The 288,358-nt window shown below is 38.0% G+C and overlaps 6 protein-coding genes and 1 pseudogene across 13 annotated transcripts; 4 read left to right on the top strand and 3 right to left on the bottom strand.

Moving 5' to 3' along the window:
* Positions 1–14,256: 14,256 nt before the first annotated feature.
* LOC109446488 (chromobox protein homolog 1 pseudogene) lies at positions 14,257–14,869 on the top strand (annotated as a pseudogene).
* Positions 14,870–35,872: 21,003 nt separating this feature from the next.
* Positions 35,873–47,694, top strand: HEMK2 (HemK methyltransferase 2, ETF1 glutamine and histone H4 lysine). 2 transcript variants are annotated; one of them, XM_019729874.3, is made up of 6 exons: positions 35,927–36,268; positions 38,243–38,329; positions 39,037–39,127; positions 42,413–42,496; positions 45,679–45,820; positions 46,844–47,694. In XM_019729874.3, the coding sequence occupies exons 1-6, from the start codon at positions 36,120–36,122 to the stop codon at positions 46,948–46,950; spliced, it is 660 nt and encodes a 219-aa protein (XP_019585433.2). In that variant the 5' UTR covers positions 35,927–36,119; the 3' UTR covers positions 46,951–47,694. The 2 variants fall into 2 exon arrangements, with proteins under 2 accessions (XP_019585435.2, XP_019585433.2); XM_019729876.3 differs by lacking the exon at positions 42,413–42,496 and having other exon boundaries at positions 35,873–36,268.
* Positions 47,695–60,005: 12,311 nt separating this feature from the next.
* On the bottom strand, positions 60,006–107,966 carry LTN1 (listerin E3 ubiquitin protein ligase 1). Its single transcript, XM_019729877.3, has 30 exons — positions 107,828–107,966; positions 103,513–103,716; positions 102,905–103,003; positions 102,193–102,423; positions 99,826–99,878; positions 98,272–98,452; positions 95,076–95,249; positions 93,930–94,120; positions 93,043–93,178; positions 91,449–92,255; positions 91,033–91,074; positions 88,335–88,524; positions 87,608–87,847; positions 86,626–86,782; positions 85,686–85,830; positions 85,009–85,198; positions 83,355–83,514; positions 82,306–82,410; positions 78,682–78,824; positions 75,707–75,842; positions 75,359–75,503; positions 74,258–74,474; positions 73,533–73,770; positions 73,133–73,207; positions 71,034–71,220; positions 67,390–67,558; positions 66,285–66,505; positions 63,993–64,187; positions 62,972–63,139; positions 60,006–62,376 (listed from the first exon to the last, which is right to left on the bottom strand). Exons 1-30 carry the CDS (start codon positions 107,867–107,869, stop codon positions 62,314–62,316), a joined length of 5,304 nt encoding a protein of 1,767 aa, XP_019585436.3. The 5' UTR covers positions 107,870–107,966; the 3' UTR covers positions 60,006–62,313.
* Positions 107,967–110,068: 2,102 nt separating this feature from the next.
* RWDD2B (RWD domain containing 2B) lies at positions 110,069–118,791 on the bottom strand. Its single transcript, XM_019729878.3, has 6 exons — positions 118,654–118,791; positions 114,521–114,704; positions 111,788–112,014; positions 111,636–111,703; positions 111,151–111,513; positions 110,069–110,561 (listed from the first exon to the last, which is right to left on the bottom strand). Exons 3-6 carry the CDS (start codon positions 111,992–111,994, stop codon positions 110,327–110,329), a joined length of 873 nt encoding a protein of 290 aa, XP_019585437.3. The 5' UTR covers positions 111,995–112,014; positions 114,521–114,704; positions 118,654–118,791; the 3' UTR covers positions 110,069–110,326.
* A 3,441-nt stretch (positions 118,792–122,232) lies between these two features.
* Positions 122,233–147,419, top strand: USP16 (ubiquitin specific peptidase 16). Of its 5 annotated transcripts, none has more exons than XM_074326259.2 (19): positions 122,272–122,370; positions 123,145–123,329; positions 125,257–125,358; positions 127,074–127,252; positions 130,379–130,482; positions 131,247–131,350; positions 132,301–132,488; positions 133,277–133,372; positions 133,979–134,109; positions 134,416–134,503; positions 135,743–135,821; positions 137,244–137,335; positions 137,690–137,746; positions 138,648–138,824; positions 141,931–142,591; positions 143,647–143,741; positions 144,377–144,463; positions 146,858–147,014; positions 147,122–147,419. In XM_074326259.2, the coding sequence occupies exons 3-19, from the start codon at positions 125,298–125,300 to the stop codon at positions 147,244–147,246; spliced, it is 2,481 nt and encodes an 826-aa protein (XP_074182360.2). In that variant the 5' UTR covers positions 122,272–122,370; positions 123,145–123,329; positions 125,257–125,297; the 3' UTR covers positions 147,247–147,419. The 5 variants fall into 5 exon arrangements, with proteins under 5 accessions (XP_019585445.3, XP_019585441.3, XP_074182360.2 ...); XM_074326269.2 differs by having other exon boundaries at positions 122,302–122,370; positions 123,145–123,289; XM_019729882.3 differs by lacking the exon at positions 123,145–123,329 and having other exon boundaries at positions 122,235–122,370.
* Positions 147,420–148,685: 1,266 nt separating this feature from the next.
* Positions 148,686–162,885, bottom strand: CCT8 (chaperonin containing TCP1 subunit 8). Its single transcript, XM_019729891.3, has 15 exons — positions 162,721–162,885; positions 160,158–160,248; positions 159,191–159,270; positions 157,511–157,660; positions 156,887–157,067; positions 156,710–156,771; positions 155,600–155,737; positions 154,132–154,310; positions 153,342–153,408; positions 153,180–153,267; positions 152,978–153,093; positions 152,381–152,452; positions 152,138–152,302; positions 151,706–151,825; positions 148,686–148,906 (listed from the first exon to the last, which is right to left on the bottom strand). The coding sequence occupies exons 1-15, from the start codon at positions 162,778–162,780 to the stop codon at positions 148,829–148,831; spliced, it is 1,647 nt and encodes a 548-aa protein (XP_019585450.1). The 5' UTR covers positions 162,781–162,885; the 3' UTR covers positions 148,686–148,828.
* Positions 162,886–163,038: 153 nt separating this feature from the next.
* Positions 163,039–240,342, top strand: MAP3K7CL (MAP3K7 C-terminal like). Of its 3 annotated transcripts, none has more exons than XM_019729894.3 (9): positions 163,039–163,163; positions 179,853–179,983; positions 193,834–194,181; positions 198,560–198,755; positions 200,291–200,471; positions 205,885–205,993; positions 219,073–219,134; positions 228,829–228,944; positions 239,173–240,342. In XM_019729894.3, exons 5-9 carry the CDS (start codon positions 200,448–200,450, stop codon positions 239,351–239,353), a joined length of 492 nt encoding a protein of 163 aa, XP_019585453.2. In that variant the 5' UTR covers positions 163,039–163,163; positions 179,853–179,983; positions 193,834–194,181; positions 198,560–198,755; positions 200,291–200,447; the 3' UTR covers positions 239,354–240,342. The 3 variants fall into 3 exon arrangements, with proteins under 3 accessions (XP_019585453.2, XP_074182428.1, XP_019585462.2); XM_074326327.2 differs by having other exon boundaries at positions 163,044–163,163; positions 193,834–193,963; XM_019729903.3 differs by lacking the exons at positions 163,039–163,163; positions 179,853–179,983; positions 193,834–194,181; positions 198,560–198,755; positions 200,291–200,471 and adding an exon at positions 203,567–203,816.
* Positions 240,343–288,358: the final 48,016 nt, after the last annotated feature.

Raw genomic sequence — 288,358 nt, 5'->3', positions numbered from 1 at the left:
CTGTTTCTGCTGAACCATCTCAGAAACGGTAACACAAACTAATCCGCAGTGTGGGCTTATCTCCCTGTTGGGGCATTTTCCAGCCAGGTAAGTTTCGAACACTATGGAGATGTACATTAAGCTCTTATATTACCTCATCAGTGTCAAGCTTAACTGAGACACAGATCATTTTAAAAGGGCTGCCAAATCCTAAAACTTGGTGCCCTACAATCTAAGAGCTGAAATCACCATCACTTGGTGGTCACAAATCAGCAGACCTCATTCATCACATATTTATTAAATGCCATTGCTAATCATGTGCTATGTAATGTGCAAAAAACTTAAATGTCAGAGTTGAGGATTTCTAAAAGTCACCAGATCTCCAACCAGCTGCATCAGAACCCTCAGGTAAGCTTGTGTACTAAGCACATGCCTGAATCCCTCCCCAGATCTACTTAACCAGACTGAAGGAAAGCCTAATTTTGTATTTCTAAGACGCACCCCCACCCCCCATTGTTTCTTATGACTAATGATTGACAACTCTTCTAGACCCATGACTCTCAAATCTGGCTGCACATTTGAATCTGGTGAATTTAAAACCACCAGTGACCTAGCACTACAGCAGATCAATTCAATCAGGCCCTCAGGGGGCAAAAGGGGCCTTGGCATCAGTTTGTTTTTGTTTTTATTTATGTTTTTAAGACCTCTCTAGGTGATGCTTATGTGTACGCAAGGTTGAGAACCAGCCTGGACAGCAAGCCCTACAGGAATTTGCAAGAGGGAGAAAAGACTCCCATCCGGGAAGGTCAGATGCCACCTTATTTTCTCATATCTTGCAAAAAAAAGTTTTGATCTCTTCGGAAAGCATCTGTGTATGGGTTTATTATTGTTAATAAAATGACATGTTTATACAGCATCCACCCAAGAAATAGAGTATTTTTATAGATAGCACTTAATCTCCTTTATCTTCAATTCATTCCTTGTAATGTAACTTGAAGGAAAATTTATTACTGTCCCAATTACAGATAAAGCAGATCAGTACTTTGCCTGAGGTCACACAGCAAGTTCATTCTAAAAACCTGACTCCACTGGATATGCTTCCCAAAAATGGAAGAAAAAAAAAAGATTATTTAAACAGTCCTGGTTGAAATGTAACCTATTCAATTCTGAAAATTATTCAAATATACAATTAGCACACCCGCAGCACATAAGAGACTGCTTTCCTTTTGGCTTTTCTTTCTTTTGACTATACATGAGAGGATATCCTGAAGGATCAATAATCCTCCTGCTATTTCCCTCTTTCTACTGTCTCTGTGAGTCAACAAATATTGAATACATTAATGGGCTTGCTCAGTTAGGGTTTTCATCTATACAGTTTCCCCAGAACTTTCCCAGTTTTAGTACTCAAGTCCCCTGTCCAATAAACCTCTCCGTCCTGGGCAAACTTAGACAGTTCCTATCAGAAGTAGAAGTAAACTTTAATGATTAAGGATCAATGTACAAATGGGAGCTTGAGGCTGGTCGGGAAGGAGATAGACCATGCCAGCAACGGGTGGGAGTGAGACAATAAATATCCATCAAGGTGGGTACACTTGGCTTTAGGCTTCGAGGTCTAGCCAGCAAGGCAGAGTGCACAATCTGGGACAGTGGCTCTCAAATTTGAGGGTACATTAGAATCACCCGGAGGACCAGTTCAAACACATCACTGGGCTCCAGCCCCAGAGTTCCTGATTCAGTAGGTCTGGGGCGGGGCCTGAGAATTTGTATATCTAACGCATTCCCATGTGACACTGATGTGGGTGGATCCAGGACTACACTTGCAGAACCACTAGTGCTAGGTAGACTTCCAATTGAGCAGAGGTTACAGCTGATGCAAGTTGTTTTTTGGCACCAAAGAGCTGGAAGCAGACCACAATAGGCAGAGATATCAGCTGGAGACCAAGCTCTAGACAGATCTGAGCTAACATGGCAGGACCCTAACTACAAAGAACTAGACTATCAGGCAGATAATCAGAACAGGGCATCCATCACAAAGAAGTGTGACCAGACCTTTCTATCAGATGTGGGTGCAAACTGGGCCCTTGACCTTAGATCAAAGTAAAATTCAGTGTTGAGGCAACAATGCAAGGTCACAGACTTCATGTTCAGTCACTGGAGGTACTGAATCAAGAATTCTTAAATATCCTCTGACAAGAATAAAAGTAGCATGACTGACCATCCTGGTTTGCCAGGGCTTTCCTGATTTAACACCGAAAGTCCAGGGCCTGGGAAACTCCTCAGTCCCAGGAAGGTCAGTCATGTAAACGTGATCTCAGGAAACTGGAGCTTAGATCCACCTGCATCTCCTGGTCAGGTGGCTGCAGCTAGAAGAAAGGAAGGCACAAGTGGAAGAGGAGGGGCCACTTGGAGAGATGGGCACCATGCCAGAATAGTCATTTCAGCCTCTGGCCTTCAAGAGAGAAGAAAAAGGCACCCAGAAAAGTACACTACCAATGCTGAAATGCATTTGCTTTAAATGGTCAAAAAACGTTAAACGACTCCACGGGCCTGCAGTTTTTCTAAACTCACAAAAGTGGAAAAGTTCAAGACAAACAGAGTAGTCCAGACACCCCCTAGATGGAAGTCACCCTCACTGCCTTCTGACAATCATCACACACACTTAAGATCCCATTGGAAGTACAGCCTTAAAGGGCCTGGATATGTGCACACACACACACCCTGATAGGAAAATAATTTTCGTAATTGTTGGCAGAGTAACACATCTTATTTGGGTCCCCCCCGCATAAAATAAGCTAAGTGGAATAAGCACACAGTTCAAGATGATTTAAACACTAAGGAACGCTTAAATCTAGGGAATCTCTCCAGCTGGAACGTGGATTCCACATACGATTCTTTAGTGCTATCAGCTAGCATGCCAGAGCCATTCAAATCTTTTCCAGGATCCAATATTAAGTAACATTCCACCATGATGGACAATATGAGGCCATTAGTGACAACAGCAAACAGCCTATGAATAATTATAACTGTTTAAGGTATTCCTCATGAAGGTCATCCACATACCATATAAAAATAAATTAATAACAGAAAACTTTCCAACAGTAACAAGGATCCTCACCGAGGAAAGCACCCAAACTGACATAGTCCGCAGGCAGACACTGAACTAACCCATCCTCACAGCACCCAAGTAAATCTGCTAAATGCTGCTTACCTGGAAAGAATCTCCTCAGCCACACTTGAAATATCCACTCTGGTGATGAACGTCAGCCTACGTGGGTTAGAAAAACAGCGCTCCAATGTGCGGAGTCTTCATGGTCGAGAAGAACTCAGCACGATCAGGCTCTTCTAAATGCAAATACGTCCTTTCTGAATAAACCATGTCATCTAAGAAGCTGACACTGAACAATCCAGCAAGGACACCTTCTCAGAACCTAAGGGAGAGTTGAGCAGAGAAAAAGATGGACAGTTTCTCAGAAATTTTGAGAGAGAATGCCGGGAAAAACATGAGCTTGCTCACTCAGGCACTCATTCATTCTACAGCTAGTTATTAAGTGCCGACAAAAGGCCAGATCCAACTCTGTGGGCACTCATGTCCGTGTCTCCCCAGAATTCATATGTTGAACCCCCAAGCCTCAGTATGATGGTATTTGGATGTGAGGCCTTCAGGAGGTAATTAGATTTTGACGTTAGATGATGGGATTAGTGCACTTATAAGGAGAAACATGAGAGAGCATGCACTTTCTCTCTCTGCGCGTGAGGATACAGCGAGAAGGCAGCCATCTGCAAACCAAGGAGAGGGGCCTCACCAGACACTGAATCTGCCATTTTAATGCTTAATGTATGTCATGCGGGAGACCCGGCGGGGTCTCTGCTCCTGCTCCCCACAAGAGAACGCAGGACATGGTGAGGCCAAAAAGGAACACCCACGGAGCTATAAGTAGGGGAGTCATACTAGTATATTCTCGCTGGCGGCATCCGCCTCTCTGCAATCCGCTCTTGTTAGCTCAGCCACCATCTTCTTGCTAGCCCCCATTTTTTCTTCTCTTTTTGTTAGCGTAGCCACAGCAGTTATATTAGTGGCCAATGGCTCACTGGTTACAGCTGACGGCCAACTAGCCACAGCTGATGGCCATCCAATCACATTGATGGCCATTTACTACCTGAGCCAGCACCTGTCTATGTGAGGCCGAGAGCCTGGAAACTGCTTTCTGGGGCTTTGTCCCCACAATGTACCACTAAGAAGCAGAGCGTGTAGATGGCTCCAATACCTACTAGGTTCTACGACCTACTAGGTGAACACTCACAATAGCAGTGTCAGTTCTGGACAACATATGGGGGGTGGGGTGGCGGGTGAGAAGTTGAAGTTTCAGCCCTTTTTTCCAAATTGAGAAGCTACTAGACACTAAGCAGATAAAACAGACCACAGACAGATTCTAAGCCCCTGAGTTTCTGGAGCCCCTGGACTGTCAATCCTCCCTAACTCAGAAGCAGTGGAGAAAAGTTCACCACTGACCAACCACTGTCAGAAAATATTCTCTTTCCTTCCAGAAACTTCATGCCTGTTCACCTTCTAAGAGTTGCCATTGGGCTCATTGACCTTTTACCCGAATAGTTGACTAGCATTTGACAAATATCCACTTTCCTATAAAGAGATGCAAACACCTTTTCTGGATTTTTATACCCATTAAGATTTAGAATAGCATTTTTCTATGTAAAGTATAAATATAATATTTAATAAAAATACATACAGTGTTTAGCATGCCTGGGGAGAGGAGAGGCTGAAATGAGTAATTGTATCAAGAACTTGAATAATTTTTTAATGGACCTACATTCCTTTACATTACTACTGTTTCTCAAACTTTAGTGGGCTCAAAATTCATCTAGGGGATTGTAAAAATTGCCAATTTCTAGGACTACTCCCAGAGTTTCCAATTTTGTAAGCCTGGCTGATACATTTTTAACAGTGATTAAGAACCTCCATTTTTAACAGTGATTTTGATGAAGGTGGTCTGGCTGCCTCTTGAGAAATCCTTCTTTAGAACAAGTGAAACTTCTAATTATATAATAAGTTCTTAGGCCTCTCCCATTACCCAATTCTTGTTAGTTGTGATTTACTCCTTGGTATTCACAGCTGCAGCAATTTATTTTAAAATACAAAGTTCTGTGGATGTTAAGTAGTCTGGACAGGGAGAGTTACGTGTCCTCTCAAGGAGATATTTTCCTTAGACCAATTAGCCTACAAAACCTGTGCTCTCAACTTATTCCTAGAACTTTCGAAAACAGAGCTGTGATTCCCATCAAAGCAAAAGTTTCATGTGACACCCATTGTAACAGACATGTTTCATTTGTGCCAACTGGCATGGAATGTTCTCTTCATTTGGAGGAAATCTCTAGAAAGGTAGCAAACAGAGGTCCAACCTCCCAATATGGAAGCCTAAGAGACAGAAGATCTGCCAACTCCTCGTCAGATTGGGGGTCTTAGGCAGGCTTTGACTCCCTAAATTCTTGCCAGAGTCTGATCCTCCAAGCTGTGAATTATCCCATACAGATCCATTAAATTCTTTTTTTGAAGAAAAAAAAAAACTAAGTTAACCAGTGTCAAATCCTATTATTTACAACCAAGAATCCTGGGTATGATACACCCATATACTTACAACAGAAAATAGCTTCAATATATATATATATATATATATATATATATATATATATATATATATATATATATATATATATATATATTTTTTTTTTTTTAAAGATGGTGGACAGAAGAAAGAAAGGGATGAGGCAGGACAGCAGAATGGAAGAAGAAAACTAATGTTCTGTCCATCAATGGGGAAAAAAATCTTTTAAAAATGTATATTGTCTTCCATTCTGATTTCTTTTGGACTCAACTTTATGGGTCTATGTGCCAATGACCACTGGTGTTCACTAATGAGTAGAATCAATTTGTGGGAGCAGGAGGGAATGCAACATGTCATGATTACACAAATAGTGGCAGCTTGGTAATTTTTAAGTTACAAAAAAATAACCTTTCAAACAGTGATTTGTCCCTGACATCTATATGCTAAGTATTGTCAGACTCGTGTCCAATCGCTATCTGTATCCTATGTCATTTTCACTATCTATGCACAAGTTAATGGAAAACAGAAACACTGTTTAGTTCACATTCATTTATTTTTTAAATGCAATGTATATAGTATAATTGTTTACTAAAAAAATTGCAAGCCTTAGTTTATTAAAAAATTGCTAAGAGGACTTTACTAACTAAATTATTCCTTGTTAAGAAGATTCATATATTTAGGTAGCACTTCCAGACTTTAAAAAGCACAATTATTGTGCTTTAGGCTTTTGATTTTCAGTTTTCAACATAGCAGGACCCAGACACTGGGCATTTCTCCCTGGAGTCACTCTACCTTATTATCAAGGCTAGACTTAAGTATCCTTCCCTGGAAGGGGCACAAGATCTCACGTTGTAAGACAAACATTCTTGAGCCAGTACAAAGAGGCACAGTCATGTTTCAGGATGTGGTCTCGGCCAAAGGTGATACGATCACAAGGCCACGCTGAGAGAGGAAATGACAATCAGGACTTGTCTTGAGTGTGTCCCCACTACCTGGAGTCTTCCTGTTCTTTTCCCTCTCTAACTCTCCAAGGGCTTCAGTTACCATTGATGTAAATAATTAGTAATAATAGCCAGAAGCAAAACTTTGGAACACTTGAGCTCTTTGAACACAAATATAATAATAGTATTAAAGTCACAAATGCATCACTGAATTGAAGGCAGTTTCTGCTGCACCAGTCGACCTGTATACTATGATATTAATAGAAAAGAGTGTTCTAAACTACATGCTATATATATAGAGAGAGAGTTGAAACTACATGCTATATATATACATAGTCAGAGTTGAAATGCTCTCAAAACATCATGCTCTACCTAAGAACCATTCACTCTCCCATTCTCACACCTGGGTGACAAATATTCACATTCTGGGTCTTTAGCCTGGCTCACTTATCCATCATTAGAAGATTCAACATACTGGTGTTGCACTACATACAAATGACTGTGTGAATCACAGTCACTCATTCATTGATTCATACATTCAAGCAACAACTATGAATTGAGGGCCTGCTCTCAAAGAACTCGATTCATATTCAGCTCCTATATTTTGAGTGACAACTATGCACTAAGTATTGAGCTGAATACTTTAATTTGTGTAGGCACATATCATGTGCTAGATTTGAGCTCGTTACTTTAACATATTATCTCGTTTGATTGTCATAACAACATCTGTGGTAGGCATTAGAGTTTTTATTTTACCGATAGGAAACTGAAACTCAGAAATGTTGGGTGACTTATCCAAAGTCAGATAATCAGCCAAGATTTAAAATTGGTCTTGTCCTCTGGCTAAGTCCTCTGGCTCTTTCCAATTGGTAACATTTTCTGTCTATGTTTGTGACTGAACTTCCCTGCTGTATGTAAAAAAGAGTTTGATTAGAAACAAAACCACTTACAGTTTGATCAGGACAAAATGAAACCACATACAATTCCAGTCAGTTGTCAATGATTTGACAGATTAGTCACACCAGGCCAAGTGAACACAAGCCCCAGGCATGGCATTAAACATCAAATCTTTTCAGTGCCTGGAAGAATCGTGCTCAAAGGTGACTACTTATAACTTTACAACAGACACAGATGGATGTGACATAGTCCAGCAATGGCAGTTACACAATTTCAAGATTTTTCTAGGTGATTCTTACAGCATGTGCAAGATTGAGAACAATTTATGAGGTGCATCCCAGAGATTTAACCAAAAAGAAACCATTTACCAACAAAACAACCATGAATTAACTTATACCTCTTTCTTGCCTCCACAGTTTTGAAGTTCTATCATGGGGAGGTTGTTTTTAACTTAAAATTTTCTTTTTCTTAATTTGTGGAAAGAGACCATATAAACACGTATATGGAAGCCTTATGCATACATGTGAGATTACCTGTAAAAAATTCCAGAAGAGGGAATTCTGGGTTGAGGATTCTGTTTATTTTAAATTATTATGGATATTTCCAAGTACTTTCCCAAAAAGTTGAACGAGTTTATGTTCCCACCAGCAAAGCATGAGAGTCCTTGTTTTACTATATCTTTGTCAAGATGCTTTTTTGATGCCAAACTAGTAGAAGAATAATGATATCTTATTGTAATTTGAATTTGCATTTGTCCTATCAATGTTCTCTTCATTATTAAAGTTCTAGGACCTTATCATTTTATGCCTAAGTACTCGTATGTGTCTTTTCTCATCAATAAAGCCTGTAATTTGGGTAGCCCTTATACTCTACAGTCTCAGGACTTTATTTACTTCAGATAAATGTTTCTGTGATATTGATTTAATTATGCTTATCTTCCATCAGAACTTTTTATACCTTTATTTCCATGGTAGGAGTCCTCAAATCCAATCTCCAAGTTGCCTACATTCTCAGTGAGGGTTTCCATCTGTGCTTTGAGATACTCGTTGCAGCTGATGATCCAAGCAACAAATTCAAGCACCACCAACAACCATTCTTATCTTTAATCCATTGACTGAGTTGTTTAATTCAAAAATCCTGTTGTCAAATTCAAAGACGCTTTTCATCTGCTGCACGTTAAGTGCAGGTTGTTGTTGGTTTTTTTTAATTCAATTATTCTTGTGCTCTAGTTTTTCTGCCTGATATTTTTTTCTCTCAACTATGAGAGCCTTAGGCTTGTTGTTATTTATCCCATTGGGACCCTGATCATGGGGTAGAGAACTGTGAATGGCTAGACTCTCATGGGGTCTGGAAGGAGAAGCAGCATATCTTCCCCTAGACCTGAGTGTGGAAGTTTCAGGCTGTTAACCTCCACAGACTCTCCCTATAGAGAGAAAAGGAACCAAATTGAGGTAACGAGGTTCCCAAAAGCCCTACTGGTATCCATCTTTATTTTTTTCAATGTTTGTTTGTGTGTAATGAATTCAAAAATGAACTGTTTAAGCTTTATCGTTTGAAATGTGATATACTGAGTTTCCACTTTATGCTATTGCATTACCAGGCTTTAGGGAAGGAAGTGGTTCTTAACTTCTGCAGGATAACAGACATTGGTGAGAAACTGAACAAAGCTAGACTCTCTTTCTCTAGAAGGAAAATGTCCATGTGTATGTTCATTCAGAGGGTTGGCAGATCTCTAAAAGCTTATCAACTTCAGGTTAAGAGAACTTCAAAGAGGGACAATGGTGCCGTTTCTCTACTTTTCAGAGTAAAAATAGCAGGTTCATTGAAACTACTCTTGATCCTTGATCTTACTGAACATTGCTGCTCTGTCCCCAGAAACAGTCTTAACCATTCTGGTGGGCAGAATCCTCCCTTCGGCTGGATGAGGGGTCATAGCCTATGACAACAAAAGTGCTGGCACTCTGAAGGTTGGACCTTACCCACCCCACCCCCTTCTTGGAAATTTGGGGAGAACGCTAAAACCAAACCTTCTATGGTGAAGGACACCTTTGGTAGATGACTAAAGAAGGCAGGGGAGCTCTGTGAGACGTCTTTTTTAGGGACAGATTCATCCCAATTATTAGAGGACCTCAACACCTCCCAGAGGACCCACTTCCTGGTACTTTTAGCCTGGGGGTTAGGATTTTAACACATGAATTGAAAACTCAATTCATATTCATAACTCAATGAATTATGAATTAAATTCATAACTCAATTTATATGGTCTACTGACACCATAAAACTCGGGATGAAGGGAGAAAATTAAAAATATATATATAAAAGGAGTGAGCCTGTCATGTCAGTTACAATGATAAGGAATGAACTCATTTTAAGTTCTTCCTAAGGTATTTCTTTAACCATGAAGATTATGCTAGGTGATCCATAAGACATCTTCCAGTTATAAAACTTTCTCTATTCATTTCATACTCTAAAGTTCTGTAATTTCTGTATCAAATATTGCTTGACAAATCAAATTATGAAGTCTTTGGAAATAGCTGAGTGTGACATGTGTTTCTATCACCCACATAGTCTTTGGAAATGTCATACACAGAACAGACATTAGCACATTGATTGGTCATTCAACGTTTTAGTCTCTGGTTTTCTCCATATTCACTTAAGTATTTCAATCATTGACATTACCCACAACCACCAAAGGTGATATTTCTGGCAGTGTACTACTTTCTACTGACATTCATTTCGTTTTTTACATATAAACCATTCATTTATCCTCTTCATGTTTTGAACACTGGCAGCTCCATCTATTTCATGGGACTCTATGGAGTTATTCTACCTATTCACAATTATTACTATTTTTAAAGAATTATTTTGGCTATAAGACTTGGCCTAGGGAAATTTCTGGGGAATAATAATCAACTACTAGGAACTGGTGACTGCAAAAAATAGGTTGGTCACTAATTTTGTTGAAATGCCAAAGCTCATATCTGAAAATGGTGAGCAAACTAAGCAAATAGGTAACTTTTTAATAGGTAGTGCATTTTTATTGCTGTTCACATAGAGACTTAATAAATTTTCACAATTCAACCAAAATAGTTTCTTAACATGCCATCTGATAGAAAAAATGACCTTTATTAGTTTCTGAGAAGCTCTCATATCCAGAGACTATTTAAAGGGTTTACATCTGATTTAGAACTTACTATAGTTTTTTTGGTCTTGCGTAAATATTTTAATTTTATACACCAATGTTATAGACTGGAAAGAGAATTTGTAATAGACAATTTAGGTTATGGTCTTGGTCACACCAGAGGGAAGCTACTGGTGTTAATGATTCCCTTGTATTCTCTGGCAAAACAGGAATAATACCCTCCCACTCCAGAGTAAAGTATAAACCCTGATGACATGAAGAATTTTACAGATTTGTCTTCCTTGGAAGACATCGTGTAAAAACATAATGTTATTTCTAGAATGTTGTATTTTTGGGGACAGAAAAGTCTTGCATGTGCTTTACCAATTACACTTATTAAAATAATTAAGTTTATTGTAAATACTCCTGTAGAAACAAAGGTCACTGATATTCTAGTGAAGTCACAGATTCAAGTCAGAAATTACGGAGAGTGACTAAGGATTATAGTGCTGCTTTGTACGTTTTATGGCTTAGTGGGTAAATGTAATTCCTACAACAAACATATCCCGACAAATATAATTTACTTTAACCAACATACAATAAGCCAAGGCAACTTCATATAGCAAACAATGATGGAAAGCACACAGGTTATATTCCACAACTACATTTAAAGTTGGAAGGTGTCAGAGTTAGAAATCAATGGCCCTTAAAATGATTGAGTAAAACTTCTTTCTATTATAGAAAATCTCTCTTCCTTTCTTAGCAAACAGACTTGGGGAAAAAATACTCAATTTTATTATAAAAAGAAACGAGACACAGATAGATATAATTTCAAGTTAATGACAAATTGTTCTTCATTAAAGTTCTGACACTTGTAGCTACTAGATTGAGTTATAATTTGTAGATTGCCTGAGTTAAATATGAGGTCTATAACTTTCTATTACAGGGCTACTATGCCAATAATAATAGTTATAACAATAATGATAATATAGAAAGTAGGTGACACTTATTGGGTATTTAAAATGTGCCAGGATTTTAACTATGCATATTTTAATTAATCCCCAGGACTACCCTATGAGGTGGTTACTATTATGACAAGAAATCATTTTGCAGATGAGGAAATGACAGTTTAAAGAAGTTCAGGTTACAGAGCCAGGAATAAGTAAATTCTCATCCAACCCATGTCCTTCAGAGTTAAACCATTTACCGCTCATGATTCAACAGCCTGATACTCTTGAAATGCCATTTTTCATAACAATTCAATATGATGGTGCTGTTTATAATGGGGTAATCTGCATACCTGAGATGAGGTTATCACATGCTTCTTTCCACAAAATGCTAGTTTCCAGTCTCTTTCTCCTCACCATACTGCCTTCCTTTATTTCTCTCTCTCCTTGATATCTCTTATCTATTATGCCTTCCCTTAATCCATTGCCATTTCCCCAAACTTTTCTCCCATTATCCTTGTCTGCACTTGCCAGGAGCATCCAGGAATACAAAAGAAAACAACTCTTAAAATGTGACTAGAGGCTGATGGTTCTTGAGCCAGAAATTGGAGACCAGAAACAGAATCTGGGAAAACAGAACTGTTTTTCCTGCTACATGATAATGGAATTGCAAATGGCTGGGAAAGAAGGAGAGAATCATGTTAGAAAGGGTTGTGCATTGTATTCATTTCCTGCTGTGCTCCAAAAACAAATTGCCAAAAACAGAAATTTATTCTCTCACAATTTCAGAGGCTGGAAGTCCAAAATCAAGGTGTCAGCAGAGCCACGCTCCCTCTACGGCCTCCAGGGGAGAATCCTTCCTTGCCTCTTTCAGCTTCTGTTGGCTTCAAACATTCCTGGGCTTGTGGCTGTATCACTCCAATCTCTGCTGCTGTGGCCACTTTGCCTTCTCCTCTGTGTTTATGTGTAATCTTCTGCTGCCTCACTCTTATAAAAACACTTGTCATTAGATTAAAGACCTACATGGCTGGCCTGTTGAAACCGAGAAGGGGGCCCAACCCTTTGAAACCAAGAAGGAAGCAGCTTTGACCCTTGGGAGTGGCAGCTCTGACAGTCTCGGAATCATCTTCAGGTTAAGCTTCCTTTTCTTGGAGAATAAACCATGTTTTCAGCTGAATAACTCTATCATCAAGTCCTGTAGAATCCTAGAAGTCTGAGAGCCTTCCTTCATTCCATCCACTCTCTCTGTCCCGTTCAGTTCAAACTGGTGGTCTCTCTGTTGGTGTAATCCCATCTCTATTCCTGGCTTCTGCTGAGATGGTTGATTAAATCCATGAGTCACCCATGTTCTTTTTATCAAATGGTTGTCCAGCCATATACTTATTGTTCTTTTCAGAACACAGTTTCTCATTTTTTGCAATATAGATAGGCTGAGAACTTTCCAAATCTTCAGTTCTGCTTCTTTTTTACTTAATAAACCCTTCTATTTATCTCCCTCCCCTCAAATTTTACTATAAACAGTAAGACCATTCAAGCTGCTCCTTCAACACTTTACTTAGAAATGTCAGTGAAATATCCAATTTCATTGCTCATAAGTTCTACCTTCCACAAAACACTGGAACATAATTCAACCAAGTTCTTTGCGATTGTATAAGAAGACTTGCCTTGCCTCCAGTTTCTTAACCTGGTCCTCATTTTCGTCTGAGACCTCACCAAAATTGCCTAGAATATCCATATTTCTAGCAACACTCCCTTCAAGGTCCTTAAGACTTTTTCTAGTATGCACCTCAAAACTCTTCCAGCCTCTGCCTATTACCCAGTTCCAAAGCCACTTCCACATGTTGAAGTTCTGTTACAGCAATACCCCACTTCTCAGTACCAAAATCTGTATTAGTCAGCTTCAGCTGCCATAACAAAATACCACTGACTGGGTGGCTTAAACAACAGAGATTTATTCTCTTTGGAGGTTGGAAGGCCAAGATCAAGGTTCCTAATCATAGCTCTCTTCCTGGCTTGTAGACAGTCACCTTCTTGTTATGTCCTCACATGGCCTTTTCTCTGCGTGAGTGCGGAGAAAGAGACAACAATCTCTCTGATATCTCTTCTTATATCTCTTCTAATCCATTTGGATGAGGGGCTCACCCTAATGACTTCATTTAACCTTAATTACTTCCTTAGAGGTTCCATCTCCAAATATAGCCATGTTGGGGGTCAGGACTTCATTATATGTATTTGGGTGGAATGGAAACATTCAGTCCACAACACTTACCTTAACTAAAGAAAAAAAAATACAAGATTGAAAGCAAAATGATGGACAAAGCTAAAATATGTGAAACACCAATCTAACAAAGCCTATTATAGCTATTCTAATATCACACAAAGTAGACTTTCAGGTACGAAGCTTTACTGATGATTAAGAGGAACATTTCACAATAACAGACTCAATTCCACAAGAATACTTATTCTTGGCCCCACATACTCATTAGAATAATTATTCTACATTGGGTCATCTACGAACATAGGTTCCAAATCTACAATGCAGAAATGGAAAAATCCCAAAGAAAAAACGGAATATCCACAATCATAGTGGGAGATTTTTACACAACTCTGCTTGTAACTGATGAAACAAGCAGGCAAAAACAAATCAGTAAGGCATACAAGACTTAAACAACAAGAAAGTCATCTTCAGGAAACCTGGCTGCCCTTGCTTCCTGACAGGTCCTTACACGGTGGGGCGGCTGTAAGAATAATGTGTGAACAACATCATCCTTTATACCAGAAAACTGGCAGGAGCTTTGGGGGGGGGAAACAAAACAAGAAAAAAGGGGAGGAGGTGCTAGAAGAGGAGAAAGAGGAATATGTGGTGGAAAAAGTCCTCGACCGTCGAGTGGTAAAGGGCAAAGTGTAGCACCTCCTAAAGCAAAGGGGTTCTCAGACAAGGGCAAGTGGGAGCCAGGAAAGAACCTGAATTGCCCTGACCTCGAGGCTGAGTTTCTACAGTCACAGAAAACAGCACATGAGATGGATAAATCAGAGGGAGGCAAGTGCAAAGCTCACTCTTATTTTGAAGATAAGGGAGAGGAGAGCAAACCAAAGAAGAAGAAAGAAGAATCAGAAAAGCCAGGAGGCTTTGCTGGGGGTTTGGAGCCAGAGCAGCTTATTGGAGCTACAGATTCCAGTGGAGAACTCATGTTCCTGATGAAATGGCAAAACTCTGATGAGGCTGACCTGGTCCCTGCCAAGGAAGCCAATGTCAAGTGCCCCCAGGTTGTCATATCCGTCTAAGAGGAAAGGCTGCCGTGGCAGTCCTAACCCACAGAGGATGACGACAAAACCATGACAAAAATGAACTCTCTTGAGTACTAGCCCCTGTCACATCTGACTGTGGGTTTCAGGTGGAAAGGGGAAGGAGTTCTACTTGTCTTGACACCATAGAGGTGGCTTGAGAAGATGTCCTCTGAAGAGCCAGTGCGGTTTCTGGGCCCTCCAGCCTCTCCATGCTGTATAGTTTGCACACTCATCCCAGTGGAGGGGAAGGAGGATAAGTGTTTCAAGGCAACCATTCTGCATTTTGCTGAGAAAAGCTGAGGGCCTTCTATGAAGGACAAACCTTACAATGGGTGTGTAGGAGAGCAAAAAGACACTGTAGCTCTTCAAAGAGCTTCTCCATACCCACAGTCTTCTTTCCAATAATGTTAACACTGCCTTTTTACAGCACATGTGTGTAGTTTTTGGCTATTGCTGGTGTTTTATTTGGGGGTGGGAGAGATGGGGTGGGAAGGAAGGGGTAGGATCATTTTTGTTAAAGTTTGGGGCCTGATTCGGGAAATGGTGAAACAATGGAAAGAACAAACAACCAATAATGAAAAAAAAAAGAGAGAAAAGAAAAGAAAAGGAAGTCATCTTTAAAAGGAAAGAACCAAAACAAAGAAAAAGATAATACATGCCCTTAGTGACCCCAAGTTATTCTAGAAAAGATCAGCATAACATATGGGGTAATGATGGTGGAAGACAACAAAATAACATGAGAGCATCCTAAATGGCTTGTCTGGTTCAGGGGAAATACGGACATTGAAAAGTTTCAGCACTCAATAGGAGAAAATAAGTATGACAATGGGTGTAAGCGAGGAATAACCACCCTAAGAATATAGAACGTATAGTTTTTAAACCCAGAAAAGAAAACTCAACCTGTCCAATAAAAAGCGGGAAACTGAAATGATAGTCAAAAACTTCTCCTCTTAAAAAACACACTCAAATGGTGAGTTCTGCTAAACTTTAAGGAAAAATGCATTTCTCCACTCTATTAGTGGGACCCTGTAAGGTTTGGGACAAGTTATGTCACCTCTCTGAGCTTTGGGTTCTTCTGTGAAAGGAAGATGTTATTGCACATAAAGTGCTTAGCACAATGCCTGGGTAGAAGGCAATCGGCAAATATTAACTACAGTTTTTACCGATCTTATTACTTTTACTACTATTGGTACTGCTGCTTCTATTATTTATTATTCTTGTTTCTCTGAGTCCCTGACATAAAGGACTCGTGGTAAGCCTATAACTTTTTTAGTTTGACACATGCAAATAGATAGAATTGGATTTTGCAGGTGTGGGGAATGTTTCTTAGCAAGATGAGATCCAGAGAAAGAAAAGTTTGTGTTCACTCCAAAGTAAGCCAGAAGTAATATTAGACGGTGGCACTGCTATGGAGCAGAATGCATTAGGAAGTGTCGGTTACAAAGACTGACTGATTTGGATGTGAAAGTCCAATTCTTGCCCAGTTAGAGTGAGTTAGAAAGAACAACAAGCTGGGAAGAGCTTATTCTTGTATGTAATTTGCTGGCAGCAGCCGAGAAAGCACATCCCTCACTTGGTCGGTACTCCAAACCCCCACAGTCTCGTTTAATAGGTGGCTAATCTCAATTTGAAATTGGCTTTGTGTACAGTCAGGGCCCAGGAAACAGTTATCAATTGATCAACTTTGGACATTTTGTCAATTTAGCAATTTCAATCACTTTATCAACTTATCGATTAGGTCCATGCACGGTTTGCCACTTTTCTTCAGATACCAAGCATTTCCAATACTGACTTGCTTACTATATAGGATCCTCAGACTATGGAGACCCTCCTTAATAGAGTGAAATGCAAGCCAGAAGTTCGTGTTGTTTATTATGGATGAACTAGAGAACATTTGCTTTTATTATCAATCTCTACAAAGATATGGTGACCTGTTCTACCATTCAAGTTTGACTTGAAAATTTAGTAGAATATTTGTTGGGAACAAGAAAAATCAACACCTGAAAAGGATGGAAAACGTATCAAGGGTAAATGCCTAAGCTCATAGCAAAATATCTGGCAAGAAAAAGAATGTTAATTTTAGTGTGAAATACACAGTGGATTCAGTTATTAATTTTCCCATCAGTGTTTCACTTCAAAAAACAAACAGTGCAGACTTGTCAGTGTTTCCTAATGGAAATAGAGCATACCTGGAATTAGGAACTAATTCCAGGAGATATTTTAGTTCCCTCATTTTGTTTTTCAATTAATCATTTGACTATTTTGTGTACTTCCTTTCCTTAGGGATATATTCTGATTCTGATCTGACTGTTTTTTTAAACCTATTTTGTTCTGTGCAAAATACTTTTGGTATTTGCAAATTTACAAAATGTTCTTAACCTCAAGACAAAGTAAATGTTAGAGAAAATTAAAACAAGTCCAAATAATTAAGTACGTTTTTTGAAATCCCTCAAGTGTAAGAAGAATGTAAGTAAAAGAAAACAACAGTTAAGCTTGGGCCAGAACCTAGAGAAATCTCTGAAGCTGTCAAAAATGATTTCATATGAATAGTTGGGTTTTTTTCTTTAAAAGAAGGGGAGGAGTTGGAGAAAAAAGTGAAAGGCAAGCTTATCAGAATTCATATTTAGTAAGGACATTTTGGTGTAGTGAGATTTCCCTAGCCCATCAAGCTTACCATCCTACTGATAAGTCAATTCCTTTCAAATCAGTGTGAAGATGCCATACTAGAAATGTTAATGAAACTGGATTCTTGCTCACACAACCGATTTAAGATGATGAAACTGGATTAAAGAGGAAAGATAATATTATAATGGTGTTTAAGATTATTGCATAAGCATATTATAAAAAGGATTTTCAAAATCATCTTCTAGAAATCCAAAGGAAATGAACCCTATTTCTCACCTTTTAAATCCTTTCTGTACCTCAAAAGGGTGGTTTTGGTTCCCACATCTGCTTCAGACTCTATAAAACTTTCCAGCATGCTTGTTGTTTATACCACAAATGTGATTCCATTATAAAGAATCTTGATTTGAGTTCTAAAAACATGGAATGAGTGTTTTTTGCCTCAAGAAAGAAGACAGCATAACATGCAGGGGCAACAAAGCATGGAGTCAGATGACTTTGGTATGAAGCCCTGGATCACAACTGAGAAAGTTACTTAATCTCTCTAAGCCTCAGTTTCCCCATCTTCAAAATGGGAATATTAATAATTCCTACCTCATAGAATTGTAAAGAACAAATGAGGTAGCAACTGTACTTAAAAAACTAGTTGCCATAAATGTTAGCTATGATTCATGTTTGATGTACATATACTCATTTATGCATTCCACAAGTATTTCCTGAGTGCCTATATTGTGCCAAATATTCTTCTAGACACGGAGCCCCAACAATGAATAAGAGAGACAGGGTCCCAGACCTCATGGAGCCTCTATTCTCATCTCAACAAGAAAATAAGCTCCATTAGGAAAGAGAGCATAAAATACCGTTTTGTATCTCCCATCGTGCTTTGCAATATAGACAATAAGTGTTTGTGAGGGTGTTATACTAAATGGAAGAAGGAAGACATGCTTCAAAAACCTTGCATTCCTAAGCAAAAAATAAAAATAATACTTATGTGGACAAACCAATTGTATTCTGCTAAGATCTGGAATCTAGTCCTACATTTCTTAAAAGTCAGTTCCTTGGTAATTGGAAATATAATGGATGGCACGAAGTTTCCGCTGCACCTGCCATGTTTTGCTCCTGAGGCAGAGGAATGCATGGCATGGAGCACACTTCTGGATTGTGATGTTCAGCCAGGTGAGCCCAGATCACCTTGGGTTTCATGGCTGTTCAGTCTGGATCATCTGACTGCCATTTAGAAGGCTTGGCTTTGCTGTCAGCCTTAGCGCCCCAGGAGGTAACCATGTGGCCAGAATGATTGCAAGAGACCCAGGAGGCCCAGGGATGCCTTGCTAAGGAGTTTCACTCCTTTAAGACTTGAGTGACTATTAAAACACATGGTCCTCAAGGACAGTTAGTAATTGAGACTATTTAATTTTTATTCACTCTTCACAGTAAATAAGAATTGATATTTTCTTTTTTTTTAAAGAACTTCAGGAATTTTTAGTCTAATTATAAAAATGTTTTGTTCATTGAAAGAAACTGGATGCTATGACTTTACACACATACACACAGTCTTTCTGAAAGAGCAAGATTTGAGAACTGTACGTAGAGGAATCTTGCAAGACCTTTGGCCTGGGAAGTCAGGAGACCTGGGTTCTAGTTTTGACTGCAATTAAATAGTTGGTTGAACTTAAACAAGTGAAATACCATCTCTGGATTCCGGTTTCCACATCTGTAAAACAAGAGCAGTTAGGTGTCTCTCCTACTTCTTATTTTTGAAAAGTATTTATTTATTAAATAACCATCCACTATATGCTCATGTATTTCATACAGTATTAAAACAAATTGGTAGTTACCAAGTAGTCACTGGCATGTAAAGTACAGCATAGAGAATATAGTCAATAATATTGCAACAACTATGTATGGTGCCAGGTGGGTGCTAGACCAATTAGGGGCATCACTGCATAAATTTTATAAATGTCTCACCATTATGCTATACACCAGAAACTAAAATGTTGAATGTCAACTGCCACTGAAAAACATAAATAAATAATTTTAAAAACACAACCTTGTATGATAGTTACATTTTACAATGAGAAAAGTAAGGCTCAGATAAGCTCATTTATTTACTCACACCTACAGGACATGGGACAAAGGTGTGACTTAAGGGTATCTCCCCACTCTAAGTCACATCCTCTTCCTACCAAACTATAAAGCCTTTAATTTACTAAGGTATAAAATGGCTCTGGGTTTGAGAAGAAAGAATGACCCCCAACAACAAAACCTTGTTACCTACTTGACCCTTTGCCTATAATTAGCTCTGTTCTGTCACTCACCTGTAGGAAACCCTCTGTGTTTTACATTTATGAGGTAAATAGGTTAAAAGATTGAGTCTCACTTATAATAGGTAATTGAGTTTCACTGACATTCACTAACATTCAGAAGATATGCTCTCACACAGAGAGGATCTTTGTCTTCTTTCCACTTGTGCCCCAGTGACTGTAGAGAAATGTAATCAGAAAATAAGGTGGTACATAGATCAAATCCAACCATAACCAACTCCCAAAGACTATCAGACATTTCAGTCATTATTTCAGCCATACCAACAACCTGGCAAAATTAAGCTATCCACCTGTTCTCCCTACTGAAGGGGTAGCTTCCTTAATGACCATCCCTGTTTGGGTTAGAGGCAAAAACCTGTCCCATGGCCAGCCAATCTATAGACTGGCCATTGGGCTAAGATACAGCCTGGCCAATAAATGCTCACTCAAACAGATGAGAATGTCCATTCCAGGAATCTGAATAGTGAAATACAGAAAAAAGCAGACCATTTTGTAGCCAGGGGAGAATAGACAAGACACAAGATGCATAGTGTCTTCATATTAAAGTTGGGCACCCAGAGTGAAATGAATAGACTCCTGCTTCGGATGATTTCAGACTTCTTTTAGATTCCCAATCATTTACCAGCTCCCGTCCCATTTTCCACAGGGTTGTTCTGTGAACCTTTGTCTTGGGTTTCTTAGAGACTATCTTCCTAAACAATATGTGTCTACTGCTACATTTATTGTTTTACAATTATTGGAATAGGTGACTCTCTAGTCTTTACAACAAAAAGAGCTGAATAAAACTCTGCACAATTATTTTGCTATACAATATACTACTAAATTCTAGTTAGTAGAATATAATTCTATTTGGTAAAGTAAGTAAATTCTATTTAGCAGAACAGTGAACTATTTTGTTTTGCTATACACTACTAAATTCTACTATGTCAAATAAGGCTGAAATGCAGAGGGCTTTGGCACACGGTCTGTTGATTCCAGGGCCTCCTTCATGATTGCTACACTATACTGCCTTTAAATCTTTTGGCTACACCAACTGGCTCAATTATAATCATTGAGAATTTTAAGAATTTAGTAGGACCTACCAAGAAGAGATATCTAGTACCATGATTTACTTATCAGCCCAATAGATCACTTTTTCCCAAGACCAATTCTTTATTCTCTGGGAGTCCATTTTAAGCATTTGATTTTAATCCATCTATAACTTCTATAGCACTAAGAAGTTGGATTTTTTAAAATGAGGTGGAACTATATGTAGCAATATGTGTATCAATTATTTGTGAAAGTAATGAATGGTCTTACAGCAGGGCAAGCAAGCTTCTCTTTAGAGAAACTCTCTGGCCAATAAAGTTGAGCCAAAGGGTTCCAACCTCTGACTTATTCATGGCACTCAGCCCGCTGGATTTAATTTTCATCAACAATAATGAGTTCTGCGTGCCTTAGCAAAGAACACAACACTTGGTTCTTTCCCTGAATTCTGACTCAATACATCTAGCTCATCTGATACTAGCAGGAATCCTTCTTCACATATTTTAATTTAATGTTCACATTTTCTTCATTGGCTCATTAACTGCCCTCCAGTGCAGATGAACCAATGAACCCTGCAAAAGGTCTCCAGTTTCTCTGCAAGGGTGATGAGCAATTCTCACCTTGCACTTCAGCCAACAAAAATGTGCCATTTTACAAGCCCCAGAAGGCCACACGGTTCCATGGCATAATATGTGCAGAAAAATAATAAAAAGTTTTATGGTTCTGGGAGAGCCAACCAGCCTCAGCAGTGCCCCAAGGCAGGTAAAGACGGTGTGTCCTCACTCAGCCTAGCGGCTTTAACCAAGACCACTTAGGTGTTAAGTACCTGGTCTGCACACATCAAAACAGTCCTGGATTTGGGATAACCCCTTGCACTAGATTCTGCCTACGTACATTTATGTCTAATTGGTATCTTATCTAAGAAATCAGGTAAACTATTTATTTGAACCTTGAAAGCTAAGTTATTTTAATGAATGGGGTGTTTTTATACCCTTGGCAAGCCAGGAAATTTACATTCCACTGCCCACTGGGAAAGAAACAGGACACTTGCTGATGGACGTCCAGTTGGATATTAGCCTCTGGTAGCTGACTTCCATCCAAACAAAATGTTCCTTGAAAATGTTCCTTTCCCTACTCCCTGATAACTTCCCTGCACGCACCCCACAATGATAAACGTACACAGGGATATCATCAGGAAGTCGGTAAACCTTTTCAAAGATTACCATTTGATTACAGACCACTGTAGATGGTCAATACTTACACCAAACAGGAGATGCCGGGTGTAGCAACCCCTACAAAATAAAGTGAAGAAATGGGGGTGGGAGATGAGGATCCAAGTAATTGAAGGGAAAATTCTTCCACCAAAATCATTTATGACATTTATTCATTTATTAAAATTTTAAAGTTTGTATAAATTTCCTTCATATATAGATTTGCTTGTGCTGAGGATCGAACCATGAACCTCATGTCTTAGACGACATTTGGCATTCCCAAAATAGCATGGAACGCCCAGCAGGCAACGTCTTTTATCAAACATTTATCACTTTGCTTTTGCATTTATATAATTCTGCATGTGTATATTTGAAATAGACATATCTGTATATATACACATATGTGTACGGGTATGTATATACATTCCTAATACACACATATATATATTCTATATACACAAACACAAACATATATATATTCCTAACAACACATATATACTTTTTTATTCACTCAACTCCAAGATAATCACCACCCAAAATATAATTGCTTACAGATTCTGTTTAGTTTCCTAAGATTTCTTGATCCTACAAACATTAAACTGGTCCAGGAAATTACACTGGCTAGATGCCTTCATGAAACATTTACTGGACTTCAAAAGAAATTCTATTTTTTTCAGAGACAGAAAGATGTGATGACCATGAGGTCTTTGGGAGAAGACAAAAAAATCTAAAAGACTTTAAACTATCTCTACTGATTGCAGGTAAAAAAGCATATGTATCCCAAATATTAAAGCTGTCATATAAGTTCTATCCATATTCCTAAACAATATAGAAGCTCGGCAATGGTCTAGGCAGCTCTAACCTAATGTATTTGATAGCATGTTCCATTCTCATCCAGATACATTTGTGTTAGTGAATCCAGAAATTTTGGATTTTCCCTAATGGCTTCAATGGGATGATTTCATTCAGGCAAGCTGCCTCTTCTTTTTAATTCTAAGCCTTCACTGTGATTATTCCTACACCAGGGGAAAAATATGTTTTTGATTTTACAATGAACTGTTACCTAAAATTAAGATTTTCATAGTAACAATGTCTCATATTTATAGGCCACCTTCCTTTCTTGAAAAGAAAAAAAAGGGAAAAAAAGTGCAAAGATCACTTTTGTCTACTACAGAAAACACTATCTTTCTCCATGGAAAAAAATGCCACCTTTGAGCTGTCAACAGTATTTCCCACAATTCTTTAGACTTTCCCACCAGATCTTTTTTTTTTCAAATCCTGACTTAACTTATTACAATTTAACTTGAGATTGTGGACACCAGACTCTAGGAGGATATGACTATAAAAAAAATGGAGATATTAATTTCAAAATGCATAAAATATATATCCATAAACCTACTAATGCTCTCAACTGGATTGGTATATTTATTACTGAGTAACATTAATTGACATGGTAAACAATCTGTATTATGTTAATTACATACAATTTATCTGTTTAGAGCAGCACTGCCCAATAGAAACATAATATAACACACATGTAATTTAAATTTTCTCATTTTACATTCAAAAAGTAAAAAGAAATTGAAATTTAATGTAATAATATATTTTATTTAACCCAGTATAGCCATAATAGTATCATTTCAACATGAGGTCAATATTAAAAAACTACTAATGAGATATTTTACATTCTCCTTTGAAACTGCGTGATGTTGTTTATACTTGCAATACGTCTCATTTCACACTGGCCACATCTCCAGTGTTTAGCAGCTCCAGGAAGGTGCGGCTCTAAGGGTGCTGGTTATTAAAGGACTGGACAAGCGCTGCATGCTCACAACCAGCTCCCCACCTTTGGATGTGCCAGTGCATGTCAGAAGTTTAAATGAGCCAGTCTTTCACAGCCACCATGATTGTTTCTTTAGAGATTTGAAAACCAGAATCTAAAGTTTAAATTGCTTTTCATTGGTATTAGTTGTAACTTGCTAAGAAAATCAAATCAGTGGGGATCAATGTATTATTTTCCTGCTGTAACAAACGTCGTGGCTTAAAACAATACAAATTTATTATTTTACAATTTGGGAGATCGGAAATTTAAAATAAATTTAAAATAAAATACAGGGCTGTATTCCTTCTGGAGTCTCTAGAGGAGGATGTGTTTCCTTGACTTTTGCAGCTTGTAGATGCCATCTGATTATCTGGCTGTCCCCTTCCTCCATCTTCAAAACCAGCAGCATAGTATCTTCAAATATCTATCTATCTATCTATCTATCTATCTATCTATCTATCTATCTATCTATCTATCTATCTATCCTCTGCTTCCAGTACCACATCTCCCACCCTTATTCTGACTCAGTTCCCTCCCACTTAGAAGGAGCCGTATGATCATACAGGGCCCACCTTGATAACCCAGGATAATCTCCCCAGATCATGATTATTATTTTAATCCCATGTGTGGAGTCCCTTTTGCCATGTAAAGTAACATAGTCACAGGTTCTGGGGATTAGGCTGTGGCTATCATTAGGGCACCATTATTCCATCTACCACAATTGAATTATGTCCAGTTTAGGTTACAACACCTTTAGTTATGACATAGATTTCCATATGACAAAAACTAGCTATGTCTTAGGTAAATCCTTATTTGTTTCAAGCAATATTTTGTAAGAATAAAAAAGGTAGTACAATAAATATAAAACGTAAGCTTGGCATTTGTTTTTAATAAGTAGGATTTGGCAGTTTCTAAAAGTAATTTAAACTGGACGTTTGTACCTCTTGACCATCTTTATCCATTTCAAAAGGTACAAACTTCCAGGTAAAAGATAAATAAGTCCTGTGGATGTAATGTACATCATACTGCCTATAGCTAATATAGCTAATGATACTATATTGTATATTGGAAAGTTGCTAAGAATACATCTTAAAACTTCTCATCACAAAGAAAAAAATTGTGACTATGTGAGGTGATGAATATTAACTAAACTGATTGTGACAATCATTCACAATATATACATATCAAATCACTAAGCTGTACACCTTAAACTTATACAATGGTATATGTCAATTATATCTCAATAAAACTGGAAAAAATAATTTAAATATATGTTCTGATGAGTTAGTGAAAGTCAAGCTAATAGGTACCTGAGCAGAGGTTAGAGAGAAAAATGCTTCAGGTGTGTATTGTCTATTATTAAGCTGTTTTTCCAAATTTTCCGGAGCAAATCTTCACCCTCACTCACAAATAACTAGTGCCACCCCTAGCAAGAGTAGGCACAAAGGTAAACTTTCTCGCAAAAACGGAAAAAAGCCTTTGATAGGAATCCTACTCTTTGCTACATTTATGCTATAAAGTAGAAAATATTTAAATGCAATCAACAAATATTTAATAAGAATATTATGAGGAAGGCATAGTGCCCAGCTCAGAATATTCCATAACTTAAACTATAAATTCAACTTTCTTAAGAATAACAACTATTTAAAAAATTTTCCCTCATTAGCAAATCGGTACAGGCGAAATGGGAATTTGAGTTGCAAATTATTAAACAATCCCACTGGAATGCTGTCCTTTAAATGTTGTCTCTTCAACTTAACCTTCTTCTGAGGTTCTTCTGTTTATACCCTCCAAAAAACGTATCGAGGCAATAACTGAAATTTGGAAACATGTTCCTGAGTCACCTGGACCACATCAGAATTCCCCACTGCACCCTTTGAATGTGCTCAGGCTCTAAGCCTCTTGTATTTGGGGGATGCATTAGTCAGCACAGGCCGCCATAACAAAATATCACAGACTGAGTGGCCTAAACAACATCAGACATTTATTTCTTCCAGTTCTGGAGGCCAGCAGTCTCAGATAAGGGTACCAGCATGGTTGAGTTCTGGTGAGAGCTCTCTTTCTGGCTAGCATATGGCTGCCTTCTCACTGTGTTCTCACATAGTGGGGCGGGGGTAGGGGGGGAGAAAGAGAGGGAGAAACAGACAGAAAGATCTTTGCTGTCTCTTCTCATAAGGACACTAATCCTATCATGAGGGCCTGCTCTCTCATGACCTCATCTAAACCTAATTATCTCCTGAAGGCCCCATCACACTGGGGGTTATGGCTTCAACATAAAAAATTGGGAGGTGGGTGAAGGCGGGACAAAATTCAGTCCATAGGAAGTGCTATGCAAGATCCTGGCAAAGGAGAATCTCAGAGGAGGTACATGCTGTGGCAGACCTAATCAAGTGAGCCCTTTAGTCAACCTCCAGCTCTCCTGGGGGTTTCCTCCAGGCTGGAGACAAACAGTAAATGTGATTATGGCTGAAAGCTTATTTCTCAGGATCTCTAAATATGGCTTCTATGTGCAACCCCCAAAGGGCATTTGCTACCAAAAAGTGTAGTTTTGCAGTTAAACAATTATATTTTTGAAATGAAGTTTATGAAGTTTGAGTTTTCTTGAATTGCCATCTCTAAGGAGAGACCAAATGATTAGGCAGGAATATGATTTTCTTTTTAACCTAATCTCACTTTTTAAAATATTTTTATTTTTCTTGAAACAAATTGATAGGGTAAAGTTTCATAAGCCAGGAGAAACATTCAGCTTTTTCAGCTTATGATTTCTAAACCAAAATATCACTGTGCTGAAAAGAGAACTGAATGAGTATTCATAATTAGCATTTTAGTGAAAACTCAGTTTCAGAAAGACAGTGAATTTCATTCACAATTTGTTAAAAAAAACAACAGCAAAGTATAGTCATTAAACATAGAGGTTAACTGGAAAGTCTGTCTATTCTGAACTTTATTCTGTATAAACACAATGTAATTATGACTTCTGTTGTGAGTTTCAATAAAACACAATAAAATACTACAGCAAGGGTGGCATTAAAATGTGAATATTAACTTTCCAGTAATTTCTAGAAATTGTAATGAAATCTGTTTGGCAATAACATGACATTTTGACAACAATAAAAATATTTTATGTAGTTATGTAAGTGATAAAAAGAAATGTTTTATAAAAATTTATCCAGAAGGACTTTTAACTAGGAAAAACAATCATAATTAATAAGATTTCGTAAAGTATGCAGGAGCCAAAGATAACTTTTAGACCAGCTGAAGGTGATGAGGTCATTGCTGGTTCTAAGTACATAAGAACTGACCACCTGTGGAGATATTTTTTAAAGCACTTAGAAGAATTAATTTTCCAACTAGTGACAGGCTAAGAGAGTCTCCCCCTTTTATGTGACTTTCTATTGAGCCAAGGTAATGGATTTGAATGTGCAATTCAGCTCTTTAAGCAGCTGTTCCCAAGGATGCTGAAGTAAATGTGTAAACCATACAAATACCAGCTGGGGGGAAAAAAAAAAAAAACATGCATCCCTTATTTCTGGTTGGATTATGGAGCCTAGATTTCATTTCCAGGATAGAATGTGTCCAAAGCAATCAAATTTAAGAAGGGGATTGTGAAATTATCCAGTGGATGAGTAACCATCTTGACAATAAAATTGGCTGATACAAACAAAGCTGTGCTGGCAGGTAAGCGTACCATTTATTGCACTGGCCATTCAGTATTGGAGGGATTTTTTTTAACATGTTTAATTGAGGTCTTTATAGCAGGAGAATATTAACAACAGCAACACCAGAAGAACAGTAAGATACACACACACACACACACACACACACACACACACACACACACCCCTCACCTCATTCAGGGCATAAAAGATCAAGTAGAATGAATATCACCTCATCCAGGGCATAAAAGATCAAGTAGATATAAAATAAGATTCTAGAAGACCTAAAGAACTAATAAGGTAGATCCAGTTACTTTAGTGATTTTGTACTTTGAAATCAGAAAATAAATTTTCTTTTCAAGAACAGAGACTAGGAAAGACATTTTAAAACACACTACAAGAATCAGAAAAGACTCTTTGGAGATCCAAGATGCAGAGTAGATAAACACTGTGCCTGCATACTTCTGGGAATACATTAAAATTAAAACTAAATTATAGAACACTCAACCTGCAGAATCACCTGAAGTCTAGCTGAACAGAAGTCATATAACTAAAAATACAAAGAAGAAACCATGTCCAGACTGGTGGGAGATATGGAGACACGAAACTGGCTGGCTCCAAACCTCCGTGTGGTGGTTGAAAACTGGGAGGGATATCTCAGCCATGGAGATTCCCCAAGAGGAGTGAGGGACCATAGCCCCACACCAGCTTCCCCAGCCTAGAGTATAGGTGCCGGGAAGAGGAGCTGCACAACATCTGGCTGTGAAAAACTGGGGATGGAATGCGGTGGGAAAACCAGACATCCTTTTAAAGGACCTGCGCACAGTCTCACTCGCTCTCAAGTACTCACCTTGGGTTCCAGCACAGGCACAGTAACTCAGGCGGTGTCGGAGACATACAGGGGACAGACTGAGTTGTGTTGCTTCAGGTTGAGGACTAGAAGACAGTTGTCATTTCCCTGGGAGGAGGTCCTCCTTCCATGCAGCCGGCAGGGGCTGCCATCTTTAATGTGTTGAGCCCACCTTCCATATGCTTACAGAGAAATCTGAATCTGATTTATCTGGTAAGCTCTGCAGCTCCGCTCTACTTACTCACTGGGGGCCCGCCCCACCCAATTCCCCCATCGCTGGAGGTACTTTCTCCAAGAGCACCTAGCCCCACCCACATTGCACTCTTTCTTGGAAAACTATCAGAGTCCGACAGATCCCAGGAGGTGTGGCAACTGTCCTGGGTGTGCTCTGAGACTTTTGATGAGTAGCTTCAGACTCAGCACTGGCACCAAACCAGAATGCACATTAACTTGTTACCACAACTCTTCCCACTGTAGTGACTCCCTGAGACCCTGCCTCACCCAACATGTGTACCACATAAGGCTTTATCAGTGGCTGAACCTTAAGGGAACTGGTAGGTGGCAGCAGGCCTCGGGGTGTCCTGGCATTTTGCAGAGCTACCCCAGACCCACTGCTACTGGCAGCCATCCTCAGTTCACAGTGTGGCCTCTCTCATGCACCTCCAGGTTTAGAAGAGGCAGCAAACAATGGCAGATTACTTTATAGCTCTTACCAGGTAGTCCCAGCTGGTCACATGCAGTGGTGACCTGGGCCTGCACCACAGCCCTTCACAAAAGGCCCCAGAACCAATATACTTGGAGGTTGGCTTCAGATCACAGCAGAGCACCGCCCAATTTACCCCAAAAGTAGCACATACAAAGGGCAGTCTCAACAAGCAGCAGAGCCTACTGGGGCAAATCTCATTCAGTGGGGTAAGCTCCCTGCACAGCAGCCTGTAAGCTGTGGACATGGTCAAACCACAGCCAATCAGCCTGAGGGTCAATCCCACTCACAGATGTGCCAATAACAACCAAGGTTCAACTATAACAGGAGGGCACACACAGCCCAAACAAGTGACACTCCTGGAACGCCTAGTGTAGGTGACCAGGGAGACTGTGCCAAAGTCCTATAGGGTACCTACTACATATGGCCACCTGGCCAAGACTGGGGGACATAACAGGTCTACCTAATGCATAGGAACAAATAGATAGGCAGCCAAAATAAGGAAACAAAGAAATACATCCCAAATGAAACAACAGGAGAAAACTCCAGAAAAAGAACTAAACAAAATGGAAGCAAGCAACCTACCAGAGACAGAGTTCAAACCAATGATTTATAAGGATGCTCAAGGAACTTAGTGAGAACTTCAACAGAGAGATAACAAGCATAAAATAGGACATAAAAACCATAAAAAACAACCAGTCGGAAGTGAAGAATACAATAACTGAAATGAAGAATGCACTAGAAGGAACCACCAGCAGAATAGATGAAGCAGAGGATCAAATCAGTGATTTAGAAGAAGGTAGCAGAAAACACCCAATCAGAATAGCAAAAACAAAAAAAGAATCCAAAATAAAAAATAAAAATAAAAATGAGGATAGTTTAAGAGACCGCTGGGACAACATCAAGTGTAACAACATTCACATCATAGGGGTACCAGAAGGAGAAGAAAGCAAGCAAGGGATTGAGAACCTATTTGAAGAAATAATGTCTGAAAACTTTCCTAACCTGGTGAAGAAAATAGACATACAAGTCCAGGAAAAGCAGAGAGTCCCAAACAAGATGAACCCACACAGGCCCACAACAAGGCACATTACAATTAGAATGGCAAAGGTTGAAGACAAAGAGAGAATCCTAAAAGCAGCAAGAGAAAGGCAACTAGTAACTTATGAGGGAGCTCCCATAAGATTGTCAGCTGATTTCTCAAGAGAAACATGGCAAGCCAGAAAGGATTGGCACAAAATGTTCAATGTGGTGAAAAGCAAGGACCTACAAGCAAGATTACTCATCCCAGCAAGGTTATCATTTAGAACTGATGGACAGATAAAGAGCTTTCTAGACAAGAAAAAGCTAAAGGAGTTCCATCATCACCAAAACAGTATTACAAGGAATCTTAGAGGAACTTCTTTAAGATGAAAAAAAGAAAAAGTCAAAATAAAACTTATGAATAATAAAATGGCAATAGCTACATATCGACAATTACTTTCAATGTAAATGGATTAAATGCTCCACTCAAAAGACATTGGAGGGCTGAATGGACAAGAAAACAAGACACTTACTTATGCTGCCTACAAGAGACTCACTTCAGATTGAAAGACACACACAGACTGAAAGTAATGGGATGGGAAAAGATATTTCATGCAAATAGAAATGAAACAAACAAACAAACAAAAAAGCTGGGATAGCAACACTATACCAGACAAAATAGACTTTAAAACAAAGGCTATAAAAAGAGACAAAGAAGGGCCTAGTAATCCCAATCCAGGGATTTACCTGAAGAAATTTAAACACTAATTTGAGGAGATGTGTGCATCCATATGTTCATTGCAGCATTGTTTACAATGGCCAAGATGTAGAGGCAACATGGGTTTCCATCAGTGGAAGAATGGATAAAGAGTAGGTGGTACATATATACAATGGAAAATTGCTTGGCCACGGAAGGGAATGGATTCATGCCATCTGTGGTACCATGGATGGACCTGGAGGGTGTTGTGCTGAGTGGAGTGTCAGAGAAAGATAGATGCATTGTGATTTCACTTATATGTGGAATCTAAAGAACAAAACAAACAAACAAAACAGAAACAAACTCATAGATAAAGAGAACATATTGATGGTTGTCAGATGGGAAGGGGGTTCGGAGTAAGTGAAAAAGGGGAAGGGATTAAGAAGTACAAATTGGTTATTACACAGTAGTCATGGGAATGTAGGTTATAGCATAACGAATATAGTCAATAATATTGTAATAACTAGGTATGGTGTCAGAGGGGTTCTAGATTTGTTGGGGTGATAGAGGGGGGGAGTTTGGGGTGCAAGGTGAAAAAGGTGAAGGGATTAAGAAGTACAAACTGATAGGTACAAAATAGTCATGGGGATATAAAGTAAAGCATAGGGAATATAGTCAATGATATGGTAATAACTATGTAAGGTGCCAGGTGGGTAGTAGACTAGTCAGGGGGATCATTTCTTAACTTATACAAATGTCTAACCACTATGCTGTACACCTGAAAATAATATAAAATAATATTTAATATCAACTGTAATTGAAAAACATAAGAGGGGGGAAAGGTGAAGGGGAATAAGAGGTCCAAATTTCCAGGTATAAAACAAATAAGTCCTGGGGATGTAATGTACAGCATGGGGAGTATAGTCAATAATATTGTGATAGCATAGTACGGTGTCAGATTGTTGCTGGATGTATCATGGTCATCACTTCTTTAGGTATATAAATGTTGAATAACTGTGGTGTACCCCTGAAACTAATATAATATTATATGTTAGTTATATATATATTTCTTTTAAACTTTTTTTTTTATTTAAGTGTGTTTTTCCAGAACCCATCAGCTCCAAGTCAGGTAGTTGTTTCAATCTAGTTGTGGAGGGTACAGCTCACAGTGGACCATGTGGGGATCGAACCAGCAACCTTGTTGTTAAGAGCATGGCAGTTAGCTATATTTTTAATAAAAATATTTTAAATTATCAGAAACAAAAAAAAAATAGATTTAATAGTTTTTAAATATCTGCATAGCAAAAAATGTTGTAAACAAAAGTAAAGACAATAACAAACTGGAGGAAAATAATTACCAACCATATATGAGAAATTTCCATGTAGTAGACATTTTGTGTTTTTTGACCAGCACTCATATTAGCACCATAGTTTTGCTCTGGGGGTACCCTTCTGGCTGTCTAGTTGTGGTGAGGCCCCGTCCCAGACCTCAAGATCATTTTAGCTGTCTGGCTATAGGATGGATTTAAATATGAGCACATGATCCATTTGAGGCTAATAAGAAAGAGTGACTGATAGGACTTTTGTGCAAGCAACTGAAAAAGACTATTCCACAGAATTTGGTGGTGTGAAGCTATAATAATGCAGCCATCTTGGTAGCAGAAGGAGGGCTAGGCTAAGGACGGAGCTGAAGAGGGAAAACCAAGGGATGAACCCCACAGACATATACTGGTCCCTAAATAGATTAAATAGAAATAATCAGAATGTTCAGTGTCTTTTAATGTTCAGTGTATTGGACTAGTGGGTGGGCAAGGGGTAAACAATTAGAAGAAATTTGGGGAATTCCAAATTGTGATATACAGAAAACTATGCAAATGAAAAAGTAGTTATTAATAGGTTTTGTGGGTTAAATTGTGTTCCTCAAAAAGATATGCTGAAATCCTAAAATCCCCATCCCTATACATATGTGTCTTCTTTGTAATTAGGGTCTTTGCAGATGTAATCAAGTTAAAATGATCTCATACTGAATTAGGGTGGGCCCTAAATTCAATGACTAGTGTGCTTGTAAGAGAGATTTGGAGATACACAGACATAAAGGAAAGAAGGCCATAGGTGGACTAAGGCAGAGACTGGAGTTATGCTGCAGCAGGCCAATGAAGGCCAACGATTGCTGGTAACCACCAGATGCGAGAAGAGGCAAGAAAAGATTCTTCCCTAGAGCCTTTATAAGGAGCATAGCCTTTCTGTCACCTTGATTCCAGACTTCTAGCCTCCAGAACTATGAGAGAATAAATTTCTGTTGTTTTAAGGCAACCAATTTGTGGTAATTTGTTATGGCAGGCCTAAGAAACTAATACACTAGGTAATTATTAACTACGAGGTGATGAAAGTGAACTGGCATCTTAAGATGCTTAACCATAGAGCTGGGAGGACTATGGGTGGAGCTGGGCCCCGTGTTAACTCTCTAGTTCTAACTTCCTGTTAAAACTTTGTAACTTTTGGGGGAGGGATGCTAATAAATAAAATAGCCATCTTGGAATTGGGGCTTTTCTTTTTCACATGGGGGCAGCCGGTTGGAGTGCAGGTCGGAAGTGTGCATTTGCACACTCCTGGGGTGACTTCGTTTTCTTTTTTCTTTTCCCAAATAAACCGTTCTTTGGTGGATTTTCTGGAGTTATTTTTTGCCAGCCAACAAAGGAAAAGCAAAAAGTTGTATAAGAAAGCAAATGTAACTGGCATAATACGCAGCTCAGTTTTGAATAGCATTTATATAGACTGAGTAATGTAAAAAAACATATTGGGAAGATGAGGCGAGGGGGACTGGCAATTACACTTATTTATTGGAAGCAGGAGAATTAAATTCTTGCCTTCTCTCATGAGAACGTTATCTCCTATCATGGGAACTCAACAGATAATGCTAAAGTTGAGAAATCAAGTAATATAATAACCTTGGTATACAGAGATAATAGAAAAAATGGCTGGAGAAACAGCTGAAAATTGAAAATGATCATCTCTGGAGAATGAGACATAAGAAATAGAGTGGACTGTTTTTCCAAAACAAATCATCTATTACTGTTTGGCCTATTAAACTGAAATGATATCGACTTTGATGAAAATAAAAACAAAATTTCAAAGGAAAAATAAGCAAAAATGAACAGACAATTCACAAAGGAAGAAACTCAAATGATGAACATACGAACACATGCCTAATCTCAATTAGCAATTAAACAGTAAAATTGAAATTGTGTAACACTACAGTCCTGCTGATCTATTCTGGGTTGAATCCCAGAAAAATTTTGTACAAGATTAGATAAAAACACATTTAAGAAAGTTAATTACAGTGTTGTGCATGATAGTGAAAATGGATATTTATCTATTTCAGATAGAAAAATATTTCATATTTTCAAAGAATAAAATACTATATGGCAATTAAAATAAGTAAACTAACTTCATATATATATAAATAAACATAAATCTCATATAATGTTGAATGAAAAAGTTTAAAGAACAGTATGTCCAACCAGGTACCAGTTATACAAATTTGAAAACACATAAACTACATGTTATTTATGAATATATGATTGTAAAAGCATAAAAACATGGATTAGATGGATACACCCCAAATCTATGAAAGAAGTTACTTTGGAGTGAGGGTTACAAAATGGAACTGAAGGTGAGTACAGAAAGAATGTCCATTTCATTTGTAATATTATAGTTCTGATATTTAAAAACTGTTTTAAGGGACTATGAGAATACTAATAATTGTCAATTCTAGATGGTGGGTACTAAGGACTTTAAAAAATGTAATCCAAATACTTTCTGTATTTTTATTTCTCAAATTAAAAAAAAAAAAAAAAAAACTAGACGTAAACATGTGTCATGCGGGAGACCCTGCTCGCTGCGCCATTTGTCATGCGCGGAGGCCTTCTCGCCGCGCCATCTTTCAGGCGGGGCGGCCTGCGGGGTCTCTGCTCCCGCTCCCCACACAAGAATGCAGGATATGGTGAGGCCGAAAAGGAACACCCACGGAGCCATAGGTAGGGGAGCCATACCACCACGGTCTCACTGGAGGCTGGGCCCACCGGACGCCGACCTGCCGTCCGCTTTTCTGCCAACCGACCGACCGACGACTCTCCTCCACTCTCTCGACTCTTCTCCACTCTCTCGACTCTTCTCTTCCGCTCTCCTCGGCCCTCCTCTTCCGCTCTCTTCAGCTCTGCTCGGCTCCTCGGCAATCCTTCGTAGCCGCAGCAGTTATACCAGCGGCCAATCGGCTAACCGGCCACAGCCGACGGCCAATCAGCCACAGCCGACTGCCATTCACCACCCGAGCCAGCACCCTTCCACATGAGGCCGAGAGCCTGTAAACTACTTTCTGGGGCTCTGTCCCCACAACATGTTTTACTGGGAAAGAAATTTCAGAAATTGACTAAAAAAGAATGCAAATACCTGAATAGCCTAAAAACTTATAGACAATAACCCAAAACATCTGAGGACCACCCACTAACAATGGTACCAAGCCCAGCCAGTTTTATGGCTGAATTCTACCAAATGTCCTAGACACACTGTCCTAACTCATCCTCTGAAGATAGCATAATCCTGATACAAAATAGAGCTAGATTATTAGTATTTGAAATTCAGCAGTGTATTAAAAGAAAAATGCATCATCTTGCTTGAGTGAGGTTTCTAAAAAAAGTGCACATTCATGCTAAAATCAGACTGGAATGGTAGTTTGCAGGGGCTGAGGGGGAGGCGGTGTGGGGAGTTATTCATCTGAATGAGATGAATAAGCTCTAGAGACCTGCTGTACAACACTGTACCTATAGTCAACAATAATGTCTTGTACAGTTCATATTAAAAGGCTAGATTCCATGTTAAGTGTTTTTATCGCAAAAAAAAAATTGTTAAAATAATAAAAAATAAAAAGTGCATTCATGCTTCAACATTTGGAAGGCAATGTTTTTTGTAATATACTAAACTAAAAAATTAAATGAGAAAAAAATTTTAATCTTAAACCTCAAAGTATAACGTTTAATGATGTAAAAAATAAATAAAAAGTAAAATTTAGTAACCATTATATATTTTTTCAATTCGTTGCAAGTAGGAACAGAAGAAAACTTCTAAATGTACAATAAACATTCCCCTTAGTCAAAAAAAATTGACGCATTCTGTCAGGTACTGACCCACAAACTGAATTTAAAGTCTAAAGAAGAAAGCAAATGTCAGTCGTGTAACAGTTTATACAGGTGTTTACTTAGAAATTCCAAGAGCATCAACTGACAAACCGCTAGAAGACAGCAGGCCAGAGGCCACCCTCCCCCGGGCGCCCCGCCCCTACTGCCAAGCAAGCGTCCGAACGCTTGCGCATGCGCGGTGTTGACGCATGTGCGTCGGATGGAGAGAAGAAAGATGGCGGCGCCCAGCATCCCCACGCCATTGTACGGGCACGTAGGCCATGGCGCCTTCAGCGACGTGTACGAGCCTGCGGAGGATACGTTCCTGCTTCTGGACGCTCTCGAGGCGGCGATGGCCGAGCTCAAGGGGTGCGAGGAGGGCGAGCGTCCCCGCGGGGGAAGGCTTGAGCGTCCCTGAGAGGCAGCGGCAGCAGGGCCATGGAAAGGGCTGTCGCTTTCCGCCCGGAGAGGGGGCGGTGTCAGCCCACTTAGCAAAGATTGACACGAGCATGCCGTCACTGAGGATTTCCCTGTAGACACACGTAATGAGTGTGCCAGGGCTCCATCTGCTTTTTCCGAAGTCTTGTTTTGGTCTCAGGAGCTTCATACCTCCTTATCGTGGCAGGATGCACATACTTCTAAGAGCAGCAATATAATACATTTTAAAACAACATTTCAGAAATATTGCATATTAGTGTAATCAAGAAATATTAAAAGCATTGTGACGTTATTTAATTGACTCAGTACATAAAAGCACCCTCTAGCAACGGAAGGGCGCAAAAATGAAGCGAGGTTGTGAGATACTGGAATGGGGAAGTATTTTTTAAAGGCACCGAGTAGCCCCTTATTCAAGTCTGTAGCAACAGCCATTAGCCACAAATGGGTGCTGGGCACTTGAAATGGGGATAATGCGACAGCAGGACCGAGTTTTTCATTTAATTGTAAAAAATGTAAATAGATGCAGCAAGTAGCCTAGACAATTTTCCCTAGCACCCTATAAATAATAAAACTGATGTGTGGAATTCTTGCTATAAATTTTAATAACATAAAAAGAATGAATACCTACATTGTAATTTTTTTTGATGAAAGGAATTTGGGTAATTAGATGTACTTAAAGATCAAGACTTGAAATGGGTTTTCTCAGGATGAAAAAAAAAAAAAGCTGTCAGACGCCAAAGATCTATCTTGTGTTAATTTATCCCTTTTAAACTCGCTCAGATTTTTCCATGTATAAAATGTCCCAACTCTTACTAGTTTTTCATTGTAAATGATGGAACCTTTGGATTTACTGGAATATAGGATGGGACAGCACTGTTTTATTTGTCTTTTATTCTCAAGCTATCCCAGAACGATTTACAAGCACAAATTGCATTGCAAAGTATGCTGTAAAAGGAGCTGCTTTTGTTAACAAGTTTGGGATATTTCTGGTCTAGGAATTTTAATTATTTCTGAGACTATGATAAGTTATTTTCAAGTAGAAGCCACCCGGTAAAGATTCAGCAGACCTTTGTACAACATAATAAAAGCTTGTCAGATGTGTGAACTGGTCCCAAAAGTTAGAAACCCAAATAGTTTGTTGTTGGATAGTTTGGGGAGTTAGGTGTTAAGAGACCCCTAAATCCCATCAAACTTTGTAATGGAGATAATTGGTGCTTTTGATGTATATGTAAGATTATAAGCAAGGAAATTAATTGAAGGACAAAAATACAGTGGAATGAAGAATATATTCAGTAGCATTCTTAAAATTATTAATATTCTGAGATCAGATACTTCAGTATTTTCCAAATTCAGTGCATACATAGCTGTACAAATATGAAATTTCTTTGATGCTCTAAATCTATTATCCATAGAATGGGGGAACTTTCTTTCCCTCAGATATAATGATGGGTTGTTATACTTTTAAATGATAGAGAAATGTCTTTCGTAAATAAGTATTGTAATAATACTAACCCTATCATTTTAAGAGATACTAAACTAGGATCTCTTTGTGGAAAGGGGTGATGGCTTTCATATTAAAATTTCCAACCCTAAATTAACATAATTCCATAGTTTTTATGTAATGTTTTGTAGAAATTAATTGAAAGCCATTTATTATATTACTATTTTATGGACTTAAATTACCCCAAATTTTAACAATTTTGAATGAATGCAATATTAAATGAACATAAAGTAGTTGTGGGACATTAGTTTATTTATACATTTATATTTCCATAGATTGCAGGTGATTGATAGGTGAGTGATAGTGCTGGAGAAACATAGATTACAAGTAGCATGAGAGTTATTTTCTGTGATGTGTATTTTAATCCTACTGTACTAATATTATTTTGTTTTGTTTTGTTTTAGAGTGGAAATATGCCTGGAAGTAGGTTCAGGGTCTGGAGTGGTATCTGCATTCCTGGCCTCCATGATAGGTCCTCAGGCTTTGTACATGTAAGTGTAAGAATATCAAACACATTCACCTCTTCCAGAGATACAAGTACTATAAATATTGCTTGAATGAAATCATTTTTGTAAGTAGATACTATGTATCTGATAGTGTTGAAGTATAGTAAGGACTCAGATTGCAAATGAGCTTCCCTAAAAATTATAACTGCCTGTTCAGAAGTGTTATCAGACTATGTAATTATAGAAGCAGCATAAGAATTTTAGGTCAATCTCTAAGTTTGAATTCTTTTATGTAAATAATTTATCAGAAAAAATTGAAAGTTACTAAAATTATTTTTTAGAAAATTTGAGAATATAGAAATTATAAAGATAAAAATCCCTATAAATTTTACCACACATGATCCAACTAGTTGCCTTAAGTTTTATTTTTCATTTCCTGTTTTTCATTTAATAGTACCATGAATATTTTCCTTTCAAAAATTCCTTTTAAATTTCATTGTTGGTGGCTGCATAGTATTCCTTCATTAGATTCATAATTTAATAAATTTTTTCAGATGTGTGTGCAGTTATACGTATTCTACTCTTGCACATCATATCAGTATAACAGTCTTTTTCATCAATATAACAAATCTTTTTTATTTGCCATTAAAACATTCAATTTTTTTTTCTAAATCTTTTTTATGTAAAAGGAATGGAACATTCCTTGAATTTTTCAGTAACAGATTTGTCTCTTCTTTCTTTTCTGTTTATAGTTGCACTGACATCAACCCTAAGGCAGCGGCTTGTACCCTGGAGACAGCACGTTGTAACAAAGTTCACATTGAACCCATAGTTACAGATTTGGTGAGCCATGAATCTTTCCCTAATAATAATTAATTTCCTTTTCAAATAAGGTCAAAATGATTTAGGTCAAAGAAACTTGAGTGGTTACTTAACTTTTAACCCACTAAACAGTATACCCCATAGTTTATAAAGTAAATTCTTGACTGATGTAATCCTTCTTGTTTACAATTCACAGGGAATGTCTATTGGCTTGTATAGATCAGACATCTTTCTGTCAGAAATGACAGAGAATCCAGTTCAAACTGGCTTAAATAAAAAGAGTGGGTGGCTTCAGGCACAGCTGGCTCTAGGAACTCAAATGATGTTATAGCCATCTTTTTCTTAGGTCTGAATTTCTCTCTAGTGGCTCTATTCCTAGGCAGTCTTTCCTTTCCTGGTAACAAGATACTTGCGTGTCTATATCTTACTCCTCAGCACCCCCTCTCCCCCACCCCATGGAAAGAAACTTTCTACTCAGTTAATCTAGCAGAAGCCCCAGAATGTGTATAGTTTGGATCAATTTGGGTAATGTGCCTATGTCTCTCAGTCTCCCACTTTGGCCAGGGGGGTTGGAATGTGGAAAAGATTGACTTAGGCCTGTGTTTTCGTGTCCCCCCCCCCTCCCGCCCCTAGGTTGGGATAAATCTTCTCCAAACCACTTGGCTTGAGAATGAGAGAGGTAGAGCTTCCCCAAAGAAAAAGTGAAGGAGAAGTAATCAGAAGAAATGGGGAGTGGGCCCTGGGCTGGTGACAGCAACAAATGACTACAAAATCGTCATTTTATTTTAAGTTATATATCATACATTTTTCAGTTGCATATAAAATGTCTTCAGTATTTCTTGACCTGTAGTCTTATACTGATAAATGTTTTTGTTTAGCTTTTCTGCTTTATTAAATTCACAAATGGTTTTGCAGCTTAAAAGAAATTAGGCCAAAGGTGTAAGAAATTCTTTACATATTACTAGAAGTTGCTACTACTGTTAAAAACTAGATTATCAAGAAAGGTATTCAAGTGACTGACATGAGATCAATTTGGTGATTTTGCTCTTTAAATTTTTTAACTGGTTTCTTTAATATAGCTGTAATTAGTATTAACTGTTTTTGATAGAACAGTAAAACTTTAAAGATAGAAGAAATTCAGAATTTTTTTAACAGAGGTGGAAGCTTAGGTGAGGTACATTTTTGAAAGACACATAATTAAATGAGAAATCCAGAATTTAAGTCGAGACCATATGAATCCAAATCTAGAGGTCCAAATTTAGATTTGTATTTAAACTAAGAGTTAAGGGGCTGAATAAGTGCCTCTCAGATGAGTCAAGTATATGCGTTTTGCTGTGTGGATTTTAAACTTTCTTGTCAGAGGCCTGTTTTGCTTACTTCTCAATTCGTGGATATGTTCCAATGCTCTGAGGCTATCCAAAATCTGAATATGGATGATTCAATATTCGGGTGAAGGATGCCTGTAATCAGACTTTATATCCAGTCCACTATGACTTTCTTCTTTAAATCCATTTTCTTTATAATGCCAAAATTTTCTATTTGTTGAACGTCAATTTTTTCTGTATGTAAAATCCAATGCCACAATGATTATCAGTATATAGTACCTCAGGGCCATCACAAAGTTACAAAGCAAATTATTTTCTAGTTTGCTGTCAAGATTTCTGCAAAATTACATTTTGGATTTCTTTTTATAATTTGAGAAACTTAGTATCTTTACGGAATTAAAAACAAAGCTTTCCTTTTTTTTCAAATATATTTCCTCACTTTCCAATGTCATTACTAGCAGATTACCTAGTCACCTTTCTACTTACATACATCTGAATTACTTCTCCCCCAAATGGTATTCTTTTCTCTTTTTAAATGAGAAAGAAAATTTATCTTTGTAAACATCTCTTCAGTAGTAGTACAGTAGTACTCCTGTGTTCTCTTTGAACTGCATAGTTAGCAGGCTTCTGAAGATAATAAAAATGGAATTGCTTTTAGAAAACTAGGTAAAATGGAAATTCAAAGGCAGTTTCACAATATTTGTAAGTGGCCCCATGATATGCCCAATACTTAGATGGTATGGCTGAGTATTAAATAACTTTGAATCACATAATGTTAAAGCTATTCCCTCTTTAATTTTGTTTTGTCCAGTCTGATTGCATCAATGAGGTCTGTTTGGTGTTGTTCTTTAACATCTTTTATAAGCTTAGAAACGCCCTTTTGACAAAGAGAAAACGAGTCTGGGTCACTCTCAGATTGGCAACAGTAACTATAACAGTATCATTTTTTCATTTATATTGCATTTATTCTTGTAGTCCAGAATGTAATAGTGATTTTCCATAGTAAGTCTCCCTTTAAAGCAAATTCATTTAGCAAATAAAGGTCCATTTAAAGAAAAATATCCAGCAAATAATGGTATGTAACTGTGCAGATGGCGAAGAATTATGAAAATGTTAACAGAATAGTTTTGGACACTGCCTGCCTTGAGATATGTCAATATTCCATCTCAAGATACAGGCTCAAAATTCATGGGTAAGAGTCAGTATCAAGAGGTAACTGAAGGAAATGTCTTTACGGTGAGAACTCATCCTGACACAGTATTTTCACTTTATAGTGCTTGTGAAGGTATAGGATAATAATCAAACATGGTTTTTAAAATATTTATTTAACTCAATCAAAGGAATACTTTAAGTGGCATTTTACCCTAAATATACTTTAAGACATTTTTCTTCTTGTTCAGTAGAAAATTGTACTCAGTTTAAAGATTTATAAAATGACAAAAAAAATAATAACTGATGTTTTCAGTGTCTCTTCTCAGTATTTCCAATTCTTTCTTTGATATCTCATTGTTTTCAGTCAATACAATTTGCAAATAGTTAAATAGAAATTTTAAAAAAATCCATCTCCTGATGTTTTCTGTCACCTCATGAAACATTTCTCTTGGTTAAAGAAAATAAATGTTTAAGTTAGAGGCTGTAGCTTTCAAGTTGTACACAGGTTTGTGTAGAACATGTGTTACAAAATGAGAGCTGGCCTCCTTATTTCATCTTCTACAAGTGAACCCAGAGTGTAAACATATGAGCTGTTGGAGAGAGGAGACTTCCCTGAGCATTTTATTTTCATTCTGATAGTTTATTTTTAGGTAAATTCATATCATCTTTAACTGCATAAAAATGTAAGAATATTTATCTCTATTTCCGTTTATTAGTGTGGCCTTTTGACACTTTTTTTTTTTTTTTTTTTGTAAAAACGAGACATATTTTTAAAGATTGATTGAATGTGTACTCTGGCTTAAAAGTCTGACTGTGGTTGAACATTTAGGTCAAAGGCTTGCTGCCAAGATTGAAGGAAAAAGTCGATCTGCTGGTGTTTAATCCCCCCTATGTGGTGACTCCACCTGAAGAGGTACATAGAACTAAACTTAATTGTTAATATTTTCTGTTTTCTTTCTGAAGTCAAATGAATTTCATCGTATGACACATCAGTCAGCTGCTGATTAAGACAAATTGCTCTGATTTTACTCCAAATTGTGATTGGGTACTACTGGCAGACGTAGGAAAGGAACCTAAAATGGATATCCAAGCTGACCCAAATCTTTCCTTAAAAACCCCATCCAAATCAGGCCATGGTATTTAAATCTGTGTGTGTGTGCGGGCACACGTATCCTTCATTATAAATGACAAATTTGCAAAACAAAATATTTTTAATCGAACTTAAACCTTAAATTGACAAAGGAATTCTTTCGGAAAGTCTCAGGTTCCCTCTTTCATGGGTTTTATCAGGAGTGGGGGTGGGGAACCAATTCCCATTTCAGGTGGGGGAAAGATTCACCTTGAAATGTATGATTTTAAAAATCTCGTATTAAAGCGGTAAAGCATATGAACCATTTCCCAATTTAAAGAGAGAATGGTCAAGGCAGACATTTTAATAATGGACTAAGGCTAACTTTCCTTTGAATTGTACCTATTTTATTCTTCGATGATCATTCTCTGGCAAGGCTGATAAGCATTGTATTCATGTCTATCAAGATGGGGCAGGCCTGTTTAGCTGCTGTTGCTACTAATGGCTGTTAAGCAGCTAAGAAGCTGTTACTCTGCTGACTCGTGAAGTCATATGAGAAGGAAAGTCATTGTCATAATGTGAACAGCAGTTGAGGGAAGTGGAACTTAATACAACTCTCTACAAGCACCATGGGAATAAGTCTCAAGAATGATAAAAATGTTGCAGTCCAGTAATCTCAGTACTTGAGATCTGATTTAAGGAAATCATTCAACAATAGAATATTGAAATTCACAAAATTGTTTATTGCTTCTTTATTGAAGGTGGCATATAATATGAACCTATATATGCAACAGAAGAGAAACAGTTAAGTAAATCATGGCCTATCAGTTCTACAAACTACTGGGAAGACTAGTGGGTGAAGAGGAGCCTCTGGGGACATGGGAACACGGGTGGGCTTCCCTTCTCCCATATGCCGGGTACTAAGCTCTGTGCCTGCGTCTCCTGAGCCTTACCGGGGCCAGGGCTCCGGAGATGACTGAGTGTGGGCGGCCTGGGCTCTGTCACTGTCCCAACAGGGACAGCGAGTGTCACAATTCCTGTGAGCCAAGAAGTTAGCTGTAGAGCAGGGTCCAAGTGCAGCACAACAGAGATTTCCTGGAGCATAAAAACATGTTTTACAAAGTAAAACCTAAGGAAATGAATGAGAAAAGAATGTGGTCTCTCTCAAGACTTGAATCAGTGGTCTGAAAACCAAATGCAAAAAAATATTTCAGTGTATAGGGCATGAAGAAAATCAGAAGGAAATCATAAAGGTAAAAGAAGAGACTCAGAGGATAGATGCAGGAGTCACAAAATATCGTAGGAGTTTGTACACAGAGTTGTGGCTGTACTCACGAGAATATCCAGAAACAGGTTAGGTGCTCATGGTTTGTGCCTGTGACCTACGAAGGGTCAGGAGCTGACATAGCAGTCAACCAACACGACCCCTCCCTCATGAGGATAGAAACCTCCCTTTTGTGGCCTGTGAGAATGTGGCTGGTGCCAGCCCATCTTCCTGGAAGGGCATCTCTGGTGCCAGCACATACACCTGGCTGAGCCTCGCTGGGGCGGCGTGTAAACAGGGTCCAGCACACGGGTCCTGGTCCATACTGGAGCAGAATGCGAGACAGGCTTTCAGAAGCTGCCATCGCCATACGCTGTCTCCACAGACCACTTTCCCTGATGAAACATCCAGAGAATGGGGGAGTAAACCAAGGAAGAGGAAGACAAGTACCCCAGAAAAAGAAGGAATTATAAGAATGCCAGAAATGGGAAGTCTGCTAGAGGAAAGTTTTGACAAAAACAGGAACTGATACATTTCCTAATATGACTAATTTTGTGGAAAGTTGTATTAAGAAACCTATGATAAGTATGGGAATAACTTAAATACATACAAAAATGTAAGCAAATGACACATTGAATGCCCATCAATAGCTAACTAAGATTTGATAATTTTGCACCATAAAATATTATAGTTATTAAAAGAGCAAATTAGAACTATGCTAGATGAAGAGATTTCCATAAAGTACTGTGTGAGAAAAGCAAAATATAGGTAGGAAAGTACAATATAATCCTATCTTTGTAAAACATGAACAAAAAAGAAAAATGTGTGTGAGTGTGTGTGTACATGGGGGAGGAGCTCAAAAGCAAAACAGTAAAAGGGAAAAGTGCAGTTTTTTTTAAAGCTAGTCTATAAACATTTCTCTTATTTGTAAAATTTATATGGTTATAAGTATAGCAAGGAAGCATATGCCACGTTAAATGAATAAAAGCAGAAGTCATGATTGTATATAAATAATTTAAAATACGGACAAAAACCACTGAAGGAAATAAAGAAAATACTTGTGTTAGGGTTAGTTATTTTTGAGTGATTTCTTCAAAATACTCTTTAGTTTTGAAAACAATATACAATGGTAAGGATCTAAAGATTTTTTAATGCTGTATAAACTCTCATGGGTTTGTGTCTACAAAATAATTAGATTGTTATCGGAAAAAATGTGATAAATGGATTCCTAAAAATGGTCTATGTGATTCATACTTTAAGTAATCTAGAGACATCCAGGTGCAGTGAGATGTTTTGAAACTTTGTTTCTGCAAAGTAAATCTCTTACAATACAAGCTTCCCATTTTCTTCCAGTTGTTCTATGTTAAGAATTACCTGTCTCTCAATATACGCATTGTATTAATAGTAACTATTATTAAGCCTTTAATAATATGTATAGGGCACTGTTTTAGAACTATATTTCGTCACTTTTTTCTAATAGTGGACAAAGTAATTTTTTATCATTTTTCTAATTTTACAGTTGGAAACTATTGTTTTTCTAATTTTACAGATAAGGGAGAGTTAATTCACAAAGATAAAGTTACGCAGAGTCACAAAGCTAAGAAATGGTGGGGCTCAGATGAAACTTCACTGCCTCCTGGACAGTAGTAATACAAAATATATACTTGTTCGGTGAACGTTATGGTGAACGTTACTTGTCAAAAAGATTCAGTTTCTCATTCTAAACGTAATGAGTCAAAACATTCTTTCTTACTGGTCACAGGTAGGAAGTCACGGAATTGAGGCAGCTTGGGCTGGTGGCAGAAAAGGTCGTGAGGTCATGGACAGATTCTTCCCACTGGTTCCAGATCTCCTCTCACAAAGAGGGTTATTCTATTTAGTTACCATTAAAGAAAACAATCCAGGTAATACAGGCCAGTTTATCTTTTAATAATTTACTTTGCTAAAATCAGAAGTTAATAATGTCAAAGATCGTAATTTATAAAGTAACCTAGGATGTTATGACTATAATCACTGACAACTAATATAGACCAACACATGTTGAGAGAGGGATTTTTTTTAGATTTGGGTTTTTTGTAAAGTATTCTCTTTGGGGGGGGGGCAGTTTTCCCAATTCATAAACTAATATTCAAATGCAAAATATACAATTTCTTCTTCCAGCACCTCACCCTCAATATTGTTAATTTTTTTTCCATCTCTAGTCTTCATGCCCTTGACAATTCTGCTACATCCTCTTTAGTCCATCTGAAGTTTTATCATGAAAGCTATCTCATGGTATAGACTGTTGTATCTTAGTTTCCAGATTCCTTTGTAACTAAATTGACCATAGTCTTTCTTCTCTTTTTCTATATACCTCAGTTTAATTTTTATCTTACACCATGATTACATCAATCAATTACATCATGATTACTAGGTTTTGGGGTTTTTTTGCAACTCCATTTTCTTAGTTCAGTCATTTTAGTGTTGTTTATAAAAAGTAAGGTTTTGCCTTTTTCAGTACTCCTGAAATAAGCTACTTTATATTTACTACTACTGTGCAGTGTTACTGTACAATTCGCCCATACCTTCACTGATACTTTTATCCAAAAAGGAGGATATAAAGCAGAGGTTGGAGCCAAGCAACTAAAATACTAATTATCTGCTGTAATAATAAGTATAATTGATGTTTCTATTGAGTCCAGAGTGGGCTACCAGTACAAAGCAGGCCATTCTGATTAGAGTTCTCAGCAACACCTTGAAAATACAAAGTGCTCCCGTCTGACACCCAAGTTCATGTTAGTAGAAACTTAACTTGGTATTCATTGTTTTCTCAGATGAACAGAATTTGTACACTCTATGTTTATCATTTATTAAATTGTTTAGTGATTATACACACTTCACCAAATTATTTAATTGGATTTTACCTTTTGCTGTAATTTTCATTTTAGAAGAAATTTTGAAAACAATGAAGATGGAAGGTCTACATGGGACTACAGTACTTTCCAGGCAAGCAGGACAAGAAATCCTTTCAGTCCTAAAATTCACCAAGTCCTAATATTCAGTATGTGCTCTATATTATATGGAATGTCTACATAATGAATATATTATATTGAATATACATATGAATACATATTATATTGAGTACATGTGAACAATATAGATATATAGATATATATAGGTATTGATATAGAAACTGAATGTATTCCGCATATTTCAAAACTAAAGTCATTTCTTGTTAACAAGTAAAATTGTCAGAAATAATGTTACATAGAAAATGGTGGAAGGGTTGGGCATTCTTTTCCTCAAGAATTAAACCTACAGAAATATTTGCATAAATGCTAGTAAATACATATATTTTATATATATAATTTCATTTTATATATGAAAGGATTTATATATGAAAGGATATTCATTTCAGCATTGTCTGTTATAGCAAAACAAGGAAGTCAACCTAACCATCTATCAGTAAAGGGACTGGTAAAACAGATTACAGTATATCCATGTCACTGAATTGAGTGACATCCAGCTATTAAATATGAGTAGGATTTGTGTATACTGAACCATAAGGGGGCCATGATGTACTTTGAGACAGACACACAAAAAAAAACAAGTTGCAAAACAGTAGTATCCTATATGTATATTTTTGAAGGTAGGTTTGTATGTGTATATAAGAAGTCTCAGAAGATACCAGGTGGGAATGGAGGAATTTTCACTCTTTTGTGGTAGCATTTGCTACCACAAAATGTTATTACTTGTATAATTTTTTTAACTTTTTTATTAAAAAAAATTTTTAATTTACTTTCACTTGCTTATTGTCTTAATTCTATTACTTAGCATGCCTTCTGCGTCCATTCTTCTCCCAGGTGAGATTTTTTTCCTACATTTTATCCTTTAGCGTGTATTTCTGTTTTCTTCTTGCATATATGTTGTAAACTGCTGTACATTTTTCTTAGATCAAGAATTGTATATAAACTCACCACTTTTAAGTTAATCACCTTTTTAAAAAGTTTGCATGTGTCTTTCAAGACATGTCAAATTACCTTTACTAAATTTAGAAACCTCTTCTTCCATAACTTCTGCACCATTCAAAATCAATGAGCAGGACTGTGTAGGACCAGAGTGAGAGGAATCCAAAATTTACTTTGTATTTGGCTACCTGAGAATCAGAATCACTTGTGGAAGCTTTTGAGGATTATAAACTCCTAAACCCCACCGTAGACACATGGAGTCTTCTGCTGAACAGATACAAAAACTGTATTTTTAAAAACATTCTTTCCAGTATTTCTTAAGCCTGCCAAATTTTAGAACTATTGCTTTTACTAGCGCTGTCATTTAACCCTTTGGACAATCTACAGAAAGAGTGGAATTATCTTTCTTTGATGTTCAGAAAGGTTAAATAACTTGTTGAAAGCAGCACAGTAATACAAGGTAAAGCCAGTATGGCAGCATTCATACACAGATCTGACTTCAAAAGCTTTCTATCCATTTGCTTATGCTTCTTTCAGCAGCAAAAGTGTCAAAATTAGTATTTACTTGAATGTGATACCTGTAAATGGATTCCCTTTCCCAGAAATAGTACCATCTGAAATCTTCAATAACCTCTTATATCCCAGGACGGGAAAAAAAAGATAAAAAAAACCTTAGAATGTTATTATGGGCTTTTAGTCATAATTTGGAATTGGGTCTTGAATACTTTTCAGTAACTGTTTGAAACACTTTACGATTAGCATAGAGGACTTCTAGCGACATAGGAGACTAAAAAACAGAGAAATGCTACATAAAAGACACCCAAAAACTTCACGTATTACAACTGTTATGGACTGAATTGTGAACCCCCCCGATTCCTATGTTGAAGCCCTAACCCCCAGTAGCTCAGATTGTGACTGTACAGGAGACAGAGACTTTAAAGAGATAATTAAGTTCCAATGAGGTTACTAAGGTGGGCCTTGATCCAGTCTGACTGGTGTCTTTATAAGAAAAGGAGATAGGACGGAAAGGGACACACGAGGGCTGCTTGCACACAGGAAAGACCATATGAGACAGGAAGCTATCTGCAAGCCAAGGAGAGGCCTCGGGAGAAGATGGACTTGGCAACACCTTGATCTTGGACTTGCAGCCTCCAGCGCTGTAAGAAAGTAAGTGTCTTGTTTAAGCCACCCAGCCTGTGGTATTTTGTCATGGTAGCACTAGCAAACTAAAACAGTGGCCAAAGACAGGGAAGTAGCATATTATTACAAACCAAGGAAAGAATACTAGTGTGAAAAGTGGATGCTAATGCCCTGGTGATCAATAAGAACTGTGGCCAGGAGCCTTATGCAAGACAGCAGCAAATATAGCTCCTTCAGTGTTAAAAAAAGCTGTTAAATATTTTAAAAAGAGGGCCTGTAAAACATCATTTCACCCAAGGAAAGCAGCAAAAAATTAACTTTGGACCTTGAATAGAAAGAAAAAGTAACAATCTATGAGAAATAAAATCCCTCTTCTATGCTACACACTCTGTTGTAGGATTTATATTATCTGTGTGGAGTAACAACATTAACACGAAAAAATTAACATTAAAAGTATCTAGACACATTGATCACCAAGAAGTAAAACTACAATCAGTAAGAACAGAAAACAACAGAATTGGACACCTAAGGAATATAAATAGAACTGTTGTATTCAGATTACAGATTGTTGGAAATGTTTGAACAATTAACAATCATAAAGCACACAAGAAGATACTATCTGGAAAGAACAAATTCAAGGCAATTTTTAAAAATGAGAACTAGAATTCCCCAAATCAAAAACCACCAAGGACAGAGTAAACAGATCTAAAGAGACTTAATGATTATGAAGGATAGAATGACAAGGTGTAGCAAAACAAGAGTCCCAGAAAGAATATAAGAGGAAATATTTTGAAACATAATGGCTAATAATTTTTCCTGAATTGACTTTACAGAGAAGCTACTCATAGATTCTGGAAGCATAAACAGGATAAAGGGAAATCCACCCCTGGACATACAGTAAAACCACAAAACACCAAAAGCAGAGATCTTAAAAGGCAAAGGGAAATCACTGCTAAGCAGGGGCTGGCAAACTTTCTGTAACTAAAATGTCAGAACACAGCCCTCCCCACTCACTGACTAGATCGCCTAGGGCTTCTTGGCTTACACTGGCAGAGCTGAGTAGTTGCACCAGAGACCACAGAAACCAGGTGGCCCACAAACCACAAAATACCATTTGTCCCTTTAATATAAAAGAATGATACTTAAAATAACAACAGATTCTCAAACCGCAACAATGGAAGCTAGAAGCCAGTGGAAAAACATCTTGAAAATGTTGAGAATAATGGGTCGACCTGTTTGTTCCCAGAAAAACTCACAAATGAGGTTTTAAAAAGTAACATTCATAGATACAAATGAGGAAGTTTACCAACAAGAGATCTTCAATAAAGAAAATTTTAAAAGATGTATTTCAGGAAAAACATCTCAGGAGGTAAAGATATTACTTAATTTAAATTAAATATGTGCATGTGGTAGGCTGAGCAATAGCTCCTAAAGACAGCCACGTTCTAATCCTCTCAACCCTGTGAAACTTGACGAAGCAAAAGGAACTTGGCAGAGGTGACTAAATTAAGGATCTTGAAATGGGGAGAATATCGTGGATTATTCAAGTGGTCCTAGATGTAATCACAAATGTTGTATGAGAGGGAGGCAGAGGGAGATTGTAGTATTATTAGTAAGGGTAAGATAACTGCTGTAACAACCCCAAGAGGTCTCCATTGCTTAAGAAAATAAATTTATTGTTTGCTGAGGTCACGGTCCAGAATGGTTGTGGGGAGGGGGTTGACAGGAGGGGCTGTATTCCATGGAGTTGGGCAGGAACCCAGAATCCTGCCATCTTGCGATGCTGCCATCTCCAACATTAACTTCCGAGGATGGGAGATTTTTAGGGGCTGGTTTTATGAATGGCTTCCCTCACTTCCTCCTTTATTACATTGACCAGAACTCTGACATAAGACCCCAACCTAATTGCCAACGTCTGCACAATTAATTCAGCCATTTCAGGAAGAAGAGGAAATAAAAGGACGCTGTAGAGCACTAGCAGCTTGTGGTCTCTGGGAACAATTCTCAATCATTGTTCTCTGGGATTCAGCTCTGCCTTGTCTACTTTTCCCCTTGGCCACGTTTGAGATGGGTGTTATCTGGTGCCAACAGGACATACAGCATCGAACCTCTAAGTAAGCAAGGAACGGAAAAGAGAATGGAGGCTCGTGCATGGGAAAGTTTTATGGCCCAGTCTTGGAAGTAGCAAACATCACTTCTGTCCACATTCCAATGGCTAGAGCATCTTGGGGACTGGAAAATTTTTGCTGTCGGTTTCCTGCCCAAGGGTTGTTTTAAGGTACATTCAAGAGTCACAAGGTCTGTTTTGGGGGGGTTAGGCTCTGGGTTCCTTTGACAATAGATTTCCTTAAAAATTTAGTAGGCTTCTGATACATTTGCTGACAGTCTCATATGCCAATCACTACATCGAGTTTATTTTATCCTAGACATAGGTCTCAAAAGTGCTTTGTATCTTTACTTTTTCATACTCATGCCTTTCTTTCAAAAAAAAAAGGGGGGGGAGGGAATTGGATGGGAAGATAACATTCTTAATTTGATTTTAATAAGTCTATTTATTCTACATTTGGGATCTAGAAGCTGTCAGATTTTTCATTCATTCGTCATCTTGCATTTTTATACTCTGACTTCCCATGATTTTTATAAACTGGTCTATTTTTTCCTATAACACCTTGCCAAATACAGTCAATAATACTCAACATCCACTATAACCTCTTTCCTTAAAGCTCAGCTGGTACTTAAATATTACTGGTTACAGTTTTACTAGTTGTTTTGTCAATGTTTAACATAGGTTATCATGTTTCCAGTTTCTGGTATCAGTTTCCTCACTTCTCCTCATTACCCAAAAGACTAAACCAAAACCATGTATTTTATCAAAAAACTTCAATATGCTAAGTTCTTTATTAGTGAGACACAGTTCAAGGTTGTTTTTTTTTTTTTTTTATTGCTTACTCATTTTATAGTCTAATGTGTTTCTCTAGTGGGTGAAGAGTACTCTGTGCCACTCAATCCTTTAGAGTCAGGCAAGATTCTTCTATTTTATACACCATCACATTCAGCTTCTAAGCCAACACGGTTATGGGGGGGGGGGGGGGAGGACAAATGAATGGTGGATCATGCATGGGAGATTTTTATGAGCCAGTCCTGGAAGTAGCATAAATCATTTCACATTCCATTGGCCAGATTTCAGTCAGATGTTACCAATATAGTTGAACTGTATGCCCAAGAAGAGACAATTCTTCCCCAACTAATTGTATGAGGCAAGTATAACCTCAATAACAGAACCAGGTAAGAATTGTATAAGAAAGAAAAATTGCAAGCCAATCACATCAACATAGAGGGAAAAAATAAAAGCTTCAACAAACTAAATCTAGCAGTCTGTATAAATCATGATACACCATGACCAAGTTGAATTTATCTCAGGAATGTAAGCATGATTTAATACAAAAATCTATAAATTCTATTTATCATTCTAATAGATTAAAGTAGAAAAACACATTATCACCTCAACAGAATTGGAAAAAACATTTGTGAAAATTCAATATATTTAGAAAAGTTGGATGAGGAAGAACTTCCTTAACCTGATGGTGGCCTATGTACCAAAAACTATGGCAAATATACTTAAAGGAGAAACTCTGGAAGCAGTCTCTTTACAAATCAGAAACAAGACCAAGATACCACGTATCACCACTCCTTTTTAACCTTTTCAGTGGAAGATCTGGCCAGCAATTAAGAAAAATAAAAGGATAGGAAGGATGAACAAAATTGAGATTAATAAATGATATGATCATTTACTAGGAACACACAAAAGACGCTATAGTGAGAGCTATAAGATCAATATTCAAAAATTATTATTTCTATGCCCCAGTCCCCCAAAATGAGAAAAATGTACTTTAATACCATTTACAATAATAACAAGCAATAAGTCACTGGAATGATTCTAACATATGAAGAAGACTGGCATGCTTCAAGTTTTAGAATTTGATTAAAAATATTTTAAAGACCTAAATAAATGCAGAGTTACTTCATGTTCAAGAAAAGGAAGACTTGTTATTATAAAGATAACAATTCTCCCTATGCAGTATAATTCCAGTCAAAATCCCAGTATTTTTTAATGAAACTTGAACAAATGGCCAAGAACAGCCAACACACACCCAAATAATTAGAGGAGCTTACAGGAGATTGAACTACCCAGATGTCAAATATTTATCATTAAACAACAAAGACAGTTTTGTATTGACCCAAAGATAGACAAATTGACACAGAACACCCATAAAGAAACGTGTACATATATAGAAACTTATGTATGATGGAGATGACACTGCAGATCAAATGGCATATTCTGTCACTAGTACTGTTATAAGTGACTATATACGAACATGAATATATATATATATATATATATATATATATATATATATATATATATATGTGTGTGTGTGTGTATATGTATATTTATATATATATAAATTTGGATCCCTAACCTCACACCATATATAAAAGTCCACTAAACAGATTAAGGAATAAACGTGAAAGGCTCAATTTTTTTAAGTTTTAGGAAAACATAGATGAATATCTTTATGACACCAGGGCAGAAAAAGTATTTCCATAAAATGATTAGAACACATATCCTAAAGGAAAAGATTGATAAATTCAGCTACATTAAAGAGTGCTGTTCATTAAAAAGCACAAAGTAGAGGTTTTCAACATGTGGCGAGATTAATAGCCAGAACAAATAAAGAATTCTTGTAAATTACCAAGTACAAAAACAAACACTAGAAATCCAATATAAAAATGCTTAAATGACAAGAAAGAAATATGAATGTCTAATAAATACATGGAAATCCCAACCTTATTGTTAATTAGGAAAATGCAAATCAAGACTAAATGAGATAGCATTTTAGATCCACTACATTGGCAAAAATGAAGCCTGACAATCCCAAGCACTGGTGAAGATATGCTGCTGAGCATCTCAGTACAGTTCACAGCAGTCAGAGAGCTGAGGGGTGGCGCCAGCCTCTACTTGTAGGAGGTATGACCGGTGTTGATGGGCCGAGTCAGTCCTTGAGCACCCGCTGGACCTATTTACTTAAGGTGCAAGTGATCAGAGTGACATACGCCCACAAAAGGTGCAAGATGCAGCGACTGGCTATAACATGGCACTGGTGCAGAGTGGGGGCTAAACCTGCCACAGCTAGGAGTGCTAACAATACAGAACTCAAAAGTGATGATGTACTTTTGAGAGAGGGTCATAAAAGGAATTAGAGCTGTCTTAATGTCTTGAATCACTCACTGGAGGAATCCAGATGCCACGTCTAAGGACACTTAAGCAGGTCCACGGGCACATCCACGTCGTGAGGGACAACAGTCTCCTGCCCAAAGCCGTGCACAAGAACCATCTGGAAGAGGATTCTCTAGCCCCCATCAAGCCTACAAGGAGAGCAGGCACCGCCAGCATCCTGACCTCACCTTCACGACAGACCCCAGTACAGAACCACCAGATAAGCCCTCCTCAAACCTTTCCAAAAGGTTTATTTAGTTCCTTGAATATTAAAAATTTTGTATCAATTGTGGCATTGATTTCACTGATTTCTTTTGAAGTATCTGATGACACTGATATAAAACTGGCATCATTTAACTGTAACGTTCTGCTAATGAAATGAATCAGTAATTATTTCTTTGCTTTCTACATGTGAAATAAAATATTCAAGCAGGAAATGAATGAAATTATTTCACAATAATCACTGATTTAAAGTCAAACTTCAGAGTGATACATAAATGCACTCTTTGCAGTGGCATGTGGTAAAACCACTGTCTTTGAGCACAGATATCTAAAATAATTACGAATTCTGGAAGCAGACGGGACTGCTTGTTTAGCAGACCTGGCTAAGAGGTTTGACAATTAAGTTCACGAACTTGTTGCAACAATGTTGCTTGTTAACCTTTTCTGATATCAGAGGAATTATTCATTATGAATTTGTACCAATTGGACAGTTAACCAAGTTTATTATTTGAAGTGCTGAAAAGGCTGCATAAAAGTTAGACAACCTGAACTTTTTGCCAACAATTCACAGCTCTTGCATCATGGAAATGCACCAGCTCACACGGCACTGTCCGTGAGGGCGTTTTTAGTAAACAAATAACTGTATTGGAACACCCTCCCTACTCACCTGATCTGGCCCCCAATGACGTCTTTCTTTACCTGAAGATAAAGGAAATATCGAAAGGAAGACATTTTGATGACATTCAGGACATCAAGGGTAATACGACGGCAGCTCTGATGGCCATTCCAGAAGAAGAGTTCCAAAATTGCTTTGAAGGGTGGACTAGGCCCTGGCGTCAGAACATAGCTTCCCAAGGGGAGGACTTGGAAGGTGCCCATAGTGATATTCAGTGATGAGGTATGGAGCACTTTTTCAGGATGAGTTTGCAAACTTAATTGTTTAACCTTGTATGTGCTGACCCCTCACTGTTCCTATGGTGTAGAGTAAATGTTACCTTTTTTCATTACATTTTTCAGACTGAGTTTAAGCAGAATACAACCAAAAGGTAGAGGACTTGTTGGAAAAGGTTTGATGCTGTTGCAGGACACTGTTAAATTACACAATAGGCTCCAAAGGCTCAGTGTAGCTGAACTCCATTTATGATAGGCAGCAAGAGTAGAAGAATGCATTGCTTTGCTGACGTGTAATTTTGTTTTAATATCAGCTTAAGTATATCAGTTAGTAAAAAGTGGGTGTGTGTAAATGAACTACAGGACTATTTGGTAGAGTATCACAGTTACAGTTTCAAATCCATGTGCACTTCATACTCTTCTTATATTAGAAAGAACATTGTTTTTAGCACAACACTACGCTGCACTAAAACCTGTCTGTGCATTATCTCTATTGTGGGAATTTGAAGTGTGTCTACAAATTCTCTCACGCTCTCCTTTCAAAGGTAGAGCCTCCTTCTCCACCTGACTATGAGCTGGACTAAGGGTTTCACGTCTGAGGATTAGGGTATGCAAGGGGAAAAGCAACCACAGTGAAGCAGAAATCATACCCACAGTGCCATACAGGTAGAAAAGTATTTCCGAAAGTGAAAATAAAAATGATAGCCAAAATGCTTCGTGTATTTTGTGAAACAAACGATAAAAAAAAAACCCTCACTTTTAGATAACTGGGTCAAACTGACAATCATATTAAAAATTAGGATATGAAAAAGCACCACATATCAACACTTGTGGAATATGGTTCAAGAAGTATAGAGAAATACATTCCTCAAAGGCATCTATTAGATGCCTAGAAAACAAAAAGGAAAATTAATTAGTAAACATTCAACTCAAGAAGTTGTAATAAGAATAATAAACTATCAGAAAGTATAAAGAAATAATATAAGAAATTAATGAAACATAAAGCTGAAGAATCTGAGTGGTTAATGAAATAAAAACCTGTTATCTGAAAAGATTAATTAGATAAACCTCTATCAAGGTTGATAAAAAGAGAAATATCACACAAACAATATTAGAGACGAAAAGATCATATTCACAAATGGAGTATAAGTATTAAAAATCATAAGAAAATACCATGAATCACTTTATACCAATGAATTTGAAAAAAAATGAAATGGATAATTGCCTGAGAAAATAAAACTTGCCCACTCATGAAAAAAGTAGAACTTAAAAGAGTCTATGACCATTAAAGAAACTGAAGGGCCGGCCGGTGGCTCAGGCGGTTGGAGCACCGTGCTCCTAAGTCTGAAGGCTGCCGGTTCGATTCCCACATGGACCAGTGGGCTCTCAACCACAAGGTTGCCAGTTCAATTCCTCAATTCCCCCAGGGGATGGTGGGCGGCGCCCCCTGCAACTAAGATTGAACACAGCACCTTGAGCTGAGCTGTCGCTGAGCTCCCGGATGGCTTGGTTGGTTGGAGAGTGTCCCCTCAACCACAAGGTTGCCAGTTCGACTCCCGCAAGGGATGGTGGGCTGTGCCCCTGCAACTAGCATTGGTGACTTGACCTGGAGCTGGGCTGTGCCCTCCACAATTAGGACTGAAGGGACAACAACTTGACATGGAAAAAAGTCCTGGAAGTACACACTATTCCCCAATAAAGTCCTGTTCCCCTTACGCAATAAAAAACAAAAGAAATCTTAAAAAAAAAAAATAATAAAAAAATAAAAAATGTTAAAAAAAAAAAAAAAAAGAAACTGAATTAGCTGGGTATCTGCCCATTCCATCTTCACCCCACAAAATAAAAGCACCAGGTCCAGGTGATTTTACAGTTGAGTTTTACCAAATATTCAAGAACCCTAACTCACTTTATGATACTAGCATATCATTGATACCAAAACCAAACAGAAACAATACAAAAAAATTATAGGTTAATCTCATTTATGAATATACCATACAATATTATCATAGGTTGATTTCAGTTGTGAACAAAGATGCAAAACTTGAAAAAATATTTTTGAAATCCCTAAATACATTATTAGTAATAATAGTATTGATCATGACCAAGTAGGGTTTATCACAAGAATGCAAGAATGATTAAACATTAGAAAAATCTATGTAAGCCACCATGAGGATAAAGAGAGGGGAAAATACTTGTCATTTAAATAGATGGAGAGAAGCATTTGACTTTAAAATATAAGCAAATAATAGAAAGCAACTTCTTAATACAGAGTATATACCCAAATCTACAAATACATATCACATTTAGCACTTAAAATATTCCATTTCAAAGTCAATCAAAAAACAAGCAAGACTGCTTATTGAGAAGTCTTGTCAGCGTGGTAAGCTGAGAAAACAAAACATGAAATTCCATGGGCACTGTCCTCAGAACTATTGTCCAGCAGGCTATGACCAAGTTCGCATCGGAAGGTATTAAATTAAGAAAGTGCTTTCCAAAAAAAGGTAACTACTTTAATTGTAATCTTGTGACAATTAACTACAAAACCATTTCTAGTAAGATGTCAAAGTATATATTCATTTGTTGATAGAAAATGTAACCCTTCCACTTTGTAAAAGCTGTCAGTTCTATTATGAGGGAAGAATCAGGCTTTGACTACATAGAGTTTTGTTTGATTTCTCTTTTCCGGAAATGGCTAGAGTCCGAATCACAGCCTTTGGAAGATCTGACCTAAGGAGTGAAGCAGTTTCTTCAACATCTGTAGCACCATGACTTGGCTGGTTCACTGGAAGAGAGTGTGTGACATACTATTCACGACAGACCCTCTACCACCAAATCTAAAGTTAAGCAATACTTTTAAATCTCTATAAAACTATCAGTAAAGATCTGTCTGTGTGGGTCTATTTAACTCTGGTCTGGAAACCTAAACCTGCCAGCCACCTTTTCACTTACCATCTGCCAGAACAGTATCTTCAAACTTTATTGTTTGCATACCTCCTAAACAAATTTTGGGAAAGTACTCATATGTAACACTTCACACATTTTTAAATTGATAACTGACATTTATCATGATAAATTTAAGTAAATGTAAATAAGATAATTTCCACTGGCATACTATAAATAAATATATTTTAAAAAAGAAAACAACAGAAACTGTTCTTTTAATGTACCCAACAGAATCTAAATAGTATAGCAATTTGATTTCCATGATCATCAGTGTAATAAACTGAGGATAACTGGGTTGTAACAACCTAAGAATAAGATCTGGCAAAGCCAGAAGAGGCCCTGGTCACACGAGATAAAATCTAAGATGGACACTGGCCAAATTCTTCGATAAGACAACTCATTCCAGGAAGGATAAATTGGCTGTGCCAGTGAACAAGCAGGGGAAAGGGAGTTGCTGGGTAGCAGAGGATGTGCTACCAAGGAAAGTTTTGAGAAGAACAAGAGAGGAGGACTAGTCATCTACTCTTCAAGATTAATTATAAAGCTATTTTTTTAAAGAAAAACAAACAAAAAAAGAACTGTGTAGAATTAACACAGATAAATAGATCAACGGAATAGAATGAAAGCCCCGAAACCAATCCACACATACGGGAGGCACTACAAAGTCAACGGGGAATGGGCGTACTATTTAAGCAACGATGCTATGAGAACTGGCTATCAATGTGATTTTTACCTTACAACAGTCACAAAATTTAATTTCAGATGAATTAGGCATATTTTGAAATTTATAACTTCAGACAAAATTAATTACACAATTTTTTAAACCTCAGGGAAGGAAAAAAATTAGAAGGAAAAAAAATTTGAAGGAAAATGATGAATTTGACTGAATTTAATTAACTGGAAAATTCTGTATAATTAAAGACAGCCACAGATCACATTAAAGTCAAGCCACATACCAGAAGCCCTGTAACAGATAAAGCATTATGATCAGTAAGAATTTAAGTAATCCAAGAGAAAAATAGGCATACAGGAAATAAATTCACAAAATAATGACCAATAAATATATGAAATGAAGTGAAGATTCTTGGTAGCCAGGTAAATATAAATTAAAACAAAGACCTACTATCTCACAGCTCTGACTGGAAAACTTAAAAAGTCTGATATGACTAAGTGTTGGTGATGAGACAGGAAACCCAGATTCTCTTACTCTGCTGCCACAGGGAGTGCAAACTTGCACACCACTTTGGAGAGCAATTTGACACCATCTAAAGTCACGGAGTATAGCTATCTATTACCTGAAATTCCATCTTAGGGCATATGTCCAGAATATCTAGCACATTTGCATGAGAAAGCATTATCAAGAACAATCATTTGAGCACTGTTCAAAATAGCAAAAAATAACAATTGAAATGACCATTAGTGGGGGAATTGGTAAGTAAACGGATATAAAGTGATATTACACAGCAATTATGTTGAGTGAAAAAGCAAGTTACAAAAGCTTACATACAATAGGATATCAGAAATATAAATTAAAAAAAAAAACCGCTATATATTATTCATGGATACAAACATGGGGTAAAGTATAAAATCTTAAATAGAAAGAAGTCACACCAACTTCAGAATAGATTAGTTCTAGGAAGGGAAAGAGGAAATGGCGTCAGGGAGGAGTACAAAAGAGTAACCTTTTATTTTATTTTTTAAATCAGAAGCAAATATGGCAAAATAGATTGTGAAGAGTACAAGGGCATTTATATTATTCTGTATATTTGAAATATTTTGTAATTAAAACAAATTTAATGGGCACATATGGTATAACAATCAAATAATAACAATATTCACAACACAAAAACTTACCTAGGAATAACATTAATTATTTAAGTCACAGAAACTTATGTACATACATTAGAGCATGTGATAAATTAGAGCTAAAAATAAATTCTAAAATTTGCAATGTACATTAGGGTTTTAAGTTAATAATTTTGCTAATAGGCTTTGAATTTCATGCACTTTTAAAATGTCCTTATGCTAAAATTTTAAGGAATGCTCTCTAGAATTGTCAAAGCTATATCAATAAAACTTCAATTAATGTGGTATTCTGAATTTTAGTCTTATTTTGGAAAGCTTTTTCTTTAGCATGTAAACAGTACATTTATATTTACAAGTCTCAAAGAAATGTGTTAAGAGTCCTAAGTATGAAGAGCTGGTATCCTACTTAATTATAGTGTTTCACCAAGAACCTGATGCCTAAATACTACTGTGGAAAAACAATGCTCCATTATTCCCTTTTCTTTTCTACTTGGGGTTTGGGTCAGAAGCCAAGAAGTACCAATACTGGAAAAGTTATACACAAACTCTTATTATAAAACAGTTTTTAAAGAAAAAGTATGTAACTTTCACAGAGGAGTAACACAATCCTTTGGGATTATAATGTCAGAGAGAGACATAGAAAGAGAGACTATTTTAAGAAAGGGGTTAAGAAGAGGTAGTAGAATTTTGCTATCTGCACTTCACTTACTGACTCTGAGTTTCAAGGCTGTAAGGTAATACTACAGAAATAAATTCAGGAGACAGACAGAACTGGGTATGACACTGCATCTACAAATATAACTCAAGAGATTTGTAAGTCACACGTAATACTTCACTCTCAACTATAATACTCTGGCCACATTCATACTATTTCAATAATAACCATTTTACCCATTTGATGGTAAGCAGTCATTTTATTCAACATGAGTTGCTTTTTGCCAATTAAACATTTGCAACAGAGATGATTAGCTAATCTTTCAAGTAACCTTGCTGTTGGATATGCTAATATTTTGCATGTAATATAAGACGACAATAAAATTACTCCAAGTTCCAAATTTTCACATTTATGTTTCGGGCACAATTTTTAAGGGTAAGAATGCTGTGGCAAAAGGCAGGTTTCACCTACTCCACTTCAGCCTGTTAGTCTACCTTTTACTTAGTACTAAAATTCTTTACTTGGCTGGAAAAATTAGCTCCCCCAAATCTCTAATTCACTGTAACTTTGGACAGTAAGAATAGCAAATTTCGCTTACAAAATTGAAAGCCACCTACAGCATTTACATTTTTTTCCCCCACCAATCTTAAGTTTCAGAAATACCCGTTTTATTTCTTCCCTCTCCATAGAGGGGTCAGTATCACTCTGCTTCGTGAATGAAATAATCTAATTTCTGTTTCTCTCAAATTCTCATCCTCTGGAGACTCACTCAAACTGACTAATAAATTCACTGACAAGTATGGTCTGCAATTCAGTTTCACTAACAGGTGGAAATTCTCCTTCTACAACAAAGGTCAGTGTCATGAATTTAATTCTCTGAATTTCATAATCCTTGATAAATGGAGGCACCTTAAAGTTCAGTTTACACTCTCTTATATAGGATTTCACAGCACACTTCAAATAGCTTAAAGTAAGCTATCTTAATAGCTTTAGTGTCATTTTTATCATTAAAATAATATATAAATATGAGAATACTAATTTTGTTGTCATAATTAATAAGTAAGTCTTAAAATACCTGGAGATATAAATCAACCCTGTCAATTCATTTGCCTCACTTGGACTGTTCTAGAACATAGATCAATAAACTGAATGGGTTTATCAATATAATACAGTTGTACAACACTTTCACAAATTCCAAATCTGTAATTTAGGGTTATTCCATATTTATTTTTAACTATACAAAGAGATTGAACTATTAATATAAATATTTTCTCTCAAATATGTTAATAGTCTTATGCAAAAGAAAAGGCTTCCAAACATTTACAAAGCATAAATCTAAAGATACGTAAACCTGATTTTAGGATCATTACATTAACCAAAATAATTTTCCAGAGAAGGTCCTATTTAAACGTAAAGCTCACTGGCCTCCTCATATCAACACTTAAAGATGGATTCAAGTCCATTGCCTTTGCGTGACTTACTTCAGGGATTACTTCCAATGGGACAAAAAAAATCTCAGAAAAAGGTCTCACGACAGAGTGGACAAGTGGATTTGTTGCTGGATGTAAACCATTTGTACTGAAAAAGAAAAGGTTTTAAACGTTAAAAGAACTTTTTAAAGCTGTCATTTTACATATACATCTAAAGTAACCTTAAAATGATAAAGTGAAAAAGGGAGAATACTGAAATTTGTGCTCCCTCCATTCATTTCCAAAACCAACACAACTCGGTATTACTTCCAAAGGCTACAGTCTGATCCTTTCCACCTTGGCTCAGGCACACCACCACTAAGATATATAAGGAAGATCTCCTACAAAGCAACTACACAGAGGGTGACTTTCTTTTCAGTATGATGTTTTAAAAAGAGCCAAGAGCTCTGACGCCAGATGGCCCCCAGTTCCAAATTTCTCAGTCTCCTTTATGGTCTAAATCTTATAAGACCATCTATTTTTTGAGGGCTGAGAAATATATTAGCAACGTCCAATTGTTAAAGTGCTTTAATGCTACCATTTTCAGTAAATTACTAATTATCATTTACAGATTGTGAAAAATCATTTTTAATGTTTTCCATTAACTACAATTAAGAGTTTAACATTGTTTTCTTTTCCAAAGTTAGATATCATTCAGATAATATACATAAAACATAAGAAAGTTAATTTCTCTTTAGACTTACCAAGCAGGCTGAATGGAACTTTTTCTTGCATGTTCTACAGGCTTTTTTGGGAAGAGAATAGTTGAAACCATGAATGACCGAGAAACAGATCATGCAATCTTCAACACCCTCAAAACGTTTGTCTACATTATTTTTCCACAAGGCTAAGCCTTCCATAATGCTGCCATTCTGTTAACAAGGAAAAAACATATATATTGAAGACCACCAATTAGCTATTTTCACTCAACTTCACAAATTTTAAAGTTGAGTTATACTTTGGAGCAAAGACAATCTGCTTCGCTGTATTCACATCTTTTAAGTGTTCTGAATGTTGGTTTTTTAAATGACCACAAGTTTTAGGAACCAGATACGGTTCTCTCCAGTAAAAACAGACTTGAGAGAAAGACTTCTGCATCAATGCTTCAAGGTTTATAGTCTCAGCCTGTTGCTTGATGAAACTCTTTCAATAATTAAATCATTTAGGTTAGTTCTCCCAATTTTCAACTAAAAATTATTAAATTAGTCATTGCACCTTCTCAATTGTTAAATTTGTTCCAGCTCTACAAACTGGTGAATACATTTGTTTTAAAATAATTTTCCCTCGCTGTGCAATGTTCACAATGTGCAAACAAAACTAAAGACTTGTGAGCGGTTTAAAAGCCAGTCTTTGAAAGTACTGGGATTTCTGTAACCACAGAAGGAGAGTTGAAATGTAAAAGTAGCTCAGAAGACAGTCTCCTGCCCAGTATCTTACAAAAAGATTCCCTCTCAAACAATGTCCTTAGTTCCGTGTATTGTTCTGTACCGTCTATGTCAATGAAGTCAATTTCTCTCAAACATCAGAAAAAAAAAATTGTAGAGCCTTAAAACTTAAAACAGCTTGGCAGGTTCAAGACATTTAGGCTTACATCTGTGTTCATCCAGGCAACTATAACCTCTATTTCAACCTTAAGCAGAAGAGACTCCTTTTACGCTTTACTGCCCTTCAAACAGCAGGTGGCAGGACCCCCGGTGTGGAAGCCCTGTGCATGCAGACCCTTACCTGGTGGGTGAGGTAAGTGCTTAGCTGCAGCATCCAGTTCCGCCACTGCTGAACAGCCACCCCGACTCTTTTCCCACTTTCCACTGTTATGGAACCCAATGGGTAGTTTGAAGGCAGTTGTATTATAAGTTCAATAACAATGTCCTCAATACTATAGGTAGCCATTACTTCTCGAGTAGTAGCTCGAGCTTTGACCTGCAACACATGAAAACGTAATTTTTATTGCTAAAGTTTTCCTTTCTTTCCTTCAAAGAACATCGCAATAGGGTGACTACGACAGCCAAAGTTTTCATTCAAAGAAAATGCAGGTAAACACATTCATTTATTTGATATATTTAATAAATATCTGACGTACAGTTATCTCTCCGTATCCACAGGGGACTGATTCCAGGACCCCCTCGGGTATCAAAATCTGTGGCTGCTCAAGTCTGCTACCTGTGGGTTCTACATCCCTGCATCCAACCGTGATGTTCAATCTGAGGTTGGTTGTATCCATGGATGTAGAACCCACAGACAGGGAGGGCCGGCTATATATTATAGTGATTTTATGACATAAAAGTTTGTCTTAAAAGAAACACACTGTTCATACAAAAGTATGTTTTATTATATGAGGCTTACTACATAAGTTACAGTTTTTAATAGACAAATGACAGAATGGGTTATTAGTTATTCCTTGTTTTCCATGCCCAGAGTATCAAAATCACTTCTATTTGGATGTCTCCCAAGTCTTTCTCTACCACAGAATTCTCCTGAGCTTTAGAGCCAACCATCAACAGCCAGAATATTTAAACCTGGTTGTGGTTTTCATACTTGCATTGCAAACTCAATATAAAACACAAATTACCATCCTTTACAAATTTATTGTTCTGGCTTTCCTATTTCCAGGCTGAAAACCAGAGCGTCATCTACAGTTTCTCCTTCTGCCTTATCCCAGATATTCACCAGCAGCAAGTTGGATAAATCTCCACAAAATTTCTTACACACACCCCCTTTTACATCTCCCCTAATGCGGCCCCATCCGGGCCCTCCCCAGTGCTCATAATTCTATTCCAAAGTCTTGCCTAACTATTCCTCTGAACCCAAGCTCCACGCTACTTATTGCAGCCAGAGCAATTTCACAGATTATAATTCCTATCGTGCCACTACCTCAAAGGAAAATTTTCAGTGGCTAAATAGGACCAAATATTTCAGACTGTTATTTGAGACCTTTTCCGGTATGGCCTTAATTCATCATAGAAGCTGCTTGTTCTCTGACTATGCACCTTCAGGAATCCTATTCTATACGAATACTGGGTTATTCATCATTTCTTGGGCAATCACAGAAATTCTTATTCCATGCCTTTTGCTTTTACCATATTGTTTTCTCTGTAGCAAATACCTTTTCCCACAACAAAATCCTGCCCACCTCAAAGTAATCTTCCTCCCTGAAGTCTCACCTAATCCCCTCAGCCAGATGAACCCTTCCCACTCTGATGACAGAGCACTCTGCCTCTTCAGATGCCAGTTTCGAATGCAAAAAACATTGCCGGGGCGGCTGGATGGCTCAGTTGGTTAGAGTGCAAGCTCTTAACAGGGTTGCCGGTTCAATTCCCACATGGGCCAGTGAGCTGTACCCTCCACAACTAGATTGAAGACAACGAGCTGCCGCTGAGCTTCTGGAGGGGCGGCCGGATGGTTCAGCTCATGAGAGCGTGAGCTCTCGTGAGCTGAACAAAAAGCAAAAAGCAAAAGGCCAGTTCAATTACCACATGGGACGGTGGGCTGTGCCTCCTGCAACTAAAAACTGAAAACGGCGACTGGACTTGGAGCTGAGCTGAGCCCTCCAAAACTAGAATAAAGGACAGCTGATGGGCCCTTGAGAAACACACTGTTCCCCGATATTCCCCAATAAAATAAAATTAAAAAGTGCCATTATAAAACAAAAAACAAAAAACAAATATTGCCAGTATCGTTCTCTTCCCTTTATTAGATTGTATGTTATATAGTACAGGAATCTGCCCTGTTCATTTCCTAGGTGATTGGCACACAGAGCCTGGCATCAGGAGGTATTCCAATATATACTTGAAATGAATTAATGAATGTTGAAAAACTATTTGGTGAGGGTAAATGAAATTATACCACTGTTTCAATCTATGCATGAATATTGAGAGTTGATACACAAGAATCATAAAATACAGTAGGTAATTTCTGTAAATTTTGAACCAAGGGCCACAAGTGGGATGACACATGCAAATGTCAGACATAACCAATATTTAAACCACTTTTCTAGAAAAAATTCAAGGTTATACTAACCGTCATGCCATTAAATAGTTGTGTACTTGTTTGCACAGAAGATATTTCTTGAAAAGAAAGAACATTGCTGACGTACTTGCTTGTAAATCTATCTACAATATTGAAAACACGTTTCTCACTACTGTTCCACCACAGCCTAACCATGGCAGGCAAGTCTTTTAATGTCATATGATAGACGGAACAAGCCAAGTGGGGGACATGGTATGGAAGAGTTGTTGTTTCTGAGGAAAAAGCAAATTCTTAGTTAGTAACATGTATTTCGTACATAGAATAACAGACTAATATTAGTATTTTCCTTAGAAAATGAATTTTAATTCCTCAACATTAGTGCTAGAGCTCATAAAACAAGCATACCAAAGAAACCAGAATTCTGGAGTATTGGCTTTTTCCCACATATTCAAAAGGAAACATTAAAATGGCAAAAAGAAGTAAAAAGATCTCAGTTGACACTGAAAAATCTGCCTAGAAATAGCATTCTACCTATACTTCACATTAAAGATCACAAATAAAATGGAACACACGTATTTTTAAAAGGAGGGAAAATTAAAGATTCTCTTTCACATAAATAATTAAAAAGGGTTTGGCTTCCTTTGCTTTCCCCAGTGTTCACTGACGTATTACGCAGAAGTCATACCCACCTCAGTACTCACAAGACAGTCCCATCCCCACAGCTCTAAGGCGCTTAAAGAGTTATTCTTAGGAAATCACTTTCAACACTGTAGTACAGCCAGATGTCTATCCCCTCAGCTAAAATCTGAGCTCCCGCAGTGAAGGAAAGAAATTTTACTATTTTTGTTTCCCCAACTGAAAGCTACTTAATTCATAGCCCTACAAAACATTATCACATAACAAATATTTGTTTACAAAGTAAAAGAAACAGTCTCAGCAAACTAGGCTTCAAAAATATATTAAATTCTTAACATCCTTATCCACAAGATCTCATTCTATATCCTAGTTAGAGAAATGCGGAAAATCCTGCACTTCAGCATTCTCAAAGCTGGGGGCCCCCGTTAGGGCTGTTCTCCACACCCTCGGGGGGAAAGCATAACACAACCTATTCTGAACCTCGCCTCCAAGAGGGAACATAAACGCACATCTCACTGACCTCTAATACTCAACTGCAGCTCTTCCGTAAAGAAGGTTTTAGGTTCCTTATTTGAGAGCTCAATCGTCTCTGCATAGGTCGGATTTTCTGGCATAAGCCTGAACAGGTGATATAGCAATTTATTCAAACTCTTTGTTTTCCGAAGGTACATCGAATACAGAGCCCGAAGCTGGTGGAAAGCAAACAAAATTGTTAGTAGACCCAATTAAACCTAGAGAATCAATAGACTGCACAAGAACACAAAAAATTGCATAAATTAGAACACTTAGAATTACGTGAGAGTCCTACAAAATAGATGCCACATTTTTACTTCCCAAATGTGCCATTTGATGGCACTGCTCCCTTTCTTCATAAACTAGCAGATGTTTTCACTCCCCCTCATTATTTGGCATGTGCTTCTAACATCTTTTGGAAACTGTCTCCCTGTTTAAGTTCACCTCCACTTGGAGTCTCTGAACCATGGAAATCTATTCATTCCCCATGGACGATGCACACACTCTCCTCCCAAGTCTTCCACACGTTCCTTCCACAGCATAGTCCTTAATCTTTCAAAATCTTGCTTAAAATGAATTCGATTTTCATGGCTGACACCACCTATATAAAACACTCCAGCATCCCGTTAGGAGAGAGAGCACAAACCAGTACTCCAAAATGTCTTGGGGTCTTCTCACAGTTGTTTTATAAATCAGGATATTTCACATAAAAATTTGGATTTCTGGTTTCTTTTGTTGAAAAAACAGGAAACTCTGGCGCAGCTGGGTGCACTACAGGCATCTGTGTGGGACCTGTACTTTAGAACTCCTTGACCCTAAATGACAGAGTAGTTTCCATTTATTCACACTTACTTTGCAGCTCTTTGGTAGTTGTACCTGTTTTAAAATGATTTGTTCCACTATACTATACACCTCCACATAGTCCAAAGACACCATTTTGCAAATACTATGAATACTCAATACATGGATCAAGCCATAGGATTTGGAATTGATTCTTAAAATATGTTGATCAAAGTACCTTTACAATGGAGACATCTGGAGAACACTACCTTTACTAAGTAACCAGACTTAACATCGCCAATAAAGGGACACAGGGACATTGTGTGCCTCGTGTGGTAATACAGTGAGGATACATCACCACAGTGCAGTAAGTACTCTTGCTGAAAATTAACCAGAATCTAATCATGAGGAAGCAGTAAGACACAACCAAATTGTAAGACTGTCTACAAAGTAATAAATGACCTGGTGAGTGACAAGAAAGAAAAGTAGGGTAGGGAAATTATAGGTACCGACACATAACAGGCAAATGCAAACATGATCCTTGATTAAATCCTCAACTGAAAGGAAATAAAACTATAAAGGGCATTACTGGGACAACTGGAGAAAAATGAATACAAATTAGATAATATTATTGCATCAACATTAAATTTGAGTCTAATAATTACATTACACTAATGTATAAACATGTCTTTGTTCTTAGGAGATATATTTTGAAAAATTTTTGGAAAAGCATCATGATGTCTGCAACTTACTTTCAAATAGATCAGTAGGAAAAAAAGTAAATATAGACGAAACATGTACAAATGTAGCAACATGTTAAAAATTTGTGATTCTAGGAAAAGGATATATGACTTTTCATTGAATTAGTCTTCTAACTTCTCTGTCAAATTTGGATTTTTTTTTTAAAAGCAGGAAGAAAAGTAGAAAAAGTAACCATACATATAAATAGACTTTTAAAAACACATACATATTACCCAGTAATCCCACTCTTAGGTATCCAATACAAGAGAAATGAAAATGTACGTCCACATAAAAATTTATACATGAATGTTCAAAGCAGATTTACTTACAATATCTAAAAAGAGGAAATAACCTAAATATCCATCAACAAATGAATGGGTAAACACAGTGTGGTATGTTCATAAAATGGAATATTATTCAGCCATAGAAAGGAATACAGCACTGATACATGGTACGGCATGGATGAAACCTGAAAACATTATACTAAGTGAAATAAGACAGACACAAAAGACCACATATATAATGTCTACAATAGGCAAATCTACAGAGACAGAACATAGATTAGTGATTGTCAGGGGCTGTAGGGTTTGAGAGGAAATGGGAAGTGATTACAAATCGAGAAGGGTTTCTTTCCGAAGTGCTGGAAATGTTCTAAAATTAGATAGTGGCCAACAGTTTAATACACACACGGTTTGGTTTTAGTCCAATCTGATTCACTAGTATTGTTGTGTTGTTGTTGTTTTTGAGAAGAATGTTAAAAACAACCCAGATTTTGGACTGATTAAGGTTTTTTTCAAAAATTCTGTTTCAGGATTCATCTAATCAGCGTTATTTAGTGGATTATTCTGGTTTATCTGTCCTCAATTCAGTTCAAGTTTCTGGCTCAACAAATACTACTGCATAGTTTTTGCACTCCGTCCCCCACTCTGGCTTAATGAAAAAGATGACGCATAGCCATTTTCCAAATTTCTAAATATAAGAGAACAAAAACAGAATTCTTACATATAGAGGCCTTAATTTGCTACAATTTTTCTAGAGATCAACAATAGTTTAAGAATGAATGCAAAAGCCCAACAATGAGCTCTTGAAGTATATCAGCAGCAAATGAAACCAGCTCAAGTCACACAGGTTGCAGACCTGAAGAGAAATAAAATGATTTAAACATCTAGATTAATGCTGCCTCTATGACTTGATTTTCCCTTGGCATATACAAATGCAAAGATGCATGTTGGTATATTTGACCAAGATATGGGTAATGTGCAACAACGTAACTGTAATGTAAGCGTTCTGAAAAATCAAATTGGAAATGAATGCCATGATATTAAGTCACACTTTAAATATGAAGTGATAAACTAAATCTTTTTGTGTTGACCTGTCAAAGAAGCCATACTTTATTAATAAACTGATTAAAAGTCCGACAGAAATTTTTAGAGGGGACCTGCCTAAAAGAACTAAAAAAAAAATTTAAAAAAAAAAAAACCACTGGAGTAGATTTTTCCAGCTTCCTTCCGGGACAGTGAGGTCTTCCTAAACATGAGACAACAGAGACATCTAGTGGTTGCAGAATAACTTGGGCAAAATTATTACTACAAGGTATTTTCACCATTTAGAGATAGTAATAGTTTGAATTACATAGGTAATGTTTCATAGATCTTTTTCTAAACACTAATTTTCAAATAAGGTAAATTTGCAAAAATAATTGAAATCTACACAAGAGTCATCAGAAATTGACCAAAGAAAAAAAATAGCAAGATAACAATTCTTTTGAAATTATTACTGTGGTACTACAAAATTAAATCATACACATCTTATGTACTGCAATAAAAGGATTTGGTGGCTACATTCAGTTAGAAAGAAATTGATTCAGGAACATTCCTGAATCAAATTACATTTGCAAAAACTGTGTGTGTGTGTGTGTGTGTGTGTGTGTGTGTGTGTAAAAACTGTGGGAAAGTGAGGAAGGACAGAAATCAATTTAGCAGAATGGTCGACGTTAACCTAATAACATTATATTAAAACGTGAGTCATTCCCCCTTTTTTGTCAAAAGGAGGGGAAAAAAGCGGTTTAGGATACTAACAGAAAAACACATACAGGGCAGAACTGTCAAAAGTTGTCACGTATTTATTTACCTGAGATGAAGAAGCTTTGAAGAAAGTAAGTATTAATTTCCAAGTGAGGAGGTATCCCAGAACATAACAGAAGTCTTCACTCAGTGGCTTAATAGTAACTATCTGTCCAACAGGAACACACCCCAACACATTTTCTAGTAAGTCCTCTTGAGTGCTAAGAAGAGACATCAGCGCGGCTGGCGGTGACCTAAGAATCAATGATGAAACACCACAATTTTCTTCATAACTCATCCCCTTAACAAATTGACAGTATGTATAAACCTCAAGCATTTTAGAAGTATCTTTCTCTATTTTCCAAAAACCATTTTAAAAGTCCCCCTTTATGTATTCAACTTGGACTCCTAATTTCACATAATGGCAATGATAGAATCTGAAAGACATAAAAATATATAAATATATATGATCTGATATATGTGAAAATATGTATTATATATTTTTACGTTTATAAATATGTAAATATATAATACATAATAAATATAACATGTTACAAATAATATATTTTTAAATATAAATTTTATGTAGACTCTAGAAGTTAGCACTTAAAGACCCTTTTATAAAACATGTATTTCAACTTTCTGTTTTATAGATGGGAAAAAATCACACATCCAGAGAAGTTTAAAATGATTCAAGTCCCTCAGCTAATCAGGGGAATGATGAGGGATACCAGGCCCTTTATCATCCTGTAATGGGTACAGAGATCACAAGACTGTATGTCTTTTCAGGAAAGTAAATTTAACATTCACATTAAGTCATGACAACGTTAGTGAAATTTCTTCTTTACTGCACTTACTAACACTTACAGGTGAACTTAAGAGATTCTCAAAAAGTGAAATACTTGAGTAAATCCTGTCAAATTCTGTTCTCTATGATATTTTAGCTTGGTTTTTTACTTTCACCTCTGTGATCTTTTTTCCACTGCGGTTTCCTTCTCCCAGCCCATAAACATGGGTCTACAAGTTTCTGCCCCTAGGTTTTTACCTTCAACACCACCATCTCATGTGCCAACCCTTCTCTATTCCACACCAGTAGTCACTAGGTCTTACAAACACCAGCTCAGATGTCTCTCCACTTTCCTCCACTGCCTCCAAGTTTATGATTTCTGGAATGGTTTCTACTTCTGCTTGTACAACTTATGCTTCACACTATTGCCAGAATCAGCTAGTAATATCCCATCTTCTACCAAATAATGGCCCAAATCCTACACCATGTCATTTGTAAGGCCTCCATTAATATAAGTACCCTTCCAGCTTTATCTTCTACTATGCCCTCCGTTTACTCCATACATATTCGTTCATTTATTCTTCCATTCAACTATTCATAAGTCTGTTTTAGGCCGGGGATTGATTCTGGGTGCTATGGACATAGTCGGGAACCAGAAACAAAAAAAATCCCTGCCTGCACAGAGCTTATGTTGTAGTGAAAGAAGACACAGACAATAAAAAGAAATATGTTAAGTGGTGACTGCTTCCCATTGCCCAAGCACATCCGGAAAGGCTGTGCCTCCATGCCTCTGTACAAGGTGTTCCCATAACTTACATTGTCTTTCCCGCCTGCCGAAATGCTACCTAACCTGGAAGGTCTGCATAAATGTCTCTTCCACAAGAGAGTCTTCCCTTCCTGGCATACAGCAGTGGTGGCCCCATAATATGTCATCTATCCTTTTTCCTAGCACTTGTCTTCTATTATAGGATACTATTGTCTGTTAGACAGCAGCTGCTTAAGAAAAAGAACACTTACTAACACTGTATTCTTCCCTCAGCGTTTAATTAATACTTTTCACAAAATGGGTGCTCAACAGATATTTGAATTAATCTACTCTTTCCACAAAAACTACCATGTGGCCAAAGAAAGTTTTACTAAATAGTAGCAAACTGAAAATATGATTTAGGAACAATGAAAATGGGCAAGAAACAATCTTTTTTAGGTGAACTCTAGATTTCATTGATATCTTACAGATAACTTTAAAAGATCTTTTGAATGAATATACACTCTGTATTTAAAGCTTTTGTGCTGCCTCAGTCTTCTAAAGTCATTATAAGTGAAATGGGTTATGAAAAGTGAATAAAACAAATTATTGAGAGGAAAAAAAAGAAACTTACAGGGCTGGTTCTTCTTCTTCATCTCCGTATGACTTTAGATTATCCTGATCATATTGTGGTAATTCAGGCATCAACCTGGAAATTAGAACATTATTTTATATTACCTTGTCCAGTGTTAAAAATCATGCTTCAGAGCAGAAAGACCAATACTTATTTTGTAATGAGTATATTTTTATTTTTTTTCTGAAATAACTACCTATGGCCAAGACTCTCTAAATGTAAATTGTATATGGAGAACCAAAAGATCAAAAACTTGGCATCCCTGTCATTAAAATATATGGTCAAGTTTACTTTGTTTTTTTGCTTTTTCAACTTTGACCTCTTTTAATGACTAAGAGTTAAAACTAAATATATATTCTATTTTTTTTAAGACCATCATAACCCGATTCAGAATTCTTACTTGTATAGCATATGATAAACAGCAATTTGCACAGGCCGAGCTCTAAAGAGGAGTAACGGGGCCAAAGTATTCAGCAAAGTCTGGAGATGTTCCGGCAAGTTTGTTTTTTGGCCAGCAACCAATCTTGCAGGGAGTTTGTAACTCAAGAGCTGATCCTTTGGGATATACGTTAATGTTTCACACATGGGCTTCAGCATTGCATTCTGAAAGGATGTTTCAGATGTATCTTTGCTTTCTCCTGATGACAAAAAGGAGAAAAAAGTGCACATCCCAAAACAAAGTGAGTAAATACAGCTTGACTGATTAACAGATAATCAAATGTTACAAATGTTATTTTTTAAAAAATTAAATAAAAACTTGACAAACATTACACTAGTCCTAACTAGAAACATGTTTTGAGTATGTATTTCAGATAATCTCAACTGTACAATGACTTCTATTATCTCATCCTTAAAAAGGAAAGGTTCAAGTTACAAATGACCTATTCACGTTGTCTAAAACCCTATTACTTCACTTTGCAATGATGGTCTTTTGATACCTTGCCATTTTTCAATTCTTGTCATGAACTGAGTATATATGATGCTCCTGAGATACCTAGCTTTCTCTCTCTGGCTTTTTTCTTTTACTATTCTGTACTTTTTGACTTACACATCCAAAGATTTTGTTTGGAATTTTTCAACAAGTCATTTTTAATGAATCTCACTATTATTCCCTTTTTCACTTGCCTGCTGTAACAGTCACCAAAAGAGGTAAAAGCAAACTGTGGATGCCCTGGGAGAAAAATTCTTTCCATTCACTGATTAGATTTACAGGTAGAGCACCAATGGTATCCCGAGTTGTGGAATCAAAGAAAGCACTGAGTTCGCAGGCCAAATCACAGCTGACACAGGCAAACAATTGTACGAGTGGAACAGAATACAAGGCATGATTCTCACTTGTTGTCTGAAGAAACAAAAATTAAATAGGTAAGCAGACTTCTACAAGAACATCACAAATCAAGGCAGTAAAGTCCCTTTCATTTCTCTAAATTTTAAAATAAAAAGCAGTTGAAATGTATTGTTTCAAGAGACATTTACATATTTCACATCAAAGTAACTTTTTTCAAAATTAAATTCTGGAATTACAATCAATGCATTTATTCTGAAATGTTCTGTTTTATTTCTAAAACTACAAAAGAAAAATATCAATTACCATTTACCAAGTGAAATACATGATAGACACACTTATCATCTTCTCCGGAGCCCTACTAATTGGTGATTAAGTTATTTTAAAATAAGGAAACTGAGGGTCAACTAAATTTAAAATCCCAAGCCACACAGCCACTAGCAGGCAAAGCAGAGACTCAGACCAATTCAACCCTGACTGCCTTGCTGCGCTGGAACCCACAACTATTCTACATCTGGTCGCTTTGGGTCAGAAAAAGAACACTAATTCCCTTTGAATCTGCTTACTCTCTAATGCATTACTCTAGCAATACTGACACAGCACATTTTACGAGTAATTTAATTAGAACCAAAACATCCAAAAAACGTGTCATGAAAAGACAAAACCCAAAAGGGCTGGGTGGTGAATATATGAAAATGAGCTAATGGAGAGAACACTTTAATAGCAGTTAGATTTGGTCACTGAATGATACTGGCAAATGTGAAATCTATCATTTGACTAGTCTGTGAAATAGTTGGTACGGAGTACATCTATAAAGTGTTTAAATGTTTGCAAAGGCGCTAATTACCATCTTTACTTAAACAATGAGATTAGTAAATAGTTCTGGTGCACAGATACGCCTGAAGACCCATCACAGGGCATGACACATCAGGGTCATTTACCTCCAGCCAAGCCAGCATGGAGCACATGATGAAGTCCCACTCGCTCTCCGCCAAAGGAGATGAGCAGTTTTTGAGAAACAGGGAAAGGAACCGGATTATTTCTATATTTACTCCCAGTATCTCTGGACTTACTTCTGATAAATTACTGTGATAGAGACAAAACAAAAGCAAAACAAAACAAAAGCATTAAAGAATTACAGACATTTAGTTAGAAAATATTCTATTTTAAATCTTATATACTTATAAAAGATTGACCTAAACGTCTACCACGTTGTTCCTCTACAAAATACATAATCTGGGTCCACACTGTATATAGGGGGGAAAAACAGAGTATAAAGTATCACCTACCAACTGAAAAGAAAAATGTCTTCATGATCTTTCTTCCAGCATATTAGAATTTTTAATATACCATGTAACAGCTCTCCATCATCTATGCTTCCGGTTTGCAGACAAGAATTGAAAATGGCAAGATGCCCAAAACCTCCTAAAGTAAAATTCAAAATGAAAATTAAAAAATTTTAATTGATTTGCTACTATGAAAAAGTCTACTTTGAGATAGAGCAAAACTTTCTTGAGATGTGCCAGGGGTGGGGAGTGTTAGGGGCACCGACCACGCAGTTGAAAATCCGCATGTAACTTTTGACTCTACCAAAACTTCAGCTGTCTCTCTGTATCTGTGTGGAACTGGTTCCAGGACATTCCCAACCCATGGACACCCAAGTCCCTTATATAAAACGGCAATTCCCAACTGCGCGGGTCAAAGATACTGATGAGAAACCCAGGGATACAGAGGGGAAGCCATATATTTATTGAAAAAAATCCGTGTATAAGTAGACCTACGTAGCTCAAACCCGTGTTGTTCACGGGTTAACTGTATAATGCATTTAATCTTCCTTTAAAGGCAGGGGAAGATTTGTTTTTTAAATCTTCCCGGCCAAATAGAAGAGACTCAAGTGTAATCAGAAAAAACGGATTTTCTATCAGTTAAAGTGTATTTGTTAGCTAACTGTGCTTCATCACTTTGGCTGAAAAGAGTAGCACTGGTTGACAAATCTCAGAATTTGTCTTCCTTCAGGTGCCCTCCTGTCGGGCGTCGGCACAGCTGTGCCCCTTCCGGTCTGTGACCAGCACACAGCTGTGTGACACAGCAGCCCTGTGTCTCCCACTTCCTCTCTGCCATGCTCGGTTACAGCCTGTGCTGGAGAAACCACCTCCAGTACTCCTCTCCTCTATGCAGTCAGTTCAGCTGATCCCCTTTCCGGAATTGCAAATCCCAACCTAATCCACAGTCTAACTCCGTAAGTGAATTCAACAGGAAAGTTTAATACCAGAAAAATTGATTTTTGACATCTGCCAGTCCTTGGTGCCATTATGGCAATTCTTTTACTGTGTGTTTAGGCATATTCTTCCATTATTTCAGACTTTCACTATGCTTCTTCAAGTCTTCAATGCAGTTTCCACTCATCAGAGACATGAAGCTTATTAGTCAGGAACATGTGACGTTCCCAACCCCCCCTGTCTGCATCTGTGTTTATCCCATGCCTCTCATAACGTGTCTCAGAAGAAAGTCACTCCACCTACACAAGGCGGATGTCTCCCAACTATTGTCCAGATCCCATCCTACTTGCCCTCCCCTCTCATCTTCTCAGTGGGAACTTTCAACAATCATCTGGTCTCTATTTTCTATTCCTCCTTCTCCCTACAACATGCATTTTCCCTTTGACTTCATAATTCATCTCCAGCCTTCACCTTTTTTCTACATCCCTGTTCGCCACTTAAAAGACTATCTGCCTGCCCTTTCTCACCACTAGTCATTCCAACAACGACAAAGCCAATGGACAACTTTCAGTCCCTAACTTCATTTGATGTTCTGTGGTACTTAACAAAGGTGAGGAATATCACCTACAAGTTTTCCTTTGCTTCTTCAGTCCTTATTCTCAAGTCTCCCTCCACCCATGTATCCCTTAAATTAAGTACTCGTGTCCCTTGGTATTCTTTTCACTCTTCACGCTACCTGAAGCTCATCCTTATGTACAGATTGATATACTACCACCTACATGACGTGGGCTTCAAAAGCAGCATCTCTGTCCAGTGAATAGGTACTGCTTACTGAAAATCTCCATTTGAATATTTATTCCATAGGCATCTTAATCTGCTACGTTTAAAACTAAACATCAGCTCCCTGTATACGCCCTTCCCCATGCTCCCCCTAACCCTCAAGTCCCCTATAGGATTTTCTATAAGGGTAATGGTACTTCCATCTACCAAATTCAGAGAGATAATCAATTCTATTTCCCGAATCCCTGTCATTCCCATTTCCTCTCTTCCGTCTACGCCTTGACTTAAGCTCTCTTTATCTCTCACTAAGACTATTCTAATAGCTCCCTATCTGGTCTTCTACTTCCTTCCAACCTCTCTTCTCTCACATGTATCCTTCATATGTTGTCAAAATAAGCTTTCTAATGTAGATGTGACAGTCGACTATTCTCCTACGTAATTTGGCCCAATAGCTATTTACTGTCTATAGCTTATAGTCCATACTCCTTAACCCACAACACTAGGCCTTTATGATCTATTCCCTTCCATTTCTCAAAATCTATCTTCCTGAGCATCCTAACATCCTTTGTCCCAAACCTTCTACCTTAAATGCCAGCTAAACTGAACTATCTATACTCTTTTATGTTTTTGTTTAACTGGAATGAACTTCCCAAACTGTGGCTATTGAAAACCATCCTTCAACTCTCAGTTGAAATATTTCTCTTTGTGAAACTGCCACTGACAACTCATAACAGAATGGAAAACTCCTTCTCTGCCACTTCACACATAGGAAATCTTTTTGCTATATCAGTTATCACATGATATAACTTTATATATATAGTCTCTACAAAAACTGACACAAAACTAGTGCTCAATAAGTGTTTATTACATAAACAAACAAATGAACTAATAGATGTCAGTGTCTAAAAACATTTAGAATACAACAAAAGCTATTTCCTCTTTTGCTTTTATATGTTCAATCACTGGTTGACTATGGAGAAATGAGGCATAGCTAAAAAAGCTACAGATGAAAAGAAATGATTAGAGGGTATTTACAGTTGTAAATCTTCCCTTAAGGCTGTAGCATTTTTATACCACAGAATGGTAACAGTCACTCTCCAATGACACTCATCCTCTGACTGTCAATTCGTTAGGTAGCAAAGTACAAACTAGGAATAAATCAGCTACAATTCATCTTTGCTAGATTTGGGTTTAGACATTAAGAACACATCTTTCATCTCAAGCAATAATTAAATTAATAAAATATTTATTATCAAGAAACTAACCGTTAGTACTGCAAAGATCTTCCTTAGTCCAGGCCAAAAGCGCAGGTATACACTGAGCAATGAATTCTTTCTTGTCTTCTTTTGACAAAAATGGACAGAGACTTTGAATGGTATGCATATTACCTTCTGTTAGTGGGAAAAAACTGTAAAGAAAAGAAAAAGTGTGAATTCTATTTATCCTAAATATGCTATTATTTCAGAAAATTCCTCTTATTCAGATTATTCAAAAGGACTAATAATTCCATTCCAAAAATAATTGTATAGAAAAAAATAATAAAAGAAACTATGAAAAGAGATTGACAATTGCTGATTCTGGATGATGAAATTGTAAATAACTTTTTTGCTGCTTCTTTCTCTTTTTTACATGTTTCTAATTTTTAAAATGAGCATATATAACTTTTCCCCATGTATGATTTTTTTGGAATTACAACCAATACAATTATGATCTCTTTAAGAGTCAAAGAATTCAATTTAAACAGTACCATCTGCATGTCCTTTCTATGAACTGATATTCACATATGTGTATGTATATAGTTGGATTTACATAATGAGATCGCACGAAACACATTGCTTTATATTTTAACACAATGTATGTAAGTTGTGTTACCTGTCACTTACATACTTTGCAGAGTCTTCTACATCAGAACATATAGGTATAAACTACTCTATTTTAAAGCTATATAACACATCAAAAACAAAAGTATTCCATACAATGTATGCATCATAATTTAACTATTCCCGTGTTAGTGAACGTTTAGGTTTATTCCCCTAATTTTTGCCTGTATGAATAATGATGCAATAAACATCCTTGAGCAGATATTATTTGGCATATGTGCAAATACCCCTATATGCTAGATTCCTAGATTAGAATTTAAGATTAAAGGACTTGAAGTATTATCTTTTGGTCATTTCACATTGTTTCCAAAAAAGCGTAATCAATTTATACACTTTCACCAGAAATGTATATGTGACTGTTTTGTTACACACGTAATGAATCTTTTAAATTCCTGGCAATATAGTAGATAAAACATGCTTCTTTTAATTTGTACTACTGTCATTATAATAAGGTAAATTCTTTCATATTTCACATTTCATAAATGAATTACCTTTGACTATTTCGTTTGCGAATTACTTGTTCAGGTCTTTGGCACATTTGTCAATTTGGATTGTTTCACTGATTAATAGAAGCTATTTATATACTATGGACATTAACTCTGTTAATTTGCAAATGTTTTCACCTATTTTGTCACTTGTCCTTTAACCTTTGTTTACTATATTTTTGTCATACAGAAGTTTTCTTTTTAAGAAAATTGTAGTAAAATATACATAAAATTCATATTAACTATTTTTAAGTGTACACTTCAGTAGTGTTACATATATTCACATTGTTGAGCAACGAAACTTCAGAACTCTTTTTGTTTCACCAAACAGAAACTCTACCCCCAACCCCTGGCACCCACCCTTCTACTTTTTGTCCCTATGAATGTTAACTGTGCTAGGTAGCTCAAGTAAGTGGAATCATATAGTATTTGTCTCTTTGTGACTGGTTTATTTCACTTAGCATAATGTCCGACAAGGTTCATGTTGTAGCATATGTTAGAATTTCCTTCCTTTTTAAGGCAAAATAATATTCCCTTGTATGTATATACCATATTTTAGTTTGCCCATTCATCTGTTGATGCATATAGGTTGCTAGTTTTCATTTTTGCAAAATCAAACATCTATTATTTCTTTTTCAGACTTAGGGTTTTGCTCTTTGCTTAAGAAGATCTTCTCCATGCCAAGATTATCCGGTCTCTTATTTCCCCCTAATACTTTTATCAATCTGTCCTTTATACTAGCTTTCATCTGGACTTTACTTTTATGTATAATGTAAGGGAGGAGTCTTACTATGTTTTTCAAACACATACATGTCCAATTTTCCTAACAACACTATTATTGATTCTGCTCACTGACTTGAAAGGCCACCTGTATCCAAAACTAAATTCTCATGTATGTGTGGATTGGTTTCTGGACTCTGTATTTTGATTCACTGATTTGTCTATTCACCAATTTCATACAGCTTAATTACTATATTTAGTAGGTCAAACCCTTTTCACTTTTCTCTATCAGAAATTTCCTAGCTATTCTTGAGCACGTTTCCTTCAAACGTATACTACATTTAGAAGTTTTTCAAGATTTTCAGAAAAATGTTGCTGAAAATTTTGATTGAGATAGCATTGAAATTGTAGATTGAGAGGACCATTTTTACGATTTATCTTCCCACCTTTTTTTATGATGCTTACTAGAGTTTTATAATTGTAATATTTTGTTAAATTTAATTGTAGGTATTTATATTTGTTAACATTGTGAATGCAATCTTTTTTCCTATGCCATTTTTAATTGATTAGCACTGGTGAATAAGAAAGTTACTGATTTTTGAATGTCAAGTATATGGCAAGCCATCTCAGCAGTAGTTAGTTCTACTAGCTCCTTAGTTAATTATCCATTATTTTTATAATCAGAAAAAATTGAAAGATTATGCTGATTAAAACAACCAATATCAAAAGATCACATACTGTATAATTCCATGTATGTAACATTCCTATGTGATATAATTATAAAGAGGGAGAACAGACTATTGGTTGCCAGAGATGAGGAAATAAGACAAAGAGAGGTGACTGTGGCTATAAAAGGTTATCACAAGGGATCTTTATGATTAAAACTTCTCTGTATCTTAAATTTTGGTGGTAGCCACACATGTGATCTACACAGAACACACACACAAACAGATGAGTGCATGTAAACCTGGTCAATTGTATCAATTTTCTTGGTTGTGAAATTATATTAAAGTTATACAAAATGGGACTGATGCGGGAACTGAATAAAAGGTATAGGGAATTTCTTCGTATTATTTCTTACAATTGCATGTGGATCTACAGTTATCTCAAAATAACAAATCTATAATTAACTCAAAATAATGTTTTACACATTTTAAAATAAGATTTAAAAAAATTAAAATTTAGTTTACAATTCTACTGTAGCAGAACCTATATGTATCATTCCAGAATTCTTCTTGGTAAATCAGTAAATTCAAAATGCCTGTTGATAAATTTCAGCTAAGTGTTTAATCTGAATGCTCAGCTTCTCTAGTCTGATCAACTCTAGTAGAGCTCTAGTATGTTCAACCACAAAATGTATTTCTTTGTCTTAAGAACACATTTATTGCATTTGCAGAGAATATTAGATGATCCTTATTTAAGAGGAGTAAGTAACTTTCCTCATCACTTCCATATGGCAAATAAAGTGATGGAAGAAAGATATTAGGGAGGGGAAAAAGAAAGATTTCTACCAGAAAGATTTTTTGGGAAAAAGAGAACAAGTTTATAAAATGCTAGTTGTTTGAAACAAGTATAAAATTCCACATCAAAATGTTACAAAGTTAAAAATACTTATTACAAAAAGGTGTGTCCTGAACCTAAAACAACTGAAATTCTTTTGAAGTCTTTAATTCTCATTTCCTTTAATTTCTTCATCTCCTGTATCTTGTTTTCTTGATTCATTAGAGATTGTTCATTAGTTGGGGGTTGCCAAGGTGACCAATCACAATAAATTACAAAGTAAAAACATTTTAAATAAGAATACCCTTCTTTTCTCCTATAATGCCGTTTTACTTCTTCAGATGAAACACTTCGGGAAAGGATCAATTTCGCAATAATAAGAGACCACAGAGTGCCATGTTCCCTGGATCTAAAAAGGGGAAAAAAAACAAAGAAACCCATTTTGAAAATGTACTTAAGATTTGTAAACACTGTTTACCTGGATTCCTGTTACAGAATTAAACAAGTCACCGTGAGGATATCAATTCACGCAGGACTTTTGCACACAAACAGCTGCCATTACTGACAGGCCTGGGAGCCTGAGCTTCACACTGGTACCAAGCTCCCATCCAAGGCAACCCCGAAGCCCCTCAAGTCCCAATAGAGGAGAAGACCTTCAAGATTAGGCCTGAGGTTGCCAGAGGCTGCAGCTGGGAAAAGGACACATCCCGGAGGACACCTCGGCTAACTGAAGTTACGGAATTAAGGAGGTATTATTATCCACTGAGGAAAGTTCTGGGGGTCAAGTATGCGGAGTGGGGCTGGAGAGGAAGACCTGCTCGGCCTGAGGCCTCCGACACGGGAAAGCAAACTCCAAACACTACAGGCAAGTGAAAAACTCTTAAAGAGAAAGCCGTTCAACAGAGTAATTTCAACAAGCTAAACAGCTAACTGCTACAACCTCTACAATGACGTGTTTTCATACCTACTTCCTCGTCTAGGGGAGAATGTTTGTAGTTGCAATATTAAGACACACCTGTAACAACATGCAAGATAAAAGACTGAATTTGAGAGCAGTGAGAGGATGGGTCACAGATGACAAGTTAAAACAACTCCAGAGGCTTCTATTTTTTCCATCATCTGTCCCTTGAACATGTTTCTGGATCTAGTAACACAGGCAAAGTCCAAATACCTCCCCAGAAAAGTAAATCAACTACTTAGTATCCACAAAGTATTTATCACTAAGACTTGGGATTAATTTAGATCAACCCTCTGACTGAAAATTTAGCATAAAGAGGGCTTACATTTCACAGAAACAAAATCATACACTAGTAAAATAGTCATTAAAAAATGGGAATTGAAAGGGATTTTTACCTGTTAAATAGCAGCTGCAAAAGGCCAGAAGTATTACCAAGGCCACATAAGTTATCATATGTAATATTCATCTTTTGAAGCATTTCACAAAATCCAGTTAGAAAAATAGGTGGATTGTCTAATTCTTCACACCAGTGCAATGAATAGAGCAGTTCTGCAACTAACAGAATAGATGACACATTATTAAGTGTACTTTGTGAATAGACCTCTCAATAATTTTCACTTCTCTGCCCTATTTTCTAACACTGCAATGTCCACTAATCTCAAAATATCTATGAACTGATTTTCAAATCTGCTCTGAGATATTCAAGATAATGAAAACTGAGAACATTTGTCAGATACAAAATGCCATTCTTCTCCCACATCTTACTTGGTCCCTTTTCTGATTAGTTAAGAATATGACAGGGACCTTAGTTACCAGAGATACTGAAAGAATCTTCCTATTACTTTTGCAACAAGTGGTGAAAAGTTGCATTCAAAATAAACTAAGGAATCCGAAATCTGAAGTGAGAAGTTCAAGCCGGTGTGATAAATGGGAGCCAGCATGATCCAGTAAACGGCATGAGCCATCCTCACAGAGTGGTCTGTATTCAAATGAGCTGTATACATTGTTACGATGCGGATACTACAATCTACCTCCTGGGACTACTGTGAGAATTAAATGAGCAAATATCTATCACAAAACGTGGTATGTCGTAGGTGTTTAATATATAATTAGTCACTACTCTCTTTTAAGAAGCCATGTATGGTATTAATTTGGGAGTCCGAAGACTTGAGACCTGGTTTAAAAACATAATCCTATCCCTTACAACATAAGTAATTCTAATCAAGTCAAGACAATAATATCTAACAGAGAAGATTGATGAGAAGATTAAATACACAGTGTTGTCAGTTTGTAACTAGTAATACAATTAACAAAAATAAATTATTACCAAACTGATTACTCTAATTTCCAGTTTTGTTTCTGGACAGAGTCCCTCTGTGAGCAAAGCCCATGTCCTTGCACTCAGTTGCCTGTGCAGCTGGCTAATCAACAAAGGTGTCCCAGCTTCCTCCCCTAGGACACACATTCTCCTCTGCAGGAACTGTGTCACAGCTGACGGCCTTACAAACAAGACTGAGGCAGAACCGTGCAAATCCTGTATTTCTCATACCATCACGCACAGGTGACACTGCTGCCTAGAATTCTATACCATTTCCTAAATCCTTCTAGATTTCAACATTTGAATCTCCAATTGCCCAGAAAAAAATTATAGCCTAATAAATACAAAGGAATAGTAGTTCAAAAATTAACTAAAAGTTCAGAATCCTTGATGAAACACCAGAGTCCCTTGACCATTTTCTTTAGGGCTGTGTGCCACAGGATCTGCTTATACCAATGTCATGCCAGCTTGAGTAACTCCTCTTACGCCAAACTCTGCTCTACGGCTAACAAGGCTGCATCAAAATTTTAGTATATTTCCATCCAATTTGCAATTTAACATTCATTACTTAAGTAACCTCAAGTTTCTCATCAGTAAGATAGTTATAGGAGCTGAAGATTCTTGATTCTTTAAGAATTTAAATTGCAGTATAATCAAAATTATTTCAAAATTATATTACAATTATTTCAAAATTCTATTTATATTATACCTGAATGCTCACATATACTTACTTATTTTTTCAAGCTCATTGTTTTCTAGGACTATTTCCTTTTTCAGTGCAATTAGTATCATTTTACTCAATAATGCTGAAGTGCACAGATGGCTGGGAAGTTTCTTTGTATCTTCTTCTTCTTTAAAATCTGTTTTGAAACACTCATAATTCAAACTCAGTCTCCCTTCTAAAAGAGGTCTATGCAACCACTGTAGAAAGAATAAATTATATACAAAATCATTAGATATTCTATTTGCTACCTAAACAATTAAGACAAGGAACAAAAGTAATTAGAGTATCTTTGAAACGTCATGAAATAACTTCAAAACTGAATTCATCACTAGTTTTATTAGTAAAACCATGGAAGTCTAGAAGTCTGGTTTCTTCTACAGAAAATTACAGACACATATATTTAAGACTCCTCAGGACAGAACTAGGTCTTATTCACCTTGTACAATGGCTACTGCCAATGTCAACTGGAGTCTTGCGAATAGCAGACATACAATATCTGAGCATTCAGAGGCATACATGCAAAGAAGATACTCACTTCATTTACTTTTTTTCTTCCCCAGAATAAAACAAAAGACAGTCATTTCATTTACTTATTTTTCTTCACCAGACATAAATAGTAATATTTAAGCTTGCATGGAATCCAAACTTCAGAATGAGATATGTGCTCTCCGATTTCAAACATACCTGTATAGGAAGAGACTGTCTCATCTTTTCCCATTCATTGTTGTTCGGCATTACACTTCCTATATAAACTCCCAGAAGGGAAGTATCTTCACTTTCTAGAAGTTTATTTAGCAAATCGTCAACAGCAGACAAGAGGCATTGAAGACTGAAAATAATGTAAAGAACTTAATTGTTGTAGTTGTGCTGTGACTGATTTGAACACCCCGGTACGCATGAAACACCCTATGGCAGAAAACAGCTCACCTGAACAAAAAAACAAAAATAAATGTAAGCCACCCCTCTCAACACACACACACACACACACACACACACACACACACACACACACACAGTCAAATCGGTGGTTAATACACCATTTATGATTTGAAATCGAGTGCTGCTTCTATCTCAGAATAAAGGGGACCTGACCTACTTCAGAGATTTCTGAAACACAGCTCCCTTATGCCATGAACAGAGAGCATGATGATCAGAGAAAGATCTCACTCAACCCCAGTAGCCTCTGAATGCATTCTCCTACTTTTCACTTTTATATATGGATTTAGGTATGAGGTGTGAAATATATTTACAACTCAACACCTTGAAGCAGTGGCTGCCAGACCCCCAAAAAATAAACAACAAAGAATAATCACCATGTGTGCTGGCCAGGAGAGGTTATGGTCACAATCCATACCAGCCTAAGACACAGAGTAGCACCACCAGCATTCTATCACGGACCATAAATTAGGACTTAAGCAGATATTGTTCAATTAAGTGAGTTTAAATGGATGAGCATTAAAACAAATCCTTTTGGAAAAATCTGGATCTTCTCTAAAGAATCCTATAGATTTCTTAAATAGCAAGTCATTTTTCATAGGCTGTCACACTAATTACAGACTCTTATTTAAGGACAGTGATCAAGTGTTAAGAGATACTGTGCAACTGGGCACAAAAAAATGGTTACCTTTTGATGTCCAAAGATGAGGACTGAACTTGGTTCTTCAGCCACAGAGCAGACAGATGTAGGAAGGTACTCTGCTTATCTGTTGTACTGCCAGTTTGATGGACCAGTAAATTCACACCAGAGAGCCAAGTATTTTTCAGTTTACAGATAAGAAAGTCTAAAATCAAGATGTCAATAGTAATTTTTAATCCCACTGCAGTAACTATAATCAGTACAAAAGAATTCACTGCAGGACTCAGATTTTTAAGGTACCATTTTAAAAAGAAAACAAAAATTACTATTCAATTGTCAAAATAACTATGTCATAAATATGCAATAATACAACCTAGCTCGTGTCATATAAATATAAAAATGGTAAGATTTTTAAAGTTAGCTTTTTTCTGCTCTGAATGTATTTACAAGAGACTTATCCTTTCGGAGATGTAAAAAAAATAGTACAGCTTTTCCAAATAGTGAAGTTAGTACTCAAGAAAGGGTGGGAGAGGACAGCTCTCTCTCAACAGTATTTTGTGATATTCCTTTCATAAATAAGTCTGAATTAACAAACACACAAGGAGAGAATATAGTCCTTAAAAAGGCAATCTCAATTTCATTTTGATATACACCAAGACTGAATGTTTTCAACTATAAGAAAAGGAAAAAGATATTAATATCCTCCTTTATGAATGCAGAACTGAGGCATGAAGAAATTAAGTAACTTGCCAGAGCTGAGTAAAGAGGCTAAGATGCTATTCTAATTCATTTATCATGGCCTCTTCAAAAACTGTTTCCTTGATATCAAGTAAGAACTTTAGACATAATATCTACATATGTCTTTAACTCAGTTTCTAAAGCTGAAAGTGTTTACGATCTGTAGTCCTTTACTCAGAATGGTTTCAAGTTTCAAACACATTACTATTCAATTGGCAAAGCCCGGGCACTTACACACTGAAGGTCAGAGCCAGCGATTCCCCAACCAAACATCTGAGCAGTAGGCTCTTACCTGGCAAGTGTGTTTTCTCTTTGCTCTGAGCACATAACTGAAAGACAGTTAATAATAAATCTTCAGATGATGGCAACAGCAAGCATCCTTTGGCTGAGCTGAAATAGTGAAAGGCCACGTCACAGATAAAAGACACTGAAGAGTCATTATTTTCAGCTTCTGACAATTTGGTTGCTTTGGATAAAGTTTCATGAAGTTTAACAATAATTCTTTCAACATATACTTCTCCAATCAAGTAATCTAGAGAAAAAAAATACAGAGAAAAAATAAAAAATATTAACAGTATAATTCTGAATACCTTATTTTGGGTTAACTATTACTGGATTTTTTCCATGTATTTTTTAAAAAAGTGTTTGTGTAGTCACAAAGAAAATCACATCAACCAATCAATGTTCTCACACACAAAAACCCTCTCATAAAAAAAAAAAAAAAAAAAAAGCAGTTTTAAGTTAAATTTAAAAAGCAATGCTCTCTAAAAAATTAGGGTGAAGAGCTGTGCTGTGCTAAATTCAAAAACCTTTAGAATGTAAAATTAAAATTTTAAATGTCTCCCAAGTCATGCTACAAAGATTAATAAACATTTAGGGTACTTACAAATTAATATGTGAATGAATTACGTCTCATCATTCTCAACAAATACTAGCAAACTTAGCAGCATGAAATGCCCTCCCCCCAAAAATGAAAGGATTATTCCCTACTGAAAAACAGAAGCCTGATTTTTGCCTACCATTTTTAACATGTTGGGATAACACCAAGCTTAAAAGAGTCCATCCTTCTGAGAAGTGAGATTCAGAAGACACTGCAGATTCCAAGTCCTTATTGCAAAGATGGTCTGCCAAGGTTACCAATTTCTCTCCAAGGACATCTCCTTTTAGCCAAGGAATTACTAAAGCATGTTTATCTGAACTAGAACATGCCTAAAACCATAAAATTAAAGCAAAGATTAGAAGCAAGATCAGTAAGTGTATCTGCCTACAATATTACTTGTACCATACAACCTTCCTTCATGATAAGGCCCCAACCCTACCCCCTCTACTTGCCCTCAAGTTCTCAGGCGGGTATCGGCCCAGCGCCCCACTAAGCCTTGCTTATGTACACTTCCATGCTTTGCTCATGCTGTCTTCCAGGCAGTAACTATTTCCCCTCTTCTTCACTTAATAAAATCTCATACATTCTTTGAGAATCAGTACAAATCCCACCTGCTTTAATGAAGTCTCCCCCATCCTCTCCGGCCCATACTCATCACTGATTTTCTCTGAATTCCTAAAGCACTTACGGGATTGCATTATTATTTATAATGTTTCATCTGTGTATGTCTTGTTTCCAATGAGACTGCAAGTTCCTTGAGAGCAGAGACTGTCTTATACTTCTTTGATACCTTCTATCAGCATTGCAGGTATGTTCAAAGAATAATAAATAGCTGAACTTTGAGGACAGATTTTTTAAAATGCTCTATAGATATTAAATTTTTGTTCATTAATTTTGCTAAAATTAAAGAACAATTAATATTTAATGATGATAAATTACTTCAATATGAACAATGGCACTTATTTCCACAAATTCTCTGAAATAGTTACTGGAGCCAGATATCTGATAGCAACTGATTTATTTTCATGGGGTGGGGAAGCAAGGAAAAGATACTGTAAATCCACCCCCAAAAGCATGCTGATCCGTGTTCCCAGAGCTTCTTTTCCTTTAAGGGCTAAGAAGAAAGGAATTTGCAACTTGGTTCATTTCAAAGCAATCTGGAAAAAAAAAAATCCAAGTGTGGATTGGGTAGTGCCTAAAAAACTGTTTATCCTTTTATTTAAAAAATTGTAGGTAACCAGAGCTTTTATGTTAGCTCAGGCTCTACCAGTATTCTGGCTTTATGACCTTGGACAAATCTCTTAACCACCCTGGGCCTATTTCCTAATTTGAAAAATAAAGATTAACCTAGAAAATCTCTAAGGTCCTTTTATGGACCTTAAAATTCAGGTTTGTTTTTTAAAGGTGACCTCAGACTCTGCTCATGAAGTATGAGGTGGCATAAAAACAAGAAAAACTAGAGTTTAGATGGCTATAAAATTGCCTTTTCTAATATAGTTTACCAAACAAAACCAATCTATTTTATAGACTCCTACAGAATCCAGATAATCACCTTCTGAATAAAATGTCTCTCGGGTTAGTTAGCAAGACATGAAGTTCAACTTCTCAATGTTTTAACACATTTACGGAGAGAATCTGACCAGCGTTAAGATAGGAAGTGAGTCAGTCATGGAAGTATAGGAGGTAACTACCGGCTATGAACTTCCAAACACTACCCAGGAAGACGACAGACTTCCAAACACAGGTATCTAACCGACACAGCAGGTATATTTCTCACCTGGAAACAGATGTATCTGTCTTCTCTTATCAAATTTTTACTTCCCTTACTCTAATTCTATACCTATCAAGCACCTGTCTGATAATTTGGCTTTTCAGGTAGTCTGTGTACAGGGAGAGAAGGTACTGGATACACTAATGCAAATCATGTGCCTGATAAGTTGTATTTCTCATTGAAAAATAGTAAGTTAATATTCTATATTCATTTTTAAAAACAAACTATTGGGAGAAATGGGGAATTATTGTTTGATTGGTATAGAGTTTCAGTTTTGCAAGATGTAAATTTTCTGGAGACTGCATAACAATGTGAATAGACCTAACACTACTGATCTGTACACTTAGAAATGGTTTAAATGGTAAATTTTACGTTATGTTTATACCATTTTAAAAGATAGAAGAAAAAAAACTTGTAAATTAAAGACTTATCTGTGTAAAAGTTTTAAATAATACAAAAATGCTAAAAAGGAAAGAATTTTAGGTAGCTAGTCATAACATTTCTTTGATTGAAAGTGTGGTTAGTTATATCATTTACATCTTCACTCGGAAAGAATACTTAAACCATTTATTAAAATTTCCAAATTGTTTATGCTCTTTGATTTATTTTCATTATTCTTACCACTAATTTTCTTATCTAGTCAAGGGGCCATCAGACAAAGGCCAGGAGATTTTAATTTGCCAACACAGCATTCCAGAGTAGGGCGATGTGTTCTAGCCAAAGCTAAAACTCCTCAATCCACTTCTACAGTAGGACAAGAGACTAGGATAGTAGAAACCGTGTAGCCTTAGTTTAAAAGACAGTAAGATGTTTAACTCTCCCTTTGTTACCTGCTAGGGAAGAAACACTGGCTTTTCCATGGGCTGTTCTTTCTTCCCTGATATTCCTAACCAGAAAAATAATACTACAGAAAGGCAAACACCAAATGTCTTCCCAAATTATGGGACATAATAATAATAAGGAAGTTCTGTAACATACACACCTGACCACATCCCACTGTGTGACTATGACTGTGGTTTTAATCTTTCTTACCCATAAACACAAAAAGAAAAAATCCCTAAGATACCTTTTCAATGATCTGAACAACAGAATTCCATTTCAGATCCACCTGAAAGAGGAAAAAGAGTTAGAAACAATCTGCTAGAAGGAATAGTAAAACATTTTACAAGTAGATGAAGTAACCATGCAACCACTATAAAACTAAAACTTGTATAGCTAGTCCAACTTTAAATAATGCATGGACTGAAAGAACTTACCCTTCAATTACCAAACTTTAGTCATCCTAACATATTTACTGAACACCTACCCGGAAGTCTCCCACACTTCCCAGACTGTAATCAAGAAATATTGTTGGGCTTTAAATTGACATTCCCAGTCAAGAAACAATCCCAAAAAGCATCCCATGCAGGTCTCACTCTACTCATCCATAATTAGCGTGCCAGTATAAACCCTCATAGTTTAAAAGATACACAATAGTAATACCTCAGTTAGGTTATCCAAGACATCTTTTCTTTCCTTATTATTGTCACAGCAACACAGGGCACTGTACAAAATGTCCACCAAGAAACTAGCCTCCTTTCTTTGCTCTTCATTTAGCCAACCTATTAGTTTCTGGTATAAAAACTGCACTGCGGGATTTCTTTGTATCAGTGTGGCTATTTCAAGAGGTTTGGATTTGATGATGCTCTCTTTTTCATCACCTAGTAGCACTTTAAATACTTGGGTTGAAGAGAAGGAGATGAGCAGAGTGGAAAGAAACCTTAGATGCTGCTCTGAGTTTTGGTCATTGACATAATTAATACTCATTTCTGCTAGTCTGCAGACTAAGTCTTCCAAAGGCTTTTTCCGGAGAGGAGATATAACGTCTGAACAAGGATGGGAGGCAGGAGGTTCAGCCATTAGTTCAGAGCCTTCACTGTTCTCTCCTTCTGAGGAGACACATTTTTCATTCTCTTTATTACTTTCAGGCATCTCATCAGCAAATCTAACCCTAACAAATTTTTTGCTTGACTTCAGTGAGCTCTTTGGCTTCTGAAGGACTTGTAATAGGCTAGATACACCCAAAACAGACTTAACATCAGCTTCTGGCTCATCAATTTTCTCGGTACAAATCTCTGATAATCTTTCCCAGAAATTTAGTAGCACTTTCTCCAAGTTAGGAGCTATTTTATCATCTTTTTCCATATCTGCTTTGGTTTCCCAAGAACTTAAAGTTTCTGCTAAATGGTCAAACAGCTGCCCATCTTGCAATCTTGGGTCTTTGAGAACTTCATCAATAAAAGGAATCAACTGAAAAAGAAGGTGAAATACAAAAGTTCAGTTTTCAGGAGAAATAAGCGTTAAACAAGGTATTTGTAAAACATTACAGACTTTCATATTTAATAAATGAAAAACATGGATTTTTTTCCCAACTCTGAAAAGAGTTAACTTGAAAATCATTTTCATATCATATAAAGAGCTTAATGATTTCACTGTATTCTCCCTGACATACATCCTTTTCATGATAAAATTGACCAAGATTATTGGTCATCAACAAATAATATAGTTTTCTCTACATCAGCTGAACTTATTCAAGTTGTGTTCCTTTTTTCCTAAGCCAATATGAAAGACATATAGGACTCACAATTCAGAAACCTTGTACTTAAATTACAAAGATAACAGAAGTTAATTATCTGAGACATCAAGTAGGATCTGGGCTTATATAATTTCATTAATTAATTTTCTACCATAGGAGCCATAGTCTAGAACCTGCTCTCATTACAGGTTTTAAAAGCCAAGTACAACTATTCAAAAAGGATACACGTACTTGAGTATTTTAGAAGTAATAAGATAATTATTGCATGATTTAACTTTAATACAAAAGATCACAAATAGCACCTTCTAAATTCTATCTTGCATTGAACTCTCTAAAACAATCAGGGATTATACGTCTAAGACTGACTAGTACTCAGGCATTATACTAGGAACCATGAAAATCTTTACAAGGAAGGCTAATTAAAATGGCAGCAACACGCAATGAGTTTGATTCTTTGTAGTCAGTGTGGAAAGGCACTGATGACTTTTACATTATAAATACCTGATCATTGATGAGCATCTCTTCAATTTCTTTCTCACCTAAATTCTGTTGCATTATAAAACGTAGGCATTCAAAAAAAGCACACACTACTGCTGAGCACTCTGAGAAGCTGGTTTTGATTCTCTCTGTTGATAGCCTACGAAATAATAAATAACTGTGGCTTACTCTTTCATGAAAAAGAAAATAAACAACTCAGAAACACCAAAATAAAGAGATGGAAAAGACATCATACTAAAAGAACAGGCTTTTCAAAAAATAAAATTCTTAAACTAAAAACTTAAGAACAACCAACCAAAATACAGCCCGATTAGAATATGAACCTGAACACAGAAAAAAAAGCATATTTTCAAAAATGTGTCAAAACAAAAGATAACATATATTTATTTTCTATTCATGAACCAATCCACCTACAAATTTAAAAGCAAGGACTTAATCAAATAAAAAATTGTGTGAAAAATGTTTTTACATCATTAATAAAATTGGGTATCTTTTGTTAAGTTCAACAAATACACTGAAATAATTTTTTAAGTATGATTTTAAACAGCTATTATACAAGTTTATGGAACTTTTAAAAACTTCACTGGTTCACTTTCTGCATTTGTATTTATCAACATACAAAAAAATGGCTCATTTGAAAACTGGCCTACTGCCCTCTAAGGGCCTTACCAGATTTAACTCACTTTCTGCTGTATACTGGTGTTGAAGCCTCGAAAGTACCCAAGGAAAAAATTCCAATTTCATTCTCTGAAAACTTTAAAAGTGTTTAATGAAAAGAAAAACAACATGGGGAAATTTAAATTAAACAATAATGTATGTGTCATTTTACCCATTTGTGAAAACAAGAAAAATCTCTTTTGCTTTAAAGATCAAGAATTTAAATTCCTTACCCTGCAATTAGAGAGGTGAGGAAATTTTTGAAGAAGTCCAACTTTGGAGCTGTAATGGACTGAGGGAGTTTACTGATAAATGGCAGAAGATAAGGATATATGACAGTAGCCAGACCCCGACCACCTTCACGAACCACAGCTGACAGCTTGGGAAACACACTTTTTTTTGCATTTACATGAAGCCAACAGTCCTAATCAAAGAAAATATTACAATAATAATTAGAGATCATAAACATACTTTCCCCAATTAAGACAGAAGACATATAGGCCTCAGAAACACAAATAAGTACCGTATTTCCCTGAAAAAAAGACCTAACTGGAAAATAAGCCCTAGCATGATTTTTCAGGATGACATTCCCTGAACATTAAGCCCTAATGTGTCTTTTGGAGCAAAAATTAATATAAGACCCGGTCTTATTTTAGGGGAAATACGGTATTCTACCTAAAGTGGCTAACATCTCTCACTGCCATTAAAAACTAAAACTCTGAAATTGTAAGAAATTTATTACATTAAGTAATCATGTATCCTACATGCTTCCAGGATAATATTTATCAGAAATAATTATTTAACTATAAATACAGAGGGTGCCAAAAAAATGTATACACATTTTAAGAAAGGAAAAAACTGTATTAATATATACCGATAACAAAAGATGAAAACAAGTCACGTTTCACTTCTGCAATTACAAGAGGTGCTCAAAGTGGTTACCATCAGGGTCCAGACACTTCTGATGACGGTGAACTACTACTGAGTAACATTGACCAAAGTGTTAACATCTCTTAAAATGTGTATACATTTTTTTGGCAGCCCAGGTATATCTATAAAAACTGCTTTATAAAAGGGACAGCAATATTTAATCTTAAATATAAGATTCAAATATGCTTACTTCAATGGGACACATAAGGTTTAAAGAATAATTGATACTGGCTAAATTAAAAGTAAAATGGAAACTCTATGACATTTTATAGTCAGTTTGAGATTTATACTAAGTTTTGGATTAAGCATTTTATTTCTAAGAAACCATTTTTTCCAGTAAATTTTAGGTATTATAATCCAGTAGGCTCCCTCTCACACACTCTCTAAGGTTTCTAAAATACAACTAAGACAAGTACTCCGGATGTACTAAATGCATCTCTCTCACATACCTTAATAGTTGTAAGTGTATAAAGCACAGCTTCCCAGAGAGCTGGGCACACAATGGGGTCACTGTCATCAATGCTAAGTAGAACAGATGAGCTCACTTTTGACGCTTCATCTTTCATCAAACGCGGAATACGCTGGCACAAAGCGGAAACTAATTCAAAATAGGCTGAACGGATCTAAAAGGAAAAATGAAAAGCTGAATTAAATTAAAGCATAGTAAAACTATGATAAGCTTTAATTTATGGTAATGGCAGATAAGTTATTGATACGAACCCTCCCTTTAATAAACTAAAAGGGCTACAAAAATACTTTTTAAAATCTTCTTAAAAGTATCAAATGGCTGCAAAGACATTAGGAATTACCGAGCCACAAGTGAAGGCAGAAAGAATTTGACTTTCTATTTCTTTGGCTGAAGCAAATACAAAGCCTCTCTAGTGGCAGCATTCGGGGCCTCTAATTATCCCTATGAATATACTAGGCAGCACAGAGTCAAATACCCCCAAACAAAAAATAAGGCACTATGAGCCACTATCAGCAGCAACCAGAAATAACACAGAAATCTGTGACATGAAATCTTACAATTATCGATTACAAACTCTGCATCAACAATGCTTATTATATTTAACAAAAGTTTAAAGAAATTTGAAGGGAAAAGGATCCTAGAAAAAAAAGCATAGCAGATGGGAAAAAGAATCAAGCAAAATTCCTAATCTAAAAATAAGAGCTCAATTCATTGTTTAAAAGCAGATTAGCTACAGACAAAGAGAAAAATCAGTGAACTGAAGATAGAGCAAAAATATTACCCACCAAGGAGCATGAAAAGACAAAAAGATGAAATAACACCAAGTAGAGCATAAGAGACATAGACAAACAGAGTGTGCAGATTAACATATATGTAATCAGAATCTCAAAGGGAGAGAAAAGAGAGAATAAGGCAAAGGAAGTATCTAAAGAGATAAAACTGAGTGTTTTGTACAACCAATGAAATACACCAATCTACAGATTCAAAAATTCCAACAAATCCCAAGCAGGATACATAAAAATAAATCTACACCAAGACACATGGTGCAAGGCTGCAAGTGCAAGAGAGGGAGGGAGAGAGAGTGGGAGAGAGGGAGAGAGGGTACGAGGGAGAGGGAGAGAGAGAGAGAACTCTTAAAAGTAGCCAGAGGAAAAAGCAAACTACCTTCAAAAAAAGGACACTAAGACCGACAGCTGATAGAAATAATGCAAATCAGAATACAGTGAATGTCTTCAATACAAAAATAACTGCTGATATTTAATCCTGTACCTAGTAAACATGGCTTTCAAGAACAAGAGTCAAATAAAAACATCTTCTGATAGAGGAAAAAAGTCTATATCACCAACAAACCAGCACAAACAGAAATCCTAATGGTGCACTCTATGCAGAAGGAAAATGATCCCATATGGAAAGTAAGAGATGAAGAAAGGAATAAAGTGCACACAAAGCAACAAATATGTAGGTAATTCTAAATAAAGATTAAGAGTATAACAACATTTCTAGGACTAAAACAAATAGACAATAAATATATTTAACACCACAAGGTATTTTATTCCTTCATATTTTATATAAAATATTACCACATAAAAGGCAGTGGAATATTTAAAAAGATAAACATACAGCAGGACTATGTATGTGTATCTCTTAAACGCTAGGCTGGAAAATCATGATTATATAAAACATCAAATAAAAGCAATAAAAAATAAAAAATATTTAAGCATTCAGTTATGACAGAAATACTCAGCAAACTGAGACTAAAAAGGAAATCTTGAATCTTATGAAATACAGCAAGCATCATACTTAACATTCAGAGTCTACAAGTATTTCCATTTAAGTCAGGAACAAGAAAAGGATGCCTGCTATCACCTCTTCTACTCAACATGGTACTGGATGACCTAATTAATACAAAGAGACAGGGGGGAAAAAAAGGAATTGGAAAGTACCCAAATAACTACCTATAATTGTAGCAAAATAGCAGACTATAAAAAAATATTCAAAAAGATCGAAAGACAAACTATTAAAACTAACAGGAGTTTGGAAGAGTTGGTGGATATAAAATTAACATATAAAAGCAGAACACTTCAATAAAAAAAATAGAAACAAAATAGAAAATGTAATTGAAAGAAAACCCACTTTATAGTGACAAAAACCATAAAGACATGTTCAGTATGGAACATATTACACAATGTTATTCTATGATGCAAAGCGCCTACAATAGCCCTAACAATTTTTAAAATGAACAAAGTTGGAGAGCTTTAAGTCCTACTACAAGACAACAATAATCGAGAGTGTGGCACTGCTGTAGGGATAGATAAATGGAACAGAATAGAGTCCAAAATTAAAAACCCACATGTATGGTCAACTGAATTTTGACAAAGGTGCCAGAGTAAGAAAAGGATAGTCTTTCAACAAATGGACAGATTTAAAGTATTTTAGTAGCTTAAAAAAAAGTACTGAAAAAAAGCAATAAATGAAATATAACACAGTATCACTTATTGAATTAAAAACATACGCAAGAAAGCTGTGACGTGCCTAACAGAGAAAATACGAGTTAGATAAGCTTCATTCAGACATGACTTCTAGTGGTATTGTCCATGAGTTCAATGTTAATGAATCAACAATATATATTTTGGGTCTTTAAACAGACCCAAAAAAACAAGGTTATGTATTAATCAAGTGACAAAAACGCTATGACCAGACTTGCAGGAACCTAAGCCCATGTTTTCCCTCTCCGGAGAGCAATGCTTCAGTGTTCACTGATTCAGTGTTTGTGGGACTCTATGGAACATAATTATCAGGAGTAACGAGAATCGACCATACATACAAAAGGACATGCGTTAAGCACATTTAGAATAATCAGCTGGTGGAGGTGGAGAGTGGAGAGGGAATAAGAAAAAAAGGGAAAAAATAAATACATCAAATGAGAAGAGCCTTGTCCACGCCAACATTTTAAGGTGCCATGAATGGAGGAGTATGATAATCCAACTCTAAAGTCCAAAGAACTAAATAAAAAAGTGAAAACACAGTAACATGGTAAGAGAGGCAATTCAGTCCTATGGCAAAGATGTACGTATTTGTAGTTTTAAACATAAACAATAAACATAAAGCACAAACTAACAGGACTGAAGGGAAAAAGGAATCAGAGAAATGTCTTAAAATAAAAAAGATAAAGATACCTGAGGTATACTGTGTTTTCCATACTTCCAAAATTTATTCTGTGATAAAAGAGACTTAAATTTCTCCTCCAGAGAATCAAGCTCATTATCAGGTAAGAGGCAAAGCAATTTCTTTAATGCCAATAAGGAACAAGTCACAACCCGAAAAAATTTAGCTTCTCTCTCTTCCTCTGGAACAGTTCTTGATGTGAAAAGAAAATAAATATGCATAAGGATTGAGTTCAAGCCAAACTACGTTATTTGGCACTTTTATTTTAAATGTTTACCATTAAATACCTACCCAAGTTGCTTTATTTCTATATTCTATTCTTCCTGTGCCAATCCCCCCTTCAAAGTACAAACATTCTCAGAATTTTAATCACATATGTTTCACATAATACAAGGTGAAAGTAGACAAAAAGCCAAATTTGAAATAAGTGCCAGTGCACTGCTCTCAATAGCAGTTAGTAGGGAACAGCATCTATGCATCTAAGATAACTGTCCCTCATGGACTCTCAAGAGTTTGATTAGAGCATGAGAATAAAAGTCAATGGAACGTTTTACTACTCTTTCAATAGAAATAATCATGGTTTTTCAACTATGTTTTTTTTTTTTTTACATGAAAAGAAATCACAGCTGGCAGAAACATCCTCCATAGAAACATCAGCAGATCCCTGATGTAGAATTTGCACAGGCAACGTTTTATTCAAGGGCTTTGTGGGTCACAGAGTTTCTACTGGGCTTTCATCCCAGTGTTCAGGACTTTATTTCCTTTGGGTTTGCTTGCCTACCAAGTAAAGAGCCCAGTTAGAAAACTTGCTTTATAACGTAAGGCTCTATGAATCCTTGAGAACCTATATCTGTATTATAAATAAATAGAAATACAAAATTTTATATATCTATGGGGACATTGCCATTTTACAGTCTTAACTGAGTAGAGTTCTTAATTGCATAGACTACCCTGTTACCTAAATTATAAGACTTTGTTATCTTAATTATCTGTAATTATCTCTTAGTTCTGTCAAAGTTTTAAAGACTGGGGAAAAGTCTGGATATTGTCAAAGGTTAGGGGTGTGTGTGTGTGTGTGTGTGTGTCTTTTTCTGTAGACTAACTGCATATGTTTGCGTGGGTAGGTTTTTTCCTAAAATACTCATTTAGCCCCGGCATTTTTACACATTTGTTGTACACTTGCTATGTTCCGAGCCCTGTGCGAGACATTAGAATAATACAGAGATGCCTGTGACATTTTTCAACTATTTTCAATCAGACCTTAACACGGTTCCTGCTATGACTGTCAACAGGTAAATGTGGGGAAAATCTAAAAACATCTTTTTTTTTTTTAAGAAGAACCAAATATGTAGCTCGCAGATAATTCAACATAAATAGCAGGACAGCTCGCAAGCAGAAGCAGATAAAACAGCACCAGGCATACAGCACCATATAAAATATTTTCATCTCTACATTTAGAATCCCCTTTTTGAAAATGTCTCATTGAATTTATTATCTTATTACCTATGAGTGAAACAAATCCTTAACATGAGTTACATAGATACAATAGATACAATACAACTTACTGTGGGTCACTGAGTGTATCAGGTGTTTCTCTTATAAGATGATCCTGCAGCACCTACGGAGACGGAAAAACCCCATAGCCTTGAGATTTTATTGAATTGTCAGTGGTGATCAAACAGAGCACAAATGTCATCTTACCTAAAAGATTTTACCCCTTCTCCACAAAAGTAGCAAAACTAAAAAGTTTGAACTTTACCTATTTTTCTTGTCCTATCAATCCCCAAGGTTGGCTGCTGTTAGGGTAAAAAGGATAGGGCACTTCTTCAAAACACCTCTAGCTGCCATCAAGAGGAATTTCCCCCTAAATACTCCTGGCCTCTTGCTTCTCCATTCTCTTGCAACCAGCAGCAGCAGATGGGATACCGGATTAGTAACTTTGGGAGAGAAAGAGGCTCTGCTTTCCGCTCCCCTCTTTTTGAGCACCTCCCTTTTCACACAGAACACAAACTACATTCAGCTCTACCTCAGGAACATCTAAGAGTCCATTTGAAATGTCGGGTAAGTCTGCCCACTTCTGGAGTACAGTACTTGGGAACCCAGTGTTCTAGTATCAACATTTCCAGCAATAACTAACGTTTTTGAACTTTTCCACATGCCAGATAACGCTTTGAGCACATTTCATGCATTAAATTAACCCTCACAACTACTCAGTGAGGTACTTTATTGAGTACTTTATCATTCCCACTTTAATAGATGAGGAAATGGAGGCACGGAAACTGCCAAGGTCACACACCTAACTAATGGAAGAGTGGGACTGGAACTCCATGGTATGACCCAGAGCCCATGTTCTTACACACAAGTATAATATACTGTCAATAATTTTGATATTTTGATCTTCATTTGCCTAACTCCTCTCTAGTAAATTGATTTTGTACTTGGAAAAGCTCAAACCCAGTATCTGTAATGAACTGTGACATAGAAAACTAAAGAAAAAATATCACGGAGGAGATAATCTACATGTTCAATGATCAGTTATCCATCCATAACAAAGCCAAGAACAAGAACATCAAACAAACAAAAACCATGACCAGCCAAATTAGTCGTCTCAAAATCCATTTTCTAAAACTCTTAGTGTCCAAACTGTTTGAGAATATGATTAAAGCAACAAATCCTCTCCCTAGAACAATAAGCTTGGTACACCTGAGATGGGAAGAATGGAGAAACTTAGAACCTAAATAGGGACCTGGAATGCATATGTGTGGGGGTGTGGGAAAGGTACTGGGTGAAGAGGTCAGATAGGTAAGCAGGAACCATATCATGGAGATCCCTGCTGTCCAAGATTAAAAATCTGGACTTGTAAGTAAAATGGGAAACCACAGGAAGGTTGACTGGTTGACAAGAGGTAAGGAAGGAGAGGGGCGGATGGAAGGAGGGAGGATGCTTAAATAGGATTATACACAGGGTGCTATGGAAACACAGGAGTACTAGATAAGGGAATGAATGCAAGCATAAAGTTTTTTAAATCCTCAATTCCCCCCTCACTCACAGTCCATCTACTTTTACTTCTTCATATAACACTAAGAAGCTTGGTCATCTGGTTTTTCCAGTCCATACATTAGGAATAGCAAAAAGGAAGGAAGAAATGAGGAAGACAGTATTAGATACAAATAAAAATGAAAGCCACAAAAGTTATGGCTGATATCAGTCTGGCAAAAGTGTTGACCAAGTGTTGAAGAAATTTTCATATCTCTTAAGGGAAGTATAGAATCATATGGCTTGGAAGGGCCATTTATCAATATCTACAAAATTTTTAAATGTTCTTATCCTTTGATCCAACATATGGCTACTATTAGTTCTGGTAACTGTCACCCCCCACAAGGTATGAAGAGATCTATTCAAGAATGTTCACTAAAGCAGTGGTTGTGATAAAAAAAATAAATAAAAAGTAGGAAAAAAAAAAATTGCGGCAAAATTCCAAATGTATATTTTAAAAAGAAAAATAAACTGTTGTACAACCATATAAAGGAATAACAGAGAACAAAAAAGTGAAGTAGATCTGTATACATGGAAATACACGGCAGGGGGAGAATAAGTTTAGACTTAATTTGTAGATTTATTTTTTTTAGATTGTATATTATAAAGCATATATCTAAAATTTTGATATGATAAATTAACATTTATAAATTAAAGATGGAAAACTTAAATAATCCAGAAAGCTCCAATCCAACATGTTAATTATACTAAAAATCCAAAATAAGCAATTGGGTTAAACACTTATCTTAAAAAGACAAACTTCCATTGGAAATATTTCACATACTCATTCCCTCACAATGCCAGGTAAAATAGCTGTCGCTGTAATATGCCTTATTCACTTAAATACTTAAGAAAGAAAAACGAACAATAGATGCAGAACAGTGCCAAGAACTTACACTTATAACTTCGTCCTTACAAAATGCTATGGCTTCGGGCTGCTTGCTGGGAGGGAATGCTGCTTCAAACGCATCTTTTGCTGCCGATGCAGCTGGTGCATAAGCATCACACTGAGCCATTAACCAATAGCCCATTACGGTTTTTAAATAAGGAGCCAAGTGTTTCTTCACTTTAAGGATAAGTTTTTCAAAAGCTTGCTGTGTGGCTTCTCGAACCCTGCGGTCGTGATCCTATTGAAAGTATAATATGGTTTAAAATAGATCTAGCCCATAAAAACAAATACAGACATTTCTATGATGACCTATTAATAAGAGTTCAGCTATGTGCAGAGCTAAACTGAAATCAATAACTATGTGAAATAATTATTTTTTCCTTTTTCCCTTCTCCCTATGAGAACAATTCTTTTCCAGATAGAGTCAATGCTAGGCCTTCAACAATTAAGCAATTCGTTAGTATTCTTCTGCAGCAAATATACAAAGAAATTAAACTGCCGAAATGTATTATGACTGGAAAGCATCTGGGTGATTCTGACCTAATTTTAGAAAATACAGACTCCCTCTATACTTTATGCAACCCAACATGATCCAATCTGTGTAGCAATACTGACATAACATTTTATAACCTTCACCAAAACATATAAATATGACAGCCCTCATGACTTCAACCAAAAAATACATAACAGAAATAAGTTAGAAAAGTCTTAATACTTACAAGTGAAATTTTGCAGAAAATTCTTGGCCAGTATGGAAGCACTCCTTTTACAATTTCTGTGTCTCTCTCTGTACACATGGTTCCAAACTCCTGCATGGCCTAAAAGTAAATTAACATTGTTAAGGATCAACAGCCATGACATTGGCTATTGATTATATTTACTCTGTTCTAGAAGCTTAGTCTATTTTATGGAATGAGAGAATACATTGTTTCTGTTTGTGCCCCATGGGACTAACTTGGTAGAATTAGTCCCATGGGGCACATGGGACTTTCTTTACAGGTTAGTATGGTAGAAGCTTTTCAGATGTTATTTAAAAAATAAAATATATACAAACAAAAAGTCCCATTTAAAATTATAGGGTCAAATTACACTCCCTAAAGGGAAAAAACTATATAGCCAGAAATCCAAAGTGGTTCAAAAACATGCACAGCAACAAACTAATTTCTAACAGAAGATAAAGTAAGCTTAAGTCTGTGTTAGAAAAATGTACAATTATAAAAGAAATCATTAGCGATGATTCATTTTTCTTTACATAAAATATGCCAATGACATTTTGTCTTAAAAAAAGGATTATGTTGACCATTTTTGTGAAAACAATAAAACTTGCTTTTAATTTTGTTGTGACATCTTTCTTAGAAAGCTTCCGTAGCACCATTCGGAAATCAGAATCTACAAGACTGTCTATTTCTTCAGCTCCTTGAATAGCAGGAACATAGCCCAGGTCACTCTGAAATGTTCCAAAACCAATAAATCCAGGCACGGTTCCCTGTTCTTTGGCAAGAAGTTCTGCAGCTCGACCACTGTTTGAAGGCTGATAAGAAAGTAGAGAAAAAAATGTCAGAGTCCTGGAAAAGCTCAAAATTTAACTTTGAGATCTTTAGAGGAATTCCTTAATAATTCCCACAGTGGAACAAGCTCTTATTTGAGGAATTTTTCTTCTTAGCCTAAGATGTCATATACTGCAATGTTCCCCAAAGATGAATGTTTCTGTCACCAAGAATTTATCAATGATCCTAGGAGTTATTTCCTGAAGATCAGAAAAACGTTTTTATAAACTGGATACAATCCATTAGTGGCTCATGATATCAATTTAATAAGTCGTGACAGTACTTCAAAAAAATAAAATATTTAAGATCAGAGAATGCATCATGTATGAAAAGCCTAAGCACTGTTTGATAGATATTGTTATTTCAAAATTTATATAAATAGTATGTATTCACTCATATGTGTGCTGTATGATATATAATTAACTCATAAATGGATTATATCTTTTCATTCATCCATCCATTAAATAAACATTTATTATGCAACTAGGATAAGTCTAATGAGAGCTTCTTCTAGACACGGAGTTAAGTTCCTTGAGGGCAGACACACTCATTGCCACACACTCAAAGCCTAGGCTAACCTCTTTGGGCTAAAATGGTTACAAATTACATTATTACGGACATAAAAACTGATACAATATTATGGACATAAAAATTGATACAAGATACATTTTTTTATTTTGAACCATAGTCAGTGGTTTGTTTGACTGATACACAATATAGTAGTAGCCTCCTAGTACTAAAAGTTAAAAGATTAGTTGTGACCAGAAAGAAAATATTTGAACTGTTAAATAAATTAACATATCATCATCTAATAGGAAAACACCTCAGTTCGATATCCAAGGTAACATAACAACCCATCTCAACTCATCAGTTTCTTATATCTCTATGTTATGAACGACCAGAAATGAAAATGATAGCCTGAATTACATTTTTTCAAAACAGTAGCATTTAAGACTAATTTCAAAAAAGTTTCTCTATTTAAAAACTTTATTAAAATAAACATTATTCAGTTTGTCTTTTTCAATAGTGTCACATGAACAAAGAGCTACAAAGACAGTTGGTGAATTACAATGTAATTCTGAAAACTACATAGGATGACATTAGGACATCAGAATTTTATCTATAATTCCATTTGTAAACAACTTTATTATTAAATAGAATAATGAAATAGTATAAAAACCTAATTATTGCTAAAAGCTAAAGGAGTCAAGGCTGAATTCTGAACTGATCTGAATTACCAGTTTCCAACTTAAAAGTAACAAATTATTTTTAAATATACTAATTGCACCTTATTCAATGTCTACTTCGAATTTAAAATATAGTTACTGTTGCTCATTACTTACTCTACTGTATGTTAAATGTTTATACCCACAGATCAAAAATTAAGAACCTTGATTCTATTTCTGGCAGTTAATTTTCTTATACTACACTTACTTCATTCTTTTGTGCCTGTCTTATAGAGGTATTTGAGGTGGCAATCTTGTGTCGACAGTTTAAATACCTGGAACCCTTAAAGATCTTTCACCATCTGTCCTTAACCTTTTCCAGTCTTCTGCCACTCTTTTCTTCCCTTGTCCCACTCTTCCTCCTCCCCCTCCCAATTTTGCTGCCACTATTTGTTTCAATGCCAAATTGAATTCAAGGTTCCCCGAAAATGCTGTGCCCTTCCACAATTTGGTCTTTGCTTATCTTTTCTCTCCACCTGAAAACACTTCCTTCCTTTTCATTGCCTGACAAACTCCTACTCATCCTTCAAACCACACTCATGTTTTCAACATTTGCTTCCCTCAGGTCAGTCTCTGTTCTTCACTGTTCTCCCACTTTCTTTCTACTCATACCTCTATCAGACTTCATTAACATATTATAATTATTTGCTTGCTTATCTGTTTCTATCATCAAGATAAACATTTGTCTATCACCTTTGAATACATGGCATTCAAGATGCAATGGCATTCTGTTAATCAGTGACTACCACTCAAATACCAACTCTGCAACTTCCTGGCTACATGAGCTTAGGCAAGTTCATTTCTCTAAGCCTCAGTACCATCATCTTTAAAATGAGATAATTGTAGTTGAATGATTACTTGGGTTGTTGTCAAGATTAAACATAAGTTTTTAAACCACCATAGTAAAAACTGATTCCAGCAAGAATCATCAAAGGATGCTAAAACCATTAGGTGAAAATCTGTGGGAGAGAACAGGATATTCCCAGACTCGACATATTATTTGTCAATAGTCAATGTAAAAGGATACCTTAACCAAGTGATTAAACAAATGCCACCAATAATGGGACAAACAGGTATCATGTGCCCCTGGTGATGCACTAAGACACATCACCTATAAGGCATTCCTGTCAAAAACTGGTAACCTGAATCTAATCATACAGAACAATTAGACAAATCTAAATTAAGCAAAACAATTGGCCTAGACTCTTCTGAACTATCCATGTCATAAAAGCAACGCCCCCATTTCGGGGGACGGGAAACCCACTGTGAAAGTCTCAGGATCTAAATAACTGAATGGAATGAGTGATCCCTGACAGGATTGTGGATGTTTTTCTAAAATGTTCTATCTAAAGAAAAAACACAAAAAATGTTATAGAGAACATTGAGATGATTATAGAAATCTGAATACAATGCTGTATATTACTAGCTACTAGTATTATACTGAAGTTAAATATTTTGTGTGTTATAATTGCTCATGGTTATGTAGAAGAATGCCATTCTTTTTTGAATATACATGCTGAAGTATTTAGGAGTTAAGTGTTATAACTTATGCAACTAATTCTCATAGGGTTCAACAAAATACATATATTTACAGAGAGAAAAGACAAATGTGACCAAATATTAACAATTGGTGAATCCAGAATACATGGGTTGTCGCTCTACTATTCTTGCAATTTTTCCTTAGGTTTGGACTATATCAAAAATGAAATGTTGAGAAAATTTTTTAAATAAAAATTTAAATGAGAATGCAAGTCAAGCACTTAGCATAATACTGGCAAAAGGTAAGCTACTATTATTGTTGTTGATATTATCTTCCAAAACAGACTGACAGATCTAAAAAAAAATGTGGGCTGATATCACTAGAACTGGATCAGAAACAGGAAAAAGAATCCTCATTAAGTTGGGTTGTGCCATAACAAACCTAGTACCATACAAAATACTATTATAGCATCCCTAATCATGTAGGTTTAATCCACTTTTGGGTCTTTTAAAATGTAGAGAGCTTCTATTATATGCCAGTTCTTGATCTAGGCTCTGAGGCTACCAGTAGCAGATAAAAACATCTGTCTTCATAACATCTGCCTTCATAACAATCACATCCTAGTGAAACAAGACAGTAAATGAAGCGAGACAGTCAATTACACAGCATGTTAGGAGTCACAAGTGCGATGGAGTAAAACAAAGCAGAACAGGAGAATAGAGAGTAGGGGACGATTGCAATTTAAAAGAGGGTGATCATGAGGGACCTCACTGAGGTGTCTCGGCAAAACTTGGAGACACCTAACGAAGAGCCTGGGGGCGCCTGACAGGCCAGGTCAAGGCTCAGTGAAGAGGCAGTGTGGTTGGACGAAGTGACCCAGGAGGCAGTTGAAGATGGGGTCGGAGATGAAAAGAGGCGAGGGGCAGATCACACATCATGTATTCCCGCATCCTAAGGGCTTTGGTCTTTACCCCAAGGGATGCGGGGAGCCACCGTGGGTTTGTGAGCAAAGGAGACACGATCCGAGAGGCCACGCACACCAGGCTCCCTCTGCTTCCCACCCACTCCCTGTACCCAATGCCGCCTTCTCTACCCCGGTCGCGTAACCTTCCAGTTGAAACTGACACTTAACCATTTCTTAATGAAAAGAGTGTGTGGGGGGGGGTGAGAGTCGGGGGGTAAGACAGGGGAACAGCTCCGGCATGAAACACCTTCTCTTACAACTGCCCGATCTGCTCAGAGACAACCCACCCGCCGGGGTACGCACACAACAGAGAGGTCACACTCAGCGCGCAGACACGCGCCTCCCCACGGCCGCGCTGCACACGGGGCCGAGGGGGCCGCGGGGAGGCCAGGATTCCCGGGTCGGCGAGGCCACCGCGCACTCACCCGCAGGTTCCCCTTGGTCCGCTGCTTGTTCTTCCCGCCCATGGTCGCGATCTCAGCCGAACTGTGCCCGCAGTCCCGGTTGACACGGCCGGGCCACAACTTCCGGCCCTTCTCGCCGGAAGTGGGCTCACAGGAACAATTTCCCCGGCCCTCCCCTTCCGCCACCCACCCCACCTGCCCGCAGCCCCACTTCTGCTCCCGCCTCCTGCCGCGGCCTTAACTATGTAAGGGCGTTGACGTCACAATTAGAGCCGCGCCTGAGTGACGTCATTCCTTCCAATAGGCAGCCAAGCACCGGATCGTAGCGCCAAATCCTTCCTTCCTCGCTTTCCCGGAGCGAGATTTGTTCCCATCTTAGCGAGTAGGAGATTGGCACGTGTGTGGAAGTGACATTTTCACACAGGCGTGGCAATATAATGATATGGTAGTGGCTGTAAGGAGTTAGCAAAATGTTAGACCTTTTAAAATGCAATCAGCATCATTTAGGCAGTTGTTAGAAACGCAGGCTGTCAGGCTCACTTCCGGACAAATCAGATTATGCTTTAACATTCCCAGGTCTTGTTAAAATTTGAGAAGTAGTGCTTTAGGTACTATTCTCTCTAAATCCTCTCCCCACCCCTCCTTTTTTCCCAGATCATTCATGTGTTCCGTGCAGGTTTTAGGAAAGAGGGTAATATGGCAGTCTTAAAATTTGAAACACAGTTCTCTACTTATTTTCCTTCTCAGAATCAGATAGAGAACATAAGCATATCTTGCTGGTTGTCTCACCCTTTTATACTCAACTCCATGGTACTGAGGCGCTGCTGACTATTTCTCCTTTGTTCAATTGATTTCATGTTTGGTTCCATCAACAGGGGTGAGTAGTGCTGCTAAAAGTAATATGTGTATCATCTGGCCTCTGGTGGGGGATATCATCCAAATCTAGAAGTAACTGGGGGAGTCAGAAACTCTAGATAAACAGCTGGTTGTGTGGTGGCAACAGAGGAGGCACTGGCATTTCCAGGGCAAACTACATGCAATGGGGGAGTGGACAGTAGGGTGGGAATCGGAGGAGGTATATAAGATTTGGATCCAATAGTCACTGCTGTAAATACCATTCTGATTCTTGTGTTCAACTGCCTTTATATTAGGGCGGTGCAAAAGTAATTGTGGTTCTTGCAATTATTTTTAACTTTTTAAACCACAATTACTTTTGCACCACCTAATATTTAAGACCTATCCACATTGCCTTGTGAGTTCTACTTTACTGAATAATATGTGCCATAGTGTACTTACTGATTCATTTATTGATAGGCACATAGGTTGCCTCCAACTTTTTTACTAAGAGAAGCAATGCACTGTGTCCCTCCCCACCCTCAACCTCATTCCTCTGACCAAGTCTGACTCTTCATGGAATACCCAACACACAGTACCTGTGTGCTAGCAATTAGTTATTTAATAAGCACTTTTGAAACTGGCTTATGAAGGACCTCAAAAACTAGGTAGTGTGTATTGACTCTAGGTCAATTTGCTGAAACTAAATTTATAGAAAGCCATTTCCAGAATTTAAAAAAAAAGTGTCAAAATCCAATTTGCCAAAAATGAATTATCTAAATTACAAATTTGATGAACTGTTGAGGCCTGTTAAAATGTCTGAGCTGTGCTCATGCCTCAGCCCAGGGGCAGAGGCAGAGCATAGGTATACAAAAGTAGAAATGAACCACAAACTCCATTTACGAAAAACTTCACCTATTTGTATCAAATGGCTGGAGTAGATGTAAATTCAAACTTTGAAAAAATCTGTTTGACAAACTAGCTTTCACCTGCTGATAACAGGGACAGAAATATAAATAAAACTCATTTTATTTCATGTCATAATAAGCTGTGTAGGGATAGGCAGGGGCTGGTGTTGGATCAGAAACTCAACAACATAGGGGCCTGGCATCTCTGTGGTTCTCTTGGCCCTTCCTTCCTTCATAGTTGAAAGGACTGCTGCAGCTCCAGCCATCACCTTGGTGTTGTGGCACAAAGAGGGGGAAGAGGTGCCCTAGCTGCATCTATCATTTTAATCAAGAAAGCAAACATTTTCCCAAACATTCCCTAGCCAAAGCAGTGTCCTAAGGCCACCTTAGTTGCAAGAGAGATTCGGAGAATGAGTATTTAGCTTTTCCAGGTTCTTTAGTGAAGGCAGGTAAAGGGGAAGGGGGTTGGGAATGGATGGCAAGTTGTACCACCAACATTATCTAACTCAAGGCAAATTAATTCGTTTCAAAATGGGTAGTTTATATGTCAAGAAATTTCTGTCAACAATTTTAAGATTATAATTTAAAATTCAGTTGTTTTCAATCATGACATATTTTGAACAGATGCATTTCAGCTATACCACCTTTTCTCCCCCCCCCCCCCCAATATTCTAGCATGGGACTAAAGTAAAATTAATTAATGTTTCAAGAAAGAGTGGGGGAGAAAAAAATCAAAGGCCAACAGTGACAAAATACTTTCAACTACGCCACTGCTCAGTCATTGTCCTTCTACACCGAAGAGCATCTGGAAAACATCCCCACATCCCTTGGCATTTAAAAACTGATACAGCTGACCAAAGTCCATGTGGTTTCCTCTGGTTCCATTAACGCTGAACACTTTTTCTTCAAAAACTGAAAATTTTCTTTGTCTTCCCATTTCATCATTTGTACCATCAAAGGGAATATCTTCTCGATGGCGAATCAAAATTCTCTTCCAGTTTAATTTTCTGAGTCTGAAAAAAATTTTTCAAAGTAGAAATTTCGAAACTGTGTTGTGCATTCTAGAGCACTGAAAATAGAAGTTATAAAACTGGTTTATCAATGCCTTTTCCTAGAAGTGAAGAAATCTACTTTTATCTCACAGGGATTCATTTTAATTAAATATGATTCTGGTCGTAATCCCATCTACTCATGCATTGCCATTACCATTGCCTCCTATCAGCTTTTTCAAAATGTGGAAATTGCTGAACCTCAAACTCCCAAAGGGACTTCTCAAAAATTCATTTAGGATATCAGTAGAGAAATGAGATTAGAAATTCCCTTGTTTCACAGGGTATGCACAGCTTACAGCATCACTGATGAGGGAAAAATTAGTTCCATGGAAACGGAGGGGCTTGATTCAATATCTATTTACAGAACGTCTCCTGTGTGCACTATCAGATGAGGAAAGTGATGCTGACCACATGTGAGTTCTACTCTGCCCACTGATTTGACACTGAATCCTCATAAGATACAACCCCAGGGAGATACTATTGTACAGCTCTAGTATCTGGTTTAGCACTAAAATTATTGATACAGCATACAAAATTCATGAAAGCAAACCTTGACCAGAATTCTTCACAAGCACTTTGCGGGCCTTCCACACAAACAACACCAGGTTTCCCAGGCATGCTGAACCCAGACAGGGAAAGCTCCTTCGCCCACTCTAGAATATCCTTTCTTTTGTATTTGTTGTAGATGTGATGGCTATAGATCCAGAGTCTCGTGAGAATGAGATCGATAGGCTGGACTGTACTTCCTGGAGCAAGGGAAGGGGTGGTGTCTCTGCTGACATAGCCAGAGGCACGTTCTTTAACCCAGTCTGTGGCATTCAATATACAGACATCTCCAAGACAATTGTTTTGCAGGTATGTGGTCAGATCTGTGTTCAGCTGAGTCTGCTGGGATCTACTTAATACTACTGATCTGGTGGAAAAGATAGAGGATAACAAAATTAAATCAATTTTCTTGGAACAGAAAACAAACTCAATTGCTTTTCTTCTCAGATAAATTTTGACTTCTAAAGTTGGCCAGTTTCTATAACATACCTGACAGTAATTTCAGGCAGAACTGCAGGGTATTTAAAGGGAAGAATACAGGCCAGAGAAAACATCGCCTGATCAAAAAAGAAGAAAAATGCCCTAAGTGCTGTTTTACAACTTGACATGTTTTAATTCTTCCAAAAGCAAAACTGAATTACCATTGCTTCCTCAGATATGTGCAGGTTCATATTGATAGTAAAGTAAACTTTTGAAGATCGCCCCTCCATTGTGCTCTTTTCAACACAATCTTTCAGTTCTGCTAGAGCCAGCTGGTCATTCACTATGAACTCACTCTCACCAGGGAACATACTGGCTAGCAGGTCTAACTCGGAGAGCTGGGCCTCAGCCTGTTGAATCTCAAGCATTTTTGGATACCTGTAAGTTTCTAAGGAGGTAAGAATAAGAAAGACAATTTACATATGCACTGTTGGGAAAACTAAGTATATTAATATGGGTACTTATTGAAAATGTATATGATTTCTTCATAAAATGTGAAATTTAATAAGAGTATCTTTCCCCGTTATTCCACTTTGTAATATATTGTAATACCATGTTTCCCCAAAAAGAAGACCTAGCCAGACCATCAGCTCTAATGCATCTTTTGGAGCAAAAATTAACCCAAGACCCAGTCTTATTTTACTATAAGACCATGTATAATATAATATAATATAATATAATATAATATAATATAATATAATATAATATAATATAATATAATGTAACATAATATAATAAATATAATATAATATAGGGTCTTATATTAATTTTTGCTCCAAAAGATGCATTAGAGCTGATGGTTCGCCTAGGTCTTATTTTCGGAGAAACACAGCATATATGTAAAAGATGTTATATGTTAAGGATCCAAAATGTGGGACAATCCAGTGACAGCAATAAAACTCTAATAATGACAAGGCACCAAATTCCTATCTATCTCGATAGTTGATCTGGCATCTTGACCTACCACTATGAGCAAATTCACTGAAATACTCTAAGTATGTAGTCAAAAGCCCTATCAGTGATATTACCAGGAGAGGCTTTCACTGGTTACCTTGAAAACCTAGAATGAACAGAATAAGAGAACTTAGTTATATGATAGTTAATTTTTTTTCCTAACTTAATATTAAGTTTATTAATTTTTAAACACCAGAATGTGAAGAGAGAAAATAAAGGCTGCTAATTATTCCACAGCTCAAGTATCTCCTATTAACAGGTTTTTTTAAGTACAAGGTTAGAAAATTCAAATAGTAGAAGAAAATTTTTAAATATAGTTTCCTGCTGATACTCTCTTCTCCTATCTACCTAGGTCCCCAATCCAAGGCAAAGAGTTTTTCATGTTTCATAATCAGACAAAAATTTAAGCACTGTACATAAACACATGTGGAAAATATATGCTGGTATAATGCATACATATATGTAGAGAGTGAGGTATATAAACATAATTAAAATATATCCATATCCACATGTATCACATATACATATCTTTTTTTCCCCTACTTCCACTCTTCTTCCCAACTATATTTTGGAGATGTACTCACTGTCAGCACATGGTGATCTATCTCATTCTTTCTAGTGGTTGACTGTCATACTTAATCATGTAGATATCTCATAATTTATTTCATTTTTTACCTTGGACATTTGGGTTGCTTCTACATTTTTACTATCTGAACAATTCTATAACAGAGGTTACTTTTATATATACCGTTTGATAAATACTGTATATTCATGAATAAGTCTGTAGAGGTGGCTTGTTAGAAAAACAGGTACAACATATGAAATTTTGGTAGATATTGCCAAGTTGCCTTCCAGAAAGTTGCCATACAGTAGTTGAAAATTTTTACAAAGTTCCCTTCTTTAAAAAAAACAAAAAACAAAAAACTCTTTTTTCCCCCTTTATTTATTTATTTATTTATTTATTTATTTATTTATTTATTTTTTATTGGGGAAGGGGAACAGGACTTTATTATTGGGGAAATTTTTTCCAAGTCAAGTCGTCCTTTCAATCTTAGTTGCGGAGGGTGCCGTTCAACTCCCTTGCGGGAGTCGAGGAATCAAACTGGCAACCTGTGGTTGAGCGCCCACTGGCCCATGTGGGAATCGAATTGGCAGCCTTTGGAGTTAGGAGCATGGAGCTCTAACTGCCTGAGCCACTGGGCCGACCCCCCAAAAAATCTTAATGCATTGTCTTTTTATGGTGTTTTATGTCTATGTGTGCCATTCAAAAAAGGTTTTAGGGACCTATAGGGTTTAGGGACATATAGGAACTATAACAAAAGATCTAACATTCATGTCATCAGAATCCTAGAGGAGAAGAGAAAGAAGAGAGCTTAAAAAGTACTTGAAAAAATAATGGCTGAAAACTTCCCAAATTTTTCAAAAAGCATAAACAGATTCAAGAAGCTGAACATATCTCAAGCAGGATGAATCCAAAGAAATCCATATCAAGACACATCATAGTCAAACTTCTGACAACTAAATACAAAGAAAAAAATCAGCAAGAGAGACATGAACCTTAGCTATAAGGGACAACAATTCAAATAAGAGGATATTTCTCATCAGATACTATGGAGGCCGGAAGGAAGAGGTATACTGTTTTTCAAGTGCTGAAAGTAAAGAACTATTGACCCAGAATACTATAGTCAGTGAAAATATCCTTCAGGAAAGAAGGGACAATTAAAACATTCTATGATAAACGAAACAACTATTAACAGTTGGTGAAATGTGGGTAGAAAGAAGGGAAGGACTTTTACTTTTCAATTTGTACGCTTCTGTGTCATCTGAAGTTTTGTGATTAGCCTGCAGTACTAAATTCATCAGAAAAAAAAGATGGGTTACACTTCTAAAAAGAAACAGTAGAGCTCAATCCCATCGCTATAAAAGAAAATATGGCTTACCTTCCCAAAGAGAATTTACTCTGTGCAATCAAACGCCATTATCTGGGTTAACGGTGTCTTCATGGAATTCTTTCTCATCTTGGGTACGGTTTATCTATCAGTTACTATACGTAGAGTTTCATCCATCATTCCTTCCTGGAGCTTTCTACTTAGTTTGAGGGTCAGGACATATATTTGATAAGATCTAGAACAATGAAGACAAAAAGACTAGGTGTTAAATAATCAGACTAGGTATTATCACAGGGATTAGCTGACGGCATAATCAATGAAATGGGCCGTTAGGTATGATCTGACGAAGGCGGCAGGATCTGAGTTGAGCCTTGAAGGAAGAGTAAGACTTAGACAAGTGGAATAGGGGACATAGCAGGGAGAGAGAGGAAAGGTCTGTGAGGCAGGAGAGCACAGACAAATAGCATAGGCCTGAACATGTCCCTTTGTCCCAACCCCAACTACCAAGGCCTAATTCAGGGGCTCATGATTTGGACCATTTTCTCGTGTGCTAGTTACTTTCTGTTTGTCCCCTAAACCCATTCTTGGCCCTTCTTTGCCCCGCCTTGGATTCTGGCCAGCTGAACCCCATAGCCTATAGCACCTGACTCCTCTGCCTTTCCTGTGCTTGGGTTCGGCCACTGCTCTGGCAGGAAGTGGGAGGATGGAAGAAGAAAGAATCCACAGTATTTCTTCACTACTCTCCTCTGCTTTGGTGGGATTCAGACAATGGCTGTGACCCGCTAAAGACCACATCTTCTGCAGCCAGTCCTTCTTCCTCAGCTCCCGCAGGCCTTGCAGGCCTAGGAGTAGTCATAGTTCCTTTCAACCTGGCTACACCTCTGTAAATAGTCCCTTTATTAAACAGTCTCTTCAAAGTTTCAAAGTTGAGTGTGTATGAGTGTGTGTGTGTGTATGTGTATTTCCTTCCGGGACCTTGCCTCCTCCTACCTGGACTCTGCCTCTAATGTTTATCCATCAACTCACACACCACACTTTCAGTAAACTGACTGTATGCAGTAGCTAACAGATGTATACTGAGACAAGCAAGAGAGACATCTATTAGAAAAAAGTTCCCATATTCTGTGACCGGGCAACAGTGTTGCAATGTGAAAGGAAGGAGTCCTGCCATGCTAGATTCCCACAGGGGAAGGCAAGCTAGCTGATGACGCTGACAGCTACCCAGTGGGGTGAGTTTTCCCCAATTCACCACCTGGCTGTTAGTTTCACAGACTCAGAAGCATGAAATGCCAACACATTGAGAGTACATTCCCTTCCTAAAAGCTGCCTTGGATGATCCATTATCAAGCCCTCTAGGAACATGTCTACTTTATTCAAGTTTTCTTTGTTTCATCCAATATGGTTGGATCATTTCTTTACCATCAAAAAATGGTATTTGGCCAACAATTTAGCTAGTTCATTGTATGGTTCTTTTAAAGGGCAAAAGGAGTTCTGCTGCTGAAAAAGAAATGTGAATTACTCACAGGTGACAGACAAATCAGTAGCTACAATGGACCCTGTCAAAAACACATCAAAGATTATAGAAATGACTAAATGTGGTGAGGTGTTGACTTCATTAAGATAAATGACATGAATCAGGAAAATAAGAAGCACTGTCGCACACACTGGGCTGTCCCTACTGATCAGAGCATAAATCAATGCCAAAAGCACATCATTCCTAATTCCAGTGTGTTTTCAACTGATGTCCTTAAAACACTTTACCAGGGTGTCAATGCCACACTGGGAAAACAAAATTGCACAAAACATTTTGTGTTTCAATAAGTTCTTGAAATGCTGAATGACACAAAGTTCAACAGGCTTCTTTAGGGTGACCATGGGTCATCCTATTATTCTGACTGACTTAGTGCTTATCCTAGATTTAATCTATTGTCCTCTTTTGGACAATAAATTATACAGGCACACTTTTTGTGGGTGGCTTTTCAGTCTTTATTGTTAGATCCCAATATACACCATGAATTTCTAAGAAGAGGGTTTGGTATGTGTAGCATCCCAAACCTATCTGACCCCGGAACACTTTTTGTTTTTTCCAGACCTAATGATACTAGCTCTTCTCTACACAGAACAGATCAGGAATCCCTGTTTTGTCATCTAGCCACCCCAACTTAAGTAGTTTAAATATTACCAAGGCTACCTATCATCTTCACTTTGAATCTTTTTCAAATAACTGTTAAAGCTACCCACTTCTCTCTCCTTTAAACACAATGTTTACTAGTGATTTCATGTCCTACTATTTTCAATTGGCATGTTAAGCATTTGCTGTTATTAAAAAAAATCTTCATATAAACATTTAAAATTCCTGGACTTATTAAAATTCCAAAAATATCTTTTCTACTCTGTTTTGGAGTTGAGGAATCTAGGAAACAACTCATTGGATGGTTATTAGAGGAAATGAATTTACTTTTTTTTTATCATAGCAGTTTAAGTATATACTCTGTTGCCAGACTGCCCAAGTGCCATTTACCAACTGTGTGACCTTAGACATGTGGCTTAATTTCTCAGTCTTGCAATCTCTAAAATGGGAATGACAGGGTTGCTGTGAGGATTACATGAGGATGTGTGGAAAGTGGATAAAACAGTGCTTGGCAACAGAGTAAGTGCTATAAAAGTGCTTGCTATTATTATTATTGGTCATTCATTCAGCCAATGTTTCTTGAGCACCTATTGTATGTCAAGCATTGTCTTCGGCACTAAGATTATAACAACGAACAAAAGTACAAAAAAACTCTGCTGTCATAGAGATTTAATCTAGTGGGAGGAGACCATGACAACACAAAACAAATATATATGGTCCGTGGGTAACTGTTATGGAGAAGACTGAAGAAGTTAAAGGGGATAGGGAGCAAGTGTGTGTGCGGGAATAGTTCAATTTTACACAAGGTGATCAAGGAAGGCCTATCCACTAGGGTGACTGTAAGGAAGAGACTTGAAGGCAGTGAAGAAGAAAGCATGTGTTTATCTGGACAGTTTCCAGGCGAAAGGAACAGCTCATTCAAAGGCCCTGAAGTAAGAGGATGCTAGACCAGGTGGCTGGTGCACACCGAGCCCAGGACAGGGTTTTAGGAGAGAGGTTAGAGAGGAAATGCACAACAATTTATGTTGGAACTCATAGGGCATCGCCAGAACTTTGGATATGGAAGGCCACTGGCAGGGTTTGACTTACTTATGAAGAGGCCCACCCTCACTGCTGTGAACAGTGCCGGGGAACAAGGATGAAAGCAGGAAGACCAAGTAGGCACTACAGTGACTCCAGCAGCGATGAAGGTGTCTTGGATTAGGGCATGGTGGTGGCCGTGGTGAACAACGGTCACGTTCCAGACATACAGAAAGCGAAGAACCAACAGGATTCACCAATGAATTATATGTGATATGTAAAAATGATTCCAAGGCTTTAAGAATGTGGAAGGATGGATTTGCCCTTTATTTACATGAAGATGGTAGAAATCTGAAGCTTGGTTTTAGACATACTAATGCAGTGCCTAGAAAGACAGCTAAGTGAGTAGAGATTTCCATTAGGCAGTTGGATGTAGTTATGGGTTTATGAGAGATCCCGATGGAGATGCAATTTTGGGGGTAATCAACATTTATTTAAAGGCATGTCTGTTTAATCACCCAGGTAGTGAGTGAGGTTGGGAGAAGACACCATAGAGTTTGGAGGTCTGGAAGACAAAACGAAACAAGCAGTGAAATTTGGGACCAAGTCACCATGGGGGGGGGGGCGACAACTATGGGAGTGTTGTCACAAGTAAACCATTTATTTGTCCAATTATTTCTGTAGATGAGATTTCAGTCTAAGAAAAAACCCTGTAAGAGAATTTTCTGATTCAAGATTTCCGCGAATGCTGTAAGACCATAGAATCAAACAAGTCTCCTGAGCCGAATTGTTCTTTCTCCTGCCTCGCCGGGCACAGGAGCCCTCGCACCTAACAATGGCCGAGGCCTTGGAGGGGGAAGGGTGTTGGTGGTGATGGTGGGGGCAGGAAATGCGAAGCCCGTTCTAACCAATGAGCGGTGTGCAGCGCGTGGGAAGGCGGTACCACTACGTCGCCGAGTTCCGGGGACGAGGAACGGGCTGCTGCAGCGACCCTCGGTCCCTCCCACTGGGATCTAGTGGGCAGAAGACTCACCTCGAGCCATGGAGCGCCTCGGTGCTGTAACCCCGGGTCTCCTGGCGGCGTGGACAGTTCACTTCTCAGCCGGAGGACGACCGGAAGCGTGCAGAGCGCTCCGGCGGGGCGGCCTAGGGAAGTGAGACGGCGCCTGCCCTGCGGGGCGCGTGCGCGCTCGTCCCGGAAACGCGAGCCGCGCGCGGCTACCTGTCAGTCGCGGGTTGCGGTGGACGACTGGGATTCCTTAGCCCCATCGCGTTCCTGTTTTACCCTATTGGCACTTGCCAGCTGCTGCCACTGTCAGGGATAAGTGTAGCCAACACTGGTTCCTGGGTCAAGGAATGGTCCCTTAAAGGAACGCTCCTCAAATTCAAACTTGGCGGAGGAAACATTTACGGATCTTTGTATAGCGCAGATCGGGATCGGTAGGTAGCGGTGGGGTCCTATATTCCACATTCCTAAAATCTTCCTGCGCTGTAGCGATCCTGACGGTCCTGAACAACACTGAGTAGCAAGGCAGTAGGGAGAGGGTGAGCGTGGGTGGTGGCTGTGGCGACTTTAGGAAGGACCCTGGGCATACACAGAAGTTTGTCCCGGCTAGTAAAAGGGCAGTTTGAAGGCGACTGCACACGAGAGTAATTAGAAATGTTTTTCTTCACAATCGAAATATACCCAATGCACTTTTTTGTGTGTGTTACGTATTCATTTTAGAAATCCCGAATAAGATATTTTGTAAACACTGATATTCATTGGTGTTGGTTATTGTTGCTAACCTCTGCGATTTTTTTTAAATAAAAATTAAATTAGTACATAGGTCTTTATAGCTGCATCTTCTACATGGTATTTTGTAGGTATTTTTCAATGTCATTAAATCATTGCTTTTTTCCTCCAACTTTTAGGAAAAATTTCAAGCACACAGCAAAGTTGAGAGAATTTTACAGTGAAGCAGTAGAGCAACTCTCAAGAGAAGGGGAGCGATTTTGCTCCCCAGGGGACATTTAGTAATGTCTGAAGACATTTTGGGTTGCCACAGCTGGAGGGATGCTTCTGATATCTAATGGGATGCTGCTCAACTTCCTACAAAGCACAGCATATCCCCCTACAACAAGGAATTCGCTGGTCCAAAATGTCCATAGTGCTGAGGTTAAGAAACTGACCTGAACACTATCATAACATTTTACTCTACCAGCTTTGTCATACATCTATGCAGACATTAGCATACATTTCCCTCAGTACTTCAGCACGCATACCACTAGTATTCAAATTTAGTTTCTGTAATGATGAGTGGAGGGGGGGAAGGGAGGGGCTAATTAATTTATTTAGCAATACCTAATCAGTTTATTTAGCAATATGCAATAACAAAAGACAAAGGCAATTCAAACAAGCTGCTAATGACAGAAAGTACAGGCAGCTAAGCTTGTCACGTCTGTGGTTGGGAAAGCTGAGGCGTCTCTCAGGGCTGCTTGCTAGTTCCCAGAAATGCTAGAATGATGAAGAATCACCAAGGATGGATGACAAAATTACACTGCCAACTGAGGTCTGTCTTATATATTTTTTCAGATGTACCTTAGAGCCAAGCTCCCTATTCCGGCCTCATGCTCCGGGAATGGCCAGTTCCGGGAGGGTTCAGCAGTTACTGTGATAAGAATATTGCTTATCCGGCCGAAGGGCCAGTTCATTCGGACCAACAACACTTAACTGTTCTTGCCTGGGACTATCGGCCCAATACCTTCCAAAGCTTAGCAACATGCCTGTCACGTCATTCCGATATAACTTAGTTACTTCTCTACCTCATCTACTGATGCAGGAAAATAGACAAAAATCCAACTCAGAGTTAGTCTACGACAAACCTCACATGCAGTCCTTCACATGTGAGGGAACAAAAAGCTAACCAGTGCCTCACGTGCAGTCTCTCACGTGAGGGAACCCCACATGCAGTCTCTCGTGGGGTAACAAAAAGCTAGCAGACAAAAGATAACATCAGCCAAGGAAGGCAAATTTTCCGAACATCATTCCCAGTTTCTTTTGAGGCAAAAATGTGTATTTGCTGAGTTTTGACACATGCATACACCTGTGTAACTTAAACCCTATTAAGACATAGAATATACCAGAACCCCAGGAAGTATCTTCACGCTCCTTCCCAGTCAGTTCCTACCCAACTCCCAAGAAGCAACCACTGTTCTGATTTTTCTCCCAAAGTAATTAGATTTGCCTGCTCCAGAATTTCGTATGAATGGACTTATACAGTATTTTTGCTTAAGACTTCTTTCAGAACATTTTAGAGATTCATCCAAGTTCTTGTACTTTTTATTGCTTAGTAGTATTCCATTGTGTGACGAGACCAATTTTTCCATTCTTTTGATGAAAATGTGGCTATTTCCAGTTTTTTGGCTATTTTGAGTAAGGCTGCTATGAACACTCTTGTGCAGCATTTCATTTCCAATGACTGTTTCTTCAGTAAGTATTCCCTAAGCACTTACTATGTTCCAGACACTTCTCAATACCAGAGATACAGCAATGAACAAGACAAAGATATCCCATCTCTCAAGGAGCTTACATTTGCATGTTTCTGTGTATGTAGGAGGTGGGGACAGGAGATAAATAAATATATAGGTAAATATGAAAGAAAATGACCAGATCGTGGTAATTGTTAGGCAGAGAAGCAAAATGAGGTGAGTGATTGGGTAGCTGTTATTTAGGTTGCCCAGCCAATTTCAAACCAGAAAGTGACTTTCAAGGTGTGAACATTATTACAAGAAGATACAAAAGAGAGAAGATTAAAGGGAACAGCGTTCCAGGCAGAGGAAGCAGGTGGTACAACAGATACGGCTGTGTTCTAGAATAGAAACAAACAAAAAACGCCTGTGCGCTGAGTGAAGACAGCTTAAAAGAATAATATCAGCAAAAAGGGCAGGAGAACCAGTTTCCCCCCAAATTTAGCCATCGTTACTCTGACCAATTCAACAGGTTAGGAGGCAACGTTGTTAACCTACTTTTATCCGATTACTAATAAGGATGAACATTTCTTCCTATCTTTTATGACCAATTGCTCTTTTATTGTGAATTATCTTGTTTATATCACTTGCCTATTTTTCTGTTGGCACCTGCACCTTTTTCTCCCTAGCGATTATTGTGTTTTCTGTCTAAGACTAAACTCCGGGGCAGTGAGGCCTATGTTTAATTCACTTCATAGAGGGTTTGGCACAAACACATTCTGGACGAAGAAACAGTAAATGTTTGAACATCTTACCCTGTATCGGCAAGGTCAGCCCAAGACAATTTACATACTCAATTTTAGAAGTCGATTGGATAGAATTAGGGGAACTGCATGAAATTTAACTGTTTCCCTCTTAGCCAGACTTCAGATGTAATGTGAGTAATGTAACCCCCACGAGACCCCAAACCTCTGACTACCACCAGGTACCCACAGTTGGAAGCATTTAGAAGCATGTACATCCCACTAAGGAGAACTCATGGCAGCCACAGTCCTGTGCGCCGCTGCGTCTGCGCTTCCGGGGCCAGCCGCGCGCAGGCGCCGATTAACTGGCGTCAGCGCCTCTAGACCCTGTGGCCAAAGCCACTTCCCATAATGCCCCGCACCGGAAGTTGTTGCTTTCTAGTGGTCGCTGTGGCTTTGGCTCTGTCGCTTTTTATTCGTCACCAGGAGGAAGACAGTGCTGGCTGCCCAGCCCAAAGGCCTATTAGGGGATGCAGTTATGGGCGCTGTCGCCGTGGGTGAGTTCTGATCTCAATGAGTCGCAGTCACAGCTCGCATGACTTCCTGTGCTCAGAGAGCCCGAATTTTCTGTCCTGAACGCATTCTCTTATCTAAGGCCCCTCTTCCTTAAGCACGTTACCCCTCGGCCCGGTACCGCGTTCTCATTGGCTTTATGTCCTGTCAGTTCCAGGAGCTGGCCAATGAGTTGTCGGTGGTGGCGCCTTTCTCGACCTGGTGGACCCCGAGGTTCTCCCAGGGGTGCGGAGCAGTTGAACTGGAAGGGGCGGTGTGGCGGGCGCCGCGCGACTGGGGCACCCTACGGGTTACCGCTGGGTGTGCTGCCGCGGCCCAGTGGTGGGTCGTAGGAAAAGCAGGACCTAGCCGATTCAATGACCCTGGGTTAGGATACATCTGCACAAAACCTGAAAGCCCTGTTTAAGACCTGCTGACAAAGTTTTCCAAACGCTTCCATTTTTAATGGAACCGAGCAGGCATGGGAAGACTGGGAGGGCATAGATGGTAGGGAACTGGGTTAATATGAGAACCGGCAAGACCAGCTTTGGTTGGAATTTTGTATGGAGTCCTGCAAAGAGTAATTTGGCTAAAGCTAATTTTCATCTGAAGAATCGCCTGAAAAACTTAATATGGTTCATTGATGTTTTATAGCTGATGGTACCCACAGTACTCTCTTCTCATGACTCATTAGACGTCCTTCATACTTGTCAAAAATTTATTGGAACTCTATCCACAGCATTAAAATGACTCCCCTACTGTCTGTCCTCTGCCTGCAGCAGTTACAATTCGTCTTTCAAGTTTACCTTTGGAGTCTGGGCTACTGCAGTCCTCAAACCAGATTCGCTAGTGCTGTCTTCACTGCTGCAGACTTCATCCTTTCCCCTTTTCTTTCTCACGGGAACGTGGTTGCTTCGTTCTTATGTACATACCTTTGCACCTTGTAATCATCCTTTTGCATCAGGTACTATTCTTTTTTCCTATTTCCATGCAAGAATTATTTCTTGAGGACCTACTAGGTACTAACACTATGTTAGGTGTTGTAGCCAAATCAGAAGTAATGCCTAAAACCATTTCTTTCTCCCAGAACTTTAGATTCCAGATAGAGAAATAAATAATACATGTCCAGATTTAAAATGTCCCAGCTAGAGATCAGAGGCATAGAGGTGGGGCCGAGGTGGTTGAGAGTGGGGAATACCCAAGAGACCGACTTGATAGGCATGGAAAGAGTGGTGATTTTGGGGGGGGGGGAGGGGACAATACCCCCGTTTTAGTTCTGTCTCTGACTCCAGTGATCTTTCATCATTTTGCTTTTGAGTTTCCTCCTTTAGTGAAATGCTCTATTTAAAGGGTTGTTGTGAAAAGCAAATGAGAGAATGTTTATGAAAGGGCTTTGGAGGTGAAAAGCATCATATAAAACTTTAGTGGTTCTTTTTGAGAAGTAGTGAGAGTCAGAATTGCCAGAGCATAGGGGACAATTTATAAAGGACCATGAGCACAAGGCTGAGGAGTGTGGACTGGAAAACTGTTAAATACTTTCAATCAAGAGAGTGAAGTGATGGAAATGGCATTATTGGAAGGTATATCTGGTATTAAAACGCAGCACAGATTAAAGGGAGTTTGATTGGAAGGAAGAATGTGGGTGCTGTTTTTCCCCTAAGATCTACAATTCTGGGTAAGATAAATTAAATTAAATGTTTTGTCCTTGGGAAGAGAAAAAGCATATAAAATATACCTCGTTTTATATGTACCTATATACTTTGTATTCTTTTGTTGTTTATTCATTTACTTTGTAAACATGGAAACTTGTTACATTTTAGATTATCTTTGTAATGGTTAGCAGTTACTTGATGTGGCACTTATTTTTCATGCAAACCTTTTTGAATTACCTTTAGTTACACTACCCCATTAGGAGCTAAAAGAGGAATACTCCTAAGACTAAGACAGAGCAGGATGACAGCTAAGTTTCAGAATTAATCGCTAAGTGTTTCAAAACATATGTTCCAAGTCTTTCCACTTATGTAATAAGAATTTTAATAAGCATCCCAGATCAGATAACATTGTAGAAATTTAAGTGGTTTTGACACTAAGTTACTGTAATGTATGTTAAATACAATTTTTCAAAATTATTGCTATTATTTAAAGTTAGGTAGACCTGTATGTACTTTCAGCACTATTCACATTTGCTGGTTTTGAATTGTTGACTAAAGAGGTGAAGAGTTGATGTGCAGCTAGATTTGTCATAGTATTCCAACTGATTTTGGCAGTAATGTAATATAAATAGTTGAGAATGCAGTTATAGTCATTTCTCGGTCAATATCCATAGGGAATTGTGGTGTGGAAAATGCAGAACAGCGTATCACTTTTTGTATTTGGCCTTGAAATTATTTTGAAAAATTTTCTAACTCCTGTTAGGAGTTTGTTTTCAGAATTTTAAATTTTTCTTAGAGAAATTATCAATTTCATTTGCATAGACCACAGAACTAAGAAAGGTAGTTTAGAGGGAAAGGAAGTCAGCTGAGGTTTAAACATGCCACCAGCATTCCATTCATTTATGTAGTGAGTTGAATTCCAAATAGTGTAAAGTGCTGAGACTTTTCAAGATCTGTATAAGAATACCTAGGTTCTCACCTGACCTTTACATTTATTGAAAACCTATTAATCTTACTAAGAATCAGTTTCCTGAGCTATGAATCACAGGAGTAATACTATCTATTCTATCTACTTCAGAGTTTTTCTTGAAAACCAGATGATGTATGTGAATGGCCTTTATAAATTACAAAGTATGATAGGCATGCAAAATATATGTGGCTGAGTTATATTCCTTAGAGAAATATAAAACAAACTTTTTTTTTTTTTTTTTGTCAAGCTAACTTTATCTTGTTTTCTAGATTGTTATTTTGTGTCAGTAAGTAATCCATAAAGTGCCAACATGGGAAAGAAACGGACAAAGGGAAAAACTGTTCCAATTGATGATTCTTCTGAATCTTTAGGTATATTTCCCCAATTGAACCTTTAAAGCAATGTTTATATACCCAAGTGGACATATATTTAATATGTGAAACTGGGATCAAAGTGTATATTATTGTTCTGTAATTTGCATTTCAATTTATTGTTTATATCTGTCATTTAATAGTCTTCAGCATTTTAATGGCATGATTATTCCATTGATATAAAAGACCATGGGTGCGTATTTCATGATTTATTTAGGTAATAAATCTATTGTTATAAATATAGGTAACCTTTAATTTTTCAGTGTTAATGAATGGAGCGATAGTAAACATTTTTACAGCTAAATCTCTGCGCGTATCCGCTTATCTTCTTAGTATAGATCCTAGAATTAGAATTATTAAATAATATAAATATTTTCAAGGCTCTTTTGGTTCTATTGCCAAATTGCCTTCCAGAAATGTTTTACTAACTTGCAGGCCCCCTAGCAGCATAATAAAGGGCCTAGTTCCTTGAACTTTTTTAATACTAATTATAATATCATTTGTAAAAATCTTTGCTGATTTCTAGTTGAAAAGGAGTATCTTCTTTTTTAGTTTGTGTTTCTTTGACCACTTACTGGGATTTAGTAGTTTTTTACATGATCTTATTTGCATTTACATTCTCTTGGTGCAAGTTCATTGGACATAAAGCTAATTATGCCCCTTGACTAGTTTCTTAACATCCAGGGTTCCGGAAACAACTGAAGCCCTTTACAGTGGCTTACAAAGCACTTTACCGATCTGGTCCCAAAAGCCTTTTCAGTCTCAGGTCCAGCTGTTTGTTTTTACACATGCGTGACTGCCATTCTGAGGAGATAGCCTGCATTTTTACATTTTATACCTACATGCCTTTGTTCCTGGGATATGTCCTTTTCAGATTGTTTTTGCTCCTTGAGTAAAAAACACTTTAAACTGTGAGCTTTGAAGTGAAAAAGACTTGAGTCCAAATTCTGGCTTAGCCACTTAGTGGTTTTGTGACCTTGGGCACTAAAACTTAGTTTTCTCATCTGTCATGGAGGATGTCATGCAGTGACTTTCTTCTAGGATGGTTGTGAGGATGAAGTGAGATAATGTATGTAAATCATTTAGCACACTCTCAGGCTCATGGTAAGTTCTTCTACCAGTAATTTTTATTACTGTTAATATCTTATAAGACTGTACAGACGTTCAACTTTTGTTGACTGTACTATCTATAGTTGTGAAAGTTCCATTGACCTTTGCCTTCTCTTGTACTGCTATAAGATGTTTTGGAGATTCATATGCAATTATTTATTTATCTGCCTCTCCTGCCAGAATGTGAGCTACTCTAAGAGAAGAGCTCTGTAGCTTGGTCATTTTTAATTTCCTTGGCATCTCCCACAGTCCCAGGCCTTCGGTAGTCGTATTGCTGACTAAACAAAAGACTTTCTCTACAAACCTTTTAAAATAAAGAGAATAATAAATATGATGAAAGACCTTAATTAAAAGAAAGAGTGGAAGTGAATTTGGGGTGGTGGTGGTGATGTCTAGGATGTCAAAACAAAGCAAAATTTCGATTTTGTATAAAATCTTTCTCACCTCATCTTATTATATTCAAGTATGAAGCAAAAATTTTAAGTTTTCAGATTAACAATTTGTGTATAAATTCATTCTTGAAGTTCAAATGAAGAGCAAGTTTTAAGATTATCTGAAGAAAGCCATATTTTATTTACCTCTGTACTCGTTTATTGTTTTAATAGAACCTATGTGCAGACACCTTAGAAAAGGATTGGAACAAAGTAATTTGAAAAAGGCTTTAGTGAATGTGGAATGGAATATTTGCCAAGATTGTAAGACGGACAATAAAGTAAAAGATAAAGCTGAAGACGAAACGGAAGAAAACCCTTCAGTTTGGCTATGTCTTAAATGTGGCCATCAGGTATGCTTAGATTTTGACCTACATGGGATTTTATAAAACTCTGAACTTCTTTAGAAGCATTACCTAAGTACAGTATGATTATGGGTAAGTAGGATGCCAGCTGGCATAGGTCATGTTTCCTGGGGAACAGATTCTGAGACTGAGGTTTGTGAGATTTAGGTGGTTTACAGGGGTGTGTTCTCACTGCATTTTTACCAGGAAAACTGGGAGGGAAGTAGGACTAGGCAGAGAGAGAAGCTGAACAAAGAGGCAGGACTACAGGGCCTCAGCTGATGCCACAATGAACTCTGTCCTTCAGGGATGTCCTGCATTGAGGCAAGGGGGGTAGGCCTTTGTACTTGTGCGTAGACCCATCACTGGATCTGGGCTGCCCGTGGGGAGTGGGGTAGGCCACTGACCTTGGCCAAGGCAGCTCCCTTCCACTGACCTTAATTCCTGGGGATGGACAGACTGAGCTGTGAGCTGTCAGGAGGCCACATTCTTGGCAGCTGCGGGAAGAAATGCCTTGGACTTAGGGGTGGGAGGTATCTGGGTGGCAGAGCAGCTCACAAGTATGCCATGGTACTAAAGGTCAGGACCTCTTTGTCACCCTAGTGGTGGCAAGTCAGGTTTATATGTTAGGAAACTGGGCTATGAGCCAGTCCTGTCATGAAGCTTGAAGATGAGGCAGAGCCATTTTTTTTTTTCATTTTCTTTTAAATTGAAATTTTATTGAGGTAATTATAGATTTATATGCAGTATAAAAAATAATACAGAGATGTCTCTGTACACTTTGCCCACTTTTACCAATTTACCAGTGGTAATATTTTATTAAACTACAGTGTATCACAGCCAGTATATTAACATTGATACAATCTATCAATCTTCATCTGACCTCGCAAGTTTTACTTTTCTTCGATTGTGTGTGCATGTGTGTTGTGTGTGTGTGTGCATGTGTATATGTGTGTATTAAGTTCCATACAATTTTGTCAACTCTGTATTCACCATAGTTGAGATACTGAAGAATTCCAACATGACATGAATCTCTCATGTTCCCCTTTTCTGATCATACCCACTTCCCCACTGCCATCCCCCAGCCCCTGGCAACCACAACTCTGTTCTCTAGTTCTAAAATTCTGTTATTTAAAACATGTTATATAAATAGAACCGTACAATATACAGCCTTTTGGGATTGGCTTTTTTTCACTTAGCATAATCACCAAAGATTCATCCAAATTGTGTGTATCAATAGTTTCTTTTTTTTTATTTTTGAGTAGTATTCCATGATATAGATGTACCACTATTTATTTACCTTTTGCAGGATATCAGGGCTGATCCATTTTTTGGCAATTGTGAATAAAGCTGCTATGAACATCTGTTCTCAAGTTTTTTAATTTCAAATTTAATTTCTCTGGGGAAAATGTCCAAGTGCACAATTGCTGGGTCATATGATAATTAAATGTTTAGTTTTTTAAGAAACTATCAAACTGTTTTCTAAAATGGCTGTACTATTGTATATTCTGACTAGCAGTGTATGAGTGATCCACTTTCTATGCATCCTTGCCAGCATTTAGTTTTGTCACAGTTGTTTATTTCAGCCATTCTGATAGGTGAATAGTGAGATGATGGTCAGGCAGTTAAATTTATATGTTAGCAAAGAACATATTTATTTGTATTTAAAAGGTTTCCGTTGAACCTCTTTAATACACCTGGGGAGCATGAATTTATTTTGCTGTTTCAAATTTTCCAGAATACATTTCCTATTATAAATTTTATTTATTTTGCTACCTACTTAATTCCTAGAATCAATCAATATTAACTGTTAACTTTTATTCCACTATAGTTATTTTTTGCACTGTTAGCAAGTTAACCTCAACGGCTGTCTTAAGACAGCTCATCTCATTCTGTTTCAAATGGTCTCAGATGGCGTCATAGTTTTCAAAATTAATATCAAATTTAATTCCTTAATTTTAGAATCAAATGTTGAATGGGATAAATTAAATGAGTAGTATTTGATAGCATAGTTAAGGAATTAGGAGACATTGATAAATATTTTCCCTCCAAAGTATATTTTTAGCTACAATAGAAACAAGACCACTTAATGTACTATAGTCTAAGGTAGTTGGTGGCCTGGTTCAGATAGATACACAGTGAAGATGTATTTCTTAGCAGTGATTTAATTAGCTAGAGGCAGGAAATCTGGTCATGTTCTTTTATGAATAAGCCTATACATCTTGTAGGTAAAAAATCTCTCATTTACTTGTTCAATTAATCCTTACCGACCTCCATCCATTTGCTAGATTATTTTGATAATAGATTAATTTGGTTTTTGTGCCTTCAGGATTTATAGTCCAAGGGAGAAATGATGTAAACGATAACAACTTTAAGGAAGAAAATAAGGAATGCCACCAGGAATTTACATCATGTTTGATAGGAGTGTGTTTATAGGAAGAATGTGTTTTGTCATCTAGGAGGATAAGCGTAGTTCTTCTGAGAGGAGATAGCCTTTGAGCAATATCCTGAAGACTGGGTGGGAGTCCATCAGTGGCAGGAACGGTAAAGGATCCCAACACAAGTGGCATAACGGGGACAAAACTATTGGGAAGGTGCTGAGTGTGTTTAGCTGGTAGATGGTCTGTGAATATGTGAATTACGGGAGCTAACCCTGTAAAGGTAGATTGGGGTCAGAGGGTATCAGGGTTGTTGATTAGGAGTTTAAGAGCAATTTATAATTTTTGAATTGAGTATATGAACAGTGCTTTGTTTTAGGAACAGTAAACTGAAAAAATATGCATGTGAAGAACGAGGTTGAAGTTAGGAAAATATATAGGAAGCTGCTAAAGAGTCCAAACTGGACCTAGCGAGTCTGAATTAGCATGGTTTAACGGACTGGAAAGGACAGGTGGGAGACGAAGAGCACTTTGCGTGCATGGTTCTCTAAGGACCTTCCTCAGGTGGCTTCAGTTGCCTATTCATATTTAAGTTTTAACAAAAATCTAGACTCTCTTTAGAGTCGAACATTTTATTTTCAAAATTGTGAGAATGGCAGAATTTCTTGAGCCACTTTCTTGTTTATTATAGATTATGAGTTCTTTCCTCTTTGGGTGAATTTGTGTGGCTTTGAGATTGATGGTTGTGATTCTCTAGGGCTGCGGCAGAACTTCGCAGGAGCAGCACGCTCTGAAGCACTATTTGACACCAAGATCTGAACCTCACTGTCTGGTTCTTAGTTTGGATACGTGGAGCGTATGGTGAGTTTCAACTCCTGTGCCCATTGACTGAAAATTATTTGAAATATTGGAGAGTGGAGGTATTTGAAATGTTTAAGGAGCAAGAAAGTTTAAATTTTTGTGTTTGTTTAAATCCCATCACTATCAGAAGGCTAGAGAATGTGGTGTTATAAAAAGCTTTTGCTTAGTATTGTACAAACACAACCATTGTGTCATGTAGAAAACTTAGGAATCTTCACCCTTTTTTCTTGCTTGTGATACTATAAAGCATATGGTAGGTTTTTAGTTTAAAAGTTGGGACACTGAGAACAAATTCCAGAAAAACTGAGAATATAGGAAAATTTTGGCAATGAATTTGCTTATAAATAAATGTCAGGCTGGTATGTGTATTTCTTACATTTTAACACCATTCAGCACAAATTTTCACATCTTTAAAAACCACTTACAGAGAAGTGTTCACTGAACATCATCGGTCAGTTATAAAATTTGTTAATTTTTATGATGCAGGGTCTGTGTTTTGTATAGAAAAAACTTTTCACTTTAATGTTATAAATAGCCATTTCAGTAAAATGTTTGGGATCTTTTCACAGTATTTAAATGTAGCCATAATTTGGGCTAATCTTATTAACAGTAAACCAGAGTTAATATGGAAAATAGTTTTATTTTCAGTTTCTCTGGTAGAATAATGTAATGGTTACACACTTTGGGTTCCAGGAATAATAATTTGTCCCCTTTTTTGGTTGTCACTTTGTCACTTTTCTCCTCTGTGGTCTTTTGGGACACAGGTGTTACCTATGTGATGATGAGGTCCAGTATTGTAGCTCAAACAGACTGGGTCAGGTGGTTGATTATGTCAGAAAACAAGCTGGCATTGCAACTCCAAAAGCAGGTAAGAAATACCAGTTATTTCCTAATATCTACTGTAATGTTGATTTATATATATCTGCTGATATTTACATTAATTTACTGTACTGCCTAGCATTACATGTAGCTGAATAACATTAATTATGATTGGTTTCAAACTATGAAACTATTTTTTTGGTTAAGAATGTAGAACAGAGAGAATATAGATAATTCTAAGGTGTTAGAATTAGAAGGGTATCTGAGAAATTATCTAATCAGATGTGATGAAGAGTCTGGAATAAGTAATAGGCAAGGCAATAACGTCCTGTTCCCATACCCTGGCACAGGGGCTTAAGATGGACTTTTTTTACTTAATTTACTTTTCTTGCTTTTATTTGGATCATATAAAAGTAAAGTACTTGTAACTCCTTCAAAAGGCCGGATACTTCTCAGGTATGTTTCATGCATAATTAAATTAATTGGGTCAGCACGCCTCATGAGCATTAAGCTTGCTTAGACTATCCTGGTTATAGAAGTATCTTTGGCAGAGCCAGAATTGTTTGTTCTTAACCTCAGGATTTGTTTTTGACCCACAGAATTCATTAAAAATTTTTTCATGTCCATATTCTTTCCTTGCTTGCTTTATATTCCAATTTCACAAGGTAAGGTATGCTCATTTGTAAAAAAAAAAACCACACAAAAAAACAAAAACTTATGCATAAAACAGGGGTTTATACTAAAGCATATCCTGCTTGGTTTCATTTGTCAAATGAATGCTTACATCAGTTCTGAATATTTTTCATTTATTAGCTATTCTCTCTTGATGGTAATTTACTTATATTTATTGGAAAACATTTAAAAATCAAACAGGTGGCAAATAATATTAGGTAAAATTCACAAATTCTAGTACTTTGTCCCAAGAATAACTTTGCATTTGGCATGGCTGTATTACATGTTTTGCTAAATCTTTTCTCCTTCCTTTTTTTCCCCCTAAAGCAGCAAAAGATAATGGCAACATTGAACTTGAAAATAAAAAATTAGAAAAGGAGAGTAAAAATGAACAAGAGAGAGAGAAAAAGGAAAACATGGCTAAAGAAAATGCTCCTGCGAATTCTACTTCCCAAATAACTGTGAAAGGACTCAGTAATTTGGGAAATACATGTTTCTTCAATGCAGTTATGCAGGTGCCAGTGTTAATTTTTTCACCCTTTAAAAAGTCTAGTGTTGGGCAGCCGTTTAGCTCAGCTGGTTAAAGCGCGGTGCTCTTAACACCAAGGTTGCCGGTTCGATCCCCACATGGGCCACTGTGAGCTGCGCCCTCCACAACTAGATTGAAACAACTACTTGGAGCCGATGGGGCTTAGAAAAATACACTTAAAATAAATAAAAAGTTAAAAAATAATTTAGTGTTTTCCTAATATTATAGGATGTTTTTGCATATTTGTTACTTACAGTATTGAGTTTTTTTCCCTGTAAGTAATTTATTTCTGTGTTTTCAAAGAAAACTTAAGGAAATGTTTACATTGCATGCCAGTAAAACACTGTGCTATACACTAGGGTATAGTGGGGTTCAAAACAAAACGACCCCTGCTCTCATAGAATGTGCTCTGGGGTGGGGGAAGCACAGGAGAAGCTCTTGAAGAAACAATTATGTACCTAGTTACAGGTGGTGGTAAGTGGTGGTGCAAGAACCATGGTAGTGGTGGTAGGGTAGCTACTTCATGTGGGGTGGTGAGAGAATGCCCTTCTGAGTGATGAATAAGCTCAGAACTGAAATATTTATGACCAAATAAAGTGGGGGCCACAGCATGCCATTACTTTTTCTTTCCCAAGATACATACAATAAAGATTGCAGTGTTGATAGTGATTTTCTGTTTTGGTAGACTAGACACTTGAAAAATATCTGAATGAACTGATTTACCTATATATTAACTGATATAATTTTCCTTTTCTTTTCCATCCTATCTTCCAGAATTTGTCACAGACACCAGTGCTTAGAGAACTACTAAAAGAAGTAAAAATGTCTGGAACAATTGTAAAAATCGAACCACCTGATTTGGCACTAACAGTATGTACTTTAAAACTTTATAATCTGTAATTTTCCTCTCTGAATATTAAGGAAAATATTCATTTTCCTCTCTCGACATTTTAAATTATTTTAAAGCATTGATGCTCATTTTCATCTTTTTTGTTTGTTTTAGGCTACCCAGTTAAAGATTTTCAGACCAGTAGAAATTAGAAAGCGTCTTTAAATTTATTTGCTATGTGTATGCCATGTTCTGCTGTGCTCTAGTAGCTTCTTTCTTCTGAATATTGTTGATATTTGTGATGCCCTGGACGTGCATTATTATTTTTAGCATCTTTTCAGGAGACTTAGATGCTGGGTAGCCAAATTAATTTTATCCATTTTTGTTAATAACATTTTGCTTTGGCTCTTTTACTTTTTAGATAGTAAGTTCCTAATAATCCAAATTTAAAACAGTAGAACTGAAGTCTTCATAAAACAGTTCATGACCAGAAACTTAACATCTTTTGACGTGCATTTTGAACTTTTAAATGGACAGCTCTGTTAGGAACATTGGCAGTATAGATCGACTAGTTATATTTTGCTGAAATAAACGATTCCAAAATTGGACTGAAGAAGATTTCTTTTTTTTTCAATTCCCATATTCAGGAACCCTTAGAAATAAACCTCGAGCCTCCAGGCCCTCTTACTTTAGCCATGAGCCAGTTTCTTAATGAGATGCAAGAGACCAAAAAGGGAGTCGTGACACCTAGAGAACTCTTTTCTCAGGTCTGTAAAAAGTGAGTATCCACTTTGATTGTGCTTTCAGTGCATCCGTAAGATGCCGAGAAATTATGTGAAAAAAATTAATAGCATTAGAGTCGACCCAGGACATATACTAAAGCATTGTTTATTTCATTTGGATTAAAAAACCACACTTTATGTGAAAATGAAATCTGCCAAGGGCGTTGTTGGACTGACCAGAAATTCTGAGAAACTAGGACACTCCAAGGTTTGGGATGTGATCCTAAGATTTTGTAAAAATAGTTTCATATTTTAGTCGACTCATCACTGCTTTTGTTTTTTCCTTTCTTTTTTTTCTGTAGAGCAGTACGGTTTAAAGGCTATCAGCAGCAAGACAGCCAGGAGCTGCTTCGTTATTTATTGGATGGGATGAGAGCAGAAGAACACCAAGTTAGCATATTTTGACCAGTGTATTTTATAATTCCATCTTCAGTAGCTTGTCTTCCATTTGATTTATTAAGCGTTATTAAAGTAATGAAAACTAGTTATTGAGGCTGTTGTATTTAAGATTCTTTTCTACACCAGCTTTTTCAACCAGTATGTTTTAATCATTGGAATGAATGAAAAGAATTAGAAACGATTCTCCTTTTCCTGTTGTTTCATATTTCCAGCATCATTGTCTAAGGATTCTGTTGTATAGGCTTCTACCAGGAGGGCCACCCAGTACTGGGAAATGCCTCTCCCAGAACAGGTCCCAGTTGTAACGCCCCTTTACTCTTACTCTGAGGTGATTTAGAACAGCTATTTGAATCTAGGAAGTACAGCAAGTCCTCGAATAATGAATAACGTCGTTTCATTTAATGTTGTTTCATTATAACATTGGTGAGCTGCCTTAGGAACTTAACTCTTGTTTATATCAATTAGCCTACAGCAAAATTGGTTTCTTTATACGTTATTTTGCTTAAAGTCACAGGACCTATTGACAACATTAAGTGAGGACTTACTGTATATTCATTTTGTAAGAGTCGGAACATTTGTTGTATTTTTAAATGTTTATTAATTGCCAGGATATAAAGTAATATATTTGGGGATATGAATATAATTAATAGTAATAATACAGTGATAACTAATACTTATTTTTCTCCTATTTAATGTCAACCACTGTTCTTAGTATTTTATATGAATTACCTTACTCAGTCCTCAAAGATAGGACAACCGTTCTATAAGGTAGATGATATTATCTTTTTCTCCCTCCATAAATTCTGAAGCTAGGATGTAGAAAAGTTTAGCAACTAGTTCAAGGTCACCCACTAATGATGGCGCTGGGCTTTAAGTGCTGGAGTCTGTCCCTACAGCTCTCATTTAACTATTCTGCTTCTTGGACATGATATTTCAGTGATCTTTCCAAAGGAGATAAGCATGTTTTGTAAAGCATTGGTTTGAATAGGTTAAAATCTTGAAGTGATAAGACAGTGCTTTTATTCACAATTTAGTGATTGTTTTATAATTATTTTTTGCTCCTTGAATTAATTTTTTAAAATGCGATTTTTGAATTATTAAGTTTTATTCAGTAAGTTTGCAGAGCTAATTCTTGATCACTTTCTTGACTTGAGTACATATTTTCTAAGGAAAATAACTATAAAATTTTAAGTTTAATAGTTATACATATATCCATTTTATTACTTTTAGAGAGTGAGTAAAGGAATTCTTAAAGCATTTGGTAATTCTACTGAAAAATTGGATGAAGAACTAAAAAATAAAGTTAAAGGTAATGTCTGACTTTTTTAATTAAACCACTATAATTGAATTCCTTTATACTTTAGGAGAAAGTTACTGGCACATGTATTTTGAAACCTTAATTATTAACGTACAGTTTCTCCTTATCACCAATGATTTAAAAAAAAATTATTCAATATTCCAACGGGGAATATTTTAGGAAAAATTTGACTTTTGGTATATTCTTGTTATGCAATATTACAGTAAAATTTGTAAAGATAGAGCTATGATGACACCACAATTTTATTTTTTTCATTAGACTTCTCAATAGTGGTGATAGGTGAATTATACTTTCTTGAGTTATCAGTGGCTGGTTTATTATCACGAGCCCACTTCTTTCTTATTATTGTGTGACATTTAAAAAAAAAAAGTATAGATCTGGCCAGTAGAACTTTCTGTGATGATGGAACTCTTCTATACGGACTCTGTCTGATACATACAGTAGCTATTAGTCACCCGTTGGCTATCGAGCCCTTGAAATGTGATTGATGCGACTGAGGAGCTAACTTTTTATTTAATTTTTATTAATTTAAATTTAAGTGACCACAAGTGACTAGTGGCTACTGTATTATAAAGCACAATTTAGAATCAACACATAGTAACTCTATCTCTTTGGTGCCCCTTAGGGCCTGGCCAGTAATGGAGAGATCATTCCTGCTCACACTGTCTGTCATAAAATGTGTTTCTGTATAAATAGACTTCTATCATTTGAATAAGGCTTATAAATTTCATGTATTTAGAAAATGGAGTGACCAGGTAGTAAAATTATGTCACCTTATACTAAATTTATCAAGGTTATTTCTGGGAACACAGGAAAATAAAAAGAGAATTTTGTCTGAAACATTATCCTGAAACACTTTTTTTGTTTTGTTTTTTGTTTTGATTTTAAATGGAGTTCAGCCTCAGAGTTCACAAAGCAAGTTACATGCATTCTTTCCTAAGTTTGCTGCCGAATGTTATAATGTTAGAGCTGGATGTGAGCAAAAATATCCTCCATCCTAGCCCGATCTGCTCATTTTACTAGTGGAAATAGTGATACACAGAAAGTCTCACAGCACCTGAAATCTATGTAATTTTACTAACAATTGTCACCCCAATAAATTTAATAAAATAAATTTAAAAAAAAAAAAAAGAAAGTCTCACTGACTTGCGCAGTTTATTTTCCACTGACTAGATCTTGAATAAGAACTTTTTTCATTTTCCTGAGATGTGATTGTGTTATATTTTGTTACGCTCAAAAGTGGAGAATATATGCTACTGACTATAGCATAAAAATAAAATTATGGGAATGAATAGAGGAAAACAAGTCTGAGATAGAAAATTAAAAAGTTTTAGGGTTAGATAGGTAAGCAAGTAGTTTTAGCTTATTGAGTTAATTATATAAGGGTAATTGATAAACTTTTTCCCCTTATAGATTATGAAAAGAAAAAATCAGTACCAAGTTTTGTGGACCGCATCTTTGGTGGTGAACTAACTAGTACAATCATGTGTGATGAATGCAGAACTGTAAGTGGATGTAGTGCTGATTTTATTCATTAAATAGAGTGCAGTCTATAAGTTGATTTCTTTTAAAAACAGAAACCTCTAGTTTCATAAGATCATCTTTTTTGAACTACCCAAATATGCATAGTTCTTTGCTGGAACTATGAGCACTCCTTATATCTGGAAGAATTCAGCTTAATATTTTGTTTTATTTCTCCTAACCCAGAGTCCTCAGTGCTGTATAGTTTTCATTTTATTTTCTTAAGCCTTTATTTTAAAACTTAGCTCCCCCTCTCCATTTCCCCATGATCTTACTACATTAATGTTTAAAGTAAATCTTTTTCCTTCCTTTTACATTTTCTTTTTTGGTTGGTTAAGGTCTCCTTGGTTCATGAATCTTTCCTTGATTTATCTCTACCAGTTTTAGATGATCAGGTAAGACAATTGAGTTTCTTTTATTTAAGCAAATTTTTTTTTCCTGTGTTAGATTTTATGGGGGAAGCCTTGTCACCTTTTCCAAGTTTATACATTACTAATCCATAGAGAATTTTTCTTAATGTATTTGAGATAGAAGAATTTTAAAGATTTGAATAAAGGATGAAGTAAATATTAACTTGATTAGTTTACATATAGGAAAGTATTTTCTTCTCATTAAAAGTTACTATTTATCTTCATTAAGACTAACCACAAAAAAAAAAAAAAAAAAAAAAAAAAAGACTAACCACAAATCCTTTCACTCTTAAGTTCATAAATGTTAATAGAGACTTTCTCAGTCTTACGCCATATTAATTTGATTCCTATCCAGTAATAGCAGGAAAAAAGAGAACATGTTATGAATATTGAATAAATTATTATTCAACTTAATATGAATTTTAAGGGTCCCTTTAATTATTGTTACTTAGCGGTTAAAGCCTTACCAAATTTACTTTATTTTCTCTTTCTCTAAAACTATCATTTACATGCAAAGAAAAAAAAAAAAGAATAAGAAGAAATACCTCTATTGGGACATGTAAATCACTTATAAACAGAAAGTACATTTAGCAATGGGCATAATCACAGCGTAATACTCCACATAATAAAATTTGTTATATTTCTTTTTATTATACTTGCATGTGAAGTTACCTTTTTTACTGTTTTGTTTGTTTACTTGGTTTTTCATATGTGAAGATTGCTTTTTAGTATTTGAGATGGATTTTATTCTGGATATATTTTCAAACGTTGTGGAAAAATAAATCTAGTGTAAAATAGGAGTAGAAAAATAGGTAACATGAAATCTCTTCACTAAATAGTAGTTGTAAAATTTTATTTTTGGCTCATATTCTCTCCATATTTTAAGAGTGGTAAGAAAAATATAAATGATAAAAATCTGAAAAAGACAATGGAGGATGAAGATAAAGACAGCGAAGAAGAAAAAGATAATGACAGTTACATAAAAGAGAGAAATGATGTTCCTTCAGGAACAAGTAAGCACTTACAGAAGAAAGCGAAGAAGCAAGCCAAAAAGCAAGCCAAGGTGGGTCATTTGGAACAAAACCATATTTTTCTAATTTTATATTTTGAACTATTGAGTTTAAAGTCTGAATGACATTGCTAAACATGTCTCTTATTTTATATACAGCACTTTCATTTAGCAATTACAGAATTAATTCATTTAGTATTCTAGAGAAATTTCTTTTCAGTATAAAGAAAAGGTTGTGTTTGTTTTTTTAATCCCACATTATTTGTGACAACTTAAAATAATGTTTTAGTTCATTTTTAACAATTTTTGAGTTGTTTACTCATTGACATTCAAAATGTAAAAATATATAAAGGTGTATAATAAAAGTCACCTTCCACCCCTGTCCTTTTATGACACAGATAACCACTTTCATCAGTTTATGCTTCATTCTGGAGTTTCTTTTGAAAAATATGATCAAATTAGGTAGTCATGTTTTTACCTCCTTTTAAAAATCATATATATTGTTCTGGACCTTGTTTTTCCTTTGTTTCTACTTAATTAGATTATTGGAGATCTTTCCATTTCAGGGCACAAAGATTTATTTTTTAACAGCTGTATAATATTTCATTTTGTAGATGTACCAAGTTCACGTAACTATTTCTCTATTGATTTATTAGGTTGTTTGTGTTCTTTTGCTATAATGGCCAGTGCTGCCGTGAATAGCCCTATACAGTCATGTGTCACTTAATGACAGGGGTGCTTTCTGAGGAATTGGTCATTAAGCTATTTCGTTGTTGTGCGAACATCGTAGAGTGCACTCCTACAAACCTGGATGGCATAGCCTACTTCACACCTAGACTCCCTGGTACAGCCTATTGCTCCTAGGCTACAAGCCTGTACAGCACGTAACGGTATTGAATACTGTAGGCAGTTGTATTTGTGTATCTAAACATAGAAATGTTATAGTAATACAGTATAAAAGATAAAAAATGGTTCACCTGTGCAGGGCACTTACCATGAATGGAGCTTACAGGACCAGAAGTTGCTCTGGGTGAGTCAGTAAGTGGTGAGTGAACGCGAAGGTCTAGGACATTTTGGTACTCTACCGTAAACTTTATAAACACTGTACATTAGGCTGCACTAAACTTATTTTTTAAAAAATCTGTCTGCTTTCTCTAATAATAAACTAGCCTTAGCATACTGTAACAGTTTTACTTTATAAAGTTTTAAATGTTTTTAAGCGTTTTGACTCTTGTAATGACATTTAACTTAAAATGCAAACACATTGTACAGCTGTAATAAAAATCTTTTCTTCCTTTATATCCTTATTCTATAAACTTTTATTCTACTTTTAAAACTTTTTTTTTTTTTTTTACTTTTTAAACATTTTTGTTAAAAACTAAGACATACACACCCTAGCCAGGCCTAAACAGGGTCAGGGTCATCAGGATCGCTGTCCTCCATCTCCACGTCTGGTCCCATGGGAAGGTCTTCAGGGGCAGTGACACAGGGAGTTGTCCCCTCCTATGATGACAGTATCTTCTTCTGGGACCTTCCTGAGGCCCTTTTTGAGGATGCATCACTCTTTTCAGAAACATGTCCATGGTGGTTTGCTTGGTTAGTTTCTTTTTTCCATCATTGATTTGCTTGGGGCAGATAATGCACCATGAACATTCTCTCTGTTAATGAAAACCTTTCTGTGTTGGGGTCCATGTTTTCAAACTTTCTAAGGAACTTGGTGAGGTCTGCAAAAGCTTCTGCTAAACCCTTTGCTGAATTTCTTGGGGGTTCTTTTTCCTCACCCGCAGTTATCTTTACTCTTGCCTCTTCAGCTATGCGTTCCTGTTCCAGTTCCCTCAACTCCTCATTGGCTGGTTCCTCAGGCACCAGCTCTAGGAGCTCCTCCAGGTCACACTCACCCACACCCACGTTAAGTTGTTCGCCGTCTCAGCCACAGCCTTGATTTTTGCAGTGTTTGTACTATGACATTATGATGGTTACAGCATCACTAGGTGACAGGAATTTTTCAGTTCTGTTATAATTTGATGAGACCACCACCATGTGCAACCATTGTTGACCTAAGTGTCGTTATGCAGCACACGACTGTACAAATGTCATCTGTAAGGTACATTGTGAGAAGAGGGATTGCTTTTGTAGTTTCGATAAATATTACCTAATTGCCCTCCACAAAGGTTCTACCAACTTGTTCCCACTAGCAACTTATGAGACTTGTTGTTTCTCCTTATCTTGACATCAGTGTTATCAAACTTCTGGATTTCTTCCAGTCTGATAGATGGACAGTATTAACTTAGTGTAGTTTTATTGTAAATGAAGTTAAGCATGTTTGTGTTTAAGAGCAATTTGTGTTTCTTTTACTTTGAAGTATTCACTTATATTCTTTCCCCCTTTTTCTTTCATGTATTTTTAACTGAAGCACATCAGACAATGTTTATGTCCTGTGTCCTCTATGCTGCCCTTGAGTCTTCTGCTATTACAGATTTTCCTCACGGGAATGACCTTTTAGTTATAACCAAAAATGCTAATCCCTTGAGTCTTTGCCATTCCAGTAACAGGAATCTTGATGAAATCCACCCCACCCCCACCCAAATTGGGAATAGGCTGAAAATAGCAAAGAAGTGATTTTAGGGGAGAAAGTCCTTTACTGTCTGCTGTACATGTCGCTTCCTTGCTTTCTCCCTAATTTGGGGCCATTCATTTCCCAGACTGTTTTCCTCTGTCTTGTGGAAAGCAACCTTGTACTTGTTTATCCTTGTGTTTTCAGTTTATTTTCCCTTCTTTTTCGTATATATAGTCAGATTCCTCACATGGTTTAATAGTTGGCTGCTTGGGTTGAACAGTTTTACTCCTCTGACTAGATCACTTCTCTTAGAACACAGACCATGTTTTGCACATTTTTATTTGTCCATGAGTGATAATTTTTTGAAGGTGAGTAATGGTTTATACCTGCTTGCAATTGAAGAACTTCTCTTCATAATTTATTTGATCCCTGAGACTAAAGAAACTTTTAGGATTAGAATTCTGGGAGTGAACTCTTTCTCATTAACTATTTATTTATTCTAAACTATTTATTTTTGATTGATAACCTGATGTGGTACATGGACGCTCTTTCTCTTCCTCTCACTCTAATTTTTTTAAAAAGTGTTTTGTACTTCCTACACAGAATCAGCGAAGGCAACAAAAAATTCAAGGAAAATTTCTTCATTTAAATGATATCTGTACCGTTGACCATCCTGAAGATAATGAATGTGATGTTGAAATATCACCTCAGGGAGAAGTGGATATTAAATCTGACCATATCTCAAAAGAGGAAGTTACAAATAAAGAATATTGTGTTAATCAGAAAGATTTGAATGGCCAAGAAAAAGGGATAGAAAGTGTAACTGACAATCAAAAATCCGCAGAGAGAGTAGATACGAAACATGTCATCGTGGATAATGATGGGGAGATTTTGTCATCTTCTCCCAGTGAATGTGCTGGGAACCTAAATGGTGCCTTCCAGAAAGAAGGGAGCAATGGAGAAGTGGACATTTCCAGTGGTCTGAAAAACCTTCACTTGGATGCTGCTCTTCAACCTGATGATATAAATATAGAGCTTCTGAATGACAGTCATACTGGGACCCAGGTGTATGAGGTTGTAAACGAAGATCCAGAAACTGCTTTCTGCACTCTTGCAAACAGGGAGGCTTTCAGTACTGATGAGTGTTCAATCCAGCATTGTTTGTATCAATTCACCCGGAATGAGAAACTCCGAGATGCAAACAAACTGCTCTGTGAAGTATGCACACGGAGACAGTATAATGTACCAAAGGCAAATCTGAAAGGTACTGAGATTCTTTCCCAGAAAGCACAGTTAGTGTTCAGGGGCACACACTGCACGACATAGGTGGGTGTTCCTGTTTCATTGGATCTGCTTTGGATGGCATCCTTAAGTCCCCTCTTCTCCGTAAATATTGTAATGGAAGGATGGGTAAGCAGAACTGTATTGAAGGGGCTAGTACTCTGTCGCATCCCAACAGCCGCTAAGGTGGGACACTTTGCTCTCGGAACCCTGTCCCTGTTGGGTGAACCATCCCACTGGCGTGTTACCACAGCAGGACCCTAACAGATAGCGGCTATGTCTTTGTGTCCGCAGTCTCTGGTCAGTGTTTGCGATGGCCCTCATTTCCCTGAAAGCCACACTTTAATTCTTCAGTGTGCTAAAGTGACATGCCCAGTGCAAGGTGCCGGCAGGACAGGGCTGTCTTACAATCTCCCGCAAATACGGAACAAAGATACAATTTCCTCCTCTTTTTTGTTTTTACCCCAGCTTGGGTAAGTGGGATAGGGAGAGATCATGGATGCCTAATGATTCTTATTAGAATTGGTGATCCATTTTTAAAGTCTAGCTTTTAATATCTTTCCATGTCAGTACAAAAAGCAAATTATGTTAATTTCATAGCAACTCTGTTTAGAGCAGGTTTCAGCGAACTGCAGTCCACAGGCTAAATTTGGCCTGTTGTCTGTATGGTCTCTGAGCTAAAAGTGTTTTTTATAGATGAATACTTGAAAATGATTTTATGGTAGAAAACACTAACTTTGAATCCCAATTAATTAAATGTTATTTCTCCAAAAGTAATTCCATTCTTTTCTGTCATACTCAAATATTACTAGTTTTTGAATTCCATCAGTAAAAATATGTGGAAGTTTTTCTCATATATGAATACCTACAAAATATCCTGGATTTGGTCTTGGTCCACAAAGCTAAAAATATTTATCTGGTCCTTTCCAGAAAGTTTACTGATCCTTGCTTTAGATGTTTGAAGTGATTTTATAGCAACTGAATGCTTTAAAGTTCTAAAATGATTTTCACACTGCTAAAATTTTTTTCTTTCTTTAGGTGAAAAGAAACATGTTTACACTAATGCCAAAAAGCAGATGCTGATTTCTCTTGCTCCTCCTGTTCTCACTCTTCATTTAAAGAGATTTCAGCAGGTACCCCTTATTTGTTTAAAATTTGTCTTGTGTGTGGTATCTTATTGGACAAAAAGACATTGGTACCTTGGCTTTTCACTGTTTTGGTGACTCCATCTCTCCTGGAAGACTTTTGCTATGAGCAGTACAATTTTCAAGTTCAGTTCCAAATTCCCAAAGTACCTTCAGAACGTTTTCCCTCCTATGGTTGTTATGGGCTTGATTAATTGGGTGGGTCTCTGTGAACAACTCACTGCACCTGGTTAGAGTGTAAGGCTGGGAATGTGCGCTTCACAGAAAAGTATTCTGTGATTACTCAGGTTTAAAAATCTCTGGTCTAATCTGGCTTTTCTGGATGGCTTTAAGCAGAAACATCAAGAATTTTGTTTAAAAAAAACAAAAAATTTCTCACAGGAGCAGCTTTGTTAATGCATTGTGTTGGGGTGGGGGTGGTGTGTGTGTGTGCACGTGCGTGCTACACTGAGCAAAAAGAAACCAACTTGCAATCAATTAGTGATCAGGGAGAGAGAGTTGCCTAGGAAGATTGAATTAGCGCTGGATATTGGTATTCTTTTGGGCATCGGAGTGAGACTAGTTTATTGAATGTGTACATCTTTTCCAAGAAAAGATCTTAATCTGCTACCCCTCTTTTTTAGGCTGGTTTTAACCTACGCAAAATTAACAAACACATAAAATTTCCGGAAATCTTAGATTTGGCTCCTTTTTGTACCCTTAAATGTAAGGTAAGTAACAGTGGTCTTTTTGGGAAAATCCTTTAAAGGGAAATCAGAGCTTATCAAATACTACAATAGCAACTCGCATTAAGTGTGAAGTTGGTAAGAATTACTGAATAGAGTGGGTCTTTGATTTTTGCACCTTTATAATTTCAAGATCTGAGATGAATCATTTTGAACATTAGGTTTATTACTTCAGTTCAACATTTTTTTGAACCCCCATTATTGTGGCAGACATTGCTTTGGGAGCTGAGGGTACAGAACTAAAGGTGAGCAGGTGTATTAATGGATAATCTCAACTCCATATAGTTGTGTTAAGATGGGTCTATTTCAGGGGTGGTGTGCACTTAACCCAGCATGTAGGTGGTTCAGGGGAGGCTCTGCGAAGTGGACCATGTCTCAGCTAGTTAGTGGGATGAATCAAGAGTAAACATGTTTTCCAGGCAGAGGGAACAGCAGGAGCAAAGGCAGCAGTGTGGTGGGTGCCAGGGATTGGCAGGATGAGCAGATTTAGAGCTTACAGGGGAACGGTGGGAGTTGAAGCCAGAGATGTGGGAGAGGGATGAGGTTTTGGAGGATTATCATGGTGAGGAACGTGGGCTTTATTAGGTATGCAGTGGGGAGCCACTGAAGAGTTGAAAGCCGCGGTCATGGCCAGATGTATTACACGGGTTACTTGCTGAAGCATGGAGGGAGGCTGGATTTTTAGGAGGAAATGACTAGAGGCAGGGAAACTATTTAGGAGGGTATTGACTTAACTCAGTCAGTAGATGATGAGGGCTTAAACTAGGGCAGGAGAGGGGGAGATTGAAGGAATATTTCAAGAGGTAAAATTAAGCAGGCTTAGGATCAACTGGCTCTGGAAAATAAGTCAGGGCCTTTAAGTGGATGCTGAGGGTGACACAGAAAGAGGAGTTGAGCACGAGTCCCAGGGCCTGGCTGAGTGTCTAGGTGTATGGGCCGAGGGGAGTGCCATAAATTGAGGTAGGAAATCCAGGAAGAGGAGCATGTTGGGAGGTGGAGAAAGGATGAGTTCAGTTTTAGATACACTGACTTTCCGATATTTTTGAGATATTCATGTGGCTGTTACGTTTAGAAAGCATCTGGATGTCCCCGAGGCCCAGGGCAGAGGTTAGGGCTGGAGATGAGAATCTGGAAATAAATACATTGGTGATGGTTAAAACTGAGAGGAGAGGATCTCATGTAGAGCATGGAGAGGGAAAGAAGAGGTGGCTAAGGTAGAAAACTCCGGCGAGCATCTGAGTGGAAGAGGCATAGCTAGAAGAGGACCAAGGATCTCAGCAAATTTCTATGTTGAAGAATTTGGGGAGTTAGGATGAGCAGATTTAGAGCTTACAGGGGAACGTTGTAACTATTATATATTCACATATCAAGTATTTCAGTATAAACATTAAAAATCTTTATCTACATTTGAAATGATGGAAATCCCTTCTCCCAAATTTAAAATTTTCCAAGCAAGTTATTTCAGAGCTGGTGGGTAGTGAATTAGTTATTTTTGTGTTCTCACCATAGGCAAGGGATACTTTCACTGGCAAAAATTCTTTGGTTGGATTAGTTTTGAATACAAGGTAATCAGGAATTCATCTTTAGTGTAAATGCCATTTCTGTGTTCAAGTTTCAAGGAAAGGGCCAAGTGCCATCAAGAGTATCAGTGAAAAAGACTAGACAGTCTAGAGGTCATGGTAAAATTTTCAAGACTTGTTGGTAACTTCAGTAAAGAAATGAGAAAATTGAGAAATAAATGAGTATATTGGAGATAAAGCATGTAGATATGTTAGAGGCTTTGTTGAAAAAGGAAAGTAGTGGATCCATGAAGATTTTTTTTTAAGTCTGGGAGACTTAAGTATGTTTGTAGGCCAAGAGGAAATCTAGAATTTGAAGGTACAAAGAAAATCAAAATAATTGATTTAAGACCCTAGAGGAGGCCAGAAGGGCTGGGATGAGAACACCAAATTGGAGTGTCATCTCTGAATCAAAGGGAGTTTACTTCGTCTTCCTGAGAATGGGCAACTTGTAGTTGGTTAGGTTTTCCTGAAGTGGGAGATGAGGTCAGGGCAATAGTAGAGAATTAAGAGGTGGGGGGTAAGACGAGGCTAAATGAGAAAACTCTCGCAAGCTGTTATTTGTTTCTAGAACAGGAAACTGATTATATCAAGTGGACTTGGTTTATGGTTCTTGCGGGAAATGGCAGTGGCACCTTTCTAATAGTGTGTGCCACTACTCAGTAGGCTGAGACAAGGTCGGGAGAAAATAGTCAAGTTCAGACTCATGAATCATTTCTGCATTCTCAGAGTGAAGGTTAGAAACCCTTTACTTAGTTTGTCAACAGTATCTGTATAAATGGGACTAGAACTAACTTATGAATTCTGTTCATTTTTAAAGAATGTTGCTGAAGAAAACACAAGGATACTGTATTCCTTATATGGAGTGGTTGAACACAGTGGTACCATGCGGTCAGGGCACTACACTGCCTATGCCAAGGCAAGAACAGCAAACAGTCACCTCTCTAACCTTGTTCTCCACGGTGATATTCCACACGGTAAGATGTCATGCAAAATTCCGGTATTCAGCACATATGTGGCAAAACCAAAAAATAACGAACTTGTTATCTTTCCATGTATACTTACTTTTACATTTCCTTGACAGATTTTGAAATGGAATCAACCAAAGGGCAGTGGTTTCACATCAGCGATACACATGTGCAAGCTGTGCCCACCACTAAAGTACTAAACTCACAAGCATACCTCCTGTTTTATGAGAGAATACTGTAACGATTTCATAGTGTTTCCTCTGGAAACACATTCATGGCTTTTATAACGGCTGTAATAAAAAAGAAGTAAAGACTGACTGTAAATCATGTTCACTTAAAATTAAATGCCAGAAGAAATCATGTTTATTGAAATATTGAAGGGAAAAATACCTATAAATTTACATTGGCTTTGTAGTGTCATAGTGGTTATTTCTATTTTCAGTTTCTGGGAAGGATTCTGAAGTAAGTCCTCTGTGGTTAGTATGTCTGGGTGGTGGATTATAACACATCAATAAACTGACTTATCCCCAAAACTTGTTTTATTACTTAGAACCCTAAGTTGTATTGACTTACCCTACTAGGTAACATTTTAAAAAATGTTTCAAACTGTCTAGAGAATGAAAATTCACTATAAGGGTGTTAATTTTATAAGCATAGCTATATTAATATTGGAATTCTTCTGATGCCGTACTGTGTGCATGAGCTGGCGTGTAGGCCTAACTCAGCACTTGCTTAACTGGCTCAAGGTAGAAACCTGTGGGACTCAGTAACTGGGTACCAGGTCCCCCTAATGCCAGCATGCCAGAGAAAGCCTGTGAACGTCCACCTAATAAATTCCTTTTCACCTAGTCAGCCAATTTGAGTTGAATGCAACCCTAAGAGCCATAAGGATACCAAGCCTATCTAAACTTCCTTAAGGTTCTATTAGAATTTCTTTGATGTACATTGACTCTTTTTTGTTAATAGTCAGAGGGGAGGTATTGTTAACACTTGTTGAGTTTATCTAAGACCTAGTCAGCCATACCACTTCCAAAATTCCTTTGAAATACTTAAAACTATAAAATTTCAGTGTTATCCAAGGACCTTATATAACCAACACGTCCCATAAAATCAGGTAATTTAACTTTTTACAATGTTCTTTGCTTTTTCAAAACTCCTTACTGATGATCTTAATGAAAAATAAGATCTGCTTTATGAAAACTGACTTGCTTAATTTCTATATGTCAAGAGGTGTATTTTTCAGTTATATCACAAGCATCTTTGTACTTTGCTACATTTCAAATGAGCCATTCAACAAGTCATTCATTGCTAATGAAACAAGTTACTTTGAATAGTCTTAGGATTTCCAGAATTGTGGAAAAAACACTGCAAAATCTAGTCCAAGGGTCAACAGACTACCTGTAAAGGGCTAGGTAGTAAGTATTTTAGGCTTTGTGGGCCACTTGGTCTGTCACGGCTACTCAACTTTGCCATTCCCTTATAGAAGGCAGCCGTAGACAATACGCAAATATATGAGCATGGCTGTGTTCCCATAAAACTTAGATAGGAAAGCAGGCAGCTGGCCACCTGATACATTGAAAATAGGCCCCATTACTTGGGTGACTTGCCTCGAGTCTCACAGCTAGTTTCATTAAGACAGGTCATTTAAAGCCAGGAACAGTGGTCATCAGACAAGGAGGCTTTGATAGTAACAACATGTTTATTATACCATCTAGCTGAGGATACAAACAAAACACTTCTTAATTTAAGAACTGGAAAACACTAGGCAATTCCTACAGTACTACTACAACTATAGCTTTCACCTATGGTAAAAACTAAACCATTCAATCATTTTGGTCATCATCCCAGTCTTTCTTCCCACTTGGAGGCTTGGGCCCACCAGCTGGTTTTGCCATGATGATCTGCAAAACAAAAACCACAAACTCATACTTCAGAATGAGGAAAAAGAACATTTTTCTATTAGCCTGATTCAAGATTAAGCCATCACCTCGACAGAAGCAACCTATTTTAGAGTGCATGTAAGACACTAGCATACAGTTAGCTTCCAGCAGTGAGTTTCCTGCTTTTGCGGACATTAAGGCAACAAAATCCACACACATTAGTGAAGGGCTTTTCTTCATTCTAAGACATGCACTTCCATAACCAATGAGCTGAATTTGCGTGCATCGCTGGCATAGATCAGTTTGGCACCTGATTTGCTATTTTATATATGAGGTTCGTCTTGCCAATCATCTTTATCCCAATTTCCTTGAGGTTTAGGAACTTTAGGTCCACCTGCCAGTTTTGCCATTATAATCTAAAGTGGTTGATACATAAACATATATATTAAATTCAACACTGAAAACTTCTAGTACTTGTACATGAGAACCACTCAAGTGGCAGTAAATGTGTGTTCATAACCAAAAACGCCAAGTACCTAGTCTCTGGTAACAAACACACCAGAGCCTCTAATTTATCTACAGTGCACTCACCCAGCATTTTCTAAGTATAACTAGCATTTTTAAAGGATTTATGTTTGGGAGAAAAAGGGGAAGGTAGCAGCTTTGGGCTGAAATTAATTCGGGAGAAGCTAAATTAAATTAGTTGGCTTTCCTCAAAGTAGAACTCTCAAACTTTAATATATATTCTGAATCTCAACACTGGAAACAGTATTCCATGCTTCCCAAATATATGATTAAAAGATCTTTCTGTATTTTGGCTTGTGTCTAAAGCAACACAAGCTGTAAGATGTCTTTACTACCACCACCAAAAGATTCCACACCCCTTTTCAGAAACTTCTATAAGAAATCTAAACCTAAAGTTCTTGGAATACCATTTTACTAACTGAGGGTTAAGTTCAGATCAAATTAAAGGCGTTAAGTATAATTTTAGAACCTGAGTGTAGCTTGATTTTTATACCTAGAATAGTTCTCAAACTTTGCTGGTTATCATATAACCATGGGCTTATTGAAAACATTGCTGTACCTCCTCCCAGGGTTTCTGATTCAGTGAGTCTGAGGTGTGCCCAAGAATTTGTATGTTTAACAAGTTCTTAGGTGATGTTGACGCTGTTGATTTTGGGACAGTTATTTGAGAACTATAGTGAAATAAACATTTGAACGAAGATTAACCTAGCCCTCCTACATTATTCAATGCTCAAAACTTGATTTGCAAGTTCCTTCCCAGAATATATACTACACAAAATTAGGTACAACTGTCTTCTTAAAAAACAAGTTAATTGTAACAAAAATTGGTTAATACAGTCAAATGGGCTCTTCGGATACCTATTTTACATACAGAGTACATAACAATGAATACCTTCCTCTATGATAAAATAGGCTTCCAGCTTAAAACCAAAATACAGAAGTACCTTTGTTACTGAGGCACTTATGACAATTACTGTCTTGCTTGGATAATTGACATTCAAAAAGTTCCTTCTAAGGAACTTCGACTATCAGAATTTCTGCTTACCTCATGCTTCAATCTACTTAGCATCTCCTGTCCCTTTCTATTTTTGGTTTCCGTTTTTATTCTTAGCCACATACTAACTTTTAGAATAAACATTTCCTTAGGTTTCTATTATCTTTATTTAAAAACTCAAATACATATATATATATATATACATACACACACACACATACATACATATATATATTCTGCCACTGAAAACTACCTAATACATTGATATAAAAATAGCCTATTAATAAATCCAGTACACAAACATCCAGTTCCATTTTTGGTCATCTTCAGGTAGGAAAAAAGTTCCTTTTACTGAGATGAAATCTGTTGCTATAACTACCATCAACAGGTCCTTATCGTGCTTAGAGTAAGTCCAGTTTCCACCTATGAAGTGCTTCTCCCAAGATTAATTTGGCATTAATGGATTTAAACTGTGTCTCTAGCAATTACAATTTTCTATTAAGTACTTACAAATACTTCATTGCTTAACAGTTACTTATAAAATTTTGTAGGAAAATCAGTTTCATTTTTCCAAGGTGTTTACTAGAAAACACCTTGAGAAATTATAATTTTGTTTTACCTCTGAACCCAGAATAGTCTTTACCACTTTTCCTCTTTGCCTCAAGGGAGGGGCAGAAATACTATGATTTTTAATACCTTTAAGATCTTTTATTAGGTTGGTGCAAAAGTAATTGTGGTTTTTGCAATTATTAACCTTTTAAACCGCAATTACTTTTGCACCAACCTAATAGTAGTACCTCAAGGCATAATTTGTCATAGCAGAAAAAAATTTTAAATACCCAGGTCCTATCACCTCCACAGACAACTAAAGGCGTCACTTTCCTTAAAGCTGACAGTGTGCAGTTCCTGCTTCAGGCCTTTATGGTCCTTCCATAGCAATACTACACATTAGACTTCCTCTCCAGATTATAAGGGGTTCTTAGGCTAAAACAAGGTCTGAAAACTATGACTCTAAATCAGATTTGTTTTACCTATTCCAGTTTAAAAGTGGCAAAGGTTTCTTTCACAGGAAAGGTCTTCATTTTTAAATGAGTTGAAATATATTCAATACAATTTAAAACTACAATAGGCAGGGAAATAATAAAAATGTTTTTTAGGGGCACTTGGGCATCTTTCAGATGAAGGTAAAGGAATACTCCTTTGAGTAGAATGACAACTGTGCTATGTTCTAGTTCCATGAAACTGTACTACTGAACCATAAGAAAATTATTTTTAAAACCCAAAGTTTCACTTTCACTCACCTGGTCCACCCTAAGGACAGTGACGGCGGCGTTAGTGGCCAGTTTGATGGCCCAGGATTTCCCCAGGTAAGTATCTAGAATACCAGCCTCCAACATGTCCTTTACAGCAGGAACTTCAGCCTGTCAACACCAATTGTCATTCTTTCAGTTTACGTTGTTTTATGGGAAAATGTTTATATTCAAATATAAAAATGCACGGCTCCTTAATGCTAGAAAAATAACTAGGCAAAAGTACTACCCTACACACCCTATAAAATGTTATTAAAACAGAAGGAAAACTAAAATCTCTATCAAACTATGTATTAACAGCTAACTTACAAAAATCGTGCTTACAATTCAAAACATTTTCTCACTGATGCTCACTACTTCTATTTTTTGGTTGTACATTCACAAAATAAAGCAATTTATGTTCGTAGTGTTTTTTTCAAATACCTCAATATCTAATCCAACATTTTTATTTCCTTCTTGATGTACTGCATAAAGTTTAGAGATTACTTCATTGGCCTTAACCCCCGAATTTTCTGACAGTGCCCGGGGAATAGCTTCAAATGCCTCAGCAAACTTCTTAATGGCATACTGTTCAAGTCCAGGACATGTCTAAGACAAAAATGAGTTTAGTATTACATTTTGTTCAAGCAACACGAAGAAAGTCAATTTATACTAAGAAAGCTATACCTCTCCGTAGGATGTGATCTGTTTGGCTAACTCAATTTCTGTTGCTCCACCGCCAGGCACAAGACGTTTATCCTACAATATGTAGTTCAAAAACAAAAAAAGTCACTAAGAAGCCATTTGCAGTTTTCTAATCTTCTCAGATGCCAGTTCACCACCTCCAGTTTCTGGTCAGGCCCTGTTACTGAAATTCTAATTACAAATTTTACACAAGTGTAGTGAGTGATTTGGGCAAATTATCTTATACATTGTGTCTGGTATATGAAAAGGGAGGACCAAAGTGAAGAATGGGGACAGCATGTTACCTTATCTGCATTTCTATGTAGCACTAAAAATAGTGCTTAAGCAACTGAAGGTACATTATAATTAAAAACAACCATAAACTATCCCTTTAAAACAGTATGTTAAAAATACTCTTGCTGTTTATTCCTTTGCATGATCATTCTAGAAAACTATTCATCAGCAATGGATACATAAATCTAGTCTTAAGTAAAAAACATGCTTTGCCATTCATTTTGAAGCTCTCAATGTTCAGGAGTCTGCCAACTGTGATTTTGAGGCCTTGCCAATTCCTCAATTAAGATTACTGCTAATACTGACCCTTGTGAGAACTTTGAAAGTATTAACACCATCATCAACTGCCCTTTCTATATCATCCATCAGATTGTCTGTAGAGCCTCGAAGCACTATGGTAGAAATGGCACCATCTTCCTTTTCTGTCAAATTAAATATACCTGGGGATTAGTAAAAGAAAATGAATACCCACGCTTCTATATAAATATATTGTACAGTTACTACATACCATGCTTGAAAACAACCACCTGCGTGTCTCCAACTTCTGAAAGGTAAACATTATCACAATGTCCCATTTCTTCCAGAACAGGAGGAGTCTGTAAGAAAGTGACTGTTGTAATAATAATTCAAATAGGTTCAATTATCTTCTAATGTTGTCCAAAATGCATACCAATCTAGGAAGAGCTGTAGCACCAACTGTTTTACATAGTCTTCTGAGATCCCATTTTGAGTTCAGCCTTAAAAAAAAACACACAAAAAAAAACCCAACAACAAAACATTAAAAAACAGACCTTAAATAGAAGCTTTAGTTCCATCAGATAGAATAAAATGCAAAACTAAATAGGAAACGCTATACTGATCCTGAAGTCACATTTTTTGAACCCTAGAGGTTTAAGCTCGGATTAGGTCTGGATTGTACTGTGCAGTCCAGACACAGGCATTCGTGATATTCTAGAATTGTGAGACTTCAAGTGTCTTTAAGATGTCAAGTGTTTATAAGTTCTAAAACACCAGGGAAGCTCCAATATGTAGAAAACTTTTGCTTTGGGTAATCATCATGTTATGCAAGGAAGAGAACAGATTTATTCTGCACATTAGATCCGGTGCTAGGAGAGGTGGCAATGGGTGGATGTCTAATGTGCCTCATAAATGTGGTCATGAAGTAATGCTCCCGACCCCACACTGGCACTGACAGTGTGCACCAGGCTTGTGCTTGGTTTCTGAAACTGTTCCTTTTACCCAGAATGCTTTCCCCTCTCCCTCTTCAAATAACATCTGTTGATTGACCGTTCAGCTCACAGCTCAAATAGTTTATTAGAGGCGTTTTCTGCCTCTATCGATTAAGTTCGGTCCTTTTGCTATATCTGTGTTATAACAGTCTTCATGGTGTGTAGAATTTGTTTCACTACCAAGAAGCCATTTACAATACAGGTTAATAGAATGATGCAGCTCTCTCTTACCTCACCAACATGATGCTGTATTTGTTTGCATAATGAAGAGCCATGTCTGCCACTTTGCCACCTGTGACGATGACATTTGCACCGCTGTCAGCAATGGCTTTAACTTGTGCATCCATAAGATTTTCTTCTCCCTTACTAAAGTTCATCAGTTCTTCAGCAGTCTTTATCAGTACTGTTCCCTAGCGAAACAAGAAAGCACGCTCTTTAAAACTATAACTACTTAGAAGTTCAAAGTCACAGGACAGCACCTTACTGAAAAAATAACTTAAAAAGATTTGGGAGAAAATATAAAGATAAATATACCTGTACTATGAAGCAGAATACAAAATCTGTATGAAAATAAACTCAGCTTGCTCCTAGACGCCCCCCACTCCCCAAACTGATGCATTTTCTCTCTGATGAGCACTTTGATGGGAGAGATGGATAAATACCTTAATTTTAGGTATGTCGGGCAGGCGTCCTGGCATGTCTTTTGACAATGTCAACTAGTGTACCAAAACAACAATGTTGTGGTTCTCAACTTTTTCTAAAATGTGGACTAAAGGACCAAGCCCCTACACCCACATCTGTCAAATGTTTAAAACCACCAACAACTCAGATTTAAGAATCCCAAGGTTGATATCAAAAATGACCTATAAACATAAACTTCAAACTTCATAACATGCATTTTTAGAAACAAACTTATCAATTACAAATTGTGTTAGTATATTTTTCCTACAGGATGCTACAGAATCTCAACATTATTTAAAAAAAAATTTTCATGAACTGCACTAAAGTACTTGTGTTCTCTTCAGTGAGATTATACTTGGTGAATGTGTAAATTCTATTAGAAGTCAAGAGCTGTATATTACAATATAAATAATACTGCCACCATGTAGATTCTAGTATTTAGTATTTGAATTAGATATACAAAGAATATAAACCCGATTTTAAATAACAGATATGATCCTGTAGTTTTCAATAATTATGTACTATTCACTGGACTGAGAGCAAACTCCGCCTTAAAACTTTAGAATCATAAAACAATCTGAGAGGGTTGCTAGAGGGGCGGGGGGGTGGGGATAAGGGGAAGGTGAGAGGTTTTGGGAACGTACAGAGGGATAGTGGATGGGGGAGGGGGGTTCACACAGTGTGAGGGATATAAATGATAAACGTCTAAGTTTTGCTTTGTCTTGTGCACCTGAAACTAATTAAAAAAATAAATAAATAAATAAAAATTAAAAAAAAGGGAAACAACCACAAAACTAAGAACCCCTGCGGGTTGCGATATTAGCAGAAGTGCTGATAAAACCAAATGCTTTATAGATTTTTATTTGACTTTAAAATAGAGTACAAGAAAAGACAATTGTTTTACATTTTGTAGAGGGATAAATAAACAAGGTGAAGTTTAAAAAAAAAAAAAAAAAAAAAATCTGAAAGGGCAACCTCATATTTTACCTTTAATTTTAAAGTTTTGAAGTCTACATACCTTAGTTTCTGTTATCATGCCATCAAAAGGACAAGAGTACACTGCTATTTTTGCATCTTTGACAGATGTTACATCACCTTCAGTTTCCTTCTTAAAAACCATGCCATGCAATACTGAAGAGGAATGGATACCAGAGCCCTAAAGAGTTGAATGCCAAAACCATCAGTGAGCTCATGAAAACAACATTAGGGCTAAGTTGTTGATTCTGCAATGTACTAAAAATATCCTTTTCTAAATTAAGTAATACATACACCAAAGCAGTGAGTGACTCCTGCGCATGAGTGGCTTGGTGGACGTAAAAGCACACCAGTCAGCTCAGGGCAGGAATTACTGTGGGAATGAGGTACTGTTGCGAGGCAGGGGAGAGGAGAGGCCCTTCAGTATACTGGGAAGAACTAGACAGAGAATAATTGCTCTAAGCCACTCATTCACCAAGTACTTGCTGCTGATGTACCAGAACAGCTGTCAGTATGGGGGACAGAATAGGGAACAAAAGTGAATTTCTCATGTCTTAAGTTTACAATTTTATAGGAAAGGGTCAGAAAAAAACAGCATATATATATATTTATATCTATACACACACACACACACACACACAGCAAATGTACTTATGCAAGCTAAACTAAACCACATTAACAATCATATGCCAATGTGCAAAACAAAACCACTATAAATACAGGTTTTACTGTATCAAGCATGTAAATTTTTGTCAAAAATATACTTCAATATTAACATTAAAGCAAATTTTACAGTAGAGCAAAACAACTTGCATCCCATTCAAAACTGCCTTCTAAGCTTATTATTACTGTAATTCAGCATATTTGAAAAATGCAAAAAATTAATAGTTTATTCATTATTCCCAACCTTCAAGCTGTCATGGAAAAATGGTAACTACAAGCAGATAATGTCAATACCCTTTTAAATTTAAGAGACAGTAGTATTACAACCTAGCAAAATCAAAAGGTTATATAAATGATGCTTCAAGAGGTAGGAAATCCTAAGTGTCTACAACCTGGCATAAAATTTGGGTTTACATTAACACAATTTTTTTCCCACAACAACTGACCATTAGTGTTATCTAGATAACACTAATGTATCTTCTACACTTACCAGAATCTTACAAACTCTGATGTTATCAACATTGAAATGGCCGGAATCAGGAAAAATAGATACTGTTAAGAAAACAAGACATATCAAAAGATATAATGGGACAACAGAGAAAATATCTTAATCACACTAAGCCAGTTTTTTTTCGTTTGATCTTTACATTTACTAATATTTACTCACCACATGCTTGAGCAATAAGCTTGGCCAGAAAGACTTCATTACCATATTGTTTACTCATTACGGAGGTAAGAAGTAGAGATGACACTTCATCAACATCGCGAAGATTTTTTGCAGAACAACACACCAAACCAGGGAGAATCTCAAGGGCTTTTCTGCAGGCTATTTCATAACCTTCTATGACCTTACATGTGAAGAGCAAAAACATTTCTTAAAAAGACATAATTCTGACACGATTACTTTGGTAACCCAATGAATATGAATATTTATTTTCAACATAAAACAACAAAGCCTACTTCCAGAATAACAGTCACAGCAGAGCCTACTAATTAAGAGTGTAGGCTCTGGTGACCAGCCGACTTTGAATCTTTCCTGCCACTAACTAGCTGTAAGATCCTGAGCAAGAGATTTCTAACTTAAGCCTCACTTTCCTCATCTAAAATAAAACGGGATTAATTTTAATAGGCCTCACTCGAAAGGTTCTTATAAGGACAGAATGAAATACCGCATGTAAAGTTATGTGCCACAATGCCAGCAGAGAGTAAACTGCTCAATGTTAGCTACTATGATAAATGATTGTTATTTCAGTTTGAAGCAGTGGGGGATTGTGTGCATATGAACACTTGCCTCTGAAACGGACAGGCCAATTCTCAGAAGCTCTTCAGCTAATTCCAGAAGAGCTCCAGCAAACACCAGAACAAAGTTTGTGCCATCTCCAACTTCTTGCTCTTGCATATGAGATGCCATCACAATCATTTTCGCAGCAGGATGCTGCACCTGGTAGAAGGGTTTGAATTTAAATAGCAAATGAAAGCAAACTATACAATTCATTTCCATTTCTTCTTATATTAACAAACTCCAATCTCCCTGTGGGCCAGGTAACCCCCCTCAATCACACTGCTCTGTGCTACTTAGTGTGGTCCTAAGAAGACAATCCAAGTCCCTGTAGGCTCATCGGCACAAATGCATCACTGTAAATGAAAACACTTCAAAGTGCACCTTCTTTTGTTCATCGCCACACATAGGTTCAGAACATTATTTACTAAATCAAACAAACAAACAAACAAACAAAAAACAACTAAATGATTCCAAGCACTAAAACCTACTAGGCATTTTTAAAAAAAGGCTCCAGGAGAGCCAAAATAGTCAATTTAACTTGGTCATGAATCTCATGCCACAAAAATGTATACACATTTTAAGAAACAACTGTATTAATTGTAATAATATATACCAATAACTAAAGATGAATACAAGTCACATTTGACTTATGCAGTTACAAGAGGTGCTCAAAGAGGTTACCGTCAGCATAATTTTAAGTTTTTTTCTTCCTTAAAATGTGTATACATTTTTTTGGCAACCTCTGTATATTCTTATTTTTAGGGGTATCAATTGTGGTTTAAAAAAAGAGAAATAAAATGTTTCTTACTAAAAGTGTATCAAAATTTTAAGTGGTTTTTCCTTAGGATTTAGATACCTCTTTTTTAGAAACAAGCAAGGAGTAACAACTGGTATCAGTGAGAAAACTAAAATGTCAGTACTATAGTTTTATTATGAAGACAGTTTTCCCATAAAACTTGGAAAAAACTCCTCAGAACATCAGTGTACAACATGACATTCACAATGACATGTCCCACCACAAATATCTTGTGGAATTTAATTTGTTTTGTTCAATATATTATTTTAAGACTATACTGTTATCCAAGTAGAGAAATGTTAACATATCTACAGTTTAAATGGATTAAGTTCTGGTGCTTTAAGAGTGAAATTCAGGAAAATTCCCTGAGGTTGAACACATCCATCAACTGCAAAGCAGCAAATGAGGAATGACTGTCTATGTGTTCAGGTGCGAGATCTTCCTCATAACTAGGCTAGCAGTATCTATTTTATAGACTCTATTTAAACATCATAACTGTTCTATTTTCACAAAACCAAACAAATGTTTTGATTTTTTTTTTTAAACCACTGTTTTAAGTACCTGCTATTTCTGTACTATGGAACAACATACCTCAGTGTCACACACTATAGAATGAGACAACACATTCAGTTGGGTATGATTTTTAATTAGCAAATATACTTTTATCACACTAAATCCCTCCATAAATAACTTACTGTAGACTTTCTTGAGTGGCTAAAATGTTAAACCTAAAGAGAACTCTACAATTAGAAAAATATGTATAATAAATTTTCAAGTTGGAAAAAGAAAGTCCCTTATTATCCAATCTGAAATGAGGTTTCTTCTATGATAAAATATACTTAATTTTTGAGGTCATCAAAACATTTCTTGGCTTTTTAAAAGAAATAACTTACTTCTAGCTCTCTTAAAATAGTTGCTGCATCATTTGTCACAAACAACTTCTCCAGGTGGTTGATAACCATCTTGTTCATTCCTCAAAAATAATAGTTAGAAAAACAAATCCATTACTACTCAAATCCTTCTCCAAATACCCAGGAAAATCTAGTCAAGAAATACAAATTTGTATGCACTTCGTAAAATAACGCTGGCAGAACTCAACACACATTATCTATTAAGATTATCTCACTAACCCATGGCTCTCCCTGATTGCATGTCCCTGTTATTTCTTTCCTTTCTAATCTCCTATGTTTACCCTGTTGCCCCGCAAATAAGACAGAGCCAGACAATCAGCTCTAATGCATCTTTTGGAGCAAAAATACAAGACCCGGTTTTACATTATATTATTTAAGACTTGGTTTTACATTATTGTAAAATAAGACCAGGTCTCATTTTAATTTTTGTTCCAAAAGATGCATTAGAGCTGATTGTCTGGCTAGGTCTTACTTTCGGGGAAACACGGTACTAGGGAGGATGTCAAAGTTGTCTTTTTTGTTCAATAAATATAAATTATATTAACATGTACAAAGAGCAAAACAATTTACTTAAAAGTATAGTTTTGCTTACTCCATAAACCTGTATCAATTATATTTAGTAGATGGTAACAGGCAAGAGAGAATTTTCTCCCTTAAATCATGTCACTTTATACAAAGGAACAGTTCAGCATTGAACATTAGGCACTGTCTCAATGGTGAAAGAACCATAAAGTAACATTTGGATTCCTATTTTTCTAAAGATATCTGAATTGCTGATTAAAAACTGGAAGCACTGTACTGGTGTCATTGAATTATGAAGTAACTTTCAAAGCCATACTATATGATGGCTAAAATTCAATTTATATATAATGCTCTCACAGTAAGTTTGAAAGAGCTAGTACATGAAACTGTACTATTGTAACTTTTAAAAGATTAATTTAGAAATTACCATTTGGTCCATATGCTGTACGAGTCGTCTGGGCAAGCTCCTTGCAAGCCTGTATGTTCCTGTACACAGCCTCTTCTAATCCTGAAAAATGCTGTAAAAGAACTTCTCATTAGACAGGACAGTGAAACACAGTAATTTTCTTCATCTGTAAAACGGGGGTAACAATGGTACCTATCTCACAGGACTGTTGAGATAATCAAGTAAGATTTGTGTATGTAAAGCATGGTGCTTGGTATTCATAAATGATCCATAAATTTGCTCACTAGTTTAATGAACAAAGCATGACATTTTTAGGGACCACCAGTACCTACCTACACATTCAAACATAAAGCCTGTAAATTTTTTTTTATGTAGTGAAAAGTGCTAAGATTGATCAGAGAAAGCATGTGATTTATTTCAGGTAAAAATACCTTTTATCAGTACTTTCTGACTAAAAGTTGCAATGTGGTATGAATACTTTTCTAATTGTGTTAGAGCCTGAGTATTATAAAGCTAACAGTTCTATGTTCACAGGGAATTGACATTTAACGTACCTGCCCCTCAAATGCTTAGGGACTAAAGTATACAGACTTGAATGGCAACACAATTCCAATGTGTATATATTGAAAAAAATTGATGAATCGCTCACAGTACTAAAATTCTCAAGTTTTATACTGGACTTCTTTTAGACGTCATTTACTTGTGATCTCAGATAGGTTTCATGAGCCTACTGTTCATGGCACCCTTTTTCTAGAGCTGCTTTGCCTAACATAGCGGAATTAGCCACATGGTTATTTCAATTTTATGTAATTAATATTAAAAATTCAGTTTCTCAATTGCACTAGCTACAGTCAAGTGCCCAGTGGCTACACGTGGCCAATGGACACCATACTGGGCAATGCTGACATTCCATCGTCGCAGAAAGTTCTGCCAGACAATACTGTTCTAGAGCATAAGGTGTGGCTTTTATTACATTCACAAAACTAATTGTGATCCAAACAAGGTTAATAATCACTACTTTAGAAGGGGTGGACTCTTGGAATAGCATTCAGTCTGATCCCCTGCCTTACACTCTTGCTTCTTCCCCACCTCACCCCCATTCTCCGAGAAACAACCATCTCTGATTAGAAATCAGATCCCATCAAACCCTTCAATGATTTTCCCATTAACTCTTAGCATAAATCGTAAATCCTTCCTCGGGGCTACAAGGCCTGCCTGACACAACACGTTCTGGCTCTTAGCTACATCTCCTCTAAAATCATCTCTTACTTTTCTCACCTTCCCTTGGTAAGCTTCAGCCCCATCACCTCTCTGTTTTAACAGCTCAAACTCATTCCATCCTCAAGGTATTTGTACTTACTGGTCCCTCAGCCTGGAACACTTTCCCTTTTAATCTTGGCAGGTTCCTTTTGTCACTCAGCACTGACCTAAGAGTTCTTTCGTGAACATCTTATTTAATTGCTCCAGCTATCCGGACTCATCTTGTTTTGGCGGCAGACTTTGCTCCTTCCTGTCATTTTCTACTATAGTGCTGTTTATATCCTTTATTATTATTTGAAATTATCCTTTTTGCTTGATCATTCATTATTTCTGCCTCAGAAAAGACTACGAAATTTTCAGCCTGACTTTTTTAATAAAGCAGTAGCTGATGTAGTTTGCAGCAAAGCGGTTTCATCAACATTTACATTAAACCCTAATATTTATTTATACTCATGGTACGCCAAAGTGCATCCTGCCCACAAGAAACTAGTTCCCTAAAACTGTTACCTGAAATTGAACCACGCTGACCTATATTTCCTTAATTAAACACAGGAAATTTGACGGACAAAAAAAGACCACTATTGGAACAGCCCAAGAGACAAATTTATCGGCAATGCATTAAAATATTTTTTTAAAATCATGCTCTTTAAATTACATTCAAGGTCTGGCCATAAAACAAAGCAGTTTTATTGAAGCCAGGATGTCACTTACCCTGTGGATTACACAGGTAAGTCTGCTAGTTACAACTTAAAGGTACCATCTTTTGGTCCAATCCCCTCAATTTAAAGGTGAGGAAAGCAAGACCTCCAGGGCTACGTTTTACATCAGGGTGGCCAACCTAAGTCTGGCCCAGAACCCATTTGGATTGTCTATCTGTCCTCCCATAACGCACTACTTTCACGAAGTAAATGAGGGCCCGGTTTCTCAGAGGGCTCTTCTTGAAAAGAAGCCGCCAAGAACTGGCCCTTGTTCCTCTCCTCTCCTCTAGAAGGATGGAGAATCTAATCCGCCTGTCTTACGGATGGAGGAAAAACGCACGTTTTAGGCTAGTTAACGGAGGAAGCGAATCCTGCGGCCTCATCCCTAACCCGCCGCCTCCGACCTCTCAACGCTCCCTAGGATCGGGCAAGGGCAGAAATGCCCGCGGGCGTCGGTGGCCGAGACCTCCAGACAACACCTCCCTTTCTGGAATCTTCTCTTCCTTAGACCGCTATCCGGGTGCAGGGGGCACACCCGGCCCTTTAGGAGGCCTTTTTCCTTCGTTGCGGCCGCCGCAGCGCTACGCTGACTCTTCCATCTTACTCTCCCTTCCTCCATTCCTCACCTTCGCTCCATCCTTGAGCATCTGGGCAAAGCCCGGGGCCTTGGGGACATGAAGCGCCATGACTAGCAAGCAGGTAGCCCTTCACACGCCGGACCGCCAGATCCCAGAAGCAGCGAGGGGCACGCACAGCCTCCTGGGAACGCAGCGTGCCGTGACCTCACGCTCCTCGTTTCTCTCCTGCTAGACCTGCCCCTTTCCCGGCCTCCTCGCGAGATACAGCAGTTCCCGCAGCCAGAACTGAATTGACGATCCTCGATTAGGTCGATCGATCGAACCGATCGTAGAGCGCGCTTTCAGTCTTCGAGTCTACGCATGCGCAGGCGGCCCAGGTTGTTGAGGCTCGCTCCCGACTGTGCCCACTGTCGAGACTCCGGGGTTGGGACGTTATACTTTTGCCATTTCTGACCTGGAAGCCTCGCCTTCCTCCTAATATTAATTTTCAGGTAATCCTCCAGACCCTCCCCTAACATCAGGGCAGGTATTGCCTTTTATCCCGAAGCAGGGCATCTGCCCTCATCCGCAAAAATCTATCGTTGGGCGTCTGCTCTGTCTTGGTCATGCTAGTAAGAAGTGCTGGGGAGGTGAGAGTAATGATTAGTCTGTGAGGATAACTACACACTGAGTGCTCATATGTGCCAGGCTCTGTGTGATTTCTTTTCCCTGCGGTATCATAGCTAATGGCCAATCTTACGAGTTAACTATTATTTTCTCCATTTGGTAGAAGCGGAAACAAGTTTACAAATGATAATTCGTCCGACATCACAGAGTTAGTAATGTCAAAGCTAGAATGCCTCCCCACACCAGACTGACTACAGAATGCACATTTTTAACCTCTATCTATCTTCCTTTTCTTCTGCTTTTGCCTTGAAATACAAATCCCTTTTACTCTTCCAGAATCGTAAAACTTGATCGGTGTGTCTTCCCACATCAACACATGGCTGATTTCAAAAAGACTGAATGGTAATGGAGCATTTTAAAGAATTATATCACAATGTGAAAGGAATCCCCTCATGTTGAAAATACAGAAAACATGAAGCAGAACGTTTTGGCTCCGCTTTTGTTCTTTGACTTGAACAGAACAAATTGCTATTTTCTTTCAATTGGGACAGATTTTGTGTGTCTTGGGGAATAATCACGTGTCATGGCTATCATCAGTTATAACTTTTCCCACTTTTTTCTCAAAAAATACATAATTATTAAAAAAGTGCTTTTTTGCCACCTCAGATGGTATGTGAACCACCTATTGGGAAGCATTCAAAGAAATCAGCGGTTCTCAAAGTGGTTTGGGGACCTCTGAAGTGTGCTAAGACCTCTCAGGGTCCTCCAGGACCAAACTATTTTCATAATAATGCTGGGACATTTGTTCTCTCATTGTTTCAGTGGAAAATTTGCCAGAGGTTACAGAATGTGTGTGACTAAAACAGTTTGAATGTAAAAGGCATGAGAAACCAGTTATCTTCTGTTAAACCAGATAAGAGTTTTGCAAAAATGTAAAACAATGCCATGCTTTTCTTTTTTTTTGAAAGAGTTATTTTTAATAAAATATGTCATGTGATGAGTTTATTACTGTTATTTTTTAAATTAACATTAAAAATACCAGTTTTAGTTTAGAAAACAATATTGGTAACTATAACCCTCATTAATAAAAGCTACTGAGAATATCAGTAATTTTGAAGAGTAAGGAGTCTTAAGACTGAGAAATGATAGAACCACTGCAACAGGTCAATCTTGAACAATGATAGAACAACTGAAGATTTTTCTCATGATTAGCTAAGAAATAAAACTTATTTACCCACTTAAAGGGAGTATTACTTATAACCCAAAATAAAACTGAAAAGGGTTAAAAATTACACCTGATGAAATTTAATTAAAACTGACTAAGGAATCAAATTTTGATAAAGACCATGGAAATTTAAACTTGAGGACGAAACAATTGGTGAACCAAATTTCCATGGAAAATTTATAATGAAAAATTGATCTTACAATTAATTTTAATAAATTAAAAAGGAAATGGAAAGAATTGAAATCAATTAAAATGTGTATGGTAATTTATCAAGAAATTGAATTGATTTAATTGCCAAGAAGAATGATTTTTAGATGAAAATTCATTAATTTTGTATTGCTTAGGTTAAGCTGTATTCATAGTTATAGAATCAGAGGGTAAAATTTCCACTGGATCCAAATAATAGGCCAAATAATCTTTGCCCAGAAAATAAAATAAACACAAATCCTTAATGTGGCTTCGAGGCCTAGGTTTGGTCCCTGCTTATCTCCCAAGTGTCTTCTCCTTGGCTTTCCAATCTGTCTTCTGCTCACAATAGCCTGAATATTCACCCTGTCTGTTTCACCTCTTCCATGTCAGGGCCTTTGCCTCTGCTTTCTCTCTACCTAGAATGCGCTCCCACTCCCTTTCGGCTGAGTTAGTTCTACTTCAGTAAAAAAGACCCTTTTGTTAGAAAGCCTTCAATGATTCCTAAGACATTCCCTGTTAGTCATTGTCATAACTTCTCCTTTGTAGCACTGATCACAGTGGTAATGACAAAATTATAATCTCAGCTGCTGGGCATGGCATGGAGGAGAGTCTCAATAAATAATTGTAGAGTAAACAAATAGATGATCAAATGGGTGTCCAGAAGAGGACACCAAAGAATTGGGAGGTGTGGTCTCTATTCGTTTCATGCAGATGTACATGCTCTAAAACCAGAGAATATTACAAAGTAACCAAAAGGGTTTGCCCGGGAGTTTGCAAAACACCAAGGAGACTAGTTTTCTGCTAGTTTGATTCAAGAGCCCAGGACTCTCATGTTAGGTGCCAACTGAGAACATGGCCTTTAGCTGTTTCCTGGAGTGAGGGTGCCTGCGCCTCAGCTCCCTATATTCAGGAGGAACTCCGCTGTTGCTCTGGGTGGGGATGTCTAAGCCATCAGGACTCTGATAGCCAGTCACCATTTATTTCCAGTGACTTTGTTTCTATTTTTCCTCTTTCTTTTTTTTTGCCACTGTGCTTCAGAATTTTTTTTTAATGTTTTGGCCATGTCTATGTGTTTTAAATTTTTTTGGTATTCTTATTTAATTTTACGGACTCCCATTAAATCTTTAATCTTCTGGCTTTTCTTCCCTTCCCTACCCCCCCCAATTTTGTATTATTGATTTCATATTACTATATCATCTATTTTCATTTTTTCCATAAAATTTGATTCTTTTTATTTGGTTTTGGATTTTATGACTCACTTTGTGTCAGCTTCTTATTCAATTTCTTTTTTGTGTGAAAAATCTCAATTTTTCTTTATAAATATAATTTTTTAAAAAATTATAATCAAATTTCTTGGCGCTTAAGAGAACTCCTGTTTCCCTCTCTGAGTTTGGAAACAATTACAGGGGAATCAGGCAACTGGGATTCAGAATATCACACATTGGAGGACATGGTTTAGTGTAAAGCCCAAACATGCTTGTGATTGCTGCTTTGCACTCAATTGGAGTAGAAAAGAAGCAAAGAGGTCATTAGACTTTAAATGGGTTGACTCTGTTAATCTGGAAATAAATAGCCCAAATGAGAGGCAACTAACATTTATTTGGGATCAAAAATAATTGCAATGAGGGAAGCACAGATTCAGGGAGAAACCCAAATAGTGTCCCAATACAGGGTGAAGAGGGTTTCTATGAGTAAAGGAAGGGGATAATTACGTGAATAGAAAAAGAAATTTCTATTGGTGGTAACAAGCAGAGTTCCTCTTTAGCTATACATGGCTGGTTACCAGTCTATCTTCAGAAAGAGACTCCGTGATCAGTCCTTGTGGTCAAGAGTCTGTTTTCCTGTTTGTTTTGTAAGCAGTTGTTTGTAAGACAATGTTGGTTTGGCTCAGTTCAAAGGTTATTTTGCCCAGTTCAAATATTCCCAAGTTTCAAGAAACAAGACTTGCAATATAGGCTGAGTGCATATAGGTAGATGCAGTATTTGCTGATGTCACTCGTGCCATGACAAGTATGTCTAGTCTCGATTTTTGGTTGTTTAGCTGGAGGTTTCTCCCCTTCCATTAAGAAGATTCCTCTACTAATATGGTGTAGTTGTGGCCTTAAGATAATGTTCTTACACTGCCTTACTTTAAAAACTTCAAGCAAACTGACATGTATCCATTCTGAGTATATTAATCATTTGACTGCAGGAGGCCTTATATCTAAGGTGTTTGGTCCCTCTTTTTTGGAGGCTGAGAAGTCTAAAATCAAGGTGCCAACAAGGTCAGTTCCATTATGAGGCCTCTTATCTTGGTTTGGAGGCAGCCACCATCCTGCTGAGTGCAAGATCTCCGATGTAGCATGATGAAATTTCATGCCGTCCTGCTCCATCCTGCCTGGGATGTGAACCATCCCTTTGTCCAGGGTCTCCACACTGTAGACGCTCCCCACCCACTAGTCACTTAGTCTCAGTTATCAGGTCTGTTGTCACAGTATTACAGTGTTCGTGTTTAAGTAACCCTTATGGCAGCCTAATGCTACATCGCAATGCCCATGTCATTTACTTCATCTTATCACATAGGTATTGTATCATCTCACATCACAAGAAGGATGAGTACAGTATAATAAGATATTTTGAGTTAGGGGCAACATTTACATAACTTATTACAGTATATTTTAGAATTGTTCTATTTTATTATTAGTTATTGTTGTTAATCTCTTACGGTGCCTAATTTATAAATTAAACTTTATCGTAGATATGTATGTATGTATGCGTGTATAGGTACATACAATATATATAAGGTTCAGTGTTAGCCATAGTTTCAGACATCCACTTGGGGTCTTGGAACACATCCACTGTGGACAAGGGCAGGGGGCGGGGGCTGCTGTATAGCATTTGCATGTTAACACCAGCAAAGATCTGGGTTTGGAAGAACAGTCTCCTGATCAATTAAGTAATTATTTCAAGATGAGTAAAACAGGGATGTTTTGACTACCCCCTTTCTTTTTATTTGTTTCTTAATATTCAGTATTACTTTTGGATGACCTAATTCAATCCCTCCCTACTCCTGCTGAGAGCAAAAATAGTAAGTTTTATTTACTAATATTATCAAGCTCTAGGAATGACTTTACCAGCTCTTGGTCCTATTTTCTAATATTACATAAAGAAATGGCTTAAATTTAGGCAGTGGAGCTGTTAGCAAATGCTGTGTCAGCATTCACAAACCACTCCAAAATTCAGTGGCTTTAAACGACAGCCACTTATTAGTATTTCTCACAAGCCTAGGGCTGGTTGGGCACTTTGGCTGATCTGGCCAAGCTTTGCTTTATTAGGCAGGAATTGCTTAAGTATCTGCAGTCAGCTGGTGGGTAGGCTGGGCGCCTCACATGGTCTCATCCTCCAGCAGGCTAGTCCTCATGGGCTGGTCCTCATGGAAGTGGAGGATTCCAAGAGAACAAGCAGAAATGCTCAAGGACCTTGTCAAATTTGCTACTGTCCTATTGGGCAAAGCAGGTCACATGGCCAAGCCCAGAGTCAGTGTGGTATGTATCAGAGAGCAGTATCAAAAACTACAGGAAAAAGGAAGCACGAAAAAGAAGGACAACAGTGCAGTCAATCCACCATAGCCACTCAAACCCCAATCTCCTTTGGCAAGAGTTGTCCAATATTCGTTTGCTTTGTATTCAACAGTTTCACTCAGCAAGTTATCTTAGGAAAATATTGGGACCAATTGACCTTGTAGGATTCATTAGAAAGCAATATTAAATTAAATTAAATTAAAATTTTCTTTTGGTATTTTGCTGAGGTTTGTTTGTTTTTGTTGAGCTAGAGTGAGTGACTGGTAATATCTATATTGAAAAGATTCATGCTAAAAATTAATGTAGTCATTTTTTTCTGTTGTAGAGCTTTCGTGTCTCCTCCATTTATATTTGAAATGAATTCAGAAATTTTTTGAAGGCACAATATTGGTCCTTTTTAAAAGGTATTTAGGTGTTTACCCTGGTCAGTTTTCTCTGCCTTACTCTACTACACAGAATATCTGCACCCTGTATTCTAGTTTGAGAATATAACTTTTAACCATCTCTTATCCAATCTTAATCAAAAGCCTAACTGAAAAAGTGTATGTTTGAGGGAAATGCCCTGTATGCCATAGAGTACACTCTCATTTGGGTAAGTGGATCAAGCCAGACCATCGGTGTTGTAGTTCTTTGGGGAACAGAGTTTGACCAATTGTATTTTGGTATCATGCCATAATCTTATAACAGGATAGTGAAAGAAACAGCCAGATGTGATGGACTGCTATCTCTACTCTAGGCCTGTTTTTGTGGATGTCAAGCATTTCATTGCATGGTATCTTTTTTGTAGGACCTGTGGGGAACCCTGACCCCATCATTCAACCACTTAAAAAAAAAAAGTTATGACCTCTATAATCTTACAACCTTTTTGTTTCTCTCTTAAACTTCTAGAAACTTTGAGCCAAATGTGTAGTCCAGCTCTACCAAATATATAGGACTATAGTGTGACATTTCTATATATTACTCACTGTTTGGTTTTATTATTTTCTTGTTTCTTATTTTTCCTGGACTATCTCAAAAAAAATCCTTATTGATTTTATTTGTTTTTATAAGCCATATCAAATCCTTTGGAATGAGGTGGGGTATAAATACATTTTTTAAAATGCTAGTTTATAAATTTACAGATGGTTTGGGGATGATTAAAGCAGTTAGAAGCCCCTTTTTCATAAATTTAGGAAGAGGAATTTGCAATTTTTTCTAGAAACACAACCACTGTAAGTAGCACAACAAGCTGCAGACGGTCTTACATCACTGTACATTGATTCCATTAAAAACAATGAGGAGAATAAAGGATCATTGCAGATGTTTTCTTCCTTAAGTTAAACATACTAATTGATTTGTATAAGATGGTCCCTGATTTCTTTTAGGTACTCAGCCCATGAGCCAGTACTTATTTTTGTGGTTGGATTAGTGAAGATGCTTGGTGGTTCAAGGGCTTATCAGCCATCGTCATTCTCACTGGTCCTATTCTTAATTTTCAGCTATTTTTATTACAATGATTTCCACTAGGATTTTCATTAGGATCAGTCATTAGTCTCAGGGGAATAAAATTAAGGAAGGATCTATTTATGTAGTGGTTGGCTAGTGGTTGACAATTACATTTTCTCATTGCTATTTGATTTAGCTGTTCTGTTTTCTGTTTCTTAATAGATGTTCAGTCTTCTGACTATGCCCAGTTGCACCACTGAGGTGAAAGTTGCATCACATCAGGAATCCTGGAGACGAAAAAGGGTAATGGCTGTGAAAAATCCCCCTGAAAGATCTTTTTACCCCCTTACAGGGATTTTTGACAACTTAGGAAAACATAGCCTAACAACAACTTTCAGAGATGAATAAGAAAATTTATTTAGAAATAAGAGATACAAGGGAATATGTTTAGAAAAAAATGTAATAATACACAGTCACTTATCTCAAGATGACTCTCCAACTGCCAAAAAAATTACAAAGGTAAAAAAGAAGCTAGCAAGGAAAATGCCTGTCTTCAAGTCCATGCACTTTCTTCTCATTTGAGATAGGGAAAGACTATTAGGCCCTTACCTGGGGCCTTTAGCACTGAAAATTGTAAAATAATGCCACTAATTCCCATAAGCTTTATAGTCTGATTTCTCACACAGAGCAAATGAGAACAGGTATGGGAATGCACAAGGCAACAGTCAGACCCACGGATATTAGCAAGAAGAGACAGATAATATCCAGACAGACAAGGGCCTGACACGCTGCAAGGAGACGTGAAGAACTGGAGAAGCGCAATTGGGGCTATTCAGTGAAGCTGTTGCCCGAATCACTGCATTACACTTAAAGTGATCGTTGGCTATGAATAAACAAAACGATGAATCTTGTTTAAGCAGTCATTGAACATGTCAACTACATTTAAATTCTATCAAAAATGATTTAATTTTTTAAAACATCTGTTGGTTCTTGACGGGGTGGTGCTTCACTTGTCTGGAAAATTCATTTGTAGAGAAAATCTCAATCCTCCATTATAATATATGACGAAAATGCTAGTATATTTAATATTAATCGAATGCTAATGACATGGTAATTGTGTTGTTTGAAGCAACGTTGTGACGGCTTTGATGCAGAATCATAACTCTTTATCACTCTCTGTGAAAGAACACAGGTAGCTAAATTACTTCCATGCAAAGTGACCAGGCAGCCCAGATCATTGCCACTTCATTGGTGATGTGGGATGTGGAGACAGGTCTTAATATATGCTAGCCCTGCTCTGAGCCCTTTCTATAAGACTGTCAACTGTAGTCCTGTTTTCATTGAAAATACTGTAGAAAAAAATGTAGAAAAGCAGGAGAGAGAGATGCCCTCTGGACTCTCTTCGCTAACTCTTGCTGTTGCCAACCTCTGGGCAGTCTGCAGGAGGTCAGTTGCCTGTTCGTTAAGGTGCTGATTGAAACTCTGGGACACCAGTTCTTTCCCTTAATACAAAACCAATCTTGAGCCAAGTCATTTCAACCCTTTTGAAAAGTGACTCTAAAATAGCATGTGATATCCTGAGGAAAAAATAAACCATGATTTAGTAAACTAAATGATCCGCGGAGTAAGGATTGCTTTATATGGCATTCTCACAGAAAGAGAAGGGACAGATGATTGCACCCACGTGAGCTCTAACTTGAGATGGACTTCTTAGTCTTCCTGGGCCAGTAAGTGTTTGCTTCCCACCAGCTCTGGGAAGTGGGTGGAAGAGTTCTCACCGAGCCTGGGAAAGAAAGTCACCCAGTGATGCTCTAAGGAAAATTAAGGACTGTTTATGTCATTTCATCGTGACCACAGCATTTTTAGGATTGTTCCTTCAGATTCATTTCATCATAGGCAGGTTGCCTTGTTGCTCCAGATGTCAAAAATCAAGAATGGTGACTAGTGCTGTCTTAAGATTTGACCTCAATTTCATCGATGATAATGACGATGAGAAAGATAATACAGAAAAACATGCCCCACAATCAAGAGAATCTGGCTTTGTGGGGATTGGCAGTTGATGCCCATCTTCATCTTGGGCTCTGTCCTCATTTATTAACATCGTAATAACTTGACCCTGAATTTCACAAGAATAAAAACGTTGGACTTCACTTACGGCATTATACAAGTATGTTAAAGTTTATGGAATAACAATAATTCTGATGACATAACTCCTTGTTGAGTATTCCCTGTGCCATGTGTTCCTTTGTGCTGAGCCCTTCCCATGCGTTCTGTAATTTCATCTTCACAGCCACCCTGGTGCAAACTCTTTAATGCCTTCCCACTGAACTTTCAATAAAAACAAGCTCTATACCAAGGCCTCTAACACCCAGCAGGATCTAACCCCCTCTACCTCATGTCCTGCTCTTTTTCCACCCACTCTGCCTTGTTTTGTTCTTGAAACATGCCAAGCTCATTTCCTCCTTAGAGCTTTCCACCAGCAGTTCCCTCTGCCTGGACAGCTCTCCTCCCAGACCTCAACATGGATGACTTCTCCTTGTTATTCAGGCCCCAGATTAAATCTCACCTCCCAGAGAGGGTTTCCTTGACAACTCTGTCTAAAGAAACTTATCAATACCTCATTCACATCACAGTTTTCTTAATAACACCTAGTAATAGACCCTGAAAATTTTCATGTTAATTAATTTGTAAAAATCTCTCTCTTCACCAGTAGGAATGTAATCTTCCTGAGAATTTGGACCAAACATGTTCTTTATGACTGTTCCCAGCTCTTAAAACAGTGTTTGGCACATGGTAGGTCTTCAGTTAACTCCAGTTTTGGGATCAGGAAGCTGAAGCATGGAGAGGTTAAGACACCTGTCTTAGGCCACACAGCTCCTAAAGGATTGTGCAGGATTTCTCCGGGCTTCATTGCAAAGCCCATTGTCTTAACCACCATGCTGTAAGACACTGATTAAGGGGTTTCTTTACATCAAACCTGGACTCTTAGAGGTTAGAGTGAAAACTAACATGCTTACGAGGGGAATTCTGGTTTTGTTTTAATCTCCTAAGTTATTAGAGTCGGTAAGAGCTTCTCTATTGAACTATTATGTGTTAAATAGTGCCCATATTTCTCAAAAGTGCTGAATTTCCAGACAGTGCACTCAGGATAGAGCAGAGTTCTGAAAAATATTTCACTTATATTCTAATAACTCTGGTAAAAAATAGATGCTTTTTCAGCAGTTTAACTATGAGATGTGAAGCTTAAATATAGGCACACAATTTAGGCTGTTCTACACATTCTTGATTATGAAGTTTAAACATAAGCATAAGTAACAACAACTAATAAATCCTATCATTCTGTGTTGTGCTCTCCTGCAAGTGTTTATTTTAAAACACATAAACTGTATTTGACAAAAAAGTACACAAGTTTGCAGGCGAGCGTTACACTTTCATCATGTTTTGAATTATGTGTAAGGAATACATATAACTTCTGGATTCTTTCAAGCTCCTTCTCAGAAACTCTCCTTAAGTTATTTCACACCCTGAAAAGTTTAATTTAACCATGCTAGTTTTGATAGGTTAAAAAGAATTAAATTGGTTTAAAAATAAACTGCTGCAAATAAAAGTGCAAATAGGAAGGATATTCCATAATATCAATGCTACATTTTTTGAGGCTACCAAAGCCAAATTATTACCATTACAGGAAGTCTTAGCCTGGACGGATTTATGAAATGAGTTTTGGTGATACAGGCAAAAGTGTGTGTGTGTGTGTGTGTGTGTGTGTGTGCACGCGCGCGCAATAAGACAGGGACAGCCCACCTTTTGTGGTCCTGCTTTCTCTCATCTCATGATGATGAGAAGTTTCATTTGTTTCCTTCATTTTCCAGTTTGGAAATCTTGAGGTGTGACCGTCCTAGTGAGTTAGCTTCCCTTTTTCCGGCAACAAAAAAGCTAACAAGAGGCTGGTGCTAGGGAATCTAACACGGGTCTCCCAGAGGCACCTCATTCCTAAATCAAGAAGCTGGGGAAGGCTGCTCACTTCCTGGGGAAAGGAGGATGGGCTCCTGAGATCCCACGTTGGGCCTTATATTTGTCTTTTCCCATAAAAATACTGTTATATATATTACTGTTTGGTAGAGTAGAAATAATGGTGTAGTTAGTGGTCTGTCTTATTACAGATTAATGTGTATCTGTACATTTGTAAACTTGTCCAGGAAAAAATGAGATAGACTGCCAGTTTGAAACAACCAGCATATCAAATGACTTTGGGAAGATAAATCTTTCCCAAGTTGAAGGCTGCTTGCCATTATGTACTTGACACTGTAAGTTTAGAGTTGGTGAGTGTTTGTGGTTTTATTGTTTCCTGACCTTGTCTTCGAGGTTGAGCTTAGAAACATGAACAAAGTATTAACCTCATAAAAATATTGTATAGAAATAAGCAGCATACATCTCAAAGTTGAATTTGACCCTGTGGCTTCTGTTTTTACATAGGATTTATAAAAAACGATGTGTCTCAGCTATTCAAAGAGTGCAAGAAAGAAAAGGATGAGGCAGGAAGAAAAGATGGAAAGAAGGAAAAAAGGGAGGGAAGGGGGAAAAGAAAAGAAAGGAGGAAGGCAGGAGGGACAGAGGGCAAGAGGGAAGAAAAGAAGAAACGGTTGTCATGACCTAATAATATTTTTTATAATACATTATCAAACCGGATTCATTGACTTTAGTTCCGTCATTACTGAATCCATGGTGAAAGCTGTAAATGCAGTAATGTGAAATGTAACTCATTTATTTATTCATTCTACATTATTTTTACAGTCTCCTTCACTGTAACGATTTTTCTTTTAAAATATTACTCAGTAGCCTGCAGAGGGTGCACTTTCCTTAATTTAGATCTATCTAACCACTGGTCCAAAAGGGGACAAGTTGTTTTATAAGATTGAAAACTTTTACCCAATGAAAAGAGGTATGGGGGGGTATAACTTCTTTTCCCTTTTGTCTACCAAATGTTACAAAATGGAATATGTAAAAGGTATAGGGAATGCAGTCACTTTTAGGTTTGTACCTAATAGAAAAATCAATCTTGATAACTTCATTTCTTTAGGTGGAGCTAGGATCATCAAACTTGAGTCCTCCCTCATGAACTGAGGTTTTTAATATTTGTTACATCATGGGGGCTTCCTTTCTCCCCTCACTCGTGTACTCGTGTGTGTGTGTGTGTGTGTGTGTGTGTGTGTGTATCTTTTCCTCTTTCTATACCAGCATTTTCTGATACAAATACAATGCAAACTGCATATGTAATTGCAATTTTTTTTAGTAGTCAACATTAAAAAAGTAAAAAGAAGCAGATGAAATTAATTTTGAAAAATATTTTATTTACTAGTAAAATATATTTAGTAAAATATATTTTATGTATCTAATTTTTATCATTTTAAACAATAGCCAATATAAAAATATGAATGAAATATTTTACATTCCCTGTTTGGTACTGAGTCTTCGAAGTCCAGTGTGCATTTCACCCTTGCTGCACACCTCAGCTTGCACTGCCCACATTTCAACCACTTAATAGCGCCGTGTGACCAGTGGCTACTGTATTGGGCAGCACAGTTTTGTACGTGGCTTCTTTCATTCACTATTTCCCCATCTCCAACCAAACTAGCAGAAAAGAGTGCGTTACAAAATGGTGCTATGTATTCAGGGACTCATTACGCCTAATGATCTATTAATTTGCATCATGCAGGAAACGTGAGAAACGACCTGTGTTCCTTGGAGAGACTGTCATCTACCAGGTCTGAGACATTTTTCATTGAATGTAAATACTATTCCTCAGCCAGTCAATTCTTAAGTGGCTCTAATTGCCCCTATTTCCATTATGAGGTATAGATTTTCATCAAAACCTTCAATTTTCTTTTTCTGAGTGCCAAACACATGATAACCTACTGCATACTTCCTGTGTGCCAAGGGTTGTGTGCTAATTGTTTATCCATGTGATTCCATTCAGTAGCCACTATAGCCCTTTGGGTTAGGTACTATTGTTACCACCTCTATTTTAAAGATGAGGAAACTGAGGCTGAGAATGGCTGGGAAGTTGCCCATCATGACCCAGCCAGAACACAGCAGAGTAGGGATTTCATGCTGGGTCTGCAAGACTCCAAATTGTGGGTTTTTTTAACTGTATGTGTGATGTTTCCCAAGTTGTGAGTCTATTAACTGCAAGTTTAGGACGTTGGTAAAGAGTTACTCATGGAAGAAATCCTTAAAGAGGAGGCAAGGGGTTTCAAGTTCTTCTCAGGGCAAAAAAGAACTGACATCAAAAGGTTTGTTTGGGGTCATTCGTCTCATCGTGACTTTGATTTGGCCTTGGTCTATATGTAGCACTTCAGTTTTATGCTCTGCAACAAGTTTGGCCATGTCGGAGACCATCCAAAGGTCAGTGAGTTGGCTGCCGGCGGTTGGGTGTATGCTCACTCAGAAGCCAAAGTCTATTACTGTGTCTTGGAAATCCCCAGCTCACCTCTGGATGAGTATTGCATCCACTGTCTGGAAGATGTGGGCTTTGCAGGCTTTTTGTACGCTGCTGCAAAGGAGCCTAATACCGGTTGGGCCGTGCTTCATTCATTTGTACCTCATTGCTGGGTGGGCAGGGGGACAGGATGGCTCTGTGGTGTGCCGGGCGGGTGTCCTCTTTCTCATTCAGTCAGTGATTCTGATTCAGTTTCACTTTCTCATCAAGGGCTGTGGTTTCCAGGAGAAAGACTACTGGCTGAGATTTAGAGGAGAAAGACTATATTCCTGAATTTGTTTAACTGTGCTATTTTTACTTCTCTGATTTAAGTACAACTCCCCCTGACATCTTTGATGAAGCCTCACAATAACTATCATAAAGCTGTTCTTTCCATGTAATAGCTCATGCCAACATCTGTGGGTAGGCTTACCCTAATCTTGGAGACATAACACATTTTTCACATCGAACACTCTGTTTAAGTATTCCTACAACTGTTACTGCTCAGCTAATACTGAGTTTGTTCCAAGAGCAATGATATTGTTCAAGATGAGAAATATCCCCTCCATAACCTGTTTAATAAGATAATTCTCTAGTTTATGTACATTGTCACATATCTGTGAATACTTGAATGCAGTCGGACAATTGAGTTGGCGAACTCATCCTAGAAAAAGTGCTACATACCTCATTGCTGAATATCACTACGGTCACCTTCGAAGTATTCCTCTTGGGAAGCTATGCACTGAAGCCAGCGCCTAGTCCACCTTTCAAAGCAATTCTGGAACTTTTTCTGGAATGGTCATCAGAGCTGTCATCGTATTACACTTGATGTCCTGAATGTCATCAAAACGTCTTTCTTTCAATATTTCCTTTATCTTCGGGTAAAGAAAGAAGTCATTGGGGGCCAGATCAGGTGAGTAGGGAGGGTATTCCAATACAGTTATTTGTTTACTGGCTAAAAACTCCCTCACAGACAGTGTCCTGTGAGCTGGTGCATTGTCGTGATGCAAGAGCCATGAATTGTTGGTGAAAAGTTCAGGTCGTTTTCATCTAACTTTTTCATGCAGCCTTTTCAGCACTTTCAAATAGTAAACTTGGTTAACTGTTTGTCCAGTTGGTACAAATTCATAATGAATAATCCTTCTGATATCAAAAAAGGTTAGCAACATCGTCGCAACAAGTTCGCGAACTTAATCATCAGACCTCGTGCATGTTATGGACATGATTGTTTCTATATCATTATGTAGACTGGGGCCAGTCTAGGCCATAGTTGTACTCTAGGTCTAGGGCAATGGTTCTCAACTGGGGGCAGTTTTGTCCCCCCAGGGGAAATTTCACAATGTCTGGAGATATTTTGGGGCATCACATTAAAGGGATGCTTATGGACTGTAGTACATAGAGGCCAGAGACTCATCTCAACATCCTACAGTGCACAGGTTAGCCCCACACAGCAGAATTGTCTGTCCTAAAATGTCAGTAGTGCTGACTTTGAGAAACCTTCCTCTCAAGCAGTGTTTCTCAAATGTTAGCATGCATCAGCATTCATCATATTAAAATGGATTGCTGGGCCCTGTCCCACATATTCTGATTCAGGGTCGGGTCCAAGAGTTTGAGTTTTAAGAAGCTCCCGGGTGATGCCCATGTGGCTGGCCCAGGGCCACACTTTGAGCACCATTGCTGGAGACAATTCCATCAGTGAGCACTGGCTGATTTCATCAGCAGCTTTACTTAGGCAACCAAGAAAAGCACCATCTTTACTAGGTAAATGGTACAGCCTTTGTACCCGTTAGTGGAGGAGTCTGGCTCCGGGCCCAAATCCTTTGAGCTGTCTGTGTGTGACTATAGGCAATGACACGGCTTTGCCTGGCTGGCCGCATGGAGGGAAGCTGCCCTCCCCACTCCAGACTTGGTGCACAGCTAGTGCATTCCAGTTTTCTGGAGGGAGTTGCCCTCAAGGACTCAGGTGGCCCCATCCGCCCAGGCTCATATGCACAGCTGCCATTCTAGCCCAAGTGCCTCCGTTCTGAGGCCTCTTCATTAGGACCTTTGGCTAAGACACTTCTCTTCACTTTGACTCGCCGTTCTGTTCCTAGCCCTTCCCCCTTTCCCTCTCCCCAGGAAAGGCAGGTCCATAGACAGGCAGGAGCCTTTTGTTTGGGGGACTCCTTTTGCTCATGAGTAGAATTACTCTGTCAGTTCTGCATGCCACCTGATCCTCTCCTGTGCTGTTCTGTGGGGGCGGAATGGAAGGAGGGCAGGGGGAGCTGGAGCCTTTGTCTTTTGTCTCTTGCTTGCACTGTTGTAGTGAGTGAGTAAAGGCTTGATTGTTACTCTCAGTTTGACTCGTCTTAATTTACCACCTTGAAACCTGATTGTTCAATAGCAGGTATTAAGTATATTCCTCTGCCCACAGTCTCCCCTGAACCCATGTGCTATGAATACAAATGTTATGGTACAATAATGTCTGGTGTGACTGACTGCTCCAGAGCAGTGGTCCTTGGCTGTCCATTGGCACGACCTGGGGAGCCTGTTAAAATGCAGTTTCGTAATTCAGTAGGTCTGGGGTGGGGCTTGAGATTCTGCATTTCTGAAAAGTTCCGAGGGGATGTCAGCTCTGCTGATCCAGGGACACACTTTGAGTAGCAAGACTAAAGTTCCAAGGAACTGGCAGTTTCATTAAGGGAATTGAGTGAATACACAGACCCACACAAAACAATTAGAGTGATAGTACTTGCTGGAACCAGCTGTTTCTAAGACTTTTTTTTTTTTTAATGAGGTGATTTTACAACAGCGGTGTTCAACCCTGGCTCACCTGAGGAGTTTATTATTCTTGTATGGAAATGTATTTTTGGAATTAGATGTTTAGAGTGACAAGTGCACTGGATTGGGAGAGGAAATATCACAGTTCTAGCCTAGTAATTGGCATTCTGAGCTGCAGCATCTTAGAGTAATTAATGTCTACTAGTTTGATTCTCTCTGTTAAAAAGAGCAGATGAAAATATATGCTATGCTTTGGCAATATATTTACAATATTTATAGATTTGTTGTCAGCTTCAAATAAGAAAGTATATGAGAAGACACCATTTATTTACTTTTCATTCAAAATATTCACTAGGTGATTACTCTGGACCAAGCACTACTTCTAGGTTCGGGGGCAAATATCAGTGAAAAAGAGCTCTAGTCCCTGGTCTCATGGAGCTTGGAGTCTAGTGTTGAACCCAAGCATCAAAGAGGCAACAATAATAAAGTAGGGTGAGTGTTACGCGACGGGGAGCACACGGTATCATGAGAGCTTAGAGCAGGTGAATGACCTTCATCTCAAGTCAGGAAGGACCTTCTTAAGAAAGTGATATTTATGCTGAGATCTGAGGGCAATGGCTCCAGGTGGAGGAATGGTAGGTCCATAGGCCTGGCGCTGAAAGAGCACAGTGGCCAGAGACAGTGGTTAGGTATGGCTGGAGCAAGGGCTGTGAAGGAGAGCACGGCTCCTTAGCAGTTTGGAGGTAGATTCAACAGGACACATTTGGTTACAGGTGTCAGAAGCCCAGCTCATAGAGCGTAAGTGTAAGAGGAAGTGCTAGATGATTGGAGTCCAGGAGTGGAGCTGGCCTCGGGGACGGAAATGAGATCATCACACTGACCTCTTTGCTCTTATTTTCTACTTTCCTCTGTGTGCTGGTCTTACTCTCTCTCATTTCAGATGTGCTTCCTCCATATGTTGGGAAATGACAGGGCGTGATTAGAGACAGCTCAAGGTTTACAGCATCCCAGTGTAGACACTACAAAGGAGAGTGAGGTCTTCTTTCTTCCAGGATGCATATGAAATCCCCGGTAAGAAATCTGATTGCGTCATATACCATTTAAGGCCAATGGTTGTGGCTGGGGGATGGGAAGGGTACTGTGATTGGTTGTCCCACTAAAATCACAGATGAGGGGAAGGGATATACCTTAGTAAGAAAACAGTTGCCGTTATTAAAAAAAAAGGGGGGGGGGCGGGAGGGCAAAAGGATGCTGGGCAGACAGAACCAAAAACTAATCACTGCAAGTACCTAGTAGGTAAATGGGGGGAGTATGCCTGCCACAGTAAGACCCTAGACTTTTTGCTAAAAGCAGCTTAGATGATACGTTTGGTTGTGAATGATAAGTGTGGTTTGTTGAGGTGTATGTGGACTATATGGTAGCCAGCAGATATTTGGGACTCACCTAAGGAAAATGAGAAAAGAACAGAAATGGGAAAAAAAAAAGCTTTTATAAATTGAACATATTACTATTGTACACAAAATATGGTAGAATAAAATTAAAATTTATTTTCAATTTTAATATCATCACTGCAGTTCCCCTTAAGTCAACCTTGAGATGGCTGCTAAGTACCTGTGGTGTGATGACAACTTCAGTTCTTAGCCTAGAAGACAGATTTATTACTGGTACTTACTTCTGAGTCCTTTTGAATTTAATCAGTTCTATAGGCATTAAGTTCAAGTAACATGATTTATAGTTACCATAGAAATTGATCTCACATAAAGTAGGCAGAAGAGCAAAATTCCAACTTAATTAAAACACACAAGGATATCATTTATATAATGTTTACACTTGATCAAAATGGGTTACCCATTAGTGTTATACTGTTGGGATTAACAGAAGAAGGAGAGTCTTGATCGTTTTTTCAGGTCTTAGCTCAATTAGCAGGAACTGGTTGAGCAGTTAAAATTGGACAAGATCATAAGAGTGTATGTGAAAGCAAATTGTAGGTTCTGCCAATTATTGTGTCTATATAATTTGAAGGGATTATGGGGGAAGACATCTAGGGGGTACATTACGTTGAATTGTGCTGTTCAATATGGCAGCGACATATATTTCAATTTTTTTAAATTAAAATTTAAACATCAGTTCCTTAGTCACACTAGTCACACTTCAGGGGCTCCGTGGGTACACGTAGTGAGTGCCTGCCACATTGCACGGCGCCTGTGCAGAATATTTCCATCACGACTGGACAGTGCTGATCTGGACGGCATCAATAAATGAGCCAAGTTCACTTTCTTTGGGATATAATTCGCTAACTAAAAATTTTGACAGAGGGTTTTCTCTTTCCTCAGTACTATCTTCTTTAATCTTCACAATAATACATGAGGGAGGTTTTATAATTCTCTTATTTTTGCAAAGATGGAAATTTAGGCTCAGAGAAGGAAAGTAACTTGTCTGTGTTCACCTAGCTGTAAGTGGCAGAGCTGTTGAGGAAATGAATGAATGAATGAATGAATGATTAGATTGCAGAGTCCATCAGCTTCCAACTAGAGTGCCTTGCCAAACATTATTAAACCTTAAAGGATTTGTTATTAGGCATCTTTCCTTTGAGGAAGAGAAGAACTCTTTGTATCTTTATCTACCTTATCTGTTTGTTTATTTATTTGGAATTTGCATCCTCAGTTATAACAGTCTCCTCATCAGATTAGAGTTGAAGGTCTCTATTCCTTTAACTCCCAAAGATGCAAAGTGTCAGGTAGAGTTCTGGCATGGCTTATGCTAAAAGGGTCCCCTCCCTGACCAAGTCAGGCCATGTTCTAGGGTTTAGGGCAGTAGTTCCCCACTTTTTTGGGTCTGAGGCATAGTTTAAAATGTTAAGCATTTTTGAAGGCACACTTACGGGGGTTGGAAGCTTCAAAACAGCACACACACAGAAAGCCAATCACAGGATAGCAAAACATAACAGAGTGAAACAGCATCTCAATATATGTAAATATATCCACAAATATCACACTGTTGATCCTGGTATCCCTCTTTCTCTGCATTGTTCCACGTATTCCATTTATCACGTCACTATATTAAGAGTATGCACACTGAGTTTATTGCTTGTATTACATTGTTGCAGTTGGGGGATCTCTGTGAAGAGACTGTAGTACAGCAGTTGGTCAGAGTAGAAGCCTCTTTGGTTACTCCAAGAAATAGACCTCCTTCCCCTTATATCCTCTGATTGGCAGCACTGGGACTGTGGGAAGCTCTCAGCAGCAGCTACATAAACAATGGAGAGTCCCAAGCACCAGTGGTTTTTTCACTTCAATGTCTGTATTTTTTCAGCTAACTCAAGGGATCTTTAAATCCTCAGCCCCTCAACATTCCTTAGTATGAAAAGCATTTAAATTTCCTTCTTGGGCTGTGGATAAAACAGAGGAGGGGTATGAAATTTTACATTACAGATGGATAATTTGTTTCAATCCCTAATTTTACTGATGAAGACACTGAGTAGTGAGAGGTTGAAATCACTATAGAGCTAGATAAGGGAATAACTTATTAGTGGAAAAGAGTGTAGACTTTGAAGACAAACTGGATTTAGAATTGTAATCCTGTCATTTACTTGCTATTTGAAACTTGGGAAAGCCATTTAAATACTCTAAGCTTCTGTTTATTTATCTGTAAAATGAGAATGTTAATATTTAGGTTGCGGAATTGTTGGTTATTGCAGTTTAGAGATATCTATTACAAATCATTTAGAAGAGTATACTAGTGATCTATTGCTGCGTTACAGATAACCCCACAATTTAGCAGGTTAAAACAGCAACTGTTGTTTATCTCATAGTTTCTGTGCGTCAAGAATCAGGGTGCAGCTTAGTGGGATACCTCTGGCTCGGGATTTTTTTTTCTTTTTTAAAGATTTTATTGGGGAAGGGGAACAGGACTTTATTGGGGAACAGTGTGTACTTCCAGGTCTTTTTTCCAAGTCAAGTTGTTGTCCTTTCAATCTTAGTTGTGGAGGGTGCCATTCAGTTTCAAGTTGTTGTCCTTTTAGTCTTAGTTGTGGAGGGCGCAGCTCAGCTCCAGGTCCAGTTGCCATTCTTTTTTCTAGTTGCAGGGGGCACAGCCCACCATCCCTTGTGGGAGTTGAACCGGCAACCTTGTGGTTGAGAGCCCACGCTCCAACAAACTGAGCCATCCGGGAGCTCAGCGGCAGCTCAGCTCAAGGTGCTGTGTTCAATCTTAGTTGCAGGGGGCTGAGCCCACCATACCTTGTGGGACTAAAGGAATTGAACTGACAACCTTGTGGTTGAAAGCCCACTGGCCCAAGTGGGAATCGAACCGGCAGCCTTCGGAGTTAGGAGCATGGAGCTCTAAGCGCCTGAGCCACCGGACTGGCCCTGGCTCGGGATTTTTACAAATACATCATGCATATTACATCATGCAAAATGACATTTATGTGGGTGTGAAAAGCAGGAGGCAGGATCACTGGGTACTTCTCAGCCTCCATAATTGTGTGAGACAATCTCTCATAATAAGTCTCTATCTATCTATCTATGTATCTATCTATCTATGTATCTATCTATCTATGTATCTATCTATCTATGTATCTATCTATCTATCTATCTATCTATCTATCTATCTATCTATCTATCTATCTATCTATCTGTCTATCTCTATATTTCTATGTCTCTATCTATCTATCTCTATATCTATCTATACCTTTCTGTATCTCTATCTCTATCTCTATATCTATGTCTATGTCTATATCTATATCTATATCTCATTGGTTCTGTTTCTATGGAGAACTGTAACTAATATACTGGGTCTAGGATGAAGTCATTGCTCCTCTCCCAGCAAGAGCTATGATTTACATTTAAACTGTTGCTGTCCCAGTGAGAAAACCCTTCTGCACACCTTTGAATGCCTTCACTTTTCCCATCCTGTCGTACCCAGTCTACGCTGGGAGGCCCACAGTAGTCATTTCATTTCCGATTGTACAGCAGGTAAACAATAAGCATGTCTTCCATGTGGAGGCAGGCTTTGCTGTTTCCGAGTCTGTGCAGAGCGGCCTTACCCACAGACTGTGAATTTGAGAACCTCCTTTGCTCAAAGGGAAAGCTTGTCTGGATTAGAAGAGTCCTGCGTAGAAACTTGACACTGTCCTGAGCCAGCAGTATTTGGAATCACACACAGGAAAGGGCTGCGTATTTGTGGACCTGCCTAAATGACAGAATGTGTGTGTGGCCGTCTCTAATTACAGCACTCCAGGAAGCATCACCCCGAAAGTACGCTGTGATGAACCACAGCATGTCCTCCAGCTAATCCTCATTAACCGAGGTGGGGATTCACTTTCTGTAGGGACTGTCGTCTCTGCCGTATTCTTCCCGCAACCTTTTCGTGCCTTGGCGTCTCACTGGCCTATGCTCTGGGACACTCGGGCCTAGCATTGCCCCTCACCAGACATGCTGAACAGTTCTTAACAGTTACTTGTGAATAACCAGCTCTCCTTAGTCAAACTCTGGGCCCGCTTGAAGGATCACGCACAGGGGGCGGGAGAGCCACAGACAGGATTTCTCACCTTGAGGAGCACGTGTTTCCTGAGAAGGGAAGAAGCTCTCATTAGCAGCCTCCTATTGCATCAGGAGCCATGCGGTTCCCACTCAGGTGATCTAACCCCAGCTTAGTGGTGGGACCCCGTTTCTGATTAGCTTCTGCACCAATCCTGATCTTTTGCTTTTGACTCCAGAGGATGTCTTGGCAGATTTTATGCTTAAGGGAGGTCTTTCTCTCTGATGCTTCTCAATCCTCTTACAGGTGTTCTTTCCTTCTCTTCCACCCCTCCCCCAGGCCATGCTGATTATTAACCGTCCACAGGTCAGATGCTGCCCTTCATCCTCACTCTTGCCCAGTCTATTGAGCTCCTCTTCTCTACCACTGAGCTGAGGTCTTTGGCCCTGAGGAGGCATTTCCTGCTTAGCTATTGAGTCTATACCCAAAAACTAATAATCCCAGTGAACTGTGATTAGTGACCTAAAGGACATTTGAGTTCTGTGGGATCCTTGAGGAAGGAGCATGTGCGTGTTTACCTGGAGTAGGGAAGGAGATTCCTGGCAGTGAGAATGAACATCCCATATGGAGGTACAGGGAGTGAAAATACGGTCTACTTCCCTATAAGAAGTCCACTTAGAGGGACATTCTTTTCATAGATCGTGGTCTGGAAGTTCAGCAAAGAAGGGCCAGTTGGGGAGCAGGGGTGGTGACATTCAGGAGTGCTTTAAATCAGCTACCCAGACAGCACAGGACTGAGGGTGAGTCCTGCGCAGAGTTACCTCTTGGCTGGAATGCATACGGCCCTGCGCTCTAACCCTGTTGGAAGAGGACTACGTGGAGGCGGATGCCTTTTAGGGCAGGACAGAAAGAAGTTCTTCTCCTTAAAGTATTGCTGAAGATAGCTCTGCAAAATAAGTCCTAGGCCGTCTCCTTTTCTTCCCACAACGGGGATTCCTTGAACCTCCCTATCTTCCCGTCATCCCAGTCCCCAGTCTCTAGGTTCAAGGCAGCCAGGGCTACAGGTGACTCATCTGGAGTGCCCACATGAATTAGAAAAAGGCCCCTTGGCGTGGGGGGCCCAGGCCTTGGTAAGCCTACAGCTCCTTTGTGTGTACCAAAGGGCACTCAGTCCGAAGAAGGCGGTGCACCCTTCTCCAGGCTCATGGAGCTCAGCCTTGGCTCATGGCTGGGAGAGCAGCGCTGAGCAGGGTTGTGGCCCCCACCCTCTCCTCTGGGTCTGAGGCCCTCGCATGATTGATCGTGGTCTGCACAACCACATGAGGAGCCCTGGAGCATGACCTCTGGCTGGAGAGTGCAGGATTGCCACTCTTGGAATTGAATCACCACTGCCTCTAGTTCACCATCCCTCTTTCCTGATGACTCAGCTCTGAACAATAGGCATTGGCTCTGTGTCACAGACCAGTTCCTACTTTGTCTTGGTTTTCAGACCCTGACCCTACCATGTGCCCAGTCTGTGGGAGCCATCCTCTGCCCTGCTTTCTGCCCCTGAGCCCCACCATGAGAACCTGTTTACACTGCCAGTCATTTAAGTACAGGACCCTGCCTTGCTCTTCCCTATGGCTTTGACCGGTCTTACCCAAGCTGTGGCTTGTTGCCAAAGAAAGGAGTTAGGGCTTTCAGGCTAACTGTGAAGAGGATGAAGGTGGCTGGTTCAAATTCTGGGGTGTATTAAATTCTGACTTTAAGAAAGTTGACCTGATCTGGAGGGTTGAATCTCAGGAATAAAAGGAAACGGTATAGAAACTGCTGGTAACCTATGAAAAAGTAATTTCCCTCTGTGTCTCTATTTTATTCAGATAGAAAAGTGGTCCAAATGAATCATACAAATCCTATTATTTCCTTTTCCAGTGATTGAGAGTAGGCATGTGACCCAGTTCTGGGGAAGTCTGCTGAGGGCTTCTGGGAAAAATTTTCCTCTCTTACCACCTCCACCTACGTTTGGAAGTTGTCATGTGGGGATGTGGTGTGGAGAGCTGCTGCAGCCACCTTGAGACCATGAGGAAATAAAGTTATGAAAACAACAGGAAAGCTAATAAAAAGCCCTGACTTTATTAAGCCATTAAATGAACCAATCCTGCCTCTAGATTTCTTGTTATGTGAGAGGATACTTGTCCATTGGTTAAGCCATTTTCATTGAGTGTTTTGTTAATAGCTGATGAAAAAAACTTAACTGACATGGAAACTTATTTGCCAGGCACTGTGCTAGAGCTTCATAATATTTGTAACAACTCTATGCAGTCTATATTGCTATCATCTCTCTTTCTGGATATGAGTAAACTGAAGTTCAGAAATGTAAAGTGTTTTGTCCTACAACATTGCAAGCAACATCCTTGTATACATATTTTAGTCAAAGTGAAACACCCACAGTTACCTTAGGTAGAAGATGGGGATGGAAAAGGTTTGGGCAGGAAAATCAGAGAGCCTAACGAGGCCAGATGCTTCTCTCCACGGAGGGCTCGACCTTTGACTCATAGCCCTCTGGAAATCTTGACTCTTTTCTTTAGTATTTGATCCTCAGCTGATGCAAGCCTTTTATTTATGTTTGCCCATTGGACCACAGGGCTGTCCAGCCGTTTTCACGGCTATAAAAGGCAGTGAGGAGAGTGCTTGCTTTGATGCGTCCCGCCTCTTACTGTGGCATTGCCATTCTCGGCTAACTTGGTGTTCCCCATGTAGGGCCTCTGGATCCCACTCCTAAAAGCTCTAATTTGGGGATCAGAGCTTGAAACAGCCCCACAGGGATCCTGTTTAGCTTGTCGTTTAAATAGCTAAGCCCTTGCCACGACCATTTAAAACCCTCTCACCTTTCATATAGCTAAGCAGTTCTTTTTTCAAATTTGGCTTGTTTATGAATGCAAAATCTCTTTTTTCTTTATCCACTGCAATTCTGCATCTATAAAAAGCATTGATTGAAGGAGGAAAGAGTGAAATCAACATTCCTTTAATAAATGACCTTAGTTGGAATTGCAGAACTAGTTGAAAACTGAGCGCCATGGCTTTTGATGTCTCTCCCTGTGAGTGTAAATCTTGGCTCTGTTAATGACTTAGCTTTTTGACCTTGGTCAAGTTACGTAACCTCTCTTTGCCTCAGTTTCCACATCTGTAAAGTGGGGGTGACAGTAGTTCTAACCTCTTACACAGAACTAGTTACATAGTTGTCGGAGCCCCCTGTTTAAATGTCAATGAAATGAAAATGCTGGGTCCTTGTTCCACGTTCAATGCTGACAGCAAAGCCTTAAACCACAGATGGGGTCTTTCGGAGCCTGGGGCCCCGTGTCACCACCCTGATCATAGGCTTGTCAGGACTAAATGGATTATTGGAGTTAAAGCCCTTAAAGAAGTGCCAGGCACATATACAATCTCTGTGTTAGTTAAACCTGAAAAAATGACAGCTGGGTAATCTGGGAACCAAAAAGGTTGTCATTCGCTCAGGGCAACGGAGGGAGTCGGTGGTAAAGCCAGGCTTAGGCTCTGTATAGTACATCACAGGGTTGTCTATGTATCCTCTATGTTTGTATAGTGAAGGGAAGGCCTGTGAAAGCGAAGGCCTTTCATCCAACCAGTGTTGCTGAATGTTTTTAATGTTCCATGCACAGCAGCAGATAGTGATGATATGCAGCCCATGAGTTTTGTGTTTTGTTGTTTGCTTTTTATTCACAGTGCTGTGGACTCTAGAATAGACCTCAGGATACAGTAACTCTGTTAATGGTAGGCCATGTGGTTCTCACCTTATTAAGCCATATGAATTTAGACGAGTCAAGTGAATGACTTTGGGATCTTGTCATCAAAATGCAAACAAAACTTATAAGTGTACACTATTTTAAAAAGATAAATGTAAATTTAAATGATGGATGCGTTTCTTCCTGGGGTAAACCAAGGGATATTTAGGTGACCTAAAAGAAATCTTCTAGTTCTAACATGGGTAATATAATCACATTCTTTGTTACTGCTCATGGAGACACAACTGGAAAGACCTAGTTAAAATTACCGGGTTTTTTTTTGTTCTTAATGTGTCCTTAAAGAAAATTACTAAAAACATCTCAGATCAATGGCAGATAAAATTTTCTTGAAATCTTCGTTTAAAAAAGTATAAATGGAGTACAAAATACTATTCTGTCTATATTCTGATGAATCTTCTGTTATATTTTTTTTCTGGATGGAAAGAGAATGTCATTCTTATTCATTGTGAATTTCAGAATCTAAATTTGGAAAGATAATTCTAAAAGCATGCTAATAGGCTCTGCAGAGAGTTCTTTAAAAATCTGAATATATAAATAATTTTGCCATTCAAAGTATGAATTAGCTATTGTTAGTCCAGAGGGCTTTTCAAAGGAATAAACTTTTTCATGTTCAGGAATGTTTTCCTGATGGATAAATAACTTCCATTTTCATGGAACTCAGACCATAAAGGGCCCTGCAGTACCGACTTGTCTAATTTGAATGATCTGGATTAATTTGGCAACCTGTGAAATTTCACTTTGCCTCTTATCTTGGTCATGTTCACCTTGAGTACAGTTTTTAGTTGGTTAATAATACATGCTCTCATCTCACATACAAAAGCATTTGTGAACTCTGTCCTAACTATTGATAGATTTCTTATATTTAATATATTCTCAGATCTCAAGAAGAGATCATCTCCTGTCCTCCATTGGGTTTTTCTGTTCCAGGAAAATGTCAGTTTCTATTTGTAGACTCTTCTAGGAAATCTTCATTCTCATTTAGCTGGAGTAATGATGGGAAGCTGCCCCTTCTCCGATGGAATTAACAATGCTATTTCTGTATCCCATTTGAGAGGCTGGGCAGCCATTCATTTATGGTTAATACTGTAATTTTTAAAATGTATTTTTAGGAAATGGATGGACATATCTGAAACTCCATTTTAGTTTGAATGCTATCACTGCTCAAGCACACACAGAACTGTCAGCAAAATGCTGCTTGTGTTGGGCAACTCCTATGAATTGAAAGTACCTAAGCTAAAAAAAGGGAAATTGACAGGTGTCTTAAAAGATCTGAGTGATTAGTCATTTTTGTATCTGCACAAGTAATTGACACTGTACTTCTAAACAAGGATTGCGCATTTGCATGCTTTCAGGGAGAAGTTCTGCCGGGTGATTCTAATCCACTATTTTCGGATGTGATGGCTTAATTTGAAAAATGTTTCGATGGACAAAACATGATCTCTTCCTGTCACTTTTCTGGATGTCCTCAGGTTGCACACTGTAATCAGGGACTGAATGAATTTTGCTTGGTACAAAATATCTGAGGACTAAATGGGTTTGACAGTAAAATTGGGGATGGTATTGGTAACTGGCTTCAACAGGAAAAAAGAACAGGGATTATCTTCATTCTGTTCTTTTCTTAAGGATTGCTGTGAAATGTAATTTTTGGTAATTACAAACCAGTTGACTCCGTACTGAATCAAAACTAGGGAAGAAATTCTGAGGATAATTATTTTTTCATTTTGGAGCTTCTCTACCTCCTAAAATGAAAGAATTTAAAATCCTAAAGAACTTTAGAGAAAATCAATTTTAAGTCTCTACCTTCCAGATGAGAAACTGTGGCCCAGAGATGTGAAATGCCTATCTCAATGCGGCCAACTGAGTTAGAGACAGAACCAAGACAAAAAGGTTTCTAAGACAGTTTGATGCCATTTGTGGAACTAGAGTTCTTTTTCTTGTGTTTTTGTGTTAGTGACTTTTTCCACAAAGGTGAATTGCTAAGCTGTGTTCCACCCCCCACTGCAGTTCTGTGTCACTGTACTTTTGACAAACCTCTGAAAACATTGAATATATGTAAACTGATAATCACTCGGAGAAGTTTGAGTTGGTAACTTGATTAAATACCACCACCATCAATCACAAAATGTTTCCATACCAGGGTCAACGAAAGACATTCCAAACCTAAAGAAAGGTTTAAAAAGTTGATTTGAGCCAAGGTTTAGGGAACAGTTCTGGAAGCAGAATCTCAAAGGATTGAGACAATGCTCCAAGGATTAACAATTTTGCAGTTTATTTTATACATTAGAGTTAAAGGAGAAGAGTAATGAAGTTCACATAAAATCCATTGGTGGTAGATTATGGGAGAGAGAGAAACTAGAGCAGGGAAATCTCTAGGATTGGGTACAAAGCAAAATGGAGAGACATACTTCTGTTACATCGGTAGGTACAGGATATTTAACATATGTAGTGTACAGAGATATGTGGGTAAAATATAACAAGGAGGAATGCTGGGGTTGTCTTGCCCTGCTACCAGGGTTGTGTAACTTTGGAGGTTTGGAGAAGAGATAATTTTCACAGTTTAAGTATCTAGATGCATAAAAACAATGGCCAGGGCTTGCTCAAGATAAAGAGTAATCTGTCTGATGTAGGTCTTAGGCTGTGGCTTCCCATTATAACCTGCTCAGTTTGGAATTTTTTTACGATTAAAACATCCCAGGTGGTTACTGTCAGTTATTGAACTTGTCAGGCTTGCCAAGATAGCCCCTTTTTTTCTTCACCAGCAACTTCTCATTTAGATGAATGCTGCGACTCTTTGTGTCATTGGTCTTTGTGACACTACCGTCACACCCAAAGGTGACTGTGCCCATTGTAACCTCTGTTGTCTCCTGCAACCGACTCTGAGTTCAGACTCATTATTTCTCTACATCCCCCAAATCCACAACTGGAAAAGTGTTGGTGAAGGATATGGATTTTACTGAGTGTTTCCTAGGGAGCTAGAGAGGATGGTTTCATCACATGCCACACAGAAAAACTTAAGGCTCTCCCTTTGGGCATCCCGTTTGGAATTTCATGTCTCTCTTCTTCATGTCCCATTCCTGGTCCCCTCTCCTCACACCCTTACACAGCTTTATAAATCCCCTTTACTTTCTGGAGCCACTCAGCTCGGGCCTGAAGACTCTGCCGCTAGGAACACAAAAGCCCATGGCAAACAATGAGCAGGTATCCTCTTCAAACATGTCTTTTAGGGTGGGTTGGGGGCGGTGCCTAGATTCATTGGGTCACACCTATGGCTTTTTAGCTACTGATTCTTCACAAAAAACCAGGTCTAAAGTTAAAGGGTTAACTTGGATCCAAGTCTAACAGAAGACAAAATTAGAGAAATCGGTGAAGTAAACCAATATCTCTTAACTTTTTTCCTTGCATCCCTGGCTTCTGTGGGTCCTTCCCTACTAGATGCTTTTGTTCCAGCTTCAGTCTAGTTCCCGAAATATTTATTGAGCTCCTGCTATAGACTAGGCACTGCCCATGTGTCATTGCTCTAGTAATTTAATCGGGGCAGGGGCAACTTGTAAAGAGATGGAAGCAACTCTACATGCTGCTAAGTGCTTTAGCATGAAAATAAGCAATGGGCTTTGGGAGCACCAAGGTCGGAATAGCTACACAGAGGAGTTTACAGCAGAGATGACCTTGATCTGCAAAGGCACAAATGTGACACTGAGGCTGTAGTGTTTGAGGGCACTGAGAGAAAGAAGTTCAGGGTGGTGCCATTGAAAGGAGGGTGGAACATGTGATGAGCAGAGGAGAGGACAAATTGTGCTGGGCTTTGAATGCTGAATGTCATCCTCTAGGCAAGAGTGAGTCAACAAATGGATCTGTAAACATTTTAATGTTTATCAGTGTTTTACATGCTCACACATTAAAGGTTTATTACTAAAAAACCCCAGCAGGGCTCAGCCCTCCTCCTTCTCATCTCCATTCCAGAGGTAACCATTCTCTAGACAGTTATGTTGGTCTTTACCTTCCGTATCTACAAGATGTGTTTGCATTAGCTATTGCAGCCTTTATCTGTTGGCTTCCCACCATAGAGGAGGAGGATTTGGATCTTTTCTCCTGGCACCCCTATTCCATCACACACACAAGCATCATTCCCGTGCCGTCTTCTTCCAACAGTATAATTTTAGTGAGATCAATGGTCAGTATTTACATTATTAAGGTCACTTAAATGCTTTCCACAGCTAAGGCAAATAGTCAACTACAGTTACTTTTACTTTGCTCCAGACTGACCCTGGAGTTCATTTTTTTGTTTGTTTGTTTGCTTTTTTGTTTCATGTTTGTATCACTAATTTAATCCTGAAAGTCTTTGCTCTTCTGCCAACTGTCTAAATCTCTTCTCATACGGTACCAATAAAGTCTATTTCCTGTTCCTAAGGAGCCATGCCTGTGGCCGTTGGACCTGCTTCTGTGGGAACGGCAGATGCATTGCCCTCTGTTTCTGGCACACAGGTCACTCTGTAATCTCCTTTACTGTCATCGAAGGGTTATTTTACTCTCTTTTATTGAATTGTTCTGTTTCCGGTATCCAAGGCTTCCTCTTTACTGGTTTACTCCAGTAACTTTCTGAGAAAAATGCACAGGATGTAAATTTTTTTAAAGACCTTGGATCCTTAGACTTAATTGATAGTTTGGTCAGGTCTGGAATTCTAGGTTGAAATTAATTTTTCCTTGACGATATTCAAGACTAGCTCCATTTCCTTGTGGTTTCCAGTGTTGTTATTGAGAACTTCCAACACATTTTTGACTACTGATTTCTTTAGTTTTTCTCAGGAGTGTGATCTGTTTTGATTCTCAGCTTTCCTGCTTTAAGTTTGATTCAACTCTCTCCGGTCCACTAATTATTTCTTACCACTCTTTCATCTGCTTCCCAGCACAATAGAATTTTGTTCCATTGTATGCTTACCTTCCTCTTTTCCTCGTCTTTGTGGATTTATGCCTAAAAGCAAAACAAAACCAATAAAAGTAAAAAACAATTACAACAATAAAACTTTACTGTCATTTTAGAAATAGGAAACGTTGAATCTGCCTTCTTTACTTGGAAGTTCTTTAGAAATAGGGGTGTAGATCTCGGTTAGTGGTGCTTGAAGCTCATAAAGTATTATTGGGGACAGAGGGTACAAAATCACAAATGCCCTCTAGGACACATCAATATGAGATGACTGATGGCCCTGCACCTCTGTGCTGTCATGCTGTGTGAGTTGACACAGTGGGTGGTGGGATAATCTTGAAAGTGTTTTCTACACCAGCTTAGCCAGCAACATACTTAGACTCCATACTGAGACAGAGAACCACGTCCTTATGTTGCTGGTGAGTGTATCCCCAATTCAACTTCCATTTAGACAAATTTCCACAGTTACTCCATTTCTACTTAACACAGGGGAAATGTGACAGAGGGGAAATTGGAGTTGTAAGAGACAGAAGTCTTAACAGATGCAGTTAAAAATATTAATATCTCTCGTATGCAAATTTTACAAAGACATTTGACCATGTGAACCCATTGCAAGGACTTTGGAAGGGGTCTGTGTGATTGAGGTTCCCTGAAAGCTCCCTCTGCTCAACAGATGCTTTCATCAGGTTATGTAGTGATTCATTCCTTTCTTTTTAAAGGCAGGTAAACAATGGTCCCTGTGTGAAGAATGATCTAGAGGAGAGTCAAAGTAGGCGCTTAGATGATGAAGTCACCACGTGGATGTCGCGAAACATCTCTGAGGAAGGATTCACCCAGTTCATCTGCCAGGTCTGCATGGAGAGACGACAGAGAGGAAGTCCTGTGTGAGAAGGACCAGTGAGATTAGGGATGTTTCCTACCTCACTTCTACCTTGTCTTCAAAATTTAAATGTTTGAATCCCTACCTTCTCACAGTCTTATTCTGCTTTCAAAGGTAATATTTGGTTGGTATATCTGTACTTCTGCATAAATTACAGTTAATAAAGAGGACGATGCTGCCGGAACAGGTGTGAACTTTTAACAGTCCTCTTTTTGTTCTTCGGTCTAAAGGCATAACTCTTTTCCTTTAAAAAGGAATTGGATTAAAATCTTATTCCACTCTAATATTACATGTTTCTCTGATTGCTAAGTATAGAGGATTCATATTGATTTTTTCTACAGGGAATAGCTCATGATTTTATCCACTGAAAGAGGAGATCAGATTTGTATCTACTGGTTTTAGCCGAAATAAGCAAACCTCTTTGTACTTGCTGAGATTTTGCATTTCTCCTTCATATAGAAATGGCTTTTTGAGACTCCTACTCTGGCACTAGAAAAAGACATTTCCTGCAAAGGCAGTTTTAGCCATATGCCTGAACAGGATTTTGGTTTGTAGAGGAAGAGATTCAGTTTTGGCAAACAAATTGGCTCTAATATTAGGTTGGTGCAAAAGTAATTGCGGTTTAAAAGGTTAAAAACAAATTGCAAAAACCACCGTTACCTTTGCACCAACCTAATTATTAGCTCTAGGACGTTGGACAAATTACTAAAACTTTCTGATTTTCAGTTTGTTCTTGTGTAAAACAGGAATGTCAGTAGCTATTTTAAAGGATGGTTTGAGCATCAGCTGATGTCATGTCATGTGTATGACAAGAGCTTAGCCGGGTGTTTGGCACATAGTATTTGCCCCATCAATGTCATTTCTCACACCATCTTGAAACCAGAGTGTCTCATGGGACACTGACATAGTCTACTTTTTAAGTGGCCTTTTTCCCCCCTCCCTCCTTCTTTTTTTCTCTGCCCCCCCTTCTTTCTTCCCAAAATCAATTTATCAAGTTGGAGAATAATTCCCCCTTACCCAACTTTATGGATGGGCCCATGATGCAAGCCTCAGTTGTTCAACTACTTCTGCCCCTTGTTCAAGCTTGGCCAATGACCATCACACTCAAGTATTTTGAGGAAAAAGGTTTCCTTTTTCCATGGGGTTTGCAAAGTTGGTAAGATGTAAGTTTAAGCTATCTCATGAGGAGACTCCATCTGAGAATGGGACTAACATAGGAGAAAGCTGACCCAGGAGGTACAGGAAGACAGTTTCCTGATGTCTTTGTGTCTTCAGATAAATCCATTTCTGAAAGTAGAAGGCCCCTGAATGCTGTGTTTATGTAAGCCAATAAATAACCTTTGATATTCAAGCTAATGTTAAATTGGTTCTTGACTCCATCAATGAAAAGAATCCTAATTCAGAGCTAAAACTTCTTTTTTCCCCCCTTGTTCACGTGGGAGGTTTGGCTGGTGTTTGGCCATCTCTTGCAGTAAGAGGCTTTCAAAGTAAAGACACACGGAAAGGGCAGATGGTCACAGTATTTAATGGACCACGCGCAGGTCATTGTTTGGAATTTTTAGAAACAGTTCAAGGAGTTTCCTTAATAATTTCAGTAAAGTTAGGACCTGAAAACTGAAGCTTATTTGAGAAATGTTTGAAAAGCATTCAGGATACATGTGTGTAGGCCTTCTGATTTTAACAGGTTTTTCTTCTTGCATTCATGTGGTACAAAAGAAGCAGCTGTGGTTAGGAAAAAAAAAAAAGGAGAGAGAAAGGAGGCCAACGTTTGCAGACACCAGGTGCTCAGCACTTTCCTCACCATGTGTGCTTGTTGTGTGCCAGCCAAGGGTGTCATAGCCGCTAATCAAACATGAGTTTCAAGGCAGGTCACAGGGAAAGTCCCACGAGGACCCAGTTGTCATGCCTGTAGCAGTGGGCAGACGAACTGAATGAAGCTGCATATGGAATGATACCCTGTTGAAGTCCTGTGCTCTTGCCCATTTTCAGGGAAGTGCTGGCATATTCAATTAGTGTGATTACATTGTATTTTAACTTTGTCGTTTTACGTGTATTTAATTTGTAAGCTTGGTTTTATAAGAGCTTAATAATTTGGTTTTATAAGAGTTTCATCAGAAGCTTACACATACTTTTATGCTTGTCTTTGCTTAAGGGTTATTATCATTAAATTTTTCTAAGGCAATGTTGGAGAATTTTTTTCTTTCAAAAGAATATTATTCACTGCCTGTGAAGTAGCCCTGCAAACAAGCAAACAAATCATACCTAAATCTGATGAAGTTTTGTATCCAATTGTCAATTTACAGGGAATCTAGGACACAGAGAAGCACATTCAATGACTATGGAGGAGCAGCTCTGGGAAAATTGGAAAAGAAAAAGAAAAAGAAAAAGAAAAAGAAAAAGGGAAAGGAAAGGAAAGGAAAGGAAAGGAAAGGAAAGGAAAGGAAAGGAAAGGAAAGGAAAGGAAAGGAAAGGAAAGGAAAGGAAAGGAAAGGAAAGGAAAGGAAAGGAAAGGAAAGGAAAGGAAAGGAAAGGAAAGGAAAGGAAAGGAAAGGAAAGGAAAGGAAAGGAAAGGAAAGGAAAGGAAAGGAAAGGAAAGGAAAGGAAAAAGGAAAGGAAAGGAGTGGAAGGGGCACCTATAGATTCTAAATAATGTAAAAAATAGCAACCAACCATATATTTAGAACTTGTTTGAGTCTTGCTTAAAAATAAACAATAAACGGAAAACATAATTTAAGACATTTGTGAGAAAAATGGAGTTAAATTGTCGTCTGGATATTTGATGATGTTGGGATTTGTGGTTGGTTGGTGTGATCGTGCTACTTGGTGATGTTAAAGAAGGGGGTGTCTGCCTTTGTTTTACACACTGGGATATTTACAGGTAGTAAGACATTTATCTTTTCCTTAGGATAACATTACAATGATGAAATAAACCTCCCTGGACTACAGTAACAAGTTTTAAAACTTGCTTTTATTAGTCTTTCTAGGTTATATTTTTGGGAAAGATGAAAATGTTGAAATATAAGATAAATATAAGTTTCCCATAGTCAAGACTATTAAAGGAAATATCATTCTCTCTTCAAGAGCTTGGTGTCTAAGTTATTATAAAAGTAGGAACACACTGTCAAATCTAATCAACTATAAATGATAAACGTATACAATATAAAACCATTTAAATTTTATATAAATTGTTAAAAGGTTAAACAATGGCCACACACACACACACACAATATTATTCCAGTTCCAGTTTGGGAAACCCTGAGTTATCCCATGCTTGCTTTTTGGCTAATTATATAGATTAAAGGTCTGAAAACTATGGCTCACATAAAATCTGGCCCATGTTTTGGTGTGACCTATTAGCTAAGAATGGTTTTCATATGTTGAAATAGTTGACATAGCAAGAGGAGAATAATAATTAGTGACATTTAGAAATTGTATGAAATTCTAATTTCAGTGTCCATAAATATAGTTTTACTGGTTGCCCATTTATTTACTTTTTTTTATAAATACAGTTTTCTTGGAGTTTGTCCTTCACTTTACATATTGTCTATTATACTTTCAACAATAGGAATGGCAGAGATGAGAAATTGTGACAGTGACTATATAGTCTGTAAAGTCTAAAATATTCATAGAAAAAAATGTACTGACCCATGATCTAGATGAAAACACTGAGGCCCAGAGGTGTGAAGTGTCTGGTCTAAAGTTGTACAGCTTTTAGTGGCAGAATCACAATTCAAACCTAGGTTTTCTAATTCTTTTAACACCTTTGGCTGTGGTTTTCCCTATATTTTTGTCCCTTTGAAATAATAATTTCTACTTATGTAGTACTTATTGTCTTCCCTGCATTATTGTAAGTACTTTACTTGTATTAAGTCATTTAATCATCAAAACAGCCCAAAGGATAGGTCCTATAATTATCCCTCATACTTGGGAAAATTGAGGCATGGACTGTGCTTCCCCGAAAATAAGACCTAGCCGGACAATCAGCTCTAATGTGTCTTTTGGAGCAAAAATTAATATAAGAGCTGGTCTTTTTTTAGTATAACATAAGACCTGGTCGTTAATATAATATAACATAATATAATACCGGGTCTTATATTAAATTTTTCTTCAAAAGATGCATTAGAGCTGATTGTCCGGCTAGGTCCTATTTTTGGGGAAACGGGATTAGTTAAGTAACTCTGCTGACTTCTCACACCAGCAAGAGCCAGAGCCAGCTGGCGACCCAGACAGCCTGTACACTGTTCTGTCTCAATCAGTGAGTGAACCACAGGGCCCAGGAAAGAGACCCCATTGAGTGGTTTACTGGTTCTAATCCTATTCACTCCTCCCTTGAGCTTTAGGGCAAAAATGGTATAAAGTTGATTATTCTGCTATCTTAAGCCTACAGTGAACTTGAGTTAAGAAAATGGCCCCCAGTCATCTTTAAAATGAAAGGCTGTGACAGTGTTTGATCACAAGTTCTTGGGAGGGTTTGCCTTGTTTTGTTTTTCAGCGTCAATCTTTGCTTTCATTTTTCATCTTCAGTCTTTGCACTGTGATCTTTCAATGTATTCCTTGACAAGCAGGTTTGAAAGGAATGACAACATTGATGCAAGGAAGGAGCACAGAGAGACTTCTTGGAGGAACATGGGAAATCTTGCCTGAAACTTGATGGAATCTGCAGCAGAGGAAGCGGCCACTCCGGAGAACAATCACGCGAGACTAGATCACAGTGGGCAGCACGGCCCTGCAGTCCTGCGGTCCAGCTGGAGGAATCTCACGGTCTGAATTTGTACAGCTTTATTGTGATGTCTATCGTTAACAAATCAGCCTTCCATTCATTAGATCAAGGAAACCTGCTTAATCTTTGTAGTTACTAATTTAAGTATTTATTCGTTTGTGTTTGTCTCAAACAGACATATCAGAGCTTTATAGAACAGTAGGGTTAATAAGTAACTTTGGGGCTTTCAGGGCACTGACTGAAGAAAATATGACATACTACAATTTTTTTGTGTGAGGATGGAGTTGGAGGGATGAATGGAAGAGAGGGAACTGAGAGTAGCAGAAAAAGAGAGGTTATGTTTCTCCAAAAAGACTGTGCCCATGCCACATGGCGCTGTGGGGCAGCTGTGCCTTGGTTGTCCACTGGATGTTCAGATTGAGGTAAGGTGAGGCAGAAGTTGGTAAACTATGGCCTGAGGGCTGAATCCAGGCTGCTGTCCATTTTTGTAAATAAAGTTTTATTGGAACATAGCCACACCCATTTTTTCCTGTTTTTGTAAATAAAGTTGGAGCCCATCCCTTCAAATACGTCTTGTCTGTGCCTCCTTTTGTGCTACAATGGTAGAGGCGATTAGTTCCGACAGAGATTGCAATAGCCCGTGAAGTGTAAAACATATATTATCTGGCCCTTTACAGAAAAAAAAAAAAATCCTGACTGATGGTTTTAAAGAGACTACTTATTTTACCATCATGAAACATTTCTTTTGGGAAACATTTCTTTTGGGGAGACTACAGGCTGCATACATCACATAGCAATGGGGAGCTAACTTGAAAGTGTTGGTGAAAACGTCATTTAAGCCATTCTCTAAACGCCGTGCATAGACATTCGTGTTTCTTGCTTACGTTTACAAAATGCTGTGCCCACCCCGGTTTCTACTGAGTCACTGTCATGGCAAAGCCTGGTGTTTTTAAAAAGCCTGAATCCAGTATAGAGGCCAATTTGGGAGCTAGACTGGAACATACTAAGTCTTCCCAAAGTGCTTATTGAATTAATGAAATAACATTAGTGGTGACAACAGTTTGTACCATGAGCTGCTGTGCGGGTTCTACACCCTAATTCAGAAGCAAGTCTACAATTCATTCCCTGGAAAGCTCTTTGAATGCTATTAAAAATAACTTTCCACATAACAGTAAAAATACATTAATTGCTGAAAAGAAGAAAATAAAAATTATACATATTGCTACTATGCAGAGTCATACTGTCAATCTGTTAATATTTTGATGTACACACACAATGCCTTCTGGATTGAATTAGTGTAATTCTATGGAATTCTCAAAATACCATGTGGTTATTTTGGGTTACAGTTGTGAGAAGGGATTTCAGATTTGTTACTTTCTTGGAGGTGTTTCGCTAAAGAGCCAAGAAATACGTCGTTGCTCCTATGGGAACAGAAAGACTGGTGAATAGTAATTATTATTGGAAAATCTTGAATTTATGTGATCAGACTTGGACAGAACACATTTAGACTGTTTAGATGTGTTCTTTTTGTTTCTTGTTATTAAGTTATCCTTAAATGAAATTTTTTCCTTTGTAGCTCTTTACCAGCTGGGCATCCACCACACCTGTTGATGTCACCTTTGATGTCATGAGGATACAGCCATCGACATTGTGGCCCATGCACTGGGCAGTCCAGGATTGCTTTGATGATGCTGGAAAAGTCTCTGGATAAGGATCTACGCTGAATCTGTCAGATGCTTTTGACAATATCATCACAGGTGATTATTTCAGTTGTGTTTAATGTGTAACTGCCTCTTTCTATCACTGGGTGGTTCCCTTTGGTGAGCAGGGCAGAGGGGAAGGTGCAAGATTCACTCTGGCTCTTTCTATCAGAAGGGTCAGTTTCCCTGAAATCCAGACACTTTCAGTCACTGATTACCTTGGCAATGTCAAGGTCACCACCAGCTTTTCTGAAGGCAGACCCAGGAGCCAGTGCAGGTGTGGTATCCACTTCCCCATCAGCATACATAAGGTCTACAACTTTCATTTCCTCAGGGTTTTTGGTAAAGATGGCTGCTGTCAGATGAACCTAGACGTTAAAGAAAGTGATACCCTTGTCTCCTCTAAGCCAAAAGCTGAGAGCCAGACTTCTTGTTAATGAAACAATTGAAGTAAATGTTTCATACAGAGTACATTCTGGTGTAGTGGTAATCGCATGAACTAAAACTTAGAAAAACCTGGATCCTACCTAGGTCCTTTGTTCCATAAAGATCATTTAACCTTGAGCCTGTTACTTAAATTGTATGAGTCTCAGTTTGTTCTTCTATTGGACAATAGGCAATACAGATCATGATTGTTGCATAGGATCATTGGGACAATGAAGATGAGACTGGATGAGATTCTGCCGATAAATTATAAATGCATCATGTGCGGTGATCTTCTTAATTATAAAGTAACATCATAACAGTAATAGTAATTCCTGGGAAGATTTGCAGTGAGAAATGTAGGTGCTCTAATCCTCTGAAGCCATGCAGCTTATTGCTGTGTATATCGTAACAAACTAACCTTTCATTCGTTAGGTCAAAGAAACCTACTAAGAACTTTTATTTATTTATTTAACATCGTTTTCAGCAGCTTTAAGTTTACAGAAAAACAAAAATGAGTGAAAAGTCAAGTTCCCATATGTTCCCTTCCCCCTAAATTTTCCCTGCTATCAGCATCTTGCGTTAGTGAGGTGCATTTGTTACAATTGAGCCAATATTAACACATTAGTATTAACTAAATTCCATAGTTTACCTTAGGGTTTACTGTTGGTGATGTATGCTCTGTAGGTTTGGACAAATGTATACTGACATGTATTGTCATGTGGGCACCCTGCTCACTGTGCCATTTGTCATGCAGGGCAGCCTGCGGGGTGTCATGGGGGGTCTCTGCTCCTGCTCCCCACATAAGAACGCAGGCCATGGTGAGGCCAAAAAGGAACACCCACGGAGCCATAGGTAGCAGAGTCGTACTATTACATTCTCGCTGGCGGCTGGGTTGGAGACACAGGAAGCAGGAGCCACACTGTTCACAACCCTCACTGAGCCGCCGCGTGCAGGCCCAGCCACCATCTTCTTGCTAGCACCCATTTTCTGCTAGCATAGCCACAGCAGTTATATTAGTGGCCAATGGCTCACTGGTTACAGCTGATGGCCATGTAATCATAGTTGATGGCCATTTACTACCTGAGCCAGCACCTTTCTATGTGAGGCCGAGAGCCTGGAAACTGCTTTCTGGGGCTCTGTCCCCACATGTATTCACCACTAGGGTATCATGCAGAAGCTTCCCGTGTACCCCACCTAGCTACCCTTCTCCCGCTCCCTGAACGCCTGGCAACTAATGATCTTTTTACTGCCTCCATCATTTTGCCTTTTCCAGACTATTACATAGTTGGAATCATGCCTTTTCAGATTGGCTTCTTTAACTTAATAATATACACTTATGTTTCCTCCATGTCTATTTGTGGCTCGTAAAGCTCATTTTTTACCACTGTCTGGATATACCACATATTGTTTATTTGTTCACCTTCTGAAGGATATCTTGGCTGTCTCCAAATTATGGCAATTATGAATAAAGCTGCTCTAAACTTCCAGTGCAGGTCTTTGAGTGGACATAAGTTTTCAATTCCCTTGTGTAAATATAGCAGTAGCTCGATTTTTGAACGTCTCCGTTGAGGAACATTTCGGTTTACGAACACTGTAAACCTGGAAGTAAATGCTTCAGTTTTTGAACACACCTCGGGAGTCGAACATGTCGGGTGGCTTCCACTGAGCGCAAGATCCTGAGGTGCAGCTGTCAGCTGTTTTCGAACTTTTCAGAACTTGAACGATCTTCTGGAACGGATTACATTCGAAAACCAAGGTACCATTGTACCAAGGAGCATGGTCTCTGGATCATATGGTAAAAGTGCGTTTAGTCATGTAAGAAACTGCCAAACTGTCTTCCAAGTGGCTGTACCATTTTGCACCCTCACCAGTATTTGGTGGTGTCAGTGATTTGGGTTTTGGCTGTACTAATAGGTACGTAGTGGTATCTCATTGTGTTTTGATTTGCAATCACCTAATGACATACATTGTTTGGCATCTTTTCACATACTCCGTTACCATCTGTATATCTCCTTTTGTGAGGTACTTGTTAGATCTTTTGCCCATTTTAAAATTGGATTGCCTGTTTTCTTGTTGTTGAGTTTTAAGAGTTCTTTTCATATGTTGGATACCAGTCCTTTATTTGATACGTGTCTTGCAGATTTTCTCCCAGTCTGTGGCTTGTCTTTGAATTCTCTTAATACTTGTTTCTCCTTAATTATTTAACCTCCCCATCACCATCACTATTTTAAAGTACTATCAACACCCAGGTTTCTAGCTGTTCAAAAGGCTGAACGCTGCTCGCACACTCCCTTCCTACGTCCCATTGACTCATTTTGTGGCCGGTTGCATTTGTAGATGGGATCAAGTCATCAAGCCCAGCAACGGCACAACCTCAACCCTCACGTTCTTAACCGGGCTCATCGCTACTATCATGTGCGAGTCGGCCACAGTGGGTCCAAGTTGGCTGGCTCTCACGGAGCTGATCGGAGCGGCCGACATTTTTGCTGACTGGAGTCATGCTATCTTTGCCAGTTTGCTGGAATAGACACAGACACCGATTGGGTCACGCTGAAGACATTCCTGTCTTGTGAAGCAAGTCTGTTTGTATTTTAGGTTTGCCAGGACTAATGAATTAAAACATTTGGACTCTCCACAACTTGCTGTTTATCAATGCCTCTGACAGGAGGAGGGTTTTCTTTTGCTCTTGCTTTTTCTAGAAGCATGACAACATCCTGGCTGTTGGAGAGGCAAGGAAAGGAGAGAGGGGTTGTAGCGGGAAGCGGAACAGGGAGGCCCCGTGGGACGCCGGGTCTGGGGGAGAGCAGGTAGCAGCGAGCCGCCCTGACAGCTGTTAGTGCTCCTCAGATTGTCAGTGGCTGCTATGCAGCAGGTGCAGCCTGCTCTCTTACTAAGTCTCTACTCCACAAACGAAGCGACTGGCCAAGGCAGTGGCTGGCCCTGGATTACACAAGTGCAGACACTCAACTAAGTGAGGTAAGGCAACAGGTGTGAAAACCCAGCTACACGCTCGGCGCACCAGCAACTTAACCAAAGCTCTGTTACAGCCCAGAGGAGAACCGGTGGCCCATTTCCCCAGGCGGTGTGATGAAAAGGCAAGTTGGTTTAGGGGCTCCTGTGTTCGGCACCGTGTGGAACTCAAAGTCCCCCCAAGCTTGGCCGGTGGCATCCTTTCGGAGGCAGACAGATGCTCTAAGTCGTGCGGAGGGGAGGGGCCCGTTTAGCTGTGTTTATCAATTCTGTCTCCCAGTTGCTGGAAAACGTACCAGAGATCTACTTACAAAACCCTAGAGGCAAATTTCCACCTCCTGCGCTTTATTTCTTGATTCAGGAAAGCACTGGGAGATTTAGCCAAAAGTGGAGCGCAGGTTTTCATCCTGAGATGTTATGATAAAATGGTTTGGTGGTTGTACGGTCTGTAACAATAAGACCTTTTCTTTTAGCTACTACTTTAAGGGGACTTTTATTGTTTGTTTTGTTAAATTTGAGACAGTCTGTTCTATTCCCCAGGAACAGGTGGCTAACAAGACACTCGATTTTAAGCAGATGAAACTACCCAGAAATGTATCTCAGGGCTGAGATAAAACAAATCCTGAGTCAAGTAACAGTGATTTTATGTTACCTTCTTTTTTTTTTAAAGTTAAATGTTTCGTTTTACTACACTTTTCTGACTTAGAATGACATGACTTTGAGTACTTAGGGTTCATTGCTATTTGTAGTGTTAAATGAATGGACCAAATATGATTCTAACTGGGTGGTAAACAGTTGCTATTTTTTTTTTCCAAAGCTATGCTACATGTTTAACAAAAGCCTATTTTCTTTCCATATACTGGGTAAGATGATTTCTTATGTATGTATTTCTAAATGTATATGTGTGTGTGTGTGTGTGTGTGTGTGTGTGTACACACACATATATACATGCATTCTCTTTGGCTATAAATAATCGTAAAAACAAAATTCAGTGTTCTAGACACTATTTTTAGATAAAAAAAAGCTATGGGAAAGATTCAGAAACCTTGCTGTGAGAAAACGTCCTGCTGAAGCAGTTCCCAGAATCTTGCTAAGGATGGCTAAAGAGATGATTTATATTTACCATTTTTAGAGACATTTTCCTTAAAATATCATTCAGAGTTTTTGGTTTACTGTCTACATGAGAAGGAAAGTAGAAGGTTTAGGGGAAACTTGACTAAAAGTAGAAAAGTTAAATATATGTATTTAAATAACAAAGATATGTGTTTATAACAATATATTTTCCTAGTCCCAGTGAACAAAAATGATTATGTATTTTGGTCAAAATATATTTGGGTTAAATTCTCTTATTGTAACAAAGAAATAGTCATGTGCTTATGCCCAGCCCAACCCATCTTACCTGTAGGATATGTTTCCATTCGTTCTACCTTAGTTTGTGAATTAAATGATCATTTAATAAGTGAGGTCAAACATCAATAGGATGGTTTCAAGTTTTGTCTTTTGCTTGTATCATGCATTAAGATGAACAAACTTAGAAATGTTGATAGATTTACAGGTAATTAATCAGATATTTAAAGGATATAATATTTGTAATATAACTGTGGGATATTTTAAAATAGTCTTTGATAGTCTTCAAATGATTCCATGATACTCACCCTTTACCACTCCCAGATCAGTAATTCACATCCAATGTCGACTTTTCCATGTGATGCCGTACTAAAATTTCTTTATCCCCCTCCATTAAAAATAAAATATGAGACCTTGAAGGGTCAAGGTTGGACTGGTCAGTGTGAAGGGATAGTACAAAAGTGAGTTGGGTGGAGATTTTGCTCCATCTTGTACACTTCATTCTACATGTATATTTCCAAAGCATTTTTTTTTTTTCATAAGCCAGAAAAAGTATTTTAAATGGGGCTGGTGAGTACTTTGAATGTAGGGAATGAAAGCTAGAAACTAGGAGTATCTTTGAAATAAGAAAGCCATGCTTAATGACTTTCCCCTAATTTCCAAGGGCCTCTGAGTATTTGAGGGATGACATTGGGTAAAGTGACAATGGCTCTCTCTGTCCTCACAGCTGGAAGACCCAGGGGAAGGCCGTGGCTCAGGTGCCCACATGATCAGCACAGCCAGGGTGCCTGCGGATAAGCCAGTACGCATTGCCTTCAGCCTTGACGATGCCTCAGGTACGCTCTGCTCGGGGAGGAAGGGCGGCCTCCCTGCCTGCCGCCTTCCTGCTGTCACCTCGTCTACTTCCACAGCAGGCATTTAAAAATGCATGCCTGGCATGACCTAGTGATGGAGAGTGTGGCTTTCATCATGACTCGCTTGAGGGTGGCTTCCAGAAGTGCCTCTGGTGACGCTTCCCCCATTTCCCATGTTTTGGTTGTTTTAGCACATTTCTTCTTTCCCCATTTTAGCTTTCCTTTATTATAAAATTCATGGGGCTATAACAATTTCTAACGATAGCAAAGTATGTCACTGGTAACACTTCATGAGGAAATGTTTATTAAGAGCTGACAGTTGGTTGGGGGGGGGATATAAAAATATCACTGTCCCAGTTCCAGCAGCATTTCCTGAAGCCTAAGTTCCTAACGCTGGTTTCTCACTGGTGCTCCCACACTTCCGACTGAATAAACAGACTTCAGCCAGAGTGATGAATGAGACAGGTGAGGCGGACCTTCTCGAAATAGTAAGGTCTGAGGTGAGGCTGCCATACTTAGAGCCCTTCGTCATGGCTGCCCTCAGTGACCTCTTAACACATATATTGAATTGCACTACCTCTCACAGGGGCCCTCAGGTGGTGTGGGGTCACAGAGGTGAGAAAAGGAAGGCTTGGCTCTCTTCCACTGGTGTCAGCCGTTGCCCTCAGTCTGATGTCATCTGTTAATATCACATCACATAATCACACGCTCAAACAACACTACCATTTAAACTTTGGGTCTTTGGAGAACTGATTCTCTCTCTCTCTCTCTCTCTCTCTCCCCCCCCTTTCTCTTCCTCCCTCCCTCCCTCCCTCCCTCCCTCCCTCCCTCCCTCCCTCCCTCCCTCCTTCCCTCCCTTCCTTCCTTCCTTCTACAATGCACATGTAAAGGTATTGCTTTAAAAAGCAATGATTGAAAAGGGACAGGTTCATCCCCAGATAATGCAAAGCGAGAACCCGGGCTATGTGAAGTCTGACATTACATAGGCAATTCAGGCTTTACTATACCAGTGATTATGAAGGTGACACATCTGTCCCTGGGTTCCAGGACTGTGCAGCCCCCAGTGGAGGATTGGTTCTAGAGCAGGAAGCGGTGAAGCCTCGACTCTTTGTCATCTGTTTTCCCACATTCTTCCCATGCCCTGCTCTTGTCCTATATCCCCATTCATTTCCACACATATAATATGTCCTTATATGTGTCCCCTTGAACGACAGTAGTGAAAGGAAATCCTCCCAGTAGGCAAACCAACCCATCCCAACATAGAAATGACAAGTAGCATTAGTTGCATTTGTCTTCTGTGTTAGGCATTCACATATATTATTTCTAATCTTTAAAATATATGTAATGTAGGCATTAGTATTCCCAATTTGCAGAGACAGAGATTGAGGTCCCGAGACCACCCTGTTAGTGAGTAATGGAGTTATGATTTAAACTCAGGTTCCTAGACTTGATAGTTTGAACTCTCTGCATCATTCCATGCTCCTTCTCTAGGAAGAAAAAGAAAACTATGCGTGTAAGGAGACAGGGTATATGGGAACTCTGTACTTTCTCCTCAATTTATCAGTAAACCTTACACTGCTCTAAAAAAAGTCTGTTGATTAAGAACAAGCAAACAGAAAGGAAAAGCCCCTTTTGTTTGTACGCATTTTGTAAATGCAAGATTTATGTACAGAAGAGAGCTGTGGAGAGGTGAATCTTGATCTTAGGGTTGCATGAATAGACTCTTCCTTGAATAACAAGATATACAGGTTATAGTTAATTTGCCACCATCCTTTGACATCTCTTGGCCTTTGACTGGGAACTCTTGCATGTTGTTTCATCTTTCTTACTTTAGATTGATTTGTTCTGGTGTCTTTCAAATGTGCCAAGAATTCCCACTTTTGAATTTTTTTTTTTTTTTTTTTTGACATGATAGCTTCAAATAGGGGTGGCCATTTATTTCAATTCCTACCCTGTAGTTCCACAAAAAGATATACAGGAAGCCTTATAAAGAACCTACCAAAATTAATTTTTTTTCCTGACGATCAGTGTGTCCCCATATCTCTAGAAAGAGCACCTAACTAGAGAATGCAAGTCAGGAATGGGGGTTCTGTGTTTCTTTACCTTTCTTAGAATAATCACCTGAGAACACCCATCAAAAAATACATGTTTCAAGGGCATACTCCTGTATATTTTGACGCAGTAGGCTCAGAAATCTGTTCTGTTTTTTGCATGCACAGGGGGTTGCAAGTGCAGGGAAAGATGCTTTGCACATATTTGGGGACACTCCCTCTGAATTCTTGGATAAGGAACATGTGGAGTATCACACTGAAGCACACTTGCCGTCATGCACACTGTGCATGCCTTTTAAATTCCAGTGCAGTGGTGAACACACAGTGTGATGCATAGATGATGTATTACAGAATCGTACACTTGAAACCTATGTAATTTTACTATCCATTCTCACCCCAATAAATGTTAATTAATTAAAAAAAAAAAGGTTAACTGTGTTTCTTGTGATCTTAAAAATAAAGATACAAATTCATAAAAATAAATAAAATAAGTTCCAGGGCATGTGGCAAAGAGGCCACACATTTAATGGAGCAAAGAGAGGAAAGCATCCTAGACTTTCACAGTAAATGGGACGACTGAGGTGGACGTTTAGGGAGTAATTCCATATTGTTGAATTCATGGTGGAAGCATAAGAAGAGTCCATGAGAAAAGAAGGCATCTGTGCCTGAGAAGGTTGACCTGTCCATTTCTCATGAGCCCAAAGCAGTGTTCATTCCTCCAGTCATGTTAGGACTATTTTTTCTTTTTTTGCATGTTTCTCAGAAATGATTTGGTATAGGCAGGGGTGTCCAAACTGCGGCCCGCCGGCCAACTGCGGCCCATGATCCATTGTTAATTGGCCCGCAGCAAATTCCAAAAATATATTTAGTTTACTTAAATAAACCAGGTGAGGCAATACGTACTTCACCTCGAGTGAGTGGGCCGGCTGTTTGTGTATTTTACCACATATGGCCCTTGGTGAAAACCGTTGAAAAAAGTTTGGACACCTCTGGTATAGAGGTTCAGGACATAGGGCTTTGGAATCAGAAAGACATGATTTCTAGGCCCAATTCCATCACTATTTGTATGACCTTAGGTAAGCATTCAACTTTGCCGACCTTCAGTTTCCCATAAGATGTGTATGGTAATTTACAGAGTTGGTGTAAGAATCAGATAACGCCCTATAGGTGAAGCATTTAGCATAGTGCTTGACACAAATTAAGTACTCAATTGGTGCCTGTATGATCATCGATTTTGGAGTATTCCAGAAAATATGAACCCCTAAGCAGTTTTGTGTCCTGCCTACATCTCACACTTCTACTTTATGTCAAGGTAGACTTTACAGTACAAGTGACCTGCGATAATTTGGGGACTAGTTATCCAGCTGGTGGATTGTGTTACCCAGAGCAGATGGGAACAGCTTCTTGGAAGACACGGCAGTCAACCTAGGCTTGCAGGCTGCTAGGGTATTGAAAGGCAGTGTAGGAAAGATATCATTTCTGGATACTATGTACAAAAAGGGGGCGGGGCTATACATCTTTTAACAATTCTTCCTTTGCTCGCTAAACACAAAGCATGAACAAAACCTAAGAGTCAGGGAAAGCATTAATATTTCAGAAATACTAAAACTCTTGTCAACTGGAACAGAGGTCTGAAGTGTAGAAAAGTAGTACGCCCTTCACTGAGCCCTGCTTTCAGCCAGATATTTGTGCCGTAGCCTCACATAGAATATGGACCTGTTTAGATAGCAGTAGACTAGAGTTACCAAGCCAATCTGAGAAGTTCAACAAAAGCGTTTGGATTTGATCAGAAGCAATAGAGTGCCAAAAGTTCATGAGCAAGGGAGTAATATGGTGAAAACGGTAAATGTACGATTGGTGGAATAGTCTGGAATGTGGAGAGGTTTTTTTTATAATGGTATATAGACAAAGTGATGAGAGCCTGGATTAAAGCATGGAATGGGATGACTGAATTTAGAGTATGTTTTGAAGGAAGGATTGAAAGGACTCGGTGACAGACTGGCCTTGATACATGCAGAGTTGGTCATTGTTCCTTGATAGCAGATGAGCCGCAAGACTCCAGACCATGGAGCTCCAGGGGCTTAAATAAAGGAAGCAAGCTTTATGGGGGGAAAGCCATGTAAAAATACCATCACCATTTTAAGCCTATCATCAGAATCCTTCATTAAGTAGCACGTAGTTAACCATAATTCCCAGAAGCAACAATACCTGTTTTTAATAAACTAATGATACGATTGGCATTACTTCCAAACTGGGAATTCTAAAGAGTTAACTTTCTAAACTGGCACTTTCGTGGAGTTAGTTTTCCCAATAGAAAATGTGCAGAAGAAACATAAGAATCCCACCTCTTGGGTTATTATAGAATCACTGGCCCTTCTCCAATTAGAGAGAATTTAGAGTTGGACAGAGATGAGGATTTCATGTTAATTACTTGAGAATTTTCTTTATCTTTAGCAGAGCTAAAATCTAGCATATAAAGTTAGACCTCGCCCTTGTTATTTTTTCTTTTTTAAGTATTTAGTTTTTATTTAGAAAGAGTCAAGGGTACTGGTATCAGCACAAGCTGGTAGCTTTCAACGTTTCGTTTAAAAAAATTCTTTCAACTATGAATTTTTCATAGCTAGGCCTGAATTAATCATATGACATTTGGTTAAAAAAAAAAAAAATCCAAGATCCATTCTGTTGGTGTCTCTTTTAAGTAATATTGTTTTCTCCTCACATATCAGGGTAGTTTTGCAGGAACTATGTGCAGTGGCTAAAATAGCTTCTCTGGAATCTAACTTAACTGGGTATTGTGTGAATGTCTTTTTGTGTGTAACTTGCAAAACTGGCTCTCAGCACAATTGTGATGCAGGTGAATTGTCTCTTGTCATTGTCCCCTTCCTTTAATGTTTTCTACCTGTGGTGCCTTTTGGTATTTTTTCCCTCTCCCTCCTCAGGGCCCCAAAGTTTGTGGCACTTTCTTCTCTGTGCTCTCAATCCTTGTTCTCTGGAAAACCTCATTCACACAAAACAGTAAATGAATATTGATGTTTATCTTTTTACTTTTCTCAGAGTTTTTTTTTTTTTGCATATACATAAGGGAATCAATAGGAAGCCAAAGGATAAAGTGCCAACTTTTTACCAGCCAACTTGCTAAGGATAGTATTTGGGGAAATGGGGGTTGGAAGGGCCTTTTAAAAAAAATTAGTTTCAGGTGTACAGAATAATGTAATATTTAGAAATTTACCCTCCTCACAAAGTGTTAATCCCCCTCCCACGATCTACTGCCCCTCTGATCTACTACCCTTCTGACATCGTATCTAGCTGTTACAATTCCATTGACTCTGTTCCCTATGCTGTGCTCCACATCCCGTGACTATATAGATAGGTTGGTGCAAAAGTAATTGCGGTTTTTCAAAAATTTTTTTTTAACCTTTTAAACTGTAATTACTTTTGCACTAACCTAATATATATTTAGTTATGTATAGTTGACATTCAATACTATTCAGCTTCAGCTTCAAATGTAGAGCGCAGTCTACATTTGTAGAGGCATCTACACAGTCCATGGAGTAGTCTCCCTAATAAGACAAGTGCCCATCTGACACCCTACAAAATCTTTACCACATTATGGATTATATTCCCCAAACTGTCTTTCATATCCCTGTGGCAATATTGTAGCTACTAATTTGTACTTTATAATCCATTTACCTTCTTCTCCATCCCCACCACTCCCATCTGGCAACCATCAGTTTTTTTCTCTATATCTCTGAGACTTTTTTTGTTTAGTTTGCTCATTTATTCTATTCTCTAGGTTCCACATATAAGTGAGATCATATGGTATTTGTCTTTCTCCATCTGACTTATTTCACTTAGCATTATATTCTCTAGGTAGACAACTGGATTAAGAAACTGTGGTACATTTATGCAATGGAGTATTACTCAGCCATAAAGAAGAATGAAATCTTACCATTTGCAACAATATGGATGGAACTAGAGAACATTATGCTAAGTGGGGGAGCCTTTTGGGACTCTCTCAAGTCCCGTTCTGTCTCAGCTCTGACCCTACCTTTAAAGCCGCCTCAGCATGCAGTGACAACAATCCTCTCATGGTTGGGGTGGGAGTGGGGGTCTCCTATAGTTACGTCTTTTACAGGACCCCAAGTGGAGAACCATAGTAGAATTTAACTATCAAATTCTATGAAATCAGTAATACAATATCTATAACCACTTTGTTATTCTGATATCAGATGAAGATTCTTTGAGATACAACTGAATTTACTGATTGGAATCTATTGCTTAAGGCCTTAAAGAAAGCCCAGAAAGGAAGCAATTGTTTATTAAGTACCTATGTGCTTTTAGTTGTATCATTTCATCCATTAAGTACTGGCAACAACTCTGTGGGAAGATATTATTATACCCATTTTACAGATGTGAACCATTGGCTAAGAGAAGTTAAGAAGCTGAAATCAAGCAGTTAATAAATAGTAGGAAGGGATTCAAAGTCAGGCCCTTGGAGGCTGTTTTTACTTTGTCTTTCTTATTTCTATTTTGTATTTACACATTTGGAGGATAAGTCCATGTAATAAGAGAGAAGCATGAATGTTTCTGACAGCAAAGAGCTTCCCCAGTCGTCATGGGAAATGAAGGAGGAACATTAGCTCTGATACATTTTCATGGAGTTAAGAAAGAAGAAAAGTAGAGGTAAATTTTATTTGGTGGTGTGCGGAGGAATAAGTATACTTCCAAGAGGCTCTTTTTGAAACAAATGTTTCTGGGCGAGTATGTTATCAGCTAAATAAGTAAAATTATTCTTATAAAAGGATAAATCCATAAGATCCACAAATGATTGCTACAATAATAGTGACTAGACTAATGTTTCTAAGAAACATAAAACCTGTCTTTAAACTGAATCAGATCTCTTTCTGCAGAGAAATAGCATTCAATCTATTTGATGTATGATCTTGTGTGCCTGATAATTTTAGGTACTGGTTGAGGTAACATGACGGTTATTGTTAATTGCAGAGAATTGACAACCTGCTAGGTGTCATACCAAATCTCTACCTGTATCCATACCTGTATTTATATCTATATACGTATCTGTATCTATACTTTCAATTTTATGGAACCTGCAAATCTAATGTGTATTAAAAATTTCACATCTCCAGCAGTCTGTCGCCTTAACCACTCGGTTACCTTGTCCACAAATTTCACAACTCTAATGCTTAATAAGCAGGAAACAAAGTTTCAAAAAACTTTTGACGTGTTTCAAAATTATGTGATGCTCTAATGAAAACCTAGATATCTAGACATTTTAAAAAAGTTATTTGATATATTATTAACATGGGTTGGCAGCCTTATATTACTTATTTTATTTCTATGAATAAAAGATTAATCTTGATTTAGATTTAAAATGAAAGTACTTTCATGCATAAGTTAAATTTTTTTGGTCAATATTTCATATATAAAGTGTTTGCTTTGATAGGGAAGTGAAAGCAAGACCCTTCTTCAAATCAGATTTAAATTTGAAAAGAGTAAACCTACAGGACCTGAGGTTGTTGCCACACCCGGGAAATCTCCCTTAGCTGGCATGGAGAGAACTAATTAATTAAAGCCTGCCTGTTCTTTTTATGTTATTCAGATGCTGAAGAATAATACCGTCAACCCCCACCGTTGCACACATACTCACATATGCACACGCCCTTGTACATTGCCTCTCCATAACCCTTTTGGTCAAGTTTATGGTGAAAAGCAATGGAAACTAAATTTGATTATATTACGCATTCATTATTATAACTGATTATTTCCTAGGTGCCAGACTTTAGGCTAAATGATTGACCTATGTATTCCATTACTAATAACAAGTTTCTGAGACCGGGAATATCATGCCCATTTTGTAGAGGACAATACTGAGTCTCAAAGAAATTCTGTTGATCGTCCACATTCACCAGTTAAAATAGTGGCTAGCCTGAGCTTCAAATGCTGGTCTGTGCTACAGATTGTTGAATTGACCCACTGGATCTTCAGTGATTAGGAGTGTTCACAGGGAAACAGTTCCCAGGAAAGTCTTTTGCCCGAGCCTCAACACTGTACCCACTGCCCAAACTCACTTGCCTTTTTTTTTCTTCATAATTTTATTGGAGAATATCGGGGAACAGTGTGTTTCTCCAGGGCCCATCAACTCCAGGTCGTTATCCTTCAATCTAGTTGTGGAGGGTGCAGCACAGCTCCAAATCCAGTCACCCTTTTCAATCTTTCACTTGCCTTTTAAGCATCAACTTGTTCCTGGCGCCCTGAAGGATGGCCTCCAGGACAGCAGCACTAGGGCTCATACTGCAGTCAGGACCAGCTACATAATTTATGGAGGGACAGTGAAAAATACTGTGGAGCTCCCTGGTCAAAAATTAAGAATTTCAAGACATTAGAGCCAGGTCAGTAGGCCAAGTGTGGGGCCCGCCTGGTCGAAGTGCTCCCAGCGACTGCGCAGACGCATGCCCACCAAGCCGGAAGTGGCTGCAGGAAATGTAGACAGATTGAGTGGATTCTCGGCAGGCTCGTCTCTCAAGGGGTGGGGTGGAGCTTGGGAATGCCCTCTGAGTGTGGCTTCTCGCTGTGTGTGAATTTAGAGTTCCCCAGCCTAGACCCCAATCATGCCTAGGATGGAAAGCGCAGTAGGAAGGGTATAATTGAGTCCAAAGTCCAGTCAAGTTGTCTGGAACAGGGTTCTCCAATGCGGGGTCGCAGACCTGGTCTGGCTTTCATGAAGTTTTCACCTCGCTGATATAAGAAAGAAATAAGGACACGTCGTGAGGTGTTTCTGGGTGTTTGTTTTTGTCTATAAAGCTAAATTGATCCCATATAATGGACACTCCTAAGTTTGTCTGTCTTACAATTTTGGTGCTGAAATGTTCTCTCTGTCACAAAGATATACTAATGATACACGGTAGTCATTTTTAAATCATCTTCACTAGCTGAATAAAAAGTTGGACACTCAAAGGCGTGTTCCCAGTGTCCTGGGGAAATCTTTACTGGCTTATGAAATACACAAGTGTGGAAACTCGTGGACCAGAAGGTGAAGAAAGGCAGAGTGGTACCGCGGAGAGCCCCGAACTGGGAGGCACCCCTTAGTTTTAGGAGACGCCTCCCCTTCTCAAGGCCCTTGCCTTTTGCTGTGCACTGAGAGTACTGGTCCAAATGATTGCTTAGCCTCTCCCAGATGCAGCATTCTCTGAAAACTCTGACCGCATGGCAATATGTACTACATAACAGTGAGGATTTGGATTACAGACCCAGTGGGTCCCACTTATTTGATTCATGGAGAAATGCAGAGAAGACATTTTAAGGAAATCTGGAACAGAATAACCACGAAAACAACCCAACAGCTGTTCAGTAGATATTGAGATGAGCCCATCATAAAATGTACTATGGTATGTCATAATGGTTGGGATACCAATAAGAGAGTTCTATTTTAAGTACCATTGACTTAGTCACATCATGTTTGCAAAACAGGCAGTGAACATCTGCTTATTAAAAAAAAATCCTCTTCAATTCTTTAATTTATATTAAATTCTTTAAAAAAAGTTTATTAGGGTATGTGTTGCTTGGTCCATCAAGCCCACCATGCCAGTTTGAAAAAGAAGCTTTGAATTATTTCCTTAATACGTTAAAAAATATGGTAAAACAATCTGCCAATTTAGCAGGGAGCTTCTGTCATTGCCTTGCATGTAATAGATATTCAATAACTATATGGTAAATAAGTAAATTTTAATAAAAATATGCTTGCATACTGATTTTGTCACATTATACACGTATCTGGCAACTGCTCTTCTTTTTTTAAAAAAGGCAAATTTGCCAAGGGTGTATCTTGCATAGCTACTGTACAATCCACTTTGTGCTTCTGGAATTGTCAAAACAAACTTAACTGCTCTCAGGAACTCCGATCCAATATCACTGTCAAAATGTTTTACAACGATTCGGCCAAATGTTTGTGGAACAGCTGTGCTCCTCGTCTGTCTGAGTCATTTTCCTTCTTTCCTTTTGGCCCAATCCTGTGATTCATCATTCTGCTTTTAGAATATTTGCCTATTTTTAAAACCAGTCAAAGACAGCAGCCTCTGTTTAAAAGTAAACACACCACACATCAACGTGGGGCAGCTTGGTAAGCAGCTTCGCAAGCCCTGAAATTTCTGGCTGGCAGGGATGCCAGCTAAACCAGATGGTATCGAGCAGTGACATACAAGACTGGCATTCAGACTCAATAGTCTCCTTACATCTGTCTTTGGTTTTCTTATGTCTACTGCCGTTTTTTGTTTAGATTAACCCAACTTGATTCATATTTAAACAAAAGTCGTACTTTTATTTGAGTTGTCGTTCTAAAATACCCAGTATATATTCATTTCTATGTAAGTCAATCAGGCTTTTCTAGCAACTCAAGGAATCCAATTTTAAGCCTTTTCCTGTCTGCAAAATTATCAGCACAGTCACATATATGTGCCCTATCTGGCATGACTATAAATAATGATGTAGATTTTCATAATGGGCTTCATTCTGCGTCATACGAGGTATTGTATATATATTATATATAACACACACACACACACACACACACACACACAGGGTGCCAAAAAAATGTATACACATTTTAAGAAAGGAAAAAACTATTAAAATTATAATACTCAATATATACCAATAAAAGAAGATGAATACAAGTCATGTGTGTACATTTTTTTGGCACCTCTGGTATGTATATGTATATATATGTATGTGTATGTATATTCTATATGTATATATATACATATATATGTATATATATGTGTACCATATATATAATAGAGTCAGCAAATTAATAACTTATTTTCCTTTTTATAATTAAGCAGGAAGGAGTGTGACTTCAGAGGGGGCCAGGAAGATTAAGGCCTGTTAAGCCTTGAGTTCCATTCCTGGCTGTCTTTCAAAATTCTAGAATGTGCTATCTGCTCTGGTACTTTACTGAAGTAGTTGGTTTCTCCTTCCAACGAGTGCCTGCTCATCTATGATTATTAGGGTTGGGACGCCAGAGTATACTATGTTCCCATTTACCCATGCCAAATTGTTCTGGCCTTGAACTCAGTGAGCTAAAATAATCATGATGTCTGGGTTAATTGATATTTTATTGAAGTACGTTTAAATCTCCTTTGACCCAAATCAGTTTTACGAACTCTAGGTTTTAAAATGAAGGGTACCTCTAAAGGGTCAGTTGGCAACAAGTGAATATTTCTGTCTTTTGTCCAGTTCTTTGCAAATGATGGGTGGATTTAAAAAGCCACAGTATTTGGCAGAAGTTGTCACCTCTAATCTGAGTCGGAGGAGAACATTCAGAGGGCCTGGGAATTGGATCTTGTTTCCTCTTACGACAGTCCTCCAGCCCGCAGCAAGGGTCTTGGGAAGATTTCCCATTTCTACTGGCTCTGTGAAGCTAATTAGCATCAGTGAACCCATGGGCCTCCATTGTCTGGCACAGGTACAGGAACAAATGGATTCAAATTGGGGGATGCACTGTCCCTGTCTTAAGCCACTAAATGGAAGTAGTATTATACCACCCTTGACTATATATACCAGAGCTATTAGGTGACGTGACCCTGGAGGTGTTTGGCTGAGGTTACTACTGTCCTTGTTTGAGTTATCTTTCTGGTGATGCTCTTCGGTGCCTTCAAAGCAATGTCATCCCTTAGCAGCCAGGCACTCCTGCTGCTGCGCTTTATTTTAGACTGTGCTCCAGTGAGTAGGGAGCAGCTACTTGCTTCTGCATTGCGTAGGACCTGGTTACTTCCTCTAGTTCAAATAGAACATCAACGGTTTTCGTAAATAAATTGGATTATGGTAGTGAGAACGTAAAAACGATTTCTTGCCTTTATTATAATTTAAAATTAGCTTTGTTTTTTAATTATTTTTTGTACCTACATTTTGTCTTATTCCCAGTCCCATGTCCTGGAGTAGGTGTTGTCAACAAGGCGGGGTGGGGTGGGTGGGAGATGAATGGCCAATGGAACTGCAGAGCCAGAGTCTGCTTGGAGATACGGAGGTTCTGATGATAAAGGGGTTGCCCTCTTGTGCCAGGGCTGGGTCAGCAGTACATTCTTGAAGAGATTGGGGGTGACTTGGATATTTGGCCAAACTTCCTCAGGTTTCCTCTGCTTCTGAGAACTGTATCTTTTGATCCAGCCACACCTGCCTATTGCCAATCAGTCAATTTAAGGCAACTGAAGACAGCTGCCCGTCTCTCTCAGCTTGGGCTCTCCTGCATCAGGGCAATGAACTGGGCTTCAGGTTGGGGATGTGGCCTGGTGCCTTGGGAAGAAATACCCTGATTGGGTACCTGCCTGTTGCCTCCTGTAACCCAGGACGAGGCTCTGGTTAACTGCCAGTTAGTGGTGGTTTGTGGTAAGAGCAGAGAGAAAAACCATCAAAGCTTGCCACTCTGGGAGTCAATCAGAGCAGAACTAACACTTCTCTTTTTCACTAACATGTTCTTGTGTCCAATTAAGGTTGTTCTGGTCCCCTCATTAGCACCTTGTTAAAGCACTTTCCTGTATATCATATATATGATCTATCTATCTATCTATCTATCTATCTATCTATCTATGCATATATATGTATATATATATAATATATTGTATATACATAATATATAATATATATATGTGTGTGTGTGTATATATATATATATATATATATATATATATATATACTAACATAAGAGTATTGAAAGATGAGCAGTATTTCTTAATTGGAGAATTACCAGAGAACATTTGAAGTTTCTGATATGTTTGCAAAATTTTGGTTCAGCCGACTAAGCTCTCCATGCTTCTGTTTGTACTGAAAATGAGTGAAATTGTCTTCTGTATTCTATCTGTCCCCAACTCATATGATGAAAATAACTGAAGCAGTAGATATGGATGGTTTACCTATGCAAGTCTAAAGGTGGTTTAATAGCAGGAAAACTGTGAGAGAAAGGGCTCTGTAGTGAAGGATCATCTTATTTTCATATTTTAGATGATACACCTCCTGAAGACTCCATTCCTCTGGCCTTTCCAGAATTAGACCAGCAGCTACAGGTAAGGATTCTCCTACTCTTCTTTGCTTTTTAGTGTCACAAAATATACTGAACTGAGGAGTGGCCTAACTGGGAAAGTCTAGAGACAGAGCGGGGAGCTTTCACGCCATCAAAGTTTGTATTTCTAGAGCTCCAAAGTCAGGCTGGAGACCTCATGCAGCGTCCTTGTCTGGTTATCTGGCTGCAGCACCAGAATATCAAGAACTTACGGTGTAAACCAGCCCTAAGTTTGAGGAGTCTGTAGCCTGGGAACAGGGTTAGTCCCTGCTTTCCTTTCTGTGGATGGATCGACTGCATTGCAGTCTGGGACCATTTGGGGTTAGTGATTTAGTAATAAACTGTACTGATACTTTTCACATGTGGCAAGACTTCAGAATACTTCCTTTCTCTACTCCACCCTCTCCCCTCCCCAGTTCTCTGACAGCATTTAATAGAATATGGTTATTTTATGTTAAACCTGCTGAGTACTATCTGGTTTGACCCATGAGAAAGACATTTCATGTGCTTAGTTTATGGGTGATCTATGAAGGATGTCCCATTTTAATACACCAGAATTATTTGGAAGGAGCTAATTAATGACACTTTAATTTTCTTTAGATGTTATATCGTGAGTCCAGGCAAAGATGGCTCTAGGAAGACATTCTGCCTAAAATGCCTGGATACTGGCGTTGGGTCAGATGTTCACTTGAGTACTTCCCTTTGCAGGCACGTTTAGACAAGTCTAATAGGGGTTTTGAATGCCGCGCACAGAGGTTTGCATAGTCACCATTTCCCCCCCTCTAAATATTGCTTTGGAAAGCCTTTAGGAGGGGTCTGCAACCTCCAGATCCCAATAGGCCCTGACGTTCTCAGCAGCTTTCCCCATCAGTGGGTATGCTTGGTCTCCTGAAGTCATTTGAGTTTGGGACCCTGGGTCCTGAACAGCCCCTCCAGGTGGGAAGAGCCAAGATGGTGCCCCTTTTCGTTGGTTCCAGTTCTTGTCTCAGTCCCCAGTGCACTGAGTTGAAAACCTGGAAGCTGGTGCTCCACTGCTCGGGTGACCTCTAAAAATCAACCCAGCACTACTCATGTGTGACCGGGCCTCTTAGCAGAGCCCTCATTCTCACCTCTGCCATAGTCCTGGGCTTTGCCGTAGCCCTCCAATAGAAAGCCTGCTCAACAGAGCAATATCAATTATATAGAGATTATAGAAGATTTTCTAGGAGGTGGGAAGGTTATACTGATCACCTCATAGACTGCTCTGTCCTCTTCTAAAAGTTCTCTGTAGCTATCAGCCATCTTATCTCCCTCTTCTCCTGTGCCCCATGCAGGGTCTTCACCCAGCCAGCTGTCCTGGTTTCTGATATCTAACCATATCCCCCCAATATGTTTTCTTGTCACCATGGAGAACAAGTCAGCTCTATCATCACAGAAGGGATGTGTATGTGCAGTTGGTGGTGTAGTTGGGATTGTAAAATAATAATTACATATTTTTCCCCATCATAATTTTTTGTCCCTCGATTATTTTACTGTCACCCCAAAGCTATTTTATTATCATGGAAGCTAGATGAAAATAAGGAGGAAACGTGTTTTGAAAATCAAACAGTAAAAGCATATTCAGATTCTTGTTCCCCCATCAAATTGTGGACCATTAATTCTACTTTTTTTGTATTGGCAAATAATTTTTTTTTTCCTTTGGGAACATTAATGGTCTTCCCTGGCTCATAGATCATTCTCCACAGGAGTCATAACACCCCTGGCAATTATCCAGGTAGTATTTCTGTTAAAGCATTGCAAGATCCATTTGAATTTTATAGCTTTATTTCCACTTGACATATATTAGAAATTAAGTCTATTTAGTTAGTTTAATCCAGCAAGACCATTTCATCCTTATTGATCTTTAATGAGTTAGGCAGCTAAGAGCCTGCTTTCTAGCTCATGGGTTTTGATCCTCCCCCACCCTTAAAATATGGTATTGCTTTTCCTCTTCATGAGCAGAGAGAACATTCCCAGCTTTACAACTCAAAGCGTTTAAGTAATTGCTTGTTTGTTGGGTGAAGGGTATGACTGAGTTTGTTACAAACATTTACCAGTTGTCAAGCCATTTGGTTAGTTTTGCCACTGTCTAGGGCTGTTGCCTGTTACCTTTATTCTACACTCAGGGCATGAGTGACAACAAAACAAGATGGTCGGGATTGAGAGGGGGAAAGCTAACATAGAAAACTACATCTGAAACGAGATTCTTGTTTCCATGCTTAGCATAAGCATATAAATTGAAGCCATTCTGCAGCAGGAAGTCTCTGTACTGAAAGCAATGAAAATGCTTTATGTACAAAAGGAACAATCCATTTCATGGAGCAGGTCATCTTTACAGTCAATCTCACGTGCTTTTATCACATAGTAATGGCTCTTGAAATTTTACCGACCATCATAATCCTCTACGGAAGAATAAAAGTTAAGTTATGAAGTGCTTTGTGGTTGTCACTATTTGCTTGAGGAAGAACTGACCCTTGATTATCTCCACTGGAGCTTTAAAAACTTGCCTGGTGAAAAGTAAATGATGCCAGGTGATTATTGCCAACCCTACTCACTGCATACTCTTCGATTTAAATCCCACCCATGCACACTGAAGACCACTAGGCAAGGAGTATTTCCCCACAAATGATCTCATTTGACACTTGCAACAACTATATAAGCTAATTATTATGTCTCCACTTTACAGATGAGAAACATGCATGAGGTCAGATTTTGGTCTAAATAAAAGTTCTACGTGAGATTAGATCTCTGATTCTGGATCTAGGTAGCGTTCTTTCCCTTACACCTTTTGGGGAACCTATGGACTGCTTAAGTTATTTAATAGGTGGAGATTTTTTTTGTTTCAGGTTTTCAAAGTTGCCATGATACGGTTGTAGAAGAACCTTGTAAAATCTGTTCTGACGTTTCGATATCCATGACACATTCTGTTGTCATTTATAAAATATCTCTTTGGTAGATACTCTATCACCAATTTGACCCCCAAGATTTTTCTGTTGCTTTGCCAAGAATGTGGACATGTTTGAGCATGTAATTTGTGGTGCTTCTATTTTCACAGAAGCCAAAAAAAGCCTTGTGCAAGAATAGCAATGACAAACATTTCTCTTGATGTCTCTATTAATGCAGAATGTTAGGCAAGAGACCTTGGGGCAAGGTAGGTGTTAAAATGAACATGTCTTGATGATGTTCATTTGTGGGCCTTATGCCTCAGCCCAGGGGCAGATGGTAGGTTGATTCTATTTTGTGCGGATTCCTTTCCTGGAAATTGGTTTCTAAATTCTCCATGACCGTTATAGGCAGTGTTTGGGCAGAGCTAGTTTAGACCACACAGTCAAAAAGAAAGGAGGCCCAGTTTTATGTCTACTTCTAAGTGTGAATGAAAAACCTTTGTTTTTCTTTAGACCTCAGTTTCCTTCTATTTGAAAAAGAGGTAATGACGGATCTCCTTCTCATCTGAAGGATGGCACAATCCTTTAATAGGCCCAGGGTCTCAGTCAGGACCAAATTTGTCTTCAAATTTAAAAACGTTGTGATGTTTTGGAGGTCATGGTTTGACCTATAGATGATCCAAAACTAAGCTGCAATGTGGTCTTAATTATTAGCATTGGAATGAGGAGTATGTTTTTATTATCGGGTAGAGGACATGCTAATAAGTACATTGCAATAAACTTCCTTCCCTAGTGTAATCCTTTATCGAATGAAGTATTTAAGGGCTAGTCATTTATAATTATATGTGTAAAATGAAATAAGAGAAGCATCTCTTTGGAGTTTTGAGTTAGGGTTAGAGGTTCTGATGCCCTCTTCTTTTCATTAAGCTAAAGTCCTTGGCAAGCGATATGACTTTTTATTTTTTTTTTTAACCAAATGGAGCAATAGTTTCAACTTCTCCTGAAACCCTCCCATCCAATCTGAGAAGACAGTGACAGGTGTCTCTGTGGCACACACTCTCAGACAGTGTCTGGTAAGTCCAGAAACTGATGTCACTTCCCCAAATAAACAATTCAGAACTTCAGTTGTGGGCTATTATATCCTGTTATCCGCGGAGTCTCTCCAGACGCTTCTTTTAGGTCTTGCATCAATATATCACTTGATATCTGGGAAACGAAAGTGGTAGAAAATGGAGGTCTTAGCATTCCAGGATTCTTGAACATCCAGCTGGAAACGCGATTAGGAAGTAGTCCCGTAGGAAACACTGAAGGTGTCTGCCGTGTTCTCTCTCACACACGTTGAAAGGTATTTTACAGTGCTCTGTGGCTGCTATGACCACAGAGAAAATATATATAGATACTTGGAGCTTTACAATGATACCTTCAATTTTTTTTTTTTTTTTTTTGAGAAACCCAGTGGTCATTAGGATATACCATGTTGGAAAAGTTTGAGACATTCTTGAGTTATCACTCCCTTTAATATTGCTAACATCGATAGAAATGACTTAAACATCCTTCGTTCCAATGTTATATAATGTATAAGATACGCCATGTATTTACTAGCGCTGACTTTGACCGTAATGTAAAGACTGTAAAAAAGTCAGTTCTGAAAATATTTTTAAAAGTACTTAAAATTGTAAGATAATAGAGTTTTCAAATATTGCATTTGGTCCTGACTATGTTTTCCCATTTAGTTTTAACAAATTATGCTTATTAAGTTGGGGACATTAAAAGTACAACATAAATTTAAACCAGACACCTCTACTTCCCCCACCCCACCCCCCAGTAAAGGTAACAGTGAGAAATCAAGGAATAAATACAAAGTCTGCTCAGCAACTGTAGAATATTTAGCTTCCTAAATATATCTTGTGTGTGGGAAGCTGGGAGAGGAAAATTAAATTCTTACATTTTTGAAGTGGATGGGGCCAGTAGTATTTGAAGAAGCCAAGTAGAAAACGGAAACGCTTAAGCTGGCTTTGCCCCTTGTGGAGAGAGGCTTGGCTGGGTCCTTTCCCATGGGGCCCTTTCCAGAGGCCTGAGTCCATTTCAGGAGGAGCTCGCTATAACCTGATGGCCCTGGGCAGAGAGTGGCAATGGGATGATGTGGCTCAAGCTGGCATTCTTGGAACAGGAGCCTGTGGTTTCTCTGTTACTTCATCTTGTTAAATCGGTCCTGATGAGTGGGGTGGATACCAGAGATAGTAGCGGCTCACCCGCATTGGCATGTAATTTAAAGCCCTTGCAAACTCTGTCCTCAGGCAGCAGCTGGATGAGGCGGAGATGGAGGAAAGGGGGTGAAGAGGAAGTGCCCCCTCCCGGGCTCTGACCTCACTCAAACCCCAATCTGTGTCTTGGAAAAGTGTTTCAAAGTTGCCTTGAGACACTGGTAGGAGGTTGTCTTAATTTAACCTTCTTAGAAATGGCTGTGTTGTGAGTAGACCAGATACCCTGGCGTTGGGTGTGTCTGAAAAGTATTCTCTGATCCCACAAAATCCTATGCTACTATAGGAAGAATGCCTTCACCTTTTCATTTTCAAATCGAGTATCTTTGGATTCCTTTTCCTCGGAATGTAATGTTTTATTCTTTAAGCAACAATATGGGATAAACGTTTCCAAAATATGGGAGGATTGTAGCGTAATTATAGAGAAAGTAACAAGGAAATGTTCTCTTCCAGATACAAAAAGAAATTTACTATCAGCGTGAAGAGTTTTTTATTGCTTGTCCATTCCCATCATTGGATTATATAATAACTCCAAAAATCTCTTGGACAAGAATAGTTAAAATTAAGCAATGAGAATCGCAATAAATATAAAAGTGTTCATTCTTATTCCAAGAAGTTAATAGATTTTGTTCATCCGGTTACCACAGGCATTCTTTTAAGTTATTTTTTTTAGTTTTTAATGTGAACATGTGTTAAACAGTATCTTAAACCCATGTGTGGCCAATTAATTCATGAGTGCCAGTGTTTTAAATGTCACATGACATAAGCTTACTATTAGCTCTATTTTAAATTGGAAACTTGATTCTCATGCTTGAATTTTAGGAATCTATTTCCTCAGGCAAAAACATCAATGAACACTGTTGGTCATACATTGTCTCTTATTTCGAGGGGTTTTAAGAAGGTAAGAGAGGGTCACTATCAGTGAGGACCTTAAGATGCTACACACATACACACAAGTGCACAAACACACATTGTATCACAAAGCAATCAGAGTGTTCTATATCATACAGAACAACACATTCCATCACTCTATAATTCTACTTTTTATGTCAGGTATAAAACCTAAATATCTTAGTACTCTTATTCACCAGAATTCCTGTTGAGATAAGAACATATGTGCTTAAAAAATTCTTTGGTGAGTTTCCTGGGCTGGAGTAAATGTCCAGATATGTCAAATGCCGTCTAAGGACAGCGGGTCCTGCTGACCAGAGGGCACTTTGATTTGTCCAGCAATGTTTGGGGTTAACGGTGAATGGCCCTGGATTATAAAGGGGTGAGAAATTTTAAATTCCTTGGGGAGAAAGGTTGGGTGCCAATGAAATGAGCCTCAGGTGGGAAATCCTGGTAGCAATGCTTAGAAGATGGGATGGGAGCAGCAGAAAGATTTAATGATAATTTTTTGCATTAACTTTTTTTGTGTGTGGTAAAAAACAGCACATAAATTTTACCATCTTAATAATTTTTTTCCTGATAGGATGTGCTTATATTTACATGGTACATCTCAGCCATCTTATCCATTTTTCAAGTGTACAGTTCAGTAAATACAGTCACGTTGTGAAACCGGTCTCCAGACCTTTTTCATTTTGCAAAACTGAAACTTTGCAAAACTGAAACTCTGTACCCATTTAAACAACTCCCCGTTTCCTCCTCTCTCCAGCCCCTGGCAACAAATAAGACAATTTTACAATGTGGTGGGTTGTGCAATATAACTTCTGTCTTTGCTTTAAAAAAATCTATATTAATCTTTAATGTTTTCATGAAAATTGGGAGAACTTCTACTAGTGCTGAGTTTATATGTCAGGTTGGGGTGAAGCGAGAGCTTGAAGTAGCTGAAGCGATATCTGGCATCGTTTTACTCGCTGAAACACCAAACATTAAATATTATTCTCTTGTTCTTTTTAAATTGGCACTATTTAATTGTGGGAAACTTTGAAAATATTTTTATGTATTAGTAGTGTGATTATCCTGCTAAGAGCATCTGAGGACACTGAATATATCTTGAAATATTCCCTATCTCATATACCCTTAGCAGCATGATGATGCTACCATATATATAATAATATCTTCAAATTTTCCACAGTTCAGAAGCACTAATAAAAATACAACCGATGAAAATCATTCCCACTTAATAAAAAAGCATCACAGCGTGGCAAGCTAAAGGAGGGAAAGAGGCCTCTCTTCTTAAGAAAATTATCTACGTAACTTTCAGTTTTCCTTTTTAATTATAGCACAAAGGGCACTTATCCCTTTATATGGCTGCTTTCATCTATATTCTTTACTGCACACCTTTATACAGAGTCATAGAATCTTCTGGCTCTCACATACGTAACTGTGCTGAGTCATGGTTCAGATACCTGTGTGTGGCAAGTTATAGATTGAATTCAGTATAGTTTATAGTGTTCATAAGGACAGGAAATACCGTATTTTGCCGTATATAATGTGCACTTTTTTGCCCAAATTTGTGAGGGAAAAATAAGGGTGTGCCTTATACATGGGTAGTATTAATTCCATATCTATATAAATGTTTTTAATTCTTTTATTTATGCTTATGAGTTAAAAGTGTAACTCTAGAAACCAATAACGATATCCATATGCAAAATAATACCCTGGAATACGATAATTGGTGTTGCTGAACTTATGAAGAACTTGCAACGCGGAAGAGTTCTTGGCCTTCTATGATGTGTAAATATCATAAATTTGTTACCGGTACATCAAATTTCTTGTATCTGTTCTAGTGTTCTGTAATTATTTGTGACTTAAAATTTCTTGTACCATAATATGTTAAAAAATGAATGCTAAAATTTCCTTATAATACAAAAAACAAATACTTACATGTAAACAAATAAAAATTTGAATTAAAAAACAAACAAAAAGATTTTTTTCCCCTGAAAGTTTGGGCCAAAAACATTTGTGCACATTATACACCGCAAAATATGGTAGGATACCTGGCGTCTCAGGAGGCTTCTTACAGGGCATGGATGATTTAATAGCAGCTTGGCTAAAGTGCCCTGAGTAAATTGCTCTCATTCTCCTTGCTGTTATACCTGGTAATTTGCCAGTGTAACAGGTGAGAATTGATGACGGGGTGATGATTTTAAGGACACACATGTGGAGGAGCCAGGAATTCTGAATTTCTTTGTCAACAGCTTTATCTCACGGGGTGAGTTGTACTGTAATAGCACTGGGCATTACTTTCCAATTTATTTCTATATAGAAAGAGGTAATGGTTCCATCACGTTGAGTTTATGCTGTGAGTGTTTTCATGGGGAAATAAGGAAAGATGCTATGTAATGTAATTATTGGTGGATTTTCCATGAATTAGAACACAACAGATGTTCCATGTGAGGTAAATTGCCTCCAAATCTATTTTGAATTTTATTTCCTTTAGAAGATCTCTACTCTGAAGCCTCATGATAAATAAGAAAAGTCATCTCATCTATCAATTAGATAATAAACTTTGTAGAATTTCTATTGGATCCTGGGTGGGGTCGCTAAGTATGACACGCATTGAAATCTGTGTCATTGAGAGGAGAAAGTTTCTTGTATCTGTTCTAGTGTTTTGTGATTAATTCATTAGTTCTCAATTTACTGATATAAAATTAGTGAGACTATGACATAGCCATACATGTCCCTTACATGTATAGACTACTACGAAGAAAGGATTAGACGGAAGAGCCTATTTAACAATGAAATTATATTTTTCAGATATTATATAGCATTTTCCTATAAATAATTAAAAAGGGTGGTTAAAAAACTCCTTAAATAACTATTAACTAGCATGTCTAAATGCAATGGTTTTAATAACATGTTGCTAGCTAGAAATCAGAATTATGAACTCCTGAGCTAGTTCTTTAAAAAAGAATTTCTAAAAGTAGGATTTTCAACAAGTTATGGTTTAGCAAGGCTTGCCCTGCTGACCTTCAATTCCCTCGTGGATGGGAGGAAAGCAAATGATTCCATGCCCTCATGGTACAAGCATCGTTTTGCTTGGGGTTTGGTCTTTCACATGGTTCGTTAATCCTTGCAAGCAGCACTTCCAGCGCACCGTCATTTCTTCAGTCTGGATGCATTTCTCAGAAGACAGCCTTTCTTGTAGGGCTACTCTACAAGATGAGACTATGCCTCTGGGCTGCAGGACCAAAAAGCAAGGGGTCATTGAAACAGACAACTGAAATATTTTCCACCGCTGCCCTCTCTAAAGCAGAGATCAAGATTTCTGGGGAGAAGTGCAGAATCATGATGAGAACCTATTTTTACTCACACGCATGGCAGGTAACTGACATGTAGTGAGTGGGTCTCTCAGCTCTGGCTCGGGCCTGAGAATGCCAGTGAGTGACATTGGAAGATGAGCATGGAGGAATATCGGTCCAGCTCTCTATTTTTAGTCAAGTAGAATCAGCCCAATTCTGTTGACTGACAATGCTATTCTCGTGCAAAAAAAATCTCCCTCTAAAGAACATCAGCAGAGCAAAAATGGTTGGTAATTTATTCTGATGCAAGAAAATGGACTGATTTCTTCTTGTTGTTTGTGAAGCCTCTGCCGCCTTGTCATGACTCCCTGGAATCCATGCAGGTCTTCAAACAGCACTGCCAAATAGCAGAAGAATACCATGAGGTCAAAAAGGAAATCGCTCTGCTTGAGGAAAGGAAGTAAGTACTGAGTGCTGTCCACTGTGTACTGGTCATGGAAGGGCTGGGTGGTGGTGGGAGGGAGTTGGGGGGATTCAAGTAGGGAAGGGACAGGCTGAGCATGGGGAGACAGGGAGGGAGAAGGGAGGGAGGAAAACCGACTTTCCAGGGTTCAGAGGTTACTAGGCAACTTCCATTATGTCATGTTTGATTATAGACATGACCCAAACAGCACTGCTGTAGGTTAACTGTTTTATGAGTAGTGAGAGGAACAGCAAGAGTGCTTCCTTCCCCAAAACTTAAGGTTTAGTGATCATTTTTAGTTCAGGGAATTAAAAACGCCAAAATACCACCTGCAGCCATACTACATTCCCTGTGAACATGCCCAAAAGACCCAGAACACTTAGGCTGGGGCTCAATTTCAAAGAATGCTTATATGGTGGAGTTCCCACATTAAGTAAAGGAGCCACTGAGATAGCTCTTTGAAATCAGGTAAATGTATTATTAGCTGACTATATATTAGTAGACCAGCTGCATTGTATAATCCAATAATCTGAGTAAGTTTTGATCTTGACAGTTTCTATTACTATTAGTATTCAGCCATCAGGAATTATACAATCTTATTAATTAAAGCACTTGAATTTTACTCACTCATAACTTTTGGTTTCAGAATTCTCCTTTTTAATTGAACTCAATTCTGCTGATGTTTATCCCAGTGACCCCTATTCTTTCACACTTTCAAAGCATCAGACAACTTTCTGTCACAGCACTGGTCAGTTTGTAATAACACATTTCTTAGGGAAGGGAAACCTTTCATTGATGTTTCCATCTCCTGCTAAGAGGTAAGTGTCAGGTGTTGTTCACTATTGTTTTCCTGAAGTCCAGCACAGTCCGTAGCATGTCAGTACCGGCTAAGGTTATGTTGAATGAGTGACACATCATCCAAATGCATTGTCTTTAACTTTCTCCTTCTCGCCTTCCTCTTACTGGAGTGATCTACGATATATATTTATCACTGATTTTTTAAATCAAAGCAAGTGAAATCTATTTTGTTCTGAGAAATTTACGAAATTCTTCGAACTCCTTGGAGACCCCTCCAGAATGGTGGTTGGACAGAACAACATGGTGGGGGTGGTATGCGTTTTAGGGCCAGACTCCTGTACTTACTGTAAGACTTCAGTCACCACCTTACAAGCCTTTTCTTACTTCCTCGCTCTGTGGCATTTCAAAAATACAATCACACCTGGACTTTTGGTTACAGGGGATTGAAAGGTATTGATGAGATCAGAAACACAGCTTTCTCCTCATATGTCTGAGACTTTCTTTTTGGTCTAAGAGATTTCCTAAATTGATTGGAGTATGCATATTGCACATTTATACCCACTCTGAGTCCTGAGAAAAATTTCATAAAGGAACGAAAGAAGCTTATTAATGACATGATCAGTGGTGAAGGTGAAGGAGGACTTATATAACCTCTAGTCTATAAATGTCTCTTCGTGTGTGTGTGTGTGTGTGTGTGTGTGTGTGTGTGTGAACTGTGGTGTCACAACAGGAAACAACAACCGATAATTATGTATTTATTTGTAAATTCTTTAGATTGAATGTCCTGGTTGACTGTTATTAGGATGGTGCAAAATAATTGGTTTAAAAGGTTTTTTTGTTTTAAATTGCAAAAACCACCATTACTTTTGCACCAACCTAATGTTTAAATTAACCAATGTGTGGCTCTTTATTTGGGGGGAGACAATGCAAGACTCACCCACTAAATTATATGTTTTATAAGTGTCTATTTTCATATTGCATTTAAAAAAATATGATAGGATAATGATGAGCGTGACTTATCTGGTCTTTGATTGAAACATATTCCTGCTGCTTGTGTTTAAAGCAAAGATAACTGGGGGTACCTATCACCACAGTATTAAAATAAGAAAGGCAAAGCTGACCTCTAGAAAGAACGTGGCTAGCAGACCAGTGGGTGTACTTTATACAACCTGCCAAAGCACAAAGATGTTGGCCAAACCCCCAACTTAGCTATTCATAAGCCTTCCTAAATAATTGGCTAGGTGTGGGGCAAAGGCCAAACTCTTTTATTGTTATTTTCTTCTTTCTTTTTCATAAAGTCTTCCAGATTCCTTTTTCTCCATCCCTGCTTCTGCCATTTGGGATTGGGACTTGGTACTTCAAATCTTGGTCAATGTAATATTATAACCCATTTCCCTGCCTATGGTTTCCCATTGCTAGAACAGGACACCGAGTTCTTGGTCTGGATTTCAAGACCTACCTCAATACGATGTTAGTACCTCTGTGGAATGTTCAATCTCCTCCTTAGTCTTGAACTACCCTGGACTATGCACTTGTCCTGCCCCTGCGCCCTTGCTCCCTCCGTCTGAGCTTGCCCAGTGCTCCCCTCCCTTGAGGAAAGCTTGGCCCATAACCCCACCCCAACCATCCCGCAGTGGTCAGCTTTCTTCCTGAGCAAAGGAAAATTCACAGCAATGATTGTGTTGGCACTTTTTGTAGGGTGCTACTATCAGTAGTTACCCATTTATGAGTAAATCTGTGTACTGTATTTCTGACTGTGTGTATTCATAGTTTCCTACAGGCATGGACACCCTTTAACATCTCATTGTATCCCGATCACCGAGCAGGGAGGGTTGCCTAGGGTCACATATGAGTGAGGGTGATTTAGAGCGGCTGATTACAAGAGATAGGAACCTCCTCTGTGTACACATTTTATTTGTAATTTCTACAGTCTGTGTTTAAAATATGCAGTCAATGTCAGCGCTAAAGGACTGCTGAGCTAAAATGTTAAGATGGGAAGTCTGGTTACGTCTTATATTTACAAATGAATGAGGTTGGTCCTCCAAGGGTGATCATTGTTTTCATTAACACTTTACTGAAGCGGAAGTTCATTTTGTAACACATATTTTCCTAAACAGTTTTTGTTTTCAAGCAAAATAATTTGGATTTGATCCAAGTGATTGGCTCTTTGTTTTTTGCTGATTTGGATGAAAATGTCTTCCTCATCACTTCATAAAGTGTGGCTGATCCTATTGCCTCTGGTGACTGGTTAGTGTAAGCTACTAGGCACAAAGAGAGATGCTAGCTCAGGTATTTGGGAAAGAGTTTTTCTTTATTGGAGTCACGAGGGCACAGGTTAAGCTGAACTTCTCTCTCGTCTCCAGAGGGGGTCTCCCTGGATCAAGTTTGGGAGACTGCAGAGGAGCTAGGAGAAGAGTTGGTTATAACTATTATTTTAAATCATGTCTATTTGATGGATAAAGAGATTCAAACATTTTCTAGGATTCTAAACTCAGCATGGAATGAATTTAAAGAATCACTTCTGGCTTATTGACCAATAATGTAGGAAAAGCTTGTTCTTACTTTCATAGGATTTCTTTTTCTTCTTATCAATTGAAAAAAAAAAAAAGCCAGTTTTATTGAAAGCTTTAAAAAATTGCCAAGGGGGTGGCGGGTTAGCTCAGTTCATTAGAGCGTGGCAATAATAACACCAAGGTTGCCGGTTCGATCCCGCATGGGCCACTGTGAGCTGCGCCTTCCTTAAAAAAAAAAAATCAGCAAGAATTCTGACATCTTTACAGAACTCCTGCTATCATTTTGCCTATTACTTTCTAGGCCTTTTGTATGTGAATAAATATTTTCTATAATTACATATACGTACATGCTTTTTAAAATAAAATTATAACCTTTTATATAATACATATAGTTTTTTGTGTTTGTAGTGGAAATACATGGAAGTAAGATACAGACACTTTGCTATTTTTGAAATGTATTGTCTAATTGTTTGACAGGAAGTTTTTAAAGTATACCATTAAACGACAATTAGATCTACAGCTAGATTTACAATTAGTAAAGGTTGCTTTGATCCAGATAGAGTATTTTATCTTGTTCAAAGGAGAAACCACTTGTCTGTTCCTAGTATGCGACATTGTACTGGGTGCTGTGGTATTTAAAAGGTTGACTTGGAATGTAAGAAAAGGTGCTAAACTCTTAGAAAAGTCTGGTTGAAAATGGTATGTAATTTTAAAAAATAGTTAGTGGTTTTCCATATACTCACAGAGTTGTGCAAGCATCACCACGATTTTAGAACATTTTCATCACTCCAGAAAGAAACCTTGTACCCTTGAGTCATCACTCTCCATTCCTCCTTTCCCACTGCCAGCCAGCCACTGGCCACCACTAATCTGCCTTCTGTCTCTGTGGATGTGCCAGTTCTGGTTATTTCATATAAATGGGATCAAACAACACATGGTCTTTTGTGATTGGCTTCTTTTACTTAGCATAATGTTGTCAAGGTTCATCCATGTAGCATGCGTCAGTATTCGTATCCTTTTTATTGCTGAATAATATCCCATTGTATGGATAGACCACATTTTATTTATCCATATCATCAGTTGATGGACACTCGAGTTGTTTGGCCTTTTGGCTATTATGAATAATGCTGCTAGTATAAGCATTTACGTACAAGTTTTTGTGTGGACACATGCCTTCAAGCCACATGTGTTGTGTACCTAGAAGTAGAATTGCTGGATCATATGATAAGTCAATGTGTAAGTATCTCTTTGAGGAACTGTCTTACTGTTTCTAAAGTGGCTGCACCATTTTATATTCCCACCAGAAATGTATGAGAGTTCTGGTTTCTCTACATCTTTGCCAACATTTATCATATCTTTCAGATTATAGCCATCCTAGTGGGTATGAAATGATGTCTCATTGTGGTTTTGATTTACACTTCCCCAATGGCTAAAAATGTTGAGCCCCTTTTCATGTGCTTTTGACATTTCTGTGTCTTGGAGAAATGCCCATCAGCTCCTCTGCCTATTTTTTTAATTGAGTTATTTGTCTTTTTTATTATTAAGTTGAAAAAAATGTTATAGAACTTTAGTGGGTTCATGCAAAAACATCAGAGAAGAGTTTTCATATGGAAATACCAGAATCAACATCAGACATATTTTCATGTCTTTTAAAAATATATAAAATGATGAATGGGGGAGCAACAGTCTCATTGAAAGGAACATATAAAGATGAGGAACAAGGCAGCATATGTAATTTGCAAAAGCATAGTCTAAAAATAGCCCTGTTTTAGTCACGGTATTTAATTTATTCTGAAATCCCCAGTAACAAGAGATTTTTATGTTTGGTCAGAAACGTTTATTTCTTTAGGACATTCCCAAAGACAGAAGTTTTAAACTGTGTTCTGGGGAACCTCTCAAAGATTGGGAATGGGGAGGTGTCAGGCAAGGAACTGTATAATAGCCAGGCAGAGAAATCAATTTTATCTGTTTTATTTGCTTCAGGGTATGATTTTCTTTGAAAAGGACCCCACAACTATAAAACATTGAAAAACAAATGTCACTGTTATATTCCAAGCATATTTTCTTAAATAACTACTCAGCCCGCAGAAGTGAGATTTTCAGTGTCATCAAGATACAGTAAATGGAGATATTACCTGGCGAGTGTTTGCAGAGTATGTAGCAACATGGGGGAAAAGTTCCGTCCTCTTTCCTAAGATGTCTGATATAGTAAGATGCCGTCTGGGTATGGTACAGGATTTCACTTTGTTTTCCACCAGGGGAGATTGTTTCCTGAGACTAACCTGGCTAGCAAAAATCCAGGACAAATCCTGTTTTGCAATAGGATTTCAATAAATATTTACTGAGCAAATGAAAAAGAGGACCAAAGAACGGTCTTGGCTCCTCACTTTACTCAAGGAGGCAGAGATAGAGCCAAGGGCATTCTCTCACTTTAGGATTTAGTTTTTTGTGAAATCCCAATATCCCAGACTTTTCAGGCGGTGAGATTGCACTTTCTGTGAATGCCCCCAACTCATAATGGTCTGGGCCTTTTGTATCACCTAATTACATGAAGTCCAGTCTTCTAACTGAAATTTCATTCCTAGGTGTCTCTCCATCTATCTAATTCTCTCCCTGGAACCACATTAAAAGGGACAAAATAATTTCCTCTCTTCAATGCTGTGTCTTTCAGTAGGTCTCCCTTGCTATGGAAAGAGGGCTCCAATCTCCAGGGGAACAGAGTGAGAAAATTTTACTTTTGTCCTTATTGCTATTCTAGGATTAACTCTTTTGGGGTGATAGTAGAAATCTCCATTTCCTTTGGAGTAATGGTTTTTAACCAGGCCAATTTTACCTTCCCCCACCTCCAGGCTAGTGGCAATGTCTGGAGATATTTTGGGTTGTAATAACAGCGTGGGGAGAGATAATACTGACATCTAGTGAACAGAGGCCAAGGATGCTATTAATCCTTCTGTCAGGTCAATGTATAGGACAGCCCAACAACACAGAGTGGTCTGGCCCAAAAGATCAGTTGTGCCAAAGCTGAGGAACTCTAGAGTACATCTCACTTTTTCCCACAAGGGTATAGTGTTGGCTTTGGCTTCCAAAAAATACAAGGTGTGACAGTTAAGTTCGTGAACTTGTTGCAATGATGTTGCTAACCCTTTTTGATATCACAAAGATTATTCATTATGAATTTGTACCAACTGGACAAACAGTTAACCAAGTTTACTATTTGGAAGTGCTGAAAAGGCTGCGTGAAAAAATTAGACAACCTGAACTTTTCACCAACAATTCATGGCTCTTGCATCACGACAATACACCAGCTCACACGGCACTGTCTGTGAGGGAGTTTTTAGCCAGTAAATAAATAACTGTATTGGCACATCCTCCCTACTCACCCGATCTGGCCCCCAATAACTTCTTTCTTTACCTGAAGATAAAGGAAATATTAAAAGGAAGACATTTTGATGACATTCAGGACATCCAGGGTAATACGAGGACAGCTCTGATAGCTATTCAAGAAAAAGAGTTCCAAAATTGCTTTGAGGGGTGGACTAGGCGCTGGCATCAGTGCATAGCTTCCCAAGGGGAGTACTTCAAAGGTGACTGTAGTGACATTCAGCAGTGAGGTATGTAGCACTTTTTCTAGGATGAGTTCACGATCTTAATTGTCAGACCTCATAGAATATACGTATTCCTTATGCGTTATTCATTTGTAGGTCTTCAATGCCGCAGTCTAGACTGTGCTTTGACAAGTCCACTTCAGTAGCATTCCTTCACCTGCTTAAAATGAAGACAGAGTTTCACATGTTTTTTTTTTCCATCTTAAGGCATCTACTCCTTCTCTCGTGTATAAACACTTGTACTAGAACATACATCTCTCAAGAACCAACAGTGCAGTCTACATCACTACTTAAAATAAAACTCTCCCTGTGATGAAGGTAGAGTTTCATTATATTATCCAGAACTCTTTAGCTCATTGGGGCCAAACTGCCTAGGATTTTGTCTTTTCCAAATAAAAGTCTTTAGTCAATTTTGAAAGTTCCAAGAACCATGGTAGTGGTCTTTCTGGAAGCAGAGACATATATGTCCTAATGATGAAACCATGTCCTAACCTCTTACAATATAAAGAATCTCCTTCATTTTGGAATCAGTTTCCACAGAGCTTCAAAGTTCTCTTGACCAATTCATTTGGACTTCCCTTTCCCTCATTTGTTTCAGCAAATAAGACCTTTTTCAGGCATGTGGCTTCGGATGGGGAAAGCAGGTGATTTATTGGGTACCCAGATTATGGCCTTTTCACTGGTGAAGTACCTCATGTGGAAACATATGTTACAGGTTGGTGACTTCAGAAATAAGATTCCTGCAACAGTGGTCTTCTACCCCCATATCACATTATCTAGAAGGAAATGAGAGAAATGATAAACAAGAAGTCAAAGGCAGGACCACATTCTAGCTAATTACAGATATTGATTTGTTCCTAAGATCACCTATTTATAAGATTGTCTCCGTAGCTTGATGTGCCAGGTTTAATTATGAATTGTTAATGGATGAGCATAAATATGTCTATATAAATAGGTCTTAGACAGGGGACAATAGACATTTGGACAGTATTCATTGAATATATGCATAATTGCTTATCAAATACATGAAACTAATTTAGAAACCTATCAATTAAGTCTTCTTGATTCCAGTAAGGAAGAAATTAATATTGATTTTCTGCAGTGCAAGATGATTAGACTAGATAATCATGACCATTTCTTTTAGTTGTAAAATCTGTGACTTATTCTCTCTACTAGTCAAAACTACTAAGAGATGTCCTCAGGAGTTTTAGATGAGATCACCTATGGAACCAGGACAGTAGCCATTGTTATACCCAGTACGGCCAACTCCCTGGTAATGTTTTGAAAGCAAAACTCTATTTCTACCTGAATTATATGTGTGAAAGAGTTAATTTGAAAGGAAAAAGAAAAGAAAAGGAATAGATAAGCTGATGGGTGGAGGGTTTAGAGGCTTGTTTCATTTTTTACTTATGTAAGTTTTACTAATCAATTTCTTTAACATAGTTATATAAGGGACTTTACTAATATTTAATTATCAACATTTTCTTCTTCAACTATGCTTATTGGCAAAGAGCCCTAAACATTTTCTAAAAATACTTTGACATCTGACTCTTTCTTACCGTGTTTCCCTGAAAATAAGACCTAACCAATCAGCTCTAATGCGTCTTTTGGAGCAAAAATTAATATAAGACCTGGTCTTATGTTACTATAATATAAGATGAGTCTCATATTATTTTTTTCTCCAAAAGATTCATTGGAGCTGATTGTCTGTCTAGGTCTTATTTTCGGGGAAAGATGGTATTAGCTGTATGACATTTTCTTTCTTTATTTTTTTTTTTGACATTTTCAATTAAATGATGCACTTTGAATTTCTATTTCATCTTTAAAATATATTCTATTTGTCTCTGAGGTAACTTACTCTTCAGTTATTCATTCAGTAAGTATTTATTGGGAGCCTTTATATTGTAAACACCATACATGTTCAAAGATCGATAAGAGCCCAGAGGAAATTTGTGTGTGTGCATATCAGTGTTCCAGACTATCTTCCTTTTGTTCCTGTTGTATCTCTCATGCCCCACTGCCCTAAATACTTCAGTATTTTTCTAAGAACAAGGGCACTCGCTCACGTAAGCACAGTAACGTCACTGAAATGAAGAATTTTAGCATCGATAAGGCACTATTCCAATTCATAGTTCATATTTAAATTGCATCAATTTCCCAATAATGTCCTTCACAGCTATTTTTCTTCCCAGTACAGAATTGCACATTGCTTAATTGTCAATTCTCTGTAGTTTGTTTAAAAATGGAACAGTTCCTAACATTTTGAAGAGTATAGGCTAGCAATTGTGTCGAATTTCTCTCTGTTTGAGGTTGGTGTGTGCATTTTGGGCAGGAATGCCACAGAAAGGGTGCTGTGTTTTGGTGCCTGTGATAGCTATTTACTAGTGACATCAATTTCGATCACTTGATTGACGTAGTCTTCCAGGTTTCTCTGCACTGTTCCCTACAGAGAAGGAAGACATGTGACATACGCTTATATTGAGGCAAAGAAGAACTCAGATCTAGTTTAGAATTAACTGACCCATACAAGGGGAGTGGACCTGTTCTGGGTTGTCATGTTTATGAAATATAAACCTGGACTGCAAATCTTGAGCTTCTTATTGCGTGTATTTACATCAATTAATTATTTACAAATATTTACTGAGAACTGAATCTGTTTAAGGTGTTATCATTACAAGTTCTCTCCAATAACCCTAGTCACTTCTTGAGTTCTATAGTGAGGCCAGCACCAGTTGTGGATATTGTTTTGTTAATTAGAGCTGCAAGAGATATGTAAGGACTAGGGAAAGCCATGGAAAAGAATATTTGCAGGAAGGAGGTGGAATTCTCTAGTTCAAAGAACTAGTAAAGATGTGTTAAACTCAGAAATAAAAAACAACAGAAGATAACTGAATTTGGAGGACAAAGATTAGGTAAGGGACAAACATAGTTCTCCTACCCATAAGACAATAGAAAGCATCTTAATTATAAACAGGTTATTCTGTTTTATTTTCCCCCTAAACTAGTTGGAATTTTTACCATTTGTTGTCTTAAAAAGATCACCTTTGTTCACTGTCGAAGGATTTATTGAGCATTTTTTAACGTATGTGTAGTATTTTAGATGTGTCTGGTTAAAGGTGCTAGAATAAAATAAGGGATCTAAAACTCATGACACTGGCAAAATAAAAGGAAGTAATTCGGGGCAAGTAGAGATGGGTAAAATTTAGAGGAGCAAAATGAAACATTCTGCTTCTGTGATGCTATCACTGTACAATTGAATTTGTTTGCGTTAAATTTTGTGCTTCTTCTTTACTGCCCCTGAACATGCAGAAAGGAGCTCATTGCCAAGCTGGATCAGGCGGAAAAGGAGAAGGTGGATGCTGCTCAGCTGGCTCGGGAATTTGAGGCGCTGACGGAGGAGAATCGGACCTTGAAGTTGGCCCAGTCACAGTGTGTAGAGCAACTGGAAAAACTTAGAATACAGTATCAGAAGAGACAGGGCTCGTCCTAACTTTAAATTATTCAGTGGGCGCGTCAAGATGTTGGTGACTGCTGTGTGCTGGCCCAAAGATTTGTATTTTCTAGGGAGAGTGAATAAAATCTTGTCACTTCTCTTTATTACCCACATGGCAAACATCTGTAATGAGTTTAGTGCTTGCTAAATCTAGTTTGAGAGGAGGGATATTTTATTTTAAATAAGACAATTAAAGCAAACCTATTACCAGGATGTCTTCAGAGATCATCATTCATTTCCAAAGGTTTTTCTTTTTTTTTTCTTTCTTTTTCTTATTTAGGAAGACATGCTCATACTATACATCAGGGTAGGAAACGATAAAAATAGAATACTGACTGATGCCGCTAAGAATCATAAACAAAATTAAGCCGTGAAACAAACCGGTAAGATGCTCACTGCAGTTCCACATCTGTGCATTTTTAAATTTCACGTCTTTGCTATTCAATTGTGCTCAGATCTGAACCGTCAGAAACTTCTCATATATTTATGTTCACCAGAGTTAGATTTAATCCCCCAGTGATTGACTGTACTAAGAATAAATGGTCGTATATCATAAGAGCTTTCTCATGACAACATTAGCAGAAAGTATGTTTGTGCCAAAAACACATTTGCCAGTGCAAACTTGCTGTTGTAATAAAAAGCAGATAAGGCCGCATTTTCTTCACGCCACGTTACTTCCCAGTAAACATCTCTGCCTTTGCTTGTGTGTGTTCTGGGGCATGGGGAAAGTGGAAAAGAATTGTTTAGACATTACTTTGGTGAGTTTCTATGAAAACATCAGTAAAATTATAACTATGACTTTGTTTTGGATTTAAGGAGAGATTTTGGATCAGTAATAACTAACAGAAATGTCTGAGTAAATTCAGGATTAAAATGATTTTTCCCCTTGTTCTTCCTATTACGATATTTCCCCAAATTGATCTCTTTTGTTTTATGTCCATTTCTATTCATGTAAATTCTTTTTCATTAAACATGGATCAAAACTGTCAGTCTGTACTTTGCCCCTTTGTTAGCCTCCCTTATGCTAAAAGTTGGAATTGGCTAACCCTAGTCAGAATTTGTTCTTAGTTGTGTTTGCATGTGCCAAAAAAGCAGCAAAATCCCTTTTCTTGGAAAGACTGGTTTCTCATAGTATAAACAACTCACCTCTAATACTGAATGTGATGCACTAGCGTCTTAGGTATTTGCCCAGGAAACACAAAAGAGAATAGTTTATTAAAACAATAAGATGGCCTGGGAAAGACCAATTGTTATCAACTGGGGGGTGACTTTATGTCCAGAGGATGTTTGGCAAAGTCTAGAGACATTTTTGTTGATGTTGTTGTCACAACTGGGATGAGTGGGTACCACTGACATCCAGAGGGTAGAGGCCGGGGATGCTGCTAAACATCCTGCAGTGCCCGGGCAGCCCCCCAACAACAAAGAATTGTCTGGCCAGTGGCGCCGAGGCTGACTTGACTCGGGCGAGGCTAATCAGGGCAGCTTGGGCAAATGAGAAGGGGGAGCGCTTCGCAGGGCCCTGGGTGTCTTGCCATGTGGTGTGGAGTCCGTGAGGTCCGCAAGCATCCTGACCCTCAGTTTCCTCATTTGTAAAGTGAAGCTTTTCCAGAGATCAAGTTTAATGTTATGCAACCCTCTTCACCCTTAAGCTGCTTTAGCGTTTGACCAAAGATGAATGTCCCTATTATCAGAACGTGTTTTTTTTTTTAGTAACCCCAAGGCTTATAAACACTAATACAAAGAAAGGGTTGTTCACTAAATTTATACAAATCTGGGGTTAATGGAGTGGGAGTAATAAGCGTTCGTTACAAACCTTTCAGTACAGGATTCGTTTTTGCTCGCTGCCCATCTGAAGAGGATTACATATGTTTACAGAATTCAACAGTCATGACTTCTTATAGAAAATGGGGGACAGGGAAATATAGTTCCAAAATCTCCTTGTTTTACCAGAATAAAAATGATTTAACGAGGTCAAAATATTTGAACACTACTGGTATTACATTCAGGAGACACTAGGTAAATAGTTTTCATATCTGTGCTAGTCTCAGCCTGAAATTTTACTGTGTGTTTCCAAAAGATATCTATTGGTGACTCAAAAGCAAGCATTCCTCTAGGTGTGTGTGTTTCAAGCAGGCTTTTATTCATTAATGATATGAAAACATCACCTATTTTGGTAACATAATCAGAGAAATCTTAAAGCAAAATTTCTTACATTATCAGTCTTTCCAGTCATTTGGCAAGTTTCCCTCAATCTTATTTACCACAGCATATTATCTATAGAATGCATAATCTTTTAAGAATTTACTATCTTCAAATGCATTAACAATAACCCTGCTGTTAGCCATAATGAAAATGTCACAGAGCATTAAAAAGGAGTACAGAGACCCATAAGTTTCAAGGTGAACACAGAGACCCATCAGTATTAAGGTAAACGTGCTTGCTTTTGAGCTAGAATTAAAGGAAAATCTAACCAGTGTTATATTCTGCATTGCTCTACTAAAGAATTTGCTATTTGTGGGGCGTTTAGTTTATGTAGACATGAAAAGAATGTGGTTACACGTGGCTGGAAGTCAAATTTCTAGTCGTTGATGTTGGCAGAGCATGTTTATATCATCCTGGTGCTTGAGCTTGGGTGTATCATTACCTCAGCACAAATAAGTAACTAAAAGAGATGTGGAATTCCAATTCAATTCAGTGTAAGTTTATGATACACTTACATTGGGTCACAACCTTCTTGGGAGCTTCCCAGGTAAAATCTGAAACTGGCGCCCTGTGAGGACAGAGTCCCAGAGAGCAGTTTCCAGGCCTCACATGGAAAGATGCTGGCTCGGGTAGTAGATGGCCGTCAGCTGTAACCAGTTAGCCAATTAGCCACTGATATAACTGCCTCGGCTGCGCTCGTTGATGAGTCGGTTGGTTGGCCAGCAGAGAAGCAGAGAGCAGGTTGCAGGTCGTGTGACTCCAGCCTCCCGTATAGTGGTATGACTCCCCTACCTATGGCTCCGTGGGTGTTCCTTTTTGGCCTCACCATGTCCTGTGTTCTTGTGTGGGGAGCGGGACCAGAGGCCCTCCAGGCCGCCTCACACAACAAATGGCAGAGCGAGTAGGGTCCCTCACACAACAAATGGCGCAGCAAGCAGGGTCTCCCGTATGACACCCCCATACGCAGAGGGCAGGAAGAGACCTAAGGAAAAAGGCAGACCACTCCAGATTGGTGGTGGCAGGTTTAATAAGCCAGGGAACTTACTTATGAGGCTTGTCTTGGCTGGCCACAAGGCGAGTTGTTTCCCACACCCTCCCACCAAATCTTAAAAGTTTATGTGGAGGCCCTAAGTGGGTTCAGTCACATACCCAGGGGACTTTAAGTGATCATATCCAGTCCAGATAGTCTCAACACTACATTCTATCCCAAGATGTATCCTTGGGACAGCTTCTGGGAGCAGTAAGGTAAGCAGAATGCACATTCCTAGGACGGCAGGGGTGGGGAGCGTCCAATTGCCCTGCCTGGGTCCAGCTTTTGGGTCAAACCTGTGGCCAATTCTTTTTTTTAAACTATTTTTAACTGTAAAAATGTAAAAGGAGTTTATTGATTTTGCTTTTGAAATTATTTGGCCTGGGCTACATATTTAATTTATGAATGACTTTGATTTCTCAGCAATCAATATGGATACTCAGGATAAGTGAGACAAATCTAACTTACAAATTATTTTCAGATGTAAGGATTTTTAAAAAATTAAATGTATTGAGGTACCATTGGTTAATAACTTTACATAAGTTTCAGGTGTATGCCATTATAATTTATCTTCTTGTTGACCTTCCCAAACAACATACCAAGTGTAGGGCAGAGGAACAATAGAAGATGCAAAAATGGATGACACAATCCCAGTCTTCAAGAGGCTCCCAATTTAGTAATGGAAATAGCACACACATTCTAGATCCTGGAAGACAAGGATGGACATAGATGCAATAAGTGTGGGGACAGAGACCCAGAGAACAGTTTCCAGGCTCTCGGCCTCATGTGGGAAGGTGCTGGCTCGGTTATTAGATGGCCATCAGCTGTAATCAGATGGCCACCTGCTGTGGCTGGTGGCCACTAATATAACTGCCATGGCTACTCTAGGGGGTTGGTCGGTTGGCAGAGAAGCAGACAGCGGATCGTGCGGCTCCTGCTTCCTGTGTCTCCAACCCAGCTGCCAGCGAGAAATAGTGGTACGAACCCCCTATCTATGGCTCCATTCGTGTTCCTTTTTGGCCTCACCGTATCCTGCGTTCTTGTACGGGGAGCAGGACCAGAGACCCCTCATGACAATAAGATAAAGTTTATAATAGGGGTTCAAGGGAGGGGAGCATGGCCTGAGCAGAGGCACAGTGAGGGGGAAGCATGTTGTGAGGGCCACATATTTGGGGGCAGGAAGTAGCCTTCCCATAGGGTATGTGGAGGGAGACAGTGAAAGATTAAGTCGCAAAGTTCCACTGCACCTTGGATGTCAGGGGTAGTTTGGACAAAAGAAACATTTTGAAAAGAGGAGTAAAATGGTCAGGGCTGGACTTGAAGATAACATGGTTACAGTGTGTGGGAGGATCACACTAGATAGATAGAGATGAGAGGCATGAGGAGTGGTTAGGAGGCTAATAGAGAGGGCTGTGCAAGAAAAGAGTGGTAGCAATTGAAATGCAATGACAGACTAAGGGATGGGAGAGACATAATGAGAAGTGGAATCCATGTGGCTCGGGATGGCTTGCATGTGTAATTGAAGCCAGGAAAATGAAAAGAAGTGACATTTAATGAGCCCCTTTTGTTCCAGGCTAAACTACGTGCTTTGTATAGGTTATTTAATTCTTATAACAACCCGAGAGAAAGCTAGAATTATCCCCATTCTGCAAAACCAGAAACTAAGGTTACATAATTTGTACAAAGTTCCCCAGACCTGGGATTTAAATACTAACTTCCTCCCTCCCTCCTTCCCTCCCTCCTTCCTTCCCTCCTTCCTCTCTCTCTCTCCTTTCAGTAACTATTTATCGAATGCTTCTGCTTTGCAAGGCTTTCTGGAAGATGGCAGGGACGCAGCAGTGAACAACAGAACAATGTTTTCAAGTTGCCCTTAGTCTAGTAAGGGAGGGAAACATTTACCTAAATACCCACCTGGGACAGACTTAAAATATATCCAAAAAGCTCCTCATGAAGTAGAGACTAATTCCCCTTCCCCTGTAGTGTGGGTTGGACTCAGAGACTTGTTTCTAACAGAATAAAGCAGAAGTGGCAGTATGTGGCTTCCAACACGAGGTCATAAAAGACTTACGAGCTTCCTTCTTGTCTCGGATCACTGGCTCGGGGGTGAGCCAGCGACCGTGTTCTGAAGAGACTCAAGGAGGCCTATGGAGAGGCCCATGTAGCAGTGAACTGAGGCCCCACCAGAGAACCAGGAAGCAGATTCTCTAGCTCCAGGCAAGACTTCCAATGGCTGCAGCCTGGCTGACATCCTGAGTGTAAGTTCATGAGAGACTCTGAGCTAGAACAACTCAGCCAAGCTGCTCCTGGTTCCTGATTCTCAAAAACTTGGAGATAATAAATGTTTGTTCCTTTAAGCCACTAAATTTTGGGGTGATTTGTTATGCAGCAATAGATAACAAATACACTGAGTGAACGAGGTCAGTGCCAAACAGAGAAGACACATAGTTTATGAATGCACATAAGAAAGAATGGAAGTGAGATGAGGAACGGAGGATGGTTTCCTTAAGGTGGGGACTGCTGAACCAAGACCAGATACATGAGTCAGAGCTAAGGTGGCAGAGAAAGCAGATGGAGGAGGGTGACTGGACAGCGTGAAAACATGTGCAAAGGCCCTGCGGCATGTTCAAAGACTTGGAGAAAGGCCGATGTGGCCGAGCATAAAGAGGTAGGGAGATGGTGGTACAAGCTGAGGTTATAGAATAAGGTGGATACTTCAAGGTCACATTAAGGATTTTGGACTTAATCCTAAAAGCAGTGGGAAGTCTTTAAGAATTTTCGGCACAAGGGTAACAATATTAACATAAGAGTTATCTAAGTTATCTCATTCTAAGTTGCTTTGAGTACTATGTACAGTCATGCACCGCTTAACATCTGGGTTACGTTCTGAGAAATGCGTTGTTAGATGATTGTGTCATTGTGTGAACATTGTGTGCTTGTACAGCGCACTTGCACAAACCTAGATGGCATAGCCACTACACACCTAGGCTGTACGGTACAGCCTCTTGCTCCTAGGCTAAAGGCCTCTGTAGCACGTTACCGTACCAAATGACACAAGATTAAACCAAAGCAAAAGAGCAAATAATGCAATGAGGAGATAGAGAAAACACGAGATGTGTGAGGTGGTTGCTTGTGTTAACACAGCATACTGTTTAAAAAAAATTATGTTTAAGTAATTTTTATTTTTCAATTACAGTTGACATAGAATATTATACTAGTTTCAGGTGCACAACATAGTGATTAGACATTTATATAACTTACTAAGTGATCATAACATACTGTTTTACAACAAAAATTTTTTCATAAGTAGAAAGAATACACTTTAAAATAACAATAGAAAGTATAGGATAGTAAACACATAAACCAGTAACATAGTTGTTTATCATTATCCAGTATACAGAGGGTGCCAAAAAAATGTACACACATTTTAAGAAAGGAAAAAACTATTAAAATTGTAATACTCAATATATACCAATAAAAAAGGATGAATACAAGTCACGTTTGACTTCTGCAATTACAGGAGGTGCTCAAAGTGGTTACCATCAGCGTCCAGACACTTCTGCTTGAGCAATGTTGACCAGTGTCCACCTGTAAACATTTTTTTGGCACCCCTGGTATATGTACTGTACATAATTGTGTGTGCTGTACTTTTATATGACTGGCAGACAGTAGGCTTCTTTATACCAGCATCACCACAAACACAGGGTCACGCATTGTATTAGGTTGGTGCAAAAGTAATTGCAGTTTACCAGGTTAATAATTGCAAAAACGGCAATTAGTTTTGTACCTACTTAATACTATGATGTTATACCAGCTATGACATGACTAAGCAATAGGAATTTTTCAGCTCCCTTATAATCTTATGGGACCACTGTTGTGTATGTAGACTGTTGTTGACCAAAATGTTGTTATGCAGTACATGATGGTAGTTTTATTTATCTATACATATTTAGATAGACAGATAGATAGACAGACAGACAGACAGACAGACAGACAGATAGATAGATAGATAGATGATGGGTTACTTATATAGGGTTATTTTACATATTTTACCTGAAGTTATTTTCAAGAATATTTTTGTCTCCACAGAATAAGTATACCCTTAGTAGTAACATGTGGCCTGCCAAATAAAAGACAGACTGAGTCCATCTCTACCGTCACCATTAACATTTAATTGACACTCATAACCCTGCTTTTTTATGAAAATTTCTACAGTCGCCCTGTTTTTTAATACTTTATCTCATCTTTAAAGTTGCTGATCCCAGAGCAGGTAACAAAATATTCTAAGCTATTAGAACTCTTACTATTTTTCACCTGTCTTTTTGTTACTTTTAAAGAGGGAAATAATCAGAGACAGGAGTGCAGATCACATCAAACATGAACAAGGAAAGTGAAATGCCCGCAGGCAGAGATTAAATAACCCATGAAGCTGATAGCATTCACCTTCAGATTCTTCGAAGACCCTTCCAATTCTAACGTTCTATGTTTCAGTGAACTGGGAATATATTCTTCCTCCTGGTTCCAAACAAATGTTCCCTGAAGGAAAAAGGTCTTATAGTCTAGAGTTTTAAGTTAGTGTTAAAATCATACCCATTTCCTTTTGCTCTCTGAAACTTTGTCCTAAGCAGTTCTGTGGAGCACACTGCTCAGGCAGGTCTGGGGCAGGAGACAAAAGGAGTGGCTTTTATGAGCGTAGATTATTTTATGAGTTCAGATTATCCCGGCTAAGAGAATGACTGTGAGGTGATGGCCTGAGTCACACAAGCTGCAAAGTATGTTTTCCCCTGAGGACTTGGTCAATGAAAACTTTTCATTGGCTCCTTTTGGACTAGGGTGTTTAGGAAAAGATTCTGAGCAGAAGGACTGAGCCAATGTGAATAACGGAGGAACCACGTTTTTCAATAGCCAAATGAGGAAGAGTCTGTATGTGCAGTCTGCTACATGCACCCTCTTTGATCCGTCTCTGAATGTGTCTGGGCAGTGGCTGTTCTCTGAGGTGTGAGTCTTGAAAAGGGAAAGATAAAGAGCTAGTAGGACAAGGTAAAATTATGTGTGAAACAGCTTTCTCCATAGTTTCTTCTTTGCCTGCTCACTTCTCAAAAATGAAATAAATGCTGAACATGCTGACTTTCCCCCCATCATTCCTGTAAATAAGGATGTGACTCACAAGCCTTGCAAACTCCAGAATGCCATAGATACTATGGTGTTTTGATTAGTTAAAAATAGCTGGGAAAAAGCAAGAAATCAGTCATGGGTAGGTTGGGGTGATTTCTTTCTTTTTTTTTTTTTCTTTATGTTTTTTGGTTTTTATTATTTTTTAGTTTTTAAAATAATTTTATTAAAATATAGTTAACACACAATATTATATCAGTTTCAGATGTACATCAGAGTTATTCAACACTACCACCCAGGACTATACTTAGTTATTATCATATTGCTGATTGCATTCCCTATGCTAAAGAAGTGAGCACCATGATGAGTTCAGCAGCCATCTGACACGGTACCACGTTACCACAATACTATTGACTATATGCTGCTGTACATTACATCCCTAAGACTTATTTGTTTTATACCTGGAAATTTGAACCTCTTATTCCCATTTATCTTCCCCCCATTTTTAATTTTTCAATTATAGTTGACATTCAATATTATATTAATTTCAGGTGTACAGCATAGTGCTTAGACAGTTATATAATTTACAAAGTAATCTCCCTGACTAGTACCCACCTGGCTCTATACATAGTTATTACCATATTATTGACTATATTTCCTATGCTTTACATCCCCGTAACTATTTTATAACTACCAATTTGTATTTCTTAATCCCTTCACCTTTTTCACCCTGCCTCCAACCCCCTCCATCTATCACCCCAACAAATCTAGTACCCATCTGACGTGATACGTAGTTATTACAATATTATTGACTGTAATCCTTATGCTATATCCTACATCCCCATGACTACATTGTAACAACCAATATGTACTTCTTAATCCCTTCCTCGTTTTCACCCATCCCCATACCCCTCCCATCTGGCAACCATCAAAATGTTCTCTGTTTCTAGGAGTTTGTTTCTGTTTCATTTGTTTGTTTATTTTGTTCTTTAGATTTCACTTATAAGTGAAATCATATGACATGTGTCTTTCGCTGTCTGACTTAATATACTCAGCACAATATCCTCTAGGTCCATTCATATTGTGGCAGATGGCAAGATTTCATTCTGTTTTGTGGCTGAGTAACATTCCATTGTATATATGTACCCCCTCTTCTTTCTCCATTCATCCATTCAGGGACACTCAGGTTGCCTTCATATCTTGGCTATTGTAAATAATGCTGCAATGAACATATAGATGAGCATGTCTCCTTGAAGTAGTGTTTTAGGTTTCTTCAGATAAATACCCTGAAGTGGGATTACTAGGTCCTTCTTTGTCTCTTGTTATAATCTTTAATGTTTTAAAGTCTATTTTGTCTGGTATAAGTATTTTTACCCCAGCTTTTTTTGTTGTTTCCATTTTCATGAGCTATGTTTTTCCAATCATATTTTTAGTCTGTGTTTTTTGATCTGAAGTGAGTCTCCTGTAGGCAGCATGTGTAAGAGTCTTACTTTCTTACCCATTCAGCCCCCCTATATTTTAATTGGAGCATTCAATCCATTTACATTCAAAGTAATTGTTGATAGGTTTGTACTTATTGCCATTTTATTATTCATATTTTTATTTTTTTTGTCTTAAAGAAGTCCCTCTAAGATTCTTTGTAACACTGGTTTGGTAGTGATGAACTCCTTTAGCTTTTCTTCTCTGGGAAGCTCTTTATCTTGGTTGTGGGTCCTCGCTTTTCATCACTTTGAATATTTCCTGACAATCCCTTCTAGCCTGCAAAGTTTCTGTTGAGAAATCAACTGATAGTCTTATGGGAGCTCTCTTACAGGTAAGTAACTGTTTTTCTCTTGCTGCTTTTAGGATTCTCCCTATAATGTGGATGTTGGTACACTTGAGGTTGTCCCAGAGGCCCCTTAAACTCTCCTCAATTTTTTGGATTCTTTTTTCTTTTTGCTGTTCTGATTGGGTGTTTTCTGCTACCTTAACTTCCAAATCACTGATTCAATCCACTGCTTCATCTAATCTACTGTTGATTCTCTCTAATGTATTCTTCATTCTGTTATTATATTCTTTATTTCTGACTGGTTCTTTTTTTATGTTTTCTGTCTCCATTTTTATGCTTCCTATCTCTTTGTTGAAGTTCTCCCTGAGATCACTGGGCATCCTTATAGACAGTGTTTGGAACTCTGCATCTGGTAGATTGTTTTTTTCCATTTTGTCTAGTTATTTTCCTCAAGCTTTGTTCTGTTCTTTTATTTGGGACATGTTTCTTTGTCTCCCCATTTTGTCCGCCTCCCTGTGTTTGTTGCTATGTATTAGGTAGGGTTGTTCTGTGTCCTGGTCTTAGTAGAGTGGCCTTATGTACTAGGTGTGCTGTTGGGCTCAGTGGCACAGTCTCCCTGGTCACCTGAACAGTGCACTCCAGGTGTGTGCCTTATGTAGGTTGTGCATTCCCTCCTCTTGTAGTTGAGCCTAGGTTGCTATTTGCATATCAATGGGAGGGATTGACTGTCAAGCTCATTGGTTGTGAGGACTGGCCTTGACTACAGTGGAGGAGTTGTGGTGTAGGGGCTGACCCTACTGAGCAGGATCTGCCTCAGCAGGGCTCTGGTGCCTGTCCAAGCCACCATTTAGGTGTGTTGTCCTTGGAGGCAGCTCAATGATTCTTTGGCTTGTTTAGAAGCTGGCCACTGGTCGTGCCAGCCCCAGGGAACCTGCTGCAGGTTGAGTTCAGCCACAGCCCATGCGCCACCCAGGCCACCGGGCAGGAACCACAAAGCAATCCACAGATGATGGCCACCTGTACCATGTTTGGAGTTGCCTTGACAGGCCAAGCTGTGAACCAAGGCTAGCTGGAGCTAGTGCCACACTTAGGGCTGCTCAGTCAGAGGTATGGGACATGCTCAAGCCAGATGCTGCTTGTCTGGATTTTGCAAACTTTTGAGAGACCCTAGGAAATTCTGTAACATGAACCAAAGCAGATGATTTGTACAAAAAAGCCACTGGAAGCAGCTTGAGTGTGTCTGAAAGTTGGATGGGGTGGGATCTCGAATCATCAGGGCGTGGTGTATGAATGATGTTAGCCAACTTGATGGAGACTCAGATATGGTGGCTGTCTGTATCTGCACGCTGGGAAGGAGGGCTCAACAAAGAAACAATGGTTGCCTCCAGCTCCTCTGTCCAGAAAAAAGCTGACCCTCCAACTCAGTTTCCCCCCATACATTGCTGTCATCTCTCCAGCTGCTACCCCAGCTCTGGAGCTCAGAGCCAGTGATTCTGTTGGTAAGTCTGTGCACGGTCCATTTAAGAGGAATGCCTGGGATTCCAGCCACCCTCCGTGGAAAAACAATTTCCACTGGTTTTCAGAACCAGAAATTATGGGGACTTCTCTCGCTGGCACTGGAACCCTGAGCTGGGAAGCCTGGTGTGGTGCTGGGACCCTGTGCTCCTTCAGGGGACCTCCACAGCCGAGATATACCCCTGATTTTTAATGGTGGGTGTAGGACCAGCTGGTTCCACATGTCTGCCCCTCCAACCAGTCTTGAGGCACCTTCTTCTGTATGTCCTTAGTTGTAGGGCTTTGGTTCAGCAAAATGTCAGTTGTAATTTTGATGTAGTCATGAGAAGGTGAGCACTGCATTTACCTACTCTATCACCCTGACTGGATCTCTCTGTCTGTCTGTCTCTCTCTCACTTAACTTGTTATTGTGTCTCGCCCTAAGTATTCTGAGAACATCTGGTTTATCAACCAAATTTTAGGGTTTGGTGATTTTTGTGAACTAACACAGTGAAAACAATAGTTACACCTCAGATTCCAGGCCAGAAAATTACTTAAGACTTAACACAGGCCATTGTGGTCTGCATGCAAATCCGTTTGGTTGTACATTCTCCTTTTCTATAAAGTAGAGAGAGGCGAGTGCTGATGACAGTTGAATATACTGTACCTCCCCACCCCCAATATTACACAAGCCATTCAATATTATAAATACAGGTATTTAGGGTGCTAATAATAATAGTGGTAGGAGTGGCCATAGCTTATATGAACGCTGCTGAACAGTGTTCATTGATCTGTAGCTAAGTGACTCAGAAATGGGAAATAAGGAGCTTATTTTTGTTGGTGCTAAAGCTCCCAAAGCAAGACTTTCTGCAAACCTAGGTTTGAGTTTGAGAATTCAGATTAAGGTACAGTCAGGGAATCTCACTCTTACCCTGTATTAATCAGGGTCCTGGTAGGAAAGAAAAGCACACTCAAAAAAGGCCAATAAAAGATAACTTAATGAAGGGATGGACAATGCAAAACTTTGGGGGCAGAGTTAAGGGAATTCTGGAGGGCTGGGGAAGGCCTTGGGCCTGGAAGCCTCAAGAAACTTTCTCTTATGTCTTCAAGGGCAAAGGAGGGAGGAAATAGTACTAGGACCTGGTGGGAACTGTCTGTATGAGAGGCTTCCCTAGACTGTACCCCTCAGGAACTAGTCTTCTGGTGGAGGAGTGAGGCCACAGCCTACCCATGGCTGGCAGGGAAAAGCCAGGAGGATAAATACCTTAGTCTGTCTCTCTTCCTGTCCTTCCATCATCTGCTGGTGGCTTGCACTGGCCAAACCCAACTTAAAGCCAGAGGACAGGGGAGCCTAGTTGCTGTGGTCCATACAGCCCATCTCCCAGAGCACAGGGCAGGGTGGAAAAGGTGGAGAGAGGAGTCGCAGGGGCACAGACCACCAATAAGCTAAAGAGATGGACATGCCCAGAAGCTAATAAAGCAGGATGGCCAGACTTGTGATTTTAATCCTGTGGGCCTTCCTATTTGTTAAGTCCTACTATATGTCTGGAAATATGAACCAGGAGAAGCAGCAGCTCCTTTTCCCTGGGGATAGATCAGGGGTAGCATTGTTAGACAAAATGCAAGATGTCCAGTTAAAATTAAATTTCAGAAATCAGATAAGCAATGATATATATATATGTATATATATACGTATCTGTACATATATATACATATACATATATACACACACACACATATATACATATACATATGTATAAATATATATGTGCATATATATATATGGTATAAGTAAGTCTCAAACATTGTGTGGTACATACTTATTCTAAAAAAAAAGAAAGAAAAATGCTGTTTATCTGAAGTTCAATTGTAACTGGGAATCCTATGTTTTCATTGGCTAAATCTGGCAGCCCTAATTAGGAAGTGTGGTGTGGAGAGGACTCTGCCAGTGTATCTGTGTAATCCTGCCCCTCCCAACCCCGTCCGTCACTGCAGTTTGTTTAGTCAGAAGAAAGTGCTCTGGAAGTAGAATGTGCGATAGCATTTCTGAAACCGTGCTCTTGCAAAACCAGTATTTGAAATGTTAAGTATGTCAAAAAAAAAAAAAAAGGAGAACACTCTTTCATGCTCAAATAAGTAAGATAAACACTGGGCTGAATAAAGTTAGAGTTCTCCCACCTTTAGGATTTCTCCTGGTGTTTAATATTAACAAGCTTTGTGACACCAATAATAATGTTTCCTTGCTTTATTCAGAAACCATCACAGCAAACAGATAATAGGTCCAATATCCTTTTGTTCCACAGTGACCACAGGTTTCCACTGAAATGCAGTTTAAATTTAGCAAAGTCATTTTGGTGTCCATCATATTAAAACAGAATTTTACCATTATATCTTTAAGGCTTAATTTACATTTACAAAGAGGTATTTTTATGTGATAGCGTTCTGTTTAATATGATATTAGATTGTCCACTTGATCCTGCATGGTTTTGCTTAGCCTTAATATGAAGAATCAATTAAAACCAAATTATCATCCAAGGAGGGACAATCCTAGATTCTTCAGAGAGAAAAATGAGGATAAAACATGAGCTTCCTCTGCCTCACAAGGTTATTTTTGGAAAGAAATGAAGTGATGTTGTGAAAGGCTGCACAAAAAATTGCTGTTTTGTACAAAGTTGTATTAATACACTCACAGTAAGGTTGGTGGGCTACACAGGTCTTACGGTTTTTCTCTCTTTCTAGTCATAGGTATTGTAGTTCATTTGCTGCCCGACCTATAGTTCTATCCTGTAGTGTGAAATGGGAGAAAAGGAGCAACCTCATTTAGGATTAGAATTACCACCACCAATAACAGTGGCTTAAATAAGGTGCAAGTTTCTTTCTTCTCTGCTGTACAAGACTAGAATGTGGAGTTCTGGGCTGATAAAAAGTTCTGCTCAATTAAATATGCAAGGCCTCAAATTCCTGTGCCATTGTTGAGGCATGTCTCTCATTGTCACAGTCCAAGATGGCTGCAGCCAGAGAAGGAAGGGACAGAAAAGAGGAGGGGGCCAAAGAAGTGGGCTGTCTATGCTGGAAACTGCCACAAATGCCTCCAGTTACATCCCTGAGATGGTTAATTTTAATTTTATGTCAACTTGACTGGGTCACAGAGTACCTGCATACCGTGTTACCCTGAAAATAAGACCTAGCTGGACCATCAGCTCTAATGCGTCTTTTGGAGCAAAAATTAATATAAGACCCAGTATTATATTATATTATATTATATTATATTATATTATATTATATTATATTATATTATATTATATTATATACCCAGTCTTATATTATATTAAAATAAGACCAGGTCGTATATTATTTTTTGCTCCAAAAGACACATTAGAGCTGATGGTCCAGCTAGGTCTTATTTTTGGGGAAATGCGGTATGTGGTCAAACATTCTGGGCATGTCCCTGAGGGTGTTTATGCATGAGATTTACATGTAAATTGGTAGACTGAGTAAAGCCGATTGTCCTCCCTAATGTGGGTGTGGGTGGGCCTCATCTAATCAATTGAAGGCCTGGATAGACCATAAAGCCAGACTTTCCTACAAGTAAGAGGGAACTCCTCCTGCCTGACTGCCTTTAGACATCAGTTATATCCTGACTTTAGAACAGAAAGATTGGCTCTTTCTGGGTCTCAAGCCTGCTAGCCTTCAGATAGGAACTACACCTTTAGCTTACCTGACAGCCCACCTTGCAGATGACAGATCTTGGGACTTACTAGACTGCATAATCACATGAGACAATTATTCCTTACAATGAATCTCTCTCTCTCCATTTTGTATATATATATATATATATATATATATATATATATATATATATATATATATATACACACACACATAGCTCATATTGTTTCTTTTTGGGGGGAGAATTCTGACTAATACAATCCGATTGCCTGGAACTTAGTATGGAAGGAGAGAGAGTATATGGGGCAAAATGTGTTGGGAGAGTCTGCAAGTAGGAGAGTCTGCCACAGGAGAGGAACTCAAACGCTTCAAGGTAGTTGTGAGTCAGCAGAGCTGTTGGTGCTGTCTTTCATTCTGGGAGCTGGTCAGAGCATGGCCAGACCAGCAGGTCAGGCTCTCCATGTGTCAGACTGGGTAGCAGTGCCTTCAGCTGTCCTACAAAAGAAATGTCTTCTTGGAAGATATCAATCATATCCAAGCTCCTTCATTTTTCATATCTATCCGGAGTATGTTAAATACAAATATCTCTACAAATAGAAAGCTCTGTCACTTCATGCAGTGGTGCACATTTGTGTTTATATAAATGTGTGTGTATAAAAAATGGAAATAGAATATTTGGTCTGTCTTAAAGCCTTAAATGGAGGTAAGGGTGATTACTTTTATATAGCAGGTACTACCAGACTGTTGGCATTTTCTTTTTCTTATACCAGGTGAAGTCTGTCAAGGGTGGCAAAGGAAGGTTTTGAAAATGATGCCAAATTATTTTACTCAGTTTCTAGAGTGGGGATTTTGAAGCCATTTCATGGCTGGGGCCAGTGTCACCCCATTATTAGAGGTCTAGTCCTTGAGTTTAGAATCAGGTCCCCAAGTTCTTGTAAGAGCTGCTAACAGAAGCCTGCATCTCTTCTCAAGCTCTGTAGCGGACCAGCTACAGAGCTCCTGATGGTTTTTGCTTAAAGTCATTCTTGCCTCCTCTTCTTTTCATCCGTGAGCAGAGCATGGATATCTAGGGTATCGATTTGGTTTGCTAGTATTCTTGGATCCAAGCGTAAGGCCATCAGACGAATCAATAAATGGAAAGTCGAATAAACATTTACTTTTGATTTATAATTGTTTGCCAAAGTTAAAGAAAGCTTTACTTAGTGTCAGGACCAATTGCATAATTTGCAGGGCCACATGCAAAATGAAAATTCGGGGCCCCCTATTTAAAAATTATTAAAAATTTCAAAATGGTAGCAGTAGAACTTTAAAGCCACAACAGGGTCCTTCTGAAGGCACACCCTGCACAACTGCACAACTGACACATCTGTGGAGCTAGCCCTGCTGAGCATAGTATGGTTAGCACGTTGATGTCCTGACGTCCCCACAAAGCTCTCCCATAACCCCCTCTCCCAATATCCTGTAAGCTTTCCTTTCTTCTGAAATCTTTACTTTTGTATAACACTACGGGACATGAGAGGGTCTTATGAGAAAGAATTAATTGGCTTTATCTTAGATATTTTTTTTCCTTTTTATTCCTGAATATCAGCTCACAAACATTTCTGTCCTCTGACCACCCCTAATGTGACACAGTCCCCCAGGCGGCTTCATTGTTCTGTGTACATATGTGGCCAACATTCATGATGTGTCTGTAGGGGATTCCTTCCTGTCAAATAAGCTAGGAAGAGTCCTCAAAGACCCTTAACATTGAATATGAAGAAATGGTGTATAAGAATGAAATTATCCACATGTAGTGGAGGGTGAACTAATTACCCAGGAAGACGGGATTTACCTGGATCATGAAAGATTTGTAAGGCAAATTAAAGGCAGGTTCTCCTATTCTAATCAAAGTAGCTTCTGATTGCTTTATTTCTTGTGATATTGCATTAGTCAGGGATCTCCAGAGAAATATATACATATATAAGTTATATATAATTGGCTCATGTGACCATGAAGGCAGGCAAGTTCCAAGATTTTCAGGGTGAGTCAGTAAGTAAGCTGGAGACTCAGGAGAGCTGATAATACATTTCCAGTCTGAGTCTGAAAGCCTGAGAACCAAAGGAGCTGATGTGTCAATTTGATAGCTTTCAGGTAGGAAGAGTTTTCTCTTACTTCTGGGAGGGTCAGCCTTTTTGTTCTACTCAGGCCTTCAATAAATGAGTCTCACCCACATCAGGGAGGGCCATCTGCTCTTTTTCTGTCTACTGATTTAAATCTTAATTTCATCTGAAAACCTCCACAGAAGCACCCAGAATAATGTTTGACCAAGTATCTGGGTACCTTGTGGCTGTCAAGTTGACACAAAAATTAACCATCACAGATACCCTGTCAGCACAAACTCTGTATAGTACTTAAAATTCCTGACTTTGCTTAGTACAATGCTACCATTTGTATTTGTTCAATTCTACCACCTCGCCATAACCAAAGATTTAATTAGAACAAAAGGTAAATTCTTACGTCAATAGTTTCCTGAAGTGCTTGTTTTATGTGTGAGCACAGCTAAGGCTGCAAAAATGACTAAGAAGAGCTGATTAATACAAAGGACATTGGTTAAGAAGCACCTTTATTTAAATAGGGTTCACTTGAGAACTTCCTTCACTTTTTGCCCCTTTCACCAGGGATGTGATTTGATCTTTCTCCTGTGTTTGCACTTTTAAAATTGGAGCCGTACAAATGTTATCATCACCGCTGCATGGCATATGGTTGGGTTATGTAGGACATACAAAATGGGGGATGAGTGAAATTAGAAAGTACCTAAGGATTCAGGCTTCAATTTCAGTGGGGCCACAACGGATGGAAGGAGTAAACAGAGAGGGGGAAAAAAAGAAAGACCCTTGGATGGAGCAGCGAGAGACTGAATGGCAGAAAGGTGAGGTGAGCTGAGGCAGCTGGTCCCTTTCGCTCTAAATTTTGAAGAAGATGCTTAGATTATACCCAGAAGGGAAGAAATCAGCCTAGCGCTGATGTGGTAAGAGATGAAAGAGCTGTCATCCCTGAGTTCCTTGAGAAAAACGGTTAAGAAGTGGCTTGAGGCCTCAAAAGACAGTGGCATCCATGGATCTGAAGAAGCTGGAACTAAAAGGCAGATTTGACTCATTAATTAAATACATTAAGGCCGATAACAGTAAGCTTCGGTTCATGCTTTTCTCTCTGCCTGGAATGCCTTCTCTCTCTGCCATCACCTGGGTAAGTCCTGTTAATTACTAGGCATATAATTATTACTAGCATTATTAATAATAATTATTGTTAATGCTATTAATAGTATTATTGTGTGTAGAATAATGATGCTATAACAATGATTAGGTATGATAGCCGAGCTGCTGTTTCTGCTCCTCCTTTGACCCCAGGACGCTGGGTTTGGTGCCCTTCCCCTGAGTTCTCATCTCACCTATTTTGGAACTTAGCATACTGATTGAAACCACTTTATGACATCCCTCTTTTCCTGAATAAGCTGGGATTTCCTTGATGACAATGGTTGTGTCTTGTTTAAAGTTGTATCTTCAGAAGAGACTGCAGTGTGTGGGACCCGGCAGAAGTTTAATAGGTATTTGCTAACTGAAATACCCCGGGTCCTGCTCTCTCACGGGTATTTAAGACCCTTTGCTGCAGCATCAGGGGGGGTATGGTAGATGTGTAGTGACACTTCCTGGCCTCAAAGAGCCTGCAGCATGAATAACACCTATGACCCATGGCGTAATACAAGACAGGTGACATAATATGATACTATAGCACAAGAAGGGAGAGTAGGGGTGCTCTGTTTAATAAATAAAAACACAGGGTGCCCAATTAAATTTAAATTTCAGGTCAACAACCCATAGTGCATATATATCTCATGGAATATCTGGCACACACCTATACTAAAAGTTATTAGTTGTTTATTAGAATTCGGATTTAACTGGGCCTGCTATAGTTTCTCAATCCTGCAAGAGAGGAACATGGCCTATAAGAGATTATTTGTGTTTTTTAGGGAGGTGGAGGCAGGGTACTAGAATACAGGAGATGATCCAGGAAAGGTTTTATAGAAAAGATGAGAACTGAGTTGAGTTACAAAGGATGCAAGCCAGAACATGAGGAAATGCAGTTGCCACAGAAAATGTGTCAGGAGAAAAAGCAGGGGCAGGTTCAGAGACTGGATGAAATGTGGTTTGGTCAGTGTGAGAAGGTGTGAGCTGGGGTGGTGAGAAAGCCAGCCAGGTGGTTGGGCAGGACCTGGGGACTTTGACACGTGTCAAAGCCTCAGTCCCCTGAGCAGCCCTGCCTCTCTGCCTTGGCCAAACTTTGTGAACAGGCAGGACTAGAAGTTTCTGCCTGGGCAAAAGTTTCATCACCCAGTTGAGCAGGGTTGGACATTAGTCTCTCTCTGTAAATAATGAAGACAAAATACCAGGAACATTTTGCAAGGGTCATGAATTGCTCAATCATTTGCATTTATTTTTTTCCCCCCGAACACTGGTGTCAAAACAGCATCTCTAGCCAAGTTGAGGAAAAAGTGAATACTAATGATGACTTATCCACACAAGAGGGGATGGTGTGGGAAATGCTAACACCTTCTAAGACACCTGTAATTTTAGTTTTTTCCAATTTTCTATTATAACATCAATCTGGCATCAAACAGTAAATAGCAAACATATAATGAAACGGACAAAAATAGCTTATTTATAACATAGGAAAGCAGTGGAAAGGCTTATATAACCTTATTGAGTCCTTACGATGCTGCAAGAGGCAACGCATATAATTTCTCTTGATCTTGATAACAGTACTATAATACTGTTGTACGTATGACTATATACAATAATTCTATAACTCTATGGTGTAAGTAGATACTCTAACAATTGTTACGTGCATTTTGCCGAAGTTCATGTGTTTATTTGCTCATGCATGACCACTCAACTCGCAATTAGTTATTTTGGAATTCAGATCTGATTTGACTCTAATATCTATATTGTTTCCATTATATCACACTTATAGACCCCTGGATAAATAACAAGTACTGAGAACTTACAGAATATACACTGTGGGGACAAGTTGGAGAGGACATCTTATTCTGTCTTGTGGGCAACGAGGATGGCTTTGCAGGGGAGGCAATGCTTGACAAAATTATCTCACCTTCTAATAAGATTAATAACAGGCAATGTGTGAAGAATACTTATAAGTAAAAGAAGTCCTGGTAGTTTTAAAAATTAGATATTTTAGTTCATTCTAAAAAGCTCTCATCAATTTTCTGTAATCTTTTATTAAATGTGCCACATTGATGACATACACTTAATTTTTCATACCTGCTCCCCTTTTGTATTAAACACCCACTAACATCATTAGTCATATTTATTAAATCATTATTATTTATAATTTCCAGCTACTTACATGATTATAGTTTGGTAGCTCTTTTATTAGAACACTACACATTTACATAGAAATATTTTTAAAATGTCTTTATAATTCTATAACCTACATGAGTGGTTATACAGTTGGGTTGACAAAACTGCTCCCACATAATTATTTCAATTATGTAAAATGTTACTTACGTAACTGGAATGGGATTATAGTTGTTAAATAGTCAACTCTGTAAATTATGTAAGATTAAAGTAGGTAAAAAGAAAGGCCTGAAATTTTAGCAAACATATTCTCTAGAGAAAAGTTGACCAGTTCTATTTCTATATTTTTAAAAATACAACTTATAAAGATAACATATGAATAATCAAAATGTTTTTAATGTTTTGTTGTCTTGAAAGACATGAATCAAATTTTAATTTAAAACATCAAAGTGTGTTGGTCTTGAATACATTCTTGTGACGTGAGATAATACTGCTGTCCTCTTTAACCGAAATCTGGCTTCCAAATCCTCTGTCCATGAAGCCCTCTAGATAGATATTATCCTTTTGGTTAACTTATTTGTATGTTGCCTTAGAAGCTTTCCAAGTTTTTCTAGTATAGAAAAAGCTATTTGAAAATGCTCAGGGCACTGCTCTTTATTCAGTAAGCTTAGGCTGGCATCTTTGACTGACTGATTTTCTAACCATAACTCTTCAGAAGCCACAGGAAGAAGGGTAAAATTCTGGCCTTGGCTAGAAAATGTGCAAGGGAGATAATGTGTTTAAAGTTTACATATGTTCCTTAGGGAGTTATATAAATTATAGAAACGAAAGGATAAGCTTTCAATGAGGATAACATTATGAATTTCATATATTATAAAATGAACATGTATCCAAGATTTTATTTAATTCAGGAATTAATGAGGGACCAATAGGTATGATAAGCAATTCAAAAGAGAATCGCACATTTACTGTCAGATAAAGAATGTGAAATGAATTTACAAATAGAGGCAAAACTGATAAAACTGGTCAACATCCACAGGAACACAATTTGCATTTTTATGAGCAGGAATTATCTGCATTACAATCAATTTTCTTCAAGCTAACATCTATATATAAAACGTTGTGAAATTGCCTAGTTAGAGGCAAACAAAGGCATTGGTACCCCAGAAAAATGAGCTAGACAGGACACTGTGTGAATTTCAGTCTTTCACATTTTTTTCCCTCATATATTTTTTTCTTTAAAGAGTGCTTCTGGTGCAGGTAATATCATTGTATTTATAAATAATTCAATATCCATAATTTAATTAGTGAATAAAATTAGTTCGTGGGAGCTCAATGATTCACATCCAGAAATTTGGCATGGAAATTCATTTTGGATAATAACAAAACCTGAGGATGCTTTGGAGGGTCTAGCATGAACTAATTATACTTTGACACAAAAATGGAAATATAATTCTATTTTCTGTACATGGTCCATGAAATACAACGTACGCATTCTGAAGGATTTGGATCAGTCATTCAACTGCCAGCAATATCCATCACTCACAGATCCACTTCTATAATAATAACAATGATAATAACAGCAACAATGGTTAAAAACCAGGACAGGCAAGTCTTAGTGATCCCTTAAGTGTTCCAGGCACTGTGTTTTACTGATAATGGTTTAGGTGTTTTACCTATAATTTTTAAAATTTAATTTTCGTAATACCACATACAGTGAATCTAATTATGCCTATTTTATGGGATAGCAATTCATGTCTTCCTTACTGTATATCCCTCTTTTTAATAAAGAAGAAAACAATAAGCAAACCTGTTTCACAGAATTACCTGAATTATGCTATTTCAGAAGTAGCATGTTTCAGCACACTGAACGATAATCCCTTTTTGGCTATGGTTTTCTTAACAGCTTGGCTTTTTCTCTTCTGTTCGAAGTCGTGGATACCATTATATAATTGCTGATTTTTAATCTCTGTGTAATGCTTCGAGAAATCTCTCAAGATATGAAAACCTCAGTCATTCCTCTTTTTATGAGTGGAGAGACCCAGAAAGGACTTGAGTGTTTTGCTTTAACAGACAGATTTACAGTCTGGAACTGTTGGCTTCTAGCCATTCCCACAGAAAACATCAGAAGGACTAACGGAATTAAAGTACAAAACAAACATTGTTTGGGGAACTGAGATACTATGTAGACTACCCATATTGAAGAGCTAATTTACGTTCACACTAATTCTTTTCTTTGTATTCCTCTCTACTCTTTTTACTCCTCTCTCCGTTCTCTATTTTGGCTTTGTATAATTGAAGAGTCATTTAATGCCTGACCACAAAAAAAAAAAAAAAAAAAGAAGGAAAGAAATATGCTGAGTTTGACTTTCTTTTTGCATACATTAGGGAACTAATTTTAGTATGTGTTGTATTTATTTTACAGATGACTCTTTCTTGTTGTCCTATAGTTACAGTTCTACACCCTATCTTGCTCTATGTTCTTATTTCCCTTCTTTGCACTATGGCAAAAGGAAAACAAAAAACAATCACTACCCCAAGGGCGGCCAGGAATAAAGATGGCTTCCCCCAGGGCTGACTGTGAGCTTTCTCCACCCCACGATGGAAAGTGTTAGAATAAGGAAGTAGCATGAGTCATTACTATTGCCACACCCTCAGGAAAACCCCTTTTCCATCTTTCTCTTGTGCTCTTTCTACCCAATGCGTTGGGTCACAGGAGGCAAGTGTTCAGAACATATATTCAGTAGTTTTCTATGGAAATGCAGTATCAATTTGATTAAAAACAATAATAGGAAAAAGGACACATAAAAAATCTTTGATTGAAGAGCAGAAGAATAGGTCTGATCTAAACATTTGTTTACAAGCTGGTTGTTAGGAAGTGCAAATGCAGTTTCCGTTTCTTACTACATATCCTCTGTGATCCTTAGGAGGACTCCTAGATCAGCCCACCCAAGCATATCCTACCTCCAAGTGGCTGAAATACGTGTAGTGTTGTTTCTGTGGGGAAGATACATTACATTCTGCTTTCCAATTTGGTTACCAGGGACATATTCTCCCACCCTTTGCTGTGGTTCTAACAGCTGGTAGGAGACAACCTTCTTCACAGTTGGCTATGGGAATAGGTCTTATCCTGGAAATAATAGGACTCAGAAGGGGTTGGGGGGAAGACACTGATTCCTGTTATAGAGAAGAGGTGATTTGGGTAACTGACTGGGATTCATGTTCACAGATCAGAAGAATTAATATGTTAAAATGTCCATACTACCCAAAGTCATCTATAGATTCAGTGACATCTCTATCAAAATTCCAATACCTTTTTTTTTTTTTTTTTTTTTCACAGAAATAGAAAAAAATAACCCTAAAATTTTTATGGAACCAAAGACCTTGAGTAGCCAAAGCAATTCAAGCAAAGAACAAAGCTGGAGGTATCACACTTCCTGATACCAAACTATCAGACAAAGCTATAGTAATCAAAACAGTATGGTACTGGTGTAAAAATAGACATACAGAGCAATGAAGCAGAATGGAAAGAGTCCAGAAATAAACACTTGCGTAGGCAGTCAAATCACATTTGACAAGGGAGTCAAGACTCAGTGGGGAAAAGAAAGTCTCTTCAATAAATGGTGCTCTTTCTGTTTTTTTCTGTAATAGTCATTCTTTGCTCAATCCCATCTGACTGACTGATGTTAAGGAGATCATTATTTCTAACCTGATGTCTTGGTCACCTTTGAAAAAAAGTCTTATGAGTGACTTACACCTAAGGATAAGTCACCAATTACACTGTCCAAAGTAGTATCTATGAACTTAAGAACTTGTATTAAAAAACTCACTGTTCTCAGTAGAGGGAAGCTTTTGCAGGGGGTGTTAAAGGGTTACTATGACAAAAGCATTATGTGTAGTCAATTCCCTCAAAGATTCATAGTGTACATTTGTGTTAAAGGCTCTTAGAGTCTTGTAGTTCAGCTTAACTCAGTGTTTTCCAAACTTCTTTGAGCATGGGTCATCTTTATCACTGGTGTATCTAATCCCATCCAGTTTGGGAAAGACAAGTGTAGAAGTTTTGAGATGATCTATAAAACCAGATATTTCACAGAATCCTATTTCATTCGTTAATGATCAAATGAAATAAAACATGTGAAGGCCAGTCTTAGATAAAAAAGCATCACTATAAATGTGAGTTATTTACTGATAATGGCAATTGAGTCAACACAGCTTTGTTACTCAAAATATGGTGTATGGCAGGCACAGCATCACATTACTTAGGAGTCTGGTATAAATGCAGAATCTTGGGTCCTAATCTAGCTTTATTCCATCAAAAGCTGCATGTGGACAAGATGTGATTCCTATGCACTTTAAAGTCTGAAAAGCACTGATTGTAACATGTACATCCTTACTCTTTCTGATTTAGGCTCATTCCTAATACCTCTTTCTCTCACTGCTGACTCTGTCTTGAATTCCTTGCAATGTTTCCCTTCCCAGAAATTAACTTCACTGTCCAATTCAGTCTAAACCTTTGTTCCTCTTTCCCTTCTCTGAATTCTAATATCCTATGTGGTTTATTTATACCAATATTATATTTGGAAAAATTATAAGAGGACTGTAGTAGATTTTAGAAAAGGAATAACATTCCCTAAATCATTGAACACTGTTAATTCATCTTCTAAATTCAGTTTCTCTAAGTCTTTCTTTAATTGTAAGAAATACTGTGTGTGTGTGTGTGTGGGGGGGTGTATTAATGATTTTGTTCCATTTTAAGGAGGTTCCTAAGAGTTAAAAATATAAATTCTGTACATATGAAAAATAACATTCTTTATCACAATAATTTATATTCAGAAGTCTAGTTATCAGAATCATGTAGTGGTAGCCACAGTAAACATCATATAAGCATATATACAGAATTACCCTGCAAGGTTATTTCCCTGTGGGCTTCACTGCTGCAGGGTGGGACTGAGGTATTGTCCTGTTGGTGGCCATATTGAGTGTAAAGGGATGACATCTTTTCAGTCTCCTTATAATGCACTGGAAAAAAATTTTAAATCTTAATGAGAATCTACAGGTTAAATACAGATTTATTTTTTTTTCCTACTCCAGGCATATTAAACACTGTGTTTTGGTTAGACACTAGATAAAATTTCTGAGATTGGAACAAGTCTTCACTAGACAATGAATGTGATTCTTGATGACTCAGTCCTCCAAGTCTTTCCAGAAGAAGCAGTTAGAAAACAATTTAAATTCTAACACAGAATTTATTCATCTTGTTCTTTATAGGGGAAGAAGAGCAGTGTAGTGAAATCTAACATATTCAAAACTCATACTTGTTTTTTGTTCCAAGCAAATAACAAAGTCTCTAGGTTTTTTTCAGCCTCTGGGATGAGATAATTCCAAAAATGTTCCTTAAAGTTGTCTTCTTCAATACTCACACTAATATCGAGCCATGTCAGCAAATGACACAGCCTTAACATATTAAAATATGTATCATGGAAAAGGGAAGTGAAAATTACAAATATGGGGGAAGAATGTGATGCAAAGAAATACACTCTGTGTTTAGTGAAGAAACCATGAAAACTTCTGAGAAAAAGTTAAATGTGTGAGGTCACTAAGTTAACATATTAAATCCTGAATTTTTATGGTTTGCTAGCAATCTGAAAGACATAGGAAAAAGTTTTGCAACTCCGGATTTCTGCCTGTCTTTTGGCCCAAATAAGACCATTTAAAAATAAAGTTATCAAGAGAACATGACCTGTCTTTATAATGAGGAATAATATTCTGTTCTTACAAGCTTCTGGTATCACATACCTTCATACTTTACAAAAGCTCAATTTCACTTAGGATTAGAATATTAAGAATCGAGTCATATAGGAAAAGCAGGAGTTGTTTTCTCAGTGTCAAAAATGGTTGGCTCTGAAACCCTAGGATAGCATTGTCCAATAGAACTTTCTATAATGACGAAACCCTTCCATATCTACACAATCCAATATGGTAGCCATTTGCTACATGTGGCTGTCGACCACTTGAACTCTGGCTAGTGTGATTGAGAAATTGAATATTTAATTTTTAAAATTTATTTTTAAAAATTAAAATATAATTGACATATACCACTGTATTAGTTTTAGGTGTATAACATAATGATTTGATATATGTATATATTGTAAAATGATTACCACAATAAGTTCAGGTAATATCCATCCTTTTTTTTTCTTGTGATGAGAATTTTTAAGATCTACTCTCTTAGCAACTTTCAAATATACAATACAGTATTGTTAACTACAGTCATGCTATACATTACATCCTCAGGACTTATTTATCTTATAACTGGAAGTTTGTACCTTTTGACCACTTTCTTGCCCCCCTCTCCTACACACACTCCAATGCCTCTGTCAACCGCCAATCTGTTCTCTTCATTAATGAGTTTTTTGTTAAGACTTCACATATAAGAGATCTTTGTCTTTCTCTGTCTGACTTATTTGACTTAGCATAATGCCTTCATCCATGTTGTCACAAATGTCAGGCTTTCCTTCTTTTCCATGGCTGAGTACTGTGTATACACTCCATTGTGTATATATACCACATTTTCTTTGTCCATTCGTCTGTCAATGGACACTTAGGTTGCGTTCATGTCCTGGCTATTATGAATAATACCGCAGTGAACATGAGAGTGCAGATAGCTTTTTGAGACAGTGATTTTATTTTCTTTGGATAAATACTCAGAAATGGAATTGCTGGATCATGTGGTAGTTATATTTTAATTTTTTTAAGCCTTAACTCATTTCAGTTTAGATAACTCCATGCGGCCAGTGGCCACTGTGTCAGACAAAGCAGCCCTAGGGATATTTTCTTTCCACTGGTAAAATATTTCTTTGCCATTGGAATGTGGGAAAGTTTATCTCTGATAAACCCTGCCCTGCTGTTCTTTCCTCTTTTTGGTACTATCCCACCTTCCTACCCCCTGCCACCCCTGCCTCTGACAAACAGAGACACAAATGCACAAACCCACAGACACACACATTCACAGAACCTACATCTGGAAAAACAAGCCCTTGGTCTTCATGTTTATTCGATTTGTTCCGTGGCCATATTTCTAGAACATATTAGCCATTTAAATCTTCCAGTGTACTGTCTCATGCTCAGGATCTTTCCTGCCTCCTATACTCTGACAAGATTTGTAGTCTTTTGTCCTAGGCCCTTCCATTTTACTTTTCACTTGCGAGTCGGGAGAAAAATAATTCCTGCTAGTGTTCTTGGTGAAAGGAAAGACATTGACATGTGATACCTCTCAGGTGCCAAACGTACACACCTGCCCAGTAAATGGCCTTTGGAAATTTACTGTGCTAACCCACAGCAGCGTCTCTCATGACGGGAATTCAAGGCTCTGTAGTGACTGGCAGGAGAGATACTTTAGGAGCTTAGAACTTTCTTTGTTCTCTTTAGTTCACACCATGTAGACAAGTTTACAAATAATTTCTTCCAGGGTTTTTTTTTTTTTTTTTTTACTATTGGATTGGTTTGGGGGTGCTTAGCCAAAAATGAGGTGGAAAAAGTTTTATTTCATACCCATTATTTCAATAACGGGTATTGTCCAGATTTTTACACATTAAAAAAAATATGATGTTTAGATTTTTTTGCAAGTAGAATTATTTATCAGTAAGTCCTAAGGGGCTTTTAAAAATATGACTAGAGTTTCATGGAGACAAAATCTTCAATTTGCACAAGTTGTATAATAAAGCTTTTCATTCTTTCCTTCCTCTTCATTAGTCCTTAAATAGCAAGTATTAGGAAGTAAACGATGCAAACTACGTAATGTACAAGACATCCCCCACCCTGTTACAGCCTGCAGTAGGTATCCATTATCTCAGGAAAGATTGTTACAGCAGAAATGCAAAAAGAATCAAATTTTGGTTGTTGACTGCCAAAACAGTCTCTCAATCCCCCCAGTTTCCTTTCAGTCCTCTCACTGGCTAACTTCTATTCTTCCTTTGTTACCTGGCTATGGTCTGGTGTCTACAGACTGCCTTCTCCAGTTTCCGGTAACTTCTCCTCTTATTTTGCCTTCATAATGTCAGAGCATACTTTTTTCTCAGTATTTAACACACCTCGAAATTACCCATGTTACCTCTTTCTCAGCCCTTAAAATGTTCTTGGCAGGAGCCTTGTCTTATCCATCTTTGTACTCCTCCCCTGCAGTGTCTACTTCAATGCCTACCACATAGTAGGTGCTCAATAAATGTTTATTGGCTAGAAAATAGGGAGGATCGAAAAATATTCCTAATCACATTCTGAAGGCAAAAAAACTAAGACTAACTCAGTGTGGGCAATCTCTTTTGGTAAATGGCCAGATAGCAAATATGTTATGCTCTGCAAGCCATCGGTCTCTTGCACAACTACTCAACTCTGCCATTGTAACAGGGAAGTAGTCATAGACAATACATACATGATTCGGTGTGGCTGTGATCCAATGCAACTTTACTTACAAAAACAGATGGTACCGAGCTTTTGCCTGAGGGATCCAGATCCTGCATGAAACTGAGAGCGGTTGACTGGCTTGATTTAATTCCACACCTAGAATCTATTTGTGTATGGCTGTTCTTCCTCAGGACTCAACGTATTTTTACATATTTGCATGAAACTATATGATGCTGGAATAGTAATCTTCTAATCTAATGGCCAAGATTTATGTCCAATCAAAGATAGGTCATTTACAACCAAGAGGTTAGCTTCCTCACGAAGAGAAAGCAATTTAAGTTGCACTAACTCTAATGTACTTGTTAATGGGAAGATACAATTAATACCAGCTGTTTAAGAAAAGAGTACATTCTTGACAACAATCTGCTCCCCTAGGGTCTCCCAGGTCACCAAGAGAATGGACACTTTAATGGACAAGAATTATGTACTTAATAAAATTGTAACACTGGCTCGGCTTGTCAAAGGAAGTGCTCATTATTCACGGTTTTATATTTCTCGGAGTCTTCCTGTTTGCCCCCATTTCTTGACATTAATAGCATCCTGTGTCCTCATAGGCTTCCCTGTGGTCCAAGCTGGATCTGTACCTATCTGGCTGTCTTCACCAGGGCTAAGATGTGGAGGTGGTGGGAGGACGGACTCCAATATCTCTAAGTTCCCATCCGGTCCTCAAATCTATAAGCTTCTCTCCCCTCTCCAAATGCCTCTTTTCCACCCCAGCCCAGCTCTGCTTGGCACATTTCCTAAGTTTCAAATTAGCTGTTCCTTCTCTGAACTCCAATTGCCTCTTGAGGCCACAGCACATATGGCAGGGTTATCTTGAATGTTAATCTGATTTCTGTGTATTCCCCTGTCCTTCTGTGTCTTACCTTCACATGAACCCAGGAGCACCCCAGACTCTAATTAAACACCTACTTACTATTATTACATTAAAAACTCCCTGAGGATCAAGTTTTATTCTTCGCTTATTGCACATGATGATTCATATGACAGGATATCATCCAGAGATGAAGTTTGCGGGAAGCCTTTCCTGAAATTTCATCATATTAGTGTCACATTTATGAGTCCTTGCAGTTGCAAAAGTTCTCCTGCATTGAATGTTCTTATTCTTCCTTCAAGATTCAACTCAAATGACCCTTCTTCTGTAATGCCTTTGTCAGCATCCCTCTGCCCCAGCCTCCTCACATCTGTTCATACCTCTCTTACACACATCATAGTGTGTAATGATTATTTATTTACATGTCTGATTCTCCTGCTAGTTTATGGGCATTTGGAGGAGGAAAAACAAAGAGCTCATGTTTTGTTCATCTCTGGATCCCCAACATTTCCACCATCTGACAGCATATATACTCCACGTGTGTTAAAGCTGGGAAAAATCCTGCCGTTTCTGGGATTCTGCTGGTGTTTGCAGGGCAATCAAAGTTTGGAACTCTGGTAAGTGGATATGAATGCTCCTCGGCCTGTAAATGCAGCTTGAAACTAAAGACATTTGGTCTACTATAAAAATCTCTGAGTGGTCTCTAGTCCTCCATTCTTGTCTCCTTTCAATCATTCTGCAATTACTGGCAAAAAGAGCACTCTAAGACAAATCTGTTCATTACTGTCTTGGTCAAAACTTTTCAAAATCTTCCCCTTGCTAAGGCCTTGGGAAGCAATTAGATCGTGAGTTAAGGGATAAAGTTAAACTTTTTTTGCATGGCATCCAAGACCTTCCATAACTCAATCCTGTCTACCTTTCAGGACTTATCTTTTCATGCATCTTTTCCATTCTTTCCCATACCCCACCACCAATACACACAACTACCCCATACTCTTCTACTCCCCACCTACCGACCCAGTTTAGAGATGCTGAGTTTCGACTATTTACCTAAATGGACCATGCTGCATTAACCTCTGCTCTTTGTCTCTTTCATCTTCATCCTGTTCTCTCATTGTTGTTTCTATTCCTTCTTTTATCTCCTTGGTGATTTAAACCTTACTTATCAGTCGTGCTCAGGCCTATTATATCTAGTTTTTGTGATGTGAATTCCCCATTTGTTATGTTTACTGACTCTCCTGATGGTGGATTGTTTCCTAGTGTGTCTCCATGTGTATGTTTTAGTTTTGTTTATTTTACTGTGGGATCATCTTCAGTCGGGGTTGATTGTTCTGCCCTGGAAGTAGAGCCCTAGGTAGTAGAAATACCAGTTTTGCCAGTTTGCCAGTGGTTTCATGGGTCCTAGACTGGCTTTATGGTAATGTCTTAGCTTGGGATTTTGATGCCATTGGGAAAATATAAAATGGGTCCTCATACGCATGTGTGCTTTAGGTTTGTGGTTTTCAGTTTTTTCCCCACACTGAGTTCTAGGCAGATAGTAAGCTTATTTATTACTTCTCTGGGCTTTTGGTAGAGTATCTATCGTTCCTCTTCCATAGATGGGCCTGGCTAAGTGCAGAGGTCTGGGTTCTAGCTCTCTACCTCACATGGGCTGTGTCCTTTTTCTTTTCTTACCTGGACATTAAAATGCAGTTTTTACCCAGCACGTGAAAGAATCTGTGTCATTTTTTGTCCACTAGGTTGCTGGAGGGTCTCTGTTTTACTTTTTACCCCTTGAGGTTGTCCTCATGTCCTCTTTTACATATAATCCTCTGTCCTCAAACCAACCCAGACCCCAGGGGAACCTTGCTCATCTCTCAGTACTCAGCTCAAGCATCCCTTCCTCCATGGAGCTTTTCCTAATCTTTCTCCAGGGTAAAATTCATCTTTCCCTCATTCTTACCTCCTCTGTGCACTGTTCATTCTTCTACCACAAGGCCTGAGACATTGATCTGCTTAGTAATGTACATGACTCTCTTTTCTTCCCTGAAGATTATATTTTATTTATCTTTGTGTCCTCGGGGACCTGCATTCTGTGTGTGTGTGTGTGTGTGTATGTATATATATATATAATTCCTCCTTCATTGAATGGTCTTACTCTACTTTCCAGAGTCAACTCATCTGTCCCTTTCAACACCCCTCTGCCCCAGCCTCCATATATATATATATATATCTCCATATATATATATATATATATATATATATCTCCATATATATATATATATATATATATATATATATATATATATATATCTCCAGCCGTTCTGGCATTCATACCACCTGTGAGTTATTACCACAATACTTATCATTGCAGATACAGACACCTAGTTATATATATATATATACACACACACACATATATATATACATTTTATATATATATATATATATACATTATATATATATCAGTATACATATATAAATGAATGAATAAACACAAAGTGAGTGAAGAAATAAGGATTAATGGAATTTAATAATCCACCTGTTTTTCCTTTTATGCCAGGTTTCCATAGTAGGCTACATCTATAAAGACATTAAGAAGATCAAATATAAACAAAGAATTTTATCCTGATAAGTGAAATATGAGATATGCAATGAAAATAATAACAGCAATTACAGATAGTGCTCACATGAGGCAGACACATAAAATTAACACATTCCATTTGTACAACAAGCTTTTGAGGTAGATACTTGCACAGATAGTGAAACTGAGTCACCAAAAGGCCAACTTGACCAAGCTCATAAATGGCAGAGCTAGGATTTGAGCTCAGGTAGTCTGGCTCCAGAGACCATACTTATAACCAAACTCTTAGCCTGTCAATATTAATGAAGGAGACATACTGAAGTCTCTGGACCCTTGATTATTTTTTTAAAAGCAATTATTTGTAAGTCCAAAATAAGTAGTTGTTTTCTAATGTCTGCACAGGGTCTTCTTAAGACCCTGCTATGTGGGAAGTTTATAACCTCACCCAGTGAATCATGTCTATATTTAACTGAATGCCTTAAAAATCCTTCCACAATTGAATCTAGATCTCAGATGTTGTTGTTTAAACACTGGCCTTCCTTTTTGTTTTGTTCCTTATTCATAGTTGACCAAAACGAAACAAAACAAAAAACAGGAACAAAAAACAGAAACAAAATACAGCAATCTTCTCCTTATCTTCCCGGAAAAAAAAACTGAGGGTTTACTATATCCCTTTTCTTTGGAATCCCGAAAGCACCTACTAATATTTTGGACATACAAATGCATCATGGCTCTTACTCTTCTCTTTATCACTGACCAACAAGAATCAAGACACACTGTAGCCAAGCAACGGGCTCCGCTGATCCAGCAGTTCTGGCATTCATACCACCTGTGAGTTGTTACCACAATACTTATCGTTGCAGATACAGACACCTAGTTATTTCTGCATTGCCAATATGATCTCATCTCTCAGCTAAATTCCTTAAATGGAATTATGTGGAGTAGTGATAACCTCGTCTGAGTCAAAGCGTGGGTGAACAGATCTCAAACCACAAGACTCACTGACTGCAAGCAAAATGGGAATAAACTTTGAGAGCAGTAGAAGTTTGTTACTTAGGATTATTAAAGAATATGCTAAAGAAAGATAAGCAACTTGAGCGCTTACTAAATATACCCAGCGTGCGTGGGGCTGAGATAAGTGGGGTTATGGGCAGCTGAACAAACAAAATGACTATTTCTGTAGAGACCCGGAGGGTTTGGCACTTCGGGTTTGATGACGCACCTTACCATTAAAGGAGCACAGGAGAATTATCTTATCTGAAGTCCAGACTAGGTTCTTCTCTTCAAGAAAAAATTATTTTTATATATTCTATGGCCCTTGAGTAAAATATACCTATCATAAAAATTACCTAACAATTTACATTGCCACGAAGTTGGCACAGCCAAAGAGCCATGATGAGGTCAGAAGAAACTAGACATAACTAGCACAGTGTAAGAAACTTCATTTTTCTTTTTTGCAATAAACTAGCCGCATTACAGTGATAATGATTTCCAGAAAATGGATGGTTATTGAGATGAGATTTCTTGTGAGGGATAATTTGGATTATTCGGGTGAAACAAATTTTCTTCTTTTTAGGCATGAACTATTATATTTAGATTAATGTTCAAATGCATAGTAAATGTTATTTAAAATATTAAAATTTAAATGGTTGGCATTTAATGAATGATTGGTAATTTTGCTTAGGGTGTTATAGCCATGCATAGAACTGAAATAAGATTTTTCAAGTATCAAGAAAAAAATGATACTGAAAGATAGTATCTGATAAAGGATTCAGATGGTTTGAGTTCATGTTTGAACAAGTATCAGGCAAAGATTTATTGTTGAGAAATTAATCTCCCTTGTGAAAGACACCGGAGTTAAATATGAGTTCTTGGAACTTTCTTATAAAGCTTTACTTGTTGCTTTTCTCAGACAACTGGGAAGTCCCTTTTGATTGTACATTGGTTCTGTGGACAGTCTACAGAGACTGGATGATCTCTTTTCTAGCTACAGGAGAAAAATTGGAGCAGAAAAGGTGCCTGGACACAGGGGCCTTGACGAAAGGATTTTCACAGGGGCCTTGACGAAAGGAATTTTCATGCCGAAAATTCCATTAGTTATAATTCTTTACTTGAGGAATGAGATACCTGTCAAAAGGACTCAGAAAGAAAAACACATTTTTCACCTTTGCAGGGATATATTTTTAGGGTCAGACGATATGAGAGGGAATCACATAGTATCAGGATAGTTGACCTGAACTGACCAAAGAGCCTAAGCTGAAAAAACAAAAACAGTAGCTTATTGGAAGTATAGCTAATGACATAAAGAAAAACAGTAGGGAACTCAGAGAAAAAGTAGAGAGGGTTCTGATGGGTCAAATCTGGAGAACACTGAACCTAACATGGCATAACAAAATTGCTTATTTTGCACAATGACGTTTTTTCAGTTCCAAGCGAAATCAATGGGCAAGAGTATTTTTCAATGACATTTAAAAAAATTAATCATACCCATTTTTTGGTATCTAGTTACCAAACTATTTACAGAAAGATTAAAAAAAGCAACAGTGAAAGAATACATTAATCCTGTGGCATGGAAAATAATCTATGAGTAATATTTAAAGTAAAAATTGTTTCGTTGTTATTTGGATTGAAGTGGTCAAGAAAATAAACTTAGGTGAAACTGAGGAAGTAACTGAATTTTAGACTTGTGGCTTAATTCCCAAAGATCATATTTTCTGTAAAACATGCTTTTTTAAGAAAAATATATTGGACAAATTTTAAAATGGATTTTATGTGTTTTAAAAACAATATATTTCAATTTTAGATTATAGTTTTTAAATACCCACTATGAAGATGGGGATTTTATCATATCACATTTCTTTTCCCTTCCCTCTGTTATAGGGTTAGGAAACTACAACCATATCTGGCCAGCTGCCTGTTTTTATAAATAAAGGTTTATTGTGACTTGCCCAATTGCTCATGCACATTTGTTTATGTGTTGTCTATTCTTGCTTTTGAGCTACAGCAGTGAAACTGAGTAGTCTTGATGGGGACAATATGGCCCTGTTTTTGTAAATAAAGTTTTAGTATAACACAGCCACACCTTTTTGTTGATGTATGGCCTATTTCTGCTTTTGAGCTACAGCAGTGACATTAAATAGTCTTGACAGAGACCATACAGCCCACAAAGCCTAAAATACTTACTATTTGGCCCCTTTCAGGCAGAGTTTGTTGACCTCTATTATATCATTACGTTTTATATTATCAAGATTTATCATATTTATAATCTGCTTTGTAACCACAATTCCCACATTTTTCATATTGTATTTAAATGGATGCAGAGCCCTCTTTACCATGACTTTTACACTTTTGAGTCCTTTATTTTGATCCTTTTTTGGATTTCATCAAATAATTTCTTCAATAAACGTTTATAAGAGCTTAATTTCCTTTTTTATATTAAAAAATGTATGTTGTTACAAATTACTTTAAAACATCTTAAGTGGCTATTATATTATTTCCTAAAGAACTATGTAGATCAATATTTAGTACCCACATTAAAAATAATGTGTAGAACAGGTAAAATTTATTCTAATATATTTGATTTAACCCAATATGTTGAAATATCATTTTAGCATATAGTCAACATAAAACACTATTAATGAAATTTTAAAATTCTTTTTTCTTTTCCATAGTAAGTCTTCAAATTCCAGCATGTTATTTACTCTTACAGCACATCTCAGTTTGAACTTGCTAAATTTCAAATGCTCAAAGACCATATGCAGCTCGTGGCTATAATATTGGATAACACACTGCAGATGATGGTCATTTATGGTTGAGCATGAAATGTTGTTATGCAGAAGTTTGTGGTCTGTCTTATTCTCCTCCCCTGCCCCATGGAGGTGAAATTATTTTTTCCTGAAGCCTGAATAATTATTTTTTCATTCTTGAAATTCAGTTTAACAGAGACATATATCAATGTAAAGAGTTCTATACCTAATTTTCATGTTCAGTCACTGTCCATGTCTAGTTTTTCATTTCAGGGATATTGTCTTGTACTCTATCTTTGTAACATTTTTATTCCTCCATTTGTTATTTTTTCTTCTAGGGCACCAATTACGCATTTGTTGGGGCCTTATTTTGGTCTTCTACATTGGTAGTTTCTCTATGATCCTTTAAGCACCCCATCTTCCTTTCATTGCTGTGAAAGAATTATCTTTTTCTAAATGTAAATCAGTTGATTTTGTTTCTTGCTCTGTCAGTGTCATTTATTTATTTGTTTTTGTTGTTCTTAACTTGCTTATTTTTAATGACATTGTTCTGGTCCTCATTTTATTTTCTGAGAATTGTATTTTTCTCTTTTCATATTATAGTGTTCTTTATAGTCTAATCTTTGTGCCTTTATTTTGTCAAATTCAAGTGGTTGGTGTTAAAGTGTCCTGTTATTCAAAGCTCTTCTGAAATTTTTCCTTTTGTTTCTTGTTTGCTTTGTTTTTTCTAAGTTAGGTTCTTTATTATTTGCATATTTTATTTTCTTTCTTCTCCCTTGGCCTGGTTGTCATACCATTTATTATTTTTTTAAAAAAAATCTCATTCCCACTTATTGTTGGCAATGGTTCTTTACTCCTCTATCCAGCAGATTCTTTGCTTTCTTTAAGATACTGGTACCACTGGACTTTAGGTGACTCTCTTTAAGGAGTTAAAGAAAGCACTGCCATTCTACCCCCACCCCCTTGAAACCTTGAACATTTGCACTGTTTGCTGATTTGACAGTGAAACAAGGGAAAGTAATGTAAGCAGAGTCTGAATAGTCATTCTCACAAGTACGCAAACCCAGACTAGCCTAGCTTCAGTTTATTGCTCTACCCACCACTCCCACAACAGTTCATTTTGTTCACTGTCCTGCAGCCTGAGAGGGTGGTGTGTGTGTGTGTGTGTCTGACCTCTGCTCCCACTTTTGAGGCTCTCCTTAATATCAGGCACCTGGATCCTCTCCGCTTGGTTGGGATGTACTCCATGCCTAGACCTTGGATTCACATTGGTCCTCAAGTCACAAGCATCTCCGGGACTTCATTTCCTTCACAGAGAATCAGTCACATTGTTTACATCTCTTGCTTTTCTTCAGGGCCCATTTTTCACCCTTCAGAGTCAAAAGAGGGAGAAGATAAGAACATATACTATATTAACTTCTTTTCAGGTGTGTGTGTGTGTGTGAAGGTATGTTAGTGAGAATTCTCAGGATTTTGTTTGTGGGCCAGTATAGCTTCTTAAAGGGTAAGGGTGAAATTAGAAGCTGGGCCATGCTCTCCTATGGTGGCAGGCAATCTTCTGCTTGTTTTCTTTCTATTTATTAAAGTTAATGATACCAGGCTGTGTCCCTTACTTTGCCTGGAATCTGGCAGTAAGCTTTTTCTTTTACAATTTCAGAAATACTTAATATTTCTTTTTAGATATTAGGTGAAAGATATTACAAAGCAGCTTCATTCCTCCATCTTAAACAGTAACTCCTTTTTCGGAGGTAATGCTTGTGTGTATGTGTGTGTTATCTCTGGAAGAAGACTTTTGAGATAGTTTCCAATTCAGAATTTATTCTCTTCTCTCCAAAAGTCAGGGAGACTTAAAGTGTCTCCAAGACGATACTGCCCAAAGGCAGTGGGAAAAGGAAAGAAGTCAATTTTCACAGCCTTCATTAGAGGTGAGTTGGAATTTCTAAAGTTCAAGCATTGGTTCAAACAGTTGCTGGAGTTATAGACAGATGATTTTGCATACTCTATTTTAAGAACCGAACTTTGGGCTATTTTCACATAGAAATGTGAAAAGCTTTAAAATGTGTAAATGAGTACATGGTTGACCATTGATTTAAAATTTGTAAATCAGTGCATGGTTGAGCTGTTAGCATGGGACATACTGAAGTGAATCAAAGGGTAACATAGAAATCAAACAAAAACAGGAGAAAATCACCTGGAGTTGACCTAACAGACATTTTGGAGTAAGATTCTGGTAGTCAGTCCAGGAAAGGAACTCCTTTCAAAGAATGATACTCAACTAAAGCCAGTTCTCAGGGGGGACTGCATCATTAATTAAACTTGTAAAATGAAAATGCATGCATTTACCTTTGTTACCTACTTTATGCCTGACGAATCTTGACTACTCAATGCAGAAACCATCTTGATAAACAGTTTTGCCTGTTATTTCATTGTATCCTATAAAAGAAGATTAAAACTCCAATTTTATAGATAAGGAAACATGAATGAAGTGTCCTTGAATACGTCTTTTTACTTTAGCAAAAATTCAAATTAGCATGTGGTAAAATTGACTTTTATCTTTTGGTATGAAGTTCTGTGCGTTCTGACACAGGTAACCACTACCTCAATAAGGATACAGAATAGTTCTCTTACCCCCAACATTTATTCGTGTCATCTGTTTGTAATCACATCCTCCCCTTACAGCTAATCTCTGACAGCCTCTGAGCTGTCCTCTGTGATGATGTTATCTTTTTAATAAATGGAGTCTCACAGTATCTAATCCTTTGACACTGGCTTCTTTCACCTAGTATACTTTCTTCGAGATTCATCAAGTTGTGTGTATCATTAGTTTGTCCCTTTTCATTGCTGTGTAGTATTTCTTTTTATGAATGAACCACAGTTTCATGCACCCATTGAAGAACATTTGGATTCTTTCCAATTTTGCCTAAGTGTGATGACAGCATCTATAAACATCCATGTAAAGGATTTTTGTGTGAACATACATTTTTATTTCTCTGAGGTAAAGATGAGGGGAGGGATTACTGTGTCATATGGTAAGTCTATGTTTAACTTTATAATGAAATGCCCAAGTGTTTTCCACAATGTCTGCACCATTTCTACCAGCAATATATGAAAGTTCCAGGTGTTCTGCCCCCTAGCCAGCACTTGTATTATCAGTAATTTTTATCAATTACTGATAATACAATTAACTGTGAATTTGCTATAGAACCAAAATGCCACATGGCTGCCAAAAACTTAACATAGTCTTACACTGCAGATGTTGTCCAGCAGATCTGAGCTCTAAGCACCATGTTTTATGCCTCTCTAAATCCTCAGTGTCTTGCAAGACACTCTCAATCATGGTTTGTAATTATATTCTAACAACTATAATGGTGAGCACATAGGTAGAGTATTGTGTTAAAATTTGACTGTCACATTTCAAGGGTCGGTTGCTAAGCTGTAGTGCACACAAATAATGAAGGGAGGGAACAGGGAGGCTCTGAAAATACATACTAGGGGGTCTAATGGAAGAATGAGGAATATGCCACAGAGAAGATTAATGAGAGACAGGCTAACTATTTTGGTCCAAACTTGTTCTATTTGTCTCGAAGGAAGAATTTGATCCATCTTACAGGGGAGAGGCTTTAAACTCAATATTAAGAACTTTCTATAATTAATAAAGACCATTATGTGCACTATTGAATGACCATCTGTTAGGAATGTTGTAGAGGGGATTTCTGCTGCAATATATGGTGTGGGATTTAGCTTGAACGGCCTTTCCAACTCAAAGATTGTGTATTAAGTAGTAAGATTTACTCTACTTTTTTTGAAAAATACTAAATGTGTGCGATATAGGCATTCTTCCATTAACGACAATACTTCATTAAAAGCCCTTTTATTGTCACTGATTTTACCAAGCAAAGGGCTTCTACTTCTTTCTTATTAGACTGCAGTTTTATTTTTTCAATTTGTCTCATGTTAGGGATCAGTAGATATTTGTATTACTAATATCCATTATTTTGTCAAAATCTAGCTATCTCTCTGTTAGTTATTTAAGCCCTTAAGTATTTTTCCCCTGAATTTAAGAAGTGAATTTAAGAAGTATTCTTTCATATTCAGATCATTGTGATTATTTGCAAAGCCAATAATATGTTTCTGTTTCTATGTATTTTACATTTTTTCCATACTTCAGTGAACACTGAAAATTAAAATTTTTGAAAAATGCTAGGTTTTGTTATACTACGTAGTGACTCACATACCTCAATCATGAAAAGTTGAGTCAAACCCATCGCCTGCGCTCATAATAGTTCAATGTAACACTGATTTCAATTTGCTAACAACACAAAGCCGCACATTGCTACTCAGTGTATTCACCATCACATCCTTAACATGGAGAGAGACAGGCTAACTGCCCTTCATCCCTGGGACGCTGTGTTTTCTGGTTCTGCTCTGCCTCACTTCCTTCTTCACAGCTGCCTCTCCCTCATTCTCACCTTAATTATCTATTCAGAGGGAGGCCTTGTCAATTTCTTGTCTCTATCATTTTCTGCTTTGAGGTCTCAAATACTTCCATGCCTTACATGGAGCAGTGCTCTTACCCTCACCGCTAGCCAGGCCCTACCTCTCCCTGCTCTTCCGTAGGGCTGCCCACTGGAGTTAATAGATCTAATATCCAACTCATTAGCTTTTCCCTCAAAACAACACTTGGCATCTTCTCTGTTTCTGTCAGTGATACAACCTTTTTCTTAGCCATGAAACTTCCTAATATATCACAGTCTCTCCCTGTTGGGGAGGTCGAGTCCTGTGATTGTTAAGAGGACCACTTCTGACTCAGGCTGTCTAGTGTCAGTTTTCCAGTGGCACAACTTGAACAAGTTGTGTAGCCTTTTTAAGGCTTCACTTTTTGCATCTGTAAAGTGGAGGCGACAGTAACAAATTGTGAGTGTAGATATGCTCGTAGTTGGCGGCAGTGGTATGGATTTGTTGCCCAAACTTCTAGGCTGAGCTTGTCATTATTTCAGTTATTCAGACATGACCCTGATGAACTGTGGACGTTAACAAAACATTAAATGTGAAAGACAGATTATATTTAGTTTTCTAAGTGATCCTTAGTGGTGAATTTTAAATTTACTAATGTATGCATTAGGGGATGCACTTAATCTGTGGAAAAGTTAATATACTGTATTGGTTTGCTAGGGCTGCCATAACAGAGTACCACAGACTGGGTGGTTTAAACAACACAAGTTTATTTCTTCACAGTTCTGGAGGCTACAGGTCTGAGATTAGGTGTCAGCAACATTAGTTTCCCCTAAGGCCCTTCTGCTAAGGTTGTAGACGGCCATCTTCCTGTGTTTTCACATAGTCTTCTCTCTGTATGTGTTTGTGTCCTAATCTCTTTATAAGGACACCGGTCATATTGGATTAGAACCTATCCTAACGATCTCATTTTACTTTAACCCGCTCTTTAAAGGCCTTACCTCCCAAAACAGTCACATTCTGAGGTACTGCGGGTTAGGGCTTCAACATAAGGATTTTGAGGAGGGGGACACAATTCAGCCCTCAGCATATACCTACCTACCTGACGTTTTAACTGGTGGGAAAAAACTAACGTAAGATTAGTTTGGAGGTTCTTTTTTTTTTTTAATTAAAGTTTATTGGGGTGACAATTGTTAGTAAGGTTACATAAATTTCAGGTATACATGGAGGTTATTTCTTAATGTCCAGGTAACTAAGATATTTGTGATCACCTCTTTTATTATTTACTTATAATATTATTAATTATGATCAGATAATGTGGCCTATAAAAGTCTGTACTTTAATAATACCTGTCAAAGTTTCTTTGGTGAACAAGCACACATATATTGCACTATTTCCCGAGAGGCAATCTAAAGTAACCTGGGGAATCTAGGTGGTTTTTAAATCAGCTGCTTTTGTGGTATTACATCATTACTTCTTGAGTGGAGGGGAAGTAAAACAAACTGGCCAACCTGGTTTCTCTGACAACAGCTTAGCTCACCCGTCTTGGGGAGGGTGATTCTGAAACTCCAGACTAAAAAAAGGCTTTTCGATTATGTGTGAGTCTCTCTCTCTCTCTCTCTCTCTCTCTCTCTCTCTCTCTCTCTCTCTCTCTCTCTCATTCCTATCATGCTTTGTGATCAAGAGTTGGCTATAAAGTTACTACTCTGGACAAAGACCAAATTTCCATTCTAACATTAATCCTAACACCAATATTGCTCTATACACAATGCATGTCTGTGTGAAGGTTAAAATCAGTCCACTCAGTAGTTTCCTTTTGGTAGGTGGGTTTTAGTTCCTTTAGGATCAGGTTCATGGTCTTGGGTGGGGACCGGAGGTGGGGGGGAGTGGGAGGGTGGAATTTGCTTTAAAATGAGTGTGGGCTCAAGTGCCCTCTTGCGTCTGCTTTGACTTTCTTTGCAGAGGGAGAGCCCACGTTACACAGAATCACACCGCCTGTCTAATTTCTCATTCTCTTAATTTCAAACATGTCTTAGTTTCTATTAGACAATCAGATGATAAAATCATTTTCAGAAAGGGTCAGATATCTCAATGAACCATTGAAACCCTTTAACTCACACTGTTGTTTGAGCTTTGTCACAGCTCAGTAAGCCCCGAAAGCTATCTGAGGTTATCGTGTGGTTTGTGCAAAGAGAAACTCTGGTCACAGCCTGCCCCAGTAGCAAAAACAGGCACCGTGAGAGGCTGTATGACTAAACGAATCCGGCAAGTGCCAGAGAAGTGTTTTCCTGAGATGTGCATTATTCGGTGAAACTCAAATGCAAATAAGTGTTAAAGGGAAGAACATCCTCCACTCCAGCCTGGCAGGAGTTGTAGAATGAAGTAGCTTTTCTGATAGTTGAAGATGTCCGCTTAGGATCTCGTGTATTATGTTTCGCTGAATGGGTATATTTAGAATCTGATTTGGGAGGAAATGAAAGTATGACAACGGGCAAGGGTGAGGGAAATCTACAGAAATGTGCATTTTCTCTATATTTCTAAGATCTGCATGTCAATCTAGTGTTTTAAAACAATGTCCAGTTTTCCTACAAGCATTTCAAGTGAGTCCTTTGGTCTGTTTCTCATATGAAAACCTATTTAGCTGCACCCACCCGCAGCCAAGTTCTTTGTTTTCATTATTTGTCAGTAAGTGTTTTTGTTGAGCACTTCCCTCATCTTCCTTCCTCTTTGGGCCCCTTCCACTCCACCCGCCTGCCTTCCCTATCGCCCCCTCCCCCTGCCCCAAATGGAGTGTTGTATTTTACTTATGCTTTATGGAATTCTCTTTAGGAAAGATCCTTATCACTAACAATAGGGTTGACTTGCAGAATTCTCAAGGAAGTTTCAATGGTTTGGAGATCACGTGTTTTTTGTTTGTTTCCCCCTCCCTCCATCCACATGCAGATCATATCTATACAGTGGTATCTGTCACCTCTACTCTTGGTACCTTTGTACAGCTGAAAGATCAACGCCTGGGGCTGATTACTTGCCAATTGCAACAAGATTCACAAGCTCTTCCTGTTGTTTTTACACCTTCCATCTGCTGACCTGGACTGGACTTTTGGGGTTCTTGCGAAGCCCTTCTATTTATTGTAGGCCAATGTGGAGCCTAAGGAAGGGCTCTCACCAGAAGATGAGAAATTCAGCCCTCAGCTCTGCCTCTTCCATGCTCTCACGGGCTGTATGGCCTTGGGTGGGTCATTTCACTTCTTGGGCTCAATTTCATCATCTGTTAAAGAAAGGGAAGGGCCTGTTAGCAAAAACTGGCTCTAATGGCCTTTCCAGCTGTGGCTGCTCCATGCTAGGTCATCCTTGGACCACCCTTGTTTTGCTTCCATTGGGCTTTGCCTTCCACGAATTGCTTCTGTTCATCCTTTCCCAGATTTGCACATCCCGGAAGATGAATCATTCTCTCAAGTTGGTTTAGCCAAAGTGTGAATCCGCTTTATTATGAATCTTCTGAAGAATAACTCACTCCAAAGACGTTAGACATCATCTCTGATTGTGCAAGTGAGCTCATTTCAGTTATTCTTATGAGGCCTGGGCCCTACCACCACACTAAGCTTGCCAAGAATTGGGGCGTAGCTCCCACAGCTATGTTTGAGGTCTGCTTCCCAGTCTGTCTGTCCTTCCTGGATTAGCCAGCAGCATTCTAGGAACAAATCCCCTCTGCTCAGCCATGCTTTTCTGATGTCCAACTCATTTTCTGAATCTCACGCTTCTCCCCTCCCTGCTGGTCTTGGCAAGAATGAATTTGTCAGGCCCTGTAAGTCTCTGTGGGCTTCTCCAGGTGGTTAGGATGTTGGTGCTCTTGGCTGCTTCTCTAGATAGTTCTAAATGCTTTTGATTGATTTGAAAAACATGCTAACTTTGAGTTTTAAGGTATTTGTAATTATACCCCAAGGCCACTGGCTTAGCAGTAGAGTTGTCAAACTGCTCATAAATAAACAAAGTGAAAGGAAGAGGTGGGGCCAGAAAGGCAGTTACAGAACTGGGAGCCAAAAGAAGCAGTTTCTGTTTAGTGACTTTTTAATATGCCAGATTGTGTGTGTTTATCCCCTTGACTCTGGGAATGGAGGACAAATTGACTTGCTATGGATTCCAACAAATGGGCTATAGTGCGGCAAATTTAAACCTATGTTGTACCTGACTCCTTCAAGGCTGATCTACTTCATGGCCACTTCCAGAATTGTGGAGTAGTTAATTACGACTTGCCAGGATAACTATGTCTTACCTTACAGCAACTCAGCTCTTCTAGGATGGTACCGTAGTTGTTCTTTCATCTCTGGTACCTTCTGACAGCAGATGACATAGGGCTTGAACCAATCCTATGTAATCTCCTTTGGCTCATCTTTAAAATAAAATAGGATGCCCTTAGAGATGGGATGGTTATCCCAATGCAGTTGTGTTACTACTTTTGTGGTATTAGATGTATTAGTCAGCTTAGCTGCAGTAACAAACAGCCTGCAAATCTCAGTGGCTCACACTAACTCATTTTCATTTTCCACTTGTATTACATGGTGGTGGTTGTGCAGCAGTTGCCACAATTCTGTTCCAAGTGTCTTTTCTTTCCAAGACTCAGCAAAAGAGCAGTGCTTAGTTGGGACATTACCATTTTTGTGGCAGAGAGAAAAACAGGGAATTGGCTGAATAAAACATGATTCTTCAAAGCTTTTGCTTGAAACTGGCCCAGTGTCACCTCGGCTTACATTTTCACTGGTTCAGACAAGCCATATGTCCAAACCTGATAACAGAGAAGAATATTCCACCTATAGAAAGGCACAACAAGTCACGTGGAAATGGGCTGGGATGTGCAATCACCTTACAGGGAAGAGAGCCAACATGGAGAACAATACCAAAATCCATCACATGGGGCTGACATACTAGACGTGTAACTTCATGAGAAAGGTCAGGTTCTGGTCAGAAGACTGATCCATAAATTTATCTTTCCTATCCTTGAGTGCTGTCCTTTGAAGGAGACAAAGATCTCTCTGGTTCTCACATTTGGGGAGGCCTATACCAGTATTCCACTTATGAGATGAAGTCTGGCTTGGTTCTAATGCCCTTGAGGTTCACTGATTCCTGCTTAGGCCATATCTCCTTTCCTGTGAATTGCTTCCATTTGTTTGACTTTATCTTTTGATTTCATTTGGTGGCTTTGGTGTTTATGAAAGTCCTTTGCTCTTCTTTTGGCTGACTCTAAAACGGTGCTCTTGCATCTGCAAGATCACTGTGGTTTGGAACCAGGCCAGAAGATGCAGGAGTCAGCATTTGCAGAGACCTGAGCATTTTGGCTCCAACACAGGTTCAAGAAGTAGAGTGAGATGTAAGAATAAATGCATCTATTTCTCTGATTTTAATGAAATGTTTGATTGGTAAATTCACTCATGTTAAGAACACTTAACATGAATCAATTTCCCTGATTTTAGATGGATTACAGAAATTAACATTTTTGCTCACTTTCCACAGGTGAATTTCTTGGATTATCTTGATGTTTTGTCAGGGTATCTTTTCCATGGGACATATAGCTTAGATGGTGAAACTATTTTTCTTGACTTTTAGACTTTCTTGGAAGTCTAAAGGAGGATGAGTGCTTCTGACTTGTGGCAACAATGAACTCTTAGAATGAAACTTGAAATAGGAGAAAAATCTGATTTCAGTGTAAACTAATCAGAAAATTTCCCTCTCCAGAAATCAAAATGATTTCCATATCTGCAAAACATTCTTTGCTAATAAAGCAAAATAAACCCTCCTTTAATGATTTCTTTTTATTGGCTTGTTTGAAAAACAATAAGTAAGTATTGTAATACAGAATATCAGTAAAATATTTTACCATATCTACATGTGTACTGGCCCCAAAATCTGTGGTCTTTTATCAGAAATGGAATTGAATGGGAACATTTCCATAAGCCCATTGTCTTCATCATCCAGCATTACATTTGTCAGTTTTCCTGGTCTTACCCTCTCCTGGGCTTTGGCATTTGAAAGAGCTTGGGCTCCCAGCCATTTTCTGTCTCTTTTCTCCACACTTAGTGCAATGCCTGGCATTTGTGTTGAATGGAATGAGTATCTAAACAAATGAGTTAACAAAACACTAGTCTAGTTCCAGAAAAGAAAAGAACATCTAATGTGGACCAGTAAATAGAAAGGGGGATGAATGCCCTAGTTCCCCAGCTTCTTTCTTGGTGTCTGCCCTTCTGCCCAGCTACCTCATGGGACTGAGGTACAGGAGTGCTAGGACCTCCTGCGTTAGCTGCTCTCTTCCAAGTCCAGGCAATGACATCACATTTTCTTACTCCATGTTAACATTTTGAATACTAGAACCCCATATTTTCAACAAGAATTTGATTGAAATAGCAAGGGAAAAATATAAAAAAGAAATGAAAAATAATTTTCACCACTCTCAACACAAAAGATGAAAAGTAATAGCTACCATTTTTTGACGTTTCCCTGTATGACAAATCCTGTGCGAAGGCCTCTACAGACATGAGAAGCGGGACTGTTCTCTTCATTTTGGAGATGTGGCACTGACGCCTAGAGAGAGTTAGTTATTACTTGCCCAATGCCCCTCAGATGGGAACAATGGTTATTTGATTCCACAGCTCATGCTTTGAAAGAAGATATTGCTAAGTAAAATGATTCTAGTGTATGCACCAAAGAGATTGATTTAGCCCAAAATTCCCTTTTTTTCCTGTAAGTCTCTTTTCTTTCTTTCTCTCTTTCTCTCTCTCTCTCTTTCTCTCTCTCTCTCTCTCTTTCTTTCAGGTGCAAAATTCCCTTTCTTAAGATTCAGTGAGCTACGTTGCAGCCACTTGCGTTGACACTTTTACAGTCAAGTTGCCTGGGTTTTCTGCCCATGTCTCCAGCAGTTGCTCTTTTATCATCTACAACTGCCTTTTTTCAAATTGAACATAGCTATTCTTCTTTATAATTTTTGTCGGGCGCCCCCACCCACATAATTCGCACCCCTCATCAACAAAGATTTTTTTTCCCCAGAAAGTGTGTCAGGCAGGTGGAATTTCCACCTTTAAATGCAGAGCAGCGGTTATTGACATAGGAACCTAATCTTAGTTCCCAATATTTTGCACTTTTTCAGTTTGTCTATGAATCATTAAGTCCCTCAGTGCCTTTCTTCCAATGTACCAACAAAAGGAGTAGTCTCTTAGTCTCAGGGTTGTACAACATAAATATATTGACAATAGCATACTTATAATGAGGATGTTTTTCTCTAAAAAGAATTACGCCGACACACTTTATATAATTATGGTGTATTTGTTCTTCAGTATTTATGTCTTCTTCTAAAAAAATACACTGTGATTAGAGGATGGCAATATCTATCTAAAAGCAAGGAAACTTATTTTGAGTGCTGCAATTACGTCAATCATATCATCAAACCATCAATTGTGACTGTCAAATGGGCTGTATTTCCTTAGACACGCTGAAGATGATGAATTCCCAAGATAACTGGCTGAGGTGGGAATAACAAGTTATAATAGCAAGTTATTCCCAAGATAACTTGCTAAGCTGACATATTTGATATTATTCACAGATAACTCACATGGTCAGAGAGATTCTCGTGATGCAATCCATCCTTAAGCAACAGGCACTGAAGATTTTTCTCAGCCACTCAGTGTTTAGGTGAGTTGCTGATTGTGTAGCCAGCCAAAGCAAGTTCACCCTCTTCCCAAGTATGCCAGCATTCATTTAAAAAATATTTATTGAATGCTTTCTATGTGCCAGATGCATTTCCATGCGTCGGGGACTCCCAATGAATAAAACTAACATGTGCCCCCCACCCCCAATCTTGGGGAGCTTACACGCTAGTGTTACGTATCAAAACAACATCCTGAGAAACAAGCTTGGTTAATTTTTAAGGCTTAAGTAGTTCAGAAGTGTCAGAGTGTAGATTTCTGTATTAAACATCTTTTAAAAAGTCTTAGGCACTTGTCTAAGCCCGTTTACGTTATTAATCTACTGCATTTCTGACAAATAATTTCTTGTTCTTTGTTTTTCAGTCCCCATTCTAGAATATATTTGCAAAGTCAGGAAACCCAGGATACACTTTAACTAAAACAGTATGTTAATTAAATTTTCAAATAATTCAAGAAATATGTTAGATTTTCAAGTAACAGGCTAAACACACTTTCAGGTGAGGTGGATTTGCTCTGGATTTCAAGGAAAAGGCCTGATTGCTAATCTGGAAAAAACAATAATAACAACAATTACCACCTCTAATAAAACACTACTGATTGCTCCAAAATTCTGGAAGTGGAAGGAAAACAGTATAATTATTGTACTTTTTAAA

The sequence above is a fragment of the Rhinolophus sinicus genome, chromosome 17 (genome assembly GCF_057876585.1).
Source record: "Rhinolophus sinicus isolate RSI-liver-muscle chromosome 17, RSI-T2T, whole genome shotgun sequence".
Lineage (NCBI taxonomy): Eukaryota > Metazoa > Chordata > Mammalia > Chiroptera > Rhinolophidae > Rhinolophus > Rhinolophus sinicus.
Note: the sequence above shows the minus strand (reverse complement) of the source record. Positions and strands in the feature narration are given on the sequence as shown.

Bases quoted from the DNA above. Each gene is read 5' to 3' on its own strand.
- HEMK2 (XM_019729874.3), top strand. From the start codon at position 36,120: ATGGAGAGAAGAAAGATGGCGGCGCCCAGCATCCCCACGCCATTGTAC. The intron at 36,269-38,242 runs GTGCGAGGAGGG...GTTTTGTTTTAG, and splicing joins GCGATGGCCGAGCTCAAGGG to AGTGGAAATATGCCTGGAAG. The intron at 45,821-46,843 runs GTAATACAGGCC...TTTTCATTTTAG, and splicing joins CATTAAAGAAAACAATCCAG to AAGAAATTTTGAAAACAATG.
- LTN1 (XM_019729877.3), bottom strand. From the start codon at position 107,869: ATGGGCGGGAAGAACAAGCAGCGGACCAAGGGGAACCTGCGG. The intron at 83,515-85,008 runs GTAAGTATATGT...CTATTCTGTTAG, and splicing joins CAATGAGCTTGAAAAAATAA to TTGCAGAACTGCTCTATTCA. The intron at 62,377-62,971 runs GTAAGTCTAAAG...TTTCTTTTTCAG, and splicing joins AGTTCCATTCAGCCTGCTTG to TACAAATGGTTTACATCCAG.
- RWDD2B (XM_019729878.3), bottom strand. From the start codon at position 111,994: ATGCTTGAGATTCAACAGGCTGAGGCCCAGCTCTCCGAGTTAGACCTG. The intron at 111,704-111,787 runs GTAATTCAGTTT...TTTTTTGATCAG, and splicing joins ACATATCTGAGGAAGCAATG to GCGATGTTTTCTCTGGCCTG. The intron at 110,562-111,150 runs GTTTGCTTTCAT...AATTTTTTTCAG, and splicing joins TGTGAAGAATTCTGGTCAAG to ACTCAGAAAATTAAACTGGA.
- USP16 (XM_019729882.3), top strand. From the start codon at position 125,298: ATGGGAAAGAAACGGACAAAGGGAAAAACTGTTCCAATTGATGATTCT. The intron at 127,253-130,378 runs GTATGCTTAGAT...GTGATTCTCTAG, and splicing joins GTCTTAAATGTGGCCATCAG to GGCTGCGGCAGAACTTCGCA. The intron at 134,504-135,742 runs GTTAGCATATTT...TATTACTTTTAG, and splicing joins TGAGAGCAGAAGAACACCAA to AGAGTGAGTAAAGGAATTCT.
- CCT8 (XM_019729891.3), bottom strand. From the start codon at position 162,780: ATGGCGCTTCATGTCCCCAAGGCCCCGGGCTTTGCCCAGATGCTCAAG. The intron at 152,303-152,380 runs GTATAGCTTTCT...TTTTTGTCTTAG, and splicing joins AGATCACATCCTACGGAGAG to ACATGTCCTGGACTTGAACA. The intron at 151,826-152,137 runs GTATTTGAAAAA...TGGTGTTGACAG, and splicing joins ATGTTGGATTAGATATTGAG to GCTGAAGTTCCTGCTGTAAA.
- MAP3K7CL (XM_019729894.3), top strand. From the start codon at position 200,448: ATGCTTTTGACAATATCATCACAG. The intron at 200,472-205,884 runs GTGATTATTTCA...CTGTCCTCACAG, and splicing joins TTTTGACAATATCATCACAG to CTGGAAGACCCAGGGGAAGG. The intron at 219,135-228,828 runs GTAAGGATTCTC...TTGTTTGTGAAG, and splicing joins AATTAGACCAGCAGCTACAG to CCTCTGCCGCCTTGTCATGA.